General features: G+C 44.2%; 2 protein-coding genes across 2 annotated transcripts; both read left to right on the top strand.

Annotated features, from left to right (window-relative positions):
* The first annotated feature begins 98,924 nt into the window (after nucleotides 1-98,924).
* On the top strand, nucleotides 98,925-283,670 carry LOC119183352 (cell adhesion molecule Dscam1-like). The gene is made up of 28 exons (XM_075877327.1): nucleotides 98,925-99,594; nucleotides 138,690-138,868; nucleotides 139,944-140,100; nucleotides 151,496-151,666; nucleotides 159,460-159,618; nucleotides 173,555-173,890; nucleotides 174,708-175,037; nucleotides 180,589-180,766; nucleotides 181,301-181,533; nucleotides 186,137-186,298; nucleotides 188,577-188,867; nucleotides 190,666-190,785; nucleotides 191,371-191,550; nucleotides 232,994-233,141; nucleotides 234,246-234,394; nucleotides 237,998-238,129; nucleotides 238,814-238,981; nucleotides 240,184-240,254; nucleotides 257,280-257,535; nucleotides 268,787-268,879; nucleotides 269,669-269,899; nucleotides 270,502-270,813; nucleotides 272,561-272,728; nucleotides 274,547-274,872; nucleotides 278,762-278,828; nucleotides 279,394-279,481; nucleotides 280,623-280,770; nucleotides 282,162-283,670. The coding sequence occupies exons 1-26, from the start codon at nucleotides 99,399-99,401 to the stop codon at nucleotides 279,456-279,458; spliced, it is 4,878 nt and encodes a 1,625-aa protein (XP_075733442.1). The 5' UTR covers nucleotides 98,925-99,398; the 3' UTR covers nucleotides 279,459-279,481; nucleotides 280,623-280,770; nucleotides 282,162-283,670.
* Nucleotides 242,530-252,823, top strand: LOC119170288 (uncharacterized). Its single transcript, XM_037421411.2, has 6 exons — nucleotides 242,530-242,918; nucleotides 243,750-243,764; nucleotides 244,703-245,040; nucleotides 248,778-248,905; nucleotides 249,573-250,325; nucleotides 251,481-252,823. The coding sequence occupies exons 1-6, from the start codon at nucleotides 242,816-242,818 to the stop codon at nucleotides 252,289-252,291; spliced, it is 2,148 nt and encodes a 715-aa protein (XP_037277308.2). The 5' UTR covers nucleotides 242,530-242,815; the 3' UTR covers nucleotides 252,292-252,823.
* Nucleotides 283,671-286,445: the final 2,775 nt, after the last annotated feature.

Raw genomic sequence — 286,445 nt, 5'->3', positions numbered from 1 at the left:
TACTTGCATACTAGTGCCCTTGTGCAAAAGTTACACAAGGATTTCTTTGTTGTCCTTTCCCAAAATTTCTGGAGCTGCCTTGCTCTGGTGTCACTTCAGTGTGTGCCTGCCCATCCAACCATGCTTTACCACCAATCCCCAACCCAATCTCGCAGGAGTTGCAGGCGACCTTGCATAGCTGTTCTGACTTCCAGGCCTAAAATGCCTTGATTCGACGAGCGCAGGTCACAGCCTAAACCAATGGTGTTCCATACTAGGGAACCCCACCTAATGGCTGTGGGTGCCATCTCCTTCACTTCAATGTGGGCCTAACCCTCCAACCATGCTTTAGCTGCAATCTCCAACCCAAACTCGCAAGAGTAGCAGGCGAACTTGCATAGCTGTTCTGACTTGCAGGCCCAAAAGCCCTTAATTCAACGAGCGCAGGTCACAGCCTAAGCCGATGGGGCTCCATACTAGTGTTCCCCACCTACTGGTTGTGGGTGCTCTCTTCTTATGGGGTGGTCCCTGCATACCTCTCTTGTTTCTGAATTAAATGTTTGTACCACGACCACCACATGTAACGTCTCTGCTTCCGTAACTTATCTTATGTATGTAGCGAAAATTTAGATTGGAACGTCATTAGTGATATATAGTGTTTCGAGAAACAAGTCGAACATACCCTAACCTGAATATATCAATGTCTTTTCAATTTGCTCATTTTAATGTTTGTTTTTACATTGATTTCCCTCGTTGTTCTACAGAACTTGTTAACCCCCTTCCGACTCCCCTTGAGAGGTTTAGCTATCACGTTGACCGGCAAAATATCCCTGCTTATTATGTCATGTCCCTCTCTCTGTTAAATTCCTGCTGACCCAATTTAAAATAAAAGAAATGAATGGAAGAAAATATACGTTCTAGAAGACAGCAGAATTATAAGACGTTCAATAGGACGAAGTGCAAGATAATTTATCCGTAGAACATCAAGCCTTCTTACAGCTCACAGCCCCTGGAAGACAAGTGAAGGTGAACGTCGTCCTTGGGACATCGTTCAACGGGAATGTATTAGCGCCGCTTCATCATCTAGCCTTACCAAACCGTTCGGTAGTTCATTCATTCTAATGACCAAAAGGAAGTTTTTTTTTTCTCAGGAATTTATGTGATAGGAGAACCGCTATGCACTTGAAGGCACGTCTGCACCTATGGAGATAAAACTGAACCGCGGAAGGGAGCAGCGCCTCTCTGTAATGAAGCACCTCCCCCCCCCCCCCCCCCGAAGACTTATTTGTGAAGTTGTGATGTCAGACATTTAGCACCCATGCTCTGCACTCAATGAGCCCGAGCAGAGTCTTCTCACATACGGCCTTCTCACTAACGAGTTTCTGGTATAATGACAGTTGTCGTGGACACTTGACTCCTGCGGATTAGGTATTGCAGGTGCCTTAGTCTTCATTTGTTTTAATGTGTTCTGAATATGAATACGTTGACAGGGGCTTAAAGTAAAGGGCATTTATTCAAATCAACGTACTACTGCATCTATAAATTCATGATATTATGTTACTCGTATCCTCCTTGCCTCTGACGATCACTAGGAACACCTGGTGTTAGCTAAATGGTTTAATAGTTGACGCGGGTCCATGAAGGGCAACTCTCGATAAATAGAAAAATATTGAGGCAGCAATATTGGCCACTGAGAAAGCCGTCCAAAAAAACACAATCCTGAAACCCTATGTATCATGAGACACGGCCGAAGAGCTAGTAATTTTGATGAAAAAATATTCATGTATTGACATACACCGATGTGACTGTCACATTGAGGTCATAGTGTAGAAGCCTCAGAAATCTGAGTTACGAAATATGATGAATGATAGTATAGAATAAAGTACTTACTTAATATATTATCAGGCTTAACCACAATGCCCTAACTGACTGTGTTAATACGTCAGATGCATTACCAATATCATGTTTATTGTCTTCGTACGGACAACTGCACCCACCTACTTTATAGTAACGTGCATAATGTTGCGAAAACTTTGCCTTTACTTCTAGGCACTGATAGCCGCACGAGGAATACCTTCGTTAGTTTACATAAAACTTGAATGTAGAGTGAATACCTATGTATATTAGGCTACATGGATGTTGTACGTAATTGCTGCTGTTTTTTTTTATTTTGGCACGTGAGCACAACTTTCTAAATTTTGAAAGATGCGTCTTCTATACTTCCGCCATCAGTTCGTCGATAGTTTGCTAGCAGTGATTCATTCTGCACTGTTTTTTTGTAGTTTTGTTGCAACTGATATCACTAAAAAACTAAACTGCAATATTAAAGAGATATTATTTATTTTAATTATATAATGATTTATTTATTTATTTATTTATTTATCTATATTACCTTTCGAAAAGCTACTGTGACCAAGATCACTCACGGCAGCAGCTGTTTATGAAGGGACCAAACAGGAGCTGCAGCCAATATAAATTCAAGCACTTGTGTACACAGGCACTGTCAAACTTTTACAGTGAAGCTGCACATGTCCAAGCGAAGCAGATGCCTTAATCTTGTAATGCCCGCAAACAGTTATGCTTTCAGGCCAATCACCAGGAAACGCTGACTGTTTTTACTCTTCTTGTACTGTTCACTTTAAGAAAAATATGAATGAATTTTTGTTTGAGGCACCTTCATGAATAAAAACTGAAAATATTTAATTCCTATCTGATCCTAAGTAAGCCACTGTACCTTATTCATAATAAAAGAAATCTGCAATAGCTGCTTATTAGCTTTATCAAGCTGTTATATTTAATGTACCGAACGTGATACAGGGGGCGTTAGAAGTTGTTTCTTAGCGCAGGCATACGCCACATAAATTGAACAAGCCCCAATGCCAACCTCTGTTCCACTAAAAACCGTGTGCGTTTAGAAAAAGTTGGTAAAGTTTTAGAGTACTAGGTACTCGACTACGGGAGGGCAGGAAGCGGTCCCGGTCATTGAAGCATTGATCCAAGTACCAAGTGCAAAAGTAACGCTCATTTACTAAGTGAATGTTGTTGATAGGGCGAAGCGGTGGGCAAAGGATTAAGAATCGTGGCCTTCTGTTTTGTCATAGGTGAGAGCATTTTATTCTGTTCTTGGTAGCCTTTTCTTCTGGTATATGCTCTGATTAATGGTTGGTTAAATGTCGGTGTTTTCACGGCATTAAGGCATTTCAATATTTAAAACGATACGCGTGCTATATACGCTCTATAGGCGTTATTGCGCACAAGTGTCTCGCACCGGCAGTTTGCCTGGCGCGCTAAGATACACCTTATCCGTAGGTGTGGTCTCACCTTGGTTGCTTTGAGCCAGCACCCCCTATAGTGTTGCGCTGTCTGGTGGTTCTAGGCTTTCAGGGTCGCTGCGTCCTGCGAGTCTCCCCAAATACTGCTTAAGTGGTATCAACGTGTTCTTCGCGTCTTCGCGAGTCGATTTTAGTCCTGGGGTCGAAGCACATTTAACAACTAAACTGGACAAGACTCACTGCTTGCCGCTGGTCCACTAAAGCTTCGCACTATGGATATTGGGGTGAAAATATATGCACAATATCTTCGAAGATCCCCTGTAAGACATGCACGGAAAGGCCTAGCTTATGTTGAGGTAAAAAAAAAAACGCATGCTGCTGAAACAGCCAGTTTTATGGAAGCTCATGCTACAATCAAAGCAGATTCTTTGTGTCGTTTGTAAGACTTTCGCGCCTTTCTGTTTCTTTGATCAAAATGCGGTGTCACTTCTGAGCCGTGTGCTACAGATATTTGCTGCTTATCTTCCTTCACACAGTGGAATGATGTCGTGATAAACACAACGATAAACATCAGGTCTGCCCGTTTCACCTACGTTAGTCTGTCAGCCATCTCCACGGTGTGTGAGGCAGTGATTTTTCTTAAAACGGGCATGGGCACTGCCGGAGAAATACACATAATACAAAAAGAAAAATAAATGTTGCGTTTCGATCTTTATAGGCGTGTTTTCTTTTTTTTTACATATTTCATGACACAGTCGTGACATCTGCGCACGGTTTTTCATTTGCATATAGTCTTCTGCTACAAACACCCCTTGCGCTATCCAAATTTCATTTGGAAAGTACGCGAGGCTGCGTCAGAAAAACATGTCTCGGGTCTAGTTTTATTTATTTACCCGCGTGACTCGCTCAGAGCATCGATGAAGCAAAACTGTTTACTTAGGCTGATTATGAAGTGTATGAGTGCAACGCCATCACTGTATGTTTCTCGTCTTTCACTTTGCGACTATCTCATTTCTACGCAGTCGCATCGATTTGCAATGGCAAAGATGCTGCTCCTACGAGAAGCGCACTGGTGCCCGATAAACCTCTTCGTGTTGTCAGAGAAACATTTGTTAACAAAACGCACACGTTTTTGTTTGCAGATACAAACGGCACGATGATAAGTTATTCTGGTGTTGTCAAAACCGATACTTCTGTATTTTTAGCTGTTTTCTCTTTAACAGTGTGATGTTCTGAGTTTACATAATTCATTCAAAGGACAAGCATAAACTAGTTCACCATTTATTTGCGATCTCCTTCGGAATTGTTTTGTTTGTGTGTGTTTTTGTGCGTGCGCGCTTTTGTGTGTGTATGTGTGTGTTTGTGTGTTGTGCTGTCTCAACTGTTTACTAAAAAGACACTAAATGGGGATCAAATAATATGAATGGATGTGAGTGAATGAAAAATTAAAAAAAACTTAGGCGTGCATCATGTACAGAAATAAGAATTCAAGACAATACAAGTGCCGGTGTTTGTATTTTTCCGACTTCTCTCTTGCGTTAGTGTTTGCCGTCTACCGTCTTTCATTATCATGGATCCCTTAAATCTTGCTCCGCTTTCTACTGTTGTGGATGTATAACTTCCAAAACATTCCACATTGATAGTTTAATCATAAAGATTCATGGGGTTTAAGTCCCAAAACTATGATATGAATATGAGAGATGCCATATAGTGAAAGGCACCGGAAATTCATGGAGTTCTTAAACTTGCCCCTACATTAAAATACACTAGCCTTCAGCGTTTTCGCCTCCATCGAAAATGCGGCTCCGCGACCGGTATTCGATCCCGCGACTTGCGAGTCAGCATTCAAGCAACAACACACCTAGACCACCGTGGTGGGCCGAAAGTGATAGTTTTAATGGGCTTTGAGGAACAGTGTGCTCAGCGGAACATTATAGGGTCGAATCACATGCACAGTACATGAAACGACCCATAGTGTTCACCACAGGCATGCTGTTTTTTTTTCAAATCCAGCATTACCATGCTTGCGTTGTTTACGTATCGTATAGTGCACGTAAAGCATAGCGGCTGTTTGGCTGGCTTGTTTCGAACTGAAGTTTGGCGTTGCTGCTGAAGGATTTACGTCGTTCACCGCAAAAGACTGCGTTAAAGAACTTTGCTTGTCTGTAAATATATACTTGACAATTGACTGTTACGGTGAACTTAGCGGAGTTTTAGAGACCGCTTCTCAATTCGAATGTTCATAAGCCTCGCAAGGAGGTTGGTGTAAACGAATCAGCACCAGAAACATTGTTCTCTTTGGTGTGGTTCATATTTATTTACATTTATCATGTTTTAAGAACTCAGAATACTGCTTAATGCGGGAATGCAAGCCAGCGTTCTCAGTTTTTGTCACTGTTTTAGCGCATTCATCCTTCGTTAGGGGACGCAGCAATTAGAATTTGAGCCCACAAACACTATACCACTCTTGTGCAATGCACTGTTCGCAACAAGCGTTTACAGCATGGTTATGGCGCTCCTTTTACCACCCCTATCTCGCTAACAGCAAAATAAAATTGTAAATAAAATAACAGCACCAGAAACATTGTTCTCTTTGGTGTGGTTCATATTTATTTACATTTATCATGTTTTAAGAACTCAGAATACTGCTTAATGCGGGAATGCAAGCCAGCGTTCTCAGTTTTTGTCACTGTTTTAGCGCATTCATCCTTCGTTAGGGGACGCAGCAATTAGAATTTGAGCCCACAAACACTATACCACTCTTGTGCAATGCACTGTTCGCAACAAGCGTTTACAGCATGGTTATGGCGCTCCTTTTACCACCCCTATCTCGCTAACAGCAAAATAAAATTGTCTAATGTCTATCAATGTGTACTGTGTGGTAGAAAACACGGACGGGAAAAAGAAAAGTGCAATCGTAGTCAGTTGTCCTTGTCTATTTCGTATGTGTGAGCGCAGTACTCGTTCTTGTATTTTTACCGCCAGTGTTTTCTACCGCCCAGTATACATCAATCATGAATCATGAATTGAATCAATCGTCCACTTTGGTTATCTAATGTTCATTCTCGATGCATGAAAAAATGTCATTGTAATAGAAAAGCTTTGCCAACTTTGTTTAATTTAGAAAAGTATAAACTGAAGCTAGAGTGAAACATATATTTTTGAACAAATGACACAACCTCAGCTGCTAAGGGAAACAACTTAAGACTAAGATTTTGTGAACCAGCGTCCAAATGTGATATCTTGGCACGCAGTGCTGAGTCTGGCTGACTAATATAGTGCTCTCACGTTACTCTCACGTACGACGTTAATAAAACACTATTTATTGGCGCGGTTCACTTCCAGCTACTGTGGCCGGAAATCAAACCCTGGATTTCGGGTTCAGCATCGCAACGCCAAAACTACTAGGCTATAAGACGATGTCCCACAATTGTTACTACTATATTTCTTTTTGCAGTTGTTCTACTGCTATGCAGTTCTGAGCGAGAGCCATTCGGATGCATATGGTATTCCTCTGCAAAAAACGAAACAAAACCGGAAATAACATCGTCGTCTTCATTTCCACAGAGCCAGTTCTTTGACGTTTCGTACTGGTGAACTTAGCATTGATTTTTTTTTCACGCTTTATTGAGTCTCGGTTAAGGTCTTCTTGGAAGAAGGAGATAGCATGAACATTGGGGGTAGCGGTGGTGACTTCATAGCGTGGACATCGGAAATGAGTGTGGCAACGCCAGTACAGACTTAGGTCAAATGCAGAAAGAATAAAAAGAAAGAAAGAAAGAAAGAAAGAAAGGAAGAAAGAAAGAAAGAAAGAAAGAAAGAAAGAAAGAAAGAAAGAAAGAAAGAAAGAAAGAAAGAAAGAAAGAAAGAAAGAAAGAAAGAAAGAAAGAAAGAAAGAAAGAAAGAATATGAGGGAATAAGCTAGAGAGGTGGAACGAAGAAAACGCGAATAGCCTCATGGCAGAAGTAATGGCAGGGATTATCAACAAGCTTTCACAAAATGGACTCCTGTGCACAATAGGCCCAGTTCCTGCGTACATGTTAACACAAGAAAGACATTAACACAGATGTCAACCAAAGGGCTCCAGAGTTCAGCAGCGGTGGTGAGTAAAGGAGCGCAAAAATTGGAGGACGTTTGAGCTTCGCCATCAAAAGCAGATAGCCACAGCAAAATTGGGTCTTGCACTCGTCGCGCTCTGAGCTGCCAGCCTGCTTCGATTCTCTGTAAGGCATGCCTCAACCATGCCTTAAGGAAACAAACGACTCTGCGCGTAACATTGAGCGCTTCAAAGTGTCATTGAATGTCTACTGCAAGTACAGTTGTTATGTGCCACTACGCCATAATTATTCGTTTTGCGAATCAGTTAAGGGACCACGTGTGCGCAGGAAAGCATGCAAGCCTACGCAGCTGGTCGCGTTGTGAATGGTTCTGTTTCTAATAATGAATAAATCGCTTCGTAATGAGTGGGCCTTCAAAACAACTCGTAGCTCAATTCTGATGTTTTCTTGCGCCTGGCGCGATCCTGCGCTTCTGCCGTGCAATGTGTGATGCGTAAAGGAGACTTACGTAAAGGAGATGCGTAAAGGAGGCGTAAAGAAGGCGTAAAGGAGACTCTCCTAGACGACATTTGTACAGTATATTTTTCCAGATCTGCTTCAATCGGTATCATGATTCTGTGGTAGAGCACGCATTTGCCGCGATGACGGCATGTGTGCGATGCTAACTCTGGCCCTGAAGTGTTTATTATTTACTGTATTTGCATAGTTTTTCTCAATTTTTTGATCACGCTCATGATGCTAACTTCTCACAACCGGCGACGCCCACACTGCTGCCGACACCGATGCCGACGCTTGCATCTCTGCGAAACAAGCTCTTTAATGCTATCGCGTTAATATGACTCTCAATGCATGTTCACATATAGCTTCAGAAATAATTTTCGGGGATGCAAAGCCGTCATGACTTACGCGAAACCCTACTTTTGCAAATGGCTCTTTGTAATAAATGGCAGTGACTGTAGTATTTATTGCAGCGGTCAATAAAACAAGCAGAAGGACTTAACGAAAAATTTTTCTATGTTTTTAGGTTCATTTTTTTTATGAGAGGCATGAGCCCGGTGAGAAGGACTGTCTATACCTGGAAAGCCTGTCACAAAAACGATAGTTATGTAATTCTTGAAGGAGATTCTGATTTGTTTACATTAAAAATATCGTTTTAGGAGCAGGCACGTCTTGGACGTGGGATAGTAGGCAGGTCATAAGAAAGGAAATTGGAAACAGAAAGATGATCAAATAGAAGTGTTTCAAGCATAATAAAATGAAAAAAAGGAAGAATTACAAATATCGTCGGTCACATTTTGCGAACGTTTACAGCTCTTCCACTACAAACTTGATTTAGGTGGGCAGGGGCAGTTACCGACTAACGTAGGTCTTGCGCCATGGTGAAGTGTTGGAATATGCAAAGTTACACAACTCAATTAATATTCAATCAAGGCTAATCGGGAGAAGAATTTCAAATCCTATAATATACGAGAAACGTACATGTAATTTATGCGGCAGCACGCAGCTGTGGAACCGCCGTCATGTGTATCGCAACCCCCACTCCCCCAACAAAAAAAAAAAAACTGCGTACTGTAATATCCGAGATCTATAGTTACCTTATCAGTCGCGCCGTTACATGTTTTGATCAAGAGGACGTCTCTAATCCTCTACGATACGTATCTGAATTAAATGTACAGGCTGCGCGCATTCAATAATGTAGGAACTCCTACGTCAGGAGAAACTTTGCGTTGACACAGTGAATCCTCATAAGCTCAGGTGGTATGAACGGGGTCTCTTTGACCGCGATTCTGTATTCTGTACGAAATTGAATACGAGTTTTAAAGCCTCAATAATTCATCGTGACACCGCTGACATTGCCGCACCCCGACATTTATTAGCTGCGCAGTAAAGGCGAGTGGTGGTTTCATAACCCACCTTAGGGTTTGCTTGTACATTATCGTAAGGTTTCACATCTAAAGGCATCTATACAGGCGAACTGCGTCTGCAATGGAAGCCCGATGGCTTCCTTATTGTAGCTTAGGAAACCAAGCAGCCAATTCGGATGGTGATATAATCTGTAAGTTCATAACAGATTTTCATGAGCACATCACTTAAAATATAAACTTACTGTGCAACTGCATGCAGTACTCCTACGATAACTTTATTACAAAGCGTTAACTTCAATATAAAGACTTTCAAAGCTAATGGAATTCGTTGCGGCATGTATTCGAGTAATGTGGAGATTTAAGGAACAGCATTTTAGCCTGTGCGATGAATAAGGCATGGACGAGGTAAACGTGAACACATTATTTAGGGAGTTTTAAAGCTAAAGAAATTGTATTTTTATTACCTCATTGGTCCTCGTTGAGATATATGAAGGATTATGTGATAGAAAGGCTATCAATATAATGATAGTTATGTTGAGATGGTTCCGATGAGCCACTTGAAGGCTTGGTTGTCTTATTTTTTTACCATGCTCTGAAATAAAATTTTTTTTTATTTTGAGAAAGAGTCCGGTTTCGATTTCACTTCGTGAAAATATTTTTTTGCTGTTGCATGTATATAATAATAACAGTTGTTTAGGTTTACTATTCGAAAGCACGATATGATTATGAATGAAACCATATGTACGGCCTTCGAAGCCCATTAACTGAATTTTTAATCATGCGCATAACTTCTAGCACACGGTACTCAATATAACTTAGCCTCTTTAGAAATGTGGACGCCGCATCCGGGTTTGATCCGGCGACCACAGTTAAATTATCAGTCACACACCGTAACCACCGAACCATCGCGGCGGGTGTGTATGCATATAGGCACTGCAACAAAAGATGTGAATTATCATTTGCGTTTTTTAAACTGTTTCACGCTGACCACGAGACGTCCGAACCTTTGACCAGAATTCCATGTGCAACACCACAACTATAAAACCTGGCAGTGTCCGTACGCGATGAAAAAAAATTGCAATGACGTGATTGTCTGGTACGAAAGAGCACTTGTACATCAACAGCATGACTTATGACTCTGCCCTTACATTCAGCAATTGCTCAATGCGGCGTGGAACGCATACCGACTCTCTACGAAAATTGCGCCACTGACGTGTCTTCGAGCAGGCTTGGACCCCTCAAGCAGCAAAAGTCCTTACAGACGGGAAAACGATTACGCCGGCATGGTGCTCCTAATGGGAGTGGTGAAGTCCATGTAGAATAAGGAAAGCGCCCGACGAACGTATCGCACGGAGTCTTTATTTCTCGCTTGCTCCACAAGTGCATGAAAAAAAAAGGCAGAGTCATGAATTGACGTGTCCGAAGTATTATATCCTAATTTAGTTTGGTGTGTCTCAAAAAAGGAGTAAAAACTAATTCAAGCATTTTGATTAGGATCGTTAGTTGAAGTCACGAGACGATATAGGGCCTTAAAGTGTTAAGAACTTTCATAATCAAAGCAGGGACAGGAAATTAAAGCTGGTGCTTGGCCATGCTAAAAAAACAATAAATACAAATAGATTCCTCAGCCCCGGTCAACTAACCGTGCAGGACAATGCTATAAAGTTACAAGCGACCATGCAAAATGATTTCCTACTGTACCCAAAGCTATAAGTGGGAATCTGCTTTAAATAATAGTAACAATTCAAATAATACGTGCTTGGAAGATTTGTGTTTGCCCAGTTCAGTTCACGGTGATTAATGACTCCAAAAAATGTGGGCACATAACGTCCATAAACCTTTACGATACGCTGGATCACAGACATTTTAGAGCAAAGAATAAAAAAAAAACAGAATTGTTATCGGCTGTGAAATACGGCGTTATGCAGCCGTTATCAGAGTTATGTGTATTTAAGAGCCAGTGAGCAGCCATTTTTAATTTTCTGACATGCTCAGAGCAATTTATCTAGAGTTGTTAAAGCACGCTTAAGCTTGAAAAACATGGTATGCAGAATTGAATCTAAGATGATTAGTTTGCTTCACTATCGGTGTATAACGTTCCTTTATTCCACGTAGAGCACATAAATAACGGTGAAGTTCTGTTGACCGTACAAAGAAGAAGGCCATTACATCAGCTGGTTAGGGCTGAAGCGTGCGATGGCTCTTCGCTTATCGGTTTATTGCACTTGTGCTCATTGCCTCTCTATAGAGCTCTAGGGATGAGTGACTTTAGTTCAGATAGCTTGTTTTTTGGGTAGTTTCCGGCAGGCCTTTTTTTTACAGCGATCGCTCTCATGGTATACAGGATTTGCCCCAATACTTCTTCACAGGCCCAAACCGTTCGCTGTCTGGTAAGTCGTAAAATCTCTGCAGCGGCACCCCAATTCCATCAACGTATTCGCCATAAAAATAAACAGATGTCGATTAATTTATCTTTCCCGCCAATAAAGAAATTACATACGTGCTGATCATCATGATCGTGTGACTTGATATCTGACCCCATTTAAACTACTTAGGTCACGTTTTTCTCGCAGCGGGCATCCACCCTACGTCCAAATTTTCGGGCACTACTAACCGCACTATATATATGACAGTGTCGGCTAACCTTCGCTATGTGACGTCTATAGCGTATGGTAAAGTTGGTGAAACTGTGACTAAGGTCGGCTAGTTTTAGCTAGTGTTGAGTGAATGATCACTAACAGGGGTCGTTAGTTAAAGCTACAGTAATGAGTGTTAATTGACTTCGTGTGACGCCTATTGTGTCGATAAGGCTGAGACGTGTTACCATGTGTTGGCTAAATATTGCAACTTCATATTAAGTCACATTATCCCTTATAGAATTGCCCAAGAGGACTCTTAAGTGAAAGCCAGCGTCTTCGTTTTATACTTAGTCATTATAGTATTAACCCCCCGATCCGCCCTGAAAGCTTTCTGCATCCTGAGTAGTCTTGCTTCGCCTCCGGGATCGTGGACGCCGCATGGAAGCGTTCAGCACCCCACGTAATATAACAGTTCATCCGAGATCGGCCCGCCTTTGACCAAGCGACGATGGTACGAGATGTAGTCATTATGTGACGTCACGTTATAGAATGTCGTAGTTATATCCTGAAGAAGTCACAAATCTCGACAAGTCCTCACTTAGTACGGCGCACCGTTTTTAAACCTTGATATGGTGAGATCATTCCTGATTAAGTTTTTGCAGTTTTCATGTTGGCGCCGACACCACCCACGATGACTTTTCGCATCTGATGAAGCTTCTAAGGCTTTCGTTTTAGAAATACTTGAGTGTTCTCAAACAATCGACCAGCAGAGGAAGTCCAGGCTGTAGTTTTCGATTTTGCGAGCACAAGACTGTAACGGTACAGGATAGCTGGCATTAGTGTGACCTTGACTCCTTCGCGTGTTTCGCCCTACTTCGAGTCTTAAAGACGCGTTACGTCATTAAGAAGTGTTACGTTTGTTCGGAAAGACGGTGTTTTGAACGAAGTAAAGGGATGCTATAGGGTGTGGCACCACGCTGTTAGAGTAATCAAGAACTGCAACTTAATAGGGCTATAACTGCGAAACCAAAATGACAAGGAAGCGTTTCTTCAGGACACTGTATCGTGCGTTAGAGCCATTATTCTTAGCTTCTCCGGACCTTTCTTCCTACCCCCCGTCCACTCTTCCCCGTCTGGTAGAATGAAGGGGATGGAATCTGGCTGTTTTTCCTGCCTTCTCTTTCTCGCTGGCAGTGAGTCGTAAGAAAAATTTTGTGTAGGGTGAACATGCGCATTCGATCTGCTAATGAATGAACAAGTCGACGATGCTAGTGTTTTACGTTCAAACGATAGCCAAAATCGACGCCATTGAGTAATGTCCCTGTAATTTCCCGCCCCGCCCTCTTTCCCGTTCTAGATGATGCGATCCATATTACGTCGAATCAAAGATAATGTGAACGTAACAATCTGTTTGGCTTGGCGTGCGTATCCTTTTGTATATGCGATTGAAACTTGCTCGAAACAATGCCACATAATTATCATTCTTTTCGAGTGCGAATGGCCTTGTATGATTACGAGTGTCAGTTATGTAAAACCGTAAAGACGGACTCGAAAGTTGTTCGGTATAATTGCATGTGTTCGCAGGCCTGCAATTCAGCATGCCTTTAACCAATACAAACTACAAGAACTTTCAATTGTACCATGTCGAAGCCTTTGATTTACACAATATGAAGGCTGACCATATCGCACATTACGCATTGTCAGACACTCCGTTTCAAGTTATTGATAAAGAAGGTAAAAAGGCTTTCATCACGGGTATTTTAGAATGTTTTTATAGCCGGCTTTTATCGTACCACAAAAAAAAAATTGGCAGATCGCACGTACGTTGGGAGTCGACGTTATGCGAAGCATGCGCATAGAAGGATGTTAGCTACAAACACTAAATGCACTACCAGCTTGAACTGTGGCGCACGGAAATGTTTCGTTAGCCCGTGATCGTGGTTACGTTTGCACACATAGTGAATATACGTACATCTGTGACGTATCTGTGACGTCGATGTGTCGATGAGTGATGAATACGCGTCGAGCGGGTTGTTGACGCCTTCCTAACTTAAGCCAAATCATTGTGAAGTGTCAGCATCATCAGCTGAAGTATAGTTGTTCTTATAGTCATCCGTTAATTCAGTGATGAGGGGCTAATGTACACTGAAGTATTGGTTTAGCTGCTCGAAATTGTTATGAAGAAGTTATCTATGACACCTCCGTTCCTCGTCGTGGGCACGAGATCTTGGAAGGCTGTGTCTACATAGAAAACGTGTTTCATGTATTATGTGCATCTGATCTGGCTGTGTTTAGAACATCCACATTGAAGTCGCCAGCAATGAAGAGAAGTGGTAAATATGTACGCTTGTGCCAGCGAGAATTGTGGCCCTGGAGACTGCTAGACAAATGAGCTTCCGTGGATGGCGCTTGTGCCGTTACCTCGACGCGATGACGGTATGATAGAAGTACGTACGTTCTTTTTATAAGGTTGGATAACCAGCCCTGCAATCACTATTAACGTTTCACAAACATAATGGTCTGCTTGAAAACCACTTCCGAGACCTAGCGTGGCTCTGTGGTTGAATGCTTGATTGCCCCGCGGAATGTGGGATCCGATTCCTCCTGGTACAACAATATTTATTCTACGCGTTCGTTGGGTCAACGCTGCCAAAGCCAGCTTTTAAGCGCGAAGCTCTTGAAGGCTGGCATAGTTGGCATTCATCACGCCCCACAAAACACAATCCCAAACTGAGCACCTGCACAACAAAAAACGAAAAAAAAACATATGTGTAAGCAAACGATTATGCGTGTAATCTACTACACGACAGCACGATACATGACCACCCACGCCGTCCATCCGCCCATGCATCTGTTCATTCATTCATCCATACATCCATTTTTCTGTTGTCTGTTCACCTATCTGTCCATCCGCCCATGCGTTCATCTATCCGTCCTTTATACCAGTCGGCGACTTCAACGTTGACATTATGGACCTTAAGCTCTATAGCTTCGCCCAGTCGTTGTCATTCACTTCGTGGAGATGCATTGAGTTTTCTCAACACTCTCGAAGTAAAGTTTCCAATCTGTTCGCGCCGTTGCTTGGTTGATATAAACTTTCAATCACTTTCAATGGATTGAGCTTAACCACAGGTGATCCTAATACAGCGTGAGAGTCTGTAAATAAGAATACATATAGAGGCCGGGTGCCCCAGCTATCTCATTTATTGCACCGTCATGGCCGAAGCGTTATAAAAGGGAGTAATTTAGCCAGAGTTTGAAAATATGCCGCCATGCACAATAATGATGCGAGCAAATGCATGTTGCTGACCGGATGGGTGCAAAGTTTCATTGAGAAAGTTGTAGATTGCTTTGAAAAACCTCTGATTAGACAGTATGAACCTTTATATCTAGTAATTATTAGTGTTTTTTCTGCTAACTACATATGCTCGTGAAATACAAAAAAAATCCATGTGAAAAACCCACTGGCGCGCGTAGAAGCGCGCCGTGATTCTGGAGCTCCCCAACGTTCCGCGTACACACGACACGCTTCTTTCGCACCGGTTCATGACAGTGGTAAGTAGTCACAGCGGTTATCGCTTTTGTGACTGATAGCAAAACGTGGTCACTGCAAAGCCACCACCTCGTTACGGCCCTGTCGAGACAGCTCAATCGAGCAAATGCTATGGTTCTTCGTACGCGGAACGTTAGGGAGAATCAGAATTATCGTGCGTACTGGCGCGCGAGCGGAGATGTCACGTGGTATATTTTGCATTTCGCGGAAATCAGCAGTTCCTAAATAAAGACTAAAAACTAACAGAAACAAAGCTAGAAACTGTCTAATCGGACGCTTTGCAAACCGATGAACAACTTTCTCATCGTAATGTCCGGCTCAGTTTTGTTGCTTAAAAAGTTAGTTAATAAAGATGAGCTAATTAAGTAATTCTTCAGAACACAAAGAATGATCTGATTCACTCCAGCCAACGGTCAACAACATGCATGTTAGCGTGTCGTCATTGCGTGTGTCGGCATTTTTTTATAGCAGCACAGTGGACGCTTACATATGTTTCTTTTGCTCTCAAGTCTCTAAAATACTAGGCATTCAATCGTTGAAAAATGAAAAGGGAAGAAAAATCATAGATCTTTTTGTCCAGCGACATCGAGTACACTCCCATAAAACTTCGTGCTTTACTCAGCGAAAACTGAAATAAGCAATCTGCGCCTTACCCTACCAAACCCCGTCTTCCTGCTGTCTACGCCAAATGCACCCTCCCTTGGAAACCTGGTATGGGTTCCAGGAAAACGTACATTCTTATTTCATCAGCTCTCTCAGAATGTTTGAGACGGGGTATTAAGTAGGCTTTTTTTTCAATGCCCTATTTCTTACAGACCTCTACATCTTTTTATTATTTTTCAGATCATGGGGTTGGGCCCCTGTTCAGTCATTTTCAATCTGCGTAAATGGCCTTCCATTTGCTCTTTCCTTTTTTTTTTACACACGGAAGCAAACCCAAAGACATCTGGGTGTCCTTCTCCCATATGACATTGACAACGAATTTGCACTGCATACTTGAGCGACAAACCGCGACGACACGACCACTTCTCGTCAAAACACAGAAAAGGAAAACACACAAAACGTTCTCACGCATACCCATTTCGCAAATGGCACTCATTCGGAAGCGGACCATATCTCTATTTCGGTATGCGCGTTATGGGTGCCCTACTGCAATGCCTACTTCCATATTTGGGGTCCTGAAGCCCCCATCGCCATTGTCTTGATTTATTTCCTACCGAACACTGCAGTCACACGAACACGGAGATCGTCAACAGCTGTGACAGGATGGAATAAAAAGCCGTTCTCTTACCACCGTCGTAGACAGGATGGAACCAGAACAGAATCCCATTAGGTACCGCGCGTATTCGCAAATAAAACTCGCGAAAGTATAAGAAAACTATAAACAGCAAATTTCTTTTTGCATTTCTGAGCCAAAACATTCCACAAAACCAGTTCAGTTCTTGAGATCTCTACATTTGAAAAAGAACCCCACAATAGGGTTGCTTCGCTTTTCCCCTTGAGGTTAACGTATTCGTGGCCTCTCGTATTTCCGTTTCCATTTAGTGGTGATGAAGCTTGCTGTCACATTTCTGAATGTGAAAGCCACTTTTGGCGGATTCGTTTGAATAATTGATGGAAGTGTGCAGGATCTTTGGGGTCGTAATTTGAGGTGGCAGAAAGAAGGATGAAATCGCATTATTTGTTCGAGAACTGAGAACCGTCAACGTTCTTCGTAGCGAAAAAAGAGTCACGAAAAAAAATAAAGAAAGTAAACAGGAAGGTTGAAGAATATTTTAGGGAACCAGCCTTTTAAGAACACGTGGTCGAAATCTGTACTACACCAAATAGAAATTTCGTAAGTCATCCAAGCGTGTGCTTTACGCAACTTTTAATCGTTCCGTACTACAATGATGAAGCGTAGATAAGGAGCTGCCGCTTGCTTGGTGAGCAATTCGGGTGAAATCTTCGATAGTTCTCATTTCGCAAATATGGAAATCCCTCAGCTTTCTTTCTTCCAACGCCAACTCCCAACTGTTCGCGGGTTTTGTTTGCGCCTTCATCTTCTGTCCTTTGCCTGTTTTTTTTTTCCCCTCTCTTTGAGTTCTGCGATATTGAGGCGCACGGCACTGTGCCTAACAATCATAGCGTGAATAATGAGTGACACAGACAAGAGAAAACATAGATGAGTGCCTGTGCTTGTCTGTCTTTATTTTCCTTCACTCTTCCCGCTGTAGCCGTCCTGCCTCTTGTATACGTAGTACAAACAATTTCTGACCACTAAGCTTCAACATGCCGGCCTAGCGCTGCTGGTTCAATGTGAGAAAACCAGGGCATAAAACCAGCAACGAATGATGTCTACTACTCTCAGATTGAAGAATGACATCGTTTTTTACCTGTTTTGTATAATAACTGCTATAAGCAAGTACTCCTGAAATCTGGGCAAAAAAAGGTAATGATAGATCTGATGAAAGTCTTCAAGTCCAAAGTGGGCGGATGCGGCAGGAGCTGTAGGCACTGGAAACCAACGTTCGCACATCATTTAGCCCACAAGTTTCGAGTTTCAATCCATGAGCGCTCTACAAATGAGGACACCGCCATGGTGTACAAAGAAGTATACTAATTCTCACTGATTCACCCAATTAACATTTATTTCCTTGCTTTTTGTACTTTTTCCATTTGGTTCTTCAGATGCATTTGTGAGTGGTTGTAATACTTAGAGAATAGGCGAGCTTGCTGATTATTTTGCCCTTTCGTAAAGCAGTGATTTTGTACAATGTGTAAGAAGCGTGACGCCGTCTACTCAGTTGTACAAGCCAAAATAATTATGTAGGCGCTAGTGAAAATCTAACTATTGGCTCACTTAGCTGCCTACAAGGTTAGCTAAAACGTTTCAAAGCGTCGACAGAAATTTTAGAACTTTAATAATATTAGTGCTCTAATTAAGGTTGGGTTTTAAGGTGCTAACTTTAGAAAGAGCGCGGTGTTGCCATGGAACCCACCGAATATATCTTTAGGAACGCCTTCTAAAAAATGAAAATAAGGAATGCTTGTGATTCTTCCACCGAGAATGAGGTTTGATGGTGATGTATCAACAGGGCGTGAATTTTAATCCAGGTGATAACGGCAGCTCTAATGTGGAAAGGTTCGTTTTTATTTCAAAATTATTACAGAACACTCGTAAAAACGCTAGCTTTTTGGCCAATTTCCTGTGATGTAGAAAATCTATGGTTAGGCAATAAAAAAAATCTAGAACCTGAAATGTAGCGTTATTTTGTCCTTCTTTCTGTAGTGACATGTCTGTTTGAAGAAGCAAGAGGAACAACAGACAAAAAAAAAATGAAAAGGTAGCCATGTTTTTCGAGCCGCAAACTTTCACTTGTTGGAATTAGGGTTAAAAACAAAAACAAAATATGAATGACCGAAGCCCTCCACGTAAAAAAAAGCGAGCCAAAAAAACTGCACGTAGATAACTGAGTGCAATTTAGTGCAGCAAACTTTTCATAGCCTGAATTGTTTCGAGCACTTTTGAGAGAGTGAATTATGAGTAGTTCCGCACCACTGAATTGAGGCCACTATGTGGACTTATGTTATCACAGGAATGGCGGATTGCTAAAAGCGAGAATAAGAAAAAGGACGTGAATGGCTGTTTTATAGTGTTTAGCATTAAATTTACGCTCTGCATCTTCCATGAGAAGTCCTTAAGAATTACTTCCGCTACAATGGAGAATTTTTTTCCTCTTTCACTTACGTCATTCGGCGAGCAGAGAGTTATGTGTCGCCAAGGGTAATAATAATAAAAAAAGACAGAAAAGGTGGCGTCGTTTAAATACTGGGCTCCGTTTATTGCCTCTAATTTCAGGCTACCTAAACTCTCGTTAAACTTGGGGTTGGAGCTTACGTTGTTACTGTGAAAATCGTTCAGTATCCATTTCCATTAATATTGTTATTATCACTACTGGTTTTTTGAAGATGACGTCTTATTCGCCTGTTTTCAGTTTTGTCCTGTGAAGTAAGGCGGTGTACTGTGCTCGTTTTAGGATAACAATACTCTTCAAGAACTCTCATCCTAACTCCGTAAGCAAGAACAACAAAAAATGTCCGCTATGCGTAATTCACGCCACTTAGAATTCTATTTGACAGTGTTAGGAGTTCTTCAAACGATTTGCGCAATTTGGTGCTCAACACATGTTTCATGCAGTTCAAGATCGCCAATGTGGCTGTAACATATGCTACATAATGCTCAAGAAGTAACGTAAAGTGTATTTCACTTGTTACGCAAATTTTATTAAACGAGACGCGTTCCATGCATGGTATAATAGATGGAATTAGTCGATAAGCCTTTGCAAAACAATGAGGTACCGGACATCGTCCTCCCGGCTGTTTTTGCGAACTAGTAGTAAAAAAAGACAAGAACAAAAGCATAAACATGCGCTACTCTTTCAGAAAATATTTCAATACTCAAAGTTATTAGTATATGTTGTGTGTAATCAAATCTCGTTCATGTACTTTCTTTCTAGTAGTTAAGTGACGCACAATGCAACTCTTATGTTAATTTTGTACATAGGCTCATGCTATAGAGCTGAGTACCCACGCGTTCAGCTAAAATGCTTGAAGGCGTACTCGCAAAAATTTCAGAAGTATTCGTATCGTTACTCTAAGCAAAAACGCTGACGTCGAGAGACTTGAAAAATAGAAATAGCATCGTGGTGCATGCCTCGGAACGCGTCGAGTATATTGAACCTTGAAAAAAGAAACAACTTTCGATTCCCATATGGAGGGGGACGTTTCACACTGTGACTTAAAAAAACTGTGTGTGCATGTACTCATTGCTTAACCTTAAACAATATTGTGCCCACTGCATGTAACTTTCATACTCTAAACGAAAATTGAGGTAATACTAAATGTGGCGCTCTTTACGCTCACTCTTTCATCGTTCATTACATACCTTAAATATTGTCTAAAGTTCTAAAACGTTCATACTTGGCATACTATTTCACAAATACAGTGTATAGTAATTCTATTTTGTGTATGTGCGTGTGTGTGTACTTCGAAATCGTTATGACCATGTTAGATGCTTCTTGATCTTGTAACAAGCCTAGAATTCAGGCTGGTTAGCGGACCTCAAATATATTTATTATTTATGATGACGAGGAAGGACATGGAAGTGTGTCGTAATGTTCTCTTGTAAAGGAGGATGGGCACGCATCAGGCGACTGAGACAACACACCAAAATTTCAGTTTATTTGCTATCTTCACGGGCTTTTCTGTCACTGTTGCGTTCAACACTTTCATAATTTAAAGAGATGTCTTTTAACAACAAGGACTTCTTTTTTATGAGCGCGGGTTCTTTGAGCTCGTAAAACTTTTACGACAGCATAGTTCTCGCCATGTTCACGAACCACATGAATTAAAAAAAAGTAATTCTTTTAGCTTCCCGATCCTTGTTTGCTTTGCACGCACTTTATTGTGCAGAGGTGGGAGTTTAAGCTACACCAGAACCAGTTATCTCAAGACAGAGCTGAGGCCTTTTGAAGTACCCTCTTCAAATATGTAGCATGAACAAGCGACACTAAATGTCTACAAAAACTCGTATTCGTTCATAACTATGACAAGGAAAACACAAACAATTACTTTAGGCCACTCTCCATCTGATTAAGATTAAAATTCTATAAGTACTTGTGCATCACTGCAAGAACGTGGGGGAATAATGCAACTACAAGAACGAAACTTGTAAAAGTGGAGTATATTCTAAGCGTAATTTCTTGTTAATGCAGAATCACCAGCACAAAAAATATTCTTTCTACCGCGACACTGTCGAGCTTTCGATGGTGATGTTTTAAAATAAAAAGTGCAGTTTTGTAACTTTTTGTGGTCACCCCAATGATCTCCCGATCATCTGTTAGGTGAGATGACCTGATAAATATGCTTGTCTTTTATCACTAAAGCGTCTTATGCGGGGGCTTACCAAGATTTCAGTTACGTATTTTCTTCACGGAAACCAAGAAAATACACTTGATTACATATCAACAACAACAAAAAATGGTTCTGTCAACAGCAGTAGAACCCACGAGCTCTCGGTCCCAGAGGCTCGGCCGCAATCCGCTTTGCCTTGGTCATTTTTTTTTACTTAATGCCTTGCATACAATGCTGTTCCCTAACTCACCAAAATACAACAGAATAGCAGTACTACTACAAAGTGCAATGACAAACCGGAAGCTCTGAGCTGACTGCTTATCAGAAGTGTGGCATGCCTAACCACTTTTCCACTCACGAAACTCTCCAGTACATCCTCCTGCCCTTTCAGCTCTTCTAGAAAACGGCGCACAGACTCGCATAAATATTCTTGCACGGATCTCACTTCTATAGTATATCTGCCTTGTGAAAGGAATATTGGGTGTGCCCTTAACCAATGTCCATAGAGTTTCATACATTAATACCTAGACAGGAATCTGGCGCTGCGATCGTGTACCCTCATGGGAATTATGGGAAGTACAGGCTTCGGCTTGGATCGCGTAAGCCAGCGAACTGTCTACGGATCTCTTTCTACAGGTTCAGTTTCGTTCTTCGCGTAGAGTCGGTAGTGGGGTGGGTGCAAAAGACTGAAACTGCGTTTTCGTTGTTCAAAAAAGCTGAAAACTGCTAGGCCTGTGAATTTATTGCAACGCTGGAGCTGTACAAGCCGTGTTTGACAGTTTAAGCGAAGCGTCGTCCACTCACCTCGGTGCATCGATGTAGCGTCCAATGCCCGTGCAGAATATTGCATCGAGTTCACGTTTGTTGTGAGTGCACCTTGCAAAAACTCGTTAAAATGAACTGCAAAACGATGGCGAGGCGAAGTTAGACACACCACCACGCTCTTCTGATTCGACTTCGCAACAAAATGAGAGGCGCGTTGGGGGTAGATCACTTGAGCAGACGCACCTGGCATCGCAGCATACGAAACGTTGTGTTTCTCAGTTAATAATGTGCTGCTATTTTTCGAAATCTATATTGCGTACTTTCGAGAGCAAAACAAGAATATTGTTTTAAAAGTTGTAAAGAATAATCCATTACATATTGTAGCCAAATCTGAAACGCAATTGCTATACAATGCATACCCTGGTAGTTAATTTGGTCCAGATATCACTTCTACTGCCTAGTCAAAAAAACATTTTGCATTAAAGTTTGCGTACCAAAAATGAAGCAAGTTTCAATTAGACATAACTTGAAATCACTTTATTTTACACTCAGCAAACAAGAGTCGCGAATCTCAAGAACGTGATTCATCTAAAGCAAAGGAGGTTCCTGGAGTGGAGGTGTGCCCGTATAAGTGACGCCGGTTGCCGCCATATTGAAAAAGGAAAGGCTCGGAAGCAGACGACAAAGTGCGCTTCGTAGCTCCGCCCTCGCAGTGGGCTTTGGAGACTGTGACATTTGTTTGTAAAGCAGTTAAAGATTTTACAAGGCCATGGTGACTTCGTGCGCCGCTTATGGCTGCACAAATTGCATCAAGAAGACGCCTCGGATCGCTTTTCACGTGTAAGTATTCTCGCTTCGTTCGCTGACGATCGCTTGTTTTTTTGTGTATTAGAAATAATTTCAAATTAGAAACAATATGAAAGGTGCGCATGCGTGTAATACATGCTTATAGCTGTATGAAAGCTAACTTTAAGCTTTAAATGTTCGCTGACACGACGCTGTTCTTGAGTTTTAAGATTATGGACGAAGGACTTGTGGTCTGTGGCTGCACGTATCAAACATTCGAATGAGTAGGACGTCTGAATCGCCTTTGAATTCCAAGTATTTTCGTCTTGTTTTTTAAGGCAAGACTGACGGCGAGCAAGCATAATTTTTTGGCCAGTGTATATTGAATTCGGTGCATGTTTGTCTAGGAAGTCACAAACGTAAAGAACAATTCTATGCCGTGATTATCCGTGTTACAGGTTTCCGAAAGACAGTGCGCTGTGTTCTGCCTGGGAACGTGCTGTTCGAAGAAATAGGTGGAGGGCTACGGACGGTGACCACCTCTGTTCTATTTACTTCGAAGAATGCTGCTTCGACAGGACGGGGCAGACAACCAGAATGCAGCCTGACAGTGCACCTTCAATTTTACCTGCTTTCCGAGTGCATCTGCAAAAACCTGTTAGTTTCTACCTCCTTGACGTAGCTTCAATAAGAATGTAGTCACGAAAGTAAGCAATTGCGTCTAAAACAAGAAGAGACACCTTTGAAATCCGTTCTATTTTGCCGACGAAACCGAAACCAAAACGCCGATAGACGAAGTTTCCAAAATGAGTGAGTGGCGTTATATCAAACATCGAGCTACCTCGTTTTTAGGCTCTGAAGGCTGCGCTTGCCATGACAACATACGTCGGCAACGGAAGTTGATAAATATTATGCATAACTAACGCTATTGCAATCGTTCTTATAAACGGTTCATTTGGGGTACGTCTTCTGGAGTTTGTCGGTTGCATGCGACATCGGTGCTTAGGATTTGGTTCCCCCTGTAAACTGGTTAGACTTCGATAACTCTAGAAAAATTTCTGGTGGCTCCCAGTTTACTTATTTACATCTCTTTTCTAACTTTAGCTTTAATCATTACAACTTCCTTATATATTCTCTGGTAATCTGCCGACACACACCCAACCACATATATGAGAGTGGCGAACAAATGTCGCGTTCTCCTTGATCTTGAGTATCTGCAGGCATATTTCTTAAAACACCCAATATATACTAAAACCCTTTTGTACCACAATATTGCGCCAGCAAGCTCGATATGCGATGCATCCCTCGACAACAGATTGATCTGAAAGCGTGCAGCTGACAATGGGCGCATGAAATAATTTATTTCATTAACAAGGAGAGGCATTTATTTGTTGGTGTAATCTAAAAGTGGTTTTCAACATATTGTTTTAATCGTAGAACTGCAAACCGACGCGCGCAACGCGCGTGTTCCATTGCGGTCTATGGCGGTTCCGCCCTGTTTTTCTTCTAGCAATATGGCCGGCGGCGGATTCACTTGCTCCCGTTGGCGGCGGCTGCGACTGCCACTCCAGAAGTTCTATAGAACCTCCTTGTCCGAAGTAGATACGAAGCGTGTACTTCCCTGAATTCCCATGGGGGTACAAGCGCCGCTGAGGGAGCCCACGTGGACACTAGCAACAGATTTGCCTCTAGGTATTATTGTATGAAGCTCTATGCCAAGGTCATACGTAGTGCAGGCTCATTAGGCTGCAGTACGACTCTTTTATGTCTAACACTTTCTAAAACGTGTCTTTTATATCTAACACTTTCCTCTCACTGTGCTGTTTCTTAGTCAGCAGGGTGGCGTTGGCGTCTGGAAAGGGTAAACCTCAGTAGCCTAATGCATTGTGACCGTGGCTTCCTCGATTAGCTCCTGCAACACGTCGTTGCTGCGCGTTTACTCCATTCGGGATGTTTCGAACAGGAGAAGTGCATTTTCGTCTTTGCCTTAAGACACCGTGACAGGGCGACTTTAGCCCAAGCCTCGACCTTTCACTCATAGCTATATTGAACTATATCACGCATGAAAACACACACACACACACACACACACACACACACACACACACACACACACACACACACACACACACACGCACGCACGCATGCACGCGCGCACACACGTGTGTGTGTGTGTGTATTTCTAGTTCACTATACTGATATTATTCATTAACATTAACACTAGCTCAACAATGCGCGCCTGCCTTGCTTGCCCATAACAACCCGTGCCCCACTTAAATGCTTGCCCGGGAAAAAATTGTGGCGTTAGAGCAGATACGATGCGCGCTGCGTTTCTGTATAGTGTGGCCGTGGTGCTCAATAAGTATTTAACTCGCCGTGGAATGGTGACTTGACCTTATTAGCGATGTTCTTCTGGCTGTCAAACCACATTTTTGTGATCTGTTCTCCCCTTTCACTGCTTCAGCTACCACAATGGTTTCTTTATTCATTGGTCATGGAGGTTGGTCGTCGAAATGAAAATGTACCACCCACACTATTGGTGTATTGTTGCAACCACTAAGAGACACCGTGAAAGCTATTTTATATCAATCTACAGTAAACATTCAACTATATACTTTTGTAAGGGTACGTTGCACTTTATTATTATACAATATCTATAACGCAGATATCAACAATGTTTTTTATACTCTCCTCATTTGATGTTCTCCACAATTTATTGAAATAAAACAACGTGTTGTTCACTTATTAGCGGCAGTCATTGAGCGCGAGTTAACGAGTTTTACACAACCTTTTTTTTCTATAAATTGTCTTACGTGAAATAAGCATTCGCTCCAGCACTTACAAATCATTTTTTTTCTTCAATTTCGGTTTAATTTTCAGTAGTCTTTCTTGCAGTGCGCATAAAAAAAAAAACGGGACAAACGTGGTTTTACATAGAGACACAGGCCATTTTTCCCGTGTACTCACTCTATACACATGGACCTTTCTATCATTATTTTTTGGCGCTGTAAGGAAGCCCCCCGATCTAGTTTTACTAGCAAGACCAAATCGCATATATCTTGAATTTCATTTTAATACTAAAAACTTTTTGTTAAATATTTTTGTCAGGTATGATAAAAAATGCAGCGTCTTCTACTTGAGTTGTAAGTAAATAGGTGTTCTTACTTTTTTCAGTTGAAATATATTTCATTTCTGCCGCTACAAAAATGCCATCGCTTTCTCACTCCTAATGTGTGCGAGTTATCTCAATGCTGCATGCACTATTTAACGGCACAGTTAATAAAGCTCGACCAGTCAACCAACCACAAATTGTGATGAGAACGATTTAAAAAATAGTCGCATGTTTTTCCATTCAAGAGCTATAAACACCCACTTACAGTTCAAGGCTTAAACAAGTGCTCGTTTAAGCCCTATAGTATCTCCATGCATAGAGATATACGATGTCTCTGACGTTTTCGCAATACCTTAAGTGGCCGTTCTTCGCTGCAAGAAAGACTCATAAAAGCCTGCGTGCCGCCATCCAAACTAAACGGATTGTCCTTGCACGTATAGTCATTGCGCGTTGGGTGCGACCAGAGCGTCCCCGCGTTGACGACCCCATAACACGCCTGCGTCTTATAATAGCATACACCGCGAAACGATCAATACATTTTGTCGGGCCCCTAGAGCTAGCTGGGTATGGTTATTATGGGTCCTGAAAAATTGTTCTTGTGTTGCTTATGTATGCAATAGACGGCCGTAAACACTGAGCGATCATGGCGAGGTGTTGTCACATGGGGTTGAATATTTCACTGTAAACGAGCCTAGCTTCAGGCTACAACATTTTTATACGATATTGCTTACTTTCTAATAGCTTTTTTGTATTCTTCACTTTTTATTGTGTCAGAAAGAATAGGTCTGACTGTCCCAGCATAGAAGCGGTATCACTGTGCGCTTAGTCATGCACATTAGTACATTCAATAAATTTTTGGGTCCATCCATCCATAGTGCAGTGTAAATGAAAGATATCGAGGCAAAATGTGTTCGCGAACCTTGTTTATAACTTCGCATTTTTCAATCGGATATGTACGTGGACCTATGTTCTTAGATCATTTTACTTATCCCAAATAACTACGATGGTCTCACTTCTTTGACTATTAAAGCCATAACATTAAAAAAGCTCATTTTGCAAAATTTGCGGGTGTCAGCACTGGCTCTGTCGTCAATGAGTGAAAATTCAAGATAGAAGGAAATATATAAGAAACTTTGCTGTATGTGGGAATTGAACTCAGGGCTTCTTCGTGGTAGGGACGAGTTCTACGCCAACTCTACTGTCATGTTTGATATCGTTTCAAAAAAAAAAGACTATCCAAATGATAAACTGTGCGAGAAGTTTACTTAACGCATGTTATATTGCGTAGCAGAAGCGTTAATAGAGCAAGACGTCAAGACATGTGAATTGAAAAACGAATTTGTTGTTTCTCATTCTCGACGTAGACAAAAATGCTTGAGACCTGTGTGCTTAAAATTAGGTGCATGTTAAAGAAGCCCAGGGGGGAGGCGGATTTCTGGAGCCCTCCACTAAGGCATCCTTCATAATCGTATTGTAGTTTCGGGACGTTAAACCCCAACAATTATTATTAGGAAGTTGTTTAAAAGACCGAACCTTCACAACGTGCAGAGGCGTAATTAACTCTTATCACCACCAACAAGGTGTGTATTTGCGAAGGTGTGCGTGTTGCTCGAAGGATGTGCAGTGGGTACTTTGGCAGTTCTCAAAAAGTAGAATTCTGGTGTTGTGGACAATTCGGAACTGTTCTTGCAATAGACAATACAAAATAGTTTAAAAAAATGACAAATGTTACGCGCACAGAGGTTCGTTTTTTTGCGGCCCGGTTGACTTATACACTGAGACGTGAAGATTGTCAAGAGTTTGAGAAGACCCTGTGCAAAGGGCGCTAATGAGCTGCCTCGTCTACACATGAAGGTAAAGCTCAAGCATCCTCTATATTTCTTTTTGCTACAACATTTGTCAAAATAAAACTTCTTTGAACATGAATTTGTAAATTTCAAGTTCTAAGAATTCTTTCTTGCAGTCGCATAAAGAGCATTCTTGAAGCTTGTTTTACGAACTGGTAACGACTTCCTGAATTAGATAAAACTCAGGGCATCGTTTGTTGTATTACATGTTCATCAATTGAGGCATGACAATTTTATGAGAAATATTGGCCAAAACAGCCATGCTAAGGTAAAAACAGGGGGCTGAATGCCCAAGAAATATGAACAGTGGCGATGTGTTTGAGAAATATTCAAAATGATTCCAGGGTGCGGTTTTGCAAGGCCTTTATTGGCCACAATATCCGAGTAATTTCATTAGGCTGAGTGGTCTGCCATGTGATGCAATCAAAAGCAACTAAGCTTGTCAACTAGACGAGTCATAAGATTCCCAGAAAAGCACGAGCCTTCATCTACAAGTACGGGCGATTCACACTCGGTAATATAATTTGCATCATGCAAGCGGTGGCTGTGGTCGTAACAACCAGTTACTTGTTTTCATTGTGAAATAATACCACGATAAACCTAATTACGGGCTCGAAATTATAAAGAGCAGAGCTGTACAAACTTCTCGGGAGCCACTTCTTTTGACGTTTTGCAGACTCTGTTATTATTTAACCACAGTTAACTTAGCCTAACAGTACGGAGAAGAGAAATATGTTGACTTTGCGTTGTTCTTCACCTGTATACTGCTATATCAGCTGCCACGTAGGCATGAATGTTATGTATTTAGGTGTCCACTGGAATAATATTGCAATAGCAAGCACCTATGTGTTTTTTTTTCGTTGCCGACGTGTTGCTAACACAAATCCAATAGTCGTGTTCTTCGCTATCACCATTCATACGCAAGATCACCAACCAGATAAACAGGCAAAATACTGACAGCGACGCTGCTGCTTCTAAAAAAAAGAAAACGTTATTTCACGGATGCTTTCCTTGCAATAACGCTCAGACAGAACTTGCGGTTCTTTTTTTTTTGGGGTGGGGGGGGGGGGAGCTCCTTTGAAGAACAATGTTTTTTTTTTCTTGCGAATGTGTACGAGGACCCGCACTCAACGTAATAACTAAACTGGAGCTAAACCAACGTTGGTTAACGCAGCCAAGCATTCAAAAGTAACGGAAAAGGCAGATTTGCTTCCTCTACGTATACACTTTCAATATTTTGCCCTGCCGCGGTGGTCTGCTGGAAAAGGTGCTGACCCGCATGTCGCGGGATCGAATGCCGGCTGTGGCGGCTGCATTTTTGATGGAGGCGAAAATGCTGAAGCCCGTGTGCTCAAATTTGGGTGAACCTTGAAGAACACCAGCTGGTACGGCGTCTTTCATAACTATGTGGTGGTTTTGGGACGTGAAACCTCACACATCAATCAATCAATAAATCAATCAATCAAGTAATTAATTGATTAATCAAACACTTCCAATATTAAAGTCATGCACATTCTCGACAAACGTCAAGGTTTTTATTCCGAAGCATTTTTTTTGCGTACAGCAAGCAAGCACATTTGGCGTACGTCTATCTATCTATCTATCTATCTATCTATCTATCTATCTATCTATCTATCTATCTATCTATCTATCTATCTATCTATCTATCTATCTATCTATCTATCTATCTATCTATCTATTTATCTATCTATCTATCTATCTATCTATCTATCTATCTATCTATCTATCTATCTATCTATCTATCTATCTATCTATCTAGCCGCATGCATCTGGTGCTCTCGTGACCACCCCCTTATGTTGGGGTCAAAGAAAATTAGTTTGGGAGGGTATTATAGTTTGATGATTATGACTCGATGGTCATGACATGAATAAAGTCAAAACCCTGTTGCATATGTTGTCAAACACTTCCCGCCAGACAGTGGCACATATGCGCGGGTGGGTATGAAGAGAGAGAGATAAAGATGCAAGCAAAGGCAGGGAGGTTAACCAGACGCACATCCGGTTTGCTACCATGCACTGGGGAAGGAATGAAGGGGAGAAAAGAGGTTCCAGAAAGATAAGAAGGTACACACAATCACGAGCACACTCGGGGAGCACACACAGTCTACAGGTGGTCGCTCAGGTTTGTTTAAGTAAAGTAGGAGTGCTTTAGTCGCTTTCTGCGACTAAAATCTTCCTGGAATCTTCTTTCTAGATTATAGAAGGTCCTAGAATCTTCTGCACACAAAATGGTTTGAAGTCAAGTTGATTCAAAACCATCCGGAGCTGGCATCGCTGTGTGTCGTGGCAAGCGCAGCGGCACAGGACATGTTCAATGGTCTCTTCAGCTCCGCAGTAGTCGCATGTAGAGGTGTCTGCCATACCAATGCGAAAGGAGTTCACCTTTGTGAATGCAACAGCCAACCAAAGGCGGCATAACAGTGCCGCATCGGAGCGGGAAAATTGTGATGGTAGCTGTATCTTGAGCAAAGGATCCAGTTCATATAATTGACACCTTTGGAAGCTGGTAGACGACCAGAACGTGCGTGTAAGATCTCGAGCCAGCAAGTAAAGTTGTCTTGCTGCATCATTCCTTGATAGAGGATTAGGAACCACACGGGTTTCTTCATTGGCTGAGCGAGCTGCATCATCGGCTTATTGATTTCCGGTAATACCGATATGTCCAGGCAGCCATTGATATATAATATTGTCACGACGTCAAAACAGAGGTCTTGCCGAAGAGATTGAGACACCAGAAGCAGGTCGATCTTTTTCATTAGAACGCGCAAGCAAGTTCTTCTTTTTCGTCCATATTGTAGTCTTTCGTGGCACATGCACAACTACCATCGTCTTTCTTGAGCAAGCACGGGACATTTGCCTCCCTCCGAAAGAAGCATCGTTCCGATGCGCAACTTAGGTGCTCTACCAGGGGTATGAAGTGGTCGTACAAAAACGGCAACCGGGAGCTAATTAACTCGATAAATACGGTTTCATAAGCACGACGTGCATGATTTCGGGCAAATGCTTTTGGCGCTTAGAACTACAATAGGTATCGGGAATAACTTCGTAGTTCACGTCGTTCAAGCGTCGCGTGACGCTGTATGAACCGAAGTACCGTCTTAGCAGTTTCTCAGACAGTCCACGTCGACGTATCGGAATCCATACCCACACTTTGTCACCTGGTGTGTAGCTAATAAACTGGTGTCGGGTGTCGTAGCGTTGTGCATCTCGATGCTGCTGATGACAGATGCGCACGCGCGCGAGCTGTCTGGCTTCTTCGGCACGCTGAGTAAATTCTTCGGCGTCTTCATGGATGTCGTCACACTCATGCGGCAACATGGCGTCCAATGTCGTCGTGACTTCGCGACCATAGATCAGACTGAACGGTGTCATTCCAGTGGTTTCTTGTCGGGCGTTGTTATAAGCAAAGGTCATGTACGGCAATATCTGACCCCAGTTTTTATGTTCCATGTCAACGTACATGCTGATCATGTCTGTGAGGGTCCTATTGAGGTGCTCCGTCAGTCCGTTTGTCTGCGGATGGTATGCAGTTGTTCTCCAGTGAGCTGTACCGCTAAGTCTGAGAACCGACTCCAAAAGCTCTGCGGTGAAGGCAGGTCCTCTGTCTGTGATCACTGCTGTCGGAGCGCCATGCCGAAGGACGATGTTTTCAATGAAGAACCGAGCAGCTTCTGCTGCTGTGCCGCGCTGCATAGCTTTAGTCTCCGCATAACGGGGGAGGTAATCGGTGGCCACGATTATCCATCTGTTCCCTGATGTGGAAGTTGGAAAGGGACCCAGGAAATCCATTCCAATCTGAGTGAACGGCTTCGCTGGTGCTTCGACTGGATGTAAAAGACCGGCTGGCTTGCTGGGAGGTGCTTTGCGTCCTTGGCAGTCGGTGCAAGTTCGCAAGTGATGGTTAACAGCAGCAGGTAACACTGGCCAGTAGTACTTGCATCGTAGTCGGCACAATGTTCGGGTGTAGCCTAGATGACCAGAAGTTGCTTCATCATGGCACGCTTCCATAATTTCGTTTCGAAGAGAAGCAGTCACGACGAGCAAGTGCGGGTTACTGGCTGGTGAGAAGTTTTTCTTATAGAGAACATTGTTTCGCAAGCAAAAAGATGGCAGTCCTCTAGCAAATAACCGCGGCACGTCTTTACGCCGTCCTTCTAAATATTCAATGAGTGGTAACAGCTCAGGGTCATTGCGCTGCTCTCGCGCAATAGTGGCCGTGTTGACAACTCCCAGGAATGCCGTGTCGATGTTTTCGTCATCAGGAGCGACAGTTTCCACTGGCGACCGTGAGAGACAGTCAGCGTCGGTGTGCCTCTTCCCAGATTTATAGACGACGCTCATGTTAAACTCTTGAAGCCTTAGGCTCCAGCGCGCAAACGACCAGATGGATCTTTAAGGTTGGTGAGTCAGCACAAAGAGTGATGGTCGCTAACAACCTTGAAGGAGCGGCCATCGAAATTTACATACGAACGAAATTTGATGACTGCCCACACCACGGCGAGACGCTCCTTCTGGGTGGTCGAGTAGTTCTCCTCCGTGCGAGAGAGAGTTCTGCTGGCGTAGGCTATCACTTTTTCGCAGCCGTCTTGCCACTGCACCAGAACGGCACCTAGACCTACATTGCTGGCTTCAGTGTGAAGTACTGTAAGGGCGTCCTGGTCGAAGTGCGCCAGAACTGGAGGTGTTTGCAGGCGTTGTCGTAGTTCATTGAATGCCATTAGCTCCTGTTCACCCCAAAAGAAGGGGACGTCCTCACGTGTGACGAAAAGTCCTCGATAAATTGCCGGTAATAGGCACATAACCCTAAGAAGCGTCTCACAGCCTTTTTGTCATGGGGTGCAGGAAATTGCGCTACGGCGTCTATTTTGGCCGGGTCAGGTCGAACACCCTCGTGACTGACGACGTGGCCTAGGAAGCTGAGGTCGTTGAAACCAAATTGACATTTTCTTGTTTTAAAGTCAGGCCGGCCAAGCGTATGGCTTGGAGTACGGTGAATAGACGGCTGAGATGTTCCTCAGCTGATGCATGATGCTGAGAATACAGCATCGTCCAGATAGACCGAGCATGTTTGCCACTTCAGGCCCAATAGTACGGTGTACATAAGACGCTGAACAGTGGCTGGCACCGAGCACAACCCAAAAAGAAGCACCTTAAATTCGTAAGGGCCACCAGGCGTCACAAGGGCCGTTTTTTCACGATCTCTCTTGTCGACTTCTATCTGCCAGTAGCCGCTGCGGAGGTCCATTGAAGAGAAGTAGCGCGCATGACGCAGTCGATTGAGTGAATCGTCTATGCGGGGCAGTGGATAGCCGTCTTTCTTCGTGACTTGGTTCAACTTGCGATAATCAATACAGAAACGCAAGCTGCCGTCTTTCTTTTTGACCAAAACCAAGGGGGACGCTCAAGGACTTTTCGAAGGTTGTATGACGTCATCCACGAGCATCTTCTGTACTTGCTTCTGAATCTCCTCGCGTTCTTTCGGAGCCACACGGTAGGGGTTCTGCCGAATCGGTCGCGTGTTGTATTCAGTAATGATGTAGTGCTTGGTCAATGGTGTCCGCTGGACCCTTGACGTACGTGAAAAGGTGTATAAGTCCAAGCAGGCGCTTCCTATCCGAGGGCGGTAGCGTGGAGCAGATGTCCACCGATAAAGTTCTCGAGGCAGGGACTGTCGCGTCGTCTGGTTGCAAAGCACAGTAATCCCCGGCTTGGTCTATATTGTCGAAGTAGGCAATTGCGGTACCCTTCTGGATTTGACGGTGCTCGTTGCTGAAGTTTGGGAGGAGCACTTCTGCCTGTCCACCAGTAAGCGTTAGGATGCCTCTCGCGTTGGAAATGCCTTGCGTGAGCAAAAAAGTGACTATGTGCTCCACTATCACATCTCTATAGGAAGGGCACCCACTGGACACAGACACAAGGCAGCAGGATCTCGGTGGGAGCGTCACATCATCGGCTATTCGCAAACGGCCGCGTAGTTCGTCGCTGCTGTCGTCGACATACGAATGTGCGCAAAACGTCACCATACGTTGAGGGATGTTGATAACAGTGCCATGATCTAGATGAAAATCCATGCCAAAAATTAGCTCTTTACAGCAGTCTGGCTCCAGGACAAAAGTGGCCACGAAGCTAGAATCCCCAATGCGAAGTCGAGTGGTGCATTTACCCGTGGGAGTCATCAGCTGACCACCAGCACTCCTTATGTGCGGCCCTGTCCATGGTGTCTTGACCTTTCTAAGGCGGTCGGCAAGTTCTTGTCGCATGATTGAGGAGTCGGTGCTAGTGTCGATCAGTGCTGTAACGTGATGTCCGTCAATGAAAACGCCAAGATCAGCACGTACAACTTCACCGGCATTAGTATTCGTCGTCGTATTCGTCGTCGTATTCGTCGTGGTTGTCGTCATATCTTTTTGCGATGATAGGGAGAACTTTTCGGTGTCTCGACGATTGGAAACCTTGCCCCCGGAGGTCGCAGCAGTTAGTTTCTCCGGCGCGGGCTAGGCGAATGGCCTCTGGTGACGTCCGCGTAGCTCTGAGGGAAGTCACGGTGACGCGGAGGAGATGGAGATCGCCAGCGACGCGGTGTAGTTGCTTGGCCAGTCGACAGTTGATTGACATCGTGGGCACGACGGTCTTTAGAGCGGAAAGAATTGGGACGAGAAAAGTTCCCGAACCCGGAATCGCTATGACGGCAGTAGCGGGCAATGTGACCTGGTTCTCCGCAGCGGAAGCAAATAGGTCGACGGTCGGCCATGCGCCACAAGTCAGTTCGGCGAACTGGTGGTCGTCTCATGGAATCCCGTTGCCGCCAAAGTACGGCAGCGGGTCGTGTCTGGAAGAGTGTCGCCACAAATGACGGTGCAGGACGACGGACCGCATCAGCGTAGGTCGCTGGATGTGGCTCAGGATTTGGCACGGGTGGTGTAACGGCTTGCCTCAACTCCTGGCGGACGATTTCGGCAACAGATGCGACGGCCGGTTAGGTAGGAGGGATGAAGAGGGCCCGAAGTTACTCACGCAATATTTCCCTAATCATTTGTCCTAGGGAACTTTCACATACGGCAGTGTTCTCAGCTGCAGCACTTACTGCCATGTGGTTCGGCAGGCGGTCAAAGTGTCGGTATTGTTGTCGCAGTGCGCGCTCGATGGCAGTCGTCTCTCTCATGAATTCATCTACTGTTGTAGGTGGATTTCGTACGAAGCCCGCAAACACTGCTTCTTTGACACCCTGCATTAGGTGACGCACCTTCTTCGCCTCGGGCATGTCAGGGTCAGCTCGTCGAAACAGCCGCCATGTACGCGGAGGGTATGATCCGTCAGACGGATCATACCCTCTGCGTACATGGCGGCTGTTTCGTTGGGTTTTTGTACGCGAGCCTCAATCAGTTGCTGCGCGCGATCCCGTCGGTCCGTGTTCGAAAATGTGGTGAGGAGCTTTCGACAGAAATCTTCCCAAGATTGGAAAGTAGCCTCGTGGTTCTCGTACCACGTGCGAGCGCTATCTTCCAAAGTGAAATATGCACAGCCAAGTTTGTGCTGTTCGTTCCAGTGGTTAGATACAGCGACCCGTTTGAACTGTTAGAGCCAGTCCTCGACATCCTCGTACTCTTCCCCATGGAAAACATCAGGAACGCGAGGATGTTCAAGAGTCACCTGGGAGGGAAGAGTGGTCTGCGATGGGAGGGTAGCCGTGGATGTGGTAAGAGCTGTCATGCTGGTTAGAGGCGGAACAGGTGCGGACTCCGGACTTAGGCCTTGTAGGCGCCGACTGAATCGGTGCACCGGAGTCGTGACGAGGGGCTGGGTCTCTGGACTAGGTGAACGGGTCCGAGCAAGACTTTCCTGCATCCGGTTGTAGGCTCCAGCACCTCTACCAGTGTCACGACATCAAAACAGAGGTCTTGCCGCAGAGATCGAGACACCAGAAGCAGGTCTTGTCTTGTCTTGTCTTGTCGCCTAGGAGATCTTGGCTCATACCCACATGGGGGATTGGCCACACTGTACCTCATAATAGATAATTTTTTCACAACGCTTGCAAAAAAAGAAAAAGAAATTAAATAGGAACAATAATAATGTTGCTTTGAAAAAACGTGAAAAAGTGCAGAAGAATGCGATAAACCAGAATATATAAAACAAATTAACAAGAATGAGGAAGGGGGCAAAGAATAGGATATATCTGGCAGTAACACTAGCAGCGTATCCTTTCGGTTGCCTGAATGAATTTATGTAGCGCTGCCCCGCCGCGGTGGTCTAGTGGCTAAGGTACTCGGCTGCTGACCCGCAGGTCGTGGGTTCTAATCCCGGCTGCGGCGGCTGCATTTCCGATGGAGGCGGAAATGTTGTAGGCCCGCGTGCTCAGATTTGGGTGCACGTTAAGAACCCCAGGTGGTCGAAATTTCCGGAGCCCTCCACTACGGCGTCTTTCATAATCAAATGGTGGTTTTGGGACGTTAAACCCCACATATCAATCAATTTATGTAGCGCTGACAGAATAGCACTGCGGCCCACACCCAACTGACTGGCTCAAAACGATAATAGGGTGGATGTATTGACTGGCAATCTGAGCATACCAATCGTTCTTTCAAGAATCATTCTGCGCAGTGAGGCGAAGCGGCGGCATGTGAGAAGAAAGTGATCTATTGTTTCTGGTTCATTGCAAACTGCACATAGGTTAGTTATTGAAAATCCTGATTTGATGAGATAAAAATTTAATCGAGGAACTCTACAGCGAAAGCTTTTGAGGGTCACCTCACATTGACGAGAAAGGCATTTTGCGGTGCTTCATGTGAATTGTAAGTGCCGAAATTCTTCAGATTGTAGGAGAGACGTTTCGTTGATTTTTAAGATTAACAGGCGTTTGAATCGTTCGTCAGTAATAAAAGGAAACTGTTGAGCTACTAGCACTCCCGGGAAATTTAAAGATGCCGAAGCGAGCGAATCAGCAATTTCATTTAGTACAATTCCAGCATGCCCGGGGACCCAAAAAACCGAACTCCTGATAGGCTATGCGGTACGAGAGACCAAAATATCCTGAGAAGAGAAGACTGCTTGGCGGACGTTAGGTGTGTACATACAGACAAAGCATCCAAAATAATAATAGCTTTTGATTGCTGATAATTTAGTTTTTGAAGAGCCAATGTAATAGCCAGGAATTCTGCGAGATAACTTGGTGTGGAGTCAGGCGATCGGAGCGCAAAAGACCAATTAAGCTGATGAGGAAAAATACCTACTCTAGCCTTCTGAAGATTTTGCGTAGGATCCATCAAAATACTATATATTTAGGAAATGACTGAGATAGTCTTGAAGGAGGCCCTCCAGAACATGCTTTGGAAGTAACTTGGCATTTTTCGGAAAAATAGCATCGAAAATTAGGTCAACTGGCACCGAGCATTGGGTTTGGGGAGTGAAATGCTGGAGGAAAGCGTGAAGATTTGATAGCAGAGACTCCACGAAAATGACTTGGGGTCTTTGATAACGAAATCACGGGCGCTGAAAGAAAGAAACTGGATGTTTGATGAAAACTGTCTATGAACAGAAGAGCGGCGCATCGTAAAGTTTTAAGAATATTTGCACAGTAAGCTGCCGAAATCTAGCATCAAGTGGAATGACTCTAGTTTCCAAATAAAGCACGCTATTCGCGACACACCTAGGAAGCCCGAGACACAGCCGCAGAGCTTGCCTTTCTAGCAATATAAGAGGTCTTAATTTGTACTCAGCACTTCCGGAAAACAGAACGCAACCAAACTCCAGAATTGGGCGTACGTAAAATATCCTGAGAAGAGGAGACTGCTTTGCGGACGTTAGGTGTGTACACACAGACAAAGCATCCGAAATATTAATAGCTTTTGATTGCTGATAATTTAGTTTTCGAAGAGCCAATGTAATAGCCAGGAATTCTACGAGATAAATTGGTCTGAAGTCGATCTTTTTAATTAGAACGCGCAAGCGAGTTCTTCTTTTTCGTCCATTTCGTAGTCCTTCGTGGCACATGCACAACTGCCATCGTCTTTCTTGAGCAAGCACGTGACAATATCATGCCCTCGTGTTAGAGCTTCATGATGGCAATGTCTTATTGCATGTATTAATTGGTCATGATTCCTCCTACGCATGGCAGACTGCAAACTCTGAAGCGCTGCCTTCGAATCACAGAATATGACCCCTTTTCCTGGACGCTCTTGAATGAGATATTGTAAAGCAGCCCTTATAGGAGCGGGTATGTGCCACTGCGAAACGGGTATATGTGCCCCAGGTAATTGACACTTGATATCCAGAAGGCGGGAGTAGCGAGGACTTCTCGCCGAATAGAAGACGTCACGCCTCGGTGATGTGTGGCCGCATCAAGATGAGCCTCCCCTCGCGGGGCTAGTATTGTCGTCCACCGGATCACCAAAGAAAGTTTTTCTCACTCACTCACTCACTCACTCACTCACTGACTTCATATCCACTCAGGAAAATAATGTGAATTGGCTAAGTGCGTGCAATCATGATGATTGAAAAGCGATGTTGCCTATATATATGTTCGCCTCTTTTCTGGAATAAACGTTGCTGCAAGTAGTGCCTGTTCCGTCTTCATCCGTCCGTGTGTCTTTTAGTGCGCTAGAGTGTGAGTGAGTGAGCATTTATTAGAAGGCAGAGAGGTCGGCCTGAGCTAGTTCGCTCTAGCCTGCTACTCTACACAGGGGATAAGGGAAAGGGGAAAGAAAGAGGGATGAAGGGTGTTGATGGGGACAAGAAGAGGTGGTGCGTATGTACAGTAGCCACTTAGCATAGTACCCTACAGTCTAGTTTCTAGTCCAGTGGTTTATAGAAAGTCTAGAACAGCCTTTGTAGCAGTTTTTGACACTGTTTGGTCGTTCATTGCAGACAATATGTGTTGTTCACTTAATGGTGTTCGTCCAATGCTTGCCAACGTTGCAGTTAGCATTTTTCTTTGCGCCACGTATAATGCACAGTCACAAAATATGTGAGCTATCGTTTCGCGCACTTGGCAGCGTTCACAATTTGGGCTGTCCGCACGGTCGATTAGGGGGGTGTAGTGGCGAGTGAAGGCGACGCCCAGGCGAATTCGGTGCAGTATATTAGCATGTCTTCGGCTGATTTTATCTGGAAGACGAAAAGTCATATTGGGGTCTGTTTCCCGCAGGCGCTTGTTCCGGTGATCTGGTAGCGACCAGTAAGTGGCAGCGCATTCGCGCATGAGTGATCTCAACAACGTGTTGACGTCCCCTCGCGAGTAGGGTACTTTGACGTACATAGGAGCGTTGTATATTGTCGCTCTTGCTTAGCTATCGGCTGTTTCGTTGCCAACCAGGCCGCAGTGTCCAGGAATCCATTGGAGTGTAACCAAGTGACCACTCCTGTGTGTTAGGTCAAATGCTTGGACGATTCCTAACGTTAACTCGTAAAATTGGCCTCTTCTTGAGCAAGAGTGGATAGCTTGAAGCGCTGATTTTGAACCAGACAGAATCGTCCATTTACGCGGTGCTTGGTTGTTCAAAAATTTTATGGCTTCTTGTATAGCAACAAGTTCTTCAGCTGTCGAAGAAGACCTATGATCTAATTTGTATTGTCGGGAAATACCGAGTTGAGGGATCACGAAGGCTGCAGCTGAGGCGGATGAAGTTACGGATCCATCGGTGTAAATGGGCACAGAGTCGCTATATCAGTCATCCAAATGTGCCAAGGTGAGTTGCTTGAGGGCAATATAAGAACACGCGACTTATACGAAATTCCACGTACGTGAAGGCACACCAGTGGTTTAGTCAATGTCCATGGAGGCACTGCAGGGATTACGGCAGGTGCAAAGCCTGACGGGATAATGTGCCTATGCGTATCAAGGCATCGCGAATAGGTACAGCCTGGTCGGTCCACTTGTAGCGAAGACAAAGGGTGCTGTGCATGTCGGGTCAGAACACGAAGGTGCACTCGAAGAGGCTCACAGGACGTGTAAACCTGTATAGGGTAGGTGCGTGACTCCTCTATAGTGCCAGAGGTAGATGTGCACCGTGGCAGGCCAAGACATATTCTCAGTGCTCGTGCCTGAAGACTCTCTAAAGTACGAAGGCACGTTGCCCGCATGCTGGAAAGCACAGGTAAGCTGTACCTTATATAGCCTACAAACAATGCGTTGTATAGCTGCAGAAGACTTTTCTCCGAAGGGCCCCATCTCAGTCCTGCTATAACACGAAGGACATACACAAAACTGATTAGTTTGTTTCGCAGCACAGTCACATGCTTTGACCAGGACAGGTTGCGATCAATGACGACCCCTAAATAGCGGTGGTGCTTAACCACGGGAATCACTGCTCCGTGAGCGAAGATTGGGTACCGCGACATTGATTTCTTCGTAAATGCCAATGCAGCACATTTTGCTATTGAAAGTTCCAGGCCTTGACGACGTAAGTACTTTGATGTTATTGATGTGCCTTGTTATAGCCTTTCTCGCAGTTGTGGTCGCGTTGCTCCAGATGCCCATATGCATATGTCGTCCGCATACGCACTGATTCTGACAACGTCGGGAAGCTCAGCTTCAAGACCAATGAGTGTTATGTTAAAAAGCATTGGGCTCAGGATGGCGCCTTGCGGAACTACACGGCTTACGAGGTGCCTGGCCGTGTCACCGACGGATGTCGACATAAAAATGGTACGTCCTCTGAGATAGCTCCCTATCCATGCGTGTAGTCGGCCACCTACGCCGATGTCTTCAAGTGCGTCAAGAATGGCCTCATGGTAGACGCTATCGTACGCGCCCTTTATATCTAAGAAAATGGCCCCTACCAATCTCCGACGTTGTTTTTCCTTTTCAACAGAAGAAACTAGATCTACAACACCATCTATAGATGATCGACCCCTACAGAAGCCATTTATAAAATCTGGTAAGCCGACATTATTCTCCAGCAGCCATTCCAATCTTGCCAGCACCATGCGTTCCATCACCTTACCGATGCAACTGGCTAGGGCAATGGGTCTATAAAAAGACAACTCGTGTGAACACTTGCCTGGTTTCAGTAAGGCCACTATGCGGCTGCGCTTCCAACTCTCTGGGACTGTCGCTGTTTCCCACGTAGAGTTGTAGAACGACAAGAGAGCCTGCCTTGCTTCCTGGCTGAGGTGATATAGAGCCGAATAAGTGATTCCGTCAGGCCCTGGTGCTGACGACCGTCGGGACGTAGAAATCGCAGCGTCGAGTTCGTGCATTGTGAATGGCAAGTCGAGGCGATCGTCGCTGGATGGCGGTGAGGCTAAATACGAAGGTGATATTGATGAGGAGGACATACCTACGAGTAAGTGGCAGTAATCTTCTGCAACCTCTACTTCAGGTCGACCTTGCTTTAGAGCCAAAGATCGGAAAGGGAACATTTGTTGAGTGGGCGTCTGAAGGCTTTGGACAGTTTGCCATATTCGAGACAGGGGTTTTCTGGGATCAAGAGAGCTACAAAATACCCTCCACCGTTGCCTATCGAGCTTAGCGAGGTGTCGCAATACATGTCGTTGTGCTTGGCGTGCTGTAGATATGTCAAATGATGATTTCGTCCTCCTGTATTTTCTCTCTGCCCGGCGACGAATTGCACGAAGGTATTCATATTGTGCGTCAAGTTGTGATCTTGGTAGCGACACATTCACAAGTTTCATATGCGTTGTTAAGGCTGATGCAATTAGGCTTTCTATTTCAGATATAGATTGAATGTTCCCACACTGAGCATTTACAGAAGCTTGGAATCCTGGCCAGTCTACGGTTTTCACAGACCGGGGAGACGAACGACGGAATCCTTTTAGCTGTATATATGTATTGAGATGGTCACTTCCATGTGTTTCAACGTCCACAAACCAACAGGTGGTAGGCAAGAGACTTCTGCTCACAAAACATACGTCTAGACAGCTGCTGTACGATGCACCACGGAGGTAAGTAGGCGAGCCATCGTTAATGGACATAAGAACCTGATTGAGCACAAAATCGGCAATGTCCCTACCACGGGTGTTCATTGAGGCAGAACCCCACATGGGATGATGTGCATTAAAATCCCCAACTAATACATGTGGTCCAGGGCAAGCTTGGAGAACAGACAAGAGATGGGGACAGTCCACGAGGCTTCTAGGAGGATTGTATCCACCAATGATTGATATTGAACGTCGCTTGTGCTTTATAGATAGGCAAATATAGTCGTTAGAAGCATGAGAAGCCACGGCATGTCTCACGTACGTTAAATCTTGACGTACGCATATAATTACTTTGCTCGCATTTCGATCATCACGTGACCACAAAGTGACGTATCCAGAAATACGAAACGACGACATCATATTCGGCTCACATATTACAACCAACGGAAATTTGTATTTAAATATCCATTGTCGAAAGTCAGACATTCGGCTTCGCAAACCTCGTGCGTTCCACTGCATTATAGCAGAGGTGCGCACACAATCATCGTAGAAATTCGCCATATTGTTTATGAAAGGGTCAGCAGTAGCGGTTCCAGCACGTTGAGGATCTGCACTGCTGTTTTCGCTCCTGGTGTGTGTAGCTCGTTTAGAATCTCACGAATAGATTTTAGTACATGCTTCAGCATATTTTGGCTCTTCTCAGTGTCTTGCCTATCATTTTCAGTCCTTGGAAGTTGCAGCCTCTTGGAAGTTGTAGCCCATGATGTGTTCTTTTTTATTGCTTCGGTCGGTAGCGAAGGCCACTCAGTATCTGAAGCATCGGCGTGCAACGCGGGCGTTGGTCCACTTTCTGCATCCCTGGGACGTGGTGCGTACAACATGGGTGTAGCGGCCTGATAATGCACACGTGTATTTTCATCTGTTGCTGATGGTGATGCATCACTCCTATGCCCACTATGCTTTCGCTGGTGCCTACGTTTTAGACGACGTCTGTGTCGGCGGATGGACGTGACTGCCTCTCTGTGTGTCGAGTTGTCTCTGACCATCTTCCGCAGGACGCGAATTTCTTCTTTGATCTTCGGGCACTCTTTCGACGTTGCTTCATGTGCACCAGAGCAGTTTGGGCATTTCAATGGAACAGCAGTATCGCAGTTTTCCACCTTATGAGACCCGCCGCACCGCTGGCAAGTTGTCTCACTTTTGCACACTGCGCTGACGTGTCCCAACTTGCAGCACTTGTGACACTGCAAAGGCCGCGGCACGTAAGGGCGCACGGGATGTCTCACGTATCCAACCTTCACGCTAGGGGGCCGAGTCTCAGAATCAAATACTAGTTTGATGCAGCGAGACTGCCCGAAGCGGCGTATGGTGACGATTTTGACTGTCGACGTCACAAGATTCTGCAGGTCAGCGTCTGTGATGTCAGCGTCGACGTCATTTATCACGCCAGTCGTTGTTCCTTTCCCGTGAGCGAGAAACGCGCGAACTGAAATACTTCCGAGCTGCGTGATGGCCTTCAGTTTGTGAAGAATGGTTTTGTTTGTCACATCAACTGACAATATGTTTTTCTTGCTATTTATGCGAATTTCATTCACTTGAGCAGGTGCAACTCGCTCGAAATAATTAGTCAATGACTGCCTGTTTAGTGAGTTCAGGTTGTCTGATGTAGACATAGGTACATACGAGATGGTGAAACATCGCTTGCCTTTGTTTAGCGCCGGTCGTGGCTCCGTCGTTGATGACGTCCTGCGAAGCTTCCTTTTCAACCGGCGGGTATGGAATGTCCTGAAGTCGGCTTCCGATTCCATCTCTTCCACTGATGAGCTCTCGGTAGAATCATCACAAGGAGCAGATGCGCCAACGCGGTCACCCACGTTCGGTCCATCCTTGGGCAAGCGGCCTGGGCCCGCTGTCTCGTTGGATGGATGGTCCCCCATCCCGGGGGGTGACGTCCTCCGTTCCGCTTGTTCAGGTAAAGTCAAGAATTCTGACAGTTTAAGAAAACAAACGATAGTTGTTCAAGGCAGAATTATGCCCGAACGCATTTCTTCTTCCTCGTCTTCCGTCCTAGTGCGCTAGAAAACTACACTATGACCTATATAAACTTTTCCATACGACCGCGAGATCCTATAGACCACACCAACGGCACAGGAAATGGCGGGATTGCGATGTTTCGCCATGCAGCCCACACTCAATGTTCCTCTAGCTTTATTTTCAATCACTTTACTGTAATTCGTTTCATTGAACTTCAGTTGTTAAATGGACCTCATAAGGGTCCTTTGTTTCTCGTGCTTGACTTTCTACAAGATGGCCCATAAGGACGACAGTTTTTTACTGCGGAGTGCAAGTTGCCCACAGCTTAGACAGCTTTCCTGTTGAAAACTTCACGTATTATTTCAGCGCCGGAATGCAGGCGGGCAACCAAATTCGCATGTATATTTCTGTCGTCGTCCTTGTAAAGTCACACTCTTTATCAACCACGTGGGAAGTCACGCAGTAACCTAAACAGTACACAGGAGCTGCAAAGTCACCTACTAAGGCATTGCAGATTCTCATTCAGCGATCAGACGCTATTTGTCGATGATCGGATGCATGTCACTGAAGTGTTTTTCTAGTACAAACAAACTGAGTCGTACTGAAGAGTGTTGTAGGTGAATTACGGCAAGGACCTTCAACAAAACAAACAAACAAACAAACAAAAATAACTTGGACATAAACGAGGAAGTCACGATGCCGGGCTTGAGCGCATCATGAATTGATTATGATGAATATTAGAGTTGCATTACAACGCTTTACTTCTCCCGTGGTAGTTTAGTGGTTGCGGGGTTCAGATGCTGACCAGAAGGTCACAAGTGCGATTCCGGCGGCGGCGGTAGAATTTTGATGGAGGTGTTACACTGGAGGCTCGTTTACTGTGTGATGCCGGTGGTCGTTAAATAACACTATAGATGGTAAAATCTTCCATAACCTTCCACTAAGGCTCATATTAATATCCAAGTTTTGAAAGGTAAAACCCTAATAAGAAGAGTTATTTCAAAGGTGATAACAGTTGATAGTGAATTTTATTACTTACGGAGATATATATTGAATCGGATCACTTGGATATGCTGAATGCTTGTTTTTCAAGGCCTGAAACAACTGCTTTTAAAATGCAGACATTGTCGTCGCTTGCTAGACTTTCCGCAAAAATTCTGAACAGTTCAATATATCACCCAATCATCATTTTCATAATAAGGTTCTATGACCCAAAAAGAAGAAACCTCGTGCTTAGTTATTCTTTATAATTATTGAAAAAAAAACATTAAGGCCACACTGCATTGTATTCAATCTTTTCTACTTTAGTGTGTTTACCCTGTTTAAATGTGTGTTATTTCTGCGAGTTTCATTTTTTACGTCGCATACATGTTTACCTCTCTGGAATAACTTTAAGATATGAGTCGCATTTCACAAAATTCGAATACTCCAAATTATGGTGTTCACACCTAACGGACAGGTCGCACAGCCTACCGGCAAAGAACAAAAGCTTAGTGATGCCTTTAGAGGATCAGAGATTCTATCCGCAACTGGCAGGGGAAATCGATACGCAGATAGTCTGAAAACGCGCATGGTGCCTTTCAGGATCATGGTTTCGGAGGCGATGCATTGGTGTGTTTGCCTAGGTCAAGCTCTGGTTTCCTGCTCCGCGGATTTGACAGTTTAGAAAGCGCTACGAGTGAGGGCGCTGTCGCCCTTTGTGCCTCGAAACCCCTGATTGAAATTTGGCCAGCTTTGCGCGCCTGTTCCTTATTAGCGACGGTGATACGCACGTATTACTGGACAGAATCGCCGTACTTAACGTACGGTGTCATACTTCTTTCTAGGTATTTATATCAGCGTGGCTTAGAATCGCCGCTTTTCTCTCGACCACGGAATGACTTGGGTGGCTTGAGAAAGTGGAGTGTTCAGAAAAAAAAAAACTAGAAGTTACAATTCTGCTGTTGAAAACTGAAAGCTTGTACTGAGGAATAGAGAAACGAGAAAAACGTTACGCACGAGAGATCGAATCTCAGTGGCGGTACACTTTCACAGTCGATCAAGGTGCCCTAGTCTCTGTCTATAAGAATGTTTGATTTTGAAACTAATGCACGTGAAGCAGTACTGTTTAGTTGTAATGTAGTTGTTGGGTTTACATACATACATACATACATACATACATACATACATACATACATACATACATACATACATACATACATACATACATACATACATACATACATGCATACATACATACATACATACATACATACATACATACATACATACATACATACATACATACATACATACATACATACATACATACATACATACATACATACATACATACATACATACATACACACATACAGATGTGTGCGTACTGCTACACAGGAGTAATATTTAGTCACAGAATCTTTTAGCAAGGAAACTTCAGTAGTGTATCAATATTATTTACGTTAGTGAATAAAGTGCCTGTGAGATGCACAACTCATCTACTCACTTTACTTGTAATGAAAGCAGTGAATAGTCTCGTACTTTTTACGGTCGTTTCCCTCCCATTCTAGCAACGTAGAACTAAAGTTTTTTGGTGCAAACCGCTGTTCAGTCGCTTTCAAACAGTGCTATTTTAGTCAGTATTTTTACCACAGCAACAGGCACCACCCTGCACTCACGTGGAAAGTTGTGTCATTGATTTAAATCCACCTAGTTTTACGGGAATGTAACTTCGGGCTACTTAAAAAACCAGTAATGTGTATAACTAGTATTCAAGCAGCCCTGCATCGTAATGTGAGAACCACGAGCACAGTGGCTACACAAATCGGGACAAGCTTTTCTCGCACGTGTATACATACAGCTACATACAGAGTGTTTGCCCTGTGGTGCGCGACAGAAGCATCGTAATGTAACCCATCTATAATGCTCCGAAAGTTTGGCGCAGACGTTTCTGGCATGTTGTATTCGTGGTGGAGACCGAAACGATTCAACGTGTTCGCCATCCGCACGATGAATTTCATCCGCGAAAAGGAGGATTGCTGAGCCCAACCAGCACGTGCAGACATAATCCCCGTCGGGCACACACTGCATTAACGTACAGCAGCGCCATGTGACGTTGCTCGCAAAGTAAAGCGCTTTGTAGTGTACTCACGCGCTCGCTTAGTCGCATGCGAAAGAACGAATGCTCATTAGCGGGGCCGCCCACAAAAGGCACCCCGAATCAACGCGGTGAAATGATCAGACTTCATGCGAGGCAGTTGGGCTAAGCCCTAGCTGTTGTATGTGTACTCAGGACACGCGGCGATGCATAATGCTCAGGCAGAAAGTAGAGGGCCACGAATCTCGGCGAATGACCTGCACCGCAAAGCGATACGCTGCGTGGCCCTCTACACAATGGACTGCTCGTTGCAACATGCTTTCGCCTTATACATATCCTGTGTACCTATGAAGTCTGTGGGAAATGGGGATCCTTTCAAAGAAGAGCGAGAGGGAAGAGACAGAGGATGACTGCGTGAACATCCTGCAATCCTCGTTAAGGCAAACTCGGAAGAGCATGCAACTGCTCGTGAGGTGGGCGGTGTTTTTCGTAATGCACCGCGGCTATACTCTCACCACACCTGTCAGTCTAATTGGTTTCATAAAACGTGTAAAACACTGCGCCTTCAGATATATCAACTGGAATAGTGAGCAGAAAAAGAGAGCAAGAGTTTAAAACGCGAGATCACGAACGTTGTCATAGCACGTGGGATTAAAACTGCTATTAATCAGTCGAGTAACTTATTATTCATCAGTTATTTTTTTAATGCCAGCAAAACCTAGAAGACCAACGTGGCTAAGGTCAAGCGACACAGCTGGTATCAAAAGCGTGGCAAGTGGAGCATTCGTGAGTTCTGCCGGATATCGAATTGCGGTTGCCGAAACTGGGAATCCAGTCAGCGACCGCTGTGTTCTGATGCTAGACTTCATAGCAAGTCAGTCGTGGTACTTAATCTGCTAAAAAAATGTAAGAAGGTCAAGAAGAAAGCACTTTATTGAATACACAAAACTCAGAACTAAAGAAACAAAGCATCACAGCCTGTCAACACGCATGAATCAATCACAGAGAGTGGTTTATTTGAACGCCGTCGTATCACGTTACTGTGCAGCGCCTTTAGCTGCATGTCTTTTTCTTTCTGTTGTTTTTTCTCAGCAATATTCAGCATGAAAAAGGGCCTGCACATCAGAAACATACAGGCTGAAGTTTTATGTTGAATTCCAATGGCAGTTCCAGATCAAGCTTTTCTGCTCCGAGAGGAGCAATCACATTCCAAGGGTGGATCGGTAGCGCGAATCGTGTGTTCCAATGGCAGATTGATAGCAACCACAGACCACGGATTGCTCCGTGGAGCAATAATTCTCGCTCCGCCGAAATGGGCGGATATGACCGGAAGTTCAAGTGACGTATTATGTGCGCCCGCTTTTTATCCAATCACCAATGGATGTCCAGAAAATGCTTTGCTCTCCCTCGCACCCTCTCGTGCTCCCTCGCTAGATTTCCGCTCACCAACAGCTCCCGTCGAGATGCGCACGTTCCAATCGCAGATTTGGGGAGAGCAATCCCGCTCAGATCTGCGCGCTCCATTCGCAATCCGGCCCTGTGTTCGCATTCTGCCATTGTAATTCAACATTAGTCTCTTCGCAATATGGAACCAGATCCTGTTAAAACCAGTTGCAATGTGCACTCATGTTTCCAGAGCCCTTGTTGTGGGTTGCGAAATTGATATATTCTTAGAAGTGTGGGGTGGCGTGACGCTTCCTTGCGGGCTGCTGCGAACACTTTGGCAAACTCGAGAAGTTATGTCTCCTTCAGTTGGCCACGGTCACTTGAATATCACGTGAGCCCCGCCGCGGTGGTCTAGTGGCTAAGGTACTAGGCTGCTGACCCGCAGGTCGCGGGTTCGAATCCCGGCTGCGGCGGCTGCATTTCTGATGGAGGCGGAAATGTTGTAGGTCCGTGTGCTCAGATTTGGGTGCACGTTAAAGAACCCCAGGTGGTCGAAATTTCCGGAGCCCTCTACTACGGCGTCTCTCATAATCAAATGGTGGTTTTGGGACGTTAAAACCCCACATATCAATCATTCGAATGTCACGTGAACTTCTCCGAGTGAAACATGATGTCAAATCATTATGTCATTATGACGTTACAGGTCGAGAGTACAGTTGCCACGTTTCATGGTGTCACGTACTTCGACGTCCCTTCCACGTCCTATCTTGACATCATGTCACATCATAATATCACACGATCACATCATTACATGGCGTCTCATCAAAAATCGTCAATTTTTGTCGTCGGTCGTTGAAAGGCGGCCAATGATGAAGGCACTGCAACAACATCCCAAGCAGTGCACAAGCTTCAGTCGAAGAGACAGGATCCACAATGGAATTGACTGAGAATGTCAATTATTTCGTACATGTATCTCACACAGCGGCTAGTTGCGTATCCCAGGTAACGATTGTGGTTTTCTTTTTATAGCTTAATTTATTACGAACTGTGCACTTTGCTTTAGTCTCCCAATGTTGTACAGAGTGTGAAATGCTGTCATTATTTATTGCAAAAATTTCTGAAAGAAAAAGTAATTTTTTTATTGCAAAGAATCTTCTCAACTGGGAAAACTGCTCGATACTTGCAGTTTTATTGGTTGTGTTACAACATGAATCCCAAAGTGGAGATCGAAGACGTCCAGGATTGAACAGCCAAACGGGATTGTACTCACAGATCGTTTTGTTACCTGATAAGTAGTACTGCTTCCCTTAATTTATATATCAGAGGGTCAGATTTTGCATCAGCACATTTGTACAGCGTTATAATAATAAAAACCGGTGAGATAACAGCATACAGACGCTGTGTGTTGTGTGCTCTGACCTGTTCCCATTCATTTCTCGCTGTTCAAAAAATGTACCGATGCTAAATCACTGATTACCCCAAGCTACCATTGTATCATGTTAGATTTTAAATGCGAAGCATTTCTTTCCGTGATGCAAGCACTTCTGGCGTCTATCTGCGTATATATTTATCTATCTAGCCACTTATGTCAGGGCGCTCACGCGTGATCACACCCTTAACTTGGCGTAAACCAAAATTAGTATGAGAGTGTAAGATGGTTTGACGAGTATGACACGCTGGTCAAAAAAAAAAATGGTAGATCCTATGTACAGTGGGAATCGACGATATGCGAAGCACGAATGAGGAAGGTTGATATGGGACTTTGAAATCCACACAACGTTATGAGGCGGAAGTAAATTATGCTGTAGATGACTTCCATGTCATAATTACCATGTTTGAATGTGTCATTTACCTTCATCATCTATTCACGTCACCTGATATCAATTTTGGTATATGTGAAGCTAGTGAAACGGCTGCGAGCGCATCATGAGCGTAGCATATATTCATGTTGTTACATGAAACGCATCTTATGATTATTATATGTCCACCGGCCACATACCTCCATCATCCATTCACGTCCCGTAATACCAAATTTGGTATATGTGAAGCTAGCGTACCGGCCGTGAGCGCATCATGAGCGGGGCATGTACTCATGTTGTTACATGACACACATATCATGATTTTCATGTTAGGGTCTGTCGCTTGTGTTCACCATGCAGTCATGTCATATCATACCAGATTTACTACATGTCATGTGAACGAAACCACCACAAGAGCAGCAAGGCCATGAAGTGAAAATAATGACAATCATGACCTACATGTCATTATTTTCATATTATGACTAGTCACTTCTTCTCGTCCTACAGTCATGTTAAGTCATACAAATTTCGGTTTTGATATCATTATCAACACGGCCAGGAGAGCCATAAGTCACAAGAGGCTAGATGGATAGATACGGTTAAAGTCACCGAAGTTCACTAAAAAATGCATTGCATTTGAAAAGAGAAGCACGAATCCAGTCGCGTACGTCGTCAAACACTTCCGCCAGACAGTGGCACATACCCGCGGGCGGGTATGTGCCACATGTGAGTGACACTTGGTATACATCAAGGAAAGACGAGAACTGGCACGGGAAAGCTTTTCACTTGAGTGTTAAGAAAAAGCTCACATCAGTAGCGTTGACCCGACGAATGCAGAAAATAAATGTCAGAGTACCAACAGGAATCGAACCCAAGCATTCAGCGCGTCAGTCAAGTATTCTAAGACAGAGCCATGCTAGGTCTGTAAATAATTTTCAAATAGACGCACATCGTTATGCAATGACAATTGTGGTTGCAGTGGTCGCTATCCATTTTTATAAACATTACATGTGTACTCATAATGATTCAGCTCTCAAGTCGGGTTAACCTCAATGGGGTTGCATGCCATGCACAGAAGGTGATTTATATAGGATTGTCCAGGGCTACAATCCACGGGAGCACCAGCGGTTCATATCAGCTTATCGCTTATGGTGTTCCAATACTCATGTTCCTGTTGGCATCCATGCGCAAGTGCAAAGAACTGGTTATATAGGCGTCTGCAACCATTCAATATATCTCTGTGCGTGAAACATTCGTACATATATTTATTGTAAATAATAGCGTGTCGCTTAGTAAGAAAAAATTACATTGCCACCTTCCGTTCACATGCTTCGCCTAAAGTCGATTCCCAAGAAACATGGGATCTGCTGAATTTTGTTTTATTTTCATAAACCATAACGAAAACGGGGAGGGGGGTGCAGGAGGTGTGTTCTTGGTTTGTATTAGCGCCTTCTTTTTCGCCCGCGATGCGCATGCGCGGTATTTTGTTGGGCACCTATAGTAAGGGTAAGGGTTATATGTTTTCGGTTCAAGCATCAAAGGTTTTAGCTGTGAGTACTGATTCAGTACCAAATCGCTCGCCTCTCCGTTTGGCTTCTCTTGTTTCATTTCGTCAGTGCGTGCTCGATTGAGACGTGATCCTACGTTTCTCTGCTCGTAACTCAGCCCCTCCCCTCTTTTTGTTCACAATGCTAAATGCATTATTCCTTTTTTGTTGTGCATGTAAACACCCGACAAAAGCACAAACTCTACGCTCTACGCGGTGTAGGTGTAGATGGGTGCATCTTTCACTGCCCTCAGAAACGAACGACCCAGACGTGCCGTACACCATCGCCTCGCAAGCCGTGCGTCTCCTACCTATAAATACACGTGCCACACTGAGACAACAAAACCATGCATACTTTATGCGATTCCCTGTCCGTGTTCCGAGTCCGTTGGCCATGTTAACGTGCTGCGTTAGTTTCTTCTCTGTCTCTTGTTTTATTTCGCATATGCTCGTTTTCGTTAGGTCCAGCGTGCTCGGACGTGTGGTCGATATCTTGGTCAGTCAGGCGTGTTCTTCCCAAAGCTATCCGGTTTCCGGCCACAGCGTATCTCATTTTGAATATTTTACGCGATATATATAAGGACAGCATCCTGAGAGAATGTTGAGAAACTTCGTTGTGTGCAGTCGCTTTGCTCCGACGTGATGTTCGGAGAAAGGACACGAATAACTTCGCGAGAAGATACATGTGGAATTCTGCGTGAGTCGTTGCGCCCTCCTTCACGCCCGTGCACGACTACCCTGTGGATATTCGAAGGTGCCGTCTCGTACACAATTTGTGGGAAACAAAGGTGTTGCAATCGGCGATCGCGGGCAAGGAACGGAAACGGACGTTGTAGTGCCTCTTGAAAGTAAGAGAAGTACTGAGACATTTCATTTGAAAAGCAGTGAAAGAGCGGGTAGCCATCAGACCCTCCGGGAAATTCTTGTGACTGTTTATTGTATTCTGATTACAGTGCTTATGACTTGCACGCATACACGATTCACTGAATAAACATGTTCACTCTATCAAGAGATCATTACACTCTCTTAACAGATGGAGGCGGAAATGTTGTAGGTCCGTGTACTCAGATTTGGGTGCACGTTAAAGAACCCCAGGTGGTCAAAATTTCCGGAGCCCTCCACTATGGCGTCTCTCATAATCATATGGTGGTTTTGGGACGTTAAACCCCACATATCTGTCAATCAAAAGAAAAAAAAATTAATTAAAAGTACTACTAAGCAATCATTGCGAAAAATCTTCGTGTCGAAAACAAACAAGCTTTGAAAGTTTGCATACTATCTTCCTATCTCGTTCATTTTTGTAGCGTCTTGTTTATCATATTTCGTTCACCTCTCTCCAGCGCAGGTGAGTCTGTCTGTTTATAACAACTGTCTAGCCTCCCTATCTTTACGCCCGTTTCTTCCTTCTTTATGCAAGGGCATTGATTCAACGCCAGTACGTAGGGTAGGCACTCAGTCACGTGCACTGATTGGTACATAAGAACTTAGAATATCCCAATTCGCAAAGAACTTCCACTGCTTTATTCTCAAAGCCAAGCACACAGAATTCAAACCGTGACAGAATGAGAAGAACAAATTGAGTGCGACGTGTTATAAAGAAGCGTTGTGCAGCAATTGCCTCTTGTTGGCTTTGAATGCCATCCCAGTAAGCTCCGAACAACATTGTAAGTGCTGTCGCAAAAATGAAACCAAGCAACAAATAACAGTGCAAGAAAGGGTAACAGGAAATCACGTAAAGAATGCGTCGAATTAAATATGTTTAAACATTCACACATTTCTTTCTGTCCCTTAAGCGTGATACAAAACAACGAGTGTTGCTGGACCGACACGGAGGAATTCCTAAATTAAGAGTGTAAAGACTGTTTTATGGCAGTTACTTGCATGCCCTATCTCTTTTAGGAGGTAAAGCTTGGAAAGCTTTTCAATTTACAAACTGAAGAAAACATGTGAGACTAATGCATGTTCAAGTACACTCGCAAAATAACCTGAAGGTAGAAATAAATAACGCTGAAACGCTACTACAAGCGTACGCCTCCCGAAATAAATAAATGAGGCAGTGGATCTAATGCACGATGTTACATCTTTGAAGCTTTGTGATTGATTGATTGATTGATATGTGGGGTTTAACGTCCCAAAACCACTATATGATTATGAGAGACGCCGTAGTGGAGGGCTCCGAAAATTTAGACCACCTGGGGTTCTTTAACGTGCACCCAAATCTGAGCACACGGGCCTACAACATTTCCGCCTCCATCGGAAATGCAGCCGCCGCAGCCGGGATTTGAACCCGCGCCCTGCGGGTCAGCAGCCGAGTACCTTAGCCACTAGACCACCACGGCGGGGCTTGAAGCTTTGTGCTGCAAGGCCTGTACTATACATACTAATGTGTATTACAGAGGCCCACAGTTCAGTATGCCAAATGTATTAGAGAGGCGTTGGCTTCATTGATGCGATCTTTTTGTCATATATATATATATACACCGGATTCGAACAATTTCAGCGCTTTTTAATGTGCGATCGTAAATATGATTACGTCACGCATTTTGTTCTTTAAATTGTTTTTGTCTGATCACGTGGCTGTATGGCACTTCAAAGAAATGGTAGGATGTCAATGTCTATTCCTTATAATGTGATTTTATAGATAAGTCGTAGACCTTTTATAAATATGCTGTGAATGTAAGTCACCTGCAGCTTTGCTGACGAGCCTTGTTTTGAGGCTTCATAACTATTTTGTCGCCAAAACTACGTTAAAAACTAATAAATACGAAAATTGCTAGCTAGATTTGTAATAATAATTTTGATGGTAGTTGTTAATCGGATGAGTTGTGGGGCAGCACAATTTATTACACGGTTATTTCATAAGAAGTCCCAGAAGTCGCACAGAGTTCAAGATATTCGACACAGGTTTACGTTGAGTCAGGGAAATAGGGCGAGTATTGCCACACTCAGTGGCTAAGCCGGCGAATGTCCTGTCGTCATGCAGGCGGCGGCACTTTTTGTAAGAGAGCGCCCATTCTGAGTCGGTGGCAGCTGTTGCTGTCTCGCTGCGCAATCATTTCGCGATGACGACACCGCCGATGGAGCGCAGCGCACGTTGTTCAGCCCTTCAAACATGCTTCTGTTTTTTTATTTTGTTTTCTTATTTGTAGCTCTGGGTCAGCATATCACGCTTTCACTGCTTTTCTATTCTTTATCAAAGCATACATATTTCACTTACAAAGGCTTAAACCCAGGATGAACTTTGCAAGTATTCAGTGAGCCATATTCGGCTCAAAGGAACGTTCTAAAGCTTTTTGCGAAGTCTATATAAATTGTAGTATCGGTTATGTCACTTACACTTTATTACACAACTATTCTTTAATTGTGGCTTTCGATGAAAGCAACTTATTTTTAGAATATTATTGAAGATGAATGAAGCTCTGCACTTAAAAGCTCAGGCCTACTGGATCATATTATGGTCATAGCGACGTGGCGGTTATGCTCGGCCTACGTCTCCCGACGTGGAAGCGGTCCGTTTCTTCACTGCCTCGACAAGTACCATTTCTCAGTCTTTCAAAATCTGCGTCTTAAGCGGCAACAGTTTTAATTGCAGGAGATCATCTTTGACCACGTACATAAGCCCTGATACCCTTTAGGGCACATATTCGACACCTTGCCCGGCTATACCATTGCTACATATTGCATCTTTGCCTCGTACAATATTCAGTAACATAATTGGTGGCCACCTCACTTCTTAGCGCTCGCATTATACCCCTGCAGCAACACAGCCCCCACCTTTATTGTGCCTACACCGGCCTCAACTGCGCCTTAACATACCTGGGGTTACGAGGAAGACAGACATGTCATCGGTTGCACCTAAACAGGCCACTTCTGTATCTACATCAGGTGTGCAGTGCTCACACACATATTTACACTGATGGTTCAGTCATGGCTACAAGCTCGACCGCCAATATATTTAGTCAGCATGATCTATCCCAATACAATCTAAAACGTTTGGCGCAACCTCAACTACAGCTGCTGAACTGGTATCATTTGGTGCTGCTCTTTAGTTTAACATAAGCAGACACGTCGTTTGTAGTTACTATTTTGTAATAGCAAAGCAACCCTCCAAAGTGTACCCTCCATCTGACAACATGGCTCTCATGAGCAGCTCGTTTCAGAAACATGGAACAGCTGTAATTAATTAACTAAAAAAAGGGCATAAAAGAACATTTTAGAGGCGGCCTATTCCGAGCACTGCCGGCTGTGACTTTGGGTTTTGTACTTTCGTGCAAAAGCACATAAAGGAGGATATCCTCTTCTCCGTAAACAAAGGTCTACGTACCACATACATCGAGGACGCAGGGCTGACGGCTTAAGGAGCTTGGCTTTTGATATTTGCGCGTTTCGTTACAGACTGTTTTACCTCCAAAAAATGGTGCGACGAACGAGCTTTAACATGAGTGCTACACGAGGCACGCTACGCAGACCTTTTTTGACACACAAGTGAGAAACTTCTACTAGCACGAATCGCGCAACCTTGTCGTATTTGTAAATTTGTCCAACATCTGCCCCATCTCTGCCCATCCGTAAGTTTAAAGGCCAATGATTGAACAGTTAAGCTCACGAGGCATAGGCTGCCACGAGTCGCTTTGGAGGCCCCAAATGAGCTCACTGGGACTAAAAAGGTTATCTTTTGTAAACACATGACTAGCCCATAGAGGGCGCCGCAATTAAGCTGCCTGCGAACCAAGACATATCGGGCCAAACACGAAGGGGTAGACACAGTATGCAGTGCGTGTGGAGAGGAAGAAGAAACTGCCGAACACTTGATAATGTTCTGTAAAGGGCTTCACCCTATAGTTCAGGATGATGGCGCAGAGTTTTTCAAAGCACTGGGGTTTAGGGACCGGGAGGGCAAAATAGACTTTAAGTGGGTAGACTTAACTAGAAGGAGGTTATCTGATTGGTGGCTAAAGTCAAGGCACGAGTGAAAATTAAACCATTCACTGCAAAGTGTGGATCCTCAAACTCACTTTTTAAAGAAAAAAAACAAATCTAGTTTTTGGTTCATTAAGTATTACGGCTTGGTGGCGCTAGCCATCACCCGATCTAAAGGATACAACCATATTCATCCATCCATCCATCCATACATTTATCCTGTATGGAAGCAGTGCAGAAAATATGAACACCGTTGGGGTGACTGGATGATTCACTCTGTTAGAAAACAATATAGGCGCTACTCAGGGACCGACCATAGATTTCAGCTAATCGTCATGCGGGGCAATGCAAAGCGAGATGTAAATATGGGCATCGTTGCTTAGTTGTAAGGAACAGAAAGTAATGCCAAAACGCAACCTCTTGTGATCACTACATTCCGTGCAAAGCTATATAGAAACACGCCAATAGGCTTATAAAGCGAGTAACTCAGAAACATGACTTAGGCGACTATGACGCAAGAATACTTTAACATTACAAGAATGTATGGTATTATAATATTTGTAAGTTTTTTTCACATCATGTGTGTAAATTGACCTGAATACTAAAGACATCGCCAACTGCCTTCGAACTATTGGCGCAGCAAGGGTGTCGGTTATTTAATTCATACCCCCTCTCTTGAAAATATTTATATTTTGTATGTGCATGCGCACGCACCCACACACACGCTAAAACACTCGTAAGAGGAAGTCTTCCTTTTTACGCGATATTATGAAAAGCGTGGCTGCTTATAAGTCTAGACATCAATATAAAATATTTCCAAAGAAAACCATGGCCAACGACAAAGGTGTGTCAGTGTATTAGGTGTGACTGGAACGCTGGCTGCCAAAGGGCCACTAAAAGCAGCAAATAAGACGAGTTATATTGATACACTGTTTGGCTACACATATACAAGTGCTTTGCTGCAAATTTACGAATTGTTTACTGCGTGGAAAACCGCCGCTGATGGCCCCCTTTACTGCTTCATAAATCGCAATGCTCGTGCCAAAAGGTACGACATCGACCTATAACCCAGCCATGGACATTGGTAGGGGGACCCCTCAAGACCCACCAGCACTTGCCTTCACCCAAACAACACCAGTACTCTCACCCTCTCCCAGATACCACGCAACACTCGTTTGTACTTCTTGAGAGAAAATACCGCCGACGACCATGAACCCAGGCGACACGGGCATCTGTCTATCAGTCACTGCTGACGCGACATGTGAAATATACCGTAGATATTAGAATATAAGTTTTTAATAGCTACCGCAGACGACCACGCCCCCAACGTGTGCCACTGGAGCGGCATATATAGATCATAACACTGTTCTCGAGTACCACGTGCCTAAAAGCGGTCCCCAGCCATGTTACTTTGACGACCCCGTCGACGTGGTTTCTTTACAAGCTTATCTGCGCTCTATGATCACGGCATTTCACGAGCTCAAGATTCACTCTACCCTATCTATAGTTCAACAGCACTTACGTTTTCATGGCGTAAAAGGCATGGCATACTGTTTTTCTTTACGCGCCTATTATTGTTAGCTAAGACGGTTGTGTCCTGCCCACACACATTTTCTGTACGCTTGTGATTTGAAAAGAGAGAGAACAGAAGCTTGAGCCATAGGCGCTTTTTCGCTCGAAAAAAAAGAAGAAAACGGTGCGTAAAGGTCACAGGAGAGACCTTTTTATCGCGGAGGGAAACTAGCGGTCGATGCCTTCCGGCGAAATGAGGGGTAGTGTGTATAATTCTTTCGACGATTTCGTTAGTTGCCTCTTTTGTTTCGTTTAGTGCATTTAGAAGGCAAATTAAATTACCCGTTTACGCGTTTGCGTATACGAGCGCCCCGAGCGTACAGAGAGAAAGAACAGGGGCGTGAACTTTAGAGGCGCGTCCTATAGTACGCTAATGACCAAGACTGCCTTAATGACAGGCGCAGTTTCGCTGCAAGCAGGTGAGGCAGGGAGGAAATGAGACGAGATGATGCCAAGGCGACGACTGCGCGTTCCAGGATCCGGCCTAAGGCCCGGGGTAAGCGCACCGAAGTCGTCCTGTTAGTAATACACAAGATAGAAATTCCACTCTAAATAAGTTCATCGCGAAAATGTTCCTTTTCTTTAATAGCATTTTGCTGATTTACGAACGCCCACGTATATGTACTTGTGTGTGAGGATTCGGCTCTTTTTGAGAGGCTTTGAGATTTATTTATTGGTCACTCTAGCAAGCTAGGCTATAAGTATATTCCACCACGTCGCGTTGAAGCCGAAAAGCACACAGAAAGCAGCATATAGAGTAATGGGAGCAGTTCCTTCAAGGCCAGCGTGGTTTGCTGATCGGCTAATTAGCCGCGAAGGATTAGGAAGTTTGCCGAAGTGACTTTGTGTTACGAGAAAAAAAAAACCGGTGCGTAAAGCCTGAGCGCCAATAAAGTGAGAAACGATAAGCACAAAATTGACATTGTCGTTAACTTCCCGTGACGTACATTCCTGCATGGTGTTTCATTTTTCTTTATGATTAGGTCTAAATTCTGTCTTGTTGGCACCTTGGAACTTGCATACTAGCCCAGGGAAAAAATGCCTTTGTCACTGGTGGCAAAAAAGCCTTTTCTGCGTTTTTTGTGGAAAACTTCATCCGTATTTTACTAGTATCTCATTTCTGTAAGAAAACAGAAAAGGAGGCCTAGAAGCTGTAGTATATTCATTCTGCAAAGTCGCTACAGGGATGTAAAACGGCCTAAAACAATGAAGCTCGAATAACGGCAGATTTGTGTTTTGCGAGATCCAAGTGATATCTTTGCAAGTATGAAAATAAGTATGAATCCAGGACAAACATGACGTGACAAATTCGCTGTAGAATGCGCGAACGTACCAGGATGTTTTGTAGCCAAAACGTAAAACCACAATATTTCCGGGTGGCTTCCAGTGAAGAGAAAAAGAGAGAGAATTAATTGAAAAAAAAAGCAGGAAGTAAACAAGAATATCGACTGTCAAGTGAACGCCAATGGAAGAATACATAATTCTGTGTGATAATTAACTGCCCGTACCGAGCCTTTCTAGACATTATATGCCCCACCGTGGTGGTCTAGTGGCTAAGGTACTCGGCTGCTGACCCGCAGGTCGCCGGTTCTAATCCCGACTGCGGCGGCTGCATTTCCGATGGAGGCGGAAATGTTGTAGGCCCGTGTGCTCAGATTTGGGCGCACGTTAAAGAACCCCAGGTGGTCGAAATTTCTGGAGCCCTCCACTATGGCGTCTCTCATAATCATATGGTGGTTTTAAGACGTTAAACCCCACATATCAAAAATCAATTTCTAGACATTATGTTAAGCTATATGGGTATTTAGCAATACCTCCCATGAGATTACAGCTAATCTACTGCACTCAAGGTTCAATCAAATGCCGGATGCTTCATTTTGTTAGAACTTGAGGGCACCAAGAAACATCTGGCCTAAAGCGAACCTTAATGGACAAAAACTTTATATAAATTGTAATCAGTTTTAACTCGTCTTGGCAAGATTGCGGTTAGCCACACACCAAAACACAGACCTTACACCTGATTATGTTTTTGTTTGGACTTCCCAGACAATTATTCTGTCTCACAACTTTGACCCGGTATGCACGCTGACGCGGATAGTAAGCTTCGTTCTCTGAATACGCTACGTCAGCATACTTTGATCATGTTTACATTCAGTCACTTCACTGCACGTTCGACAAAGTTGCCCATCCGTTTCGGTCAAGAAACTGAACAATTGCAGTGTTCCTCATATGTTCCTTTGCGACACTTCGTCCTCGTTCGTAGACGGGGCTTACTTTGACCCATTTTGTGCCCTATAATCAGGGACAAGATACTTAACCCTGAGCTTAATGTAGATTGAACCTTCTTGTTAGTTGGGCTCTTCTAGATCACATTTAGGGGGATGCTTTGCAACAGATGATCCATTTGATGGAGGACGTATACCGTGCGACATGGACGATTCAGCGTGAATTAGAAAAGAAAATGTGTTTTGACTTTTTAGGTACCTTTGTCACAGCCAAAAAAAAAAAACTTGTTCATGGTTTGGGAAATCTGTTGAATTCATTGTTTCAATAAATACCATGTGACCAACGGTAACATGATTAGATAATTAATTTTGTGTATCTTGCATCCAATTGTCATAAATACACACTATTGACTCTGTTTGAACAAAGTCTCCAGAACTTTGAAATCAAATTAACAAAATTTATGGCACTGGCAGAGTCGATCACAACGCGTTTCTCAACAGGGATACGACTTCTGAAGACTGAGAACAGAGGGGGTGCGAGTTCAAGGATCGCAACTCATCACAATTTACGCACGGGCGGGCGGTGACTAATGCTATCGTTATCCTCGGCGTCAACGCGCTGACGCACTTGCGAGAAAAGATTCAGCACCTTCGGGCATAGGTTCCCGTTGTTCTGGGCCAGTGACCTGAGCCACGATCACGCAGCCTGCAAGCCAGTGAGAAAGGCGGAAACGCAACAACTGGTATCCCATAGGCACTATATTGTCGGCGTAGAGAATGGCGATGGCATTTGTCACAGGTGGCTCGCAGCGTTAATATCAGGTAATCGGAGCTCATCGACCCGCTCCTGTGACTGTACGCACTTTTTTGGCTCCAGCAGCAGTATTTCCCGAAATATATGCAGCCTCCTGACGCTGTCATCTTGGGAGGCGCATGCTTGGCGGAGCAGACGGCATCGCGAAGAAGCCGATGGACCAGAAGTATGATAAGAGTAGAAGTGGGTACAATGGTTGGCTGAGGCAAGCAGTTTGCAGCATTTTGAGAAAGATGCAGACGTCGTTTATGCAAATGGGTATATGGGAATGAGCCTGCCGCTATGTTTTTGCCACTGAAAAACTGAGCGAAAAAGGAAGACGCGGGAATAACACACAGACTAAGTGATGCTCATACCAAAAAGGCCGAACAACATTTAGAACAAAAGTAATTGGCGTTAGTATCTACATATGTGCGTTAGAAAGCAGCCTTACAGCCCTTTGCATGTTAGACGACACACACTGTTCACTGGCACCTTCCACGGCCGTGTACAAACTGCTGATCACTACAGTATTGCCTACCCAATGTGCTAAATAAATTCAAAATAACATTTGACACTTTGAGTGTTATGATTAAAAGTTCAATTTTAAAATGACATCATTGAGTGTTCTGTTTTCTAGTGAAAACACCTACTACATTGCCTACCAATGTACTCAACAAGTTGAAATTTACATATGACACTTTATGTGCAATGACTAAAATTCAATCTTGAATAAGGCATCATTGAATGTTTTCTTTTAGTACGTAAAACGACATTTAGAGTGTTTTTTTGCATTTTTGCAGTGTGAGTACAAATATCTGCCGCATATAAAACTCTTTTTGAGCCGCACGTTGTTTCTAGTGTCACGGGTTGGAGGGGCTGCTAGTATGTCTGTATCATCTCTTCACCACTGTACTAATTATGGTATGGTTAAGTAAACCGAACCTCAATCAAACAGCACGTTCTAGAAATAGCTGACTGGGCTAGCTGGTTGTGCCTATTTAAGGTTAACAGCGTGAAAATATTATTATTATTATTAATATTATTGTTATTTTTTTATTTTTCTTATTATTATTATTATTATTATTATTATTATTATTATTATTATTATTATTATTATTATTATTATTATTATTATTATTATTATTATTATTATTATTATTATTATTATTATTATTATTATTATTATTATTATTATTATTATTATTGGGTCTGTGTATTTCTAATATTCAACCTATCGAAGTATCACTATCTCATATCTCTCTTGTTCGTCCTCACAAATTTCACCCACCACTCAAGCTAACACTCTGTATTTCACCAGAAAAGCCAAGCTTTCCCCAAAAAATCGAAAAAAAAACGTCCAGATTTGCCTTTAACCGAGTTGAGTACGTTGACCAGAACTATGACTTGTCCACCACATAATGGTCACTGGCAACTGACCAACCCAGTGTATGAACAAGTCGATCAGTTTACGGAACTTATCTTGACCAGCATGCGCAAGTTCTTTCCCAAGTATACACCCAATCATTGCAGACATCCCTCCTGGTTCTCATCAGAAGTGCCCTGAAACATAAAAATTGTGGACACAGGAGGTGTAAACGTTCTTTATCAACTCATTTGAAGGAGGAAGTCTGCCATTTTCGTACTTTTTGTAAATGGATTTACAAGCGAGGTCACAATCTATATATCTCATTTTTAGAAAAAAGCGCGTCTGACAGGCCAACTGAGTTTTGGAAGTATGTGCGCGAATGGTAAAGCAAAAGTGGCGAGTACTTCAGCATACTGGACCCAAATGAAGTAGAAGTTCAAGCCGTTGCTGACTGTTTCACCATGCCTTTTTTATTTGTTTATAAGCCTCTAGCCTCTGTAAGTAGTAACGGTCTACAGGTTAAGCCAGTTGCCACAGCTGATGCTGTGCCACTAGATGAAGACTCCATTTCAGAATGCATTAAGCGCTTGAAACCATCGTTTTCATCTGGCCAAGACAGCATCCCTATGCAATACTAAAAACCTATGGCAGTATATTTACCTGTGTTGACTACCATACTTAAAGGTGTCTGCATGCTTCAACTTTTCCTAGCATGTGGAAAACTGCTTGTGTTTCTTAGTGTCTAAGTCTGGCTGTAAAAATGACGTCTAGAACTACCGCCCTATTTCATTCTTGGTGCCACATAAAAAATCTTCGAGCTTGCTCTTGATAAAATATTGTCTTTTGATGTAAAAAACTCATTTATTGGGAATCAGCCTAGGTTTCTCGCTGGCCGCTCAACTGTCACATATCTTGCCACTTTTATGATGCAAGTATCTACGCCTCTTTCACAGAGAAAATAGGTTACAGCGACTTTAGCAAAAATTTTGATGTTGTTAGCCATTCGCTACTTGTGGATAAACTTGCACACTTTGATGTTGATTCTTCAATCGGGAATCTCCTCCGTAGCTATCTTCTTGATAGATCATGTTATGTTGCCGTTAATGACCAAACGTCCTTTTTGTATAAAGCTACTAGTGGGGTTCCTCAAGGATCGCTACTGGCCCTCCTCTTTTTTTTAATTTGTGTTAAAGATGTTCATTCTGTCATTAATAATTCTTCTCTACATTTGTATGCCGATGACATAAAGATATTAAAAAAAATTCATTCAGTTATTGATTGCCACTTGCTGCAATCTGATTTGTGTTCTTTTTCTGAATGGTTCAGGAGCAATAACCTCACCCTAATTATTTCAAAAACCAAGGTAATGAGTTTCACACTAAAAACAGCTAGTGTGCCATTTTATATTCGGTCAGTTTTGGGTCGTTATGTAAGGTATGCGAGATCAATGATCGAGGTGTTCTTTTTGATTGCACCTTACACTTTTATGCTCACGCTAAGCGTGTTGCTTCACGGGGTCTTCGCACCCCAGGCTGTGTTCGCAAAATGTCTAGAGAATTCCGTTCGCCTGTGCCTTTCCGAAAATTGTGCACCGCGCCATGACTCCCTCAACTTGAGTATGCGCCTGTGATCTAAAATGGCATTCCTAATTCCAGCAGCAATGCCATTGAGCTAGTGCCGAAAAAATTCCTAAGCATTTACAACCATCGTTTTGCTAGAAATGACTCTAGATCTCGTTCTAACGTAACTGGATTATTATCATTGCCATCGCTTTGCTCCCGACGAAATCGCGCTGATCTATTTTCAGCGCGATTATGAGCCTTTGCTTGTGTTTGTTTTTATTTTTTTCGTTCGCCAGTACGAAGACCCCATGGTTGTTCGGCGTGATTTGAAACGTTTGGTTAATGTTATTATTATTACTTTTTTACTCGAGGACATATAGGAAATGTGGAAGAGAGCAGGCTGAAAACTTACAGCCAGAGGGGTACAATGCCTGCCAACTTTATCGTGAGGAAGAAAGCGCTAGAGAACAAAAAAGGTAGGAAAATGAAGAAATCGGATTACGAAGTAGTTCTCGCAGTACTAGTTGATTATCTCTTTATGATCTGTTGTGACCGAACGCTTGACCACGCTCCACGGCAATATTCTAGTTTCTAGCCTTGCATGGATTTCTTGAAAACTTTCATATGGAACATCATGCGAAAGCTGCTTTTCTCAAATACGATCTCTTCCTTTCCTTTCCGGTAGAGGAACGTGAGAAAAAAATGCCTGACACGGAAGAACTAGTAGTTCATTTATGCTGGGCATCATTTCTTTGCCTGTTATAATTAATAAAGTTGAGCGAGTTACGCATAACTTCTTGAGCAACAAAGGCAAAGTTTCGCTGATACAAAAATTTCTAACTTCAAGTTTTTTTTTTCTAGAGCAAAGAAATAGGCGTGTATATCTCCAATATTTCTGGGAATGTGGACAATTCAACTTTCTTTTGATGTGATAGCAAATCAAGAAAACTTCACTCCTGTAATATTCAAACATAGCTAAAATTTTACAGAAAAGCTGCAGAAGAGTCTAGTGAACAAGCTAGAGGTGTAGCCTGGTTTGTTGTTGCTTTTTGATTTCAGCTCGCGCATCATCTTGCGAACTTTGCTATAGGTAAGTGTTACCTATTTACTCACAATCTTGTCTTGTCGGCTGCTACAGGGTGGGCCAAAAGCAGTGTTTCAACAATTATTACATTGTCACAAAACATAAGCGTTTACAAAAACATAAGCGAACAGAAATATTTAAAAAAAAAACTAAAGCATACCTTTGAAATATTTGGAGCTGAAATAGATCATTTGGTCGATGCGCATCGTTTGACTAAAACAAGAAATAAACTCAAAAAACGTTCCTAAAAAAGTATAAGTGAACGAAAACACGTAACCTTTCTCAATGCATATTCATTGTTGCACTCTAAAGATACTTTTGAAACTGAACTAATTAAGTAGTAAAAATAGACAAACATGAACCAACAATTCATAGTGAAAATTTTTCTGAAGTGCACAGAGGTTCAAACGGACCGTATCGCACTATTTTCAACTTTTCTCCTTCTAGATTACTACCCGTTTCAATATCTACGGCTTCGTATATATTAGCACAATAATTCTAAACACAATAAAGCCATCACAGTCGCCAAAATCGAAATACAATGGGCCCTGCCTTTTTCTGAAGAAGGCTGCTGTTATGAAACGTCACCCGTCGCTCAATCGCCAGGTTACGTTGAAAGGTTATACTTTACTTGGAATCAACACACGCTTACTGCGAAGTGACAAGAGCTCGCCGGCTCGAAGTTCTTTCAAGTAACAGTTGTAAAAAACGACGCTACGCACATCTGTGCACTGCATTCGAATTCAATATCGCTTTCGAAAAACTAGAGCATTCGGAACACGTTTCGGGTCCTTTATTGACTGGGCACTCTAACCGTGTTGTTGCTTCCGTTTGTTTCGGCGTACGTATCATATAGCAGTTATCAAGAGCCAGTAACAGTAATAGTCAGACGTGGAACAGAACTCGTCTTGAGAAAAGTACCAAAGTTTTGATCGTTTCAGTGACTGGAGCGAATAATTTTTAGCAATGAGATAGTTCGATAAACCACTATGTGCCAGAGTATTATAAAGACTGCTGCACGCAACTTCGCGTTTAAAATAAGTATTCAGACATATGAAAACGTGCGTAAAAGTGTTGTGTGAAATGTCGTTCCACACAACCTTACTGACTATTGGTGCTGTTCGTGAAGCGTGTCTTAAAATAACATGATTCGGGATGCGGACACACTTCTAGCACTTCCTTCGGGGAAAATTGCAGATCGCCTAAGGACGCTGTTTCGTAAGAACAGCGTTACGAAGACTGGTACACACCATGTACTCTTAGAGGCCGTTATGAGCGTTTAAAACGGATAAAATGAAAGGAATATTTTTTGAGTGTGGTTTCTATTAGTGACCACGTAAAAGTAATGGACGTCACCTACGAACCCTACCTTTCTAAAACGGCTGTTTCTTTTAAAACACACTAGAATACTGGCTTCTCATTGAATGCCACTTATGGAGTGCCGCGGAAGTTCGTGGCACTGTACGGAAAGAACGATGACAGGAATATTGTGCCTGGCAAAAAAACAAAAACAACAACACGTAGTTTAGCTTGTCATAGCCAGCATTGGTAGTGAGTGTTCGCGGGCTTCAACTCAGATCTGTTCATGCGTATGAACTCGAGCCTGGCACGACCATTCCTCTTCATCTGAACAGTCAGCCAGCGTTTACTGTAACTTGATTGGCTTATAAAGCTACAGTCATATGTTCCAGCAGTTATCTTTCCGCTGTTGTTATGATAGACTCCTCGCTTGTGGTTTCTATTGCAGCTATACTTTTCTATTTATTACGAAACGTATATATGTACAAACGAAAGGTCTAGTGTAAACAGTTTTTAACTTCAAGCTTGATAAGCTCGTCATTTATTTTTATCACAGTGCTACTGAAAAATATAAAGTAAGCGAACTGACAAACACGCCGTGCGAGAACTCCAGATTGAAAGAAAAAGTCTGTCTTGGCTGGACATCTAACACCTGGGAATCAACATGAAAAGCACTGCAAGAGAAGCCAGTGCGAAGGAAGATAAAGTACCATCCGATGTGCCCGCGGGCGGTCACCTGATAAAAAGCAAGTAGAGAGGTAAGAAACAAGCGAGAAACTGTGAACTGAAGGTCTTGAAACAGGGCGACATACGATTTCCGACAAGAAAGATGAACAAGGCGAAGCTCCACTAAAAACATGCAACGAAGACGTCGTGGGGCAAAACTTCACGCTGCATTCCAAACGCGAAAAGAAGTGGGCGAAGCAGTCCATAGCCCCCAGCGAGGCAGTGGCACTTTATTTCCCAGAAAAAAAAGGGGGGAACTTTCATCCTTGAAGGTGGCAGGCTGTGAAGAGCCTTGTCGGGTGTAGCGTAACGGATGCGTTGGACGAGAGAGGAGAGCGAGCGCCGAAATGTGAATGGGAGGAGAGGAAGACGCTGGTGGAGGACGTTATACGGGCCTCGACGAACGCCATCTAGCTCGAAGGTGCGCGCGTTGATAGCTCCTTTGCGCCACGGGCTGCAGAGTCATACCCAAAGAGGCTGAGCAGGCATGCGAGGCCGTGGAAAGCCTTATACAGTAAGCGTGGCTGCCATGGCCGCGTGCCGTGCTATGTGCTTTCCGCAATCTACATCGCTGCCGTTTCGACGGTTGCGCACTCCGTTACACCGACCGCGGAAAGGGGCAAAGACGCGCGTCTGGGAGGACGCTGATAAAAACAGTCCTGATAGATGGTGCGGCTGGGAAAACGGCCGCGTAACACTCGACTCTCTCTCACTCTTTCAGCGACTAGGCCCGTTGTCAGAGGCACGAGAACAAGCTGCCTTCTTCGTCTGAGCTTGCTGTTCTTCGAATAAACTACGTGCAATGAATTAGTCTCATTAACGAGAAGGCACATGAACCAAGGCGTAATAGATTGTGCGTAGGCTGCAGTGCGGATAAAAAATACCTGCTTAATGGGCTCCCTGTAGAAAAATTGCTTGCGAATACTGCATAGAGATGGGGAGTCATCACAGTGGCGTTATTGAAAAATAGCGCTAGTCATTCAAGACACTCTTTCGCGGATAGGATGCTTCGTAGAACGCGAGAGCATTTAGAACCTTGCTACAATACGGCAAAACTTACGTCCGAAGGAAATAGCATGACGCAGAGTTGTACTGTCGAATTTAGCATTGCCCAATCCGATCCCCAGAGAAAAGCAAAGTTTCACTTGAATTGAAAGTGCATATATGCATTGATGGCCTCCAAAATATTTTTCTCTTCTTTTTGCACCTTTCTGACAGAGACACTTCATTTTGAATAAAACAGTTACCGTGCAAAATGCGATAAAATAAAGCAGTGTCATGGTCGTCTCAGAAGCGAACGTGATTGCTCAAGCGCGCATTTGTGGACGCTGTAGTGTTGCAACATGTTTCAGAAGGCTGTTGCTAAATCCTCTTCAATACATATGATCGTTCAAAGCTCAGCCACTCAAGACGTAGAGAACGAAAGTGTTGCACAGAACACACAAGGAAGCAGCGTTCACCACAGTGACTGCGGGAATTCAGCAAAATAATAACAAACGAGAAAGGAGAGCACAGTCTGGCAACGTTAATGAAGTGATTGCGGGAACCTCACAGAAAAATGCCGGGGGTCAGCGTAGAACATGTTTGCAGGAAGTGCTGTTATTGACAGTTTTTACTTTGTCCCGCTACATTTCACTATTGCCACGTCTACTTGGAGATGTCATGCGCTCGCTTAGCCAATCAGTATTATCATCTGAACGACTGATGCTAGATTTATATTGCTAAGTTGTCACTGTGAATGAGGGCTGTTACATTAATAATACGTCTACGTATGAAATTTGTTATGCGAGCATTCCCAGGTAAGTGCGATTTATTTTGCGATTCCAAGGCGGCCCTTCAATGTGTGCAAAGTCTACGACGCGGGAACTACTATCAATTGCTGTCTTAAACGAATGAAATCAGCCAAAGCGCCATTAACGAAGGACATGACTTAGTCTTTCAATGGCTGCCAGGTCACTGTGAGATCAGTGATAACCACCTCGCCGGCAACGCTGCCCGATGTGCTTACGACGGAGCAGCGACACATGCTCATACCCCCATAAAGGGTCGACGCTGTACGAGAAATTCAGCGCATCGCGTATAATGTCATGCTTACGCATTGACATCTTTCACTGAACTCCACTCGACGCACACAGACCCTTGTTTATTACTCTAATTACAGCTGCCATCAAAAACTTCGGGATGTGACACTACATTGCTGTGTCGGCTGTGGGTCTGCGTAGCCTTTACTAATGCACTGAGATGTCACATTAGTATGGCTGACTTGTGCAAGTGTGACAACTGCAACTGTGTAGAAACTCTTGACCACGTCTTGTGCCACTACATGTCCCGACTTTGAACAAGATCGCCGGACTTTCCAGTGTGCTTTGAAGCGACTGGATGCTCGTCCCTTTACTTGGGAGAAGATCTTGGGCGCGTGGTCTTCAAGTACATCATCCCAAACAGCCACACGAGCCCTTTTACAATTGTGGTACTTAGAGCACGTAAACAGACAAGAAGCGAAAAACAGGGTTGTACAGACGAGCGCTCTGTCTTTAGTTTCTTGTCTGTTTATGCGCTCTGAATACCACTATGTTCAATTACAAACTCGCCCAAGTTTCAGTGCTTTTAAACCTTCTACAATCTTTGAGGGCAACATCACTGAGTGACCGCTTGTGAAACCCTGCACTGTGTGTGTGGTGCGCAATGTGGAGCCCCTTTTCTCTTTTTCTCTCTTTTATTTTATTATTCCCCTTTCTTCACATGCATGGTAGCAAACTGCACGCACAATTTATATAGTTATCCTGCTTGTATTACTTCTTTCTCTCTCTCTTTCGGCGTATATCTGCCAAGAGTAGGTGTTGGTATTTGTGTTTTTGTTTATGTCTATTTCACTTATAGTTGGTATAATGCATAAAGATGCGAAAAACTGCATTAATGAACAACCGTTCTTTCGCCTATGAGTATAAAAATTCAACGTTGCCGGGCCAAAAGGACATATAATTGTTCCGTCTTCATGCCTTTTTTTCATTAGTCTATGGGTATATAGCATTGCGTGGACGTTATTATCATCGCTTTGTGGCTTTTTTGTGGCGATCTTGCTCAATATCTCAAACATTTTCAATGCAGCACAAAAATGAAATCGATCTCTGGTGCAGCCAGACATGAAAACAGCCTCGCCATAAGGGTTCTTTCGGGGAAAAACTCACTTAGCCGTAGAAGCTGGATCAACTGCGCTTGGAAAGCCGAGAAACGTAGTCGTAGAAGTGGAACCGCTTTTATAAATAACGTGTTTGAAACAGGCACATTTTCACGCAGAAAATGTTAAGCGCTCGTACCAGGTTTCTGAATACATGTGAACGGCAGCGATGAAGTAGTCGGCTCTTCACAAGAGCGCCTTGTCGGTTACTGCAGCACATGATAGCAATTCGCTTCGATGCATGAAGAAAACGAGAGGAGTTTCAGGTGATAGACAAGTGGTTAACCAGAATAACGTTATCGGTTTGCTATGCGTGCACTGGGGAAAGAGTTATGGGGGTAAAAAGGTAAGGACAGAAAAAAAGAGAAAGTATGAAAAACAATTGGAAGCGGTGCATTCGTGAGACGATAAGCTCCTTTACTGAGTCGAATTCATGGCTATACATAGAAAAGTGTTCGAGGACCCTTTTAAAGGAGTATGATAGAGTATACTGATTAAAGAAGTAATTTTTTCATTTAATTAACTAAACAAACAGCAGAGCCATGTGCATTGGGATCAATATTACGCGAAGCATGCGATGCGAGGTGACTTTGTAGTAATTTTTTTATTGTGTAAAACGTTGACGAAGTGGCGCTAAATATTTGTACAAATGCACTCACGAACATATGTTACACAACCGCATATGCTCTACATAACCAGCTAATTACAGTTGCATTACGATGCCAACATCAACATGGACACTAGCAACACCAGGCCAAACCAAATTCTTCATCATATGTTAAAAAAATTAAAACAGTTTGCATTAAAAATTGAAACATTAGAATGCCAATTATGGTGCTTTTAAAACTTTATGTATACCGGACATTACTGACTTGCTAATAAAACGTGTAGTAATAAGGTACTTTTGTAGCAATAGCTTCTAAACCAAGTGTGTTCCTGCACGTTTTTTGGATCCAGAAGATTCATTTTTATTACTCAGCCTTTTTACAAGGTACGGTAAAAGAATACGAAACTATTACGTTACTCTGCAATTCAATAAGCTGCCTCCAAGTGTACTGCGCACTAAACATAAGTTTAAAAAACTTCTCGAAAAAATAATTTATTTATCGCTTTAGGCAAAGTGGTAGGTCTCTTTTGTGTGTCGCTTTTTTATTTTTATATTTCTGTTATATAAGCAAAGGTATAACCTCACCAATTGCTGTTTTCCGCCGCTGCCAGGCACTGCCCCTCGAGCCCTATATGGCTTTGGCAGGCCCGATATGTGTACTATTTTCGTGTGAAATGAGCAATGAATGTTATTATTATTATTATTATTATTATTATTATTATTATTATTATTATTATTATTATTATTATTATTATTATTATTATTAAAAGCCGTAAGCTTATATGAAGCGCTGGTGCTAGCGATGATAGTAGCCCAGAACACTGGTACATAGCTCAACTTCCGCGGATGACCCTTAACTATAATTGACGTTAACCCGACGTTACGGCTGTGTCATAGGGGTACGTATGTAATGTTTGTAAAAGTAGATGGTCAGCACTGCAAGCACAGTGGATGTTTCAGGAACACTAGAGTGTATTTGAAAAATTCTGATACTTGGTGTGGCTCTGTAGTAATATATTTGATTGCCACGAAGAATTCTTGGGTTTGATTCCTCGTGGGGCCCTGACGTTTTTTTTCTTTGCATTCATCGGGTCAAGGCTGCCAGTGTAAGCGTTTTCTTAACGTATTAACATATTAAAATTATTCATGTCTGTTCTCCCGTTCCTGAGTAGATGTGTGGCACGTACCCACGGGCGGGTATGTGCCACACATCTGACGAATAGGGTTTGACAACGTACGTGAAAGAATTGTTACAATATACATGCCAAGACCAGCAAGTCGTATTCGTCAAACCATTTTACCGTTCCTTACTAATTTTGGTTTGTCCCGCGTTAAGGGTGTGATCACGAGAGCACCCACACATAGGCGGATAGATAGATAGATAGATAGATAGATAGATAGATAGATAGATAGATAGATAGATAGATAGATAGATAGATAGATAGAAAGATAGATAGATAGATAGATAGATAGATAGATAGATAGATAGATAGATAGATAGATAGATAGATAGATAGATAGATAGATAGATAGATAGATAGATAGATAGATAGATAGATAGATAGATAGATAGATAGATAGATAGATAGATAGATAGATAGATGCTCAAAGTGCCTGCAGTACGAACAAAGTGGTTCGCATTTAAGAGCACGCACTCAGGAACGTTAGTATCAAAGTTGTTTAGCGAGGGTGGTCGAGCGCACTAACTTCAGCATCATCTTCGTCGCTTTTTGGTTGGAATCTCAAACGTTCAGGCACTCCTAAATTGATTGGTCGCAAAGCAGCTGGTCAATGAGGCGTGCTGTACCATCGCAGCAAGCTTTTGTCTGTGGGAGCTGCAGGGAGGAGAATGACACTGATCTTGCGCAATGGTTTACTCGCCACCACAGTGATCAAAGGCAGCGCTGTCTGCCGTTACAATTCGGTATGAAAAGCTGTTCGTGAAGGTGTTCAAGACTGTTGTTTTAGATCGAGATAGTCCAGAAAGAATAGTGAGTTGAAGTGATGGAAGGGTGAAGGTGGGTATGTAGAAAAGCGGTAGCATTCCACGAATATTTGTTACTGCATCGGTTTTTATTAATGCAACGACCCTCAGGACGCTACTTTTATGAGGACTCGTTGCAAAGTTATCGGCTTGTTCGACGTCGTGATGCATAAGCAGCCTGGAAGCCACTGAAACGTTATGTCATGTGCTTAGTCTTTTAATTGCTGACAGGTTTTCCTTATTTTTGATACTAGTTTGTCTTGAGCACCGCGACATTAAGCTGATGACAGACCCTACAGGGCTGACCTCAAGTCTCTTTATATGACTCACTTTAGAAGTGAATGTAGTTCATTTCTTCGAAGAGCATTGTGGAGTACCGCAAGCTGAACAGCAGTGGACGTAGTCATCTGAGACGTTCTAAACTTGTATATTTTGGCTCTTGTTGGGAACATAACAGCTTCTGCTATTCTCAAAGAGCCTGCGGGTATGTCTGAGGTTGCCACAATCGTGTCCTAGCGATTTGGTGTATGCAGAAGCTCAGCAACCACCTTTGGCAGTACTCAACGCAAGAGAAACGTCTAGAAATTTATTTAGAATTTTCCCGAAACATGACAGTGATCCTTTATCTGGCGAACAAACACACAGGACGGCAACGCTACTACAGGACAGTGTGTCATAATTCCAAGCAGTAATACCAAGATATAAACGATCGACTTCATCAAAACCACCTTGGACGCTTATGGTTCTCAACGTTATCTGTGAAAAAGATTGTATATGCAAGCATGCTGACATGACGCCTCTAGTGGTGGTAAGGATGGGGCTTCATCAATTTTATTGAAGGCACAGTGGAAAAACGAAGATATATGCATATGGGTCCTGCACTTAGGAAGCAAGCGTCAAGCTGTGGTGGTCTTTACGCCAGAACTTGAAAAAAAAAAACAGAATGTATAAATTATTCCAAATATTTTCATCAACGAGATCAAAATCGGTGGCAATTTGTGAAGAAGTCAAGCTTATCTGCGACAAGTCTGGGACACGACAGTGGGTAGTATGCGCAGATAGCAAACCCGCCCTTCAGATAAACATGTGAGATCACCTTTAATATGGCAAAATAGCACAATGTATTGCAGGAACTGTCGAGTACGAGTATGCCTCAGCGTGGGTTCACAACGTCGCAGTACGCTGACGCTTCTCACACAGAAGATACATGGGAGTCCCTTCTGCATATCACTGACTCGGCCCAGCAACGCCGGATAATCTCACGCGCATTGGAGGCCGTGGTGTCCCAAGCGATCCCCGCTGACCTCCTCTAAGCAGCGTAACCGACCTCTCGGGCAGTGTCCCACTTTTGGTAGTAATAAAGTTTTGATCATCATCATCATCATTCCAATGAATACTCAACCACATTCGAATAAAGGGGAATGAAGAGGCAGACAGATTCGCCAAGAAGGCCTTGAACGAAAGACGGGAATACGCAATCCCCCCGTCTGGGGCGGATATTCGAAATTTCATGACGCAAGGAGCTAACCACTGTTCTCTGGTGAAAGGGTCTGACAGCCCTCAGTCAAAGCAATCATTCGTATATGAAGTTGAACTACACAGAAAATTTTCAATAGCGACAGATGTCCCATGACATTTAGAGATGTCACTTCACAGACGTCGACTGGAAGTAGCATATACAAACATCTCCCTGCACAAAATACGTCTATTCAGCTCACGGGAACGCCACTGTGGTCATAAAGATGAAAATCTTGGGCATATCTTTTTGGAATGCTTAAAGTACGCCAATGAAAGAGAAAAATAAAGAAGAAAGTTGAAAGCCTTGACAGATGGCCCCTTAAATGAAAGGAATTACTTGGAATGGCCTGAGATGCATCTTCAGAAAAAGGCGAACATCTTTCTGAAAGACCTCTTAGTGGACACCGCACTGGATAAATGAGTGTGATATACAGCTAGGGTTTGTGATATATGGAATGATGTGCTACGACACATACTGTGGGTAGAAATAGAAAGGTGGGAGTGTGAACGTTTTATCGCAGTGTGAACTGCTGTAAGCAAACTGATACATTGGCATGCCATTTAAACTTAGTTTGAGTGTGATACGGGTTTCATTTTTTTGCTGATTGTTCATTTTGGGTAACTTTCGTTTTTTTGCTGCAGACGTTATTGATATGTAGTAACCGAGGTAATATGGACCTCAGCCTCTCCACTGCAAAACAGCCATAACAGAAGAAAACACAACAGCTTCTGCGGATACCCTAAGACTTGTCAAGCCACCCTTACGATGTTTACCGTGGACTGCGCATTCGTCGTGTAGCATCATGGGAGACAGCCACAATAAAGCTGGCGGTGAGTGCTCCGCCTTCTTCAGAATTCCTGACACTAAAATGAAGTTATGGCTGATCCAGGCACTAGTGAAATATCTGATCTACGCACAAAAAGTCCAATTGTGTGCCAATATGAAGTCGCTGTAGGCATCTATCTGGAACTCCGTAAACAACTTGTCGACTTAATAGAGTGTTGTACCGGATAACAACAAGAAAATGCACGATTGCAAGATGCCTTACCAGATGACTCACCAAGTCCAGCTTAAACGGCGCAGCATTTTATGTTCGCCCAAGAACGAGTAAAAACAATGGCCCCCGTATCTGAATGTTTCACTGCAAATGTCGTCAAAAGGTGATAGTCTTTCATGTGGAGAGAGTGAACAAAATATTCATTTGATGTTCTGCGTGAGAAAAGTGGTTAATTGTATTCTGGAAGCGCTGCGTTAGGAAGTCTCAATCCGCGCAGCGAAGGCTAGTGGGCGCATCGAGGTACCTTAGACATGAGCGCCATCTGGCAGTTATCTTCGAAAACAAAGAAAGGCGTGTGCGCACTCGCGGGGAAAGACGCGTGACTGTTTCGGAGGCCATAAGCAGTAGCACGCAAAGCGACGGGCAGGTGCCACCACCATGTCGTTTCAGGAAAGCGTTGGGAACACTTGCCTTCTTGAGGAGAAGGATTGAAAAAAGAAGGACAGGGAGGTTAGCCAGTTCTTGCCTTTTTGAGCATTGCGTTGCACTGTCAGCGCAGCATGATAAATGCTACCGTCGTTAGAAAGACTTGTGTGTGACTTCTCTAGTATAAAGGCACACATACAAAACATCGACGTGTTGTTATTGTGCCTCAAATATGCACAATGATTTCTTTTTAATTGACAATCGCAGAAGTATGAACGCTGGAACTTGAGCATTATTGGAGGGCGCTGCGAATGGGGTTGGCAATTTGAAGTATCGTTTGGATACTTTGTTGTCGTAAAAGGGATCGTTACCGCGGGCAAACAGGCAAATGTACAGACAGACAGATCAGAATTTTGTCGTTGAAGGCCCCCAAGAAAGACTATCAATTTTGATAGAGCGAGACAGGCCCCTCTGTTGCCATGTCAAATGTGTTGCCAAATGTGCCTGACTAGGATAAACTGCGCATTTGCCACCAGCCAAAGCGCAGCGTGGCTGTATCCAGTGGCCTGTATGCTGATGTCGACTACATCTATTGACTATCTCACTGTCGTGCGGCAACACTGGACTGCATTTAGAAGTGTTGCCAAAGCAGCGTAATAGCAAGATAAACAAGGTAGTTTTTGCAAAATACCGGCAAAGTGTCTCTTATTGCTAGTAGTGTTTTCAAGGTGAACGCGAATAGCAAAATTTATAAGGAATGTGTGTATGAACCTTTAGAAGGTGCCCTTTGTTTTCAGTGTGTGGTAGTTGGGTAATGACAGCGTGCCTTTTCAGTTCATGACACAGAAAGGCTTCGAAGGATTTGTTACGAGTGGTGTTAAACATTCAATTGCCAAACATTCAATGCGCTTCTTGAAAAGACAGCCACATTTTAAAGCTGGTCAAGCATGCTGCTAGTCCTCGATACGGCACTACAAAACCATTGATTGATTGATATGTGAGGTTTAACGTCCCAAAACTACGATATGATTATGAGAGACGCCGTAGTGGAGGGCTCCGGAAATTTAGACTACCTGGGGTTCTTTAACGTGCACCCAAATCTGAGCACACGGGCCTACAACATTTCCGCCTCCATCGGAAATGCAGCCGCCGCAGCCGGGATTCGAACCCGCGCCCTGCAAGTCAGCAGCCGAGTACCTTAGCCACTAGAACACCGTGGCGGGGCAGTACAAACCATTTCAGCTTGTTGTGGAATAAATTTTTTCATACTTTCGCCCCACAATATATTTGAGAAACTGGGTAATGATAGGTATAGTCCGTGTCATATTTGCGTTTTAGGACTACATCATTTTCAAATCATACAAGTAGCAATGCCTAAGTGGCCAAGACTGGCAGAATAAATAGATGTGGATAGTATCTGTGGTGATTAACCAATCCACGAGCCGCCTTTCTGCCCGAATTCAGTTTGTTTTTAACTACACACCCAACACACCTGATCTGGTGATCACCGGGTATTGGTAGGTGCCGTAAGGACGCTAGGTTGATGTTGCAACTCCGGGTCCCGCGGGTCTCAGTTGGGTAGCGGGCCCCCATCCTAGGACCCATCGTCGAACAAGTAAGATGAAGCGCTCGTAAAAACGACAACAATTTATTTACATGGTTAGTAACTGAGAGTTTGAAAGGAGAAGTCAAAAACTGTGCTTGAGAACTGTTGAACTGTAGAACTTGTAGAATACACAAGAGTCTTCCGTTTATATAGCGCCGCGTTGCCAACGCTGGGCGCAGTGTCCGCGGCTTCAGCCAATATGGCGCTCCATGGTCTAGGTGCTCCACCCACGAAGGAGGGGAAAAACACCACACAATGCATGTGGAGAGGGCACAGTCCACACGATGCCCAAATATGGTCACCAAGCACTGCATCGACGTTTTCGCACACGTCACAAAGTTTCGCGCACGTCCGATGACTTTGGTTTCCAGGATTCTTCTGGCAGCTGGGTGAGGTTCGAAAAAATCGGCTGCTAGTACACGTGTCAAACTTGCCTGACTGTTTGGGTAGGACAATGTAGTGGTGGGCCCGCATATCTTCAAAATATGCCACCCCATTCAGCCTATCCTATGAAGAAAGGGGGAAGAAGGAGTGGTAGACTAATCCCTGGTCGTCGAGGCGGGCTCCCCCGAGGGCTGCAGCACATAGCGCATTATCCTTTTCTTCACCCCCACATTCCATTCCTGGTTGTTTGCTAGAAGCTGTGGCTTAGCTGCACATATTCCGGGGCTCCGCTTGACCTCGCAAGATGCAGCCACAACCAATTTGGCTTTAGCTTGCAGCCTGAACTGCAAATACCATGCTGGTTCCGAGATTTCCAGATCCTTGGTGACCTCGAAAATGGTCCAGCTGCCTTCTTGTCTGCCCCGAAAGCCTTGCTCGCAGCAAGCACAATGGCCTTTCTTGAGTCCAGCTCACAATGGCCTCTCTTGGCTCGTGCGTTTTCTCTGCGCGAACCAGTCCCGAACCCCTCGTTCAGGTTTCGACGAGAGGAAATTAATCCGTCTTGCCGGCACACCCTTGCTTGGAATGCGTCGAAATATTTTCGTCCCGTTTACAAAGGCCGAAAAACTTCAATAATGATGACGGTCGTAACATTGTGTACCTGACGTTCCAAAAGATCATGAACTCTTTATAACTTTTTCGAACCTTTCTCAAAAGGTATAATAACGATGGCACTCGACTAGCTGCAAAGGAACTTAGTATAAACGTACGCTTCTAATGGACTTTGTCTAATATCCTCTGAATGCCGCCCTTGTACGGCGAGCAAGCATTGATCTCTTAACGTTGACTCACCTCAAAACAGTGTCTCGAAACGAGGACCGTAATTAAGGTTTCTCGCTTCGAACGTGCCAGCGCTCAATCGTGATACGAGAGGGACGATTCACGCGCTTCGTTTCTCTTGAGGTATTTCGTCTTTTTGTTTATCTCTCATTCGTCTACACTCGTATTAGAACAGTATACGGCTCGTTCGCAGCCATTAACATCAGTGAGAACTACTTAGCTTTGAGGCCGTGTTTCTTGCCGACCACTTCCAAAAAACGGCGCTGGGTAACCTTGAGCCCAAGAGATAGATATTAGGGCGAGGGAGACCGATACATACATACATACATACATACATACATACATACATACATACATACATACATACATACATACATACATACATACATACATACATACATACATACATACATACATACATACATACATACATACTTACATACATACATACATACATACATACATACATACATACATACATACATACATCCGGATACGTCACTTTGTGGTCAAGCGATGATCGCAATGCGAGCAAAGTAATTATATGCGTACGTCGAGATTTAACGTGCATGAGACATGCCGTGGCTCCTCATTCTTCTAACGACTATATTTGCCTATCTATAAAGCACAAGCGACGTTCAATATCAATCATTGCTGGATACATTCCTCCTAGAAGCCACGTGGCCTGTTCCCATCTCTTGTCTGTGCTCCAAGCTTGCCCTGCACCACATGTATTAGTTGGGGATTTTAATGCACATCATCCCATGTGGGGTTCTGCCTCAATGAACACCCCCGGTAGAGACATTGCGGATTTTGTGCTCAATCACGACCTGACGTCCATTAACGATGGCTCACCTACTTACCTCCTTGGCGCATCGTATAGCAGCTCTCTAGACGTATGTTTTGTGAGCAGAAGTCTCTTGCCTACCACCTGTTGGTTTGTAGACGTTGAAACACATGGAAGTGACCATCTCCCTACATATATACAGCTGAAAGGATTCCAACGTTCATCTCCCCTGCCTGTGAAAAGCGTGTACTGGCCAGGATTCCAAGCTTCTATAAATGCTCAGTGCGGGAATATTCAATCTATATCTGAAATAGAAAGCCTCATTGCATCAGCCTTAACAACGCATACGAAACTTGTGAATGTGTCGCTACCAAGATCAAAACTTGACGCACAATATGAATACCCTCGTGCAATCCGTCGCCGGGCATAGAGGAAATACAGGAGGACGAAATCACCTTCTGACCTATCTACAGCACGCCAAGCACAACGACATGTATTGCGACACCTCGATAAGCTCGATAGGCAACGGTGGAGGGTATTTTGTGGCTCTCTTGATCCCAGAAAACGACTGTCTCAAATATGGCAAACTGTCCGAAGCCTTCAGACGCCCATTCAGCATTCTTCCCTTTTCCGAGCTTTGGCTCTGAAGCAAAGTCGACCTGAAGTAGAGGTTGCAGAAGATTACTGCCAGTTACTCGTAGGTATGTCCTCCTCACCGATATCACCTTCGTGTTTAGCCTCACCACCATCCAGCGACGATCGCCTCGACTTATCATTCACAATGCACGAACTCGACGCTGCGATTTCTGCGTCCCGACGGTCGTCCGCACCAGGGCCTGACGGAATTACTTATTCGGCTATATATCACCTCAGCCAGGAAGCAAGGCAGGCTCTCTTGTCGTTCTACAACTCTACGTGGGATAAAGCGACAGTCCCAGAGAGTTGGAAGTGCAGCCGCATAGTGGCCTTATTGAAACTAGGCAAGTGTTCACACGAGTTGTCTTCTTATAGACCCATTGCCCTAGCCAGTTGCATCGGTAAGGTGATCGAACGCATAGTTCCGGTAAGATTGGAATGACTGCTGGAGAATAACGTCGGCTTACCAGATTTGGTAAATGGCTTCCGTAGAGGTCGATCATCTATAGACGGTGTTGTAGATCTAGTTTCTTCTGTTGAAAAGGAAAGACAACGTCGGATATTGGTAGCAGCCATTTTCTTAGATATAAAGAGCGCGTACTATAGCGTCTATCATGAGGCCATTCTTGATGCGCTTGAAGACATCGATGTAGGTGGCCGACTCTACGCACGGATAGCGAGCTATCTCAAAGGACGTACCATTTTTATGACGACGTCTGACGACGACATGGCCAGGCACCTCGTAAGCCGTGGAGTTCCGCAAGGTGCCGTCATGAGCCCCATGCTTTTTAACATCACACTCATTGGCCTTGAAGATGAGCTTCCCGAAGTTGTCAGAATCAGTGCGCATGCGGACGACATATGCACATGGGCATCTGGAGCAACGCGACCACAACTACGAGTAAGGCTACTACAAGGCACATCAGTAACATCTAAGTACTTGCGTCGTCAGGGCCTGGAACTTTCAATAGCAAAGTGTGCTGCACTTGCATTTACGAGGAAATCAATGCCGCGATACCCAATCTTCACTGACAGAGCAGTCATTCCCACGGTCAAGCACCACCGCTATTTAGGGGTCGTCATTGATCGCAACCTGTCCAGGTCAAAGCATGTGACTGTGCTGCGAATCAAACTAATCAGTTTTGTATATGTTCTTCGTGTTATAGCAGGTCTGAGATGGGGCCCTTCAGAGAAAAGTCTTCTGCAGTTATACAAGGCATTGTTTGTGGGCTATATATGATACAGCTCACCTGTACTTTCCGGCATGTGGACAACTTTAGAGAGCCTTCAGGCACGAACAGTGAGAATATGCCTTGGCCTGCCAAGGTGCACGTCAACCTCTGGCACTATAGAGGAGTCCCACACCTACCCTATACAGGTTTACACGTCTTGTGAGCCTCTTCGAGTGCACCTTCGTCTGCTTACCCCACATGCACAGCACCCGTTGTCTTCGCTACAAGCGGACCGACCAGGCTGTACCTATTCGCGATGCCTCGATACGCATAGGCACATGCTCCCTTCAGGCTTTGCACCTTCCGTAATCCCTGCAGTGCCTCCATGAACATTGACTAAACCGCTGGTGTGTGTGCCTTCACATACGTGGAATTTTGTATAAGTCGCGTGTTCTTACATTGCCCTCAAGCAACTCACCTTGGCACATTTGGATGACCGATACAGCGACTCTGTGCACATTTACACCGATGGATCGCTAACTTCATCCGCCTCAGCTGCAGCCTTCGTGATCCCTCAACCCGGTATTTCCCGATAATACAAATTAGATCATAGGTCTTCTTCGACAGCTGCAGAACTTGTTGCTATACAAGAAGCCATTAAGTTTGTGAACGGCCAAGCACCGCGTAAATGGATGATTCTGTCTGATGCAAAATCAGCGCTTCAAGCTATTCATTCTTGCTCAAGAAGAGGCCAGTATTACGAGTTAGCGCTAGGAATAGAGGAATCGTCCAAGCATTTGACCTAACGCACAGGAGTGGTCACTTGATTAGACTCTAATGGATTCCTGGACACTGCGGCCTGGTTGGCAATGAAACCGCCAATAGCGAAGCAAGAGCAGCAGTATACAACGCTCATATGCACGTCAAAGTACCGTATTCGCGAAGTGACGTCAACACATTGTTGAGATCACTCATGCGCGAATGCGCTGCCACTTACTGGTCGCTACCAGATCACCGGAACAAGCGCCTGCGGGAAACAGACCCCGGTATGACTTTTCGTCTTCCAGATAAAATCAGCCGAAGACATGCTAATATACTGCACCGAATTCGCCTGGGCGTCGCCTTCACTCGCCACTACACCCATCTAATCGGCCGTGTGGACAGCCCAAATTGTGAACGCTGCCAAGTGCGCGAAACAATAGCTCACATATTTTGTGACTGTGCATTATACGTGGCGCAAAGAAAAATGCCAACTGCAGTGTTGGCAAGCATTGGACGAACACCATTAAGTGAAAGCCACATATTGTCAGCAATGAACGATCAAACAGTGTCAAAAACTGCTGCAAAGGCTGTTCTGGACTTTATAAAAAGCACTGGACTAGAAACTAAACTGTAGGGTACTATGCTAAGTGGCTACTGTACATACGCACCACCTCTTCTTGTCCCCATGATCACCCTTCATCCCTCTTTCCTTCCCCTTTTCCTTATCCCCTGTGTAGAGTAGCAGGCTTGAGCGAACTAGCTCATAGGTCAGGCCGACCTCTCTGCCTTCTAATAAATTCTCACTCTCTCTCTCTACACACACACACACACACACACGCACACACACACGCACACACACACACACACACACACACACACACACACACACACACACACACACACACACACGCACGTACATACATACCTACCCCCGCCATAGTGCGTGCCGATGCTGCATCCTATCCCTCTCTCTGAAAATCGGAAATGCCTTGGAATCACCGAAGCGGCAGTCACCGTTTCGAGGAGCCCACAGTTTTCAACTTCTGCGGCGTTTTTGCACTCCTCCTACAAACAGATACGAATTTTGGTTCTACTAACTGCAGTATTCAGTGAAGCGCATCTTCACAGCTTACATTGAACTGCCGAACGATACTCCACTGGCACCCCTACTGTGATTCATTTGACCAGCCGCGGCAACAGCAGCACAGTATATAGTGATACCGGCTGCAACAGTGGCTACCAACATCAGGAACACTGCGGCAACCACTCATGCTCTTGTAAGGCTGAAGCTGGCGCCAGCGTAGAGCCAGATTCTTCTAACACTCCTGTCACGCCTACAGAGCCTATTTGGCAGAGTAATTGCGGGTGAAGCAGACTCATTTCAAGATAGGCCAAATAACCACACAGTCGTCCATTAGACCGGTGCATTAAAATGGTATCAGGCTTCGTTGAAAGAGCGGGCTATCACTCACCACACCGAGAAGCAAACGCGTGCAACGACGCTCTTCTGTCGTAAAACAGTCAGTACATAATCATTACGTCTTAAGAGGAAAGAGTTATCGACATAAGCCACATTGAGGACTACTTTTCGTACCTTTTTCACTGTTCCTCTAGCCTATACTTAAACAATGATAACACATTTGGTAGTCATGACAGCCATGAGTGTTTTTGTCAAAAAGACTCGAAAAAATTCGCCGGCAGTCTTATTAGGTGTCATGAAGGGGTGCTGGAGCCTTTAGCCTGCCAACAACCAAGTAATATTAACTTCGGTATACTAACTATTTGTCACATATATTACAACTTCGTTAGTAAGTGCTGTTAAAAACGGGGAAGTAAGTAACCATCACTGACCTCAATGTTAAAAACGCATTAGTGGTGGTTGCTACATTTCGCGTTCCTATATCGTAAAACATAGGTAATAATGATTACTGCCCTTACAAAACTTAGTGACCGTTATCATTTCTCATGAATCACCCGTTTTTGTAATGTCAGAATGGCCGAGCATCAACTGATCAATCATTTGGTAATTACGCACACAATGTCACAATGTCAAAATTACGCACACAATGTCATGAATGATAACATAACGCATACACAAAGACAAATGTACGCGACACGCGTGATTCTCAGGTGGTTCCAAATGTAATATATACCAGTACCACGTTCGCTTTATTTTAGATAAGAAGCATCTTCGGCTCGGGGCTGTGTCCGTCCCTCGGTGGCCGTCTGCTCCTACACTGCGCATGTACTAACTCTCCCCCCTCTTCTCGCGTGAGCGTGAGGAGCTGGGTGAGCAGGTGGCAAAGCACTGCCTCCGCTGCGCTTTTTCTATCCCACTTATCTCCGCAATAGCTGTCCGATCGTCCATAATGCTACGCTCACTCCGTTTCACTCTCCTAGTAGCACTGGGTATTAACTTTGCGACACACACATGGTAATACACACAAATGACAGGGAGGTAACATACGCAGTACACAACGTACACACAATTCCACAAACAAATAAAACACACATGGAAACATACAAATATAAACAGCAAATAGAAACACAAGTGAACACTAGCCCTGCTTCGCATCCTCACATGGTTCTCTTTAGTCGCAGATGGTATATGTTTATTCAGCGGCGGTGGCAGTACTTGGGAAACGTGGCTAGGATTATTAGTTTAGGTTTTTTTGTTCTTATTTATATAGCTTACAATTAATTTGTGTATGTGCTCCCGAAGCGTACGACATTTATTCAAATGTATTCAGACAAAAATATTTTACGTCCATTTTGCATTGTACCGCCCCAGCAAGATACAATATCTAAGACAGGGTATTACTGATATCATCTGAATTAGCTTAAATAGATTTTTATGTTAGTAAATAGGTCGCAGAAAGTTCGTAATAATAACTTTCAAGGTGCGTTTAAGTAGTTTGTTTAGCAGATGCATGACCAAAAGTGAGTAACAGTACGCGAGAGGTAGTAACCATTGCAAGATTGAAGTGTCTGCTAAGGTAAGTATTAAAGAGACTGCAGAAAGTTAGTAATAGTCTAAGAAAATTTGTAACGGTGGCTGTTACTAACTATTTGACCTTGGCTACAAACGTTTTGCCATGTTTTTTTAAAGAGTGTAGCGTATTAAAGCAGCCGCGTTTCGAAACTTGAGCATACGTTGGAAAAAATTCCTCATTAGGCGTAGCCGATATATGTCGAAGGAATAAAAGCACCAAGCATACACACAGAAAGAATACACTCGTGTAAGGTTCAACACAAAACGTAATCGATTTAAGTGGGACATGGCTATGGGATTGCGAGAAAAGGTGCGGGAGAGAAACGAGTTTGCTGGTGAGAGGGACAGTGCAGCGAGAAATACCGAACGGCTGTTCTCGTCCACCGCAAGACCTACTTACAATCGAGACCGGACGCTGTGCAGATTCTTTTAGAACCGCCAGTTTCCAAACCATGGCATTAAATTAGGTTGGTTTCTTCAACGGGACGGCGCCGGTAATTCCTTTCGAGACAGGCAATTTATTTTACAGCCTTCCATCTGTGCCTCTGCACTCTTGTCTGAAAGCTCCTTTCGCTCTCTCAAAGACAAGCGACCGCAGCTTGGACAGAAAACAGGTCGCTCGAAGCATAGAAATGCCTCTTTGTAATGGAAGCGAAAGTAAAAAAACTTAACGATAAGTAGGTAAAGCACGAACAAGCCTCTTAGTACAACACGGTTTGAAAGACTGGAGATACCGAATTTCCACAGTGAAGAGGCGACGTTCAGCGGTGGTCAGGGTGGTTGCTACGTGGCCCACTATCGAAAAGTGCAGGGAAGGGGCGGCACTTTGCGGCGGACCGTTGGAGCAATGGCGAACTTGCGACCAACTGTTTTTCGACTTGGCTTTCACGATTGCACTCAACGACCACAGCTCGCACTATTACGCAATTTAGTGAAAAAAGAGTTGTGATTGACCATCTCTTGCGTAACTTTTACAACTTTACTAAAGAAAAAATAAATTAAATAAACATATTGGAGAAAAAAAATTTAAAGTTACATACTTCATGGTGACGGCAGTGTAACGAATGCTATTGCCATTGTATAGGGCTAACTGAGGTGCACTGTCTAAAACAATTTAACAAAATGTTTTCGATACTGTTGCCTGCCGATGCACCGAGTGATACGTGAATAAATCTACGCAAAAATCGAACGATTAATCAGTTTAAATGAATAAATTGAACTTTGCAAACTGTCATCTCTGTAATTTCAACATCTTAGGTTAAGCAATACAACAGAAAACCAACATCATAGTTTGATTTTTCAATTTCGCTATGATGTCATAAACTTAGAGGCATATCGTTTGTAACTTGGTTGCATAGGCCAATAAAAACTTTCTTAAACGTCGTACGTTATGTCTGTGGCACCCTGTGCGGAAAATGCTCTAGGTCTTTTACTTATTAGGAGCTACGTAGAACTTAGCAGATACCGTTAAAATCTTCAATGCCATGGAGTTTGGTGCGAAAATTCCAAGGTGCGGCAGACACAAAGCTTTTTATTTTTCGTGCGCTTTCTCGCTTACCAACCGTCTCCTTACTGCTAACATGGCGATCTTGGAATTGAGAAAGAGTAATTTACCAATATTATGAAGATTGTTTTTCTCTTTGGTGATCCTTTATTAACAATACACGATCTTTTTTCAAATAGGAAACTTGAACTTACAGACTCGGAGACATTTTTCCGCTCCATGTTTATTTTTTTCTAGCATTTATAAGTATTTGAAACACAAGTTATGCGAAGTCCTTATGCTCTCAGGTCATCAGTAGGTTTCTTTTTTTTCTGATATTACGCACGTAAAAAACATTTATTCGTACAACAGCAGTAACGCATACAAGCACATTTTGTGCTGAGTGGTATTGTACTTCCCGAGCTTGAAGATCTCGGTAAGTACAATACCTACCTGAGCAAATTTGTGAACATCGAGGGAAATTTTTCACTTCCACGTAAAACAAGCAGATCGACGAACGGACCTACCACCCACAACCTCTTTTTCGTTCCTCCTTCCACCTTTTCTCTTTTACACCCTTTCTACCCTGACCCAAACGCACTGTGCGATGGCATGCAAGGGGGCGACAGGCCGGTCTGCGCCCCCAACGCTATGTCAGCGCTTTCCTCTTCCCCACTTCATCGCGGTTCATTACACCACCCTCCCATTTTTTCACCTTTCACCCGCGGCGTTATTTGTTTGGTCTGTAGCTGTTTCTTTATCGGTGTCCCTTGTTTGTGAATGCTGTTACGTTGCTATGATTGATTGATTTGTGGAGTTTAACATCCCAAAACCACGATATGATTATGAGAGACACCGTAGTTGAGGGCTCCAGAGGTTTTTACGACCTAGGGCTCTTTAACGTGCACCCAAATCTCAGCATACGGGCCTACAACATTTCCGCCTCCATCGTAAATGCAGCCGCCACAGGCGGGATTCGATCCCGCGACCTGCGGGTCAGCAGCCGAGTACCTTAGCCACTAGACCACCGCGACGGGTCTTATTACATTGCTAGCAAGCTGCCTTGTGGAGCCATGTGGCTCCGCCAAGGTCACCAAGGTTTCTCTGAAAGAGAAACAAGAAAAAAGGAAAGCAGGGGGGTTGACGAGATGCTAGTATCCGGTATGCTACCCTACACTGGTGTTGGGGAATAGAGAGTTGAAAGAGAGAGAGAGAAGTAAATAAGAGAAAACACGGATACACACGCACACACAAAATCAGTCAACTCAGAGGCGTTCCGACAGGCCAGTAGTTCGCAAGAAGCTCAGTAGCACTTGCACGACCTTCTTCTTTGATGATGAGTCATAAAGATGGCGCAGTATACTTTCTTCTGACAGCGGTTGGTTATCTAACTTGTTTAGTGCATTAAAAAGGTATTTTCTTTCTAGGTTCTTTCCGGGCAGTCACACAGGACGTGTCGAATTGTCTCTTCGTTTCCACAGTGTGCACAGGCGGCGGCATCGGCCATCCCTTTGCGGAACGCGTACACACGGATAAACGTGACTCCCAATCATAGTCTGCACAAAGCAGTAGCATATTCTCGTCGAAGTTTTGTTGGAAGCTGTAACCTTAACGTAATATTAAGGGATCGTAATCTTGCATGCGTAAAAAGAGGCTCATTCCAAAGTGACATGGAGCTTTGGCGACCAAGCATGGGGAGCCTCCTAGCAGCGTCCATTGTGGAGAGAGGTATTGACTGATCGTTGTCTTCTGTATGGGCTGAACGGGCAGCTTGATCAGCCCGTTCATTACCGTTAATTCCACAGTGGCTTGGCAACCACTGAAATATAACGTGGCGCCTTTTCTCTGTTATATGGTAAAAGCGCGGCCAGAGCAGTAGGCTGCATGTATGCGGTTGTTTGCACAGCCGGAAAAAAAAAAAGTTGAAAACAGAAGTGGCTGGTGGAAAACTGCAAGAATATATTTCAAGCGAATATATAGTAATCAGCATTTCTAACTTCAACCATACATATATATATATGACGGTCAACAATTCAACCATTCTGCAGGTAACGAGGGATGAACTGCCAACTGGCATTATACGCTTTCATAGTTGAACAATTTTTCGTCACATGATCTTGTATGAGCTATCATATCATAAAGCTTCAGAGTACATTTTTCAAAACATTGTTTATAAGTTACGTAAGCGTGCATAAGTTTTATATGAGCACCAAGAATTTTCTGCAGGAGAGTTGGAAAATTACAGAATTGATGAATTTTTCAAGCTTGTTCACCAGAATATTACATGTACTGCGCTTTGTATGCTCGCTCTGGTTATTATTATTATTATTATTATTATTATTGTTATTATTATTATTATTATTATTATTATTACGGCACATGCATGCCATTACAAGTGCACTCTATCGTCGTGTGAGATTGCCGTGGTTTGCATTCAACAGCTAGCAGTTTTCTGGAATATTATTGCGATCATTTATCCCTCCTTCGGCCGATTAGCAATGCTTTGTAATGTATGCACTATTTCTCGAAATGTTGTATGATTGTGTACAGACAGAATGATTCCTTCTTGGTGATTTGTATAAAATACTTCGAAACTACATGTCCCCCCCCCCCACAAGTGTGATGACCGCTTTACCTTTGTGAATTCGTGTAATAAAATGGTGTTTAAAACTTTGCAATTTGTACTGCGACATTTTTTCACCTTCAGCACGGTGTATGACGGACAGACAGATGTACAGGCAGACAGAAAGAAAGACCGATGAACTAAAATTTTTCGTTGAAGTACCCCAAGAAAGACTATCGTCTTTAAAATTTCTTCACACTGTTGTCATACCTAGTTCTTTTCTCACGTTACAGAACGGGTGCGCTTAGTGCGCGCAGGCTGTGATAAGTTTTAATCTCACGTTTGAACTTATACTATCAATACCTGGATCTACGTGCAACTTTTGTAACTTCCAACAAATAAGTATATAGGTCAGAAACTGGCACGTATTACAACTTTCTAACATTAGTAATGCGCTAGCTCAAGTCCACAATAAATGATTGAATTTTTTGGTAAGTGTAGCAGCAGTATCCTCTTAACTGACATCTGAAGAATTTCTGTCTCGACGTGAAGTTGATGTACGGGAACAACAGGAGCTTTTGTGTCATAGGATTTTTATACAAAATCTGTACTATCCAAAGAAAACATCCTGCATTTGTAGACTTCACAAATTCCCAGCGATGTGAAAATGTAACTCAGCCGATTAAAGAAGCTATTTGTGAGATCAAAGTGCGCTCAAGAGTCAAGGCTAATTATGTAACAAAGAGCGCTAATCCTCAGAATAGGCAAGGGTTTTCACGTGCCATATACGCTCACCCTTCCTGGGGGACACGCAATCTTGATAGTTCTAACAATGCTCTCTAGTTACAGACATCCAGGTGTAACATTTAAACCTAGCTTCTTTACACGTTTCTTCAAATCAGAACCTGCTTTCTCTATGTGCAGACAGTGCGAGGGCTTTCCAACAGAGCTTCGAAGCAAAGAAGTAGCGCACGAAAACATCTATGGGGTAAACGAAATTTCTTCCACGTTTTTCCTATACGTACTCGTCAATGAACACAAAATGTGTTTGAGAAAATGGAATCATCCCAACCTGTTACGGACGCTCTCTGTTCTCGCGATAATCATGCCTCGTACGCCTCTCTGTTCCGTCCACTAAATCATGACCCCTCTGCCACTGGTTTCTTTCCGTCTAGGCACGAGCACATTGGTGGGATATCTGGCCGTTTCATTTAAATGCTAATTCCTTGATGTTTCTTTAGCTAAATCATCATATTGTAGGGCCAAAGCACGGATCAACAAACGGTACAAGGAAGCCCGACACTGAGTAGGATTTCTATGACACTCTGTTATCTCCACCAGCCGTGTCTGCGGTCTCTCCGGAAACTAGTCGTGCAAGTGGTGAAACGGAATAATAGACGCTACCCGAAGGCGTATATTTCAATCATGACCGCATATCAATACACGCTTGTTGGGTCAAAGGAAATGAGGGAGATATGGCGTAGTGTTGGTCGGTCTCTGCGGCATTCCGTGCTGATATTTTTCTCCGGTATATACTAATAATATGTTCGGCTAGAAATGTGCGGACAGCTCGAGCCAATAAAGAATTATTAGAATCAAGTAGTGACAACAAGGAATCGGCGAAAAAAATTCGAAAAATAAAGAAAGAGATATAAGGTGAGTAAAGGCAGGATATTTAGGATATTAGATATTTTTGATATTTAGAAAGGTTAACTGGAGACTTAGTATCTGGTTTGCTGCTCTGCACGGGGGAAGGGGAAAAGAAATCAGAAAAGTAAGGAAGAAAAATGAGAGAAATAAAAAAAGAAGGAAGGGGAAATATGCACATTGGAATATTACAATCGTTCGACGAGGTGGGTCGCTCGCAGAACCTTGAAGAGCGCGTTCGTCACTTTTCGGTGATAATGCTCGATCTTTCCAGTGCAGCGAAAATGAGTTTTCAGAAAGCTGCTGGTCGTCGGAGCGTGAAAACGCTGCTGACCGGGACTGTTCTGGCAGCTGTACTGAGACTACTTACGAAATATGCTGGATGGTTTCCTCAGCGCCGGAATGGTCACACGCAGCACTGTCTGCCCGTCCGATGCGCCAAGCAAAGGCGTACGTACAACACACCCAGACCACATGCGGCAGAGAACGGTCGTCTCAGATCGGGATAAACCAGATGGAATTATAAGTCGTAGGCACGGATTCAGGAGATGAAGATGGATTCGAAAAAAAAAAACGGGCATACTCCACACACACCTTGCAACAATATGTGCGAGCGTGTTAATCCTTGCTGATGCGTCGCTTTTTAATAGTGAAATAGGGTTCATCACACCATTTTTTGTGAACGCTTTTAGCTGCATCATTGGCATGCTAGTTATCAATCATACCGCAGCGGCATGGTAACCATTGAAAAGTAACATCATGTCCTTTCTCTGTTAGTTGATGATACAAGTGTCATGCTTCCCGCACCAATTCGTCTTGAGGTGCACGACGTAGAGCAGTTCGAACACATTGCACAGCTGGTTTCAAATCATTGAAAGTTCTTCACGATGAATACTGCGGAATGAGCTGTGTAGTTCCGCGAGCTTCGCTTTCAAACTGGATGGTTTCAGCTTTTGCTGGGATGGTCACAGCTGCGGCAGATCCTCCAACATTTCTCCTGCCGTCCGTGTAAAGTTTAACGTGGTGTTTGCCTCCTTCGTGCAGAATTAGTAGAGTCAGCTGCTTCGAAGCTGGCGTCGAGAGATCCGCCTTCCTACGACAACGCCAGGAAAACAATTTCAAGAAGCCAATGAAACGGTAAACTTTATTTCTCATGTGACCAGCTATTAAAAAAGAAGTTGTATTCTATACGGGTGGTATTTACGAGAATGAATAGATCAGTTAGTACGCGCTGACTTTAATGCCGTATATAATGAGATGTGAGATGCTAAAATAGCACCTATGTGGGCAGGCTTGCATTCAAGTAAACTACACCAATTTATTTGGTGAGTATATAACTAACACACACACACACACACACACGCACATACACACACACACACACACGCACGCACGCACGCACGCACACACACACACACACACACACACACACACACACACACACACACACACACACACACACACACACACACACACACCATCGCCTTCCCAACAGTTAGCCTGCCTTCACGTCTCTCGGTGGTCAAGAAACACCAAATCGCAAACACCTACCGTCTTCTATCTTTTCGTGCATCTATCGCGAATTTTCGCTTACGGCCAACGTTGCTTTTTTTCCTCAACCAAAGATGCCGACGCTGTCGCAGAAATTCATACCTGAATTCAGTGAAATGAACTTTCTAACACTATCGCGCGAAAAGTACTGAGCTGCTCCATTGAGGTTATTATATTTTCGTAGTTATTGCCTGTCTCATGTTACGAGTGGAGACGATGAAGCTCCGCTGAAAATGCGAATTCTACGTTAAGCGTACTTAGTGAAATGAAACTCCATAAACGGCACAGCAAAAGAAGAGACACACACACGACAAAGCGCTTCGTCCTGTGTGTTTTTCATTTGTCTATCACGTTCATTGTTCTTCATTTCATGAAGTATGCATCACAAACTGGCCCAAACTTCTACTCTGCTAACGTCAACCTTAATTTTGTATTTCCACTAAGCACTGGGTGTCCTGCAATATGAATATTCTCAAGCTACTGTTACAGATTACGTATTCTCCTGGTGGTTACATGCAACACTTCAATCGCTGAAGCAGATGTTGAATTTCACCTGGCGTATATTGTGTGCAGCTTTTGCCAGACCTATAAAAGTTAGAGATTATGCAGTCGATCTTGCAGCGAGGCTAAATTTCACGACGTCGGGAAATAAGCAGAAAATAACTGTATCAGCTGTTTCTTATACGTTGATTTGTTTCTCTGTAAGGTCCCCGTGCCCAATTAGAGCGTAAATACTGCATCATTATTTCTGTCTCATGAGGAGGGCCTAATGTACTGTGTTTACTCTTACCGCCGGGCTAGTGATCATTAGAGCACCAGACAGGTTAGATCGGTCGCACTTATTTAGTTTTACGCTATCATGTCTTTACACGTAGAACAATTTTATTCACGTGATAATACTAGTACGTTAATTATTACAGAACACATTTTCTCCTTCGTTTCTGCGCAGCCACATTTCATATAAAGCTTGTAGTGAGCGAGAGAGAGTCCTTCCTACAATGTGGGGCTCCACTGATTTCTTACATTTGAATTTTTTTAGCCACGAATATCTAGGTCATATTGAAGATCACTTCTGAATGTTCTTTCAAAGGAAAAGTAATGAAACTGTTAGGGCTTTCTTACCTTAGTCATGTCAGGAGAATCACCAGTTAGATGAGGTTGTGATTATTACAGGAAAAAACGTTAATATTGCCAATTCGCGGACATGCGGTGCTTCTGGTGCGCAAGGTGGTTAGATGGTATTACAGGGACTACAGCTGTGAGGCAAGACAAGCCTATAGAACTGATAATGAATAGGTATAAAATAATCATTCTTTAAACACTTACTGAGTCACCAGAAGTCGCTAGCTACTCGGCGGTAGCTAACAATTATCCACTGATGTTGCAATTAGAGTGCAAGAAAAAATAAAACATCATGCATATATAGTGACAGAGAACGGGAGAGAGATAGAGAAAAAACAGCAAGGTTAAGCAGATGAAGCCTCCGGCTTGCTACCCTGTACGTGAGAAGAAAAAACCTGGTGTAAAATATTCGCGAGAAAATAAGAGCCTTTGACGACACCACAAAACCGCTACTGCAGCATAATCCATGTACTTCACCACGACATTGCCAATGAACAGTTGGAACTCTTCACTGATCCCGGTTTCTCAACAAAAAATACAGCATATAAAGGGGTTGAATGATGATGAGTGGCAACGCTCCGGAAGAACATCGGCAAACCATAAATCCTCCATGAATTTCGCCTTGTGGATCATCAAAGACGTGAAAAACACGGTATTTATACACAACGTAATTTAATTCGTTGATGGTAGCGAGACGTTGCTTACGTTCCCCTTCATTATGACTTCTTTATGGTCGGTAAAGTGAAGGAAGAATGGTTCTTGGATCGGCCGTATAGTGGAAAGTTTGCAAAGACCAGGTCGATACAGTGTTGCTTTGTTCATCCATTCGTCCATCCGTCCGTCCGCCCGTCTGTCTGTCTGTCTGTCTGTCTGTCTGTCTGTCTGTCTGTCTGTCTGTCTGTCTGTCTGTCTGTCTGTCTGTCTGTCTGTCTGTCTGTCAGTCTGTCTGTCTGTCTCCTCACACTAAATCACACGTATCCTGCACATATGAGTGAAGTGAGCGCCGCAGCGCCATATACTGAGCACTCCGAGTACTAAGGGTGAGTGCGGTGGACGACGAGGGACTACACTCTAAAAAGCTTGGCTCCCAAAAACACGAAAACAAGCGACTCGCCTTGAAGACCGGGTAGGCCAGCAGTAAATGTATGCATTTGACTATGCTTTCGGTGATACATCTTACTTGAGCGAAGACAAAGCACTGCCGTAAAAGAGAGAGATAGAGATGATGTTGGCGCGTTCTCTCGTAACAACTGACTACTATACGACACATTGTACATTGAGGACACTGTTTTTATGCAAAACCTGTTTTTACGGTAAAGATGTGCTGAAATGGCCAAGAAATCTTCGTAATCTTATTGGCGAAGGCGTGTTGATTCTGAATTCGAACGTTTTGTCAGCGAAAATTAAAGACCTCAACCAGCTGGGGTGCAATGCCGCATGCAAAAAATATAAATAAATAAAAATAAAACAAGCAGCGGCACAGAAAATTTTTTTCGAATAGAAAATGCAAAGAAACAGATCCAGGAAAAGATGTACTCGTCGGGTGCTGACAGTTCATGTAACAAAAAAAAACTGATGCCATGTCCGGCTAGTAATAGAATAAGTTGCAGCATGACAGGAGCCTTGATCGATCAATCTGCCCCGGGAACATTTCTTAGTTTTTTTTTGCTTGTGAATTATTCACGCCAAGCGTGGTAAGTGTGTTTATTAAATTACACGGCTGCTGAATGACTGATTGAACGACGCTTCCGTCAAGCTCGCCTCGAGGGACAAACGGAAGGTTGAACGAAGAGTTTAACCTAGCACTTTTACTTGCGGCATGTGTGAACACATCTGCTACTTATTGTTCATAAGTGCATCAAAAATTGTTTTTTGGCAAATACCTTAGATACTCAACTTCCATGCCCCCGGGATTATTTATGAAGTGCTAGGAGTTCGTTATCTTTTCTTTTTCGTTGTAATATGATTTGAGTGATTGCCCCAAAGAGTGTTTCACACTCACTGTCCTGGGTATCCTTGGCCCTGAGTAACACTACCAGGCCCGTTCGTACAGGCATGCTCGATAAAGTGTATGACAATATGATTGCCACTATAGAATAATCGGTAGGGCTGCGGAATCATTATTCCATGGTTGCAGCTTCGGTTCCTGCCATTGAGAAAGAAGTTGTGTTTTCGCCCACTTCGATTTAATAGCATTCATAACCTAGTTATTACAAGCGCTTTTTTATTGCTTTCTTATCTGTCAATTTTCATTGAGATCATGTGTAAGAATAAAAAAACGAGCCCTTAAATTTCATTTCTTTCGTGGGCTTTAGAGGGCGTAGCTTGCAGCGAGACTGAAACTGAAAGAAGTCAGGTAATCAAGTGATAAGAAAAAAGAGAAGTAATTAACAATACTTTGGTACAGGTTTTATTAAAGGGATTTTACAATTAACTGATGCCTCCTGCTGTTTCATGTACTTTGTTTTTAACCCGTACTTACACGCATTTCTTAATGGAGTCCTCTCGCACACCGGTGTCGCGCCGACTATTTCACGCAGAGAGTGTCATTTTCTCCAGATGAAACGAGAGCCGAGCCGCGAATTGCTTTCTGTGGAATGAGAACAGGAAGCGGCTGCACCGAGAGGCCGTTTGAAATGGATTATTCCGAAAAACGGTATCGAGGTAGGAGGAACGTGAATGGACCATTTAGTTTCTTTGCGGCGACTATCAGGGAAACACAGAGCCGGTTTCTTGCGTCATTAGTTGCGAGGAACGTGCTGTTCCGGTGCACGAAAAAGAACTCGTATAACCACGCACATTTAAATGACTAGGCTACGTAAGGAAATTAAGGAAAAAAAGTAAACGAGACATTTCTTTAAAATGCTGGCTCGTGTACTTGTCTCTTATTAAAGTAGGAAATAAACAATGCAAGGTGTGTTAACAATAATGACAAAAGTCAGGATGTTTTCCAAGATAACCCTAATTATACACGAACACCAAAGAAAACCTTTCAGACCCGATAGAAGACCATGCACCTTCTGTAGTTTACTTTGAGAAATGCGGAATATCAGCAAATAAATGTTAATAATATTAAGTGTTAGGGTTTAGGGTCCCAAAACAACGACATGATTATGAGAGACTCCACATTGGAGGGCTCCGGATATTTAGACTACCTGGTGTTTTTTGACGGGCACCTAACTATAAGCACATGGGACTCCAGTGCACTTACTTCTATCAGAAATGCACCTGCCCCGACTTGGATTTCATCCGACAACATGCAGGTCAGCAGTTGACATCAGTAACCGCTAGACCAATGTGTCGAGTAGCAGTAAAAGTGCAAGTGCCCCGCCGCGGTGGTCTAGTGGCTAAGGTACTCGGCTGCTGATCCGCAGGTGGCGGGTTCGATTCCCGGCTGCGGCGGCTGCATTTCCGATGGAGGCGGAAATGTTGTAGGCCCGTGTGCTCAGATTTGGGTGCACGTTAAAGAACCCCAGGCGGTCAAAATTTCCGGAGCCCTCCACTATGGCGTCTCTCATAATCATATGGCGGTTTTGGGACGTTAAACCCCACAAATCAATCAAAAGTGCAAGTAAAAATAATGGCATCTCCATTAAGTGAATGATGATAAGTCGGTGAAGCAGTTGGACCGTTAGGTGTTACGGCGAATCGATCGTGACATTGACTACTACCTCATGTAAATGAGTGACAAAGTGGTGTACAGTTATATACTGTGTTTATTGCTCATAAATGGTATGGCGGGTCGAGTTGCGACTTCCATTTTGCCTATATAATTACTGTTTTATGGTATCGAATTGAATCTGAAGTTCACAAACCCGAAGTCATTCTATGTTCCCCTGGTTGTTGTTGGCTGTTTGCAGTCATACGAAAGGCATCGTGAGGAATGTAGTTGCACCATATATTGCGCAAGCCAGTAGTTGTCCGTGATCACGATCGTCATCATCTTGATTGACAACAACATCATCGTCATGGCGTGAACTGGGTACCTTGCATGTGCTGTGTCACTATCGCAGAGAGAAAATGTGTGGCCTGGAACGCGCTTCTTCTTCGACGTCATCGAGGTATGACAGCGGACATGGCTCGAGCATAAGCTTCTTCACCCCTAAGATAGAGAAAATGTGGCGCACATCGTAGACCTTATTTATATTTTAATTCTTTGGTTTTACGTCCGAGAGCGACGATATAATTATGAGGGACGCCGTCGCGGAGGCACTCGGTAACTCCGACCACCTAGGATGCTTCAACCTGTGCCTCTACCAAGTGTGCGTGGCTCCTGCTTTTAGTCTCGATCGAAGTGCGGCAGCCGCGGCAGATTCGATCCCTGAACCTTGGGGTCAGCACTCGATCGCCGTCACCACATTGGCGGAGAAAATATGTTATGGAAGGACGACCTAACATAAAGCAGCGGTTGGACAGCAGCAATTGTCCTTCTCAGTACATTAACAGCGCTGAAGCACCTAGCTACGGCACTGGTGAAAGAGGAACAGCAACAAAAGTCATATCACCTTCATAAATTTCCAGTGAGGAACAATTAGGCTGCACGAGACACAGCCGAATTTTCACAGCAGGTGATTTCAACGCCTCCAGCCGCGGCCGTACACCGCTAAAAAAGCTTTCGCACTTGGTTGTTTTACTGCTGTACACATGTTCATTAAAATATTTCAAAACACTGTGTGTACCGTGATACTTTTCCAGGAATCTAGTACTTAGAGCAGCAGTATATGAAAATAATAAACAAAAATTGATGAACTGCGATAAAGAGCACATTTATCAGGGTTTGATGGCCTGTGACAACCGATACTAATCGATGAGCATCCCTATAATCTCAGTGTGCTAAGATTGTTGCCGAAGAAGGCACGTGATGAAGCGGGATGTGGCCAAAGTAATAAAATTGACACAAAACATATTGTGCAAGCAGGAAATTTTTTTTTCAGGGCGATCCTAATGGCAGTTTCCGCTTAATATTTTTTTCCACTTTGGCTATTTACAGCCCGCCTAGTTGCACTCAGCTCAAATATAAAACTGCCAATAAAAGAAAACAGCTTGACATGCAATACAAACAACGACCGAGGATGAGAAAACAGTGTGTTAGAATGACGTCAAGCGTGCTTTGTCACCACCCAAGAAAAGAAAGTCATCTCCAGAAGAAGGAAGCCTCTTCTATAATCTATAGTTCACAGATGGCGCCACCGTAGAGAAGCAAAAGAAGGGTAAAAATTGGAGAAGCGAGAAGTGTGGCCACTGGTTCGCAAGAAAGCGATCTTATACAAAGAAATCTAAACAGAAAAAAACTTGCCAACGAGTTTCCATGTGCTCGACCGGCTGCCCCACCTACAGCGCCGGGAACGTTAGCGATGATTCCCGCGCAGTGCCTTTCTCGAGAGCTGGCCATACCCTCCTCTCCCAATAGGGAGAGAGCAAAGGTAAAGTTGAAATGGGAGTGGGAGGGATCCTCGGGAAGCGCGGACTCGGGAACGCCGGAGCACAGACAGCTTCGCCGCGCCGAAAGCGGCACGTTGCCTGGCGCGCAGTCGTAGCTCACGCTCCGTTCTCCGCTCCATTCGTGCCACGCGGGTGCCACGCTCTGACGCTAGCCCGGCTGACTTGCCGACATTAGATCCTTGTTGCTGTTCACTCAACGCGTGGGAGATACGTGCAGTGGGAAGTGTTGCACGAGTTACAGCTTCGCGCTCGCTTCGGGCACTACGCAGCAAAAACTGGTTCATCCAGCATGGCGTGACGTTGTATTGATGGCGTCAAAAGTTTGGGGAAGTGTGTTCCTAAACTCTTCCACGTTCGTTGTGTCGTTTGTCATGGTAGTAATCCTCGACGGCTAGACGTAGCGTATTCGTTCGTGATTAGGGAATTCCTCGTGGTCAATCTGCTGAAGACGGCTACGCTGCTCTTTGTAGCTGGAAGAAGACAGGACTTTGTTCGGTATGATTGAGTGTCATATCTTGTATATATGTGCATGATATACGTCACTTGCGTGGGGCGGTTAATTTCAATCATTTGCCTTCCCTTAGGTGTCCTAAATCGGTTCACAAGAGTCGCATGTAAACAATGTGCGGTGATAACACAAAAGTTGCCGAAAACAAATCGCGGTCTTGACTACACGGTCAGTCGTTTTACCTCGCTCAATGGACTCTCGCGTACCTGCCATCATTCGCGATGGTGAGCAGAGGCTCACTCAAGAGACAAACTTCTTTCGGGTGCTCTTGCGAATGACGACGTTCCGGTGGCCAATGAGATGTCGGCGACGGATTTTCAGCGGTGACCGAAAGATGAGAGGCTTTCTTGTTCTTGCGACGTGCATCAGCTGGTTTCCCCACTTGGGTGAGTTGCTTTGAATTCAGTTATTGGAAAATTTGGTTGCTTGCTGGGCTTCTCGTGCAACTCGTGCATCAAACGCGAAAAAGCAGAATGGATAACACAGAGAGTGCGCAAAGAGCACTCTCTTCTAACTCGTTATTCCGCTGTTTATTTAGCCTTAACACTCGTTTAAGGAGCACAAAAATATAACGAAGGGTAACGATGGCCAGCTTAAAATACATGGTGGTAACTGTGCCTGTATGTCTGCACGCCATCTTACTAAGCCTTGTGATAAGCTTGGGATAAAGATAAGTGGAATTGTTCATCACCAAAAAGGCTGGTGTGTCGAGGGAGTAATCGAGGCGGTAATCGTTCTCGGTGCGGGAGAAGGATGTGTAAGAATGCAATCGTTTGCATTGACCAAAGATGTGTTCAGGTTTTCATGAATTTAGTTATTGGGGCTCTGTTGATATCCCTCTGTGCCTTTTATGCTGAATGATACTATTCTACCTTTGCCTTTGTTTCACTTCCACACCAGCTGGTGCTTCTCACGTTCCAGGTATTGCCAGCGGAATAAACAACTGAAACTCTGCGCTCTTTACATTGTCACTGTCGACGACCTCTCTACTTTTTCGCGCTGCTACATGAGCTGTGTATTGGAATGCGATATAACAACTTCCTGGTGTTTAACGAGTTTCACAAAACCTTGTGTATAGTTCGTAAACATCTTTCGGATGCACAGGTCTTACTACTCGTAAATGCTGACGTCTACTAAACTTTTAGCTTCATTGACTACGTGGCGGACGTACCGGTTGCTTGCGTCTCCATGTGTTAAAAGTTACAATCCAAGAACATAATTTGACCTAGAACGCGCAAGATTAAGCGGTAAAAGAATCTCGTCAATCGCTGGCCACTAAAGAGAGCAAACAAAGAGAACTATATGTGAACTTGAGTTTGTTAAAGTGTTTTTCAAGGACTTAGTAATTGCGGTGCATTTCTCTAAGAAGTTTCTATCGGTACTTTATGTTCTATTCGGTGTCAAAGCATGCGTTTCAAGCTGGAAGCGTTTGTTTGAGCACGATGCACACACGCATTACTTCACGTTGAACTTCTATTTAGAGGTCACAATGTGCCCGACGATTGCGCACAAAAGCTCAAAATTAGTTATCTAAGTCGATAAAGTTGTCTTTGTGCTCGATATACGCCCATAATTACAAACTCAAAGGTGCAATGCGTAACTATAGTTGGATCTTTGTGGCGCGAACACTGTAAAACGAACCTGAAAATAGGCTATTACTTGGAGAGGTAAACGTGTACAATGCTATGATGTGAGAGCGGTGAGTTATGACACGATAGAAAATTGTACAATACGAGTGAATATATACATAGACATCATTCTCTGTAGAAATGATTCCTTCGCACTGAGTGATTTCTAAACAGTTATCATGTTTGTATAGATTGCGCAAGAAGTGCGTATACGTGCAACAGAGTGGCGAAGAAAAAAAAAGAACAGTGGCTGTATGCATTTCATCTTTCAATTCCTTTGTTAAAAGCTTTGTTTTATTTTAGTCATCGCGCACCGTCACATGCGCAAAGCTCGGCGTGTTACGTCAGGTGGCAGATAATTCCTGATATCCCTTGCGCTCTAACACGCCAAGAGCAGTAAGACACAACCGTCATTTTTTATTTACTTATTTTGTGCAAAAGCCAGAAATACAGGTCCCCTTAAGCGGTCTTCTCAACTGTTGCATCAATATGTTGCAGCCAAGGTATATCGTATAGAATCAACGGTAAAAGCAATAGCATTCAACATTTCAGCACTGTTCGAATGTTTGTGACTCAGTTGTTTGGTAACAACTTTATTGCTAGTAAAGCGAGAATATAATTCTATTGGGAAAAGTAAAGTAATTATTTCTTGTAAATTGGAAAAAAAAGAACGCCACGGTAGTCTAAAGGTTATGGTGCTCAAAAGCTGACCCACAGGTCACAGGATTGAGTCCCGGCCACATTTTTGATGAAGGCGGGAATCACTGAGTTGATGTAGTTAGATTTCGGCGCACGTTGAAGAAACCCACGTGAACGAGATTTCCGGAGCCCTTCACTATCACGTCTTTCATAATAATATGGTGGTTTTAGGACGTTGTACCCCAACAGTTCTTAATATATATAAAGACTCAGATGAGCCGTGAGTGCCCCTTTATAAACAAAATTACCGTGTTTGCTTTTTAACCAAATTTATTCACCCTCGATTTTCACATGAATTTCAATATGTTGCGCAAATAAAACCAAAATTTGTCACAGCTATTTTTCGCTATTGTAGACTACAAGAAAAGTTTCCAATGCTCGCAAAAAATGTTCACAGAATCTTTGAGCGACTTTACAACTTTCATGCCTAAAGAGGTGACACTTGGAGACGCTTTACATATGCACACGCGTATATATATATATATATATATATATATATATATATATATATATATATATATATATATATATATATATATATATATATATATATATATGTGTGTGTGTAACCTTCAAGGGAACGGAACGCCACTGATAATGTTATGAAGAATTTCTAGTTTCCATAGCAATTCTTATTTTTATTCATCATGGTATCATTTCTTCATCAAAAATAAAATTATTTTTACGAGTGCGTAACCAGACAGAGAAAAAAAACAGCAGCCTAGAGAGAGAGAGAGATAGAGAGAGATAGAGAGACAGAGAATAAAATGAGGGAAAGGCAGGGGGGTTGGCCAACTGTTGGAGCATCCGGATTGCTACCCTGCACTAAGAGAAATTGGAATAGGGAAAAAAGATGAGAAATAAATCGAAGAGCGAAATACACGTGCGACACAGAAAATAAAAATGGCAGCATATCCACGGAGTGAATGAAAAAGAGTGGGGCTAAGCATCCGCCCGTTCATTCGTTCTTGCTTCTGTCCGTCCATGCGTCCGTCTGTGTGACCGCTCATGCGCCCATTCGCCCGTCCGTGCGTACGACTGTTCGTGCGTCCACATGTCCATCCGTGCGTCCGTCCCTGCGTTCGTCCATGCATCGACCCCTGCGTTCGTCCATGCGTCCAACCGTTCGTGCAGCCATCCACGAGTCCGTCAATGCATCTGTGTGTCCGTTCGTCTATTTAGTCAATACTCCAAGTACCACCATCTCGCATCTTTTCATCATTTATTCCTTGGAATGTCCGCCATCCAGCGGACATTCCAAGGACTAAACGAGAGTTGGCACACGCACACTTTCTTACGGCTTGCGCTTCGTGTCTACTTCCCACCTTTAACCACCTCGAGTTCATGGTATATACTAGTTCACTGTATTCATGGCACTGCGGCCCAACGCTCGCTAAACCTTTCTAAAACCAAGGAGGTTATGCCCAGCGAGTATAACGTAGCAAACCTTTCTTGTAAGATAGTGCTCATTGTACATGTCAGTGGCTGCTAAGCGGGAATGAGAGACAGGAGAATTCGGCTTTTAGTTAACGCGCACGCTGCGAATTTTTTATTGTTCAAAAACGCACAGAAGAAATCTCTCACTGGCACCACCATGGAGCTCGAAAGGTAAGACTGGTTACACACTACGACTACTACTACGACTACAAGGAACGAACGGGTGCCGCTATAAGGAGCTTCGCCCCTAAAAAAATAGAGCATGGGTGCTATAGCCTGATCAATAGGCCACTACCACACGGAATGTTCAATAAGGCCTCCACTGATTTTCTGTGCGAAGACAGATCATGTCTGCTTTCAAGCACTGACTGTTCTGACTAGGGTCTCTCGTCCAGGTGAGCAAACGCAGCAGTTAGCTTTACACGCTGTAACAAGGGCAGTGACAGAGAACGTGCTCTATCGTTTCATCGCTGCCGCAATTGTAGCAACACTGTCTTCCACGCCGATTAGAAAGGCAAAATCTTTGGTGATATCGACACCAAGCCGCAGCCGGCAAAGCACCGTTGTCTCTAGTCGAGAGAGTCCGGACGGAGGCCAAAATCGACGAGACGGGTCCAGCCTATGCAGTTGCATGTACCGTAAGCTCTCAGTGTTCCACAGAGATTTTACTTCTGCATTAGCATTTTTTTATTTTCATTGCAGCATCAGTCCTTGAAAATGGAATGGATTCTTCTTTAACATCTTCGAGTTCTGATCAAGCAGCTGCATCGGCATGTTCGTTGCCAAATATGCCACAGTGACTTGGAAGCCACTGAAACATAATTTTATGTCCTTCATCGAAGAGATGATGAAGCAGCTCTCAAATTACCAGTATTAGTTGTTCACGAGGTCTCCGGTGTAAGGCGAACACCAAACACTGTAGTGCCGCTTTGGAGTCCGTGAACACACCCCATTTCTTGGCTTTTTGGTGTTTAATGACTTTAGCTGCGCTACGTAGAGCAGCTAGTTCTGCAGCTGTCGATGTCGTCTGATAGAATAACCGAATCTTCGTCGTTGTCGCTGTTGCAAGAAAGATCTCCGATCCTGCAGACCTATCCACTTTAGTTGAAGCGTTAGTATATATAGATAATTATGCTCACGGTACTTCTCATGCAACAAGAGAAGAGAAAGTTGCTTCAGCGCTGGAGACGAAAGCCGAGCTTTTCACCGTATGCCTGGATCCGCAAGTTGAACCCGTGGATGAGTCATAGACCATGGGGGAGCTGCAATTCTGGATAGAGTTGTATATCCCGTGGGTATGCGTGTACAATATCCTAGCAAAACGAGGCACGAGGTCGGTTTTCTGGCAGTGAGGCTAGATGATGGACAGGGGCGCAAGTAAGCAGCCTACAATAGCAGAGTGGTCAGGTGGCTGGTACGCATTCATGTTGAAAGACTGTGTGTGCAAACAGGGACATGATGACGGTCAAGAGCCCACAAACGCCGAACAAGGACAACAGCCGGAAAGTACATGCCACATGGAGGGTTGCAATGCCTGTCAACTCTAAACAACAAAGCGTTAGAAAAATAGTACTGTGTGAAGAAAATGAGAGATATGAAGAGAAGAACGGCACCGAAAGGGAAATAAATGACACAGGCACGCTTTGTCACCAAGCATCTCAAGTAGGTTCAAAGCCACCTTGATACACTGCCTTGTGTCGGGCTGGATAGAACTGCAGCGTTGTGTTTCGTAACGCCTTGACCTGGTCACATTGATACATTATCATGACGGTGAATCTTTGCTTCATATCGTTTGCTGTCCGGCTAATTGGTGCAGAGCTAAAGATGAATTGTTTGTTCGAATGTTTAGGGAGAGGCAAAGAAGAGATGTAAGATACGGAAAAGCGCATGTGCGTTTTTGAATGTTGTGTGTGTCTCCTTCTCCCTTTTTTAACATTGGTGGCTATATTTCAAGCATTCAAGTACGGGTGACATTACTTTTCTTATTGGCGAAAGTTACTACAAAGAGAGGGGTCTCATTTAAGGAACTAAATTGGAAACTAGTATATTTTATCTATACGTTGATGTAATACGTTCACACACAAGGACACCGCTATGAGGAAGCGAAAATTTCATCTCTTCATGAACGTTCGTAGTGAATCTTCCAAAGTGACAGTCTGTAAGTTGTACAATGCATAGCATTGAGCCAATGGGCCTGAATTCATTCTGTGGGTGCGAGAATGCAACACTGCCTACCGCGTTTTTGTTCTCGTAGTTTTTGAAGTGCAATAGTGGCTGATCGAACAGTTAAAAAGACAATAAAAAGCAGCAAAATATTTTTTCGCGTAGTAATAAGGGGCTTTCACTCCGAAAAACACCACTCTTAGCCTGAGATGACGCTGGGTAAGCGAGGAAAGGAGCAAAAAGAAAATGCGGCTGGAGACGCCACCTTGAGATTTCTTCATCAAACATCGTGACGTCAAAGATTTTGAATGCGTCTACTGGATCCGATACGTCGTTCCCAATCGGTAAAAATGACATGTATTGCCATATGTGGATGCCATAGACATGACTTATGGCGTTTAGGAAAATTTCAGTGAGCCTACGTCGCAAGAATAGGTCAAATACATTTCGTAATTCTTTACCTCACTCATGAAGATATCGGTGAGAAATTCGAATATTAAACTTTCACTTTCATTTTCTCAGCTAATAATGAACTTACAAAAGTGAAACTCGTGACATTATAGTTCTCATGTAGAGTAAATATACATTGTTTATCAATCTAAACCAAATAATTGTATCCATTAGTATCCTTTTCAAGGTAAAGGTTGGTGCCCACAACCATATATAGAGTGCGTGCTTGCCACACAGACATGGACCAGTCAGGCATTGTCGATAAGATATTCAATTAGCAAGAACATAGGCTACACATTTAGTAATTACGGATGCAGTCAACAATACTTTAAACAACACCGATCGATTATAATCAATAACACCAGTAAACCGGAAAAAATGCCGTGTGCGACCGGGCTGGCTTCTGTTAGCACCACCACCGAATATTAGGTATTGTGCGAACGAAGGTAAAAAAAAAATGCATGTACTCGACCTTCGGCATGGCTTTTTAATAACAGCAGAATCTGTTGATCGCTTCGCACATTGGAAGATGCGACGTTATTCGACGCTGACGTAAGTCAGTGACGTCAAAGCAGACACAATTCACCTACCTCTATAGAGCCTAAAATGCCGTATAACGCCTTTTCTGAACGCTGTTTTTCCACTAATTCTTTTTTTTTTCGAAGTGGTGTATTGTTAAGCGTCAGCTTAGTTTCGACACTCAGCTATAAGTTTTAGCGTCGTGTAACAAAAATCAGTGGTTGGTTGCGCCACGCGAGAATCAGAAATGAAATCGGGTAGTGTTAGAGTTTTATGTACGATTCCCAGCTCTTATCATTCCTTCTCAAAAAGTCCTTACTTCGCCGCGCGAAGAGCGCGTAGAGGATGTGGAAGAGGAAAGCAATGAGGGCAATTTATGGAGAGCGCCCACCGGTGCCGACAATCTCGTCTAGATGTCGGTGGATGATCTGTCCTTTATTGCCTCGTTACAATGTTCCACCGCGTCACAATAAATAAGAAAAAGCAAGTAATGAACGCCCCTATGTGCGGAAATGACTGCGGTGGTGCAGACATCGATTTACAGCGAGCGGTTGCAAAATGGCCAGCACCACTTGTCGAGGTTTATTGAAATCTCCGTCGGTGAATGAAAAGCGTGGATGAGGCGATAGCAAGAGAAGGAAAAAAAAGACAAGTAAACTGAAAGTTTACTGACCCGATTTCACCGAGGGTAGCTCAAGGCCCGTCTTTACACGCACGAGCTCGGTGCGCTTGAAAACCCCAAAAAATTGAAATTCGCTTCACGCGCCCTTTTCATGAGACTTCTACGAGCAGTGAACCCTCGTTGTGGACTTTCACCAAAAAATGTTTTCGCTGGTCGCCGTTGCGTAAATAAAACAAAATAAAAAAATGAAATACCGTCTGGGGGCCTTTTCTACGGCATTTTAAATATCAGACTTATTCAGTGGTTCTGAATACATTTTTTCTTTCTTCTTCTGTTTTTGTGTGTGTTTTCAAGAACAGCGTGAAGAGGAGTACATGAGCGGCACCCATACAAAGGCGTTGATTGATTGATTGATTGATTTGTGTGGTTTAACGTCCCAAAACCACCATATGATTATGAGAGACGCTGTAGTGGAGGGCTCCGGAAATTTTGACCACCTGGGGTTCTTTAACGTGCACCCAAATCTGAGTACACGGGCCTACAACATTTCCGCCTCCATCGGAAATGCAGCCGCCAAAGCCGGGATTTGATCCCGCGACCTGCGGGTCAGCAGCCGAGTACCTTAGCCACTAGACCACCGTGGCGAAGCACAAAGGCGTCAGTTCTTCTTTTAGATTCGAATAAAATAAAAACAAAGAAAGATAAGTGGCTATCGTTGAAGTGTTTCGCTTTGTGCGTTTGTAGGTACGGTTTTTGATGGGCTGGTTTTACCGATGAAACTGACGGCTGACGCATGCACGTCTACCAATTTCCTCCACTAAGTGTCTTTTTGTTTTCACCGTCACATGACAACAACGCATTGGCATTGAAAATGCGAGTCTCCATAGCACTTTATGCTATGTCTAGTATTATAATACGAAAGAAAGATAAGTATACGTGAAAAATTATACGCGTTTGGATTCAGGCCCAGGAAAAAATGCTGCGATTCAAGGCGGGACTAATTATCTTGAATGTGCACCCGAATAAAAGATATTTTCTTTAACGTTGTGTCAAAGTTAACGCGACTGAAGGATGAACAGATATCTGCGCTCATGTGCATGTTAATTCATGCACTGCAATGTTGATACTAAAGCGCACTCGACAGTAAGAAACTGCCGGAGAAGCACAATAAAACATTACATAAAAAGCACAACATAACTGTACGTCACGTTACGCAGTTGTACTTATTAGTCTAAGCACGCACAAGACGTCTGACCCGTGCACGACTATTGTTAGGTGTCGGAGTCCATTGCAGTAGCAAAGAGCATGAAACGGCAAGACTACATACTGAAATCAAAATATTATTCATAATTTTCTGGAGTGTCATCGCGTGAACTGACACATAGAGAGAAGTTAGCGTATAGTCTATTCAATAACCCTGAAAAACTGAAACAACGAAAGTTTTACATGTCACAGTGAGTATAAAACTTCGTTGTTTTTTTCGGCACTGCGTAGGCATTGTAAATAACGCAGGTACAGTTTCTGACGCACGCCTGCTGCGTCTCTCTATCCGACCGTGGTTCTTGCACAGCCGCTACAAAGATAATCGTCAGCAGGCCGAAGCCTCAACCTGCCGCTGTTCGTTCCTGTTTCTACCGGTAGAAACAGCTCATACCCCTTTTTCTCAGAACAAACCGTAGACGCGACGTTAGTAAACTTAGCAAATTTGCTGAATTTATTTATATATTAAGGAACGATGGTGCCTAGATATTCTTCTTATGCAAAGTTAAACAGCACGAAAGACCAGGTCTCAAGAAAACATGTTTTCTCTTTCTTAGGAGTGTGTGTGTGTGTGGGGGGGGGGGGGGAATCGCACATTCAACGTACTAGAATGAACCACAGACACCATTCGCAGACTAAGAACAGTTTATTTCAGGAAGTTCCTTCCTACATATTTATGCACATAGGTGGCATCGTAAATACGGGAGGCAAAATGAACGAACAGCTTACCGGAAAGGCGCAGACAAATAACTCACTTTCATGACAGGCATTGCTTTAAAAAAAAAAAGACTAGCGTATGAGACATTGACAATTTGTTGGCACGTGCCTGCGTCCTCATATAAAATTGCGTAATTATGAGGACAGAATCCTTAGATCTAAGCCTCATACAACGCGAAAGCTGGCTGCTGGCGTCGACGGCCGTTGGTATTCCGTAGCGTTAAAGACGAAGGACGCAAAAAAATCATCACAAGATGACGTCACCACATAACGTCACAACATTGTCACGTGACATAACTTACCACGATGACGTCACACATCACATCGTAGCTTGGTCAAACATGGAGAGATCACGGAGGCATAGAAAAACAGCGTGAGGTAGCTCCGACCTTGGAGGTGACGCAAAAACGCGTTGGATGCAGAGAGCTTTCGATGGTTGGCGGCGCTGCATCTTACTTAGTTCGGCTGACAGAAAAAAGGTATGACTTTGGCCATCGAGAAGTCTCAAGTGGATGCCTGTTAGTTTTCTTACGGGAATAATAAAACGCATCCAGTCCGCGCTGGAACGTGAAAAGCCTAATTATACCGAGATGTAAAGCCAACTGGCCCTTATAGCATGTTTTATGGTAATAAAACACCCGCAAACACAAGACACGCCCAATATGTGTTCCCTTGTCTACTTGGCTTCGTCGCAGAAACTCGCAGAAATAAAAACCCTCATTAACCAAAAAGTCTGCTTCTTCTATTTGTTTTTAAACATCCGCGGCGGCACCAAGCATTTGTTATGTTTTTTACAGTACCATACAGAGCCCTCGAGGGGCACTGTGTAAAGGGGGCGGTACAGATAATATTTTAGAAAAATTTATATACATATATATCTACACATACATAGGCAAATATTGAATATAATAGGAAATGCAGTTCAACTTATGAACATGTAAGAAAAATACATACTAGAAAAGTGAGTCACGGTATGTGAAGGTGAAATACAAAAAATATTATGACAGTAACTACAACCTAGCAATAGTGCAAAAACATCGGCAACAGTCCTATAGGCACAGATGATTACGAAGATGCGATAGAGCAGTTTTTGGTGCATAAGTATTTTTTAAGAGTATGATAGAACTTTGTGTGGCCTTGTTCTGACGCAAGATCATCTGGCAAATCATTCCACAAACGAATATCTCGTGGAAGAGCCGACTGATTGAAAGCGTTAGTATTGCCGTACATGCGTGATAAGCTAAAGATGTTATGTAGTCTGCTCGAAGTTTGATGTGCTAGATTAAGGTGAACAGATGGCATCATGCTGGTGTGGATGAGTTCGTGAAATAGTGATAAGAGTGAGATGTTGCGACATATTTTCAGTGGTTCGAGTGCAAGGCTATGTTTAATCTGTATTACGCTGGACGGGTAGCAGTGATTGCGCGCTATAAATCTACTAGCTCTGTTCTGTATACTTTCTAACTTATCTATGAGGTATTGTTAATATGGTGACCAAATTGAGCATGCAAACTCCAGTTGAGGACGGATTAGAGCAAGATAAGCCAGATTGCGTACATCGGAGGGAGCACTGTATAGATTTCGGAGCAGAAAACCTAATGATCTTGATGTGTTGGCACAGATAGAAGTGATATGTGTGGACCACGAAAGTGTAAAAGTTAAGTTTATGCCTAGGTATTTGTAATGATCAGTGCGTTCTACAATGCTACTATCAATTATGTATTGGCTATTAAAGTTGTCACATTTGCGACTAAAGGTGATTAGTTTGCATTTGGAAACATTAAATGTCATCTGCCATGTTTTGCACCACTCATTAATATGCTTGAGCTCTTTTTGAAGAGTTAGTTAATCGCTATTGTTGCGAATGGGACGATAGATAATGCTGTCATCGGCAAATATACGCATACATGAGGATAAGTTGTCAGGCAGGTAATTAATGTAGATGAGGAAAAGTAAGGGACCAGGAACACTGCCCTGTGGTACACCAGAGGAAACGTAACAAAGTGATGAAGAGTGATTGTTGGCGATGGTACATTGTTGGCGGTTAGTTATAAAGTTTCTGAGCCATGTTAGCGCGAGTGAATCAAGCTTTAGTGATGACAGTTTTAATGCCTTTGCGAAATGAAGAAATAAACAATCTGTCTGTAGATTACTGTTCATGTTAGAATGTAGGTCGGTGGTGAACTTAAAGAGTTGAGTCTCGCAAGAATGACCCTTTCGGAAACCGTTCTGGTTAGAGAAAACGGAATTGTTAGATTCTAGATGCGCATAAATGTTAGAAGCTATGATATGCTAAAGCATCTTGCAACATATGCACGTCAAAGAAATGGGGCGATAATTTCCAGGTGAACTTTTAGTACCACTTTTATGGACTGGCACTACCTTCGCTATCTTCCAGTCAGAAGGACACATTCCTGTAGTGAGCGACTGCTGAAAAAATGTGAAACAGGATAGTGTTAGGCACATAAACAGTGTTCTTTAATATTTTTGAATTGATATCAAAATCTGAAGATGATGACATCTTCAGATTTTTGTCTCTGTATATCTTATGTCCCTGTATATCTTATGATGTTGCTTCCATCGCTGCGAGGAGACGCCAGGTGAGCGAAAAGCCAGTAAGAAGGTTTCATCTTCGTCCCCAAGAGTGAGATATCGCGAACCAAGCGATAGAGGCTTGGACGCCATCCCAAAACCTCAGATGTGTGTCCAAGCAGAGACACAGGGAGGCTGCATGCATACTTAATGCAACGCCCTCGCCATCTTTCTACGCCGACACCACACCGGTGTACCAAACTGTCATTTGCTTCTTTACTTTCACTCGTCTTTTCTTTTTTGTCTGCGTTTCACGTTTTCCCCTATTCCCCTGCACTAGCCAGTGCGGTCGATACCCTACTAGGTCCGCTCTAGCACGCCTCCATATCCCATATCTTTTTTTCGTGGTCACGTATCTCGTTTTTTGAAAGTTGAGAGTAAAGCCTGAAAAAAAAAATGAAAGAGACGGACAGTGGTTTTGTTCGTGGTCATATAGCCATCCCCTTGATGTCCAAGCGAGTGTCTCGGTGTGCGAAATTGACCACAAGGGCAGGTGTGAAACTTATGAGTGTATGTAATCCGGCCTTATTCTCGCTATAAAATTTGCACTTACATACGCACAGATGTGCGAAGCGAACGCGATAAGGGCAGGTGTCGTCTCCAAGGAAAGGTGGTACAATCAACGAAGGAGAATCTGCGCTATAGCTTCCCTCGAATCGCGAGGAAATAGGCTCGTCTTGAATTTTTTAAGTACTTGTAATTCTTCGAAGATGAAACGTTCCTGATGACTCGAGTAAACGTGAGATTTTGAAAGTCGCATTTGTACCAAGGCGCTGGACCCACTATTATTTTTTTATTAATTTTTTTGTAGAAGAAACTGATATGAAATAAAAATTACTGAACTAACAGAGCGAGCAAATTAAAGCACAGAGAATGATTCGTGCGTCGATATTTTCTTTTATGATGGGAAGAAGCACGCCCTAAATGAATTACAAACTTCATCTCGCCGCGCCGTCATTCCTTCACGTTCATTCGCTAGTTCCACGGCAGAGGCAACGGGGAGGTGGCAATGTTTTGAACACACTCCGAGCCACCTTTTATTTTGTCTCGCTGGAATCCTTGATTCAAGCACAATCAATTTCGACGAACAATTTAGGTGTCACTCCGGAAGCGAGAAAATTTATTCTACAGAAAGAAAAACCGTTGATTTCGCTACATGGGTATCTGCGTATAAACTACACGTTCGCAAGCACGCGGCAATATGAGTGGAATGCCGTAGTTCACTCTCACCGAGGAATTTTACAAATAAAACTCAAGACTTAAATGCATGCAGGGAAAGCAAACGCTTTAATGAGCATTCCTGCGTGCTGAACGTGGTGCCGTTATACAACAACAGATGCCTTGCCACTGCAAGCTTTCAATTTTACAAACAGTGAGAGCATCCCGTCGTGTTGCAAGTGCAAGAAAGAGCTCGCGGAGTACGAGCTTGTTGTGCGATGGCAATAATGAACGCGACGCTATTACGTGCACTCCCCGTATTGTTCACAGAAGTGTGTACCATGCTGCAAATCAAGAGCATAGGGACGGCAGTGGATTTAGTTTGCACTGCTCTAGCCGTGCATTCTAAATAACCAGGCATCTCCTCCCCCTTCCCCACGTTTCATTATTATTTTATTGCTGTATGCATTTGGTCTGAAATGTTCCTGCTCCTGCTTTTCCTGGACGCGCTACCAGAAGCGTTTCGTTAAAATTTATGCGCACTGCGTACGTGGAAGTCGCTTGCTTTGGCTGTGTTTCATAACACTTTCGATTCACGCATAAAAGGCGCCTTCGGAATAGGTGCAGAATGAGGTATATAGTCTCAGCAGTGATTACGTGGCAAATCCGGAAAATAGGAAAATATATTTTGTTACAGAAAAATTGACTTCTTTGGACGTGCTCTTACCCTGTGAAGTTGTACACTATACAGTATATTGTTCGCCGGTACTCTCAGCATGCACATCTGAAAAAAAAAGTGCAGTTTACGACTTTGAGTTGCACGAATAGACCGACAGAGCGAACATGTGTGGTAAATATCTCGCTTGCCTGTTCAAATTGCGGATGAATTTCTGGCAAAGAGCCCATTGGTTCGTTTCAATGTCAAAAGGTTCAAATAGATGACGGGTGTAAAGGCTGTGCTCAAAACACCACCGACAGTTGCTACAGACAGGACCACCTTCGTATTCCTTCCGCTAGCCAGGAGTTATCGCGCAGTAGATCGTCACAAACGATTACCAACTCGCACAGCGCTCTATTCTCACAAAAAAAAAATAGCAGCCGAGTAAATTTATTTTAATTTTTTAAAAACATTTCTGAAGGAAAATGTTCTGGCCCGTGTGCTCAGATTTGGGCGCACGTTAAAGAACCCCAGGTGGTCGAAATTTCCGGAGCCCTCCCCTATGGCATCTTTCATAATCATATGGTGATTTTGGGAGGTTAAACCCCACATATCAATCAATCAATATCAAACATCTCAGAAAGATAATTCAGATAAAAGAATTGGGCTAGTTGCTATAGTGAGCAGTTTGTATTTTTCGTGTCTTTTTTACTGCCTGCATTTTCCCCTTTCTAATGTTGGTAAGGAAACTCTGTACAATATCCTTAAACTTTGCTTCATTTTCTTTTAAACTTTGCTTCATTTTCTTTCTTTCCTTCTTCCTTTCTTTGTTTCTTTCTTGCTTTCTTTGTTTCTTTCTTTTTTTATATATTTTTTATTTTTTATTTCTTCTTTTTCTTTTTCTCTTTCTTTCCTAATTTTTATTTACATTGACCTAAAAGATGTATTTTTAGTAATGTCATTCTCTGTATTTTGCGTGAGAGATGTCAGTAAACCTATTAGGCATGGTACAAATCAAAGTGATGCCGAAGTCGTTCTCCGTCAAACACCGTAAGTAATCATCGCCAAAACCAAGTGGTTTTCAGACATTGTCTTGCACGTATTTGGGCTCATAGTAGTTACAGATATAAAACGAACGGAACACCCTTTCATATCACTTAAACGTGTACAATCTGAGGATTGGACGATGCACTTACTTTGAAGATCTTACTCTAAGCTCAGCAAGAGATGATGCTCCTCGCGGACATGGCCGTTGAAAATATTGTCGCTAGGTGAAAATAACGGAGCACAGGACGACGGTGCGACCAGAAAAACGATGTCTGTATTAACAGAACAAAAGAGCAGCTACTTCGACTTCTTCTTTCTCAGAGGAATCGTGGGTGCTGTCCACGCTCATCACTTCGTCGTCCTCTGTCTTCTTGCCCGGCCTTTAGCCGTGACATTAGCCTCCCATTCAAGAAAGCATCGTCCCGATGCTTTATAATCAAAGCGGTTTGTACTCGTTGGAAACGCATGAGTTCATTCGGCGAAATAAGGCTTCATGCGTACCACGTGCACAACTTCTGGAGCATACCTTCGACGCCTTGAAGAGTGCGCAGTATCAGGAACAACCTCATAATTAATGTCACTGAGACGTCGCAGAACTTTAGAGGGACCGAAGTACCGTCTTAACAGTTTTTCTGAGAGGCCACGGCGCCGAATAGGTGTCCATATCCAAACTTTCTCTCCTGGCTCGTAGGAGACTGGTCGGTGACGAAGGTTGTACCGTCTTGAATCGTAGTCCTGCTGGCGACTAATACGTAGGCGTACAAGTTGTCGGGCTTCTTCGGCCAGCTGAGTGATATAATTAGCATCCGTTTCAGCGTCTTCGCACTCGTGCGGCAGCATAGAATCCAGCATAGTGGTGACTTCACGACCATGAAGAAGGCGAAATGGCGTTGTTCTTGTTGTTTCTTGACAAGCCGTGTTATAGGCGAATGGGACATACGGCAAGATCTGATCCCAGTTTTTATGCTCCACATCGACGTACATGCAGAGCATATCCGCTAGTGTCTTGTTGAGACGTTCCGTAAGACCATTCGCTTGCGGATGATACGCCGTTGTTCGCCGGTGGGATGTGCCACTAAGTCTTAAAACTATCTGTAATAGTTCGGCTGCGAATGCAGTTCCCCTGTCAGTTATTACCACTGATGGAGCACCATGCCTCAGCACCACATTCTCTACAAAAAATCGTGCTGCTTCACTTGCCTTGCCCCTCTCCAAAGCCTTGGTTTCGGCGTAACGAGTGAGGTAGTCGGTGGCTACTATAATCCATCTGCAACCTGCTGATGAGGTTGGAAATGGGCCCAAAAGATCCATTCCGACTTGAGCGAATGGAGTAACAGGCACGTCAATAGGATGGAGGAGGCCTGCTGGTTTGACGGGTGGAACTTTTCTGCGCTGGCAATCAAGGCACGTCCGAACATAGTGTTGAACGATTGTCGTCAGTCGTGGCCAGTAGTATTTCTGCCTCACTCTGCACAACGTACGCGTGTAACCCAGGTGGCCGGATGTTGGTTCATCGTGGCATGCCTGTAATACTTCGCTCCTTAGAGATGTTGGGATGACGAGTAAGTAGTCGTTTCCGTGTGGCGTGAAGTTCATCTTATACAGGACGTCGTTGCGCAAGCAAAATGACGAAAGCCCTCTCGCAAACAGTCTAGGTACAGCTGAAGTGCGACCCTCTAAAAAACGTATTATGGGTTCTAGTTCGGGGTCGTCTCGTTGCAGCTGTGCGACAGTTGCCGTGTTTACAACTCCGACAAAGGCTGTATCGTCATCTTCTGCCGTCGCAGGTTCGTATGGCGCACGAGAAAGGCAATCAGCGTCTGAATGTCGCTTCCCTGATCTGTAGACCACCGTCATGTCAAATTCTTGAAGCTTCAGGCTCCAGCGCGCCAACCGTCCTAAAGGGTCTCTTAAATTCGTCAGCCAGCAGAGGGAGTGATGGTCCCTGACAACATTAAAAGGACGACCATACAGGTATGGGCGGAATTTTATAACCGCCCACACCACCGCAAGGCACTCTTTTTCCGTAGTGGAATAATTTTCTTCCGCACGTGAAAGAGTTCTGCTCGCGTAAGCAATTACTCGTTCGGCGCCATCCTGCCACTGCACGAGTACAGCTCCTAAGCCGACATTGCTAGCGTCGATGTGCACTGTTGTCGGTGCGTCATCATCAAAGTGTGCGAGGACTGGTGGCTTCTGAAGGCGTTGCCGCAGCTCGTCGAATGATTTTTGCTGCTCTTCATTCCATACGAATGCGACGTCTTCTCTGGTAAGGCGAGTCAACGGCGAGGCAATGCGCGAGAAGTTCTCAATGAAGCGTCGGTAGTAAGCACACAGTCCTAAAAACCGTCTGACGGCCTTTTTGTCAGTTAGCGCTGGAAAATTTGAATAACGTCGTCTTCAAGCATCTGTCGCACCTGCTTTTCGATAGCTTCACGTTCTCGCGGAGCTACCCGGTAGGGGTTTTGCCTGATGGGTCTGGTCATGTCGTCCGTTATAATTCGATGTTTCGTCAGCGGCGTTTGACGGACCCTGGAAATCGAAGAGAAACAATCTTCAAACTTGTTAATAAGCTGCACGATACTTTGCTTCTGCGCCGGCAGCAAACTTGGGCCAATATCAACAGATAGAGGTGCAGGGGTGAGATCAGTTGAATTATCTTTTTCAAGAGTTAGGCAGTCTGTCATCTCGGCGAGCTCTTCCACGTATGTGACTGCCATGCCCCTCGTTAGATGTCGGCGTTCAGAGCTGACGTTCGCAATAAGGACGTGCGTGTGTCCGCATTTTATGCTTACGACGCCTCTTGCGATAGATAAACCATGGCTGAATAGCAGTGTTGGAATTTGCTCGGCGATGTTTTCAGAATCGCTTGACGTGTCACATGTCACAGCCACGAGTGAACTCGACCGCGGTGGGATGGTCACGTCGTCTTCGAAGACACGCAAAGGCTGACGTCGCTGGTCTGTACAGGGCACATCCGAAACTTGATCTGGGGCCGTCCAAAACGTAACCGATCTCTCAGGAATGTTGATAATGGCACCGTATTCACGCAAGAAGTCCATGCCCAAGATTAGGTCTTTGCAGCACTCCGGTAAAATTACGAAAGTAGCGACGAAATCTGAACTGCCGATATTAATTCGAGCTGTACATTTGCCTGTCGGCGTCACCAATTGACCCCCTGCGGTTCTAATGTTTGGTCCCGTCCATATTGTTCTTACTTTCTTTAGGCAGTCGACGAGTTTACGGCTGATAATAGAGAAGTCCGCACCAGTATCTACCAGTGCTGTTATTGGGCGTCCGTCTATACAAATGTCTAGATTGGCGCTTACGATTTCCGTTGATGTCGGTGACGTCGTATCGTCCTTGGTATCGTGCGTCGTACGATCCGTGGTACCATTCGTCATATCACGTCGTAGAGAAGATGTTGGGGATGTGTTAGCATCTCGACGGGCGGCAACCTTCCCCCCAAAGGTCGCAGCTGTTAGTTTCCCCGACGAGGGCTTGGAGATCTGCCCCGGACCACCTCGGAGTACCTGCGCTGCGGCGGCGAGTTCGGTGCAGGTGAAGGAGAGCGGGGTCGACGATACGGCACTTCGGGTTGCTGTGCTCGCGGGCCTGCACTGCTGTCACGGCGGTTATCGAAATAGGCACGAGGGGAGCTTTGTAGAAAGTTATGATGTCTACGGTCACGGTACGGGCAATGGCGGAAAATATGGCCGGCTTCTCCGCAATGAAAGCAAAGTGGTCGACGGTCGACGGTGCGCCACAAGTCCGTCTTACGGATGAATGGTCGACTGGTGGGCATACCTGGCGACCAAGATGCAGATGTCGGCGGAGTGTACATTGGCGCCGTTTGCATAGGCACGTTGGACTGTGGATACGGCTGCGGCGGATTGGGAGCTGGGGCCCACGGCTCGTTGTAAGGCCCTTGGCTCACGTCACGATAAGCCAGTGGTGACGAGTTGTAGGACACTGGTGTGTGTCGACGGACAGCTGATGCGTAGCTCACAGACCACTGGTCTGAGGGCGATTCGGGCAACGAAAAGGCCTGGCGGAGTTCTTGCCGCACAACTTCTGCAACGCAAGCCATAATATTTTCTTGCGGAGTCACAAGGAGGTTTCGGATCTCCTCCCGAACGACCTCACGAATGAGTTCGCGCAGAGAACACTCACTACCGGCACTCAAAGCAGAGAGATTGGGAGATGTTTTGATTGGTTGGTCATGGTATCGGCGCCGTTGCTGCAGTGCTCGCTCGATTGTTGTAGCCTCTTTGACAAATTCGGCTACGCTTGTTGGTGGGTTGCGTAGGAGACCGGCAAACAGCTCTTCCTTGACGCCCCTCATCAGATGTCGGAGTTTTTTACCTTCAGGCATTCCGGGGTCGGCCCGCTGAAATAGGCGGGCCATGTCTTCCGCAAACATGGCGACGCTCTCGTTTGGTTTCTGTATGCGTGCCTTGATGAGCTGCAAAGCAGAATCACAGCGGTCGGTGTTTGTGAATGTCCCGAGAATTTGCTGCCGAAATTCTTCCCACGAAGACAGCGTTGACTCGCGGTTCTCGTACCATGTACGAGCGCTGTCTGCCAAAGCAAAGTAGACGCGCGATAGCTTTTGTTCAGTTGGCCAACGGTTGGCTTAGGCGACTCGCTAATACTGGGTTAACCAGTCCTCGACGTCTTCATAAACTTCACCGTGGAAGGTCTCAGGAATTAGAGGCTGATCAACAGTAAGGTGTGAAGGCCCTCCGGTAGCCATTTCTCCCGGTACGGTGTGTTGCTGGAGAAGTTCGAGCGGGATCACCTCGGGATTAAGGCCTCGCTGTCGGCGAGTGTAGCGGTGGACAGGAGTATCCACTGCAGGAACAGATTGCGGTGGTGGACTCGATGTGCTAGGGCGCGGAGGTGTCCCAAGCATCAGTTGGAGAAGTTCAGCACCTCCACCAATGTCGCTAGGTGCAAATAACGGAGTACAGGACGACGGTGCGACCAGAAAAACGAGGTCTGTATTAACAGAACAAAAGAGCAGCTACTTCGACTTCTTCTTTCTCAGAGGAATCGTGGGTGCTGTCCACGCTCATCACTTCGTCGTCATCTGTCTTCTTGCCCGGCCTTTAGCCGTGACAATATGAAAATAAAAGTACGCCAAGATGCAGAGGCCACGAGGGGCGTACAGTCAGAAACCAAGAGAGAGAAAGGCGAAAGAAAGGCAACGAGGTTAACCAAACCGGAAGCTGAAATAACCACATATGATTACAACATCCGAATACATTGAGCTCCACTCTCAGCCATCATTGTCACACACAGGAAGAATTCACATAGATGCTCAATCATATCACAGTTACACGCTCCCGTGACTTCAAGCTGTTTTCGCGTGATTCACACAGTTGGTGTATTCGAAGAGACACATGTTCGGGTCGCTACCTTCGAGTCGAAAATTTGAGCATCCTGGCAAATTTTGCCAAAAATTCTGACAACACTGCTCAGACAAAGGTCACATTTACACAGGCTCAATAAAGATTTAGTTATTCATATATGTAGTACTTATATAGGCACTCAAGAAGTAGCTTCTTATGGCTGTAAAGAGAAAAAAACATGCTCACATGACTCTCTTACACAGGTAATTGGCAATCGTGTCGAAGCTTTGCTGGCAAAGCATGCATTTAATCCTAAAAAACCAAAGAATGAGCATGTAGTGCGACAGATTACCCCACCGCGCTGTGCACTTACCGCAGGCTAGAAAGAAAGAAAATACGATAACGCCCACCGCTTTAAAATTTATATTACCTCATTTACCCTTTCAAAAACGTTATTGGCCGCTCCCTGCAGATGATATAAACTACAATGGAAGTCCCCAATTGGGTGGTTTAAATTTCTTCATATATTTATCGGGACCTTAACAGCGGAACCTATGCAAACTCTGTCAGTAGTTCTCAGTTCGCCTTCTGTAGCGCGTCAAATGCTTGAAAAAAAAGAAACATTTATTTTACAGACAGGAAAACAGGATAGGACCATTCTAGGCTTAATATAATGCATGCTTTAAAGAGCTGTTGAAATTTTTCGAAGCACGAGGCTGAATTTTCGTCTCGAAAACAGTCTTTGCGCGAACAAATCGTAGCGTTCCTTATGCTTAGGCTGATCGACCAGACTTATTATGGGAGCTACATAAATAAAAGGCAGAGAAAATATTGTTGGCAGTAAGCCCTCTGTTATTACCAGAAAGTGATTTGTGTTGTCTACCAGTCTTGCAAAAAGATGCTTGCTGCATGGTCTTAAATATTTCGCGTAACTTGTTTTTGATTTAATTAATGAGCTTGCACTTATTGGGAGATTAAAAATGTGTTTTCTCCTCTTGGTGCACCATTTATTTGTCTCAGTCGTTTTACTTGCCTTTTTTTCTGACGTCATTTACAGTCAATATGAATCAAAAAATGGAACAGACTGCGTCTTAGAATTTTTTTCAGAAAATAATAGCGTACCTTTCCAGTCAGGCGGGTTAATAATTAGACATTTAGCTGATGTATAGTTTTTTTAGAGACTCATCAGCAAGTGCAGGATACTGAAGGCGAGATATGGATGTGAAAATGAGGGAGTACGGAGTCAAATTAAGGCGAAAAGCTCTGACTGTCATTGAAATATAAAAATGCTCAGAACGGCTTCATGTGTAAGCAAAAACATAGGCTGTACTATATCTTCGACTTCCGCTCAAATCACAACCTTCTATTGCATGCGACTGGTTGTGTACTTAACTGCGGCAATGTCTGTGTTATCCTTACTCAATAAATAGAAAACATTTGTAAGTGAACTAATGTCACGTTGACGGTTTCCTTCTAATATTCTATCCGTTCATTCATTCGTCTATCTATCTATCTATCTATCTATCTATCTATCTATCTATCTATCTATCTATCTATCTATCTATCTATCTATCTATCTATCTATCTATCTATCTATCTATCTATCCTGAAGCCTACGTGTAGGTGCTCACGTGATAGGCTTCTTGACTTGGGGAAGACGAAAATTAGTACGGGAGGGTAACAGGGTTTCACAAATATGTCTGGCTGGCCATGACACGAATAACGTAAGAATATCATCGTGTACGTCGTCATACCCTTTCCCCGAGAGACACAAGTGGCACACACCTGTGAAACCATGAACCACGGTATGCGGGTATAGGGGTAGGCGCTACATGAGGTTGAGAGTTTATATCTTCCTTTAACGGCCAGAACAGACAGGCTGACGAATGCGACCTGACGAATGCGAAGAATAAGTACCATGGTTTTAGAACGAATCATGCTGAAAAAAAGAGAGAGAGCGAGAGCGAGATGATTTATTTGAAGGCAAGCATTCTGGGTGGCAATAAAGTATACACTACCACAGGGCCACCTAAGGTATTGAAAGTGGCATGGGAAAGAGACCCTGTGCAGGCATAATGTTGGCAAAACGTCAATTGTGTAAGGTGTGCTGGCTATCTAATTCTATGAACGTTACACACGTACTGATACGATACAGGCGTCAATTGTACTTACTTGCTATTGGCTCTTGGTATACGTCGGTGGTGTAGCCAGGAGGGGCACACCGGGCCCAAGCCCCCGCCCCCATCTTCCCCACCCCAAAATTAGCTTAGTCCCGGCATATAGGCACAAAATGATGGTCGACCATCTCTGCCTGCCCGGCCTTCACAATAGATCAAGGACGATAACGTCCCCCTCTCCCCAAGAAGAAAAAAACCCTCTGATCTACAGCACTATCCACAAGTAAACAAGCCTCACAAGCGCAATCGCTACCTATCAGCTTACCGCTTCTGGTGACGGTAATACCCATGGGGCTGTAGGCATTGTTCCGTAACTGTAAACAATTGGCGAGTTAAAACACATATGACTGTTCATCATATCTGCGTACAGCTGTACGGATCTGTGGCGTTATTCTGTAAGGTTTCTCTGCGTAAAACGTTACACCAGTCACCTTCTCTTCGGAGGCCTCGCATATCATTCATTCCCATGGTACGTGGCATCACATATTTTGCGATCTTGCCGGAATCTCAGATAATGTTTTAAGGCTGTGCTTTGCAGGTGCCATAAACACAAAGACGGTCCTATTGCTCTCTGTATATATTTTCACGCATTCTTTTTGAAGAATATTAGAATGAGCAAAATCTCCAAAGAAGCTAACATTAATCGCATTTAACTTCGGCAAAACGCTGAACCTCAAGCATCTTGACTGTCCCTGTTGTCTGACATCTTGCGTCTAATGGCAGGAACTCGAGCACTAGAACTTATCTAGTATAAATAACCTGTGAGCTTACGCGTCACACATACTCCCCGCCATTTCACGCAAGACATTATTGCTGCCTTTTCTTTAATCTAGTACATACTGCAGACCACATTGTGGTCCTTGCAAGACGTACATACATAATCATACACTCAGCTAAATATATACAAATACAAAACAAAAAACAAAAAATTTATACACATACATACATATATATGCATATTCAAAAGAATGTAACAAAACTATAAATCAATGTTCATAAAAAATATACAGAAACGTACATGTCAAGCAGATCGTCACAGGTTCGAAGGTGCCGACAGAGGATTCCATTCTGAAATGGTCCGTGGAAAGAAGGCAAATTGTAGGTGTCTGTTCCGGCATAGATGGGTGCTGGTGCGTCAAGGCGATGGTGTCGTGCTTCCCTTGTGGAAAGAGGACTTGCGTGAAGTGAAGGGTTGAGGTTGAACTTGTGGTTAATTAGTTTATGTAAAAATTCAAGGCGGCAATTCTCTCTTCTCAGTTGAAGAGAAGGAATTCCATTAGCCAACATTAGCTATGATGTCGAGTCTGAACGTTTGTATTTATTAAAAATAAGACTGACCGCTTCTCTTTGTATTTTCTCGAGTTTGTTTATATTGAGTTTACTATACGGATCCCATCCAACGCAGGCATATTCTAGTTTCGGGCGAATGTAGGTTACGTAAGCGAGTAACCTAATATTTAAAAAAATTTTTTTTCAAGTTTGCGTCACAGATAAGCTAGTTTCCGGAATGCAGCGGAACATGTGTTTTTAATGTGAAGTCTATGAATGCATATAAAAGTGCTATGTGCGCCGTCATTGCCTTCCTAGAAGGCGCAATTATTATTTTTTACAGTTGCTTTTTTGTTATTCGTCGAAGCACTATAAAAATCAGCGAAGGTGACTGAGTCGCTTCTTCGCCGCCTAACGAGCTCGCTTGTCAGATAAAAGCGCGTAAATAAGATACGCGGTGGCTTCATTCCTGGGCGATGCACGTGACTGAAATATTCTCGCACTCTGATACATTCGAGGAAAACATAGCAGCAGATAGAAAATGAGTACTAACACTATTTTTGGAGTTGCTATATATACCATATGAGAAACAAGAACGCACTTGGACGTGTTCTAAAATCCTTCCAGGATTTCTGGAGTCCATGTTTTCTTCGGTATTCTGGAGGGACTTTGAATAGAGCTTCCCCTTTCGTTTTAGTTTTAAAATAGGGAAAAGATTTGGAACAAAGAAGGTAAACACTTAAACACGACAATCGTTGCGAAATTAAGGCGTGGACACTCTGTAGAGTTGTTTTTGTATATTTACTTCAAGCTATCATGGCTCGGTTCCTAAAGACGTGTAACAGAACTAGAGCTTACTTCAGTTTATGATGAGAGCGCCCCAGTCAGCCCCAGGCTTCCAACGTTCACCTCGTAAAGTCTTTTTCATACCACATAAGGGGACATACTGAAGTATGCTCAGAACTGCGGCCTCTGGTTTTCAGATCTCTTTTGTTCAGTGATGCGATTCGCTTTCAAGTTCACTTCCATGCTTCTGAAGCTGCTACCCTGTCTAACTAGGACCATTGGTTTGCGCACCTGCTACAGAATTACGAAGGAAGGAAAAAAAGGAAAAACGAAAAAAAGAAAGAGGGTAAAGGAGATGATATGGGAGGTTGACCAGACACATGCCTGGTTGGCTACCCTACTTTGCGAAAATGGGAAAGGGAAGCAAAAATGAGAAAGATAAAAAGGAGGAAAATGGAAGGAGGAAATGGTCAATAAGGCGGCTGATCTGTGGAATATTCAGTGGCGCTCACATGGACCCAGCAGTCCTTAAGAACACTAAAGTGCTTTAGCTGCCTTATTAGTCGACCATAGATGGGGACAGTGCTCTAGTAGCAACTACACGGAGAGCGGCTGATCATCCAATCACCGAAACGCATCAGAAAGGTTCGTCCTTCACAGGCGAATTCAGGGCAGTTGCGTAGCCAATGATGGATGTCTTCGTCGGTGCCGCAGACTACGCATGCCGGGCAGTCGGTCATTCCCATCAGTGTCGTGTATAAGCCTTCTTGTAAGCTTCGCCCAAATAGAACCAACAAAAAAGCGAAGCCTCACGGTGACGAAGTCCGCATGGAGGTAGCATTTCCAAATGTTGGATTTACGTGGTGCAGACTCGTATGTCTGATGCTTGACTTGTTCCGCTGCGGCAGACAAAGAGTACGTATAAAGTGATAAACCTACATTAGAGTGCCTGTCAAAAAAAGAAGAATTGGAACCGTGTGTTCTTTTTGATGGGATATGCCAGCCACGTTGCCACTAACTGAACTATTTATACGATTGAGAAATAGACACATGGAGACAGAGAGACGATAGAAAAGAAATGGAGGCAAACCAGACGCGACTCCTGTTTGCTGCACTGCACCGGGATCCAGTGTATTTATTACTGGTCAGACAAACCGAAAATTTTGTCACTTCATGAACGAGTACCCTGTGATACGCAGTGCTCTCCCACCTTTTTAACAATAATAAAAAATTAAACCCACGCAAAGTTCCCTTCCTTAATTATCACCTCGTACGCGTAACATATAAAACGACCGCAAAAGAGTAGCAAAAAAAGAAGGGGGGGGGGCATGAGAACTGAGGCGCAGCGACACGTACAAGATCGAGTCGTTTTCAGGGCATGCGGAGAATTGAGGTTTCAGTAGAAGGTCAGGAAAGGAAAAAAAAAAGCCTTCCACTTCCAGCAGAGGTGCGCATTTTTATTCATTTTCGTTTTTATTGATCGATGGATGGAGGGCCCATCACCTTCGTGCGACGCTAGAGAGACCGAAGCTAGCTTTCTCAAGCTGCCTTGGAGGAGAAGAAGACGGGAGCTGTTTCTTTACCACCACGGGGATTCCGAAGAAGAGGACGCCCGGAGAAGGAAGCAGCACGGTACCGGCTATTATTGGTGAAATCAATCAGAGCTGGGAACGACTTCCGCGGCGCACCCCTGCACGTCCACACGTCTTCTACGAGCGAGCAAACTCACCACGGCGGCACTAGAAATGGCCGCGAGAGACGTTGCCGGGGCCAGAATTAAGTCATCGCTCAGCGGTCAGTTCACTTCTCAAAGGGCGTCGTTCCCGATGTTCCGGTGCGTCTGTGTCATTCGTTTTTATTTTTACTACTCTTTCATCCATGTTGCTTTGTCCTGGCCCATGGGAGATACCAACCGTAACGCTCTGCTGCCTTTTTATTTTCCTTTGAATAGCACAGAGTATGTGCGTTTGTGGAAACGATAGTTATTGGCGGATCGAGAGATTTTGTGTTTTTGTACGGCTTGCCGCAGTGCTTGAACGAAACGGGTGGGCCACGGGCCATTTAGTAACCTTTGTGGACCATGCTGCGGTGATTTATTGATGTACCTCTGTTGGTGACGCACAATGAATTCAGGAAAATGCGATACGTACGAAGATATACACACATGCAGATATATAAGTATAGCGGTACAACAGTGGTGCGTAGCAAAGAACTTCAACGAGAGAAAACAAGGGTCAAAAGGCTTGTGAACTACTGAACTTTTGTGAAAAAGGTGGGACAGTGAATGGACTTGGTTCGTGGTGTACAGTAAGTAGAGTTCAAGGACCGAAACGATGGAACAGTGAAATTCACTGCAGACTACAGATAGATGCTTGAATCATTGTAACACAAAACGTTCTTGCCAGCAGCGATAAAGACTGAATGATACCTTCTGAAGTTATTCTGTGCAACATGAAATTATGTATGCGATTTTTTCTCACGTTCTTTCACACGGCAATGTTATAGCTTCTTTCCAGACTATTTGGTGATGGAGGCGGAAATGTTGTAGGCCCGTGTACTCAGATTTGGGTGCACGTTAAAGAACCCCAGGTGGTCAAAATTTCCGGAGTTCTCCACTACGGCGTCTCTCATAATGAAATAGTGGTTTTGGGACGTTAAACCCCACAAATCAATCAATCAATCAATCAATCAGACTATTTGGTGAGTTGACTATGCTTCGCGGAAGTGACTACTTCCTTTAAACCACACACACAGCGTATGATGGCGTATGTGTGCTCCTGTAACACCGTAAAAGTCCCCTATTGTAAAACTATCATTTTCTTTTTCTGTGCGTCGCAGATGCGCCCAGCGGTTACCATATTAAGCTTAGCTCGAAAGAGTAAGGATATTTGCGGAGACTTAACTCTGGTCAGCTTCACGCTGTCATAACTGTCTTCGATACACGTCAACTGGTTTGTGCAGTTAACTGTCTAACAACTTAGTACTGGTTAACAACTTCATCCCAAATTCATCGATATGCAAGTCGATTATTGGTACAAGTGAGTAGTTTAAGTTTATTCAAAGTACAAAGTACAGTACACAAAGTACAGTATATAGACACAAGTAAGCCTCAAAGATCGAGGCACTTCTTTACGCTGACACCTTTCTTCACCCGAAACAAAACTTTTGAATCATCGTTTATCTCTATGGGCAATAACCAAATGGGATAAACTTAATAACGAAGCTGTTTCACAAACAAGCTTTTGCTGCGTGCTTCCAGTAGTGATAATCCAAGTTTATACACATGTGCTCTTTCATTTGATTCACCGTTACGATTACTTCCAGTAACGATTTTGTAATAAATTTAGTGCTGATTTTCATTGTAATCGTTAAGCCTCCGTATTGTAAACGATCGTTTTTATAAGCTGTACCAATATTACCTGTTTTATTCTTGCTTGCCTATTTGTAAGTTCAGCAAATTGTATATCTATAGACTCTGCTGAAGCCCTCACTGAAGCTTGCAGTATTCATCAATAAAAAGCAGAAGATGAATAAATCCAATGGACCAATAAATTAACCCACTTCAGAGCATCCACAACCATATGCATATTTTGCGCTGAAGGCGCCTCTGCTGTTGAGATTGAACAAACCGCAAAAGAGACGTAGACGCAAGTTGTCTCAGCAGTTCTGCACAAAGCCGATTGTCGCCGCCATCACGCAAACCGCGCAAACGACAAACGCAGAGCATCTGTGATGCGCCAGCATGACGCTGCACCGCCTGCGCCAGCAGGGCGGAAGAATCTGACACAAGGGGCGGAAAAACAGCTGTCACACCGTCGTGGACAGGCACGAATCGCAGACAGGCTGCCAATAAAAGCCGGTCGACTTCCAAGTGTAGCGCAGGGACGGGCTCGGACGCGGCGCCCGAACTTCGGCATTCTTGTAAGATTGGCCGGAAGGGTGTTTGTGCCCTCAGCCACTTTCAGCTGTTGCAGCGTAAGTGGGCTGCGTCGTCTCAAAGCAAGGAGGTGCAAGGTTCGATACCCTGTCGCCGGGCCCAAATGGGGCTCAGCTATCAGAGATGACCGACAAAACGCGTCTTGTACGTTAACTGTTTCCTACATTAGTGGAGAAATAAACAAAGTAGAAATTCAAGGCAAAAAATAGCATGCGAAGAGAAAAAATCCTAGGAACACTGAATGCCGTTGGAAGCAGTTTCTGAACCGGATTTGTGTCCCTCAAGGCTGCGATTGTTCCAGCCTGGAAGAAGAGAAGTTCGGTCATTGAAAACTCTGCTAAGCCACACCCCACGTTCTGAGAATTTCGCATCGATAGAAAAGCACTTTCTGTGGAAAGCAGAAAACTGAATGTCTAGAGAATTACATGTGCTTCCACTGCCATAACTTTGTGTAGCAGTCTTTTTTTAAAAATTCAGAATTTTAAACGTACACCGAATTGAGCTTTCTTGTATTACAAAAATTTTAAGGCTGATGGAACGAAGAACGACTGCCATAAGTCTACAACTACTTGTGATGTTTAAACAAATATTACAGCAGTTGAAATGATGGTCGCGTTTCTGACAATGACAACAACGCTAGCAAAATTTTACATTGAAAAAGAGAGATATATGGTATGAAGAAGGGCAGGGAGGTTAATCGAAAAGCCAGTATTTGGTTTGATACCCTGCACTGTGGTATGGGAAATAGGAGAAACACAAGTAAGAAAACAGTATACCGCGTTTGCTTGTGTTTAGTGTGTGTCTTTTGTCTTCGTCTAAACTGCGCTAAAGCCTATCTAGGAATAGATATATTTGTATAAAAATTTGGCAGATCCCACGCACCTTGCGAATCGATGTTACGTGAAGCATGTGGGTAAAAGAGGACTGTGTTGTAGTTTTTATTGAGGGAAACATTGCGAAGTAGCGAGAAATGTACAAATGCACACACACACACATACGTTAAAAGCCGCATGTATTTCACATAATCAGTTCTTTACAGTTGCGAAACGATAACAACAGCAACATAGATATTAGCAACACCAGAAGCAGCCAGCTTCTTGTAAGGATCCTGTTGTCATGCTGCTTGTAGCCCTGGACACTGCTATACAAGTCAGCTTCAGCGGTCTGCGCCAAACTACTTTAGACGTCTACTCTACGTGACGGCTCTATCACAGGAGTACATATGTAGTGCTTATAAAATTGTATAGCCAACACAGCGACTCCGATTGACGTTTCACGAGCATTAAGGTCAATTTCAAAAGCAGTTCCGAGGTCTGGCGTGACTCTGTGGTTGAATCCTTGATTACCACGTAGAAAGCTGGAGTTCTTGCTGGGATCCTGAAATTCATTGGATTCGTCAGGTCAACGCTGCCGATTTCACCTTTTTCTTAACACCCAAGCCTTAAAATTACCCATTTCTGTTCTCGCATTTTTCGGTTAGATTAAACTGTCAAGCAGAGAGCTGGAACTGCCGAATGCGAATCTGAATTTGTAGATGAAGACGTATGTAACCTTCTTATAGACTGGCCAAATCACGACACGCCCAGACGCCTTCTTAAATCAGAGCTGTTAGCATTGGACCACAGACCGTTCAGTATCAAGAAACTTCTGGGCCCGTGACCAACTGAAGGTTTAGAGACGTACGCTTTAAAAGTGATAAAATGTTCTTTTAGAAGACAGCGGACTCACTCGAATGTGCTAAGAAATAGTGAGCTTTCACTTGTATAACATATTTTGTACTTATCATAGCAGTATTAAATGACACCTATCATATATGTGTGCTGAAGTGCATGACGGGCCGACTGTCTTGTACACATTAACAAATACATCTCTGTAAAGAATACACGTGTACACCGATATTTTTGCCCGTTGGATTTTATGTTAACCACAGACATTATCACAGACATTATTCATTGAATTTTGAACATAATCTTATCTTTGCGTTGGTGTTTTTTGGCATGTGCGTATGAATGTGCGTTTGGATGTGTGTGCTCGGCTGTTCTTTTTCCGTATACTGATCTCTGTTTGTCCTTTCACCCATGTTGTCAACAAGAGCAAAGGAATAGCCGGCGCCTTACTTGTATGCAATCGTCTCCTTATATATTATATCAATAAAAAATCCCTTATGGCACATACCCACCCGCTGATATGTGCCCTAGGTATGCGATGTACACGATAGGATTTTTATTTATGGTGTTCGCGACAGTATTGCGACATTATTGACGCAATGACTGTCAATTCATCTTTGGCAAACCATTTTGGAACCGTAAGCTAAGGGGGTGATAACGAGAGCACCCAGACGTAGGCGGCTGCATGGATATATTCATAGATACTCGCGACGTCACTTACAACGCAGCCAATGGCGCGCATGCTTGCATACGATGCTGAGAATGACGTAACTGATAGGCAAGCCAATGAAGAGCACTCGCGACACCATGTTACGCCTGGGAGTCCACACCCAACGTCAACGCCTCTGCAAAGGCAATCTGTGTCAATGCCAGCAATCGAGCCCGCCTGACGCGATCAACTCGAGGACATCATCAAGCGGCGGCGCCGGTCTGTCTTACGCAACGCACAGCGAGCTCCCTCAGCCCACGAGCCCGATGAAGCAATCGGCGCCTTCCAGTCTGGCGAGTCTTACGCCATGCGTGGCAACACCACTCGTCCTTGCGTGCAGCCCAGCGCAGCGGTGGGTCCCCATTGGAGGATTCTGACATCACGGCCGGGGGCGCTTGTGGTTGGACTTTGGTGACGCAAATGTCCACCCGGTGCCTATAAAAAAAGCCAAGCGGCGCGTGCGAAGAGAAGCCAACGGATGCGTGCGAGAGAACCCATATCGGCTCTTCGAGCCCCTAAGCTGTCGGCCCCAGTGCCGAATATGTAACGCCTTCATTTCTATGCTGTACGTAAACCTCGCCTTAACTCACCGTCGTCTTGTCCGCTCGTCTATCAGCTCTGCGCAGAAGCAGTCGCGAGCTGAGAGACACACGCTACCAAACGGCTGGTGACCTTGGCGGCGAGTTTCGGAGCAGTGGCGCCTTCGGGACCGTGTTGGCGTCGCGCCTTCTTAACAACCACTGTCAGACAGGTTTTCGTTTCTTCTAAACATATGCAGCTTTTACTCTAAAACCCAGCGTAGCTCGGGATGGTGGCGCAAGGTTATAGGAACAGCTGAGAGAGAGAGAGATAAGTTTATTTACAGAAAGGCAGAGAGATCGGCCTGAGCGATAGCTTGTTCTAGCCTGTGACTCTAAACTGGGGGGAAGGGAAAGGGAAAAAAAGATTAATGAATGACGATGGTGAGATAGAAAGGTGAGTATGTAGTGTTCTTTCTAGCTGAGACACATTTTATAGCCGCGCATATAGTTCAGTTGTTTCCAAAAAAGTTATAACTGCTCTTGTGACCGCAGTTGCACTGTTGGTGTCTGGCCAAGGGCCCAACACTCTCATCAGTTAATGACCTACTGCGATATAGTTCAGTAGAAGAAATCAGTGTTTGTCGTTCACGTGCGTATGCTGGGCAGACACAAAATATGTGCTCCAGTCTTTCTGGCACATCACAGTGTTCACATTTAGGACCGGTGTCACTGCGACCGATGATATGCGCGTAACGTCTGGTGTCCGCCACACCAAGACGAATGCGGTGGATCATACTTGTGAGCTGCCGTTTCAAGTTAGGGGGCATGCGGAACCTCATTTCCAGGTCCCATTTGTGAAGTCGCTGGTGTCGTCGTTCCGGTTTGGTCCTGTGCTGACGTGTGTAGCTGCGCATCACGCAGCGAAGCAGGTCGTTCGTGTCAGCTTGCGAAAACGCAATGCGTACTTCAGGGGCACTGCTTCAGGCATTTTTAGCTTCAGCGTCTGCCGATTCGTTTCCTATTACGCCGCAATGAGCGGTAATCCACTGGAAAGTGATAAGATGGCCATTTGTTGAAGCAACCTGAATAAGTTCCGTGATTCTATTGCCAAGCTGTAATACGGACCTTGCTTCATGATGCAATTAATGGTTTGCAAAGTGGGTTTGGCATCACAGAAAATTGTCCAGGCTCGAGGTCACTCTCCGGAAATAAATCCCATTGCCTCCAGGATAGCGACCAGCTCTGCTGCAATTGATATGGTTTTATGATCCACTTTGAATCGGCGAGGGATATACATGTCTGGGATGACAAAGGCTGCGGCGCAGGTGTTTAGCGTGGTGGATCTGTCGGTGTACATGTGCAGAGAATCACTGTACGTTGTATAAATGTTATATAGGGTCAGTTGTGTGAGGCCAACAGAAGAAATGAGCGACTTCTTCGTGATTCCAGGTATCGTAAAACAAACAGGTGGTTTAGGCAGGACCCATGGAGGCACTGCAGGGGCATTTGGTGGGGAAAACCTTGATGGTATAATATTTTCATGCCGCGATATTACTCTTAAAAACTGCAATCTGAGTGAGTGGCGGGTAGTACTGAGAGTGGGTGCTGTCTGTGTCTTCCAGCAATCGGAGGTGAACTCTAAGTGGCTCGCAGAGCATGTGTACACGGATGGGACAAGCCCGAGCCTCTGCGATTACAGCGCGGTAGACCCAAGCATCTTCGTAAACATTGAGCTTGAACACCCTCTAACGTCTTCACACAACTAGGTCTCATATTGGAGAGCACCGGCATGCTGTATCGAATGTATCCCACAAATAGAGCATTGTACGATTGAAGTAGCGATGATTCTGATGGCTGAGTTGATTAGCCCGTATAGCTGTGCCACACAATGTGATGCGAAGGATGTGAAGCCTTACGAAGTAATCATAACTTGTGTGAAGTTTCAGTCGAGCCCCATGCAGTCGCCTGCCTCTCGGCGCTTCAGCCACGCTACGTGGTACACTATATTCCAAACGAATTGAGTAGTGCAGTCTCGCTTTTGAAGCGCACCGCGATACCTCGTCGAGTAGTGCAGTAACCCGTCGGTTGCGCGAACCACAGTCCGTCTCGCCATGTCGGCGTCTGGCACCATGCATTGCCGCTACGTGCCTGCTTTGACTAGAACGATGGAGTTCATGCGTAATTGGCGTAACATCGCGACTGAGTGGTTGCGCGCAGTGTCCAGGCAGGTGGGCTGGTTGTGAAGCAGGCTAGCGAACCTGGCGCAGAGCTCTGCAACCAGTTACTAAGCAACACGTGGTCACCTCATCACGGAGCGAACAGTTTTGTGCACGTTGGGCAGATTACAGCCGGATTAAACGAATTTTTTGTTAAAGAGAAACAAAGTATCACCATCACAGCGGCTGAATTATAGAATGAGAAAATATACTAGCGATGCAGTATCAGAAGGAGTTATGTACTTGCAAGTTGTTCTAAGTATCTTACATATATAGGTCAATGCAGCTTTTAATAATGGGGAGCTAACGTCGTGGATTCTTTCATAAAACCGAAAGAACCCTTGTACGCATTTATTATGGGACCTTCCGAAAATGTTTCTTTTATTCTACTTTGACTGACCACTAGGGCTCAGTCGCTGAGACATTGTCGAGCTGTGTACAACACAACGGATTTGACTGCTGGTCCCGATGGTGATGTAACGAGGGTAACTGACACTAGTGATAATACCGCATTTAGTTCGCTGAATGTCACTGAAAGTGAACTTGTGTCTGTGCCCCTCGCCCCTATCTCACTCCTTTTACAACCTTAAATTTCGAACTTTCTCATCCATTCCTTCAGTGTAGAATAGCATGAAATTTTTTTAAACTGGGTACTTCTTTTGCCTCTTTTTTCATTTCTGTTTTCTTGTGTTTTTTACCGTAAATCTCGGAAATTATTTTTTCCTACACTTAGATTTAAACATTTTCCCTATTTGGATATCTTAAACAGGCGCTTACACTTTTTTTCAGCTTGCAAGGGGCATAAGAGCTACCTTTCATTCTGCTATAGAGGAACTGATATAATGGGTCTACTTGCATTTTTCACTGCGAGACTCGTCTGCGATTGCCTACTCATGCGAGGAGATCGGCTTTTCTGCAATATATTTTCTCCTAGCGAGAACGAGGTCAAACACTCGCTACTGTAGCGTGTGAACTGATATATGAAAGCAGCTTAGGCGACGGAAACGCTATTGTAGACGCCGGGCGCTCACAAGAACAGCGATGAAAGCGGATAAAAAAATAATGAAGAAATATATAAAAAAATATGAAATCGCAGTGTTCTATAAGTTACATAAATCAGTCATTACGTAGTCGAAGAAACGATCTCGAACTTCAATTCGAAGACACGATGTTTCAAAATCGATTGTCGAGACGCGCAGAACCTCTTGCGCACTGTTTAATGGGATACGAGTGGGCATTCATCTTGTTTTACTTGTTTCTGCCTAAAAAAAACAAGTCATTTGTATTTTGAGAAAATAGGAGAAAAAGAGCAGGGGACTATATTTCGATCAGTCTAGATGGAAACGATTTCTGTGGCCCCCTCTTTGTCTCGCCCTGCGGAACTCAGGACGAAAGTTTTCTTCTTCACGCGCCCTTGCCGAGGCCTTGAACAGAAAAACTTGTTTTGTCAAAGAACTTTATACGCGTCGTCGATATCTATATGCGCACTTGCGAACGATCTTCGCAAAGTGGTACACTCCTAGGCATTGTTCGTTTCATGGCGTATATAGGTTCGCGTGTGTTTTATTGGAAGATGAAGGTAGATGAAGGTTGGAGTGTAAGGTTGTGAAGATAGTTTCTTTTCTCCACAGGAATAAAAAATAATTGTACTGCTTGCGCATTGGAAAAGTTTTTTTTTCAAACTCTAACGGCTTTGAAGCACCGCAGTAGCCAGCTACTAGGATGCGGAGAGTAGTTTTTATTTTTCTCACATCCGAACGGTGGAAAGGGGCTTAAAACAAACGAATCAATCACTTCGCTGGAAAAAAGTTCAAGCTTTTAATACACTTAAATCAGACTACTAACACTTTAACGATAACCTTTAAACCCTAATACTGACTTCCTAGCTTTGGGAGTATCAACGAATAGTTAGGTTGCCCATACGGAAAGAAAAAGAAAAAAAGCCGTAAAATCACGTTAGGGAAGACATAGGGCTGATATATCGTTGTTAATATGTTAGGAAAATAACACAGAAAACTCGTATAAGACACCACCAAAAGTTAGCTACGATTGTTTAGTCCTGGTTATAGACCAAGCGCTTCAATCAAACTGGCCTTGTGGGAAAAGGGTTCTGCTCACTAATGTGGTGTATAGTCTCTACATCTATACCTAATTTCTGTACGTCATCCCTCGTCATGGTCTGCCCGAAACGGAAGTTGAATTTTAAAAGGTGTTACTGAACCCAGCGGAATACCTTTGTTTTTCTAAAACACGAAAACAGCTCAAAGAATAATGTTTCAAATCGGTTTGCATGGTATATTACAAACGCAGAAAAAATGTACTTGTTGCAACGAAAATTCCACTCTGATATGCCAGAAGCAGTACCTCCGTTTCTTGCAGCAGCAATCGTCTCTTGAAGTCACAGGCGCATGGTAAAATATGTCATGGTTTTTATAAGTAGCAGATGCATGCACATATAATATTGGGACGGTTGGTTGCCGTGTCGACGCCACATCACTAATTTTAACCTTAACTTGAGGCTTTCAAAACAGGAGTTGTGATTTCTTTATCCTGTCTCTCTCTACACAGCAGCACACACCCAAATAAGTATCCATCTTTCTCAAAACTTCGCGGCAAGAATGTGATTACATTCCTTTCTTATAGTTTTTCGACCACCTGTAATTTAAAAGAGAGCTGTATGTTAGGTACGTGGAATCTGCAAAATTTTTTTGGTGTTCGAACTAAAGTGTCTGAAGGCGCCTATTAAGATCCCACAACAGGTCCCCATACATTCGCACCACATCCTTTAGTTTTTTGGTACTGTGAGGTATGTGGCTCCTTGATCCTACTCCCACGAAGTGCAGGCTGACTTGAAGAGCGCTTGATAGTGAGGACGTGTGAGATCATCAGCCACAACGACATCCTACACGTGCAGAACTTGGCCGACACGGGAATTTGACACAGCACGTAATTACGCGAGCAGAGGGCCACCATCGGGTGCTCGGTAGAGACGTCCAAATGGCACAGTGCGTGCATGTCAGTGACGAACTGGTCCGCCGTTTCTTTTTGATAAAAGACTGAAGGCAATGCGAGACATGGCGAACATAAAAAATATTGGGGGTTTTACACGTCAAAGACACGATATGACTATGAAGAACGTCGAAGTAGAATTCTTTTTATATTTCGACCATGTGAAGTTCTTTATCATGCACTGACAATGCACGTCATACGGGCCTCTCTCATTTCACCTGCATCGACATGCGACCACACCATGATGCGCCGCCACAGCGGACCAAATACGCTGAAAAAATGATCTCAGAAAAGCACGGCGATTTAGCTGAGAAAATTTAGGCTTAAATGCAAAACGTTTAAGATGGGGTAATAACGACGAGAGACAAGAATTGAATGCGTGCGAGGCAAATAAGAATTTGAATTCAGTTAGTGTAACTCTCTTTCTTTCCAACTATATAGTTCCTGTGGAAGCTTCGAAACATGTTATGTGTACACGTAAAAAAAGAACTATTTACACGAAGAGCCACTGTCGCTTACAGCGCTCAATATCTTTCACTTCGCCTAGCACAGCGAAAACCTAACGATAAACTAAGATCCTGCGATAAAGGGCTCCGAGACTCTCAGAAACCAAGACCATCTCATGAAATAATAAAAAAAAAAAAGACGAGTGCTATTCGGTGCCACTCCACAAATGGATCCGTTTCTCACTCGTCGTACTTTCGCTGATTGTCCTATCAATCTACCTGAGCCTCAATTGCGGCCGTGTTGCTGGCCGTATTTCTTTTCGTTTCCACATCCATCTCAATGGTTCATTGTAAAGCAGAGTCAAGACAACGTGGGAAGGGGAAAATAAACCAGGCGCAATCTCATGTCTCGTAAACGCTTCCCCACATCAACTTTTCACAAATCACGGTGTTGTCACCCCTTTAACGTGCCTTCTTTAAACTATGTGTCGTGTTTCTGATATCACGTTTCTTATACCCTATGAGTAGTTATTGTGGGTACCCGCATCTTAACATGGTTTCCAGAGATATTCCAGAAAAATCAGAAAATCAGTTGAAAGAAACTGTGGCCTATGCCAAGACGGGATTAGTAAACGCAATGCATATTACAAATCAAAACAACGAAACTCAGGGTGACGTTGCCTGTATTGCAATGGCCTCCCGTGTGCCACGTTATTTTAATGAATCATATTCGGTATCCGGCACATCACCAGATTCAGTAATTTTTTAAAGTTTATTGTTTAGTTATATAAGATGTGATGAGAATCTTAGTCTTTGAAATTGGTGTCTCAAAATGATACCTACAGGGGAAAGCAGCGCCGCGGTCTATACAAATTTTCAAGGGGTGCCCTTGCTGCAATAATACTAACGGCATAGTTGTTTACAATGCTTGTGTTGGCTAGTGTGCACGACTGCACAAATAAATCTTCTCTGAAACAAACCTTTTAATAAGCATTTCATTCGAGCGTATTATATTCTATAGAATAAAAGCAGATTCACCTTTACGGTAAAAAAAAAAACGGGAAAGAACGGGCGACAAAGGATAGTAGAGTTAAACCTGGCTTTCTCCTCTGCGTTTGAAGTTTAGCGGACATTCATTACTCTTTACGCTTGGCAAAATAGAACATTAACGCAGATGTTTCTAAATTTACCAAACTCCCTCGTTTACGCAACGAAAAAAAAAATAGCTTACTACATGCTGCTCCAGTATAAAACGGTAATTTTGACGCACGAAGCGAGTTGAAGTCAAGCGCGTCTTCCAAGTGTCTGGGCTCTTCATGAACGATGCTAATCTAAACCAAGTGCAAATCTCACATATCCCAACATTCCCGTATGCACATCAACTCCCACCCACACGAAAGCCTTTGTGGGCCCCGGTGAAGAGGATCTCGGAAACCGGGTAGGAAGAAACACGTGGTTTAAATCTGCTTCGCCAGATTCCGCAATAATCACAACAGCTCAACATCTTTCAGTGAACTCAGCCAATTATTTTTTTATTAATTATTTCCACAGTTATGTGGCCCTAGCCTTAAAGTTATGCTCCAATATAACAAGTTTACAATATATCTTAACTTTAACCAGAACCATTGACTTCTGTTCATTTAGAAAATATTTCATATAAGGAAAACCGAATGTAAGTGTTCGACCGGATAATTTTGTAAAAAGAACAAGTCACCCAGTGTCAAGAAGGTGTTTTTTCTTCATTTCTTTTTTTGTTTTCCCAGGGGAGAAGTTTAACATAGCCATGTAAAGCTTAAGAAACAGCGAATCTGGTTGATCTTCCACTCTCAAAAGAAAGGCGGTGCTACTTACTAACTTGTGCAGTAGTAAAATGCTGTCACAACATTCACTACCTAACTAGTAACTGCAGGTAGTAGACCACAAGCATTTACTACCTCAGAGTAGTAAATATCTGTAGTCCACTACCTGCAATTACTACTTAGGTAGCGAATGTTGGGACAACACTTCACTACTCCAAAAATTAGTAAGTAGCACCGCCTTTTTTTCTTAAGAGTGTAGAGCTTAACGTCACCATCGTGGCTGATGCTAGGTCTTTCCTTCGTGTAGACAAGGTAAAGTCGAACCACAGCCAGTCAAATATCAGGAAATATTGCTCTACTCCAGCGCCAGAAGGAACGCAAAAAGCTGGCTGTGGAGCACCCGGTAGAAGCCCGGGCATTTTGTCGTTCGAGCTCCACTCGCGCAGCGGGAAAACTGGATGCAGCGGCTGCGCGGACTGTCGCCGCAACGTGCCGCAGCTGCAAGCAACAGCATGAAGGGTTTACTTCACACAACCCACGTTTTACCTGGAGCTTAAAGAGCTTCGCTCTTGAAGCTCCAAGTGTTAGGGCGGCTAGTAACCAGGACAACAGTGCAATCTGCTAAACTGTTTTCTGTGCAGTGGCCGCGCCAAGTCCCGTCTTGAAAAAGGACGAACCATACGGCCCACGGCTTCTCCTCGAACCACCAAGCGTAGTGCGCTTCACGAGCGAGAGTGGCACTGTTCTTCAGTGCAAGGCCGATGGACGGCCAGTGCCCACGATCTCATGGGAAATGGCCGACGGCAGTCCGGCACATGTGGTGAGGACAGGCCTATAATCACTCTAATATACAATAATACTTCCACATCACTTTAAAAAAAACGAGGCTAACCTAGCCTAATAGATAGAGAACCATTTTCCTGTATTCATATTGCTCGTTTCTCGCGCAAATTCCTGCATGAAATGTAATGTCTAGGAAATAACTGTACTCCACCTAAAGCAGTGGATTGCAAGGAAGGTTGTAGCATAGCGTACGCAGTAACTTTTTTTTTTGTACTGTGCAACCAATGATCAGTAGACAAGAGTTTCTGCAATCTGGCTTCACATCATGGACAGGATTCAATTTAATCACCTTAGAATTACAGAAAGTTGAGCTAGTAGGTATGAATTCTAGATGAAAAAAGGTAGGCTTGCTAACATAGAGCTAGAGCTATCTTCTGTTATTTTAAAATAAAACATCAAGCATTTGTCACCATTGCATGGTAACGGCAACCTTTTTCTACTTTGTTGTTGGTATAACAAAATTAAGAAACAACACACACACACACACACACACACATATATATATATATATATATATATATATATATATATATATATATATATATATATATATATATATATATATATATATATATATATATATATATATAAAGAGAGAGAGAGAGAGAGAGCATACAAGCCGTCTCGGTGCACACTTTCAATATGGTCCGCTCAATATTTTTCTAAAATCTTGGTGTACTCAAAAAGCGTTGGAGCATATTCATTGTTTTTATCTCATTTATCACAGATTCACAACCTGATTCTCTGCACAAGAGTACCGATGCGATTGATTTATCATAGTAGTGGCATGGAAAGGTCACAGCTGCTTCATACTATAACTACATTCGGGAAAACCTACACGTTCTCAATAAAGCTGGACAAGAATAAAATATTCAGACGCTGCTCACGCTCCCTGAAACACTTCTCGATTCAAGAGCAGCCTATAGGCGCCCGAAATCAAGCAGTCCAGTTTCCCTGAGGAGGCAACGCGTTTCTTTATTCAACACTTTCTTGCGGCCGAGGCATGTAGCGCTGACGTGCCCTGAAAGCTTGTTTCGTGTTTGGCGGCACAGGTTCCGGGCATTCGGGAGTTCCGCTCGGACGGATCGCTGGTGCTGCGCCCGTACGGAAGTCCGCAGTTCCTGGCCGAAGTGCATTCGGCGACCTACCGCTGCGTGGCTTCCAACAACCAGGGAAGCGTCAAAAGTCGCTTCGTGCACATACGCGGCGGTGAGTGGCAATAAGGATCCGTTCAGATGACGGGACAGTTCGAGAATGATATCGCCGAACGTTCAAATATCTTGTACCGCAAAGTGTAAGAGAGTGTGAAATTTATTAGAATAGAAAAACACAGAGGTCGGCCGAGCCGTAAGTATGCGCTGGCGTGCTACGCTACACAAGAGAAAGGGAAAGAAGGAGAAAAAAAAGTCATGATGATGGCATTAAGTTAAGGAAGTGAGTACATACACTCTCATCAGGTTGGCTACATAGCTAAAGCCACGTAGTCCATCGAGAGATTTTGAGAAAGGTCACGGCCGATGCTGCGACCATAGTTACATGGTTCGAGAAGGAGTTAAGACCCAAGACAACCTTCTCAGGTAATGGCCTAGTATAGAATCGCTTTATCCGAAGAAGATCATGCTGGGCGAGTGGGCGCACGTTTTTGTTGGATATGTTGCGTAAACAAGGGACAAACTCCGGAGAAAATAATGTAGACAAAAAGAGCGCTCTTCCTGCCTACATTGTTTTTCTTTCCTTTCTTTGCACAAAATGTTCTGCAATAAGATGAGAAATTGTTCAATAGAAAAAAAATTGCTAAGAAAACTGCATACGCCAGCTAGCGTTGGTAGAAGGACATATTGTAACACACCATACCACACATTAATGTTCTACCTAGCTGTGTCTTTTACCAGCTATTTTATGCTTTGCCTGCCGTGCTTAACGTGTATGTAGTGTGCGTCCTTGGCTACACACCATATGTGTGGGCAAAGATGGAAGCTGGGAGAGAAAAAATTAACTTAGAAGGTACATATAAAGTTGTCTTGAAGGAGTTCGTTTTCTATAGTTGGCGTCACGAAGCTTTAGGAGTCGGTACATATATGCTTTTCTGCAGTAAAAATTGGTGCTCAAATATCACCGTCGCATAATCTGCTGTGAATCCTCTTTAGGCCCAACATCTTAAAGGGAAAGCTATTATTAGCCATTTTTTGTATGGTGGGAAAGAAGAAGAAGGAAACGTGGCAAACTTGTCACAGCCCTCAACCCTTTATTGATCGAGGCCGCTTAATGATGAGGGCATCCTCAAGTTGTGGTAAGAACAGAAGGAGAGAAAAATGAAACATGGATTTTCAAGAAGAGGACAATACTTTTTACATAGACAAAGGCACTCTAAACAAAGTACTCTGTTTTGCTGTCTTCGATTTACCCGATCATGAAAGCAGTGTTTTTCATCGCCAATAATGGGGCATGATTGTGTGCAGGATATATGACGTCTTCAGAGCCCCAATAACCGTCTCCCTCACCCTATTTATGCAGCGAGTGCCAAGAGGGTATAGAACTGGCATTATTAGGAAATGGTGTCAGTAGTTAGTGGCACATGAATAAAATTGCATAAAAATGGGAGGAGGTAATTTGAGATGCACCCTCAGAAGCTCATTTGGCCGAGCAACTCAACAGCTGCAAAGTCTCATGAAGTTTAAAGACACATATGAGCTCATATGCATGTGGGAGGTCATGGACATGAGCCGGACATGTAGCGCGTAGACAGGATAACTGCTGGTCATTAAGGGTAACTCAATGGATTCCCAGAGAAGGCAAGCGAGTTAGGAGGAGACAGAAGGTTAGGTGGGCAGATGAGATTAAGAAGTTTGCGGGTATAAATTGGCAGCAGCAAGCACAGGACCGGGTTAACTGGCGGAACATGGGAGAGGCCTCTGACCTGCAGTGGACGTAGTCAGGCTAATAATGATGATAAGGATGACCTCATAAAATCCAGTGTGAAGATAAAAATACGCGCCAGTTTTAGCGAATCAAAAAGAAGCAGAAACAATAGCCTTCCAAGTGGAAAACACGTGGCCGGACTAAAGGACGCGTTGCTTACTATGAAGTAACCAAAAAAAATCAAGAACTTCCCATCAATGTTGTACAATTTAAGCAATTTGAGATAAAAGTGATGTACAGAACTTTCTTTTACGTTTGTGTCTGAAGAAAAGTTATGTGAAGAATCAATGTGCCTTTGTTTATATGTGGACTGCGACAGTTTTTTTGTGGGCGACCTACTTCCTTATTTCGAAGAGCACTTTTTACTTTATTTGCCGATTACTTAAGTTGCTTCTCGTCATGCGCTATAGCTTGTTTGCAAGGTCATTTCTGGAACACAATCATATTCACGAAAGGCCCATATTCACTTACAATAAAAAGCAGGGGAGTTGACGATCTCCTTTTATCGTCAGAACACCCGTGAGTCCCACGCATTCTGGATTCAAGAAAAATCAAGAAAATGGCAATAACTCTGTTACTCAAGTGTTGGACTATTGGTACCAGACAGTAGCTTACACCGCTTGGAAAGGCGCAGAAGCAACTCAGAAGTCTTTTTTTTTTGTTCAGCCAAGCACACTTAATGGGCATGGGAGAATGCCACAGACAAGAAATATTGAAAATCTTGGGTACCTTCGACAAAAAAATATCGGTCGGTTGGTCGGTCGGCCTGCCCGCCTGCCAGCCTGCTCGTCTGTCTGTCTGTCTGTCTGTCTGTCTGTCTGTCTGTCTGTCTGTCTGTCTGTCTGTCTGTCTGTCTGTCTGTCTGTCTGTCTGTCTGTCTGTCTGTCTGTCTGTCCGTCCGTCCGTCCGTCCGTCCGTCCGTCCGTCCGTCCGTCCGTCCGTCCGTCCGTCCGTCCGTCTGTCTGTCTGTACGTTTCTCTCTTTGTCCGCTCTTACCGATACCTCAAACAGCCGAGCTCATCCGCAGCGCCCATCAACATTTTAAAGATGCAGCGTTCATACTTCTGCGATTGTCAATTGAAAAGCAATTATTGCGCATATCTGAGGCACTATAACAACACGTAAATATTCTGTATGTGTGTCTTTTACTAGAAAAGGCATCCATAGGTAATTCTAAGGACCGTAGCGTTTATCACGCTGCGCTGACCATGCAACGCTTGCTCGAAAAGACAAGTGTTTCCAACACTTTGCTAAGACGACACGGTGGTGGCACCTACCCGTCTCCTTGCGTTCTGCACCTTATTATCACCTGCGAGAAGCACGCGCACGCCGCCGCGCTTCGTATTCCAAGACAACATGACACGGCAGTTCAGATACGGCTGATCGGCTCATATGTACACTCGTTCAACCCACAAGGTCCTTTCCCATCACATGACTCTTTAGATACGCCTTATAGGTTCATGTGCACACAAGTCCCTCCCGCAAGGTCAGTTTACACTGAGACAAATGATTACGCATAATATCAAACACGCTATCCTAATATTACACATCGCTTTTAGTATAAAGGAAAATGTGACATCGTATGCAGTAGGTTAGTATTTAGATGAAATATTTGATTCTTCAAAAAACGTCTTGAGGGTGACGAGTGCTCTTTTTTTGAAGACCTGCGACTCGCCATAAACTTAAGGTATCTTTTTTTTAGAGTGAAAGGCCTCCTATCTAAAAGCTGCAAAGTTGCTTGTAATACTTCTCGTTGTGACTCAAATTGCTGGCACGCGAAAAGCAGGTGATGTACATATCCGTAAGGGTGTCCACTGGAGCACTCTGTACGGCATCTTCCTCCACATATTTTTGCGCAAAAATGGCGGCTTGATGCAGCGTCTGACAAGACGTTGTATAAGTAGAGATGCCCAAGTAAGACGGCACTATTCGCATTTCCATGATCTACAAATCGAATGTAACTTGTTGTATTGAGATTGACGAAGCTTAAATGTAAGCACAATATCTCAATAGTCGGGCACCCAAATAAATACCTTGCTCGACGTCATGGAGATAGGCAGAGATGAAAAGGAGACACAACGCTGCGGGGAAAGCGCTCTTTCATGCTCATCAGTTGGTCGGTGGAAGCTGCTTCGGGCTTAATTACGGCTCCACCGGCATGTGTGTATTCCTCGTAGCCGCGACGACCAATCTCCCAAGACCAGAAGGGCATGCCTATGTTTGTCGCACTGAAAGACAGTAGCATTGGATTCTCATCAAGATTTCTGCTCAGCCAACACGCTAATGCTGCCGTTATTCTCCACCCTTTTACGTACAGCATGCATCAGCGTTTTCTCGCACAAAAGGCAGTCCGCTTTGTTTCTAGGCCAGTGCCCTCTGTGCGCAAAAACACGACGAAAATAAGCAAGGAAAAGAGACGAAAGGCTTTTCGAGCATCTTTTGCTGCCATGGTAGGGTCAGCATTTGTCACAGGTCGCTTGGCGTACTAACATCAGTAATCAGAAACCAGTGGGCTGGTTCCTAGACGGTACATACTATCGCGCGAGAGGGACTTCGTCTCTACTTCGCATGGGTGGACGTCGCAAGTGAGGTGCACTTCATGAAAGAAGCAACAAAATAAATTCAACAGCAAGTCGTTCTTGCCCCAAAGGAACACGCTGCAACAAATAGCCTTTGTTGTTTATTTTTTAACTATAGCTTCTACCGAAATGATCGGAGATATGTGAAGTACACCGTCCAAAATGCTCGAGATTGGTTTATTGCTCGGTGAACTAGGCGCTAAATGTTAATAAAGCACAAGAAGCGAACGCTATATAACTGAAACCTTACTGGACCGCTTTTTGATGGTGCTGTCTGGAAGCAAAAAGACACAATAACGTGTGTTTATACTGTGTAAACAAGGTTTACCTTGTCAGCAAGTTTCGTGTAGTGAGGGTGTTCTCGCACGAACTAGCAAACTTTTTCTGAGAAAGGACCTGAAAGGACCGAGAAATAAAATACCAATGACAGAGAATGTGCGATCAACGCGTGAAGAAATGTATCAACAAAAACGTCATGTAGAAAGCAAAAATTTATCTGGCATGGCGTCTTGAGAACCTTAAGCGTTTTTTTTTTTGTTGCTTGAATTCATTCTGTTCCTAGAAAAATATAGTGGTCTAAAGTTCGAGTTTTCAAATGTGATGAAATGTAAAAATAAAAAGAAACAGCACCTTTTCAGAGACGCTGATAGGCAATAGAATAGTAGGGTAAAATAAAATATGAAAACAAACCTAAAGTACTAAGACATTACAAACCTAACCACAGATATGGCGTCACACCACACAACCGCATTGCAAGTCCTGAGAGCTTAGGTCAAACGCGCATAAGAATGAACTCGAAGGTATAGGTCAAAGAAAAAATTGGGGAGTGTGTTCCAATGAGTATGTACAAGTAGACAGAAATCTTGTGAACACACTCTTCCTCTTCTCCTCTTCTCACGCCAATTTTTTTAGGGTGACCGTCTCATGCTGTCCCAGCTTAATATGGCAATTTGAACGACTACCACTACCACAACAAAACGACGCTAGTACAGTCCATGGTCTGAGAGGATATCAGGAAGGTTTCCCTGGTTCTTTTCTTTTTTTATTTTCAGAGTGCTATTCGCACGTGCTGTACTCACGGATTACAAAACAATTTTTTAGTGTAATGAGTCACATGTACAAGTGTGCAATTATTCGAGATAACAACGTTATGTTACGACAACTCCGATCTTTAAAAATAATTTAGGCTGTGTACGTTCTAGTAAAAATTACGCCAGCGTTAGTCGTTCTGAAGACGGTGGAAATATAAGTGCATTAATGAGCCCGAATTTGTCCTGCTTCAATATGTGAGTACTATGTAAGCTTACGTAATCCTCCATTATGACTTGCCGACCACTACTTTCCAACCATGCCTCTTAGCACCGGGAACCTTCCCGAATATCATTCGAGAGATTCCGTTGGTATCAAAATATAGCAATGTTTAGAACAACTGGTTAGCGGAACATAAGTAGCTATACACAACCGAAGACACAGTGTACTAAAGTCAGAAGAACAGCTCTGCCAGAGAAATATACTGTCTCCGTTGCGTGTATGCACTTGCATTTTCAGATGCGTCGTTGCTCGTTCGAAGAACAAGGAAGGAGGCCTGAGGGTTTCAGACGGGGTTCCCAAAACGGTTGACCGGTGAAAGGGATGAAACGGCCGAGGCAATCACGACTCTTTGCAATACACGGCGTATTTTTGATGGGATGGGCATGTGTACACGAAAGAAAAGAAAAAGAGAGTCCTCCAAGAAATGACGAGTGTACTACCATCAGTTCAAGCTGACAGATTGTCAAACGCAGCAAGAAGAAAGTTCGGTGTCCCCCCTCCCAAAAAAATAAAAATAAAATTGTCGAAGCACACGTGGCGGTGACAGCTGTGTTTTTTGGTATTCTTGTGGTTAGCAAAAGAAGCAATGCCAACGACGAAACAGCCATGGATGTATCATATACGTCCTTCTGCAGGCGACACGCAAAACAATGGCACGTCGTTCTTTTTAGTGTTTTTCATCCTATAGTAATATGGGAAAAATAGGACTACTATAATGAGTATACTGTTGATGTGGGCTCTCTGAGATAATAAAGAAGCAAGAATTATTATGTGATGAATAAAGATAGATTGAATCTATGCACTGCAAAGTACTTTCTCTGTCAGTTTTTGTTTAACTGCGTAAAAAGTTTAACGTGGTAGTGTGTGCAAGCGCAATATGTTCGCTTAGAAGAATTTTAGCATTGTATTCTCTTCCCAAGTTAAAAAGAACGCATATGAATATATGGGGAATTATATGTTAGGGCGCTTTGCTTGTCCCTACCAAGATTTGAAAAATTCAGTATCGGAGATTTGGGATAAACCTTCGATAACCACATTTTCCCTGACATACACAAAAATTACGTATAAGTTTTCATCGTCGATATGCATCTGTTTGCGTGGTAAAATGAGAGGTGAAGTGTTCGCACTTCATTCTGGCGTGTGTTTGCAAGTGAGGCGAGGCGTATGGGAGTGAGTGAATGAGTGGGTTAGTGAGTGAGTGAGTGTGTGAGTGAGTCAGTGAGCAACAAAAAAAGCGTGTACAATGTCGGTGATCTTTTCTTTACATGAACTTCCTGGCACACGAGGAAAGTCGTCCTTTTCCACTTAGGCTCAACACTCGTGCAGCGCCGTGTCACGCTAGAATACTGTGTAAATAGGTCATTTCCCGGGCTGCACTATCCTTGTAATATCACTTTAGCGATACCGTAGTGTCCAGAACATGGCCCTGGCTTCTTATCGATTTCGGGTTATGACCATCATTAGAAGTATTCTTCGCAAAACTGACTGGCTCCCAGGCTACATGTGAACGTATGCAACGCATTGCTCCTTTGTCTCGGGACTCTCGCGTGGACCTCGAGTTCTCAATGGAGGAACTAGAAGCGGCACTGTCAAGCTGCAGGCGCTCTTCATCTCCAGGACAGGATGGTGTGACATAATCAGCGCTCGGAAACCTTGAGGAAAAGGTGCGCCACGTGCTACTGAATTTGTACAACGAGTCTTGGAGTACGGCACTGGTTCTATAAGAATAGTAATGTATCCACTCAGTTTTACTTCTTAAATATGGTAAATTCTCTGTAGATTTATTATCGTACTGACTCATCACTCGAATCAGCTGCATTGAGATGGTTATGGAAAGGATGGTGCTGTCGCGCTTGGAATGGTACCTGGAACAGTACAGCCTCTATCCAGATGCTATGACAGGTTCTCGACGTGAGCGTTCCTCGATAGGTGACGTAACTGACATTGTGACGTTTGTCCCACATAAAGAAGCCATTTTAACATTAGGTGTAGTAACGCAATTTTGACACGGACACAGAGGATAAGACAAAACACGACACTCGCTAGACTCGCAACTAATATTATTTCTACCACCTCATGTTTAGCCATAATCCCTAGCGACACAGAAAAGAACTACGAACATAGAATCATTGCCAAAAAAAACTTCTGTGCACACTCGAGTGATAGAGAACGATAGATAAGCTTAGACACCTTTAGATTATATAACAAATCACAGCCCCGGGTATCATTAGGAACAATGGCATGGATTCTGTGTCAGGCATGGGAAAATCTTGAATATTTTAATGTTGGCATTTCAAAACCACAATAAGGGTGAAAGAAATGAAATAAAAGTACTTGTTGAGGCCACTCGCTGAACGATGGACAAACAGTAAATACGTGTGAGAAAAAAAAAGAAGGGAAGGGGGACATGCTATAAAGCTAACATATTTGCATTGCAACACCAACAAAGAACCAGGCGTACTTTAAATGACCATAAGCAACGGACTAAGTGTTTATAAGTGCTCGTAACAAATACAGTTTTAAATGATGAATCAATGAACAGCAAAACAAGGTTTTTCGAAAAGTTTTTATATTATCTTGGTTTGAGAAGATGCGGAATATACTTAGTAATTCTGACCAGGGTTGTTGTGAAGTGCGAAACCCGTACATGTGATCAAGAAGAATGCTGCGCCTCGTGAAGAGCTACAGTTTTTGTATAGTACTCTAGCAGAACTTGCCCATTGAGTAAGTCGTGAACAATGCCTAGATCTCTGCGGGTACAAAAGAGGCAAGCAGGCAAAACAGCATAAGCTTCAAAGGTCTAACACCATAAGTATATGCTTGTGCAAGGATGCAAATGTCAGCGCTGGATGCATAGCACCGCATTTATAACCCGGAAGCTCGTTGATAGCGTCTTTTCGCCTACGGCCCACGCCTGCGAATAAAAAAAAACGCTCGTCAAGCTAGAGTGCTTTTCCAAGGCTCGGCTTGTCTTAAATGTGTGAGGGAGCTCCGTAATCTCCATGGCAGCCATTTGGTCGCGGCACCGGTCCGTTCCGCAGACCGCGAAGAGAGAGAAGGAACGCGTCTGTGTCGAGGCTGATAAAAGCTGGTCTGATAGATGTGGCTGGGAAGGCTATCCTGTGCTAGAGAAAGAAGCTAGGTTATAAAAGAGGATAGGGTGGTGGGATGGCCGCCTTCCTTCTTGAGGTACCTGGGGAAGCTGTCGTCTCCTTTAATCAACCAAGACAGAATGAATAAACAAAGTCTGCAGATCCTTCTTGTAGACAAAAGTGGCAAATTTAATTAGCGCATCGTTGCAGACACCTGCTATTTTACACCTCAAGAACAGATGACCATAGTAAAGTTTCTAACATACTGTTTGTAAATTGAAACGAAAATTACCTATTGAGAGAGCCGGAACTAAAAGACTTGCTTCGCCCGTTTCACGGCGTTTTTGATTGTCTGGCGCAAATGCGTGGGAAGGTTCGCGTATAGAAGGGAAGATTGAGTAAAGTTTAGCTTTGTCATCCAGGTCACCCATCAAAAGCTCAACACCGGCTGCCTACACTTTTGTTTGTTTCGTGAGTGTACCTATCAACACGTTACAATTTGCGCTCTCATGAACTTTCCTTGAGTGAAGGGGTGAATGCTCAATAAGTTTGATCTGACGGCAAAATCAATCGACAGGTTGCAAGCACACCTTTCATGAAGAATGCAGAGAATTTTTACAAAGCAGTTAAAACACCATATATAATCCTTGTTCTAAAGGGCCCTAAAACTTGGCCGCGAGTCCTTTATCAGAACCGATTTGGCGTAATCACAAGTAAGGCTTGTATTGTGTCAATTAGAGCATGCTTACTGATAGTAAAGTCGCAGTGTCACTAGAAAGCAGTGCGTACAGTCAGTTTATCATGTATAAAGTACCGTGTTTAGTCGAATACACCGCGACCATGATTTTATGGCGAGGGTCGACAATTAATTGCATCGAGGAAGGTAAAAAATGCTATTTTGACATTTGATTGTGAAGTGATGCTCCACTAATGGTGACTATCCGCTAAAAAAAAAAAAAAAGGGCTGGCGTTACATGCCAGTAAATACGGTATATGTAAGCACCTTCCAATGAATGCATTTGAAAGCGAGAAACTTCACAACTAATTCATAACAAATGTTATATAGGTTTAGAAACGACTGTTGCGGGCGTTATTATATTGAGTTCAGAGTGCGAGCGTGAGGTAATTAGGAGAGATGTGGATGACCAGAATGCTCAGGCTGACAATAAGTTGTAACGAATTGAAAACAGACGCTTAAAAAAAAGAGCCGCTCGAGGTAATTAGGAGAGATGTGGATGACCAGAATGCTCAGGCTGACAATAAGTTGTAACGAATTGAAAACAGACGCTTAAAAAAAAGAGCCGCTCGTTACACATTGTGCTCACTTCGTAAATGAAAACATTTTCGCAAGTATATTCTATTTACTTAGTGTAACCTACAAGAAAACAAACTTGAATGTATAGGCGCAAAAAAAAAGCTAGATGGACTTAACAAAGACGTTCATAGCCTTCCACTCTCCTCGGCCTTCCGGTATTACTTCCCGCGCACCTTTATAGTACCGTGCCTTAAAAATGCCTTTAGAGAAGCAGCGGCGTAATAGGAAGTCTTCATCGCCTTCCACAAGCAACTAGATATCGCAAATCATCGTATTTTAGAGAAGATAGCGTACCGTCACGATCACCCCTTAAGAAAACGCGTCTATTTTGTAATAATCAACACTTACAGAAGACTCGGTGTGCAGGTAATGTTCCGTCTGCTACAGAGAACGCGAAAGAACGTGCCGGCTATAATGACGGCCGTTTGTTCTTTGTGTCTTGTCACTTCCACAGTTAGTATAAAGTGTAGCCACTGATTGCGGCGACGAAATTCCTAAACGAGCTGCGATAATCGATGGCACACGTGGCTTTCTAAACTTATTTGAAGCCGGAAATTTTGTCTACGTGAGAACATTAGGAAAGCCACGCAGCTGAAAATATACTCTCGCACTACTTTTCTTCTGTGTTTTTATAGGGTGTTTTGTCACTTTCATGAAACAGACATTCCTCTACTTCCGGTAAACGACATGGTGGATGTCTGTAAAATGAGTCTTATTGAGAAAAGCTCGCTGTTTTCCTTAATGCGCTCCTAAATTATTCTTTCCCCGGTTATTACCGATGCAAGACATTGACAGTGAAGTAAGAAAACGTGTTTTGTCAATAAAATACCATCCCAACCTCTATACTTCCTTAATGAAGGTACATATATGTGTCTTGATTAAACGCCAGCCTTAATGCAGGAAGTGCATCGATGGCGTCCCCGTTATTCATGCACTTTACTTTCGTAAGTGCTGCATAAAAAAGTAGAATACACCCCTTTTTCGCATTTAAATCGATAACTAGCGCCGATTTCGCAAATTTTAAATAAAGTCACTAAACTGGCAGCGTTGTATTTGTACTGCTAATTTCCCCTGTCTCACGGGGAGAGTAGACGATGTGTTGTCTTTTCCCTCTTGGGTATCCACACCTATATTTCTTCACTACTCCACTTAAAGTAAACATTTCGTCCATTAACAATAATGGCGGCGCATGTGTAAACAATTTTTAAGAATGGCCTATGTAATTCATCATCCGCAAGAAAGAGTGGTTTCGGAGAGCAATCGCTCGAAAATTTCAACTCGCTGGTGCTCGCAATGTTTTTCCCTTTAACGGCCCTCTGTCTTTTATAACATTTAAGGTTTGTCAGTCACCTTTCTCATCCAGTGTATATATGCATTTCCTTCTGCAGTGGCACCGGAGAGCCTCGTAGTCTCTGTACCAGATGTCTACGCCATCCGAGGAAACACTGCCGTCATACGTTGCCACTTACCGACGTCAGCGAGAGATTACGTTTCGGTGACGTCATGGATACGCAGTGATGGCCTCACAGTAGCCAATGTGGCCACCCTGGCACCACAGGGTAAGTGTAACGGCCTGAACAAGGATTCAATGACTGAGTGAGAGAGGCGAGCGAAAATGATTTGTGTAGAACTCAACTATATTGGGCGGGGAATATAAATACACAACATCGAGTATAAAGCGGACTTACGCCAATATAAGTAATCACTAACCACCATTATATCCATTGTATCAGTGAAACTATCGAGAAGTTACCAAAATTTGGCCAACATCACCCAGTGCTGGCAGAAAATATTTAGTGCTGAACGCATGTGGGTACCTACATACAGAAGTGTAGCAAGGGGGTGGCAAATCGGGCCCGTGTGCCCCTTCTCCGAAATTTCTTTCGCCATGACATAGAGAGCGAAAAATGACCATTTAAAGGATTTCCTTTCCGAAATCAAGGAGGGCTCTCCTCCCCTCATCTTCGAAAAAATTTCTTGCTACGGGCCTTCCCACATTGGATAGTTTAATTGGATTGTCTTTGGACAATAAATGCAGTGTTGAGCGCATTCCCTCGTCTCCAGAAGAAATAATGCGAAAAGCTCTCTAAGGTAGCGTAATGACTACTTCTTACATACATAGTAAAAAGACCTTAAAAAAGCTCGCTTCCCTAAAACACAACGTGGTTAGCGCGGGATAGTTTGTAAATAAGTGCGGTAAAGTACGTAAGCAATCAACGCATGCTTTTTATATTGCACTAGTTTTGCTCGAACTTTCACAATGACAACTGGCCCTTTCCGTTGTATAGACAAGTGCTTGTCTCCTACTATATACATGAAAGAAAATAACTGACACCTATTCACGCTGCTGTAGTGTGCTCTTTGTGTCAGTTCACGCACACTGCCTGTAGTGTGCATCTGTCGTCTTCAGAGCGCCAACATTCTTAATGTGTCTACCTAACAATAACACTACGTCGAACAGACTCATATATCGAGCGTTATGCAGGCTTCCTCTGCAGCCGAACAGCGTTACTGAAACAATAATACGCGATACTAAGAGAGCACAACACTCTCCACGCAGCAGCAGATTGTTATTGACAGCGGACGGTTGTTGGGCAGTGTTTCTGAAAGAGAAGCTTCTGGAAGACTGGCTTCCGATTTTTGTTCAAAGGCACCCCCGCCATGATCATTGATCTTCTCGGTCCGTCTCACCTCGAAAAGAGCGTCTCGAAACGAGCGCCGTAATTAGGTGTTTCTGCTCCAAACGTGGAACGCTCAATCGTTACGAGCGAGACGGTTCTGTTTTGTTTCCCTTCTTCGTCCTTGTACGCTTGTCTCTACTTCGTATAACAGCGGTGCGCTGCTGGTTTCCGGCAATCAACTTCGCGCTAACCTCGATGGCTACAGCAGGCGTGTCGCGCGCTCTGCCGGTTTGCTTGTTCCGGGTCCAACGAGCTGAGAAAATGGTCCGCAGCCTTATGCCCAGCGAGGACTCGCAGGCACAAAGTGTTCCGAAAAAAAAAAAGAAATCAATATCGAGAATCGACCAAGGGTAAAGCGCTCGATACGAGGCTGGCATTATGATTGACGCCTCGTCTTATAAAAGCTGATCGGTGCTTCGCTTTTGTGCGATTCCTTTTTCTCTTTTTAGTTGATCTTCATATTTACCGTGGCTGGCCTGTCCGCCGAAAGCAATTCGCTAGATCTTGAATGCAACTAAGAGTAAGAAAAAAAAGAAGACTATAGCTATGCATCTATAAGCATATTTGGGGCGTATAATAGGTGTTTATATGTAGGAAAGAACTTCCAAACAGCGTCTCTCGCCGACGTGGAAGCATAATGAACTCAGTAAGAGTTCAATGCACACTGAAAAAATTTGCTTGTTTGAAATAACCGAGCAAAAATACATGTTGTGACGTTTGTTAACTGAAAAAACACGGCTGTAAAAGAAGCACACACTGATTTATGCACATATGTGCTAACAAAATTGGCTGTAGAACGTGATTTATTGAAATATATACTTGAGGCCGCATACTAATCTGAAAATGTTCTTATGTCTTCTAATCTATCCAAGGGTTCATCACCGTCCCCTAAATGCCCTGTTACAGGGATCTCATAAAGCTGTTGAAAAAAAAAAAGTCACTAAAACACATCATATCCCAGAGAAGCGAAAGTTTACACAACATAAAAAAACCAAACACACACAAAAAACAAGAATAACTGAGCAAATAATGCAGGCTACTGCGAAAAGGAACACGTTCATGAAAACAAAATATCTTGCTAAGACGTGCTAGGTGAGACATTTAGTCCAAACTAAACAATACAGGCCGTCAAAATTGTGTCAGTGTACATCGAACATTCACTTTTGTTAGCCTAAGTTTAAATTCAATTTATAAAATGTTGCTCCACAGAAACCCTCATCTTTTACTATGCTGCGATTACTGAGTCGGCCAGAAATTTTAAAACGACACACTTATTTTTAATTGCGACTTCGGAACTCAGCTGTCAATTTCAGGCAAATGTGGATCACTTTAGCGAAATAGATATGGAAGCCCGCTGCCTCTTTGTCGCCATGCCCATAGAGGCAGCGAATTCCAGGAGGGTACCGTAATTAGGAAACCTTCCACCTATAGAGCAGAAACCGAACATATACCCTGATACCATCTCGCAAAATAAACATTAATTTCTCTACCCGCACTTTACACATGGCTATTGCAAGTCCACTCTATGTTGGAGGAGGAACTATTTCAAAATGTTGCAAAAAATGGCAGCATATCACGGAGTGAATGATGGGGAGTGGGGCGAAGCATTCGTCCGTCCATTCGTTCTTGCTTCCGTCTGTTCCTGCGTACTTCTGTGCAACCGTCCATGCATCCATCCACCCGTCCGTGCGTGCGTCTGTTCATGCGTCCGTCCCTGCGTTCGTCCATGCATCCGCGCCTGCGTCCGTTCATGCATCCATCCATGCATCTGTCTGTGTGTCCGTTCGTCCATCTATTCAGCACTCCAAGTACCACCATCTCGCATCTTTTCATCATATATTCTCCATATAGAAGCACCGCCATCCAGCGGACATTTCAAGAACTAAACGGGAGGTGGCACATGCACACTTTCTCACGGCTTGCGCTTCGGGTTTACTTCCCACCTTTAACCACCTCGAGTTCATGGTATATACTAGTTCACCGTATTCATGGCTATGCGGCCCAACGCTCACTAAACCTTTCTAAAACCAAGGAGGTTACACCCAGCGAGTATAACGTAGCAAGCCTTTCTTGTCAGATCGTGCTCAATGTATATGCCAATAGCTGCTAATGGGGACCGCAGCGTGCGCGTTACCTAAAGGCCGAATGCTCCCGTCTCTCATTCCCCCTTAGCAGCCATTACCATGTGCATTGAGCGCTATCTTTTATCGTTAAACAACGCACAGAAGAAATCTCTCACCGGAACCACCTTGGAGGTCAAAATCGTAAGGACCGCTATTTCGGGTATGTGCCCCTGGTGGTTACGTACTACGAGAGACGCACAAGCCACGCCATAAGAAGCTTCGCCCCTAAAACATGAAGCCAATAGCATAGCGGAGAAAGTAACCATTGGCGAGAAAGTAATCATGTGTACATTTGGCACTGCGTGAGTGGGCGTTTGGTCTGCTAATTATGGGCCACAGACAGATACAATACCAAAAGCTACGTTCCAGCAACAGGAACTGACAAAACGAGAGTGGAAGCTTTCAGTCTAGCTGCCTCACGTGAAGCAGATATAGGGACCTGTATGATGATTGATTGCTATATGGGGTTTAACGTCCCAAAAACCACCATATGATTATGAGAGACGCCGCAGTGGAGGGCGCCGCAAATTTCGACCACCTGGCGTTCTTTGACGTGCACCCAAATCTGAGCACACGGGCCTACAACACTTCCGCCTCCATCGGAAATGCAGCCGCAGCAGCCGGGATTCAATCCCGCGACCTGCGGTTCAGCAGTCGATTACCTTATACCGGTATCACACGGGCAATTTTAATCGCAATCAGTGTCGATCTGGATTAACTACGATCCAGATTAGGTGCTGCTACACGCTTACTTTTAATCACGATCAGGCGGGATCGGGATGAAGACTATCGCGACCCGCCCATCGCGATCTGCATGAGAGATCGCGATTTCACTGTCGTCTGCACCCCCTAGCCGAGCTTGTTAAAAGCACAATAAACAATAAACAAGAATGTGTTCATAAAAAAGAAATTCTAAAACTGTTTAAATAGGAACAATATTTGAAGTATTGAATATTTTAGGATTCGCATCGACCGCATGTAGCTATGGGAGAAGCAGCCGGCAAGCAGACGACAAGCGGTCTACCGTTGCCTTCGGCGCTTAGTTCAAATTTCGTCCCGTCGTAGCTGTTGAAGCACCTCGAAGCAAACTCATTACGAGTGTCGCAAGGCTTTCAACTACGTCGCAACGTACGCGCACTTTGTGGTCGAACGAAGAGACCTTTACAGTAATTGCCCGCTGGCAGGAGCGGCTGGAACAGACTTGAGGAGCTGCAGAAGTGACACATTGGCTCGTACAATGGGATCGACACTTTGCTGCAGCTACACAGCTTCGAGCGGGGGCCGTCAGAAATAAAAGCGAAGGTTAATGCAATACAGTAATACAGGTAAGCGCTAGGAAAATTTTATTGAATGATGGATTTGTGAAATTACTATTGTAGTGGCATGCGAAGTTTCTGATGTTCGAGAGGTTCTTGCACGATCTAAAATTGCTGATAAAGGGCTCTATAAATATACCGTACGCCGAGTTTTGTCAGTGGCATGTTTTACGGCACGCAAATGCCACCTGAGGCATTCACCTGACCCAAGCTCAAACCGGATTAGCTTGGGACATGTAGCAGCGGTCATAAAGTTGATCGCGATCAAGAAAACTGATCCGGATATCCTTGATCGCGATTAAAAGTGTCGGTGTGACACCGGTATTAGCCACTAGACCACCGCGGCGGGGCAGGACCTGTATGAGGGAGCTTTGTCTGTGGGGCTCGTTCACTGGCTCATTTTATTGTAATTGAGTATATATCACACCTGTGAGCACTTCCAAAGTGTCTCTCCGGTAGATGCCTTCACTTTCTTAGTCCTATAAATGAAGACATCACACCATAAAAATGCTAATACGTTGAAACGACAAATAAGGTGCAGACGCTAGTCGAGGCAGTTAGAGTTTAGCCATAGGCTGCTTACGAAATGCACAACGAAACTGGCCTGACGAAAGCTCCAGACGACGAAGCTTCATATATCATTGGCTATGTTCTCCGACGGCGAGCCACTTTCAGTTTGGTAAACTTGACTTCTGTTGAACAAGCAAGTAAATTCCTCCCTCCGCCTCCCTGTCATACGTATGTAGAATAGAAAACCACAGCTATATCCGTGGGCGACCTCTAACAACGAAGAAAAAACTTATCGCATCAAGGCTTATTGGTCGAGGAAGATTGATGAGCTTACGTGGTGCAAGAATTCTCGCTAGAGCAGTAAGCAGCGTGCAAGTTTTGCGCAGAACACTAAACGTAGCCGTCAGCACTATAGTGATAGGTCAATGGTTAGAGTGACCGATGTTCCCGGGCGCGGAGTGCGCGACGGGGTGCCACGACACTGTTTTTAGGTAGAGTGGAAATATTTTTATACCAAGTACATCAATCTGCCTACAGTATTTACATATTTAAAGCGAAATCATGGTACATGCAGCAAAACGTCAATTTCTGGTCCCATTTTTTGGTGTACAAAACAAAAACGGAAAAATAGAGGCATACTGCGGGATTCTGGAGTCTTAGCAACAGAAAAAGTACGGTTAATAGGATCAATAATAATCTGGAAATTCTCGGAGAAACATTCCACGGCAGCCTATTTTCAGAGACACGATCCTAAACGAACAAAAAGTACACCAATTCATAAAAAAGGGAGGTTCAAGGGACGCAGCCCAGTAATCAGTCTAAGTGGACTACGCAACAGCGGAGAACCACAGGGGAACGGATGCGGTCCGTCGACGAGATTGCCGGCATCCCTCCGATCCAGAACAACTACATCACTTCTCTATGTGAACAACTCGCTGTCTACAAAGAGCATCACACACTTATTATTTGTCTTTGCAAGCGTGACACTGCGGCCGAAGGCTTTCGGAGAGAAAGACACTCACTTCAATGTACTGGCGATACGGTCGTTTCGTGCAGCTCTGGCAATCGCTTTTACAGCTTGCCATATCCCTACACTCATCTACAGAATTCAAAACTTTCATCTGTACATTCGAAATACGAGAAGGCCATCGGAGGGATTGAAAGTAGGACGCTGGCAGTAAGCGAGAGTATAGTGTCGAGATAATGTTACGAATCCAGACACACGTGGTTTACGGAAATTGGAAGAGTTGAAAGTTGCACGCGGTATGATTAGTGAGATATATATTGTTACGCAACCGATGAGATTTAACCATATTGCGCGGCGATGACTCACTTATTAGAGAAAAAGCAGATGTAGTGCGCCAAAAAACAGCTTTGCGATAGCATTAAGCTTTATTCTTTTTCTTTACTAGAGTGACGCTACGTTTAGTTTTGATGTATTGCAGCCATTGGGCGACTGCTGTTATGGCCACGTTCTGCAGGAGCTTTTAGCTACAGTGGAAAAGAATGGTGTTGTTTTTTTCAAATAATCCTAAAAGCTACGAGTGGAAGAAATACGGTGTACGCGAGTATTTTTGAACATAAAGTAGAAGGGAGCTTCATTATTTAAGCTTGCTGTAGGGAATGTAACATTTTTTTTGTTAACCTAAATTCCCACAAGGTATCTGATTAGCTCGTCTAGTGCGAACACTAAAACAAATGGGAGAGTCTGTAGCAGCTGTTCGTGTGCTCCTTGATTCGCTAGCCATCTGCTTTCTGGAAAAAATACGGCCGTCAGAAAAGCTGAGCTAGCGCACTTCAATCAGCGAACTTCGCTTCCAAGCGCGCAATCATGTATACTATAGCGTGTACTACCGGAATACGTCAATGAGTGGTCCATTTTATTTATTCATTTTTTCCGGTTCTCGTAAGGTTTCGCACATTAAACTAGCTAATTAAGTTGGCATAAGAAGTCAAAGCTATACTTTTTTATACTAAAACATACAAAGATGATTTATTATGGCCGGCCGGCGATAGTTCGCTTTATCCTGATACTCTGCGTAAGGCAAAGGGGCAGGAAGAAAAAAAAGCGATCAAAAGTGACTTTGCGGGCAGAAACAATTTAAGCGTATATATAATAACAACATGGCACGATGTATTTACTGGAGTTCTATACTTTTTATGAAACCTATCGCAGCCCTTATAGCAGTTTGTGTTCGTGTATGATCATACATTGCTGATAAAACGCAACTTTCATTAGGCGTTGCCACATCTATTCCTGTTAGCGTTAGTTTCACTAACACTTCGCAGCATTGCGCCTTCACAAATATATTTCCTTTCAATCTCAACGATGACAATTATTACTTACGCTATGTTGCAAATGCTATTTAATAATTTCCCATGCCCTACTGCCTCCAAATAGTATTCTGTAGCCTTATCAAACTTTCAAGTAATGAGTCAGCATTCAGAATCTTTAAATTTTTTCTTGGTATATGTCTTGAGCGTTCATCAGAAAACCTAAATTTTGGCATGCCAGCACTTGCACGGTTTACATGAAAAGTGCTAGAACGCCCTTATATTGTATTCACAAAAAGGGGTTCAGATTAGTAGAAATTTGTTCTGCCCTGTAATAGACACACACAGTGAGCATCGTATGGAACAGATAATTTAGAGAGCGAGTGAACTTCCTGCACGGAAAAAAATAATCATGAATTCTAATCACGTGCTTCTCCAATTTTATTAGGAGGCTCTGAGAGCAAGTACGTGATGCTGCCGACAGGTGAGCTGATTGTGCATCAGGTGGCCGCCTCTGAAGCATTTCACAGCTACCGGTGTCAGGTGCACGACGGCCTCACTGGTCATAGCCACCTCAGCAGCGCTTCCGGAAAAGTTATTGTTACAGGTGAGTGTGAACGCATCAGATTGTAACACGTTTAGGATACGTATATATTATTATGCCTACCCCTCATGTCTTGTCTTACCAGGAGCCTTGAGTAATCCAGAAATAAATATAAATAAGTAAATAAACTCAGTTATATAGTTGAATAAAATGAACACACACTTCTGGGGAGATAAGTACAGTAAATTATTCGTTTGTGCAAAATAAGTCATCATCAAAACAATGGTAGTAAAGAAATCAGGCTCTCATAAGTACACTGAATAAGAAAAAAAAAAGACGGATGTGAGTGACTCTTTTTGGCTTGTTTTGACTTGCCAGGCATATGATTCTGTTTGAAGAGACTTGTGAACTCTCTGTGGGTCCAGTAATTTTTCTAAGAGAGTGAAATTAACTCTCAAAAGAGATAACGTGCCTCTAGCAAGAAGCGAGTATAAGCTGAGAGTGGGAATTTGCCAAAAAAAAGTGAAAGGACGTCTTGTTTTGGTTTCCTACAGTGTGTCATAGTACTTTCATTTCTAAGAGCGTGGCAAAGTATTAGTGAAAAAAAAGGCACTTAAAATATTCTAGGTATTCTATTGCAAATCTCTTCAGTGCATTAGTGCGAACAGTAAACCATCTTAATAAACATAAATGAGGTCAACTACTCGCAGCAAAAAAAAAAAGAATGCAGCAGGAAAGAATCCGTGAAATGAGTTCGACTCCTTGCATACAGTGTTGATGGTTCAGTTTATACACAGATGAGTCATCCTCAGCTTAATATTTGTACGAGCTCTTTCTACAACCCCTCTCTCCCCCTAAAAAAAAAAGTCGTCAGAGAAGAATTTTTCCATAGTTTCCAGTGAACACGTTTAAAGAAGTTGTGCAGCCGTACTCAACGTTTTAATGAAGCATCACATGTGACGGTGCCATTCTTGAGTGCTTATCTTTTTTTATTCAATATTCTGTAGTAGCTCTCCTCTCAAAGGCGGGAAATCATGCCATTTCTGTCTTTCTTTTTTTTTCAGCAAACATATAAAAAAGGTAGAATACCTGCGAGCACTTATATTATGTCACGGCTAATTACCCCCTGCCACCCCCACCCCCAAATTAAAGAATGTATGAACTACGAAAACTGTATATTGCCACCAACAATTGACAAAAAGAACAGATTCGAAAAAATCTGCACATTGTCGACGCGAAGTGAAAGAAAATGATCTTGTTGCCCTAATTTTCACGTAGACGTGCAGATGAGCGAATGATTGCGGGTTGCTGTATTTATATAAAAGAAAATGAAAATGAAAATAAATGAAAATTTGCGGGAATCTAACCTTTTGTATCTCATCAGGTACTGCCGAATACCTCCGATTCATAGGCTGATGGGGATATATTTCTTTATTTCTTTTTCCTATACTCACCTCTCCGTTGGTGTTACCAATACATGCTTGAACGTCAATTTGTCTTGAAACGCGAGTGCACTTGCGAATTGTATATTTGAAGGCATTCATAGTGTGGTACCGCTATCATATTTTGTGCGAAAAATTATTATTTGTCTCTCGCTAATACTATATACAGCATCTACTTCTCAGTTGTCATGTAATACTCGCAGATTATAGACTTAAGTGATCGCATGCAAATAGGTTCCTCTTTATGCGACTATTCGAACTTATGGGAAGCTTGAAAACTAACTACTGAGAACTTTGCACGAGCGAGACTGCACACGTGTATTTTTTTAGCCCTGACGTGTTTTTCGTTTGTTTGTATTGGTATGAGGCATTGGTTTTTTTTTTCGTACATCTTAAACGTAAAAGTAGAAGAGTGGATCTGACAATAAGATTGATTGATTTACACAATGTACTTTAGTGTTCTTTCTTTTACGTTAAGACGGAATCGGGAATCAAAGGATTCAAAAAAGTTTGCATACAAATAATACAGACGCCTACTCGTCATAGCGGTGATCCATCATATCCTAGAGGAACAAGGCTGCCACCATGGAAATAAGGCAGTGGTGTGTTTCTTTTATTTTCAGCGTAATTGAGAGCGATGACCTGCCAGGAAACAGCGTAGGAAAAAAACGAACAGTTAAAACTTCCTAACAGAAACTGTTTCTTTTAGAGTGGCTGAAACTCCGGATATGTAATAACAGACAAGTCAGCAAACATGTCCTCTATAACGTTCACGTATTCACCAGCACCTGGAAATAGATTTCGGGAAAAACGTTAAACACTACCGTTCAGCACTCGAAGAACAAAAAAAGCAAAGTAAAATCTATCGAGTAAGCACGAACTTTGATCACGTACATACACATTGTTCAAAGACGACGCAGCTTTCAGAGGTCGATATGTGAGAAGGCTGCTCGGACGCAGAAGGCTGCTACTTGATCGATCACTCAGCTTCTGGCAGATTCCTTTTATGTTCTTTGTATAGTTGACTTATTCGCCTTAAACACGATAAGCACGTTATTAAGTTAGTTGTAGAATGAACGATTGATTACTTCCAAGTTTCCTACAAGCTGACCAATCAGGTCGAAGTGAGCGCAAATACAGTTTCCGTCAAACTGGCTTAATAACGGGCGTGGCTGATTGATATGGCCTTTTAGGAGCATTCGAATCAGCCACGGAAGAATGGACGCATGAATACAGGTAACGCAATGCAAGGGTGATGGTATGAAAGATCGAAGGTGTCGCGTAGTTGTAACGGTGAACAATGCCGCAGTTGAACAGGTAAATATTGACCGGTGTTTTGTGACCGTGTGCTCAGTAAGACAACACTCACTGTACGAAAGACAGCTGGCTATCATGTTCATATGTTGGTGGGAAAACTAATTCGCAAATCTATAGCGTGTTTGCTACTAATGTGTGAGTCACGGTACGTCCCAGCACGATCCCCCTATAAGTTACATCCGTTGCTGAATGTACCTCACTGGGGACAGTCGACCTCACGGAAGCGATCCGATTCAAACAATTGAAATAATAATAATAATAATAATAATAATAATAATAATAATAATAATAATAATAATAATAATAATAATAATAATAATAATAATAACAATATATCGAAAGCAGTTATTAGACCACTCTGGTCACGCGCTGCCGAAGATGTCCACTGCCACCGCGGGTGTCCATAAACACGACTCCCGAAATTACAAAACAATCTTATTACCAATGACACAGTGGAGCTCAAACCCGGGTACGCTGAGAGCGAGCCCAATATTCTACCACTGAGCTACGCCGGTGCTTGTGACTTGTTGTCAAACTTGCCTTAGGCAGGCTTCATGTCGGGAAAGCAATCGCGTTAGTATGACTTATGAAGCGTTTTAAAACATCGAAAGAACCACCAGTCGCCGCACAATGCGAATAGCGCTACGAGTGGGTCGTCCAATGCTCTAACCCATTACAAAAGCTTGTTGTTGTTCACCTTTTAACTGTGGCGCATACTCGCTTCAGGCACAATTCCACACAGTCACAAGCCACTGCATGAACAATTGGCACATATTTCCTTGCAAGTGTTTAGCGAATACTACGCTTCTCAGAAGAATGACGAAAAATAGAATAGTGAATGCCAGCCTACTACACAAACATTTTTATTAATAATGCCGTAGTGGGTATCAAGCAAGTGTGCTTGCAACAGTTAACCAATGAGTGTTTAGAAAAGGCTCTGAAATGCCGCTGTTCTAGCTTTCGTGGTGAGTGTGCCGCGCCTTCCACACAGGTGCAGTGTTTTTTATATTGTTATGATTCATTATTCCGACGTGTGTACAAGACGTTTACATTACATGTCAGCAAGAAAAAAAAACAAGAACAGTAGTGAGGCAAGCGAATAAAATTCAGAGCTGCAGAGTTTAGTAGCATCACTCTAGAGAAGGAATGGAAGACTCATGCCAAATTGAGGCACACTTTCGTAATAGAAGTACAAAATTTGTAAGCGTTTTCACCTTGATATGATATCACAGTAAAATAATCATTAGATTTCTTTAATGAAGAGGTGGAACAGTATGGATCAAAATTATGATGCAGCCAACAATATTCAGTAACACCAAAAATGTTCAAAAATGTTCTGTTCCATTAAGACATGGATTGGGTGTAGCGATACCACACGTAACAGTTGATCCATTTGGCGAAACCCGGGGAGAGCGAAAAATAATACTGCTGTTGGTAATATCACAGGGTTATCTGATACACGCCGTAGCTTGCTTTTTAAGGATGTGCTGGTGAATGTTCGTAGTAGTCGGCTTTGTGTTCTTGTTTCAGATGACGTTCTTTTTTCTTTTTATTATGTTTAGCGGTGGCCCAAACTTTAACTGTAATTATTAGGCAGATCCTACGTATCTTGGCCATCAATGTAATGCGGAGTGTGCGGATAGAAGATGAATGTGTTTATTTTTTATTGTGCGAGACGTTATGAAGTGGCGCTAAACATATGTACAAATCCACGCAAAAACATACCTTAAAGTGCCGTATATGTTGCGTAATGACACCACAGTTTCGTAATGACACTGACAGCAACACGAAAAATAGAACCAGCAGGAGCAGTAAGCTGACATGAAGCGCTGTTATTTGCGCAGGTGCGCGTGACTATGGTAACTCTACAGACTGCTACACAAATCAACTTCGGCGGATGGCACCTAACTTCAATTTACGCTAACCCGACATGACGGCTTTATCACAGGAGTACATATGTAATATTTATAAAATCGGATATTCAACACTGCAACCACAAGTCATGTTACACGAACATTAGGGTCTTTTTGAACAAAATATTCAATACAACCAGAGCCATGCCATAGACCGTCTCCTATGTATACACTCGCACAAAAAAAAATGAGAGGAACGGAATCATCCTTTCGTGAAGAATCGCAAAACGACACCTCCCCCTAAAGACTGCACAACTCACCGACTACCCACAAATAGAATTCGAAACAACACCTGAACTCGACGAACCCTTCACGGAGTATGAAGTTCGGGATGCATTGCACAACCTGAACAGTCAATCGTGCCCCGGTCCTGACAAGGTAACCAACCACCTTTTGCGAAATTTAGACGACCAAGCCATCACACTCACAAAAGACATGAACCACATGTGGAAAACCAGCCAGGTACCTGAACAATGGTCCACGGCCACGGTGATCCTTCTCTCAAATGCAGGTAAACGACTAAACTTCGACAATCTACGCCCTATCTTCCTAACCTCATGTATAGGAAAAGCAGCTGAACATGCCATCCTAAGTCATGTATCGCGTTACGTAGAGGATCACGAACTCTTTCCATTGAACATGGTCGGGCTCCGTCCACACTTATCAACACAAGACGGCATGCTATTACTAAAGAAACAAATCTTCGACTCGAAAACGAGAGATGTCCGTGGCATCATTGCCCTAGACCTCACTAAAGCATTCGATAGCGTCTCCCACCGCTTTATACTGGAATCCATTGCCAGCCTCGGTCTCGGTAAAAGATTCAAGATATACATTTATTGTTTCCTACAAGACCGAAAGGCCAAGATTCGAATATCGCAACTTACATCCGACTCTTGTACATTAGGTTCCAATGGGACACCACAAGGGGCAGTCATTTCTCCACTCCTTTTTACCATAGTAATGAAGGGACTGTCTGACAAACTCTGCAATATCCCTTGCATAAACCATGCTATATACGCAGATGACATTACCATCTGGTGCCCGGGAGGCTCCTTGGCGGTGTTAGAGCAGACCCTTCAAACTGCTCTCGATACCACAGAAGCCTACCTCAAAAACACTGGACTGCAACTGTCGCGCACGAAATCAGAGTTCCTACTATACCGGCCATCTCGTCAAGGCGTTCGTAATTTAACGCCCTTATGTGAACTACCCATAGCGCTAAGCGCTAAATACGGGCAACGAATACCCTTCGAGGACTCCATACGCATTCTCAGCCTCCTAATCGAGGCCACTGGCTGCAATAGACGAACAATAACACACGTCACAGCGAAAGCGGCAAACATGTTCCGACTGATTCAGCGAGTCTCGGGTCGCAGACGAGGCCTTGAACAGGCCAACCTTCCGCGCATATACCACGCGTTCCTGATGAGCCACATCAGTTACGTTGCCTCTGGCCACAACTGGACGAAGGTGAAAAAGATGAAACTAAACACGCTCATGCGTAAAAGCATTAAACAAGTCCTTGGTTTACCTGTACTTCCCGTCTCGACCAGCTAGGCATGCACAAAAACATCGATGAAGTGATCGAGGCCCAGACCATGGCCCAAGTCATCCACCTCTCCTCCTCCAAAGAAGGCCGCCTACTTCTAAGTGAGGCTCGCATGTCCCCACATGGCTACCTGGAACTTGCAGTAACCCAGACCACGGCCCAAGTGATCCGCCTCTCCTCCTCCAAGCCAGGCCGCCAACTTCTAAGCGAGGTTCGCATGTCCCCACATCCCTACCTTGAACTTTCAGTAACCCTCTCCAGAGCTCTCCGTGCTACCTACATGGTAAATCTATTTCCTTTGAAATGTTCACACGCAACACAACAAAGGCAGACGCCTAGCCCGCGCTCGCGCGATCCTCAACCGCACCGCTGCGAATCGCAACTCTACCGCCTTCGTCAATGCGGCGCAATACGATGGCTCCTCCACCTTCGCACTAGCGGTAGTAGATGGCGACAGAACCCTACGCTCAGCTGCCTCGGTTGCGCTAGCGACGAGAGCCATAGCCGATGAGGTTGCTATAACTTTAGCGATGGTCGACCCCTTACACACCAATGTCTTCACAGACTCTCGGGCCACCACTCGGGCTTACGAAAGCCGTAACAACGCTCGAGAAGCAGCCCGCATTCTACAAACACGAAAATGCAAGGGACGTGCATTACCTCTCTTGGTTTCCTGGCCACATGGGTAAAGAGGTCCACCCACAGCAACCCAACCTCAACGAGATGGCTCATGATCGAGCGCGAGAACTGACCGCCACGACGATCAATCACCCACCAAAGAGCTAGGCCCAGACGTACAGTTTAATGATCCTTTACTCACATTTCACGAAACTACCACCTACTACCGCAACGATAGATGCCAATACTCTTTTCGACATGCATAGCTCGAACGCGTGCAAGAGGTAGCTTTTCGCATGCTACAAACAAGTTCGTATCCATCACGGGGCCGACTCAGCCGTTACAACTCAAACATCCACAATGCCCAGACTGCTCAGAAGTGTACTGTTCACTCAAACACATGCTCTGGCAATGTCCCGCGTTACCTCGAGGATCTCTCACCAGTGAGTCCAACTGGGAGGAGGCACTCAGGAGCCCCAGTCTCAGAAACCAACAAAAGTCAGTCCCGAGGGCCCAAGAACTGGCGGAACGCCACCACGTTCCCGCCCCGACTCGATCGTCCCCTACAGTAGCGGCTGCTAGAATGTACCTCGTGGACACCGACCGACCGACCGACCAACCGACCGACCGACCGACCGACCGACCGACCGACCGACCGACCGACCGACCGACCGACCGACCGACCGACCGACCGACCGACCGACCGACCGACCGACCGACCGACCGACCAACCGACCGACCGACCGACCGACCGACCGACCGACCGACCGACCGACCGACCGACTGACCGACGTGGCTCTGTGATAGCTTTCGCGATGGTCGACCCCTTACACACCTATGTCTTCATAGATTCTCGCGCCACCATTGACACGTAAACTTCGTTGCCACGTAAAATACTTGGGTTCGATGCCTGCTGGCTCCAATCACATTTACTGTTTGCATTCGTTCAGCCAACAATGCCTATGTTAGTTTTTTTAGGGGTGAATCTCCTTATGGCGTGACTTGTGCGTCCCTCGTAGCACGCAACCACTAGTGGCACATACATTGAAGAAGAATGGCGATTTGGGCTAGTTGGTTTGAATTCATAGTAATAAGGGCTGCAGCGCGAGCACGAATGTGCTAGAAGAAACAAAGTCGAGGTACGGAAGGCAAAAGAGGACAACACTAGCGCTCGTGTTGTCCTCTTTTGCCTTCCGTACCTCGACTTTGTCTGTTTCTTCTAGCACATTCGTGCTCGCGCTGCAGCCCTTATTACTATGAGTGGCACATACCCGAAATAGGTATAACATTTGACCTCCAAGGTAGTGCCGGTGAGAGATTTCTTCTGTGTATTGTTTAACAATAAAAAATAGTTCTCAATGTACATGCCAATGGCTGCTAACGGAGAATGAGAGACAGGAGCATTCGGCTTTTAGTCAACGCGAACGCCGCGATCCCCATTAGCAGCCATTCGCATGTACATTGAGCACTATCGGACAAGTAAGGGTTGCTACATTATACTCGCTGGGTGTAACCTGCTTAGTTTTAGAAAGGTTTAGCGAGCGTTGAGCCGCAAGGCCACGAATACAATGTACTAGTATATACCATGAATGAATTCGAGGTGGTTAAAGGGGGAAAGCAGATACGAAGCGCAAGCCGTAAGAAATTAAAAGCTGAATCCTCCTGTCCCTCATTTCACATTAGCAGCCACTGGCATGTACATTGAGCACTATCTGACAGAAAAAGTTTGCTACGTTATACTCGCTGGGCGTAACCTCCTTGGTTTTAGAAAGGTTTAGCGAGCATTGGGCCGCAGTGCCATGAATACAGTGAACTAGTATATACCATGAACTCAAGGTGGTTGAAGGTGGGAAGTAGACCCGAAGCGCAAGCCGTAAGAAAGTGTGTGTGTGCCACCTCTCGTTTAGTCCTTGGAATGTCCACTGAATGGTGATGCTTCTATATGGGGAATATATGATAAAAAGATGCGAGATGGTGGGACTTGGAGTGTGGAATAGATGGACGAACGGACACACAGACATGTGCATGGATGGACGCATGAAAGGACGCAGGGGCGGATGCATGAACGAACGCAGGGACGGGCGCACGAACAGACGCATGGACGGTCACACAGATGGACGCATGGACGGACGAATGCTTCACCACACTCTCCATCATTCACTCCGTGTATATGCTGCCATTTTTTTGAACTTTTATGAGACTTTTTTCTCAACGCTCAACCGTTCAAATTAACCGTGTAAGTTCTCGGCTTTCCTGGGTAGATCTAAAGAGACAAATACCTGTGGCACTTAACCGCCCCCGAGTATGTGCCGCTGTTTTTTGGAAAGTATTTGACGACGTACGCGACAAGATTGTGATATTATTCACGTCCTTACGAGTGAGTCATATTCTTCAAACCATCTTACCCTCCCATTTTGGTGTACTTGAAGTTAAGGGGGTGATCATGAGAGCAACCAGACGTAGGCAGATAGATAGATAGATAGATAGATAGATAGATAGATAGATAGATAGACAGATAGATAGATAGATAGATAGATAAATAGATAGATAAAGATAGATAGATAGATATAAATAGATATAGATAGATATAGATAGATAGATATAGATAGATATAGATAGATAGATAGATAGATAGATAGATAGATAGATAGATAGATAGATAGATAGATAGATAGATAGATAGATAGATAGATAGATAGATAGATAGATAGATGGGATGGGATTGGATGGGATGGATGGATGGCAAAGTGCTTGCAGTACAAAAAAATTGCTCCGAATTTACCTGCATGTCGAATGTAAACAGTTCGTGTGCTAGCTTTAAAAGGAAGACAGAAAACGAAACAGTGGTGCGGTATATTTGCCATCGCTTGGGCAGAGGGAAGGAAATGATTAGGTGTAAGGATTGCTAGTGTATGTGTAGCTACATCCGGGTTCTTTAAAAATTAATGCATTCATGTATGTAACTTACAATAAATAACTCAAGACCTCCCCAACAATTCATGGCCGGTTTTTGCGATTCGTATACCAATGAATGAAGTAATTTTGGATAGGTCATAAATTTAAGCGAAACTTTGTGACTGGTGCTTACAAAGTAGTAGTGAAAAAAAATTCCACATGTTAGACATTGGAAGGCGAAATCCTGAAACGCACATTATTACTATCACCAAAAAAAAAAAGCTTGCACAATCGAACTGCGCCATCTGCACATAAATGTCGGCCCTGTGTTTGGAAGACGGTTAAAAATCTTAAGAACAGAAAAAAACTGTACCTCAGGAATCGGGCGAAGCAATGAGATATCGTTAGTGTCATATTAAGGAACTACAATTGAACGGTGCAGTTGAAGTATCATTACGAGTGAAGAGGACGTGACATATGACTTAGCCATGTAGATAAACGGGAGCAACATTTGAGTTGTGAAATGAAAAAAAAAATACAGCCGAAGGTGTCAATGAGTCAAATTTCGGGATGGGTTTCGAACTCATGTGACACCAGCCTACTTCACTTTGCCCACAAACGAAGTCTGTTAGTGCTTGCTATTTCACCACAAAGACATTCAAGTATGCTGGGGTCGCTGACGCTGTACATGCTCAACGCTGTTTAGTACTAAGTACATATAGAAGTTTTCCACATCACATGCTATAAGGCTAGCACCGATATGATTCGATTGTAGTTTTGACTATTCTATCAAACGTAAGGAATGTTTCTCAAGAAAAAATTGTAGCCAAAGAATGGTGTATTTCAAAAAAAAAAGAAACTTTTTCTCTATGCAGTTAGCCAGGATGAACTTTATAATCAACCTATAGATTTTCTAAGTCTGTGAAAAGGCGCGAATAAATGTGTTGCGTATACGTCGATAACGAAACCGATTCCACGGCCATCAATGCGTCGATAGCCCAAATCTCTTTCGCGTATCCTAATGAGGTGTTCGCTCACTGTTGTTTTAAACTACTTCACACTGACTGCCATTTTCCACGGATTAGACTGAAATGCGCACAAGCCGACTGCTCAGTTGAACGAAATCACTGAAAAGCGCTTTCCTGTGCGGAGGCCGTTTGAAAAGAATTCCTCGAAAGGGGCCTGCTGCGGAGAATGGGTCCGGGTGGACCATTTGGCCTTCATGGAGAAACTATCAACGAAGCACTATCTGCGATCCTCATGTCATTAGTTGAAGAGGAAACTTTTTTTGCTCCTATAGAAAGCATACGGAAGAATTCGCTTACGGGAAACTCGCCGTACCTGCGCAGGAGGAGAGATTAAACTAAACGACCAGAGGAACAGCAAAGTTCACAAACGGCCTCATTTCGCTTCACAAAGATACCCTTTGAAAAGACAGTTTGGCTGATAATATTTTATTTCGCCGTGGGATACATTTCATTCTTGCCGGTGAAAAATGAGAGGGCGAGGTATTTCGAGCTACAAAAGCTGAACTATCGAATTCGCAGTGCTCAAAGGAAAAAAAATGTTGAGGTCAAATAGTAATAGAGGAGAAGGTATAAACGACGGATAAAAGGGGGCTTAGCGGGCCCACATCCGAAGGCATATGCAACGTCAAGGCGAAGGTACAAAAGGATGAATGGGTTGCAGGGATTAAACAGCAATACTGAAAGAAAGGAATGCGTTGCATTTTTTTATTATTATGGCCTAAACTGGAATTTATCTACATCAAAAGCTGTAAGAATGCAACGAAATGGTTCTTTCAATTTGTAACTAATCCAATTTTTCGCGCGATCTTATGTTATTGTGAAACGCTTCACCACAGCAGCGCACACAAGTTTCCTAATCAGTTCCTCAAGGAGCCTGCTCACTTATGACGGAGTAACTCCTCTTCAAAGCAGGTATAACACCTTTAAAGGGGCCCTGCAACACTTTTCAAGCATGGTCAAAAAACGCTGCCGATTGGTAGTATAAGCTCCGGGCAACACGCGAGCCAAATACTAGAGCGCAGCACGCGGCTAGGAATTAACAACAAATTATCGAATGCAGCTAGAAATAGATTTCTCTGCTATCGAAAAATTACGGAATAAACACAAAATTCACTCGTAGTAAGCCCATCTATCAGCCGTATGCTTATTTAAAAATGAGGCGCTCGGCTGTTTTAGAGATCGCCATGAGAGGCCGTCACTTGTCCACGCATGCGCGCGCGATCGCACTGAAAAAGCTGCGCATTTTAACGTTTATTAGGTGCTCTGCGCAAGAAAATCGGTGAATGCTATTCTGGAGGCGCTGCGTGAAAGTGCCTCGAGCGTGTAGCGGAGGCGAACGAGCGCATCGAGGCACGTTAGACACGAGCGCCATCTGGCAGTTATCTTCGAAAACGAAGGCGTGCGCGCCCGCGGAGAAAGATGCGCGCATGTCTCGGAAGTGATAAGGTGTAGAACGCAAAGCGACGGGCAGCTGCCACCACCGTGTCGTCTTAGCGAAGCGTCGGAAACACCTCTTTGAGCCTCGCGTTGCACTGTCAGCGCAGCGCGATAAACACTAAATTCCTTATACTCACTTGTGTGTGCCTCTTTTTGTATAAAGACACATATACAAAACATCAACGTGTTGTTATGGCGCCTCAGATATGCGCAATATTGCTTTTTATTTGACAATCGCAGAACTAAAAAGGTTGATTCTTGAGCAATATTGGTGGGTGCTGCGGATGGGGGCGGCCATTTGGTGCCGTTTGAGGTATTGTTAGGATGGACGGACGGACGGACGGACGGACGGACGGATGGACGGACGGACAGACAGACAGACAGACAGACAGACAGACAGACAGACAGACAGACAGACAGACAGACAGACAGACAGACCAACCGACCAAATTTTTTTTCGTCGAAGGTCCCCAAGAAAAACTATCGTCTTTAAAAAAAGGGTGGTTCTAGGTCACGAGGCACGAGTGACGATCTTTGTTTGCCCCTCCCATCTCTCCCTGCGTAGCTTCAGCGCTTTTGTCGCACCGAGAGAAGAGAGAATGTGATTGCAGCGTGTGACAAATCTCTGTAACCCCGCTCGTGCTGGACGGATTAAAACTTTTGTGGGCCCCGCCGCGGTGGTCTAGTGGCTAAGGTACTCGGCTGCTGACCCACAGGTCGCGGGTTCGAATCCCGGCTTCCGATGGAATCCCGGCTTCCGATGGAGGAATTCCGATGGAGGCGGAAATGGTGTAGGCCCGTGTGCTCAGATTTGGGCGCACGTTAAAGAACCCCAGGTGGTCGAAGTTTCCGGAGACCTCCACTACGGCGTCTCTCATAATCATATGGTGGTTTTGGGACGTTAAACCCCACATATCTAAAACTTTTGCGGCGTTGAATTGGTGAAGTAATACGCTTTTTGAGTGAATTAACTCTATGTTTACTCAGAAAGGTGTTTCAGAGCCCCTTTAAATCGAAAGCTACAGATCTAGCACAGTGATAGAATCTAAACTACAGTAACGTTTTCTTAATAGGCGATATTTAGTGGACAAGTACAAGCCTTGCCATTGATGTCGTTATAAACGTCGCAAAAGTTAAGGAAATGAATGGAACATTTTGGGGAGTCTAGTTGGGAGTGTTGATGACATGCGTATCCAAAGAGAAATAGGTGAGATCCCCAATGACTGGCTTACCTATTAATTACTCCAGCCCACTAGCACCAAACACCCGGCATACCAAACGGATACACAATGTTATTAAAACTGCAGTCTATACGTGAATAAATTTATAATTCTCTACCTCACATAGCATTTTGTTTTAATGGCAACGTTTCACAAAAGAACATTCTTAGTGACAAATCTCTAATGGAACATGGCCGGGGGATTCGCGATAATTTACGCTATGGGACACTCGCCACAGCTGTAATGTGCGGCCAGCTGTATTGTCCGAGCGATAAACTAGACACTCGGCTAGAGTGTTTAATTACTCATCACTGTGGTGCATACCCAAGTGTACGAATAATGAACTCGAAGAGAACGAATTCAGAAATGACATGGTAAGGTATAGAGGTAACTAAAACTTCTCTATAAAAAAGTGGTGTCCTTTGTGGGACGTGCAGCGTTACTGCCGCAAGAACAGCTATATCAGAAAAGATTGAATAATAGAATAATAAAGCTCCAGATTAAAGCACACTAACCTACTTATTTATACCAGCACTGAAACCAGCAATGGGAAAAGTGAGACGTTTGTTTTTTGCAGAGCCACTGGGAAAGCTTGCTCCACGCATTATGGAGTCCCGAAGATCGATTCAAGCGGAACAGGGCAAGCAGGTGGCGTTGCCGTGTGTTGCGCAGGGTCATCCATCTCCTCGCTACTCCTGGTTTCGTCTAACGGGGGACCATAAGAGCACGGCGGCTCAGGGTCAGGTCAGTGAGGCCATGATACCTTTGAAGGCTTCCGAGAAAGTGTTCCTGCTCTCGGGAGGCGCCGTGCTAACAATTCACGCAGCAATGCCAGAAGACGAAGGAAGATACGTCTGTTTCGCCAACAACTCGGCCGGACAGGATAAAGTCTATACAGACCTTATCGTGATCGGTAAGTGCGCTGCAGCAACCTGGATTAATCTTGTGACTAATATGAAAGAACAGCGGGATTCACGATAATTTACGCTATGAGACACTCGCCACAGCTGTAATGTCCAGCCAGCTGTATTGTCCGAGTGATAAACCGGACACTCGGGTAGAAGGTATAATTACTCCATATTGTTCTACTGGGGATCGGCCCTCAAAGTGGACTTACGTGGTATCACATACCAAATAATTACATCAACCATTGAATCACGATAAAAGCAGATGAGTACGCATCATCACGAATGAATGCCGGGAGTATCTAAAACTTCGCAAAGCTCACCGGCAATTGCTGCACTGAGAGACCTTGCTTTTTTAAGTGTTTTAGATGTGGCGTAAGTAGATCTATTATTGCCTGGGCCAAATCAGGCTATTGTAAGGAGTGGAAGCAGAATGCTTAGTATCACTTCACCATATCACTAAGCTAGGAAACCTACCAGAACAAAAGTGCTTGTACGCGCTTAGCAAATAACACTAGGCTCCCATATATTCCCATCTGTTAGCCATCTGTTAGTCCCCGTTAAGCTCCCATCTGTTAATCACTTGTTCCAACTTGGAACAAGTGACTAACGAGCTTCAAGAGTACAGAGGAGGCAGCTCCGCTCTGAAAATCAAGCGTCTTCACGAGATGAGAAGGTGCGACAAAACACAAAGCATTGATAGCATACATCTGTCGTCTGTCTTTTGCTGACGCATATCTTGTAACGTTGGCCGAACAAAGAACACGCGCTGCTTCTTCTTGCTTCCGGGAACGCTGATTTTTCTTCATCTCACTTTCTGCGCAGCACCACTGTCTGCAATCATCGATCCTCCTGTGCTGCTAGTGGACGCTGGCGGGAGTGCCAACTTAAGTTGCAGGGTGTCTGGGCGCCCCGTGGAAGGAGTTGTGTGGACACATGACGGCGTCCAACTCTTCGCTTCTGGCTCGTCATCCGGCAGCCCTGGGACCGGAAGTGCCAAGATTACTTCCGTTTCCGGATCTGCAAATGTGGTCTTGCTGTCACGCGATGTTCTGCGCGTCGCACCAATGGAGCGAAGTGACAGTGGAATGTACCAGTGCCTGGTCTACAACCGGCAGGACTCGGCGCAGGGAACTGCGCAAATAACTGTTACAGGTGCGTCCATCCATTGCTTTACTGCTTTATTTCCGCGTCTATTTTGCTTGATTTGATCATTACTGAATATTTTAACCACTAGGCTGGAAGCATGATTTTTAGAAATTAAGTGCACCGGGACACTAATTCTTGAAAGACAACAGAATAAGCCAGCTCAAAATACAGTGAGATAGAGAAAAGTAAGCACTATACGTTTAACCACGGAAGAGTTGTCAGTTTGTTTCTCTGCTCTGGAGTGGAACCGCAATAATCAAGAGGAGCCTCACTACTGAAGCGACAGTGTGCGTGTGCCAACAACATCATGTCCAAAAAGAGCAGAAGCCCTCTGCACGAAGGAACTGTAGGTTGGCAGAACCTAAGAAAGACTGTAGTGTTAATTTTCTGTATTAGATAACGTATTCCGGTCAATATATATACTAATGATGACATCAACTCTTGTAATGACACGGTAGATATTTTAGTGCACACAAAAACATAATTTGAATCGTTTCCGAGTGTGTTTTGTATAGCTCACTGATTTTTTTATAGAATGCTTCGCATATCACTTATCCTAGTCACAACTCTTGCCCTCCTTTTCCTCCTAATTGAAAATACGTTGTAATATCCCCCTCCTCTGCTAGCCTTGTTGTTTCCTGAAACAGTTCTCCCCTTTGATATGCTTGATAATTACTGTTAATAGTGCAAGCTATGCATTTGAGACGATTTGCAGCTTCTTTAGGAAGAGTGCATGTGATCTTTAAGGTACCGAGGTCAGTTTCACTGAACTAAACAGGCAAACGACAAAGCAGTCTTGTATTTTATTATTTTTTACGCGATACGCCCGATGGTGCAGTGCAGCCTCTTAAAATCACGCGTGAACCTCACTCATGCATATTTATGACATCCGAGTAGGCAACCGAGTCTCAAGGCTTCGAACGCTGCGTCATTTTAGTCGCTGTACCGACCGAATCAGACACGCTACAGTGGCTGCCCACACCATTTTGTGCAGCCCCTGCGCGACGCGTTCAACTATGCACAAATTTTCGGGCACAGTGCCACCAGAAAGAAGTACACTGCCAAGCAGCGACACAAACTTACGAAGGCGCCGATGGCGTGGAAGAGTAGTGCGAGGCTGTGCTTAGCAGAGCGTCCTATTTTTCCTTTTCTGTAGGTATTTTCAGTTCGTTCTTCCATGCTCATTTTATTTTTGCCACTGAGAAGTCAAGCTCCTGCCTGTATCTTGCGCTGAAGCGTGCCTAATCGAATTTGCAATTTAGGCAGCTCGAGTCGTTTTTTTTTTCATGCCCAGGACGACATTGCGTCTGGCTTCACATTAGCCTCTTCAGTCGGGTTCGAGCGAGACAACAAGATTAGCCGTGGTGCGACACCGCTGAAAGTGTTGGCTATTGTAGTGACTTCGTTTTCCTTACATGTACAGACAGGTCGCAGCCATGGTTACTACACAGCTTGAGCCCTGCACGTCGTCTGTTGCGTATACTAGCAGTACTAAGTGCATGTATGCTGTCCTAAAACCGAGAAAACTAGCCCACTAACGGGCAAGCATTTCGCACTGGCGTCTTCGAACCACTGGTACTGTCTTTCGTACAGAGAGGCGGTGAGTTATTCGCCCAACCAGATGATTTGTGTTGGCGTACGCCGTCATAAAGGCAGAACTTAGATTTGGGCAAAACGGTACTAAAGGTCCAATTTATTGACAGCATGGAGATTTTTGTCGTGACCATAGCTAATGTGACTCCGGAGGGTTTCCTTATTCGCATTGAAGTAAACATGGGGGAGGGGGGAGACCATTGTTGATGGAGAATAGATTGGTGGTACATAGAAAGCCTACATAGAAAGAAAGGGATTCTAAGGCAAGCAAGCGAATATACAGGGTGTTTCAAAAATGTGTCTAAAACCCGCCAAAGTCAGGGTATTGCAGTGTTTGTTTGACTGCTGGCCAATTACTTCTACTGTCGAGGCAAGCACCTTAATACATCATTCGAAACCGTAATTGAGAAAGTTAAGCTTGTTAACTTTTCCATCAGTGGAGTTAAGTGGTTATTCCTAATGATGTAATGAAGTGCTTCATACGAAAGGCATGTTGTATCTTTGACATTTCGAAAGAAACGGCTTTTAATAATGATTGCAAAGTAATGAAGTGCACCTAAATTCAATGGTGAAAACCAAAACCGAAGTACGGGAGAGCACAACTGACATACTCCTCTGGGACGTCCAGAACCGTTTTAGGTCCACCATCAAGCGGATTCGTTGGGTGAATTGTTGGGCTTGGCTTGAAATTATACCACGTGTGGACCACATAAGGTAACAAATGTGGAGGAACTACACCTTTGTAATAATTTTACCGAACGTTGGCGTCGTTTTTGTCATCTGCTTGTTGCGATGATTGGTGCTTTGGTCTGAGTTTCACCTTTGAATTTAGTTCTTTATGTAACGATGATGACTACATGCTGCTTTTTTTCTAAATAAAAAAACTGTGATTGATTCCTCGCTTCAAAACCTCAATTCTTCTTTTGACACAACCATCTATCTCCACTCATTACAAAGTTAATGATAATTTATGTGGTATAGCATCACAAAACTACAATATGATTAAGGGAGACACCGTAGTGGATGGTACAGAAATTTAGATGTAGGGCGGCTCAAATCAACGCCCACGGGCCTAAAGCATTCTTGCCTGTATTGATAATGCGGCCGAGAATCGACCCCATGACCTGTGATGAATAAAGTACGTTAATTGACTTAACGTTTTGAGTCACTATTCCAAATAAGCACTGCAGAAAAAACTACTTAAAGACAGCAAGCAAATATCGCATTTTACTGATTTTTGAGAACTTTACATAGACGAAAACAAATCCTGTGTACTTGGATTTAGGCGCACGTTAAAGAACTTCAGTGGTCCAATTTTCTAGAGTCATTCACTACGAAATTTCTTATAATCATATCATGATTCTACGACGTTGAACCTCATATTATTATTATTATTATTATTATTATTATTATTATTATTATTATTATTATTATTATTATTATTATTATTATTATAGTTTGAGACAGATTACTTGTAACACCCTGTTTATGTGTTGGTGAGAATAGCCCAAGGTGAAAACTTGAAGTACTTTTACACTAGGATACAACCAATGTCTAACCATTAAACAATGAGCAAACAAGCAATGAGCAACAACAGATAATCAAATAATAATAACTTTAATGCACTGAGGCAATATATAAACGCGATGCTGAAATGTTTCTAGTAAGTTTGCAAAAAGAATGACAATGCAAGCCCGTCGAAGAAGCCACACATGTAATAAATCACTGCCCGAATCAAATTAGAGCAAACGGTAGCGTCAGATGTCCCAGTTGACATTAAAAGAAATAAATGAAGTTGACCTGGCCGCGTAGTGACGCGTAACAGATGACCTGCGATATTATGGTTGCACAATTAGTGCCAAGAAAACGGAAGAGCACCGTTAAGGGCTGACAAAGAGAGCTAGGTGGTCTGATGAAATTAGAAAATATGCAAGCAGGAGACGGGGTCACCCGGTGATAAACAAGAGTAAATGAAGATTGCCGGTAGGTGCATTAGGAGTGCATTAGGTGTAATAACAATACAAATATAGTGAATAAGAAATCAGCAACAAGAGAAACGCTAAGGAGAAGGTGTACATAGCTGACGTCGTAGAGCGTCTTAAAATGAACAAGAAAAGTACTTTTGCACTGTGCCTCACTGTGCCTTCCTACTGCGCACACAACTGGAACATTGCAGAATAAGTGATCGCTGACCTCTGTTAGTACTCTAGAATGGTTTCTTGTCAGACTAATTGTAACATGTGTGACAGCACGAAAAAGTCGAAAGGATGACGGCAGAGACGGACTGTAAAGAGCTCAAGAAGGATAACAGGGCGCACCACTTTTTGAGTGCCACTTTTAGTTATGTAAGATTATTGAGAGTAAGTGACGCATACATAGTATACAAATACACACAGCTGTCGACACGGACGTTACCTGCTCGCTGTGCTACAAATTATGCGATCAGAAGCTGCACCCATACGATGAGCTTTTATCGTGCCGCTTTTGCAGTGTAACTTTGGCATTTTGAGTATACGTTGCACATCGTCAAACGAAACATTCCATCCAACGTTACAGCGCAGTCATTCAGCTCTTACAGAATAAAACATTTCAGAAACACGGCTTCACAGCTCGAATAGGTTTATAATAATATGTGGTGTTTTACTTCCTAAAATCACGACATGATTATGAGAGACGCCGTGTAGTGAAGGGCTCCGCAGTTTCGATTATCTGGTGTTTTCTAAAGTGCACGGACACCGCGCAGCACACAGGCCTTTCTGATTTCGCCATCGTCAAAAAAACAAAAAAAAAACACTGCGGCCGGGATCGAATCCGCGACCTTCGTTTCAGCAGCTGAGCACTGTAGGCACGGTTCTACCGAAACGAGCGGAATTTCCTACACTTGTTACCCAGCTCAACCCATCATGCAATAATTGAAGGCACCTCCATTAAGTGCCCGAACAAGGTTTGAACAGTGCTTGTGAACCACATGAACACATGCCGTCTCTATCTCTCTCACTATGTTTTACCCCTTGTGCCATCCCTCATGAGCTGAGTAGGAAAGGGCAACAGGAAGGCTAAGGGACCAATGTAACATTAACGTCCCTGTTGTCGTTTTATTCCATTTGTTTCAATCTCGTAGGATAAACACACAATCTAAGTAAATATTTACTGTAGGCAGGTGAGAGTGGTAAAAACTGGCATTCACCCTACGAATTCGCTTAGCTGTCTGCTAGCGGACCTCTACCTTCAGTGTTTGACTGCCTCTTTCTATTTTTTGGGTTAACTTCATGCTTCGCCGCAATGCTGACGCGGATCTCTGAAGCCACATGAAAAGAGATGCCTGGTTGGAATTTCGTGCGCTAGGTGCCGCAACAATCCCACTGGCCTCTATCACACACACACACACACACACACACACACACACACACACACACACACACACACACACACACACACACACACACACACACACACACACACACACACACACACACACACACACACACACACACACACACACACACACGCACACACACAGTGTTTCCCCTCTCAATGGACCCCCTCAGTTGACTCTAAGGAATTATCCTGACAGTTAAATGACTAATAATAATAGATTTATGCACCGAATATTAGATGCATTCCATATAACGGCTAATTTGAATTAGAACCATCGATTCAATATAATTTTTGTTTTTGCAAGCTGTTATTTTAATAATAAGGAATGCTAGATCGAAAGTGCTTAAAAGAGAAGCACGACTGTCATTCTTTGCTCGGGCCGCTACGAAAGCATGTTTGTTATAACAGTGCAATCATGAAATTGCTTTCTACTTTCTGCCCCACTTTCGAAACAACTCCTTACACTGGAAGTTTTCACAATTTCTCGCCAAGATTATTTGTGCCTTTATGACGCAAGTCTTACTGTTACTACAGCAAACTCTATCTGCAGATTTTCATGTATGATATAACTCTATTTTACGAACAGAGGACGCTCCAGTGCTAGAATACGCCTTCCCAGAGGTCCAGGTTACACCCGGTAGTAGTGCGTCACTCAAGTGCTCCGCTTCGGGAAATCCTTTGCCCCAAGTGACGTGGACCCTCGATGGAGAAGTGGTTCCCGAACATTACCACGTCCGCATTGGAGACTACGTCAGTAGCGAACGGTGAGCTGTGTGGCTTCCATTTCGCATATGGCATTAAATTTAAACTCTGTAAACAATTAAATACATCGGGATGAACAAAAAGTTCGTTCGGAGTTCTGAAACCATCTTATGACATTGCTGTGACGAAATTAGAGATTATCTCTGTTACCAATAGGTCGTATCGGTCGCCCTTATTTTCATAACACTAAACACCTAGGAAATTGCCAAAGATTGCCCGATATATCTACAGCCTAATCGCCACAGCTGTTTCTCTCTCACCCTTTCATCAATCATGCGCACAGCATGATGCATTGACAGAGACTTGTTACATGTATTTTCCTCGTCTTTAAGAACTTTGGCGTTTGGTACGCAGGCAGTGACATGACAGTTGTATCTACCTTTCCTATATGACCTGCAAATGTTAGCCTCACGATAGGTACTGTCACGTGTACATCTATCATGCGTGCTGTGACCATTGAGCGTGCTTTGTTCGAGCGACTATCTGTGAGCGTTTCTCGCCTTTCAACCTTTGACGTTTGCCGACTGTCCGCTCAGCCTCGTACACAGCTACGTGAACTTGACCAGCGTGCGTGTTGAGGACGGCGGCGTCTACTCGTGCGTGGCTCGAAACAGCGCCGGCCAGGCATCACACTCGGCACGCCTCGTCGTGCCAGGAAAGCCCGTGGCACGGAGACCCACTGCGAACGTCACGGCACTCGCAGGTCATACGGTACGGCTCTACTGTCCCGTGGCAGGATACCCCATCGAGAGCATCGCTTGGCAAAAAGGTGCGCAACATTCATCCGACACTTAAAGACAAGTATCGGAGGGGACCGTAATGTTTTACTTTGTTGTGTAATAGCGCAACTCGTACCTTAGTGTCCGTGTACCGTGGGGCGTGACTCGCGATTTATTCAGCTTGTAGATTAACCAATTTCGGCTTCTACTTATTGGCTGGAGCTTGGCGAGAAGTGCATCTCCCGTTTCTCGTTATTTTTCCGCAACCTCATTTCAACTCCCCGGAGCTATCACAACTATCTACACAATAGGAGAACTGAATTCATTTCATCCCTGCGAATGCTGCCCCCAGAGATTCCCTTTTGGATGCCATCTTACCTTTGCCCTCGAATCAGCTTTAACGGGGCCACCTGCCTTACGTACCTGAAATGTCGGTACGCATTCCCTATATCGTTCTCAATCATCGTAACATGTTTATACGCAAGTTCAGACTTGTCAAGTTTGCTTAAGCGCCGTATATTTCATCCACTTTCTGTTAACGCTGGGAATGCACTGGCGGGTTTGGTGGGTCGATGTGTTAAACAGCACCATGACGTACCATTTCGCACCACTTTTATATCAATTTACAAGACTTTTTGAATGTTTCGCAAACCCGAAGTGCTCCGTCGAAAGTGCTTGAAAGAAAGACGAGAGTGTCAATCAGTGCTCGTGCCAATGAATGGAGCAACAGTAGCACAATATGGCGAGAATAATCATATATGTCCACAAAACTCTATTTAGCTGTTGACCTCTCAAGCTGAAACGAAATACTTAGACTATGACCAATAACGCAGATGCAATAGTACCTATGACGTTTAAGATCTGTGTAAAAATATAAAAGTCATCTTATAGAAACATTCACTGCAACAATATTCCTCTCCGTTCAGATATTTTCTTTCGCTTCAAGACACCGTTGTTTCTAATTTTTTATACCCGCACTAAGCACTTATGGTGCACATTTGACCCTTTTTTTTAACGGATATATTCCTAACGTATGTAGTGTTCGTAAAAAGTGCGTCACTAATTATTTTCTCATACATTACTCACCTGTTTTGTTATTTGTTGTTTTATTGATATGTGCAGTACTCGTTCATATTAACCATTTATAAAGACGTTAATAATGTATATTTAAACTTTCCTCCTCGTTTGCTTAGGTTGTAAGATATTGTATGAAAGCTGCACATACACACGCTAAGGTAGTCAGTTGGGCCCTTACGAAGACGAGGCTGCTTTTCGAAACGTTGGCACCAGTGAAACCCCATGTTGACGAATTTCTCAGTAATATTCGCACTTGTTTTAAGTGAAGTACAGACAACCAACAGCCATAAATCTACTATATCATTGAAAACACACTTATTGTAAAGTATACGTGGCCACTATCTTACGTAGCAATATTAAAAGAAGTAGTTTTAACTTCTCAAAGTTAATCAGCTCCACATAAAATATTCTGTTTCTCTTCAGTTTCAGTGCAGAAAGCCACACCACGCAGCATTAGATCTCATTCTAGGGGAGGAGCTCAGGCAGCGTTTCAGATTTAGTTCGTATCAGCAAGTACAATGCACGTGGTGAAAAATGCAGTATGTAGCTTCAGTGCACAGTCGTATAAAACCCATCAAGTGAGATGAAGACAGCCGAACTCTGTGCATGATTGAGATGACAGGCTCTGTGCTCTATGTAATGGGAGCTGTAGTACGGGTAAATTTTGTCTTTCAACTTCACGAACAAAAATTTGCTGACAGAACAAGTAAATGAACTTCAAATCTACCTTTTCTACAAACTAAAAAAAGCTTCAGGCAAAACGCAGTCACTCGTTCGAGGGATGTCGGCGAGGGAGGAAACATTTTTAGGAACTGACTCCTGGCAGCGATATCTAGCCACACTTAGACTAGTAGTAGTGCTACGCCCGGAAGTACTTCTCTTTTAGTTGTCGTGAACTTTTGGATTGCGTGAAATTAAAGTTTTTTTTTTCTTCCAGGTGTTCTCTCCAGTATTGCTGTTTTCTTGATAACTCGCATTCGTACTTCTGAGAGCAGAATGTGTGAATTTATTTTTTCATTGATTTTGAGGCACTTCCCTTTCGTTTAGTATCTATAGTGTATCGCTTCTTGCTTGTTGGGTGTTCTTTTTGTAATGGTATGAAAACTGTGCCAAAACAAGTTTCCCCAACCGCAAGGTGTAATTTTCCGTCGCTTGTGCTACATTCAGATATTGCATAATTCCGCCTTCGGAATATCGACTTCCTTTTTGCGTGCGTGTGTTTGTTATTACCCTGACTGTGTAAGGCAAAAGTAAGCATTAGCTAGAGCTTTTATATAGTTACCTTCTACAGCTGCTGATCTATATAATGTGTTCTTATCCGTATGTACTCTTCCATACCTTTAGTGAGAGGACACACCCACTAAAATAGGCTTGTCTTTTGGAAAAGTTGTCTTGTTTTCATCACGACTCCTTCTTTAGTTGTTGCTACATCGGATTGTGAGAATGTGCGCAGCAGCGCGCAATACTGAAGTGCAGCAAACCCACTCGACAATGCTAAAGGCTGCAAAGAAAAGTGCACAACAGCAGGAGTGTTCAACACTATATACGGTGCCATTCTTGATAAACATAAACGCATAAAGTTTGCATAGAGACTTGTCTGTACAAATGGGAGTTCCGCAAGGCGATCGCATTTATTATGGTAGCTGTATGATCACTGGCAAAAGTTATGGCACGTCGCTTTTAATTAAAAACACTGAGTTACGTTGCCTGTTTCGTTGCAGTTTAAGTCAGCTTGCCTATACAGGCAAACGCAATTTTGGGGACAGTTAATTTACGTAAAAACGATTTTCAGCTTCAGCATGACATGTGTAGCACAACCCAGCAGGCCCGAATCGAATGATAAAATAATCTAAATGCGGCCCTGATACTGCAGATAAGTCCGTGAGCTTTTCGAGGCGCTTCACATTTGAAGAAGTTCACCCTCATCCCGGCTACTTGGATTGGTAGAGCGAGTGCCTTTTCCCAAGTGTTTGCTCATAGTTTCGATTGACATATCGCAAACTTTTTTTTCTTGAGCTTCAAGAGCTCTAGATGTTCCTTGTAGGAGTGTATTGCTGCTGTATGGTTAGTGACTTTCCGTTTCATGAAAATTTGCTTACTTCACAAGTTTCCGAAGAAATAAGTCGCCAGGCACAAATTACGAATGCTTCGATATTCTGACAACGGCCGGATCAGCTTGTGAATAAAAATTGTGTTTTAATATCAGTATCTCTTTTTTTGCTCTTTGATATCACTACAAATTGGCGGCAACGTGCATTAGCGAATTTCGTCAATTTGCATGGGCTTCATGCATGCACACTATCCATACGTAGCCGCCATGTAATCCTACATAAAATTTTCGTATCCGGATATCTAGCCCTTTTCCTCGTAAGAATAATGGCTTCATTATCATATCATAATGCTTGTCTATATACGTTGAATAGTTTTCTCTTTCTATTGTTTTTACAGTATACTACTCGCTCATAAAAACAACTGAGCAGTTAGTATGATGTCCTATTATTCATGGGGGGGGGGGGGGGGTCAATGTTCGTTGAATGTACGCCCGTCATCTGAATGATCACCGATGCCTTTCTTAAACGATCCCTGAATGACTTTGAGTTCAAAGACGAGAGAGCGTATTGCTTATCACCTTCACTTCTCCTCTACCAGGCACTGTCTCCTCCTCGCCACTTATTGATTCATACAAGTGAAAATTGTGAGAACTAATTGTATAAACTATCAGGACATTAGGAAACATATTTTGAGACGCCAAAACACAATGATGGGAGAGAATAATGGACACAAAGAGCTCTAACTTGAAAGTGAAAATTGATTGCAAGTAAGGAAGTTTTCCGGAAAAAAAGCTACACGCCATTAGATAGCGCATATGCGTGTACACTTGCGCAGACTGCTCGCATGCACTATTCTCTCCCATTCTTGTTTTTCGGTGCTTGATAAAAATTGTTTCCTAAGGTCCTAGAAGCTAGCCCAAGCTTCCATGCTTCTATCATGACTTCGCGCTTTTTGACTACACGCTCTTATCTCTGCTTCCGAAGTCAAAAACGTACAAACCGAATTGAAATAATTTGATTGGGCGTGATAGCCAGGCGAGAAAAGGCACAATGGCCGTCCAACTGCATGGCGAAGCGGGAAAAGCGGCGACTGGCAGCTCATATTCGTGGCGTATGCAAACCAATCGAGGTCTCATTACATCGTAACGTCTTGTGAACTAGACTGCTCGCGTCACGATTCGCGTCGTAAAGACAGGAGAATGCGGAGAGAGGAAAACGCACCCATGCTTTGTAATTGGAGAGTTTGTTTAGCGGTGCTTTAAGCTGATAGTCCACCTCGATCGGAAGAGCGCCACTCATATGATAACATCGAATTTGAAATGACAGGTAATGTGACTCCAAGGAAAGAAGATCGGAACAACCTGCGGTATGTATTATGTGTGCGTGTTATGACTAGAAATAAGAAAATAAGCCCACGCATTTATTCTATTCTAAACTGCCCGCATCGTTCGTATACTGCAGCGGTATTTTGTTTCCGTTTCCACTTTTTTTAACGCTGCACTTGGTCGGCATCTTTCGCGCCCAGACGGCCGTTGGCTTCCACAGAACCATCGACAACGCAGCTTCCCCAACGGCACCCTGGTGGTGACGCAAGTGCAGCGCAGCCAGGACACCGGCTGGTACGAGTGCACCGCCCGTGACACGCAAGGGAACACAGCCCGAGGGCAGCTCGTTTTGCGTGTGATGAGTAAGTCAGCCACAACGTGAATAACCCTTTCACATTCCTGTTATGGCTGCACTGTTTATGATATACAGCGCTTGCCTAAGTCTCCTTAAGCTGCGAAATTAACAAGACATATAAATTAGAGTAATGAACAGTTTGATAGCATATGTGCATGACCTTATAATAAGATAACCAAAATATTTACTGTCATGCGTTAGGATAGCCACCAGCAGGACTTGACCACCGTGAAGAGACAATTCTGCACGCAACAACGGCTTATTACACTTGTTCCTGCTGATCGTAGTTTGTCTTTTTTTTGTGTGTGAGACGAATGCTAGCATTGCGATTACAAACATTCCTGCCGTAGTGACTCGAAGGTTGGTGACCTTAATTATGAGATTGCAGAGTCATGACAATTAACTATTACACTATCGCGTTTATGTCTTTGTCATTAGTCAGAAGTATAGCGTGCTAACAGTCATTATGCTTACAAAAGTACGCGATTCACGTGCTGGCTCTATTTCAGCACTATTTATAACCAAGGTAGAGGCAGTCAAGTGGGGCTTCCGTGTGCTTCCGAAAAGTCGACTGTCAACTAGACGAGGCTTTGTCTTGAAATTACTACGCCACTGAATGGCCATATTTTATTTCTTCGAACAAGTTGTTGAAGTCCTCTGCAAAAAATCTCTATGTTCAAGAGTGGCTTTTCTATTGAGGTCACAAAAGTAACGCTAAACTAAAGCAAGGCTTGCCTCCGCTTTATATATTTTCCTACAAAGGCAAATTGAAGAGTGAAGACAGCTACAATGAACAACAGTTTGATGGTTCAAATACTTCAAGAAAAAAAAACAGCGTTTTCTACATAAAAGCTACATTCTATGCGCAGAAATATAGCATACAAGTTAAAACAAATGCACCTCACAACACTATCCACCACGTCAGAACACAGCTATCCTGTATATTATATAAAAATCTGTATGTGTTTATCACGCAGATTGTCTTAACGTGATTAACGAAAGCCATGACAATAGTTTATCCGAGTCTTCAAAAGTTTACATAGCGCAATGCAAAGATCAGTCATCACTTGGTATCTCATCGTTCATTATAAATTTAAGCTTTAAGCGGGACCAATGAGACCCTTCAGGTCAGGTTCGCGCTATATCAAAAAAATTTTCTGAGGGCAAAGTTGCTTAAAGTGAAGGTTCTTCCAGTCAGTTTAGGAAATTACATGATGACGTGCCTTTGCACTATGTACAGCCGCTTTCAGGAAGGTCACAGCAGGGATGTATACGTCGCGCTTCAGTCCTTCATAATTATTTTAAGACGTTTCCTGTTTAAATACAACGATCCGTAAACTGCGCATTGAAGGCGGCAATGAATTCGGTGGGGGGCTGTTCAAACAAGCATGCTTTTTTCTGGTAGAAGAAAAGTGCTGAATTCGCTAGAATGTTTGCCGACCTCAGACACAAACATTGGTACGTTTTCTTTTTGAAGTATTATTGTTTGGACTTTGAGGTAACCATAAATCATGAGCACTTGAGGGCGAAGTGATAGAACTTTCAAAGCGGGTCGACGAGTTTTTATGCACTGTGCCTAAACAGTTAAAAACCTATTTCTCTCAGAGGTGCGTATTCGATACACTAGCAAATATACTAGCGATACAGATAGCAAATTGAGAGAAGCCAATGCTGATTGATTGATTGATGTGTGGGGTTTGACGTCCCTAAACCACCATATGATTATGAGAGACGCCGTAGTGGAGGGCGCAGGGAATTCCGACCACTTAGGGTTCTTCAACGGGCACCCAAATCTGAGCACACAGGTCCGCCTCCATAGCATAGCATTTCCGCCTCCATAGGAAATGCAGCCACCACAGCCGGGATTCGATCCCGCGACCTGCGGGTCAGCAGCCGAGTACCTTACCCACTAGACCACCGCGGCGAAGCAGAAGCCAATGCCATAATTTTAATCCGAAAAAATAGTTACCAGCAGTAACAAAATATAGATGAGGCAATTTTGGTGCAATCTTTTGAGTGGCACAATGCCTACACAGTTCTTGGCTTTTCGCTTTTTGAATCACTCACTCACTCATTCACTCGCTCACTCGCTCACTTGCGCTCACTGATCTTCACAGACGCTTGCAGAGCCCATTATTGAGTGCAATTCAAACTGCCTAATTAGGAGCTCAGTGCCTATGACTGTTTATCGCATACTGAATTAAATGCTCATGTGACCTTTTAAACAAAGTTTATCACGTATTATCAACTGTTACGCGCCTCAGATTTGCCAATGTCACCCGCAGCTCCCCCTGTGGTAAGTCCGTTCAATTTTCCTGATGACCTGACGGAAGGCAAGCGAGCTGGTGCGGCCTGCATCGTTTCCGACGGCGATCCGCCCATATCTATCGGATGGCTCAAGGACGGCCAGCCCATAGACGAGAAGACGTTAGGTGCCACCGCGTCCCGAACCAACGACTACACGTCCTTCTTGTCTATCGTCGCTGTCCGTCAGGAACTCCACCGAGGCTTGTACACCTGCGTCGCCTCAAACCCGGCAGCTTCGGCCAACTATACGGCACCTATGCTGGTCCGTGGTGAGTACCTGCTTATGACCCATAAATAGACCAGTAAAGTGCCACCGTCAGAGTATTTGGATAAGGTGGCAGCAGTCACACTTGTTCGTGGGAGTAAAATGTTGTTAAATAGTGTGCCCATTACGAGGTCTTGAAAACTTGTTATTAAAGTAAAAGCGCGAGTGGAGACAATGTAGAAATAAGCCTGTTTGGTTTTTATTGTTAGGTACCGATCTCGACAAACTTTAACGAACAGCACAAAAGCCAAGCTATTCACGTTTTTGGATTCACCAGCCTACACTTTAATTCGCGTGCATTGCGTATAGCCTATATATCATTCAACATTTCTATAGCAAAGCGAAAGGACAGCTCAATCCCTCGAAATAATTATAATGATGAACAACCATGTTGTTTAAACCGATCCTTTATTTTAAGAGAAATTTTCAATTCTAATCCAGCAAATTTTTTTACTAATACAGTTCTACCTATTCATTGCATGCCGAGCATCAATGCAAGTCTTCAGAGAAACTCAAGTAATTGGGCAGACGGCCAATACCATTAGCAAATACTTTGCGCCTACTAACTACGAAAATTTTTAAAATGTCTCTGTGCACGCATTAGTCGAGTTTTTTAGGAATATCGCGGTATCAAAAAAGAGACTAAATCAGATTAAAAAAAATGCTCCTTGCCTAGTGAATTTTCGGCGGAAACTTCTGCTGCCATGTTTTTTGTGTTATTTGTTTCTGTTGTTGTTTTTCTAGCGTTGGAATTTTTTTTTCATGAAAGTGGTGCGCAAAGCACTGGTAATTGACCAGTTACCGTTGTGTCGTGTCATCACCTTGAAAAACTCTTCTGTAAAGCATGGACATTTCGGCTGTGTGAACATTTACGACGTGTGAACGTTTCTGTAGTTTGGAAGGAACGAAAGAAAAAAAAAAGAGGGAAGAGAAAGGCAGAAAGCAGCGAGACTGATCAGAAAAGCTTGCTGTTGGCTAGCCAACACTGGAGACAATTCATTGTACAAGGATTATGAATGTGAATGTGTACTCCTTTAGTAATTTTTGCTGTTAATGCGAACTTCACTGTAAAAACGGTTTTCCTAAATAAGGAGGGGTAGCCGCAGCCATAGGCCTTCTACCAAAGTTTACCTAAACACGTTTGTTATAGGATTCGTGTTTCACATGCAAAGTCAGTTTTAAAGGGAAACTAAAGAGCAACAATAATTCACGTTGATAAATTGCACTCTAAGGACTCGAAGATCATTACTTTCTTGCGAAGTGTTTAATAATAAAGTAGAAATCAAAGTACAAGTCTCAGTTCATGACTTCGTGCCAAAATCTCAACACTTTAAGTAAAAAATTTCAAAGTGTGTATTTCGTATTCAAGAAACGTTGGCTCAACTAAATTTTATGAAAGTTGATGTATTAAATTTATGTCCTCAGCGGAGGACAAGGTACTATTTTTACGGAGCACGAACCACGTAAGACCTAGTAGATGCTGTTAAAATCTCTGACCTCACGACGTTTAGAGCGTGAAATTCAATGTGGCTTCACTGCCCGCATTTTCATTTTGCGCGTGTTCTCGCTTAAACTTGTTTTGGAACCAAGCATATAATCTTAAAAATGCGAAAGAGTAATTTATTAATATGAGAAATAATCATTTTTAGCGTCTTTTTAGAAACTTCAGGGACTATGTTTTTTTTCTGTATACTTGCCAAGGTACTACCTAGCATTTTCTACATCCCCGGTCGATTTTCCTTTCATCGAAAGTTTTCGCTTTAATGCCTGTTCTAAAAACATATTTCGTCTGTTCTCTACAGTTGGCCCACGGTGGCGGCATCAACCTGAAGACAAGGCCGCTATTCTGGGCCAACCTTTGATATTTGACTGCCAAGCGCACGGTTTCCCAATCCCGGTTATCCGATGGAAGAAGGAACGTTGTAGGTGCACATTTTATTATCAGGATATTACAGCGATCGCAATGTGTTGAATATTACCAGGCTCTGCTTACAGGCATTTTATTACCTCCCGTCATTTGCCACCATTTTTTCAGTACGCGTATCTTTAAAGTGTCTGCACAGGTGCTATCACAGTGTTTTGTGTGAAATAAAAATTAAGTTTTTGCAGAGGTGTTGAACGTACACATCAAGGACTTTGACTTTTTTGTACCTCTGAGAGTCAAGAGCGTAGTACTCTCTTTAGAGAGGCAATGGGAGTCTTCAAAAATACTGCTACGTAAGCAACTTTCAGATTTACAAAGTAAGCGTCCAAAGACATCCTTTTTTTCCTAAAATGGTAGCTCACTGAACAAAGAAAATGTTCAACTTGCTTTGCGGATTTACGCGTTTAGAAATGGCGAAAACTGTTTTCCACCTAAAACGGCATGTTTTCATGTGGGCAAAACATAAAAGGCGCTAGCTGTTCCTCCCAAGTAAACATCTCTCTTATTTTTTTATATGCCAGAAAATGACTTCGCAGTACTTCCACTTTCATTCTTAATTTTTTTTTCTTGTTCTCGATTTTAGTGTCTGAGGATGGTAGCCGGCAGTTCTCCACTATTACAAGCAGCTCCCGCTCCCGGGTGCTGGAGAACGGCTCACTCGTCATCAACGAAGTTGAGCGCTCGGACGTGGGTCGATACCTGTGTCAGATTCAGAACGGTGTCGGTTCCGGCATCTCGACCGTGGTCAAGCTCAACGTACATGGTACGTGTCGAACGCATGGCCCCCATCTCACTCGCGGAGATTGCAAGTTGTTTATGTCGTTGTTGATGCGTGTGCCAGTGGATCGCTGACGCGTATTTTTCTTTTGTTCCTTCTATCACTGCTGCTACACAAGCGATGATTAAGAGCAGCGAACGAAAATTTCACTCCATGTATTACTTATTACAATGCAACTGATAGAAATGTAATACAATCAAAATAATGAAGCCAACTGGCAGGACGTCATATAATCACTTGAAATGGCAATCCGACATTATATATACGAGCGCAGATGGTGATCTGTGGAAAGATTGACTGTTGTTTTCTGCCTCTCTTACTTTATGTCATACTACCAAGAGATGTGACATAATGTTCGCAAACCACCACACCACGGACCAGCAGGGCGGTACAACGTAGCATATTATTTGCTGAGACGCGATAATTTTGAATAGACTCCCGCCTGCACCTTGCAACACCATTGTAGGAACTTTGGAGAAGTGGGAGGCACAACTTGCCAGCTGGGTCTTAGAGGTGCAATTAGCGCCTATGAATAAAATTAGGTGAGGGGCGAAAGCCAGTGGAGCTCTGGTGTTAGGACCTCAACCAACATGCCCCTAAGTAGCCCCTTTTCTACCCTTTCTCTCAAAATAAAGTCTTGTTGTTCTTCTTTTTGACTGTTCGTTATGACTTGTTGTATTGAACTTCTTATGTAAGAGTACCTGTTTATAAGGAATATATGAAAGTAAATGGGATATATAGATAGATAGATAGATAGATAGATAGATAGATAGATAGATAGATAGATAGATAGATAGATAGATAGATAGATAGATAGATAGATAGATAGATAGATAGATAGATAGATAGATAGATAGATAGATAGATAGATAGATAGATAGATAGATAGATAGATAGATAGATAGATAGATAGATAGATAGATAGATAGATAGATTAGTGAAAATCTGGGAAGCTACTCAGATGACAATTTTCAGATTGCTACCCTGCACAGGGAAAGGGGAGAGGGAAGATGAGGTAGAAAGGTAAGGAAGATAAAAAAGGAAGGATAAAGGAAAAAAATAGAAAACGCGCACACACTGAAGCCCGGGTGTGTCATAGTCATTTTGCCACTGGAGGGCGAACCGCTTTAATTAAAAAATGATGAAAAATACGAAAAATTATCAGCGCAAAAAAAATTATATATATTTTCACAATGTGGCAGCACATGACGAAGGAAGAGAAATAGTTAAAAAAATCACTGCACATCCATGGGGTGAATGATGACGAGTGGGCAAAGCTCCAGAGAGAATCATCGGTAAAATCGTGAATCTTCCCTGTGTATTTCACCCAGTCGATCATAACGTAAGGACATCATGAGAAACACTATGTGTATATATAGAAAACAACTTTTATTTGTTCTTAGGAACGATGGATGGCTTGCGGTGTCCCTTCACTATGACGGCTTTATGGTCCGTGAAATGAAGGGTGAGCGGTTCCTGTAAAGGTTGCAGTGGAACATTTGCAAATACTAGGTCAATGCGTGTTCCTCGGATCGTGGTTGATTTCAAATGGTCATACGATATACATCCATGCGTTCATCCATGCATCCATGCGTCCATCCGTGAGTCCGTCCATCCGTCTATCAATCTGATAGTCTGTCTGTTTGTCTGTCCGTCCGCGCGTCCGTCTAGTGAACACTTCAAGTACCGCCATCTCCCGTCTCGCATCCCCTGTGGCACATACCCGCTCTAGAGTGGGTATGTGCCACCGGTGGTTACGTACATCACCACAACCAACCCCATGGAATGTATACACCCCCGCCCTAATGAGCTTCGCCCCTAAAATTCACTGCTCCGAAAGCGGCCCGTAATCAAGTCGTGCTAACGTTGCCGAAATTTGTTGTCTTTGGGATCTATACTGAGAACAATCACAAAGGACGTGTGCGGTGGTTTCGTCACTATCAGAGTGATCACATGCCGCACTGTCTACCATTTCAATTTGGTGAGCCAAACAGTTTGTGAATGACACTGCAAGCCTCAAGCGGCAGAAAACAGTTGCTTCAAATTTGAATAGTCTTGATGGAAATTTGAAGTTGAAGTCACAGATCCGGATGGCGAAGGCGGGTGTGGAGAAAACTGGAAGTTTTCACATCTAATGTGTTATATGACGGGCGATCGAGATAATCTTTGATGCAGCATGAAATCCCTTTCCAGTGGCTTCCAGGCCACTGTGGAATCGATGGCAATGAACATGTCAATAATTCTGCCAGAAATACTGGTGAAAGTATTTTTAAAAGTACGCTGCCTGGCGAACTGAGAGTGCGATATGAATGGTTGGTGCGTTGATTACTACGAATTGTACACCATATAGAAGGAGCAGTATGATAACATTACAAGTATATAGGGTCATCAAAATTTTTGTGTAGGCATGTTAAGAAGGTGAATACTAACGATAAAAAGCCGTCTTGATAACACAGAGATTACGTTAACTGCAGCATGGCAGCGACAGTGTTACGCAAGGTAAATGGCAAATGGATCGAGAAACAACCTCGCGCGGGCGACTTCTGCCACGAAAAAAGTCAACAAAAACAAAAAAAACACAATACCAGCGCACGACACCAAGCATGCAACCAGGATCTTTCTTTTGACGTTCCCATATTTTTGTTGTTCTCGAAAGTGGGTCACCGAGCAGCAGCAGCGACATCAGTGAACATCATCGGTGATATTAGAAAGTTCATGGCACCGTTCCGCGTTCTGTCATCATCCCCATTTAGCTCATGCTTCCTTCCTTCCTCGATGGTTATTTTCTACATATTTGCTTGTTTGATCGTTTGATCGTATGTGTGTTCAACGTTTTACGTCTTCAATGTCGTACAGTTGTCTGCCTCACGATACGTCTTCCAATTATGCCAGTGCTTTCTTTTAAATTTCTGATTTGTCTTGTATTTCATTGGTGCAGACTTTTAGACGGAGATGGAAGGCAGTAAAATAGATTACCCCTCTTACACGAAATGTCCGAAGACCATTCGGTCATATGGGGAGGGGCTTTCCAGTTTAAAGCCTCACACGCTGACATTAAATGGGGGCTCGAGGAATGCACCATGCCGACTGTAAGTGGATCCCATGACGCACGTAAACGGCGGTTGCGGTATTGACGGCTGCCCAGCCTTTCAGAAACAAAGCCCCTCCCGTATCGGATTTTCAGTCCGTCTATGAAGCATATACTGCCCACTTAGACTGATTGCGTTTGCGTCGTGCCCCTTGCTCGTCATCGTGTTTGTTGTTGGATCTGCTATACCGCGTTTAGAAAAAAGACTGAGATTACATGAACATTCACTGTCTTCTGTCTTCCGTATATTGTTAATATTGTCCATTGCTGGGTTGGAGCCCCACCGCGGTGGTCTAGTGGCTAAGGTACTCGGCTGCTGACCCGCAGGTCGCGGGATCGAATCCCGGCTGCGGTGGCTGCATTTCCGATGGAGGCGGAAATGTTGTAGGCCCGTGTGCTCAGATTTGGGTGCACGTTAAAGAACCCCAGGTGGTCGAAATTTCCGGAGCCCTCCACTACGGCGTCTCTCATAATCATAGCGTGGTTTTGGGACGTTAAACCCCACAAATCAATTGCTGGGTTGGAGCCTCGTAAAGAATGGCTTTTACGACGTCCTTTAAGGTCGCCAATGTGCCCGCGCGTTTAAAAGTGGGTGTCGTCACTTCCTTGAGCGCACGACCGATTTGAGGACACTTGATACTATCTCCGTGGCGTGGTGTACACGACACGCATTTTTTTTGTCTAAAAAAATTTAATGCGGATTCATTTACACGTGCTTACGATCAAGTGACATCTCTCTTTCAAGGTCACGCAATCACTATATTTTTGCCACGCCTTTCTATTTCTCTTTAATTTTGTCGCTTATGAATGCTGTAGTATTCAAGCGCAACATATACAATTATGACGTACGTCTCTCATGCAAGGATCGATACACGTAGCCAGATAGATAAACGTTATTTAATGGCATTGTTCTTCATCCATGATGCAGCCTCGTTATGCCACGGGCGAACGACGCAAATATCGACACGTTGGTCTATCGTCGTTCAGAAAATACTTCATACTTAATAGGAACAATTATCCTTGTGTATTACTGATACAAATAGTGACCACTTTGGCAATGAGGCGTAACATATATGTGACTTCGATGTTCTAGACTGTGAAATGGCGGCACCAAGAAAAAAAACTACGTTCATTTTTCTGTTAACCCGGTGCCAAAATGCGTTCTAACATGTTCATTAGTAATAAAAAAAAAAGGTTTGCTGTGATATTTTCACCCACGTTTTTTTTTTTCAATTATAGACCAATCAGGTGAGTCCTAACCCTGCAGGGTGCTTATTGAGTCTGAAAGAAAGATTAGAAAGTGTGGATTAAAGCAACACTTCAATAAGCACAAATGATTCACAGGAACCATCTTTTTTGTTACATATGTTTGAAGAGAGCTCAACTGCAGGAATGATTGCACAAGTCCCGCGGCTTCTTAGATTCGCTATCGAACCTTTCCGTGTAGAACAGCGTGTGGCATACAGCTTTGTACTCATAACCCCTGCCATATCAAATAAAACAAAGAACAATAATAATAAATATTGGCCTACCATTGTGAAGAGAAAACAAAATAACAATCGGAAGCGTTTGCACCAATTTTCTCTACCTATGATGAAGCTTATCCGTGGAATAAATCTGATTAATACACTTTACTATACACTAAACTAAACTACGGTAGAGAGACTGTATATTTAGTATATAGCACTCGATCGAGGAGGTAATAAAAAAAACTGACGGGAGTTTTCGTTTCCCGCGTTGTGCACTAATCTCATCCCCCAGCAACGCCTGCAATATATATATATATATATATATATATATATATATATATATATATATATATATATATATATATATATATATATATATATATATATATATATATATATATATATATATATATATATATATATATATATATATATGCTGCCTCATGCCTCATCGCTGGGTACACTGCTGCCTGCAGCCTTGCACTGAGGCTATGAGACTATTATGTACAACAGAAACACATTGAGCGGCTTGGATACTTCGTGTCGTGTGCACTTTCCTTTAGTTGGTTCTTTTCGTAGACCAATCGGGAGCGCCGGTTGGTTTGTATATAGCGAGCGGTTGCCACGCTATACCTCCTATATAGCCGCATGGTTGGATGCGGCGAAACAAGCCAAACTGGCCGAGCGTAAGACACGCTGTGCTGCCTTCATCCATGATGGCTCCAAGTTTCCAGCGAGAATCGACTCGTATAACACTTTTACTGTGCGCCCGAGAAGCAAAGGCAAAAGAAAACGATTCCAGGAAGACCGACAGAAGCGCCTCACTCGTAACGATTGATAGTGCTAAGCGTTGCGAGTAGCGGCCCCTAATTACGGCTCTCTTTCCGAAACGCTCACTATAGGTGAAACGGCGAAGGCAAGATGGATGACTGAACCTTACACGAGGCATCCGTTAGGCCAGAAGTTGGAAACAATTTGACAGTAAGCTACGTGCAACTGTGTACACTTCACGCTTCCCGTTTCTCATCTATTAGATCGAAAAAAGAAATTTTTCATCTAACATCAGGCAATGTAATAATCGTCATTGCTGTACTGGTCAAAATACTGTCACTCTATATAAGTTTATATGTATGTGAATGCAACCAATTAGACCATGTTCAGTATACGGTGAAGGAGGGGGGGCATCCAATTTTCTAGATTATTCAGTGCCTTTACTAAGAGTCAAGTGGGAACGACAAGTACTTGTAACAAGCTCTACAATTGCATAAACCAATTAAAGTTGATCCATATTTGTTCAGTTACCTGCAGATTCTATTGCAATATATTGCCTCCTTCACGGGCATGTATGTATGTATGTATGTATGTATGTATGTATGTATGTATGTATGTATGTATGTATGTATGTATGTATGTATGTATGTATGTATGTATGCATGTATGTATGTATGTATGTATGTATGTATGTATGTATGTATGTATGTATGTATGTATGTATGTATGCATGTATACGAGTGTGCGCTCGTGCTTGTAAAACATATTTAGTATTTAAGTTCTATCGCACAAACGCGCAACTGCATTTTTTTACTATATGAAAAGTGTTCTGGTTCTGATAGATTCATCCTAAAGTTTCATGATGAGTCCGGTTGAAGAAAGTGCTGCTGATATTCTGCTGTGTTCGGATGCATACCTCGACCAAAAGTCTAACGTTCTCCTCGTCACATCAATTCCAAAGCATGTATTTTGCAAAGCATGACAGTCGAAAACCCGGAGTGCGTCACTTAAGAGATATTCTACATTTCTCTGCTCCCAAAAACCATACTTCCTTCCACCGTCCCACCTCAAGGGGCTGCCTCACACAATGTGACGGTTCGCAATTGCAGCGGCTTTAAGTCATTGGTTCTAGCTGGAACTTTTTAAATGTGATCCATAATAATCCTGCGTAAAGCGAGCTTTAATCTGGTCGGCTTGTTGAGTTTTCTAAAGACGGGACGTTTGAAAGCATTGTTTTGTTCATAGGCATGAGTAAAGTTCCCTTCACAAACTGGAATTTTGTATACCTGTGCTGCCATCTTGTCTGGATGTGCAACAATAAAAGAATGACTAATATTTAAACCCAGTCGCTGGAACGCTGTACTTCATATTTAGTATAGTGCACCATTTCACTTCAAATGTCTTGTAATTTGCAAGCAGTTTTATCTTTGCATTAGCCCGTTGAACTCCGTTGGAAGGTAAACAGGTGTGCGCAAATAAAGACAAATACACTGCAATGGTGGCGCAGGTACAGGCACAAATCTCGTTTATCTTGAAATATGAAACAAACTCGCCCAGCTGAAAGTCTAACTGAACTCCGTTGGTGTTCATACTTGTTAACACGAAACGCTATGAATACGTTTACAATCTGCCATAGGCGTTCACTTGTTTTACATTGTAGCATGCTACTTTATTGAATATTGGTTACAGTGTTAAATCATTCTTCTGCACTGTGATAACTGCACCGCCTAAACAAAGAAGAAACCTATTGTATGTTTTTTTTCTTTCAGTAGCTTCATGCAAACAGTTTATCATATCAGCCTGTTCTCGAGCTATCTAGGTGGTGCAGTGTGCATGAACTGGATGCTGTGCTCACTTGTTTGCCGGTTTCTTCAGAGGCGGGAACATTTCTGCGTTTTCAAAAGGAAGACATACGATCTGCTCGACACTCTCATTTTGCGCGCACGTAGACAACATTCTCGCTAAGGAGGCGGCCACCAGGCGCGTCGTCGTTCTCCACTGGCCTCATCTATCAGAACGGCTTTTATCAGCGCCGTTCCAGACGCGAGTGTAAACGCCCGGTCTTTTTCGCTGACCATGAAAACACGTTGCACGGGTAAAACAGAGAACCAGGATGGTATTGCGAAACCCGTGTCAGCTCTGAGAGCTTCGAAGTCGTTATCGAAACGAGGTCTTGCCTTAGTGGAATAGAATGTTTGGCGATGAGATTTTCAATTTGTGAGAGAGAGCGAGAATAATATTATCTGAGGTTTTACGCACCAAAATTAGAAGTAGAAAAAAAACTGTTAAGTCAAGTTTGAACGATGGCCTGCAGCGTGGTACTCCTCCTTGTGTAGAATAAAGCCATCTCGCATCACGATTAAGCAGGGTATTGTCTATGAGAACTTGTGCGCTCAAACCTAATTAGGCTATAGTTACTGATCGGGTTGGGCGAGATAGTGGAAACATGATGAAGCCTAGTCGATGTGGATGTTTACGTATTGGCAAAGTACAAGGCAAACAAACAAACTTGGTACATTGTGCCCTTAATTAAGTACACTCTTATAAATTCTAAAATTAAAAGCGCGATAAGTCGGCGAAATTTTTGGGGCTCACTGAGACTCCCTTGTGTGAGAGAGAGAGAGAGAATAACAAAAAAAGACAGGGAGGTTAACCATGTCGAAGCTGGTTTGTACACCGGGGAAGGGTGAATAAAAAGGAACAGACTTCTCCATGATGTATATTTCACGCTTAAGGCGCTTTCAGACTAAGGCTCACCAAAGGTTCCCGAGCCTGGCTCACTTATACTCACAAAAAATTTCGTCAACAGTATTCCCCTGCTGCCTCAAGCTCACCAAAATATTACTCACCCGGACTTCCTCAGGGTCAGACTCGCGGCTTGGTCTGGGTCTGAGTGAGTCCGACTGAGTCGACACTCAGTTCTCACCAGTGAGAGCGCACCAAGGCACAAAAAGGATAATCAACCATTCGCCTAGGACGACTCTAAGGCAAAGGCCACTTTCTTTTCCTTATTAGTCACTGCATTCATTCCTCTGCACCACCCTACGAAAGCCTTGTTTACATATGATCGCTTCCCACTGCCTCCAGGGTAGCTAGCAGCATTGACCAAACTACCATATTAACTGATCACGTCATAATGAGACGTTACTTCACGTGACGTCACCATTACGCACAATTTCGTCTTGATGAAGATGAAAATTCTATTTCTGACTTCATTATTACGTCAAATGGTGACGTAGTCACGGGATTATAATTTTTCGTGCTTCTCGTGCTGATGCGACCTACATACGTGGAGTGCAAGTCAATTTTTGCATTTGATAAGCATCTGCAGCTTTCACCTTAACAATCATGAATGAGCTTGTCCCGAGTCTCTTTTTATTCCGGATAACCTCCTGCTTTTGCTATGTAACTTACGCCCTTCGTTAGGCGCGATTAATTGAGCACTGTAAATTTGTGATGCAGCACCAACATGATGCAATGCGGTCGTTGGGTTGGTTGGTTTATCGATATTGAAGATATGTTCAAGCTGCGCAAAGACAAGGCTTTAGAAACATAGATCATGCACTTAGGCTTCGTGTGTGCGCCTGTTCAATGCTTACAATATTGACGCAAGGTAGGCTGGCAACTATAAGAGCCAGCCTCTGAGGAGGACAACGAAGTAGTTCTGTGTGCGCGTGCTCTGGTGTTCGCGTTGCTGGCTTTGGGTTACGAAAGTAAACACCCTATTTTGTACCTGCGTACCTGTGTCTTTGTGACATTTTCTGGTGGAGGAGCCGGGGTACGGTAGATGATACGGTCCCCTGAGAGCACCCCTGACGCAAATACTTCGAGTAGCTCAGCCGAGCTTACCCCTGTGCACGTACGTTCCAGCCGTCGTCTCCAGGGACTCGAGCCACAGCACGGTTTGCTGCCTGAACGTCAGAGGACTATGAGTAAAACACCACCTAACGTCACCGCGCCAGCACCAGCGCTCCTGGTTATCAACCAGCCCAAGACGCCGAAGACATTTCACGGAGCTGCTTTTGAAGATGCCGACGACTGGCTTGAGCATTTCGTCCGGGTCGCCGTCATCAACGATTGGACCCCAGAGCGTAAGCTACGCTATGTGTACTGCTTCCTGCAGGACTCCGCGAAAACGTGGTTTGAGAACCATGAAGCAGTGCTTACGTCATGGGATGTGTTTCACCGGCAGTTCCTCAAGGCATTTGCCCGAGAGGACAGGAAAGAGACAGCGGAGCGCGCTATAGAGGCAAGGGTTCAAGGCCCTAACGAAAGGGTGACGACTTACGTAGAGAACATGGATCGGCTTTTCAGGTGTGCGGAGCCCTCTATGTCCGAATACAAGAAAGTTCGCCACCTAACGCGTGGTGTTAAAGAAGAGATTTTTGCCGGCCTGACTCGAAACCCGCCTGCGACACTTGCGGAGTTCCATGAGGAAGCCACTGCCATGGAGAGGGCCCTTCAACAACGTGCCAGGCAGTATCACCGTGGTGTACACCTAAGTGAGGTCACTTCTGTCACTCTTGGCAATGACATCAGCGCGTTGCGAGCGCTTATCAAAGCTCTCATTAAGAAAGAGCTACAAAAGATGCAGGTGACTGCTTCACCTGTAGAGCAGCTCTCCTTTGCGGAGATGGTACGCGCCGAGCTACGGCAAGCAGTTCACGCTCCCCAACCGTCCGAGGCGCCACAACAGAGGCACTGCGTCGAGATGAGCTACGCGGAAGCAGTGCGATGTCCTCCATCGTGAAGTTCAAACAGCGCATTTTACCCCAATTAGCGACACGCTCAGCAAATGGAGGTAGGCTTCCATCTTCGCAGCTCACAGTTGATCGCAGAAGCAAGACCGAGAAAGGGTGACATCTGGCGTACACCCGACCACAGGCCCCTTAGTTTCTACTGCGGGAAAGCCGGACACGTCTACCAAACATGTCCATACCATCGTGTGAGTCTCCGTGGATTTTTGCCTAATGCCCTTCGTCCACGACCTGGCGAGCGACCACAGGAAATAAAGAGTTTCATCTCGAATCGTCGCAGTATCGAACATCGATCGCAAGAGACTCGCTCGTCTTCGCTTGCTCGCTACAGGTCACCGAGCCCAGCCTATTCACGCGGCGCTCCGAGACACCGTTCACCCAGTCATGCAAGTTGGGAAAACTGAGTTCAGTGACCTCTGGAGGTGAGGCCGCTGACGCTGACTCTACGGAAGATCCTCCACTATGACGACAGCGACGGCAGGAAAAAGATGTACAGACGCAGTCAAACGTTGTACGAAGAGTGGTGACATCAAGCATTGTGGTAACTGTGGACGACGAAAAAGTAATGGCACTAATTGACACTGGAGCAGACACTTCCGTTATGAGCATGGGTCTTGGCTGCAGGCTGAAGAAGGTTTTTACCCAGTGGGCTGGGTCGCAGATACGTACGGCAGGAGGCCATCTTCTCACTCCGGTGGAGCGGTGCACAGCGCGAGTCAGTATTCATGGATTTACGTATCTCGGAGATTTTGTAATACTGCAGAGTTGCTCGAGGGACCTAATTCTCGGACTGGACTTTCTCCGTGATAATGGAGCCGTAATTGATTTGCAAGAGTCGCAGGTGACGTTTTCTACGACACACGCTTTAGTGCGCAACCCTCACGGCAGTTACGTCAATGCTTTGAGAACTGTTGACGATGGCGTCACGTTACCGCCGAAGAGTAGCGTGTTCACCTTGGTAGCCTACGACGTTTTTGATGAATTGAACGACTATTAAGTTATTGCAGAGGCAAATATCCCACTGCTGCTCAAACGAAACATATGAATAGCCCGATGCCTTGTTCGGTTACAGAATAAACGCTTTCGAGTTCTGCTGACCAACTTCAGCAATGAGTTTCAGCACGTCCCTAGAGGGACTACTGTCGCTTTCCTCAGTGACAGTAGACCTTACTAAGACTTGTTGTCTTAGTAAGGAAAAAAACAACACACTACGCTTCTGCGTCGACTATCGACGGCTTAGCAAAATCACAAAACGCGACGTTTACCCCCTGCCCCGGATTGATGACGCCTTAGACCGTCTACGCCACGCCCAGTTCTTTACATCATTAGATCTCAAGTCAGGGTACTGGCAAATTGAAGTTGACGAGGGCGACCGTGAGAAAACCACGTTCGTGACGCCTGACGGGCTCTACAAATTTAGTGCTGCCTTTCGGTCTCTGTTCCGCTCCCGCCACGCTTCAACGCATGATGGACACTGTACTAGCTGGACTAAAGTGGCAGACGTGTCTTGTATACTTGGATGATGTCGTTGTGTTTTCAAGCACGTTTGACGAGCATCTTTCAAGGCTAATAAGTGTCCTCACTGCAATAAGGAGAGCGAACCTTACTATCAAGCCCGAAAAGTACTACTTCGGCTATCAGGAACTCAAGTTTCTCTACCACGTGGTGAGCCCGGGGGGTGTTCGACCAGATCCGGAGAAGTTGGCTGCCGTTGCCGATTTCCCTCGTCCTGGAGACAAAAAAGGTTGTTCAGCGATTCCTCGGACTCTGTGCGTACTACCGCCGTTTTGTCGAAGGATTTTCGAAAATTGCGGAACCTCTTACAAGACTGACACGGCCAGATGTACCTTTTGTATGGACGGAAGAACAACAAGAAGCCTTCGTAGAGCTGCGCAATCAACTGCAGACAGCTCCAGTGCTGGCACATTTTGGCGACACTGCCGACACCAAAATTCACACAGACGCCAGCAACGTAGGAATCGGAGCCATTCTAGTTCAGTGGCAGAACGGCGCAGAGCGTGTCATCGCTTGCGCGAGCCGCAGTCTCACAAAAGCAGAGGCTAATTACTCTACCACCGAAAAAGAGTGCCTAGCAGTCGTTTGGGCCATTAGCAAGTTTCGACCCTACCTATACGGCCGGCCATTTTGAGCGGTCAGTGACCACGATTAGCTCTGTTGGCTTGCCAATCTACGGGATCCATCAGGCCGCCTCGCCCGCTGGAGCCTCCGCCTTCAAGAGTACGACATAACGGTGGTCTACCGATCAGGGCATAAGCATACAGATGCTGACTGCCTGTCTCGTGCTCCTATTTCCCCGACGTCATCTGACACTGAACAAGATTTACCGTTTCTTGGCATCGTCGATGTGGTGCGGATGGCTGAGCATCAACGTAAGGACACTGAGCTACTTCCTGTCATCCAGCATCTTCAAGGAAAAGACGTTATCGTTCCACGCCGGCTCTCGCGTGGTTTAACAACGTATTGCCTGCAGAACAATGCTCTCTACAAGAGAAATCTTGAGAGCAGCCAGGAAACTTTCCTCCTCACCGTTCCAACAGAGCTGCGTGAGGAAGTTTTGCAGGCGTGCTACGACGATCATTCGGCCGGTCACTTAGTCTTTGCAAGGACATTAGCGCGCATGCGACAGAAGTACTACTAGCCGCAGCTGTATTCGTCCGTTCAGTGCTATGTCCGCACCTGCCGTGACTGTCAGAAGCGTAAAGTTCCATCCGCAAAGCCCGCCGGTTTCCTCCAACCTTTAGATCCACCTCGAGCACCATTTCAGCAAGTGGGAATGGATCTTCTTGGTCCCTTTCCTACGTCATCTTCAGAAAATAAGTGGATAATCGTCGCAACCGACTATCTGACTCGCTATGCAGAAACCAATGCTATGCCTAAGGGAACTGCAATTGAAGTCGCCAGATTCTTTGTCCACGACATTGTTTTGCGTCATAGCGCACCTGCTGTTTTCATAACCGATCGCGGAGCAGCATTCACGGGAGAGTTATTGTTACAAGTCACCAAGCTGATGCACACCAACCACCGGAAAACAACAGCTTATCATGCCCAAACGAACGGCTTGACGGAGAGGTTAAACAAAACACTGGCCGACATGCTATGTATGTTGATGTAGAGCACAAAACGTGGGATGAAGTTTTGCCATACGGGACGTTTGCTTATAACACCGCTGTGCAAAAGACCACAGACCTAACACCATTCGAGCTTGCTTATGGCCGTCGCGTCACAACACCGTTAGGAAGCTATGCTCCTCGTAGACCAGGACAAGAGCGGAAATGACAGCGTTGACGACTTCGTCGAGAAAGCCGAGGGAGCCCGCCAGCTTGCACGGAACCGCATTCGCGCGCAGCAAGATATCGACGCTCGCCGTTACAACCAAGGCCAAGGGACGTCCACTATCAACCAGGTGACTATGTATGGGTGTGGACACCAGTTCGACGATGTCGAACTGGTGTCCATCGTGGGCTTTCGGAGAAGCTATTGCGACGCTACTTTGGCCCTTACGAAGTTGTGCACTGCCTCAGTGACGTGAATTACGAGGTAGTTCCCCAGAGCTCCGACACCAGTTTAAACCGAAGACGTCCACGTCCAGAAGTAGTCCATGTAGTACGGATGAAACCGTACCACGCCCACGAGTTATGAAAACTTCGAACTTTTTCCTTATTATCCACAACAGCGTGGGCTTTTTTTTTTCGTTGACGTGATCATTTTTTTTTTCACGGCAACTTCTAGCATCTCAGTCAATCAACAGGGACGGTCGCTCTTGAAAAGGGGGAATCGACGCAAGGTAGGCTGGCAACTATAGTAGCCAGCCTCTGAGGAGGACAACGATCTAGTTATTTGTGCATGTGCTCTGATGTTCGCGTTGCTGGCCCTTGGGTTACGAAAGGAAATGCCCTATTTCGTACTTGCGTACCTGTGCCTTTGTGACAATATGTTGCCTTTTTCGCGTAGGAGAAACATGCATGCCAGCATGGTTATCGTCGAGTCAGAGTAAATTGCTCATCAACATGGCACCCGCAATCTTAACCTCACACTTAAAATCATCCACGGCTCGAGAGACGTTTATGACGTCTCCAGAAGAATTGAATGCCAACTTTTTATGGCATGTTTTTTCATATACATGAAACAACTTCGATAAACTTTTACCGGTCATTACACTCTCCTAAATTTTGCTGACGGCTGATCAGAATATATTGTGTTTGTCATATAATATATTGTCAGTGTTCTAAGTGGTCAGGTTTAGAGAAAAGTTGTACAGTGAAATCAGGTTTAGAGAAAAGTTCTACAGCGAAAATGAGTAAGTGGTTGCGCAGTAGAAATTTAAATAAAACAAACGACAAACCCTTCAAAGAACAACGCAGACAACAGTGTTGCATTTACAATAATATCACGTTGCCGTTCCGGTGCCTTAGTTTCGCTTGTCTTTATTTGTTAACGCAGTTTCAGGGTTCTATATGTCAAACCAACTCGTCTAATCATTCTTTGGCTGTAAATAAGGGCAGTATAAATGAAAGAGACGTGAATATTATTATTCCTCCCATTTACAAGCCAGTCGATTCAGTTTCATCCATACCGCAACACTTTATATATATATATATATATATATATATATATATATATATATATATATATATATATATATATACGATGAACACCTTACACTACAGTTTGCTTTACGGCATGAATTATACGAACAATCAGTGTACCAGATAAGGAACGACTACCAACAGGTGTTTGAGAAAGGACATAATATTGTAATTCAATGGTTGTCAAATTATTGCACAATTGTCGGCAATGACCACGCGAATGAGGCTGCTCGATCGGCTCATAACCAAGACCTGCTGACGCCCATACCGCTGTTGAAAATGGACACTGCACGGCGACTACAATCACATGCTCGCTGTGTCATACTTCTACAATGTAACACGCAGGGTTTCTACAACATGCGCCCGTATTCGATCGACCCAAACTTGCAACTTCGTTGGCCACCCGGGCTCTCACGACGCGATGAATCTTTGCTGTGTCACATGTGGTCGGGCTTGGCATTTAGGAATGCGTGTTCGTGCCTCGCTGGAACGGCCAGCAGTGTGGCATGCAACAATTGCTCATGCGTGGTGACAGTTGAGCAGATTCTATGCCACTGTCCATCATACCAAACTTAAGGACCTGCTATGGAAGTCGACCTCAGTCACCTGTATTCACGACCACTTACAGAAAGGAAGATCCTGGCACCTTGGTCGACGGTCTCACTTACGCACAAAGCCACGAAAGCTCTCTTGTGCTTGTTAAGGACCACCGGTTTTCACGAATTTTTGTGAAAGAACAGCGTGAGAACGTGCTGTGTAGTCTCGAGCTGACCATTTATCTATCTCTTTCATACTCTATCTCTTTTCTATCTCTTTCCTTTGTGTTGTTCCCCCTTTTACGCACCACAAATATAGGGTTGTCAATAGAGACAAGCTTGAATAACCCCCCTGCCTATCCTCTCTACTTCTCTCTCTTCGACTTAATTATGGCTACAAGAAAGATGTCGACTCACAGAACAGGTATGGCACTATAACTGACAATAAGTATATAGGTGTCTATAAAAAGATATCTGCTTGAACAAGTCAGCGTCCCTGAGTTTCGCGCAGTGACGTGCATTCAAATTTCTGAAGCTGTGCTTCAACGTGTCTTGGTGCTTTCACAGTGTGCTCACCTTTGGTACTCGAACATTTTTGTCCATCATAAAGAAACGCTGAAGCGAACTAAAATGAAGCTACGCTTTGACACATGCCATACGCAACTTTTGCATGTAGTTATGTGACAACGTGCAGCTTCTACATGTAACTTGCGTGACAGCAGCGTATACTAGGTTAATCGACCGAAAGCCGCGTTTCGCTCAAAGTCTCTACGCCGCTCTTGCTAACGCTTTCCGATTTCAAATTTCGCTATTCTCAGCTTCAGATTTGATACAGCCACGTGCATGCTCCTTCGCAGCCGTCCTTCAGCGTCAGAATTCACTCACTCCAATTCCTATATTGCAGGCGCCGGTATACTTTTCAGTGTTTTTCTTGGTAGAGAGTTTTTTGTGTTAATGTTTGTTCTCGCACCCTTCGCTCTGTGCTTGAAGCGGGGCTGCGTTTGGAAAAGTATAAGACGCGAGGTGACGCAAAAACGTAGTCACGAAGGCGCCCAGACGGCGAGATCAATATGAAAGCCCGGAACGATGTTCTGAATGATCTCGCCTTTCTTCCAACGATATTGAATTTGAACGAGCAGCGATACGGAGAGGCGCCACGCAGCTTGTCCGAAATAACAACGGTCCTGACACTGTGGGAGCAAAGTGCTAAGGCTTGAGCGGAGACGAGACGCAAGCTCGAATGAACGCTTGGCCTGGTAGGGAAGGCCTGCGACGCAAAGCCAAAAAACAAAACTTGCACCAGTTTGTTTCTCCGTAGCTCTACCATACGTTGCTAAATGATGCGTATGCGTCTTATGATAAACACACGAAAACAAGTTCTATAACACATGACGAAGCAAGAAAGCACACAAGCACCACGATTTATTTTTCTTGTGAGTGTTCACGATATATAGTTTTTTCACGATCCGGAAATAACCAGCCCGCCAGAACATTGCTGGTAACAATCTCAACATGGCAACATTATTTTCCCCTTGCATTTCTCATATATATAAGTGATTCAGAATTGCTTTGGTTCAAGGCGTGAAATACATTATACACAAGATGACAAAATCTGAACGATGAACCGGACTTTGCATGCAGGCCTTGCTTCAGTGGAGTCCGACGATGTTTTGTATAGGTATAGAAATCTAAGATGATATACTTTTGAAATTACAAATGAGCCTAAGTGAAATGAAGAAGTGTTGTTAGCTCCGGTTTATAAGCGTGGGACTGCTCAAAATAGAATCTCCAACGTCGTTTGTGACGAAAGGCGCCACGTTGCAATACATTCAGCCCGTGCAGCAGTTTAGCGTTTGATTTAGGCACACGAGTTTTGATAATGACTGCAAAGTTACCCATTGCTTTATCAACTTTGAAATGGTATTTTTTTGACTGTTTTAAGAAACAACTGTGTGCTAAAAGATGTCTTTGTGAAATAAAGAGTACACTGCCATGAGCTTGCATAACGCTGTTACCAGAGGCAGTGTGCGTTGCCCTAAACAATTGGCATCGTGCATGGTGTCCACTTGAAAGCGGGCACTCACCTATAGCATCTTCTAAGGGCAGTAACAGTTAAAAAGACAACTGTTAAAACATGTCATTCTAATATAGCGAAACAAAAAAATGGTGTCTACTGTTTTGAGAAAAATCAATCAAATTTACTAGTTATCCGATCTCTGTTTTTTTTTCACCTGGCCACCATAGCTCTCATTATCAGTTATCAATGACTACGAGCTCTATGAGCTTTTTTACTACTATCTCTCCATTACTGACTCGATTCGAAATGTAACCTGCGCTTTTTCGCTGTACGAGTACGTGATCAAGCTTCCTATTACAGTGAGCAAATGATTTCTTTGGCAGTGTAAGCCCAAGTAAATCGGCTCGACTCGGTACTATTTCCTGATTCGCTGATAATATTTTAAATATATATACATGTGAAAACATAGAAACGTAGGCCATGTGTTGCCCCATCCGTCACCACGCGAACATTTTTTAGCAAGCTTTTTTAGCTTTTTAGCAGTTTGTGAATTATGCACTGGCCTGAATATCTATTTTCCCTCCTAAGGGACATCTTTCAAATTCGCTTGTGGTGTTCGCCCAGACGTGAGTTTTCGTTCATATTCTTTCATTCTGTCATTCACAACAAGGCGTGGTGAACAATATGGTCATCTTGTTGATATCGCTTCGTTTTCTGTTTGCTTTCTTCACCGTTCTTTGTTCACCAAGAGCTCAGAATAATCGCCTTCGTCAGAGTCATGCACAAGTGCTGCACGCGGGAAGGAGCATCGCTTCATTCTGCAAAAAGGGGGCCACAGGATTGGATCAGTGTTATCTTATTACCAGTATCGACACGGTGAGTGGTCTGTGGCAAATGCTACCTCTCCAGCACACACAGTTAATATGTAAAATTGTTTTCTACTTATCACACTGCATTCAGCACTTTACTGATCAGAAAAAGAGTTGCTTCCACGCCGGAATTCCCTAATGCAGTTTCGTCCTACAAGCGGACATCAACGTTTGTGTTTCAGCAGCACAGAAGGCTTGATGAGCTTTGAATGTTGATCACCGACAGTTCGCTGAAAGGCATTTTGGCTGCTCAGATAAGAGGGTGATCAATACTGTGACCACTTACATCTGGTTGAAAGCTGCGATGGCTACTGAATGTTGTATTTAACTTATAATAAAATTTGTAGGGAGACTCGGTACGTGTTGATGAATATACAAAAAAGGAATAAATAGGACAGAAACAGGAAGACTGACTGAAAAATTTTGTATTCCTCATTACTAAGTGACGTGTCTGTAATGGAAAGGAATGGACTAACTCTATTTAGGTCCTCTACTTATATCAAGAATATAAAGCATATTTTAGTGCCAACACTGGAAAATAAGTCCTTTCTATAAACTCATCTCTCCTATGTGTGTATTAAGGGAGGAAAAAAAAAGCTCTTAGTTGAGTGATAGACATTTTAGTCAGCATGCATATGGTCAACAATGTGGTACTTTGCATAGGCAGAAAATAAAACATCAACATTACCGAGGAGTCTATTTTATTCTACAAACAATTTATCATTAGGAGCAGTCTGCGGACTTGACTCTACAGACTTCAATTTTTGTACCATATGCTTTTTTTGCCATTTCTTATGTGACTTATTTCAAATCAAGTTTTCTGTTCTGATGAGCTTGAATTCTGAATTTTTTTCACAAGTGTTATGTTATAACAAATAGAGAAAAACGGTGTCTCTTATGCTTTCTTTTACAAGAAACTGTAGGGTAAAGAGAAGTGTTGTACATTAGCAATTTGAAACACTCTAAGCAACACAATAATTTATATATATGCAATTGCAATCTGCCTCGCCGCGGTAGTCGAGGGGTTATGGTACTCGGCTACTGTCCAGCAGGTCGCGGGATTAAATCCCGGCTGTGGCGGCAGCATTTTCAATAGAGGAGGGATGGCTATAGGCCCGTTTGCTCTGATTTGAGTGCACGTTCAAGAACCCCATGTGGTGGAAATTTCCGGAGCCCTCTACTACGGCGTCTCTCATAGCCATATGCTGGCTGGGACGTTAAACCTCACGTATCAATCAAACGCAATCTGTAAAACTAAACACAAAAGTTATTCAATATTATAAGAAGAGATAAGTAATAATAGGGACCATATTTTAAAAATTCTTCAGCTTTCGTCATCTTGTCACAAGCAGAAATATATTATAGAGATGGGAAGTTCAATGCGACTTTCAGGGAACATATTCAGTCGAAGAAACTGAAGCTTATGCAATGAAGAGAAAAGACGAAGTGCGTAGAACTTTTGAGCAATATTGCAGGAACTGAAAAGAACACAGTACCTATTTGATTCTTTTTTATTAATGAGTATTCGCGAAATTCAACATATCCGCCAAGTGAAAGAGTTTTTAAATTTGCCATATTCATTCGGTAGCTCAGGGCTAGTATCCACAAAATACCATTCAGGAGACAATTCTGGAGTAGGCTGAGAGGATAAAGGACTACTTCAAGTACATCCTGCCACCACGTTCTGTCCTATTGTCCCCTTCACTTTAACAAGGTATAGATAAAGTTGTTTATTCATTGATTGCCATTTCAACGTTCTTTTTTCAGTTTCGCGTCTTTGTACTTCTTTAGCAACCATTCAGTCTGTCACCCAAGCGACGCATGATTTCGGCAACTCTTTTCTTTCTGTATGAAACTCCACGGTTGCGTGTAAGAAAGTTTATAGCGTTTTTTGAGATTAATGCTTTTACATCTGCCGATGTACGTTTAGTTCGGACTTTCGCGCTTGAAATATTTCTTTCTTCCTGTGGAAGACCACGCTTCGTCACAATGTCCCAAAAAGAACTGCGTATAAGGGACGAGGTCCAATCTTAGATTTTATGCAGAAGCAAGAATATTTAGAACCTTCTTGTTGCGAACTTCAAGGATGTCTAAAATGGGCAACGCCTATTTCCCTTTGAAAAGCCTGTATCCTGCATACATTTTCATGGTCTACGATCGACCAACGAGATTGCCTCAGCGAGAGATGCAGCTGGCGTTTGACGGCAGAATAGCTGTCCTGCACTGTCATCTTTTTTTCCCTTGTGCTTCTGTATCTCAAAAGAGGTGTAGCTCAAATATGATATGTTGCTTTCACAGGCAGCACTCCTCTTATGTGTCACGAGTAATTGGCAGTTATCGCCAAGATAATTTATCCTGATGCATTGCTGGCGTTTGGCAATAACGACAGCAGACGCAGTAAAAAGGAAGCATTCAGTTCTAGCCTAAGCGGATAGAACTGAATTTACTCTACCATGGCTCCCTCCTTAGTAAAAATAAAGTTGACTTCGAGTGTTTCCATCCCAGAGAAAGGCATCCAAATTCACTCCTCCGCCTTCTCAGATGCGCGTGTGTGTAAGCTCCTTAAGCCTTCATGGCTAATTAGAAACGCATTCAAGCAACATGCTTTCTGACGTCTGCTTGCATGCAAAGCAGCCCATCCAAGTGTATTACAAGGCTTTACAAAACAATACCGTGGATTTGAGGGCTGGTAGCTTGGCGGGAATATAGCGAATGTTAACATTATATACGTATTGTGCTTTGGTAACAATAGGTACACAATTGCAAATTGGAAATTGATCAAATAATTCAACCAGTATGTATGGTGTACTGCAATGGGGCAGTTGGCCGTTTGGCGCCCCAGACGTTTTTTTTTTTTTATGAGATGACGGCCAGCACTGCCGCAGCCCACTATTCTACTGTGTCGTCACCTGTCGGTGCCCTCTGAAGTAATTTCCGAGGCGCTGATATACAGAGCCTCCGAGATTGGTACTTGTATTTTTCGCGCTGGTCGTAAAATGTAGAAAAGTGATTAGAAAAAATGTATAAAAAGATAGAGCAGTACGTCCTTGAGCGTTATACATATATTTTTTTAAACAGCGAGACTGCTTACTCTCCTGGCTCATGCAGGCAAGTGGGGGTCGTGGAACTCGCCCGCTGATATCCTCAGGGCCTTCTCGTTTGTTCCATCGCATGACTTGTTAGTGTGACAGCTAGGATCATGTACATATGGATGAAATAAATAGCGGTGTGCTTTTTCATACCGTCTGCAGTTAACACAGCAAGCTAGCTGGCGATCTGGGTCCCTGTTCTGCGATATGGAATGGTGTGAACCTGACTAAGCAGAAGCAGCATTATTTCTCTTAACAATGCAGTCATAATCGTGAGATGTGTTTTAGTATTAGAGATACACTTCATTTCAATCGTATTATATGAGATATTTTACTCAAAATCCGCACGAAGGTCGGCAATGCAAATTTTAATTACGCGCGCTGGGGACACCATTCGATGGTGGCTTACTGGTCACGTCATCGCAAAACTGACCACCACAGTAACATTGGTTTGCTGTGAAGACGGTACACTACCCGATTGTAGTACAGCATACAGTACGCTTCAATACAACTGCTTTTGCCGATGTATTTTAGAAGAGCATTTGCCCTCATCGCAGAGTGGAGGGGCTCGAGTATATTAAGAAAAGATTATAATGTGTTATTTTGAATATAGCTGGAGTCACTTGTTCTCAAGTTCATAGACGCAGCTCTTATAAGAGGGGATGACAAGCATTTACCAAGAGATGGCTATTTTGCTTTAAAACTGGACAGAATGAAATATGAAATAAAATTGCACATTTTGTGTTAGTTCTATACGAGCTTGCCAGAAAAGCTCACAATTACGGTGGTGCTTTGTCGTTTATGAGAACTTCCATCGGTAACAAAAATTAAATTACCACTTTCTCTTTCCTACCGACATTCCTACTGCGCATAGCACAGCGAAAGTTTATAGAGTCAACTATTTAAAAGTAAGAGAGAAAATGTCCTTAATAAAGGGTATACTCTCTTTATCTAGCAAATTATTCAGTTGAAACTGTTTATTTCAAAGCTTTGGGCAGAATTAAGTGTTTGGCTCATTGAAACTGTTTAATTGTCAAATTGCAGCTTTCATTTCCAGCAGCCCGCGTCTCATAAACTAAGTGAAGCTTTTAATCGATGTAGTCTCGGGATTTTGCCCTTTTTGTTAACAGATAAGGTTCTCCGATGAGGTTGGTTCTTGTAATTTATAAGAAATAGCAGGCGAAATAAATCGTGGGACTCATGAATGTGAGAAACCATTTTTTTATGCCTTTGCTCTCACGTTCGTTGCTTCGTTCATTATTATTTCATTTTCAATGTCCCTGGGGCATGTCATCCACGTCAATGACGGTTACACTCACATGCAGTCTGCACTCTCAAAAGCGGCGCTCGCGCATAGGCAAAACTGCCACTCGTATATCCATCTCATACAATGGAACCAAATGTTACAACAGCCGGTCCCGTTAAAGGTAGGGTGCACCAGTAAATGAGCTCTGCATACAAATTCGCCCCATCACCAGCATAAGAGTGTCTCTGTCATAGGAGTTGATCTCTTTTGTCGTGCTCTGACAAAATTTATGTTTCACGAAGAACAGCACCAGACTACAGGGCGCTGAGCAGTTTAAGTACTCCCTCTAAGTGCAGTCTTATTTTAAGTTCATTCAATCATGACGATGGCTGCGTTTCCGGAGGGGGTGGGAGTGAATGAGGCATAAAGAAGAGAGAGAACCTGTCCAATAATACATATCGTACTTTAATGAACCCTAATCACTCATGTCCTTCCCTACACTCTTACTCGCAGTCGATAGCTACGGTGTAGCTGTCGGACATTCAAGTCCAATATGTCATCCAATGACCAAACAAATACAAACGGCAATTGACTTAAAAATAATGAGATCGGTAATACCCTAGAAATTAAATGAAATTGTGGCTCTTAATACATAGCCACAAGGGCGCGAAGAAATACTCGCACAATCGATTTCCGGTATAATTCGCTTCACCGACGCTATAATCTAGATCGAAGCTGCGAGAAAAAAGAGGTGGCATGAAAAGATTAAGCGCAAGGTCACCATCGAAAAACTGATAGCACTATCAACGAAAGTAACTCGAGCGAAAAGGACCTTCAGGCGAGCAATGGCCAGGGACTTTTGATCAAAGTATATTTTCGAACAAATTTATTTTAGTCTCGCAAGGCCAGATGCAGCTCGAAGTTTATTGAGCAGCTTGAACTGTGAGAGATGTGCTTGCGTTCGCTCTACTTTCACAAATATCGCATCTTTCTCGTTCGGGCTGACTTTACGCTTCACTTGTTTTCGAGTGAAGTACAGGCAATCGCAAAAGAAAAACTGCCGCATACGTCAGTGCTTTGACTTGCAAAGACACCATGAGCTAGCTTTGTTCGAAATAGTTCCTGGCTTAGCAGTATTTGACGCTCGTTACATAACATATAAACACGACACAAATTGATCTAAAATTGAAATATTTTTTATACAAGGTAAGATCATAATAAACAATTATATCGGGCCAGTTGGTATGAATTCATCTTGGCAGGCAGCACGAACTTTCACACATGAACACGAGACACAAGTGCTTAAGTTCAACTAAAAGTTTATTGCAAACGTCAGTATATATAAAAGGGTGAAATAAGAAAAAGAAAAGTTAAAGACAGAACAACAAAAAGCGCACGTGGGGTGACGTAGATTACTCATCCATTATTACCAATCACAACACCCAAAAAAACGACGTTCTTTCCGCATGACTGAGATGGAAGGTGCACTAACGCACTCAGTCATCACGTATCACTTCTGCTGTTTCAACAATCATACGGGTTAATAAATCTCTGTCACGATACAAAACGCATGTGTTGTCTAAATACGGCACACAACGGCACTCCTTACGGTGGATCGCCAAGTGACCATCGGTAGCCTTTTGCCCTTTATCATGGGGCCCTTTTAGCCTCTCATTTTAGCCCGTCCTGCGGCTTCGCCTATGTTGGACATACTGAAAGATGCATTTATTAGAGGCTAAAAGAACATCATAATGAAGTGAAAAAGGCTACCAATGATCTTTTGGCGATCCACGGTAAGGAGTGTGCTTTTCTGCTGTAGTTCGACAACACATGCGTTGCCCCGCCGCGGTGGTCTAGTGGCTAAGGTTGCTGACACGCAGGTCGCGGGTTCGATTCCCGGCTGCGGCGGCTGCATTTTCGATGGAGGCGGAAATGTTGTAGGCCCGTGTGCTCAGATTTGAGTGCACGTTAAATAACCCCAGGTGGTCAAAATTTCCGGAGCCCTCCACTACGGCGTCTCTCGTAATGAAATGATGGTTTTGGGACGTTAAACCCCACAAATCAATCAACAACACATACGTTTTGTATTGTGACTGAGATTTATTACACGTTAGATTGTGGAAGCAGCAGAATTGACACGTGGTGACTTTGAGTGTGTCGGTGCACCTTCTACCTCGCTCACGCGAAAAGAACGTTGTTTTTTTGGGTGTCGGAATTGATAATAATGAATGAGTAATGTATGACACTGCACGCGCGCTCTTTGTTGTTCTGCACTGTTCCTTTTTCTATGATCGCCAGAAGCCCGATGGGAGATAAATTTATTGTTTTCAACTAGCAGAAAAAAATGCAGTGTTGTCGTATGGCGAATCTTCGGTCTCCCCAGCACTGGTCATGTGGAAAACGTAGTGAATGTCGTTGGCCTGCAGTAACTATTTAACATATCACCTGCAATTCCTGAGCTGCATTCTGCTCTAAGCCTTAGATACCACCAAGTCATAGCAAACTTTTAATTTACCAATAAGTTGTCCCATTATTTGGTCGGAATGCACAGTACAACTTCTTAGCGTGCTTCAGAGCCTACCGAATGTCGACTTTTACGGCCGCTTTCCCGATAAGCGCTCACTATTCAGCTTTTTTGTGCGTATATTGTGGTTCATAAACTTTCTACGCAGAGGGAAAGAAAGAAAGAGAGAGAGAAATAGAAAGGACTGGCAGCAAAACAAACTTCTGAACTTGTGTATATAAAGGTAAAAATTTGCGCCAACAACTGGCAAACGCACAATTCTGCGGTAAAGTGTCTGTGTTCAAGCTCGTAAGAACCACGTACGAGTGGACACGAAAGGGAGGACCCATCGCCTTAGGCATCAACGCCTCAGTATTTCTAGAACCGATCGAAATTTTTGTCACATTTTTCGAGCTCGTCGTTAAATAAAAGCCGTATGTCTTTTACGACTGCCTGCAACGAATGAAAAAATAAGAAAAGAATAAAAACTCAGAAACGTCCTTATCCACTGCATTGTTCCTCGCATACAGCCACTCCTCTATTCCTCTGCTATTGATCGCCCAGCGGTGGCTTTTTGAATTGAACTTCAAGATTGTTTCGACGAGTGAGAAATGAGCGATGCCCGGCTTAAAAGACGCAGTATTCGTTCATTTCCTCTTCGTACGCTTCCATCGGATTCTTGCTTGAATGGCCGGCGCCTCCGATGGCCCCTTCATCGGCTAAGCCATCCCGATATGGAAGTTCTGCTTCTATACAGACCACAGCGCTCTCAGAGTGCCGAAGCAAATATTAAAAAATAAAACAAAAACAAAGTGTAGAAGACGAAGAATGAGACGATAGCTTGAACTTCGAAGGCTACTATTTCGAACAAAATAATCCTTCGAAAAATAAACGAAGGCCAAATATTACCGCATTCAAAACGATCTAAGAACGCTTTACGGCTTCTTTTATCGGGGCCTTCTGAATGCATACAAGGGAAAGGTTTTGCTGCTCGCTGAGAACATTTGTCTTAGTGACGGGAAAGGGAAAGCACAATATTATAACCATTTACCAGTATGCACTTCTGGAACTGTTCTTGGGGGTACTAGAGACATTTGAATTTAATACTGCTTGTAGTTATTGCTGCTTGTAGTTGTTATTGCTGATTGTAGTTATAACGCTGCTTCTATTTTTATTGGTATTCTATTGAAGATACATATAAAATCGAACTTTCGAATGCAACAATTACGCGCTGCCTCCGATCGACGTCTTTGTTTTCTGAGGCTCGTTCGTAACGTGTATGTTTATTGCTTATTATTTAGCTAGATCTCTGTTCAATTTCGCTTCAAGTCAGTGAATAAATCTTCACACTCCGATAATATTACGAAGCACAATTCGAAGCCATACGAACGCGTCAAAACATGACTAGCATTAACTTTGACTCGAGGCGCCCTGGTCAGAACTAATGAAATAAAGAATAGCGCGAAAGTTCCTTTGGATGTATTATATATCTGTATTGGCCTATAAATACAACGTGTGGAGACAGTCTCTGTGTTATTATATACCTATTTAAACGAAAGGAACACGCAGGGCTTGTTTTTGTTTATTTACACACCATTAATTAGAATAATCGACAAAAAAGCTAGGGATAGAAAAAACAAGAAATACAACAAAGCCACGCCGAGGCTTTCTTGTATATCTTTTCCCAAGCTTGCTTTCTTGCCTATTGTATACGTAACACACTAAGCTGGGGCATAAACCTTGCGTGCATAGTGTTTGCTTACAGGTACCTACTTAAAGTGCACTGAATACTTAACAAAATATCGCTGACGTTTAACGCCATTATTGCTTCTCTTAGGCAACTGTTTTGGATTATTTCGTACGAGTCTATCTATATCCTTGGATAATTGAGCATACCTCAATTAGAGCGCTTTAGCAGTGCAGTTTTACTGTTTGGTAATTACTGTATCACCGTACTATTGTGGTTGTCATGCATCTTTTTTTTCTATTCTGTAAGGCCTCTATTTACAACGTTGCTAATCTTATCACGTTATCGCACACAATCAGCAACAAAACTTTTTTTAAAAGCAGCCGGTTCACCATGACGGTGTATGTGGTGTTTCCAACCCTACGCTACGTGGTAAACGGTATCTTATAAAAAATAGTAATGCGTGTAGTTATGTCGTGAGACAGTACATCAGCATTCGTTACTGTTTATAATAATTTCTTTATTATTTCAGGCAAGTAGGCCAAAACCACACGGCTGGTGGTACGCTGTATCAGTTACTACAGTTGTCTCCATCATGGTGTGCATTCTAACTAGCGCCATCTTCTGCTTTCCCGCTGTTAATGTCGGCACAACGTTCCAGCCATGTTAACGCGACAACTCGTGCACGGAGCTTCCTTTCGACAAAAGTCGCCTCGACACCACTGAAAATGTAGAACCTCCCAGGCTAAAAAGTGACACTAAAATGGCGGCTCTCATGCACACGTACATAAATTGGTACCAAGCGCTCGTATAATGACTCTTCGAGCAAGCCACCCAACACTCGCTTACAAAAAAAGCAACTATACAAATGCACTCAGCAAAAAAAAAAAAAAGTGCCGGCAGCTTCAAACCAGGATCTGAGTGGTCGTAGTGCGCAAAAGGGTTACGGGCTGCCGCATTCCTCCATCTACCCTCTCGTGTCTACGTTATTCCTCTAGCTGTAGCAGCCACGTGTAATGACACTGCGCTCTGTCTTTCGTTGCATGCCACGTGGAGAATTTGTTTGCGCGTGAATATTGTGTCCCCGTTCGTAAACAAACGAAACAAAGAAAGGGAAGCTTGCGTGGGTGAAGCCGGGGACTCGGGAGAAGTGATCCCGGCTCAGGCAAAGCTCGTTAAGTCTGGCCCGCGCCACTGCGCTTCATTTGGAAATTCCACGGTGACTGAGAAACGAGCTGTACATGTACCGTGTTTTTTATATAATGCTTTTTTCGTGTCTGTGACAAAACGCTGCGCTTTTGTGCCTTCGGTGCTGACATAAGCATTACTACGTTGAGAGAGTCGTTTGCACCAGCTCGGAAAGGGCTTTTAATTTTCTTTTCCTGCTAGAAACAAGGCTAAAATGCTCCCTAGAAGTAATTGAGGTTAGTCGAAAAAAAAAGGAAATGGCATGACAACGACGTATATATTTATGAATAACGTTGTGCCTTCTCGGTCGTGTAAGTGTAGCGAAATGAGAGTGGAGATGGTTGCGCGAAGATTAATCTGGATTTGCTTAGCGGGGCCTTTTTTGAATAAGAAGCAAAACTTCAAGTCTTCAAGGTGAGTGAAATTTCCACGAGCAGTATAACGGACGTGTGGAAGGATAAACACGAATCCATATTCACTCCGTCCCATTGACTAGAGCAGCAAAATCTGCTTTGATGATAGATATCTGGAGTTTAACTTCCTAAAATCACCCTTATAAATGTAAGAGACGACGTAGTGGTGGGCTCCGAAAGTTTTGACCAACTGCGGTTCTTTTTGTGACTGGGGTTCTTTTAAGTCTGAGCACACGGGCCTACAGAATTTTTGCCTCCATCGAAAATGCAGCCACCGAAGTGGGGATTCGATTCCACGACTTGCGGGTCAGCAGCCGAGTAACTTAACCACAGGACCACCACGGCTGGGCACTAGCAAAGTATGCTCGCCTTGTAACGGGCTGATTTGCCTTTACGTATGGATTGATATTAACCCCTCCTAAAAGTTATTTTCTACGAATATTCGTTATAAAACTGTAGCAGGTTTTGTTTAGAGAGGACTGCGCCTATGTTCCAAAGCTTACCTTATGTCAAAACGTACAGCCTGGACTAACATCAAATGGAACACTGAATGCGTGTTTAAGCTACGATCACACATGACGAAGCGACGAGAGTGGGACCTCTCGAGATGGTTTTCCGCTTGAATATTTATTGCTATGAACGCTTTCGTGCTTGTCTACTGCGTTTACTCATACATGGACCCTTGAATATAGTTTCGTTGCTTCATTTCATATTATGCACGAGCGTACGTAAGGGTCACGTGGGAATGCATACATGCGTGCTCAAAAGGAAATATAATTCGCATAAAAATCACGACGTATGCAGGACGTCACACTTTTTCCTCGACACGGTGAAAAGAAAGAGGTAAGACATTACGCGAGGCACTCTTAGTATACGTATTGTTCCCGGTACACAGAGTCACCAAGCCCCGCCGCGGCGGTCTAGTGGCTAAGGTACTCGGCTGCTGACCCGCAGGTCGCGCGTTCGAATCCCGGCAGCGGCGGCTGCATTTCCGATGGAGGCGGAAATGGTGTAGGCCCGTGTGCTCAGATTTGGGTGCACGTTAAAGAACCCCAGGTGGTCGAAATTTCCGGAGCCCTCCACTACGGCGTCTCTCATAGTCATATGGTGGTTTTGGGACGTAAACCCCCACGTATCAATCAACAGAGTCACCAATAATTTTGTGTCAATTATGTTAAATAATTTGTACTATATTTTTGTAACTGGACAAGTACTCACTTAATTAAAATATCCATGAGGCACGCGTAGGTATGATTGAAAAACAATCAACAGCGCTATTTGCAACAGCCTGCTCAAATATCTTGGATGTGAAGACAGCTTGCAAAATCTGAAAATTCATGCCTGGCTTGACTGCAAGGCAAATCAGGAAGCAGCACCTTTAAGGAGGCAGACTTCAAGGTTGCAGGTAAAGAAAAATGTATGGGACGCCCTATCTGCCACTTCACAGCCGAAGGAACGGCTCGCTTTGCTCCTACTGAGTCGGCCGTTATCAGAAGTGTGCTTTTACAGCGTTATCAGTAGGAACAGCCTGCCACGAGATATCGCTAAAGATAGTAGCGTACAATCGATTGGAAGGAATTCCTGCAAAGCCATGACGCGTCTCGTTGGTCCGTACCATTGCGAAAAATGCGGAACGCTGCTTCTGTGCTTCTGCCTACCAACAACAGACAAAATGGTTGCTTGCAATCACCTTATTTGAATGATGATTGATATGATTGATATGTGGGGTTTTACGTCCCAAAACTACCATATGATTATGAGAGACGCGGGTAGTGGAGGGCTTTGCATATATATATATATATATATATATATATATATATATATATATATATATATATATATATATATATATATATATATATATATATATGCGCGCACGTGTGTGTGTGTGTGTTTTGTGTGGGGGGGGAGTGTTGTGACGTGTTATTTTTTATATTTCTTGGGTATTATTTATCCACCGCAAAAAAAACATGACCCCAGAATCGGCACATCGTTGAAAATAGCGCTCTTACACGTCATTTGAACAAGCTTTTCTATACCTCATTGACATTTTGATGAAGGTCACTCCTTGTCGAGTTCAAAAGTTGTTGACTATTAAAATATTACTAATAACGAAAACAAAAATGTTTTGCCTACTACAGTGTTTAGAGAATATGCAACAGGTTCGATCTGTGTAATACTCTATTTTAGGGGCAAGGCTCTTTGAGCCATGGGTTTGCCCCTCCTGGCTCGTCGTTGTTTGTGACCGCCTAGTTCCATGACTCACTCAGGATGTGCGGAAAGGTGGACGGACGGACGGACGGACGAACAGACAGACAGACAGACAGACAGACAGACATATGCACGGACGGACGTACGCATGGAAGTAAGAACGAATGGATGGACGGAAGCCCGAAAAGAAAGACGAATGAACAGAATGACGCATGGATGGTCAGACGGAGAGTGAACGTGGAGCCAGAGGCACTTAGGAATGCCCATTTCGTCCGACTGGAGGTGCTTCAGTGAACCCACTCCTCCCGTGATCAAGGCATCGAACACGTCGATGTTTATGGGCAAAGCCTGCATGGCTTGTCCAAAGTACATGCTTTGTTCAAGAATGCTTCTTTTGTGTATTGACAAAAAGACAGTGGCATGTTGTTACATGACATGCATCTCATGATTATCATGTTTGCACCAGTCACATACCTTCGTCACCCATTGACGTACCGTAATACCAAATTTGGTATATGTGACCCTCGAGCTAAATGGCCGTGAGCGCGTCGTGAGCGTGGCATGTAGTCATGTTGTTACATGACACGCATGTCCTGATTTTCATGTTAGGGTCTGTCGCTTGTGTTCGCCATGCAACCATGTCATACCATACCAGTTTTGCAACATGCCATGTGAACAAAAATACCGCAAAAGCTGCAGGACCATGACATGTAAGTCATGACATTTATGACACACATTTCATAATTTTCTAAGCTATGACTATTCAGTTATGTACGCAATACAGTAATGTTATGCCATGCGCCACCGCGGTGGTCTAGTGGCTAAGGTACTCGGCTGCTGACCCGCAGGGCGCGGGTTCGAATCCCAGCTGCAGCGGCTGCATTTCCGATGGAGGCGGAAATGTTGTAGGCCCGTGTGCTCATAATTGGGTGGACGTTAAAGAACCCCAGGTGGTTTAAATTACCGGAGCCCTCCACTACGGCGTCTCTCGTAATCATATAGTGGTTTTGGGACGTTAAACCCCACATATCAATCAAATAATGTTATGCCATACCATATATAGCGTCGCAATACAGTAATGTTATGCCATACCAATCTTGGTATCGATATCATTATTGAAACGGCAAGGAGAGCTAACAGTCGTATAGGTGGATAGATAGATAGATAGATAGATAGATAGATAGATAGATAGATAGATACGCTCAACGTTGCCGAAGTTCGCCAAGAAATGCTTCGCATTTAAAACGATTCGATTGAAATTGTTAGTCACACGCGTGATGTCAAATAGCTTATTTCTTTTTAAAGATTATAGCATAGCATCAGGCGCACGTGCCACCTGCTTTACATGAAAACCGAACAGCGGCCTTCGTGATGGTATAGTGCGTACCATCCACCTATCACCATGGACAGGCACATATACATGAGAAGAGCTGCCGAACAGGATGCGCGCACGTGTCAATCGCAACAAGTGCACGGCACGCACTAAAACGACGTGAAAGCTTGCCGCTATTAGGGTTTAGTTTTACGCTGATAGTACGTACACAAGGAGGGTTATTTGCCACGAGATTTTTTGGTTTTCTGGTCACGTCTGCGTGGAGCTGTGAATGGAGTGCAATCGAGAAACAATTTAATGAAGGAGGGAAAAAAAAGAAATGAACCATACATTATGCTTAGCAGCAGCTTCACATAACGGATGATTCGTGTGTGTCGCGTATGCATATTCTCATAGATTTTAAGATAGATCGTTCAGGGGCACGACTAGCTGGGATATATCTATGCCTTGCCGAAGAGACTAAACTTCGAAATTTTTTCAATTTTTGCTGAAACGAAATCGCATAAATACAGCTTTTTTTCATAGAACTGCGTCCGAATGGAATGCTCTGCCCTCCGCTGTTGTTGATGCCAATGATTTTGTATGCGAACTGGAAAATATGTATTATGTATTATGATTGTACTTGACCTTTTTTACTCACTGTTTTTATTTATTTTTTCTCTGTGATTGCGATGTTCTGTTCATTATTATTCTGCGATCAATGTACAAGCCTTCCTGCATGGACCACGCGTTTGTCTGCAGTATTGCTAAATACAATGAATGAAACTCCGTTTGCGTTTGCGCCAGTAAATGTATAAGTTCACCACACATCATCATCTTCGTATCAGTGCCGGAGCACTGCCGCTCCCTGTGCGTTCGTGTCCTTTTGTGTCTAAACCGTCCGTAAGGCAGTGCTTATAGCTTTACGGCCCCGTGCTACGCACCGCTGAAACTCGATACGTTCGAACTCACGCGTCTGCGATTGCATACAGAGAATTCTGCCATCGCGCTTCCTGCAGGGGTGCCCCCTCTCCAGCCAGTATGGTGAAGTAAGCCCCTCCCGACCGTGGAGTCAGGCCGGAGCCGCATGGCAAGGGAGTTAGTTAGCTTCGAGGCACGAACTGGGACGGCTCTTGAGGCAGCAGAAGAACGACATGGAACCTTTCTTTTAATACAGTTTCCTTTAAAATCCTAAACTTGCATTGTTTCTTTCATTATTCCTCTGACAGTCATCATAATCATCGTGTTTATATGCATGGTTTTTTCTGTCCGCGTGCTAGAGTGTTTTTACCTTTATTCAAAATGAATAATCAACAGGGGCCAACTGCATCATTGGCTGCCATTACAGATGATGACAAACGAATTGTCGAATCGGGCATAATGTGTAGTTTGAAAAAGTTGATTTGATAATTTATTTTAATCTTCAGATCACAACTAAACCTCTGGTTATGATAACTTTCATAATTTTTTGTAGCGCTACTCTAAATATATAGTTTAATTCAGTCCTTAGTTTATATACTCTTGTCACAAACTGCATAGTTGGTAGGTCTCATTAAAAAATGTTTCATCATTATCATTCTGACAGAATTAGAAGTAGGCATTTTGCGTAGTTTTCCTATATGTAATATACAGCGTTAAGTTATTTTTGTCTAACATTATGGAGAAGCAACCAAACGAATAGAAAACCACACCAGAGAAACAGTCGTCGTCTCTGTCGGAAAGATGCAATACAACGTGGTCACTATATATATATATATATATATATATATACGTCAGTTAACAACTGCATGGTATATTCCGAACGATAATTAAAAATAAATGAATGTATATTATTCAAGAATGTTTAAGTATTTGACATGTATAGGGATACTGGGCAAGGGCAGGGCACGCGAAAAAAATACTGACGGCATCCTGATATGTGTGGCACCGGGGAGCTTACCACCTGACCAAATAAGCTGCAGCATGATCAAGACGAAGACCCCCTGACCTAAATAAGCTGCACAGGTTATTTCTTATTGAGATATTCTCGGGATTGCTTTCGCTAAGCTACCGAATCTCCTTAACTTGGATCATGTATGAGTGCACACTTGATTAGGCTTCTTTACTCACTTGTAGTAATATTTTGTGAGAAATGACATTTTCACTAATTTCGCCACATAAAAAAAAAACATCGACCACAAGCATTGCCTTCATGAGAACACGCACGAGCTTAAGTGGACGAATTTTATACCGGCGCATTTAATTGTTTATATTTTACAGACGTCTGGTTCCTTTCGACAGAGGCACTGTAGTTTTGGTAACACAGCCTAATATCTTGGGTAAATTGTAAAGGCGGCAATAGGCGACTTTAAAGATGTTTGCAAGCGATATGTGTGATTGGTACATGTCGAGTATTTTCTGTGTAGTGCATTACAACTATTCTTTAGGCCACTCTTGTGACCTGACATTAGGTGTAATATTGCATCCGGTAGCATTTGTACACGTTAAAGTTGACTTCGTGTATTTACAATGTTGTTACCAGTGACCCGACGTTAGACTTTTGTGACGCTGGTTAGTTATTACTAAATTGGTTTATTTTGTGCTCTCTCACCTAATCTCGAGAGACGAAGACATATAGATGAAAAGGAAAACGCAGGGAGGTTAGCTTGGTAGATGTAACTGGTTTGCTATACTATGCGCAGCGGTGGGGAAATAGGTGTTGCAAAGAATATATATATATATATATATATATATATATATATATATATATATATATATATATATATATATATATATATATATATATATATTGTAACGGGGTTTATTTGCAGCGCAGAACGCATAACGCGAAGCAGTCAGCAGCGTCTGGCCAAGCGCAGCAAGCACGAGCTTATGCTGATGGCGATGCCCCTGATGCGCCGAGAAATGCCGCTGAAGCTCCTCTTCTTCACTACAATCGCCCTCCGCACAAAAGGACGCCATCCTGGCGAATTAGGGAGAAGAAACGACTAATGGGTCGTAATATGGCTTGAGACGAGAGACGTGGACAGTGTCGCGGTCGCGGTAGCGTAGGTCTGTGGATGGGATGATGGGCTCCACGATATAATTGACGAGTGACGTTTGCTCTACAACGCGGTATGGCCCGATGTATTTGGGAAGAAGTTTTGCGGAGCGGCCAGGTGCGGTAGCAGGTGCCCGAAGCCATACTAATGAACCAGGTGGAAAGTTTGGAGCCGAACGGTGCCCAGTCTGGCGGGATTGCTGCTGCCACTGGTCCTCGGTAGAAAAAGAGCGGGCAAGCTTGCGGCATTCTTCAGCATGTCGGGCAGCTTCGGACAGAGTTGTACTTTCGGACTTATAAGGTTTATTTGGAAGAATAGTATCTACTGTATTTGAAGGTTCTCGTCCGTACAAAAGAAAGTATGGCGAAAACCCAGTAGTAGCTTGTACGGCAGTATTATACGCGTAGGTGACGAACGGGAGAACTTGGTCCCAATTTGAATGATCAGAGGCGACGTACATCGACAGCATACTGCCAAGAGTACGGTTGAAGTGCTCCGTCATGCCATTTGTTTGAGGGTGGTACGCTGTACTTGTGCGGTGCACGATTTGGCATTCGTTGAGTAATGCCTTCAAGGCGTCAGAAAGGAAGGCATGGCCTCTGTCACTTAAGAGCTCGCGAGGGGCACCATGACGCAGAATGAAACGTTGCAACAGAAACGTTCCAACGTCACGGGATGTGGCAGTCGGCAGCGCGGCTGTTTCGGCATAGCGTGTCAGATGGTCTATCGCAACTACAATCCAGCGATTACCAGCTAGAGTTGATGGTAGTGGTCCGTAAATGTCAATGCCGACGCGATCAAAAGGTCGACTAGGACAAGGAAGAGGTTGTGACGGGAGGTAACTTTTGTCGTTGGCACTGAGCACACGAGCGAATGAATTTTCGCACGTAGTTATACATGCCACGCCAATAAAATCTGAGTCGAAGTCTAGCGTATGTCTTGAAGAGGCCGGCGTGAGCGCACTGTGGGTCCGCGTGAAAAGCTTCGCAGATGGCAGCTCGAAGATGGCGGGGTATCACAAGGAGACACTTGCGACCGTCAGAAAGGTAGTTGCGTCGATAAAGAAGATCATCCCTTAGGCAAAAGTTGCTTGCCTGGCGGCGGAGAGCGCGAGACGGCGAAGGAGTGAGAGGATCAGAAAGAATGCTTATGAGGCCACTGATCCAGGGATCCTTTCGTTGTTCCACTGTCATGTTGCGCAAGGCGGATGACACAAGTGCAGGCTCGAGGGAAGAGAGGCAAACATCTTCATCCGATATGGGTGAGCGAGAAAGGGCGTCGGCGTCCGTGTGCTTACGACCAGATCTGTAAATAACGCGGATGTCGTATTCCTGAAGTTTGAGCGCCCAGCGAGCAAGTCGTCCGGAAGGGTCTTTAAGTGTGGATAGCCAACAAAGGGCGTGGTGGTCAGTGACGACGTCGAATGCGTGACCATACAGGTAGGGGCGAAATTTTCCAAGGGCCTAAATAATAGCTAAACACTCTTTCTCGGTCACGGAGTAGTTAGCCTCGGCTTTCGTCAAAGTTCGGCTTGCGTAGGCGACGACATATTCATCAAACCCTGCCTTTCGTTGCGCGAGCACAGCGCCAAGTCCAACACCGCTGGCATCAGTATGAACCTCCGTGGGAGCGACAGGATCGTAGTGGCGGAGGATGGGTGGTGAAGTCAGCAGGTGGCGTAATTTGGTGAATGCATCGTCGCATGCTAGTGACCAGGTGGAAAGGTCCTTGTCGCCGCTAGGAAGGTCCGTAAGGGGCGCACATACGGAAGCAAAATTTCTAATAAGGCGTCGGAAGTATGACGACAAGCCGACAAAACTTCTAAGTTCCTTCAAGTTCTTTGGCTTCGGAAAATCGGCGACTGCTCGAAGCTTGGCGGGTCGGGAAGTATGCCGTCCCGCGATACGACGTGGCCAAGAATGGTGAGCTGCCGAGCACCAAAACGACACTTCTTGAGGTTGAGTTGAAGGCCGGCGTCGGTGAGACGTGTGAGGACGTGCTCGAGACGATTTAAATGGGTGTCGAAATCGGTGGAAAAGACATCTACATCATCGAGGTAGCATAAACATGTGTTCCACTTGAGGCCTCGTAAAATAGTGTCCATCATTCTTTCGAAAGTGGCTGGAGCGTTACAAAGGCCGAAAGGCATAACGGTAAACTCGTATAACCCATCAGGTGTGACAAATGCTGTTTTCGGTAGGTCAGATGCTTCCATAGGAACTTGCCAGTATCCAGACCGTAAATCCAGCGAAGAGAAGTATTCTGCTCCCTGCAAACAGTCAAGGGCGTCGTCTATTCGCGGTAACGGGTAAACGTCCTTGCGGGTGATCTTGTTTAAACGTCGATAGTCCACACAGAACCGAATGGAGCCGTCCTTCTTCTTAACAAGAACGACCGGTGACGCCCAGGGACTGTTAGAAGGCTGTACAATACCCCGCTGGAGCATGTCAGCAACCTGGTCGTCAATAACACGGCGCTCCGACGCTGAGACTCGGTAGGGGCGCTGCCGTAGAGGCGTATGGCTTCCTGTGTCAATCTTGTGAGATATGTTCGATGTGCGACTGAGGCCAGTAGCGTGGCTGTCAAAAGAAGTACGAAACTTTTGCAGCAGGTTCACTAACTGGCTTCGTTCTGAAGAAGACGTTGCGACATCGATGGAGCGGTGGAAAGCGTCAAGGAGTGACTGGTCAACAACAGAGTCAGAAATGAGTGCGCTGAGGTCCGTAGAAAGTAAACTAGATGGAGCGTCAAAAATGCGACGGGCGTCGATCGGATGCACGTGACCGAGACATTCACCATTGAATAAAGGTAGAGGCCCTTCTAGCGTATTGTACACGAGCGCCTTCGTGACTCCATGGTGAAGAGTAAGGAGAGCAATGGGCAGTGGGGAACATTTGCGTTGAATGAACAGGGCAGAGGGCGTAAATAAAACATCACCGTTGGAAATAGCGTCACACGACACAGTCACCAGCAGAGAAGAGCGCGGTGGTACGGTGGTGTCGTCGGAAACAAACAGTTTATAACACGGCAGGGAGGCTTCGACAGCGTCAACATCAGGAAGTGCAGATAGCTCAAGTTCAGCGCGACAGCAGTCAATGACGGCATTATTATTCGCAAGGAAGTCCCAGCCGAGTATCATGTCATGGGAACACGAGGGCAGCACTACGAATTCGACGATATACAAAATCCCTTCGATGACGACTCGTGTGGTGCAGGCTGCGAGAGGTGTTACACTTTGTGCGTTAGCAGTTCTAAGAGAGAGGCCGGATAAGGGCGTCAGAACTTTGCGGAGTTTGCGGCACAGGTTGATGGAAAGGACGGATAGAGCGGCTCCGGTGTCAACAAGCGCCATGATGACAATACCATCGACTGACACTTCAATGACGTTAGCTGGACAGGGGCGAGGACTTGTGCTTGGCGACGGGGACGCAGTTCTTGCCTCGGGAACTGCGGCTGTTAGTTTTCCTGGTCGGTGGGTCCGGAACGGCGACGCATAGGGGAAAGCGAACGTCGACGTGGAGATGGGGAGCGGCGGGTCGGGCCGTGTGGACGATCAGAAGGAAATGAAGAGGAAGGAGGGCTTGAAGGCGTAGAAGAAAACTGAGGGTCGAAAGAGGGCATTCGTCAAATGTTCTGAGCAGCCTGGCGACGACGACAATAACGTGCCACGTGGCCAACACCACCACAAGCAAAACATATGGGACGGTTGTCGTAGGTCCGCCATTGGTCGGAGTAGACTCCGACTTGCGGCTGGGGGGCAGAAAACTGCGGCCGAGGTGGTATCGGCATAGGCGGCGGCGAATAGGTCGGCGGTGAATAGGTCGGCGGCGAAAAGGGCGGCGGTGAATACATAGGCGCTGGCTGGAACGCAGGCTGTCGAGGTCGAGCAACGGCCTCGGCGTACGTGAGAGGTGCGGCGACTGGGGGCGGTTCATGGGCGGGAGGAGGAAGAGCTTGTGCGACCTGGTCTTGAATGAAGTCGCGGAGTGTAGATGTCAATCTGCGTGGTTGATCGGGTACACAGGACATCAAAGAGAGCTGACGAGCGACCTCAGCGCGGATGAACTCTTGGATCTTGGAGAGAAGAGGGGCATGGTCTTCTCCTATGCCAAGGGTGGAAAGGCTGGACGAAGAGTCGTCGAGCACCGAAGGACGTCGGGTGGAAAGACGTTGCCTGCGCAACTCGTCCAAACTCTGGCATAACTCGGTCAGTTCTAGGACAGTGCGAGGACTCTTAGAAAGCAACATTTGGAAAGCGTCGTCCTCAATGCCCTTCATGATATGCTTGATCTTAAGCTCTTCGGACATCGACTCGGTGACTCGCTTGCAAAGGTCCAGAACGTCCTCAATGTAGCTTGTGAAATTCTCACCAAGCTGCTGGGACCGAGTATGTAAGCGTTGTTCGGCACGGCGTTTGCGTACCTCAGGCCGCCCGAAAACTTGTGTGAGGCTTGTTTTGAAGACCGACCATGTAGGGAGTTCCGCTTTGTGGTTTATAAACCACAGCTTCGCCACGTCCGACAGGTAGAAGGAGACGTAGGCCAACTTGGCGGCGTCATCCCATTTGTTGTGAGTACTCACTCGCTCGTACATTGAAATCCAGTCGTCAACGTCCTTGTCTTCTGTGCCAGAGAAAACAGGGGGATCTCACAGAGAACCGGCGCAGAGTACAGTAGGCGGTGCCGGTGGAGGAGTTGGAGCGGCGCTTGCGTCGGTAGGCATAATGGATGGTAAAATGCGATTCCGAAGCTCCAGGGTGATCGAAACCTAGCAGAATCCACCACTTGTAACGGAGTTTATTTGCAGCGCAGAACGCAGAAAGCGAAGCAGTCAGCAGCGTCCGGCCAAGCGCAGCAAGCACGAGCCCATGCTGATGGCGATTCCCCTGATGCGCCGAGAAATGCCGCTGAAGCACCTCTTCTTCACTGCAATATATGATGAAGAAATCGCGGTACATTGGCTTACGAGAACAATATATAGTTCGAAAACTCACGTGGCGCTGTCGAAGAAAGTCGTTGAATAGGGAGAGCAGCCTTGAAAATAGCACTTTGGTAACCTTACAGTAAAGATTTTCTTCACTTGGCGCACCGCATTCACCCACACCAAAAGATGAGGTCAGGCCAACCGTGCACTAGCTAAAGCAGTCTGCAGTCACAGGAGCGGTTATATGGATATATTTAGAGCTATTGTAGCTTGACTGAAGTATCACACGAGAAAACGAGACTTAAGAACTGAATAACCTACGGAGAATACGTACTAAACCACCTGAAAACATTCACGATGACTCGTTCCTCTGACAACGCGTCCAACTAAGCACAAGCCCACATATGAGACTGCCGGCATACGCCCCCCATTGATGGCGCTAGACCAAAAGTATGAAGCAATTAGCTATTTAGCCAAGTAAATTTCTATAGTTTACTAATGCATATATAAAATAAAGGTTTATTCGGGAAAAAAATGCTATTAGGTTTTGCTTTTCGCTATTTGTAACCTGTTCACGTATTTGGGCTTGAATCAGCTCGCGTCCATGTCTGTGGCAATAGGCTTTCAACCACTTTTCGTTCCACATTTCGCGACCGATATCATTTTATCTCGGAAGTTGAACAAAATGCTTCCAAGAAAACGGGTAAGCCCATGGGTGGTGTCAAAAAAGCTGATATCTAAACACTTCGAAATTCTGAAGGAATATAAGATAACATAAACACCTTAACGCGTCAACGCCGGCCAACCAGCATGTATAGAAATCTGTGTATTTGGCCAGCTTCAATGATTTATTTCACCAGTTCTTGACGAGGCTTGTTTACAATTGTTGCATAGTCACAGCGTGGTGTGCAACCGTAATCGCTTACGTGCACAGGTAGGTGTAACACTCACTAAACCCTTTAAAGACGATGAATGATCTATAATTCTATCCTTTACACATTGACTTAGTGTGGCCAATGTGAACTTCACTGCAGCCTACCTGAACCTCAACGGCACAAGTCACGTAAGACCTCTGAACTAGCGCCACCGAGGGCTTTAGGTGTCCTGCAGAACAGTTGATAGGCAGGCTATAGTGGGTATGGATTAAGAATTACCACTTGGCAGCGCAAAAAAGAGTAGATTTAAAAAGGTACACAAACAAGCGTATATGCCTATTCTCTGGATATCTACTCTGGCATGGCTTTATTTTGTGGTTTTCATTTCAACCTATAAAGTTTGCAGAGGCTCCGAGAACGAAATTTATTCATGCTTTAATATTGGAAAAAAGCACGTCAGAAGAGACCTAGAAAGCCGTTTTTTTTTGTTTTCACCACCACTAACTTTTGCGGTATGGTATGGCATTTGTAATATAACGACAACATGCGTGGTTGCTTTCAAAAGTGTTTACAATCGTATTGCGTGTGTAGAAGCCAGTGTATGTTAATACGCCGGCACTATCTCGTATTGCACTATGTTTCGCGGTGCTTCACAATGCTATATCAACGAGAAAGACAAGGGCAGGGAAGGACTTTCACTCATACTTCATGATATAACCGTTCAGGATAGCATGCCTACTCCGCATTGTACATAGGGCTTGAAAGCTGTATGTCCGTAGCGACATTTACTGGCAGTAAAAGCAAGATTCTTTGTTCCTGTTCGCAGAGGCAGCTCACTTCGACAGGCATTTTCGTGCCGTTACCACACGACGTGGCGACCCGGTGAGCCTAACCTGCAAGACTCACGGTGAGTCGCCAATTAAGCTCACCTGGACACGCGACGGCCATCACTTCAATCCAACGCAGGAGTCGAGGTGAGTGTAAACATACAAAAAATCGCCAGATCCCACGTGCAGTGGGAATGGATGATATCCGAAGCACGAGTGAGAAAGGTTGATATGTGACATTGAAATCAGCACAACGTTACAAGGCGGAGGAAAATTATGCCTACTTGACTTGCATGTCATGATTATTACATTTGGGCGTGTCACTTACCTTCGACATCTATACACATCACCTGATACCGAATTTGGTATATGTGGAGCTAGCGAAACGGCCGCGAGCGCATCATGAGCGTGGTATGTTATCATGTTCTTACATGGCACGCATGTCATGGTTATCATGCTTACTTACACCGGTCATATATCTCCGTCATCTATGGACGTCACGTAACAGCAAATTTGGTATATGTGGAGCTAGCGAAACGGCCGCGAGCGCATCATGATTCAAGGGCCCAATATACTCCGACGTAACTTTGGCGCGCGCGCATGCAGGGTGCAGTGATGTTACGGTAGCAAAATGCGAGCATTCTAGTTGGCGTACGTAAGGAGCCTGCGTACGCAGCACAATACGTTGCGTACTCTACATGCGAAGCGCTCAACGACACTTTTAGTTCACCGTATTGACCGTAGCAAGATACGCTTGGTTGAACGAGACGTATGCTATTAGAAATAAAGCAGCAACAGGTCCAGGCGCTCGCGCACCCAGCGTGCTGTAAATAGCTTTTTCAGGACTTCGCTGAGGCGCCAAGCAATCTCTTCCCACGGCTCCAGATGCCTAAACGGATCCCTGGTTTGTACTTCCGCTAAAAGCGCAACATCGTTCCTCAAAGTAAAATATACTCAGTTTGGGCCGGCTTTGTTGCTATCTGTGTTCGACGCTATCGCTGCCGTTTTGCTATCTGGTTCATATTTCAATCGAGATATCGCGAGAGCGTCACGCCACGTACGCTTCGCCTCGTCTCGTTTACGCACAGGTATATATACACTTATGTGTATTTTTATAGATTGTTCCCAAAGTGACTCTCAACTAGAACAGTCTCACACACGGCTGTGTTATGTTTAAAAGGTCTGAGCCACGTGATCACAACTTTTACACCACACTCCACGTAATATTCAACGGGCTGTTTATGGCTGCAGGTATTTGGTACAGGAAACCTCAGGCGACGGCTGGTCAGAATCTGTGCTGCGCATCACCAACTCGGACCGTCGGGATTCAGCGGCTCTCACCTGTCACGCCGAAAACCCCTACGGTGGTGACGACACCGTGTTCCAGCTGATCGTTCAGGGTAGGTGTCCCAAGACATAGTTGCATTGCAGCATTTAATACAGATTCACCAGGTGATCACATCGAAACTAACTGCGTTGTTATATATGTTTGCCTTCGAAAGCGTAAAAGAATACCTAATGGGCCCTTGGCGAAGATTTAGGATTATACACGATCTAGTTGTACAACCTTGCCATTTTAACACGAAAGCATTTTATGCTGGCGTACACCACGGCTCCGCTCACGTACTTTCGTCACGGAAGCGACGTAGAAAATTGTATCACAAGAGATTGTTAAGAAAAACATTGACCTCGTATCTGCATGTTACACTGCGAATGTCGTCGAAAGACCATATTCTTGCATCTGGAAAGAGTGAACAAGACGTGTATTTGATGTTCTTCACAAGAAAATTGGCTAATGGTATTCTGGAGACGCTGAGTTAGAGTGCCTAGAGCGTGCAGCGGCGGCGAACGAACGCATCAAGTCAGGTCACACGTGAGACATGAGCGCTATCTGGTAGGTATCTTGAAAAACGAAGCACGCGGTGTGCGCACCCGTCTCGGAGCCGATAAGGTGTAGAACGCAAGGTGACGGGTAGGTGCCACCACCGTGTCATCTTAGCAAAACGGTGGAAACACTTGCCTTTTCGTGCACAAGCGTTTCATCGCCAGCGCAGCGTGGTAAGCGCTACGGTCCTTAGAATCACTTATGTATGCCTTTTCTAGTAAAAACACACTCATACAAAATATTTGCGTGTTGATATGGTGCCTCAGATATGCGCAATAATTGCTTTTGAATTAACAATCGCACAAGTATGAACGCTAAATCTTGAGCAATATTGGTGGGTGCTGCGGATGGGGTCGGTTGCTTGGTGCCATTTGAGGTATCGTTAAGGGCGGACAAACAGACAAATGTACAAACAGAAAGATTAAATTTTTTGCGTCGAAGGTCCCAAAGAAAGACCATCGTCCTTAGAAATCAGAAAGCAAGCCTCTGTCGCGCGGAATTGAACCAGCACCTTCTTGATTCTCAGTGCGTGGCGCTAACCACTACGCCACAGAGCGTACGCTGTCTGAAATGCTAACGGCATGCAATTTATATACACCATACACCGCTTGCCCGTCCTCAGAGTTTCAAAATATAGTGCGTCTTCGTTATCAGTGGCGAGATGGCGCGACAGGCTCTCATTGGGTGTACTCCAAAAGTCGTCGTCTCTACGAGGTTCCGCCTCCACTGAGCGTGGTCTCTCCTGTGCGCGCGCTTATCGGACTTGTTGCGGGAGAGGGCGAAGGTAACTTCACACGCTGCCACTGCCACGTTTACGAAAGCAGTGGGTTGCTACACGACGCAGGAATAATCGTGACACTTGTTCGTGGCTCTCTGCATGTGTAATCGTGGCTCTCTGCATGTGAATACTTGTGCACGAGTTTCGTGCCTCTTTCTGCTTAAACAGCTCGCTTTACCTGTAGAGCTGTGACATTAGTTAGTTGGCGCTCGTCCTGTGTATTCCAATTTCGTGCGTGCTTTCTGCTTGAGGTGTACACTGCAAGTTTTGAGCTGCTTGCCATCTCTAGTGTGAGTTTTTGATTTGTTGGTGTTGCTGAAACAATGCACAAAAAATCACAGAATAACCATGGACTGAATGATGATGAGTGGGTAACAGCGTCCGTACGTCCGTTCGTGCATCCATCCATTTGTCCAACAGTGGGTCGATCTGTCCGTCCGTGCGTCTGTGTGTCTGTCTATCTGTATGTATGTCCATCTAGTGAACACTCCAAGTACCACCATCTCACATATTTTTTATATTATATTTAATATATTCAAGTACCACCATCTAGCGGACATTCCAAGAACTAAACTTCCCTGTGTCGCATACCAGAGAGAGGTGGTTACTACAGAGGACGATCGGGGGACGCCTTAAGGAGCAGCTTTTCGTCGTATATTGATTATATACAAGTACCGCCGTCTAGCGGACATCCAAAGAACCTAACTCCTTGGGGCACACACCCGAGAGAGGTGGTTACTACAAAGGAACGTCGGGTGACGCTTTAATTAAAAAGCTTCGCCCCTAATAAACGCTCAATTACGCCTGTTAAGACACATTTCCCTTTCATGTTATACCAATTCTTATATTCGGGGATAGGCCGCGTTTTTTTTAAAGCAGTATCGCGTGAACAATGAGCGCTAGATGTGGTAGCGTGTAATATTCCCCAAAGGCAACAAGATCTGCCAATTATTCGCGTGCACGAATCACATGGAACGGCGAGCGTGGTCTAGTGCGCTGATACCACATTAATAGTGGTATAAAAAGGCACGTTTTGGCCTCCTCGATGCTTTCCACACGTATGTGTGTCACAATCACACGCAAAAAAATAAATAGGCAAAAAATGATAATACAACAGTATCGATTGCACCTAGCAGAACGACACAGCTTAAGACAGTTGCTGAGCATAGCGTGTATGCGCATGCTCTTTACCGTTTCCCTAATGTGCTATGTGTTTGGCGCTGTATACGTTAAGATTACTTTAAGATACTCCGTAGTAAACAGTGTAGCCGAAGGCGCCGGCAGGTCTGTGTGCTTTGTGCGCCTGCGTATCGTCAGCAGACTCGTTACCTTTCGAGAATACTGGACGCTATACTATATCCCGTGCTTAACACTCCCACAATACTGTCGAAAAATTGTACATGAACTTAAAAGCATCAAAATGAAATTTGTCGTAAGCATTATAAATCAGTATATGTGTGCGAGGTCTATACAACATTCAAATGAAACAGCTAATACTGATTACCGCGAGTGTTCGGGCGAGCTCGGAATTCATCGTCAAGAAAAATTTCCACAGCGTGAGAAAAAACGTGAATGCACAAAAAAAGGGAGCAGCTAGCAAACCACATTCTAAAATCCCTGATGAATACTTTTGTAAGTAGTGTTTCTTTTATAGTAAGATACAAACATGTGGTAGAAGAGCACTGCACATGCATTGAAAAAGTATACTACTGATCACTGAAACTGCGTTTTTTTTGTGTGTGTGTGTGTTGGTGTGAGTGAAATATGGGACTTGAGTGCTGTGGAACTCCTCCAGGCAATTTCTCGCTCGATTGTTGAGTGGCAAACCATACACTTTCTGCGCATGCCGGTGTTTTTTTTTTATTATCCTGGGTGTACGTGCACTTTTTCTCTTTTCTTTCTATCCCTCTACCCCATCCTCCTTTATTTGAACCCCCTCTCCCCACACCTGCGGGTAGCGAAGCGGATGGCTGGCCATCCTCTTCATCTCTATCTTTTGCTGCAACCTCTTTTCTCCCCTTCATCCCTTCCCCAGTGCAGGGTAGCAAACCGGATGTGCGTCTGGTTAACCTCCCTGCCTTTCCTTGCATCTTTATCTCTCTCTCTCTCTCTTTCACACGAATGGTTGCCTGACTGACCACCCCACATTTCCTTTTCCTTTGTCTGCGTTCCTCGTTGACCACCATCGCGTTAATTTATGCATAAAATTTTACTAGAACAAAGACTTGGGGCTTTTGAAGTAGTCATTTCAATTTTCTACTAAACCTCTTGCCCTTCTTATACTTTACCTTAATTTCCTTATTTATGAGAGAATAACCGATAAACGTCTGATGCAAACAGAGCCTCCCGGAAAGCCTCAGGATCTGGAAGCAATGCAGACGACGAGTCGCACAGTTACACTCACCTGGATCGCTCCGTACTCTGGGAACAGTCCAGTGTTGAAGTACCTGCTCGAGCACAAGTCTTCAACCGGTAAATTGCGTACTTCTTTACCACCTAAAATATACCTATGTAAGATGTACTTGCGTTGTGTGTTTTATGCCATGCATCAGATTTCCGTGGCATTTTTAGTGGAAGACGAACTTTGTTGACGTAAAAAAATAAAAAAATGGTAGAGATATATCTGCGTTGTGAGGTAAATGTGACGTATAACAGCTTGGAGTACATGCTGCCTGTCTTCCATGCAACTATGAAGTTTGCCAGCATACATATACCCCACTTATAGACGTCAGTGACAAAAAGGGCAAAAACAGGTTTCTAAGATCCACTGATTTAAACATTCCTTTATGTTAATTTGTTGTGCCCATTTGCGTTGCAATAACGACCATTAAAGGAAAATTTTGTATTTATTTCTGAAACAGCTACTGCGCAATGGTTCCACGATGAACACAGCTTAAGTAGCCATTAGACTGCAGACAAGCACTACGTATTGTGTGGTCTAGGATTGCGGTGACTTTTGTCAGAAGTTGCCGCTTTATATCATGATTCTATCTCGTCGAGCTAAATGCTCATGCATAAATTAGAAGACCTAATTTTTCGTTGTCAGAGAGTTGTGAGGTATAAACAATCTAACCAAAAATGCTTTTTTCGAACCTCATGCAAGATTCGCTTCTTTGCAACCAATTTAATATTACCTTGTTTTCTCTGTTTTGTCAGGTTCCTGGGAGTACGACACAGAGCTATCACCTGAAGACACCAGTAAGCTGTCGTACCTGGTTACGGGATTGCGGCCGTCAACCAGATACGAGTTCAGGGTCCGCGCTGGAAACGCACTCGGACTGAGTGACCACAGCGACCCTCTGGTAGTGACGACTGATCAAGAAGGTGTGTACACGCTTTTGTTATTTAAATCATATATGAAAAACACCCCCCAAATACTCAGCACAGATGGTTAACCGGTGAAGCCCAAATGTGCGGCCACAGGTGGTTGCAAAACTCGCAGCTGAAGCCAAAGTGCCGCTCGGGAAACTCCCGCCGAAAGCGAGAATCGGCCTAGACAACGCGTTTCTGCCATTGCCATATCGACGCTGTTGTGCCTGCCGCACCTCTTCTTTGGTCCGCCTTTGTCACTTGCAACCGGCTCGAAAGCCTGCCAGATCCTCGCTGCGAAGTTGCTGCTTGTGCTTGCTTTGCCACGTGGGCCTCTTCTGTTCGGAGTGCCGCATCGGCCCACGATTATGAAATTTCTCACGAATCAGCAGTCGGCGCTGGTCTGGGAAAGTTGTTTGCAGTTGCGCGTTTGTACGATCGATTACCTCCACATGCAGACCTTGTACGTTGAAACTGCTGTGCATGGGCTTGGTGGGATGACTGTGAATGAATGAACGACATCACTGACGAAGCAGCCAATGAAGGGCGTTATCGCTTCTCGTGGCGAACGGTTTTTCATTTCGCCTAGCCATGAATTCTCTCACGGATCAGCTGTCAGTGCTGATATTGGAAAGTGCTCTGCTGTTAGAGGTCGGCAAATTGGCCCGAGTGAAGTTGTATCGCTTTCGCTGAAACTTCATTCACTATTACAACTTTCGCTGTAAAACTTCATTTATACTGAAGGACCCTCGAGACGTTTCTTTAGATTCACAAAAGTAAGAAAATTCTAACAGGACACACAAACGTTTGTGCACGCTTTCTCATGGTTTCATGGCACTTCACATAACAGGAGCACAATGCAAAAGGTTAACGCAGTATGCACAGAAGCTTTATTATACAGTTTCATTGAACACAGATGAATGGCTAGGATGTGGCAGCTTCTACAATGCAAGTATGAATGGCAGAAGGGAAGCAGCTGTTAGTGGAAAGGTTAACTCATATATGCATAACTCTGGATCAATTGTAATAGAAATTATTAAAAACACCACATAGTAGGTGTCCTAAAAAACAACTGATTGAGTTTTGAAAATCAGTATGATTGCACAATGTCTGAGTATGCGTTTAAAACTGTTTTTGACAACGAGCTGTCACTTTTCATAAATAAATAAACACTATTGCAACAAATTTAACTAAGTAGACGTTCGTTTTGTGTCTAGCTCCAAGCGGCCCTCCTTGGGACATCCAAGTGACACCGACTGGTTCTCGGAGTCTACTCGTCTCGTGGAAGGTAAGGAATTCAAACTGCTTCATACTGCAAGCCCCATAGTGACAGTGGTAAATGCACGCCTCTGGACATTCATCAGGTGTAATCATCAATAACTGAAAAAACATATGTTGATGTCTCCAGTAAGCGGGAAACACTGCGACAACATTTTATTTTCGCTATTCGTTTGATGCGCCTTGTCATCGCATCAACTCGGTTTCTGCATTTCTACATACGGTAATTACGTACGACTATGCAGGCAACAGGAAATCATCTTTTTCTTTAAAGACGGGCTAATGAGGTAATACACTGTACTGGCCCCGCCGCGGTGGTCTAGTGGCTAAGGTACTCGGCTACTGACCCGCAGGTCGCAGGTTCAAATCCCGGCTGTGACGGCTGCATTTCCGATGGAGGCGGAAATGTTGTAGGCCCGTGCGCTCAGATTTGGGCGCACGTTAAAGAACCCCAGGTGGTCGAAATTTCCGGAGCCCTCCACTACGGCGTCTCTCATAATCATATGGTGGTTTTGGGACGTTAAACCCCACATATCGATCAATTAATACAATGTACTGCAGTGGTGGGTGGTTGAAGTGTTTCATTAATGTACAGAGCCTGCAGTTCACTACCCGAGAACGAGCTCAGGCTGCGCATGCTTTAGAGTGGCGGAACGTTCACCTATGATATGTGGGGTTTAACGTCCCAAAACCACCATATGATTACGAGAGACACCGTAGTGGAGGGCTCCAGAAATTTCGACCACCTGGGGTTCTTTCACGTGCAGCCAAATGTGAGCACACAGGCCTACAAGATTTCCGCCTCCATCGGAATTGCAACCGCCGCAGCCGGGATAAGAGCCCGCGATCTGCGGGTCAGCAGCGGAGTACCTTAGCCACTAGACCACCGCGGTGGGGCGGAACGTTCACCTATGGCCTCGTGTGTGTGTGTGTGTGTGTGTGTGTGTGTGTACTTTTGTTTTATTTTTTTGCTTATAGGTAAATGCAGTAGCTCGGTGCACTCTCATGCGGACAATATGTGCTAGAACTGCGTGAAAGCGATGCGTGTCTACGCATCCTTTCACAACTTTCGGCAATATTGTGCCCCGCCACTTCTACTGCGCAGTTCTAGCGCGCCATCCCGGTATTCTTTGCATATTTAGCCTCGCAACAGCAGCCATTTAGGCACCCGATCACCCGCGCGCAAGCAAATTATGTCCCGGAAGGGAGAACTGCTGCGATAGCGGGGTCGAGTGCCGGAAACGACCCGTAATAGACTTCCTTTTCCTGATTTCAATACTGAAGGAAGGAGTAATCTATGTGCTAGGTGAGGGCGGGATGTGAATGGAGGGAGAGGGGGGAGTGTTCGGAGGGCTTATGGAAGGCAGCATTCAGCACCCTATCTAGCGCTTTGCGGCGTTTACAGGCCGAATGCAGTAGTCATTACAAGAATTATCGATGCATGTGGGGATAGCTTCCATCTGAAAACGTACGTACATACATACATACATACATACATACATACATACATACATACATACATACATACATACATACATACATACATACATACATACATACATACATACATACATACATACATACATACATACATACATACATACATACATACATACATACATACATACATACATACATACATACATACATACATACATACATACATACATACATACATACATAGAGCACCAAGCTCAGCTTTATACAGCCCCAAAATGGCGTGACAAACAATAGAAGTGGGTTCTCTTACAGCAACTGTGCTAGGTGTACTAGGAACTTGCTCAAGGGAGAAACTACAGCTCAGGAATGTCTCATAAAAGTCAACATAAGAGCGAATGGCGTTGTGGCGGAAATTTCTCAGCGCTTAAAAATGGGACGAGCTTTATCATGATGTGCATGATGTTTGCCTACAATGAGATGGCTGAGATGTTTAAAGCGTATTTCATTCGGAAATAGGTATTCAAATTAAAAAGAACACAGAAAGAAGAGCCATTCTCACTTGCGTGTGTTCTGAATGTACAGAAACGTGTACAGCGCAGTGTACAATACTTCTGTTGTCCTTATCGTTACTACTTTTCGACGATACTCCAGCTTTTATCAATGCAATCTTGTATTTGGAGAGAGCTTATCAATTCCGCTGTCGCGCGCGCCCGTATACGTGCCAATATCCCTAGTGCTATATGTTCTGTGACAAACTAACAGTTAGCGTAGGTTCAAGTTTCCTTTACAGGCCACACGTGTCAAACATCCGTCGAAGCGAACGTATAGGCGGCGCTGTTTGTTTGTTACAACGGATCCGACTCCAAAGAGCGTATCCCCATCCTGCCGTCGAGCAAACGCGCTGCCACCAACGTCTCCGGTCTGCTACTCTGTTTCCGTTATCGCTGTTCACCCAGCACGACGTCTCGTCTCGTATTACTCGGTTTTCGTGGCAATGAGTTCTTGCTGAGAAGTGCAAGCTCACATGGGAACGGACATGCGACGTGTACGACGGGTGAACCTCGCATCGGACCTGCGGTCAACGTCCAGTGTGAAGCTGTGCCGGTGCGGGAGGTGCGTTCGCTTTCGTTTATGCCCGATCTGCGATCGGGCTTGCTGCGCCGGATTATGGGGAGGCCCGCAAATTTCAAGATACCTCTGCAAGCGACCTGCCCACGGGGCTTGTCATATAGAGGTGGGTGAAGAGTGATCCACTCATTTAGTTCATGTAGAAGATTGAACGAAGTGTGAGAACAATGGGACCTTTTGTTTTGTTTTTCTGGCCAGAAATGCAGTCCGATTTACAAATCTCACCACATGCTGTTGCAAGAGTTCAAGCATCATGCCATTTTAATGCGATACCGTTAAAGAGCTCTTTTCTCAGAAATTGCGACTTCTGTGTCAGTGGTTGCGAGCGAAAAAAGATCATTTTTGCTTGACTGAAAAATGAAGAAAGATTCAAATAAAATAATTCATAAAATATTCTGCGTTTGAATGGAGTTGAACGCGGATGTTTTGCATGGCAAAAGTGGCCGTTCTACCACCCAGCTAAGCGTCTGCTTGAGTAAAGAGTGAAAATAACTCCCCATTCTTGAAAATACCGCGAAAGTAACTTTCATGCTTTACCAAACACACACGTCTTGTATACATGCTTCACAATACAAACCGAAATATTGTCGCAATATTGCGCGGTAAGGCTATTTATATTCGCCATCGGGCATGAGAACATGGGATTATCATAACGAATTTGTAGTTTAAAGCCAGTCACGCACTACAAAACGGAAACACGCTAATGTACCCTGAAGACTCCATAGGTGTGTGTATATCAAGTTCGAAAAGATTTCATTCGCAGAGTGTTTGAAGTACACACTAGGAAAAAAATACCGTGATCACATTCAGCTTTTAAAGGCGAAGCTTAAGGGCCCCCCAATTTTACACTTGTTTCATTGTGCTCTTTCGTCTTTTGTTTAATTTTCATTTCTTACTTTGCGTAACGGCTTGTTCTTTCTCTTGCTGTTTGTTGCAGAACCATACAAACGAGGTAACTGAGGCAATAAAACTTCAGCCCTTCCACACGAGCAAGTTAAAGCAGAACAGATATACAGCAAGGTTGACGTCTTATTTGAACATGGTTCATAAATACAATAATTCAAGGCAGTTACACCTCCTTAAACTACGGATATCGAAGGGTGCGACTGACAGGAAGCATAAACGCCGCACAGAACTGCCGTCATCGACGCATGCTTCCTGTTGTACTGCTCTGTCATTTGGTTCATTAAGTATGTTCCTGTATTTGTATTTTGTGAACAATTCAAAAATTTCACTTTTTGTACTGCCCCCTTTACACTATGCCTCAACGGAGGCCTGTAAGGTATGTTTAATAAATAAATAAATAAATAAATGAATAAGTAAATAAATAAATAATCTAACATTTAAAATATGACACGTACCCACTTCACAGCTTTTTTTTTTCACTCTATCTAAATGTTTAGTGAAGATTCATAACTTGGTTCACGTGCCTATAAGGTTTTGTATTAGAAATCTACTCATTCAGCGAGCCTTGTATCGTGCATTCTAATCCTGTGGCATGAGTCTGTTTTCAACATGACATTGTTTCTTTTTCTTCGAGTATTGGTGTACTTGTCCACATAAGAACACCCACATTAAATTATTCTAATTATTAAAAGCCGTTCAGCGCCAGTTATGCTAAAGTAAAAGTTAATCCGTGCTATTTGTGAAAACTTTCATTGCTTTTTTCCCACCTGTTTTGTAAAAAAACACAAATACAGTAAAATAGGTCACTCTAACTTTTCTCACTTTGTTTCGGAACCAACCTGATATGCATGGATGTTCAGTGGCACTACCGTTTTATATTTTTTGAATGAGTGGTGTGGCTTCGTATCGGTCCATATAGTTTGCTACTATTGCAGCTCTCGCGCTGATACAATAAATTAGCGTGCCCACATGCCTTCTTTTCAGTGAGAGTGGCTGTGGCTATCGCAATCACTTGCACGCTGTTCCTGTTCCTGCTACCACGACGTGGTGCGTTCAAGACTGCACTGGAATCGGTGAATTACGAAGAGATTCGTGTCAATGTGCTCGCCATACGCGACCGCGCAGCAAGGAACATAAGCTACGCGACCTCACGCAGTGTTGCCGAAGATATGACACTGGCTCCGAACAGGCACTTCGTGGTGAACACAGCACAATGCAAGATCCCGAACATTGATCCCCTCGACCCCTCCATAGCGGCGTTTGTGAGCAAGTCGTCACCCGTGGACTGTTCTTCGGATTTTCCGAATATAACGTTCGTAAAGGTAATAACATGTCAACATTTACACATTATGTGCACATTGCTGTTGTGTTCACACATATATTGCAGGGCAGGAATTGGCCTTATTATTGTTAACTATAGAATAATCGTTCAGTGCAGAAAGTAGGCCTGTGAATGTTTGTTCATGTGCCAATAGTGTACTGTTTTGTGATCATTGAAAATTTCAAGGCGAACACTGCCACGAAAGAGGATAGAATCAGCTGGAGCCACACCTCCAAGAACCAACTCCTTACAAAACGCATTTACTTAAAAAATAACATTGGGCGTTTTATCGGCGAATAATAGCAAAAAATCACACCATCTTTCTCGAAAGGGAACCATGTGTAGATTCGAAGCAGCGGGTGCAAACGCTTATGCCTTGTTCACACTAAAGAATCCGCTTGTTTCGCGAGCAGAGTTTGCCTGCCGCCGAAACACAGAGTCGTTCGCACTGCGTGGACACGCCCCATGTCGCTGATTTTCACAGTGCGCCATAAAATCTACCAAAGGGTGAGCGTGGGATGGATGCTTTTTGGCGGCTCGCAGACGGCCCGCTACGCCATTATTATGGTGAACTAAAATATGGACGATTTGTTTGGGAATCTCGTTGTGTAAGGTTCAATGCTCCACTTTCATGCATTTTCACTGCTTTAAACGACTACGCTAGCACCTGAGCAGGAAGCAGCAGTACCGCTTCCCTAAAATAACTAGAAAGGACTTTAGTGCTGCAATAGTTCGGCGACCATAAGAATGACGAGAAGTACATGGATTTCTTTGTCTTCATACTTGCGTGTGGCCAATCACACTTGTGGCGCCGTTTATTGCTGTATTTCAGTTTTGTTTTGAAGGAAAGAACGAACCCGTTTGAACTTTGTGACCCAATTTGAAATGGTAAGCCTGAGAGATTAAGGTGGTGAAGTGCAAAAGTTGGACATTCGCTGATTTTTGTTTCGTGACAGAACAGCTCCAAGTCACACGAACACATACGGAGCCAGAAGTACAAAGACTAGACAAATCCGTGTAGTACCCATCGTTCCCATGCTCGCTGAAACGCCATGCGTTGCAGCTCCCGTAGACACTAGTGCCAGAGTTCTCTGTAGTGGATACATAGGGAACTCTATAGTGGAGGGGTGGGATGGGGCAAGGAGAGGAGAGACAGGGGTAAGGGATCAACGGGTGCGTAAAGCTAGATTCACACGCGAGAGCTAAATTCCGCTGCTCCGCGTATCGAATAGTCACGTGATTAGTTTCATCCGGCGAAGCAGCGGACACGTCGCATGCACACAGCCGGAGCTACGCTCGCGGAATCCTCGTGCATACTCTCGACTCCTTTGTGTTCATGCAGGCCACGCGCTGTGAATGAAAACCACGAATTCACCACCAAAACCACCAAACACTACTCGCCTCTTCTACTGTCACACGAAACACATTCGGTCATTGCTGCAAAACTAAAACATGTGGATTTCAAGCCGGCAGCCTGCTTCCCAGCCACGCCAATCCGACCAATGTTGACAGATTTGACGCTGAATCCTCTCGATCAAGAGCAGACAACCGCCAAACGGAGAATCGAAATAGCGGCGACACATTCCCATCCGTGCCGCGAATGGAGGAGAGCAGATGAAGCGAGGACGGCGCGTTTCGATCACGCACGCGTCACGTGATCCGCCGTCCGCTGCGAAAATTCCTCCTCCGTTCCCTCGTGTGAGTCCCCCTTAAACGCTGCCGGGAGGAATTTATAGAGGATCAAAATGGAGGCGAGTGTAGGTTAGCTCACGCTGCCTGCGTCGACATTGCGAGGCAAGAGAGGAGAGTGTAGGAGAGGACCCACATGCTCAATGAGTGTGGTCACGCCGCACACCGGATTCAGTACGACCTTAATCGTCTTCGCATCTAAAAAACGTTGCGCTATGCCTCTTAATAATAACTATGAACATGAATGTTCCTTTTAGCTTAATGCTTTATCATTAGTCTAACCTTAACATATGCTAACCTAACAAGAGCACGAATAGTTTATCACACGCCTTGGTGTGCCCTAAGAAAAAGGTTCCTGTGACTCTTTTAGGGGCAAATCAATGCAGGGTTTCCGATTGTCGGTGAGTGAAATCGAAGTCGCCGTTTATTGTAAACGGGCATGCACAAAAGGATAAAAAATTGAGTGAATCGTGCAACTCACCGCCGGCCCACACTGTGCATATCATAAGTTAATGGCTCATCCGTACAGCCTAGACCATTATGGTTAGCTTAGCGGTGGCGTCAGTTTCTCCGATAATATATACCAAGGACCTCAAGTTTGTTATCTGCAACGATTCGTCTCTGCGATAATTTCGTTTATTTTAAGAGCAGTGGCTTGCGACGTGCGTGACTTTTCATGAAGCCTCAACAAGCAATGGCGGGTGGACTCTGAAATGGCACAAAACTCGGTTTTGTATACGGACGGCTCACTTCTCTTTCATAGCTGAGTATGAAGTACTCGAAATTGTTGAACACTTTTTCTAAAGACATACTTTGATTCGTCAAACATTTTTTTTCTTAACACACACAGAGAGCTCTTTAAGAGTTGACATGTTTCTGCTTTTGATAATTTCGTAGCAGTGTGCAGTGTTTTATTGAAGTCTGTGTAAAATTGCATCTATACTTGAGACAACTTTTATTCGCGATGAAGGAAAGCTACGGGGGTGGAACTTCTGCACGTGTACTCCTACGCGAGGAAGTCTGGTTAGGTACACATCGTCTCCCACGACTGTAGAAAGGGATAGCTTGGCGCAAACCGCGTTGTATTTCGAAGTAAACACCACTCGCCGTTCGAGGTACGGAAAGAAGACGCGACTTTCTCACGCATGGGAAAACGCAAAGTGACAGTGATAAACCTAAAAGAACGGAAACATTTCACTGGTGTCTGCTACGTGGTGTCTAAAAGAGCTACATGTACGAAATGATGATGTATTTCAGATACCCCATGCAGAAGAGAAAGTGAGTGCATATCTCCGATGATGAGTTGGGCGAAGCGTCCATCCGTCCATTCATTTGTCTTTCCTCCCGTCCGTCTGTCCATCCATCCGTCGCTCCTATCACACTAAGTCAGGCATCAGACGGATGGACAGACGCTTCGCCCCACTAATCATCACCCACTTCGGGAATATGCCGTAAATGTTTTATTATAACAGCGCCATCTATCCTCTTTAATCATCAACTATACGAAAACCACTCCCGCCATCTAGCGATATTATTTTGAAGAATATATACACAGAACGAAATCAACTGAACAATTTTTAAGACTAACTAGAAGTGGCCACTACTACAACATACTACGAGGGAAAGACCCACACCCTAAAAAGCTTCGACCCTAAAACAGACTCAATTGTGAGACTACATTCATTAGTAACAGGATACACGCGAATTGGCTTTGAAGCCTTCACTACGTTTCCAAGAAAAGTTGTTCATGAGAATGACGCAATTTCAAAGTGTTTAAACTATAAAGGTCTCCAGTGTTTGTGCATAGTAGTTCAATAAACGTTCCTTTGCTAAACTCTCTTTGGGCAGATATTACACTCTCTTTTGAGAGCACTGTAACTCACTAGAGAGTAACGTAACTCTGTAAAGAGAGTCATATAGGTGGAAAGCTTCGACTAGCCGGAAGGAGTAACACATGCTTTTTTTTTTCTTAAATGTGGCACCTATTCTTTCACTCACAGCTTTTGCATGAAATGCTTTAAAAATTCCTCTGCACCCGTTTTATTTTAGGATAAGCGGATCTATATAAATGCACCTGTCATAGGGCGAGTACTTCAGCAGCATTCTCTGGAAAATGTCCACTGCTGTTATCGACCTTTCTTCAGAAACCTCAAGCCTCGAAGTGACAATGACGTTGTGTGAGTTGCCTCCTTTATTACAGTATATTTCCTGTCGTTTTCATACATTCCAATACATGTTTTCATTAAAATAATTGTCTCGTTATATAAAGAAAAGCTGCAATAACCCAAGTGCGAACTTAAAATGCCAGCAAGTTACTTATAAACAGCTTCCAAATAAAGAATAAGTAGGATGCCCTTCAGGGCAGTGGGAACAGCGCTTGTAATAATCTCAACTGAACATTTTTGATCGGCAATAAGAATATGGTGCCGATAAGAAGACACGCATAATTGAGAATTCTCGGTCACGTTTAGTAATTTAACTTCCGGAAGAACATACTAATAGGTGTGTTCTACTATTAGATGCCCACTTTGCTATTAACGCTACTCGTTCATAAGTAAGCGCTATAAGAGTAATGAACGGAACAGCAGGATATCATGACGAAGAGGGCAGTAAACACAATGAACATACCCTTTTGCACACTGGTTTTTCCTCGGCTAGCAGGTGTTAACTGGACTACCAGTTAGCGCCTGCTTTTTTACGCTGTTTTGACACAATGTTCATGAAACATCTATCTAACCTAAGAACACGTGAAAACAATGACGTTTTCTTTGCCTGTGAAAGCTATGTATGGCGAAATATTTCACTGTGTAATTGATTACTACTACTGCATTTATTTTTCGGCAGGTTTCAAAGTGAGTGCATCCTTTTCCAGGACGGCGCTAAGGCAACTCACGAGTTTGTCAAAGTGGAGTGCTACAACAAGGCAGCTCTGTTCTACGTCAACTTCCATGCTTTCGTTTATCCCAAGAAATCGTACCAGCATCGATTCAAGGAACTCTACAAGCCAGAGCATCCCGGTTACCAGTATAGCGTGCTCATAATCGGCGTCGACGGCGTATCCCGCCTGAACGCCCACCGCCAGTTCCCGAAAACAGTCGGATACCTGAAAGAACGCATGGGCGCCGTTGAAATGTACGGCTACACAAAGGTGGGCGACAATACTTTTCCCAACCTCGTCCCTCTTCTGACGGGCCTTACCGAAAAAGAGTTGGCCTTCGGAGTCTGGGCGGAGGGCGAATACCTAGACAGCCTGCCCATGCTGTGGAAGTCTTTCGCGGCTAACGGCTACAGCACGCTCTATGCTGAAGACAATCCGACCCTCTCTACCTTCAACTACCTCAAGGAAGGCTTTCTTAACCAACCTACAGATTACTACCTCAGGCCGTTCTTGAGCACGTGCGAGCGCGAGACGGGTCACCGCAAGCCCCTCAACTGTTACCACTGTGTCGGCACCCAGTCAGAAACAGAAATCGTGCTCGATTGGCTTCGTTCGTACAAAGAACTGATGTTAAGGTGGCCTTCCTTCGCCTTCGTCTGGATTAACAGTGCCACCCACGACGACTTCAATGGCGGATCAAGCGTGGACCATCTCTACAGGTCTGCTTCTTTATATATATGCTAGTTCGAAATAAAGTGCCAGCAGCAGTAAGATATAGAAAGCTTTGAGATTCAAACATAGCTTGTAGATGCATAGTACATTTCAGGGAGTTGTGACCTGACTTTAGTTTGACACATACAAAAGACAAGTTGTACTTTAACGGAAGGAAGGCGAGTAGTTTTTTGGAAGTGTTTTCCTGTCTAGATTTTTCTTTTACTGTTTGTTTGTCCACCCGCCAACACGTATTTGTTAAAATTTTCAAGTAATTCTTCTTTCACACGTTATGTGACGTTACCTCAGTTTTCTGTCTGAACACGTTAGTACAGCCGCGGCCACGTCTGTGTTGAGCACGCGAACAGCCGGTTTTTGCTCTGCGGGGCGAAACCTTAGGGCAGCATCAGGCGCTGACGTGGTGAGCCTGACAACTAGGCCAAGCATGCTCCTGATACACCACTTCAGAGCCCGAAACTGCCTTAGGGTTTCGGCCCGCAAAGCGAAACCTGGCTGCTCTAGAGCTCTATACAGACGTGGCCGCAGCTTTACATATCTTGCTAAGGATATTACACGTATTAGACTACACTAAAAAACAGCTACGTCAATGAGCCTACCCGCGTCGCAATAGACATTACTTCTCGTAGCAGTCCTATTCTATACAACCTGAAATAATACGGTGAAGATAGGGAATTGATAGCGAGAAGTAATTTATCGGAAGTGTTTCAACCTCAGAAATATCCATGGTTTGCTTGCTGGAAAGCATCAGCAAGCACACTAGAAGCAAGATCGAGCAACTGCATTGCCATAAGAGCACTAACGCTTTATAATTACACAACACAGTAACTTGCTTAAGAAATACCGTATTGACATCAGCTTGAAACTACTAGTACACTTAATCAATGCTTTTCCTAACAGATTTTTCACTCAGCAATATCAGTGTCAATGATAACATTGTCATTTTCCTGTAACCATGGTCATGCGCAGGATTACAACGACCCTCTCCCCTAATTAGTCAATGCGTGAAAACTTCGAGCCTTCCCCTCTCTTAGGTGAAAGGGAGAGCGCTCCACCTACCATTCCCCTATATCCCCCCCCCCCGCCTGCCTGTGATTTTAACTATTGCCTCCTCCAAATATCGATATCTGCTGCCTTTTTTTCAGGTCATTCTTGGAAAAACTACACCAAGGAGCCTACCTGCAGAATACAATCGTGCTCTTCATGAGTGATCACGGTTTTCGCTGGAGTCCCATAAGAGAGACTTACGCCGGAATCCTCGAGGACAGACTTCCCTCTCTGTTCATTAGCTTTCCCCCAACGTTCCGGCGCCATCATCCGGAGATAATGAGGAACGTTCACGTCAACGCCAGGCGTCTAACGACACCGTTCGACCTGCACACCACTCTGGCGTGTCTCAGCAACTTCGACGGCAAGCCTAGACCCCTGGACCTGGACGACTACCCGGACCATCTGCACTCGGCCGTGCTGGAAAGGGCGCTCAACCTGTTCGGCGAAGTTCCCTACAATAGGACTTGCGAGGAGGCCGCGATCGACGGCCATTGGTGCGCTTGTAGAGAGAGCGTAATCGAGGATCCCAAGAGCGACGCCGTTGCACGAGCTGCGTCTGTATTGATCGACAACATCAACGGATTTATTGCTTCTCACAGGAACAGGTGTGCGAGTCTCAAGCTGGCGTCTGTGAAAAGCGCTCGCACATACCTGCGTGACTTGGCTGGAACGACCTCGCTAGACTACGTGCTTCAAGTGGAAACCGCACCAGGAGGCGCTGTTTTTGAGGCCACCGTGCGAACGTACAACAACGGGAAGCCTGCGAAGTTACTCGGGGACGTGTCGAGATTAAACTTGTACAGAGGTGCTGCGGACTGCATGGAAATTGCGCACTTGAAAAAGTTTTGTTCTTGTATCACGGCTCACGAGAAACCTAGTCGATTAAACAGCGTTAATAAGAGCTAAAATGGTGTGCGTGTTTAGGAATGATATAGAGTACTGGTGACATATGTGGGCGCAATAAGCGCAGGAGACACTTGTCCAAAGGTAGTATTTTATTTATTTTAGTTCATATTAGGGTATCTGCCTTAAAGGAACTGTATATCTGCTGCTTAAACTTTCTGACAACACGGCTCCTAAACAAATTTCTGCATAGCCTTCACGCTTTGAATGTCGATCAAGACAATACAGAGTTTCAAATTTTGATCAGATTGGCACACTGCCAAAAGCAATCCAACGAATGGTACTTAGCGCACTCACACCTTAGTTATTGATGCAGCTAATTCTCTCAGTCGCGGATAATGCATCTTGGAATGATAAAAACAATCCACTTTCTATTAGCTTTTTGATATAAACATATACTACCACTGACCAAAAAATATATTAACATACCTTGAATAAGGCTGAATAAGTTGATGTGCTCTGTGACACCGGCTGTAACCTGTAAGCAATGTTTTGCACGAAAAATAAAAGCGGTAGCAACCTTTCGCTTTTTAAAGAGTGCGAATTGGCATTGCGATTCCATTTCGCAAATCTTTCACTGACTACTTTCCCACTCATTAAAATGGAGACTGATACAACCTTCATCAAGGTAATCAAAACAAGCTGGTCCATGGGTTTTATTATTTGCCCACAATTCAAATGACTGTAGATAAACGAAGAAAACCTCGTCGAACTACTTTATGCTGTACTTAATAAACATGTGAAGAAAAAAATGATAAGCAGCAATGCGAGACCTCATACAAGTTATTTGGTTTCGTTGATGTTAAATACAATTCAATTGTTTTCGAGGGGGGGTCGTAGAAGATCAATTGCGATTCCACAAAATATCTGTTCACTGAGCAGAATATCCCGTCAATATGGCACACCAGACCTTCGAACGCTACACTGCTACTGACGATCAGCCTATGGTCTAATCAGCTCAGGCAATACGGTAATGCAATGTACTGTATAGTGTACAATAAATAGATTCGGTGGGGTCTTTTGTGTTAATTATGTTCATTTCGACAATTCGAGGACTAATTAGAACCCCAATTCACCATCCAAAGATGGGTAGTATATTTGTATTCTGCTCGCCAATGAGTCTTGGTGCTAAACATGAAGAACACCTCTATCCGCGTTTGTGGTAATACACTTCAACAGGAACATGTCAGCGACATTGCGGATTGGACAAAGGGGTTTATACAAACCAGGGAAAATGGGGCGCCAAATCACTCAAAGATAAGGAACGCTCGTTTCATTATTGAAGATTTCTTCGCGATGATCTTAAGCCCAACGAAGTAACCGAGGGAGTGTCTCATTCTCGAACTCAATGTGTAGTAATGCTCTACGGTGCCCCGATAACCGTTTGGTTAGCGAAAACTCACTGGTTGGACAACCTATAACCTTCAATTTCGTGCAAAACACGGACATCAATAGGCCATGATGCGGACGGTGGCACCAACGCACGGAAACACATTTTGGTTGCTCTAGCTATAAGGCTGATTGGCGGCGCCAGCGTTTAGTACAACGAATAAGAACGCCCGTTCATTGCCACATGTGTCGGTGCGCTCACGTAGTCGCGAAGCACCTTGTGCCACGGACCCTCGTAAAGCACTCGTTCTGCAATAGTGTGCGTGATGATAAGGCTAGATGATAACAACAGAAGTAATATAGATGGCCTTGGTCCTCAAGAGGCTCTAGAAGCTGTCTTAGTTCTATTGATACGTAAAGCGAGACGAGACATAACTATTTGCGTGTGTATTTTATTACACTGAACAAGGTGGAGCACATCTAGCACGCACAGTAGACAGGCCAGTCCACTTTATCGTGTTCTTGACCTTCTGTGCAAGGAATGTCTCCCTCTTGATCTGATAGATACGTAGCATATCTTCCAAAGAAGACAGCGCACCGGAAAATGAACCCTTTAAATATTACAAGTTAGCGAACAGGTAACGTCGCTGGAAAGAACATTTCGATAATAGAAAAATGTGCTCACTGCATTGCTGCACTGACGAAGACAGGCTTACTTTTGTGAGCAATGGCTTACAATAATAGTTGCTAGTTCTGCTTAGAGTAAGCGTGTTTAGGCCACTTTCTTTGCTGAGTTCTTTGTAAAGTTTTCTACTCACTTGTTTTTTTTCTTTTCTTTGTCTTTGGGAGAGGAGGCTTATTTCTAATTTTCCAGAAAATATAGTAATTCTAGTGGACAGCACGTTCAACAACTTGTGTTTGTTGTTTACTGCTATTGTGACTGAGTAGTTGAGTGTGTAGGCGTGTACAGCGTTTCCCATCAAGTATGGCGAAGGCTCACTGCAGTGTCCTCCCCCCAACCCCTGATTCTACTTAGTGAATGTATGGGCCAGGCTTGGCACCCCCTGATGCCCCTCCCCCATGCGCACGCCTATTATTGAATGTCGAAGTCAAATATAGTTTGGGGGAACAAACAAATAACGTTAATCACGTGCTCGGAAACGTGCCCTCAACCGAATGGCGACTTCTCTGGAGACAATGTTAAAAAGTAGTTATTTGCTTTCCTTCCATACGGGTGGATATTTTCGCTGTCTGAAGCAATTAGGTGACTTAAACTATCCTTCGTATTTGGGTGGCACTTTTATTCATATTTAAAAATATTTTCGAGAATAAAAAAAATTTTAATGTGTTTCCGCTTTTTTTGGGATTCTTTTGTGATGAGCACTTGCTTGCTTACTTAGTAGCCTTTGGCAACACTCCATCAAATGCACCACCTGCTTGATGATATTAAAAGACCTCTAAAGGCATATTGCACCTAACAATGGTGTGATATAGGCATGAGTTAGCACGGCTGTGGCATCCTTTTCCTCTAGCGCAAAAAGATGCATGGCGTCATTGCGTTGAAAAAGGCCCTGCGGCTCCTTTTCATCGTTTTCAGAACACGCGCCCGATCGGTGGTCGAAACTCCTCAAAACAAGATAGCCAAACATTCTACCGCATCACGCTGCCTGGAACTTACATTTTATTTTCAAAGTACGCTGGGACCAGCTCCTTCTTTCTACAACTGACGTCATATCCCCGAATGACTGCGCCATATACCCAGACTCACGGGATTGGTTGGTGCAGTATTGTGTGCTGCATAGTTACCGACGTCACTACGTGATGCAGTTCCATGCCTGGGCGGGCGCTCGCAGTCACTATGATTGTAAGACGCGCGTTCTAAGAGACAAAAAGCCTCCAAAATCATGACGCTCACATGACGCCACTGCTTTCCCTCGCGCCTCGCGCCATCTTCCCTGCTAAGCTCCCGGCGAGCTCATTGGGAAGAGAGAAGAAAGCAACCTTAACCGCACACGACAAATCTCTGTCACTCCGCTCGTACTAGACGAATTCTTCAAATGTTCATGGTGATCAATTCGAGAGGCAATCAACTCCCTTGAAGAAGCCATTCAATGCTTAGTTGAAAAAAGCGTTGCAGCGTCTTTTCAAAGTAACCGCCCTCAGGCTAAGAGGAAGTATGGTAGTTGGCAGGACACGTTCTTTTAACTTATGATTGATGACGGCACAGATACTCTGTCCAAGTAGCGGGCAAAAGTGTGCCCTTACTGGTGTGTCTTGTATTTCAGGGTACATCCTACTACATCCATATATACCGGAATTTGAAGCGAAATGCGTCCAAAAATCTTTAAAAAATAAGGGCTGTGAAATCTTTGCTCGTTGCATTCATAATTATTTTCTGTGAAGCAACGAACATCTTACGATGACTAAATACATACGTAACGCCAGTAATAACAAATCATGCAATTATAAAGTATAGGGAACATTTTTTTAGTGGAAATAGGCTGTCAGGTAAAATCTGAGAATTGTAGATCTTCCTACAAAGAGCCAATGGCGGCGTTAAGATTTCAGAAATATAACATCTGCCATTTGCTGTGGGATATTACCGTTCTACTGAATTCACCGATAAAATCAAACCCGAAGCACAAGCAACAGATGGCCAGAATGCCGTCGCTGTTAAACTGAGAACCACTATAGCGGCGCTCATTCTCCAGCGTTCGCTAACGTACGTGCACGATCGGACATACATAAGCTCAAGCACGCAATCACGTGGTGTAATCAGAAGAATTTTGCATGGTGTTGATGATTGTGATGTTGCAGCAGGTGGGATTAGCCTGACCTACATGGAGAGCAGTCGTTCCTTCTTAGCATATCCTGAATCGTAGGCGTCTGTTACCATGTGTTGAATCACCCCGTGTCTCGCAAAAAGACCATCAAAATTCGTAGGAGCCTTCCCATTGCTGCGGGCCCTCCGGGAAAAATGACATCTTCAATTGTGTGGTTCCTGTAACAACCATTTTGCAAGCTGAGGACCATAGCTGCTCGCTTTATATCAAACTTCGGCCAAAGCCAAATAAAATGCTAAGTATCAGCTATGTCCACGCAGCTAGAAGACACAAAACGGGGATGTGCTTCCCCATTTCCAGTCTTGACTCAGCAATCCGGGTAGTATGTCGAGTCGGTTCCTATGTGGTACGACAGCATCGTCTCCTCTCGAGAAAGACCATGGTATACACATGGTTGTTACTGCCATAAAGGTTGGACCACTCAGTGTACAATCTGACGATTTCGGTTCTCTAAGTAAACTGAGATCTCTAGTCGCTTGGCGAGCTTATGCTAGCTTTACGTTCAACTAATTACCGATTTGTGCTCGAAATATGGTCCCAGTTCCGTTATATATGACAATGGTGATGTTTGATTTAGTCCGCAGTTGTGCGAAGTTGCTCAATAGCTGATTTAAAAAATAATAAGTAAGCAGATTTCACAGAACCCCATATAACTTGGTAGTTTCGGGAGCATAATACGCAATGGTTTTGGAAAGCGTAAAAGAAAAAAATGAGAGAAATCATTAATGGCTACGTGCAGTACAAGGAGCGATTGGGGAATGCATGGAATAAGAACTACATAGCTCAATCTTTAATATTGTCCTCCTTTACCACTCTCAGGAACCGCCAGAGGAGGACACGAACGGTCCCGTGCAAGGTTACTACGTCGGTTACCGCGTTCGGGGCAGCGGCCTGCCGTATTCATATAAGACCCTGCAAAGCAGTGCTCAATCGTCTCCTGGTGAGAATCAGCATCAAGAGTGCCACCTGCGTGAACTTCGGCCTCGCACCCGCTACACCATAGTCGTTCAAGCATTCAATGCCAAAGGTGCCGGCCCGGCATCAGAGGAGGTGGCCGTGCAAACGCTTGACTTCGGTAAGTTTCCATTTTCTTGTACACATGTCTGTGAGAAGGCACGTCACATCGATGTATATACAATCACGGCCGTGGTACTATGCACTGTTCGTTGACTGAGTCGCAATACTTGTAGCGGGTATAGCTCCTGGCAGACAGGGTGCTCGTTGGGATGAGAGTGTTCACGACAACCGGGACTGCGTCAGGTAGACAACCATTTAGTCTGCAGCTACTTATGGCTCTGGCAGAAGTCCTATTGACATGACTTCAAAGCAGAGAACTTGCGTATCACGAAGCGTGAAACGGCTCCAGAGGGTGGCGTATGTTACGAAGGATTGCAGCACTCCGCCTGATCTATACCGAGAACTACAGTTTAGCAGAGGCAGTAATCATGTGCCACGAATGCGCTTGCCTTCATCATCAGCAGTAACGAGCATCATGTTTCAATCACTGACCACTCGAACATGACATTAAACCACTATTGATTTAATTATATTTCCATATGTAATTGTGCAAGAGCGTGTTTTCTGCATAGTTATGTATTTTAGGTCACTAAGATGGCCAAGAATAAGTACCGGGTAACTTATACAGGTAGCTGGGCAGCGCGCTATAGTGGATCGAAATAACTGCAACTGTTTTATTAAACTTGCGTGCATCTTCCTAGAGTACCGAAGCTCCATATATATTTGGAAAGAAACCTTTTTACTTATGTCTAATGGTCGGTGTTTTGTGGCCAGCCTTTCACCGTCTATTCAATCTATGCAAAGATTACGTTACGACTCTCGCACAACCTATATCAAATTAAAGAAAAAAACATTCTGATGCTAATGCGGTTTTCGTGAACGTATGAGATTTTAGCTTCATATAATTCGCGAAGTCTCAATAAACATGTCATATCGCTGTGGATGTGAAAATAGAAAGCCCACCACATTTAGAACGTGCAGCTCAAGTCGGTTTCGTTTGAGACATAACTTCGTAACATTGTCTGCAATTGTTTCTAAAAGCAATTAGTCGGGCCGGCCGGCACGTAGCGCTGTATGAAGAGTTTGGAAATTGAAAAGGTTTGACTGGTTTAGCGCAGATCTTGTAAATGGTGGCCCTTCGTCCAACAATTTTGGCTCAAATGATAGCTACTAAAAAGGGGGCAACACGGTTGGTTATATATGCCTAGCCCGAGGCTTTATATAGTCATAATATTGTTCTGGGTAAATTTTGGCTCTATCCAGGAAACGAGACAGGAATTTTCCGGTTTTCTTAATATATCCCGCACTTAAAGCGGGACCTGATTACGACTCACAAGTGTGCAATGAAGCGACAAAGCCAGTTTAAAATCTTAGCAAACTGTCAACTACAAGCTTATCATTGTTCTATTAAGCTAGTATCTTTGCGGAAGCGTGTCGTAATGCACCGGAAATTAAGCGTTGTCAGTAGCTGCTGCAGATTTTCATCATTGTTCTTGTTTTTCATTATTCGTCGCACACTTTAAAGGCGGAACGAATGCAGGTTCCATAAGCTAATCGGAAACATTTACTATGGAATATCTTCATCTTGTATTCTTGATATGCAGCTCAGAAGAATTACATTTTACGCGTATGTCACATAGTTCATATCACGCTCGAGTATAGGCGCGCTATGAGCACTCTTAAAACGTACAAGTGCGATCAAAAGTGTGCACACCACGGGATCACGTGGCAGAATGCATCGGTGCGCCAGCCAGCGACGAGACACGACGAGACACCTGCTGCAGGGCGCGTGCGCGTCCCGTTTTATCACATGGCTTCTCATGTTCCTCTGTTCGACGCGGTTGCGGCTCTCATAGACAAAATGACAACTGGGTGTCACTTTCTTTGCTCCATCGAATATGTGTCCTTTTTTTATGTAGCGGCTACGACGGGGCCGGTTCAAGTGCCAGCTCGTGTTGTTATTGACACCGCTTGATTAGAATAAGTAAGCACAGCGAGCATCACACCTTCCTTCTGCACCATCGGAATACCGGTTTTTGTTGTCTACATTGCCATCGGGTCACAGTATGGAACAGTGTGTGTTTCTGTACGGTGGTTTGGAAAAAAAGACCGTACCGGTTGGAAGACTTTCGGGCCCCATTAGAAGAAGTGGGACTGGCATTGGAGCCTTCCAGATGAATCGCTGGCATTGGAGCCTTCCAGATGAATCACATCTGGCTGGTGAAGATGCGAAGCAAGGATGACAAAGATGCAATACTCAAAACTGGTGGACTTCAAGTCAAGGGTGGCTTTGTGCTATCATCGACCCTATCCAACATGATGTCACCGTGAAAAGCCACTGGGTTGACTTTGCCGTCTCGAATGAGAGCATTCGACAAGCGTTGAGTGACTTTGGTGAAGTTTTGGAAGTTTCGAACGACAACTGGATCGTCGCGGGCTTTGAACACGCGACATCGACGACGAGGGGGGTGCGACTGAAACTGAAGGAAGGCGTGGTGCTGGAAGACTTGCCGCACCTTCTTAAGTTTGGAGGGGGCACCGTCCTTCTTGTGGCCCCGGGTCGGGCACCGCTTTGCCTAAGGTGTCACATGCAAAGACATATACGGCGAGACTGCCAGACTCCCCGCTGTGGTGTATGCCGAGCGTTTGGACACGAAAGTCAAGATTGCGTCAGGAGTTATGCCATAGTGACGAAGACCGCGCTGCCAACAGACAACGCCTAAGATAATCTAATGGACGCCGAGGAGGCTGAGAAGTTCGCCCCTGGCAGCAATGCCGTGGGACCCGACGCCACGGTTCAGGCAACTGGAGAAGAGACAGCCGACGCACCAGTGCAAGACGTCAAATACTCAACGAAGGAATCAGAGGATTTGGCCGCAACAGGCGGCCAGCGGGACATTCAAGAAACGATCGAGGAAGACATGGGTACCAGTGGCGAGATCGCTACACCAGAAGCCAGCGCAAAGTTTCCGGAAGCGACCACGGGACGCGGCAAGCGTAACCGAGTGGAAAGCACAGAACGCAACCTGAAACGCCCGGAGCGTCTGTGGCATCGCGTCACGGGCGCTATGAGTAGAAAATATGCCCTCGAATGGAGGCTCCAGTCGAAAAGATCGAAGCCAGATTAGACACAATAGAGGAGCATGTCGGCATGCTCTCCACTGAATTTAGGGATTCCCAAACCCAGGTCATGCGCATGTTTCAGCAGCTTCATACTCTATTGGAGGCAAGACTGCCTCCCGTGGGTGGCCAAGTGCCATTAGTCAACCTGGTGCCTCATCATGGCGCCTCGCCAGCAAATTGAGGTTTGGCAGTGGAACTGCAGGGGCTTTCGTCAAAAGCGGGGTAACCGGCAGTTGCACGTACAAAATCTGGACAGTAAACCAGACATAAATAGCCTGACAGGAGGCCAGTGGTTCCATAAAATTACCTGGATTTAAGGCATTTACAGCGCCAGGAATTGATTCAAGGGGCGTATCACGTGTCTTCACAGCCGTGCTAGTCCATCGCAACATCACTGCCATTCAGCACTCCGTAGATAGCAGCAGGGAAGACTATGTCCTGCTAGAGATTTTGCCTAAACGAAAGTATGAGAAGAGTCTGTTTTCACTTAATGTGTATAGTTCTCCAAAAGATAAAGGAGTGGGCTTGCCACAACTCCTCATTCAAACTCAACGGTTAGCAGCTCGCGCTCCGCTTATAGTGGTAGGAGATTTTGATGCGCCTCAACCGGAGTGGGGTTATATTCGAGCCAGCCCAAAGGGCAATCGGCTTTGGCAAGTTGCCCGGGATCTGCGATGGACGCTGTTAAATAATCCACAAGATCATACGAGGATAGGCAACAGCATAAGCATGGATACCTCCCCAGACCTTAAGTTTTTTAGAGGCATCAGTAATGCAAAGTGGATTAACACAGGACAAGCCCTAGGAAGTGATCACTATATCCTTTCCACGACATTTAGCGCTGCGAAGCATAAAGAAAAAGTGAGGGGGCATAGAATTACAGATTGGGACAGATTTAGGAAAAACAGAGCAGACAATGTAAACGGGAAAATTAATGACCTAGATGCATGGGTACAGGCGCTGAAGGAGGATGTAAATAATACCACTGTAGAAGTGCCAGTCGAGCAAAAGGAGTTTACCACTGACTCGAGACTATTACACATGTGGGAAGCACACGCGAGTCTCTTGAGAAGGTGGAAGAGGCAAAAACATGATGGCGTCCTTCGCAGAAGGACTGCCAAGTTAGAACGTAAAATCGTAAATTATACAATTGAGTTGCAAGCCAGGCAGTGGCGCCAGATTTGTGATCGCATGAATGGACAGTTTAGATGCAAAAAGACATAAAAGCTGTCAAGGCATCTTTTGGATCCGGCAGCAACAAAATCGGTGCAACGGGGACAAATGACTCGGTGAATGCATCAATATGAAGGCACAATTGGAGAGTTTATACAGGAACTCCGGAATCGGTACATAACTGATGGAGTTGACGGTTGCTTACCACACTACTCGGGGGTGGAAAACTCAAACCTGGATGAAGTGTTCGCCATTGCGGAGGTGGAGTTTGCCATGGAGCAGCTGCGTACTACGTCTGCCGCAGGTCCGAATGGGGTTACTAATATAATGCTGAGAAACCTAGATTTCAAATCGGTCAGGGCGATCACTGACTTGATAAATGAGTATTGGGTGGCCGGGGAGATCCCAGCACAATGGAAGCATGCTAGGATTATATTTATTCCGAAGCCAGGCAAGAAACTCTGCTTGGGAAACCTGCGCCCCATATCGCTGACATCATGCGTGGGCACATTGATGGAGGACGTGGTTCTTAACAGGCTTCAGAATTATGCAGAGGACAAGGCCATCTTTCCCCCAACTATGATAGGTTTCAGGGCCAATTTGTTCACACGGGATGTCATGATACAGTTAAAACATCATGTAGTCGATCCCGGGCATGGCACGGGCACCAAAGCTGTATTTGGGCTTGACCTGAATAAAGCTTTCGACAATGTTTCGCATGAGGCAATATTGAATAACCTATCGGAAATTGGCCCAGCGGTCAGGACATTTCGCTACATCAGATCATTCTTGGAGGGCCGAACCGCAGAAATTTTAATAGGAGATATCAAATCGGATTCATTCGCGTTGGGAGGCAAAGGGACGCCGCAGGGTTCAGTTTTGTCACCGTTCCTGTTTAACATCGCCTTAATTAAAATACCGCAGAGGCTAGAGGAGATACCGGGACTCAAATACACCTTTTATGCAGATGATATTACTCTGTGGGTAACCAGGGGTAGTGACGCGCATCTGGAAGAAACACTGCAACAGGCAGTTAATATTGTCGAAGAGTTGGCAGAGGAGGCGGGACTTTCATGCTCTCAGCCCAAGTCCGAGCTCTTTGTGGTTCGGGACAAATCCAGGGGGCTACATGCAAGACACTATATTCCGCCACCGCCATTAGAGGTAAAGGTAGGGGGCAGGCCGGTAGCTGAAGCTCAAACGATTAGAATTCTTGGCCTATATCTGCAAACTAACAGGAAGAATAGGGTGGCCCTTGAAAAACTTAAGACCGCGGTCAATGCTACTATCAGGCTAATCAGAAGAATCGCTAACCGTAAGAGCGGGGTTAAAGAAAAAGAACTTTGTAAGCTGGTACAGGCGTTTGTGCTCAGCAGGATTACTTACGCGACACCTCATATGAAGTTGGATGCCGCAGAAAAAGGTAAGGTCGAGGCTACGATCCGGCAAGCTTACAAGGCAGCGCTTGGGTTGCCTAACAACGCGCCTACAGAAAGGCTGTTGAAACTAGGGGCACACAACACCTTGGATGAATTATGGGAGGCGCATCTGGTGATGCAGCACGCTAGGCTTTCGACAACCAAAACGGGCAGGATCATATTGGAAAGGATTGGCATTAGAGCAGAGGCTCTCGCACACCAAAATTCAGGTGCGGCGAGAGTTACATAAGGCCCTGTACATAAAACCTTTGCCCAAAAATATGCATCCGATTCACCATACGCAGCGCAGGCAGGCAAGAGCCAGCGCTTTACACGTTGAGTACGGCGAGTACAATGCGGCAGTCTATACAGATGTTGCGGAATATAAGGACAAAGACGTTTTTGTGATTGTGGTGGTGGACAGGCGGGTTCGCTTGGTCGCCTCTGGATCGGTCAAAACCCGCTCCTCGGAAACTGCAGAGGAAGCGGCAATAGCGCTAGCTATAACTAATTCGCAGTCAGATTTGATTTTCAGTGATTTAAAGACAGCCATCCGAAATCTGGCAAGGGGCAGAATATCAGCGACCGCCGCACGATTTCTGCATGGGGCCACGGGACGAGAAATTTGAGAAATAGAAATTGTCTGGGTACCAGCACACTCTGGGAACCCTGGGAACGAGGCGGCTCACCTGAATGCTCGAGGTTTCGTCAGCCGGGTAGGTGAGCCGCCAGTTCCGGGGAGGTTCGCGAGAGAAGATGGGCTGGTGTCCTTTCATGACATCACGAATCATTATAAACTAGAGCGGAGGTTTTATCCGCCCCCGCACAAGCGGTTGACTAAGGCGCTGGAATGCGTCTGGAGAAAACTGCAGATGCGATCTTTTCCCAACCCTTACGTGTTGAACAAAATGTACCCGGAGGAGATTATGCCGCAATGCAAATGGTGTCAGGCTGTGGCAACATATGATCACATACTTTGGGAATGTAGCATAGTGCCGCCGCCGGTGGATATTATGCGTGATCCCTCTCTTGAGCACTGGGAGGCCGTGTTGACCAGCTCAGACCCAGTCGTCCAGTTAAGGGTCGTGGAGTGGGCCACACAGGTCGCCGCCAACCTTGGGTTAATAGCCATCTAACACGGAATCATCCTCAGTTGCTTTCTGACGAAATAAAGTTTTTCCATCCATCCATGCCCTCGAAACCCGGTCGGCGTCATCGTCGCTGGTTCGAGGACAGGATCGAGACGTGTAAAACCCCGGTTTTCCCACTGCACGTTATACGAGACACGGTAAGCGCAGTATCGTAGTTTCATCTTTGTCATCAACATGGCTAGCATGACGGTGCCTTTACGCATTGGTACGCTGCATGTACATGGTCTAGGAGCGCGTCGCAAACAGTACCGGTTGAAACGCTTGATGCAAGAAAAAGACCTTGACTTGCTCGCGGTCCAGGAGACTTGCAGTGGGAGCATCAGCTGGATTTATTATTTTTGTCAAGAACTCTCTCGGTACTGTGTTGGAAGAGGTCACAAGTTGCCTACATGGGCGTTTTGTTTTGTTTGACTTTTGTTACGGGAACACTAAATTTAGAGTTACCTGTGTATATGCACTTACAAATTCGAGAGACAGATGTTTGTTAAATTCAAGCATACTTTGAATGTCAGAGATGTGTGATTCTGTTGGGTGACTTCAATTGTGTTCTGGCCCTAGAAGATGGTATGTATACTGCTAAATTGAGTGATGAAAGTGTTGGTTTGCTTATAGATAGCCTTAATAAGTACTTTTTACATTACGTAGCTCTGTTTGCGAAGTGGTGAAAGTGTTGGTTTGTTTAGAGATAGCCTTAATAAGTACTTTTTACATGACGTAGCTCTCTTTGCGAAGGGTGGCAGTCGCCAACACTTCACACATTTTCAAGGCTGGAGTCACGCACGATTAGATCGATCATACGTTTGTTCTGAGATAGTACCATTATATCAGAACTATGACGTTTATGCGGTTTCCTTCAGTGATCATTGCTTAGTCTCGTTTGAGATAGGTCTAAAGTGCAAAAAAAGGTTGTATGGGAAACATGAAAACTGAATACTAAGATAATTACTCACGAAGGGTTTGTAAATAAGACAAAGAAGGAAATCGAGAATTTTTTCAAAAACGCAGAAAGGAGTGCCACGGAAAGATAGGAATTATTTAAGCAAAGGATAAAACTGAAGGCAATAGAGTGCGGTTGTCACATGCAGTATCAAGCTCAAAAACAGGAACGCAAGCTACGGGCAGAGCTAAATAATTTGGTTAAAATTGAAGCAGAAAACCCGGGCTTATTTACACATCAACTGCAGGTCGTCAAAACAAAATTGAATGTCTTGAAGAGGATAAATATAAAGGCGCAACTATACGAGCAAGAGCGGAGAGATACCTCATGGGTGAAGCCCCGACAAAGCGAGCCTTGTCAGATGAAAAGGCATACGCTCGAGCTCACGACATCCTAGGGATAGAATTGAATGGTAAAATATTGGGATCACATAAATATGTCATGAAAGTTTTTGAAAGCTACTATCAAGACTTGTTTGTTTATCGCGAACCAAAGTAGCCGGGCTATGTAGATGAGTTCTTGATAGAAATGCTGACACTGAATGCTGAGGACACAAATTTATTGGAAATTTCTATTAGTATAGGGAAAATCGAGAAGGCTATCGATGATCTTGGCATGGGCAAATCACCTGGTCCAGATGGCAATAATGCCGCCCTTACAAGGCGTTCAAGGAGGATATGGCCGTCGCTTTGCATGAGGTTTTTTCAGAGTCTTTAGATCGCGGAACTCTGCCTCTATCGTTTAATCAGGCGCACACTGTGCTGATTCCTAAATGGAAAGAGCAACATGTTTTACGCAAAGTGACAGGATACAGGCCAATAGCGCTAACAAACGTAGATTATAAGGGGTTTATGAAAGTTCTGGCTAGGAGGTTGCAAGGAGTTATACACATGTTGGTCGGGCCACATCAGACTTGCAGCATCAAGCGTAGAAGCATATTCACGAATATTCACGTCGCCAGGAGCATTTTGGAGTACTGTGACGCTGTGCTTCTGAAAGTAGCCATGTTACAAATTGATCTAGTCAAGGCTTTCGACATGGTTCCACACAATTTACTCTTCACGCTAGCTGAGTACGTTGGTCTTGGTGTGATCATATTCAAAGGCATTAGATTAGCATACAAAATTTCAACCACAAATTTAATTGTAAGTGGATAACTTTCACAGCGCATACAAGTACTTTCCTCCGTGCGCCAGGGGTGTCCTTTAAGTCCTTTGCTTTTCGCTCTATTTTTGGAACCACTGTGTCAGAAAGTGATTCACCATGAAGGGATTAATGGTTTCAGGTTGCAGTCATGTGAAGTGCGTGTCTTGGCATACGCCGACGATATTCCCTTTTTTACTGTTGACAGAGAGAGTGTCACTTCGTTATTAGAAATCACTCAAAGGTTTTGTGACACGAGTGGAAGTTTAATGAACAAAGAGAAAAGCATTGGTTTGTGGCATGCTAATTGGGACCTTACGCCCAGTTCCTTTGGAAATATTCAGTGGCTCACGACACCTAGTCGTTACCTAGGGGTACCTTTGGACAGGTATGAAGACAGTGAAGCGTTTTGGCTTGAAAAGGCTGAAGAACTGCGCGCGAAAGCCGAAGGAAGGGGTGGTCGTGACTTATCAATTTTCTCTCGGTCAGCTGTATGCAACGTGTTTCTGGCTGCTAAAATTATGTACTTTTTGCAAGTACTTAGTTTTGCATGTACGCATAAAAGAATTCATAAAATCCACAGGATATTCGCCACGTTCATCTGGAGCTCTACGTGAGAGCGAACATCTAGAACGAACTTGTTTCGGCGTGTTAAGCAAGGAGGGCTGTCTTTGTGCCATCTGTTTCTTAACCGAGTAATATCACGTTTCCTGCTAATAAGAGACCAGAGAAACTCTTTTTTATGTTCTTTATTTCTAACAACGCTGTTACACCACATGCCTGACTTCTTTGTATCTTCAGACAGGGGAAAACGACACACCTTGTCATCATTCTTGCGCGAAATTGTGTTCTCATATCGTTTCTCAAGGGCAAGGTTTTCGATAGATTACCTAACTAACGTGAAAAGAAAGCGCCTTATGAAAGGCTTAATGCAGAATGTTTTTTCTGTGCCCCTTTACCGTTCAAAGTATGAAAAATCATATGGGCATGACGTACTAAAGCTAGTGAAATACATGTTTACACCGCCCAATGTTAAAACCTTCTTTTTTAAACTTCATACGGGAACCTTGCCAGTAAAAACGTGGCTTGAAGAGAGAGGCATGTATGTACCATGGGGAAGCAGCTCTCTCCTGTGTTACAAACCTGAGACCATTGAACATGTTTTTATTGATTGTAAGAATGCCATTTTCTTTTGGGACATTTCACAGAGGACTTTAAAAAAAGATTTACCTCTTACTCCATATGGAATTTGTTTTTTGCCTTGTTATAGTTCTGTGCAAAATTCGGATGTTATATTTTTACTTGGTCTTCATTCGGTTTGGCGTAGTATGCTATCGTACAGACACTGTGATGTAAGAGTTCTATCTGTTAATGAGTGTTTCGTAGAATCTGTTACAAAAGTGCGAGTCGTGTATAAGACTACCGACAGTGTTGAAGATGTAATATCTTTGTTTGATTCATTATCACACATGAAACATGTGTGATGGTGTTTGTCACATTAGCTTGACCTGTAGTCAAAAAGGCAATAAAGAAAAAAAGGGTACGTAGCGTAGTGGTAAAGACACTCGCTTTCGGAGCGTGAGGGCACAAGTTCAAGTCCCAGCGTTGGAGAGCAAAAAAAAAATTTCATTATTTTATTTCTGCTGAAGACATTACCGGGTCTTACCAACCATTCATGGCGCTGAAAGCAGCGCCCCAGCTGGGCCGCGGGGCCCTGCGGGAGTGTCCACTCTTCATGTACGTATGTTTCTCTATGCCCGTAGGGCAAGCGCTGCTACGTTGCGCTCTCACTCGGCTCCCGCGATGGCCGATGCCACCAAAAGTAGAGAGCACAAGGCATGAGCTAGAATGTTCCCTTTCTTGAAAATGGACACTGCACACTAGCTTTCTACTTCAGTTGTGAATAGCTTGTGGGCATTCTGAGTATAACAAAGCTGCTTGAACAGAACAGCCTCTTTAATGCCAAACGATAGGATGGAGTGGCAACTAGGAATTAAAAAAAAACAAGGTCATCTCGACACTCCTATGGTAAAAATCAACCTCAATGGGATTATAGCTTATTCCCTAATAAACACGTGCAATTCGCTTCTAATGCACGGTGTATTGCTTAAAATTATCATCTTATAGTCTCAATATATTTACCTTGTGGTGAAAACATCCTCAATGTGCACCTGCGCACCTGTTCTCGTTGCCCGCATGTGAGTTTACTTAAATAGAGGTCTGGGCCACTCAAGCAGCTTGTTTCTTCTGCGTCTACCATCTCTGTATTTTTTTCATACGTACCAATCAACAGATATTTGGACAGAAATATATCATCTGATAATGTGTCTAATCTTAGCATTTACCGCGAATGTTTTTTTGCAGACCGGCCTGCCGCTCCACGGCTGAAATTAGTGTCGTCGACTTCATCTTCTATAAACCTTAGCTGGGATGTATCAAGCGACCAGCCTGTCGATGGTGAGAAAATCAAGAGACCATTGTGTTCACTGACATTTTACATCGTTCGATTTTCTGTTCCTAGTACATGCGTACTATGGGACATACTAAGACGAATATCATGTCGTCACTATCATCAATTTGGTTGCCGGAGAGAAAAGAGAGTATTGCTAGAAGCTGCGACGCGTCACAGTCGGCTATCGGCATTTGTGTAGGCGAGAAAAAGAGTTCAGGTGCGATATGGTGCTTTTTCGGCAATTTCATTTCCCATGGATGTGCAGAAGTGGTATGAGACACAGGCAGATCGGCAAACGTCGTTGTTGAGGAGGAATGGGCTGCTGTGTTACAGGTGAATTTAGCCTACAGTTGTTGAGTTACCTTGATACAAGCTGCGCACCTGACTTTCGCGCTTTGTCTTTCGCAACCAATTATCAAAATATTTTTCACTACCGGAAAGTTGCCACTTGGCGAGTTAAAAGAATATTCATGGTTCCGTGCGAAGAATCACGAAGGCACAGGTTTGTGTTTATTTCTAAAAATATAAGTTAGGCACAAGAAAAAAAAGAAACGCAGGAGACAAGTAGACAGGGTTGGGGGATCATTCCGGTCTACTTCTCTCCTGTTCTCGTCTTTTTTGCACTCTACTTTGGTTTTTAGACATCGCACCAACTCACCCGGCAACGCAATCTGTCTTTTTCCTGTGCCTACTGTCATGTAGCGCTTTTATTTGTATTCAGTCACCTTAAGCTATAAATATGCAGAACAAAGCTCAACGGCTGAGTTTGTGGCGTTATATAACCATTTGTGCAGGCTATCTCCTTTTCAACAAGGCTGAGCCTGGTCAAGAACGGCGATCGCCCCTTTCTGAGACAGCGGCGACCTCTTCGGACTGGTCTTCGGTGCAGGCAGATGCCGAACGATCAACTCACGCTTTCCGCGGCTTGGGCTGTGGTCGCAGCTACGCTTTTTATGTAGTGGCTTTTAATGGCGCTGGCCGAGGAGCTCGAAGCAACGTCGTCTTGGCCAAAACAGATGGTTCAGGTATTATGACTGCCATAGCACTAAGTATCTTGTCCAAATAAACTTTACCATGTGAAGTAAATGAAGGACATGACGTTAAACTTTTGATAAGATGATGTGACAGGAAAGCCGAATGACGCGCTTATACGCACAGGTGCATGAAACTTCCATCAAAGCAAGTTTGCCGCTGAGGACACCTGCTGCCAGGGTAACTGTTTCTCAAAGTTGGGTTTTCTTTCATATCTACGAACACTCAAACTCATATTTAAAGTATAATACTTTTCAGTGCTAGAAGCCTATTTTGTGATTAAACAATAATCTAGCCACCATTATATGTGCCTTCATAATGTATCATTATCACCAGGTTTGTGGCAGGCGGACTTTTTTTCATTGTCACTCATTGTACCTTGCACTCCTACAGGGTGTACACTTCCATACACTTCGAGTACAGCCGGAACCATTTGGAACTGAGCTTTTGCTATTAAACAACTGTATTTTTTCTTCAGGCTGTTATCCTTAAGACGCCACAGCAGATTTACTATCAGTGTACTCTGATGCTCACAAACATTAAAATTTGCTCACCGCGCACTACTGACGCCACCTCAACAATGACTTGTTCACAGTTCCTGTGGCACCCGACATGCGGGAATTTGTCACCGCCAACGTAACCTGGGTGACCCTTCGGTTGGGCACGTGGAGAAGTGGAGGCTGTCCAATATCATCCTTCACTATTCTCTACAAGAGGCAATCCTCACCCGATGACTGGACACCGGCCGCAACGAGGCCTGCATCGGAGCTCAGTTTGGCGCACTACACCTACGTGACGATTGATGATTTAACGCCGGCGACTTGGTACCAGATGCTCGTCACGGCGGAAAATGAAGCGGGCGCTACGGAGGCCGAATATGTCTTCGCCACACTTACTGTATCAGGGGGTATGGCCGTTTCTGTATTGCACTTAGCAACCTAAGATGTGTTCCAACACTCATTGAAGACGACTAAACAGAAATCTTATCTGAACAGTCACCACCTTGAGTCCCATTCTTAATCTCACGTGACCGGAAAAATAGTCAGCTTCGTAAGGAAAACATCACAGACAGTTTAGATCCAGGCTACCTTGTAGTTTCAACCATGCGGAGGATCAGTGAAATGCTTGACTGGCTCTGATCTTACCGGTATCGTCATCTGCTTACAAGGGAAAAAAAGCTATTTCGCCGCATTATTATAAGGCACATTTCGTTTTTTCTATTCGAAAGAAAGCAAACGAATATTACTTCACCTTGCTTTCATTAGCTTTCTCTTGTCGACGTGAGGTGGCCTCAAGTCAAGGACACGTTATCTGGGCGTGTTCTATATATTACTCGGACGATACGGACTCGATGCCGTTTTCATAAGCTGTCGGTGTAAGATGTTTACTACGTTGTCCAAAATTAGAACCCAGCCTTCTATGTTCCAATAATACTTTTTCTCGAGACACTGCCACACTGAGCAGGCATGGCAGCCACACCTGGCTGCTTGGGTCTTTTGCGGGCCACGAAGTTGCATTGCCTCTTCCCTAATTGGCTCTGCAGCCATGTCTTCAAGGTGGTCCTGCACTACCTAGTGTGCAGCAGGACTAAGCAGCGGATCGAAGAGGCCACTTTCACCTCACCACGTCCGAGACCATGGCAGCTTCTCTCCCTCTCCTGGACCTTCCTGTCTACTTTTCCAGTCTTCTCTAGCGCAGTTTCCTTCACCGCAAACACTGAGCCACAATCGGGTTGCAATGTAGCCCAATTACTTCCCCTCATGTCTATCCACCGACGCTCTTTTCCCCTTCCTTTCGTCACAACCACAGATGTGTCGGCGTATGATCATGATAGCGCGCCTGAAAACATGAGTTTTGGATTCGTAAACCACTCGTGAAGACAATTGCATTAAAAAGTCATTTTTTCGCAATAGCACTAAGCTATTTAGTTATAAAAATATTTGAAAATAACGAACAGTGTCGTTAAATAAAGTTGTCCCCCTAGCCATAATAACATAAAACACTATCACGTGGTCTTTTTTGTAATTGTAAATGCCATGCTGCAAATATGCTGATAACATCTAAATGGCTTTAACGGACCTGTAGTAAAACGCGAACATATGGTGGCGTTCAGGTGGCCCTATACGAATATGAGGAAGGGTAGGAGGGCTTTTCTTGAAAGTAGATATAACCTCAAGAAATAAAGTGACAGATGTTTCGTCTGAGCTTCGTTAACAAAACACAGTCGCCGAAAAGCAGTCACAGATCGCAACACATATTCGGTAGGAAGCCCGTTTGCCTATCTATTTGCTTTAGCACCACTGGCGGCCGCCCAGCCATACACAATCATTCGATTGATTGATTTATATGTGGGGTTTTACGTCCCAATCCACCATACTATCATGAGAGACGCCGTAGTGGAAGGCTGCGGAGATTTCGATTACCTGATGTTCTTTAACGTGCACCCAAATCTGAGCACACGGGCCTACAACGTTTCCGCCTCCATCGGAAATGCAGCCGCCGCAGCCGGGATTAGATCATGCGAACAGCGGGTCAGCAGCCGAGTACCTTAGCCACTAGACCACCGCGGCAGGGCTATACAGTCATTCGAGCGCGTGGTTGTCTTTATAGATAAGCACTGAACTCTTACACAGCGTTTGTGTTCATTTATGCAGGCACGGTGCCACCGCCGCACTGGATACAAGTGATCGAGTCCCAACGACGCAGAATCCACGTTATCGTGCCTGTAGTGTGTTTTCTAGTAGTCACGCTGCTCGTAACTGTGGTTGTGGGCTGCACGGTATCCCGAAGGAGACTTGCAGCGCTTCAGCGACGTCGCCTGTGTAAGTTTATACACTTACACAACAGAGTTTCGCATGCTATTAGTAACAGAGAAAAATTTTTAACAATGCCAGTTATACGTCGAATTAGGCTGGCAAAAAATTATAACGGATCGCGCGCGCGCGTGCGTGTGTGTGTGTGTGTGTGTGTGTGTGTGTGTGTGTGTGCGTGCGCGTGTGTGTGTGCGTCTGTCTGCGTGTGTGCGTGTGTGTGTGTGTGTGCGTGTGTGCGTGCATGTGCGTGTGCGCGTGCGCGTGTGTGTGTCTGCGTCTGTGCGCGTGTGTGCGTGTATGCGTGTGTGTGCGTGTGCACGCGCGCGTGTGTGTGTGTGCGTCTGTGCGCGTGTGTGCGTGTGTGGGCGTGTGTGCGTGTGCACGCGCGTCTGTGCGCGCGCGCGTGTGTGTGTGTGTGCGTCTGTGCGCGTGTGTGCGTGTGCGCGCGCGTGCGTGTGTGCGTGCGTCTGTGTGCGTGTGTGCGTGTGTGTGTGTGTGTGTGCGTGTGCGCGCGCGCGTGTGTGTGTGTGCGTATGTGCGCGCGCGCGTACGTGTGCGTGTGTGTGTGTGTGCGTGTGCGCGCGCGCGCGTGTGTGTGTGTGTGCGTCTGTGAGCGTGTGTGCGTGTGTGTGTGTGTGCGTCTGTGCGTGTGAGTGCGTGTATGCGTGTGTGTGTGTTTGTGCGCGTGTGCGCGCGTTTGTGCGTGTGTGTGTGCGTGTGTGTGTGTGTGTGCGTGTGCGCGCGCGCGTGTGTGTGTGGGTGCGTCTGTGCACGTGTGTGCGTGTGTGTGCGTGCGCGCGCGCGCGCGTGTCTGTGTGTGCGTCTGTGCGCGTGTGTGTGTGTGTGTGTGTGCCTGTGCGCGCGCGCGTGTGAGTGTGTGTGCGTGTCTGAGCGTGTGTGCGTGTGTGCGTGCGTGTGTGTGTGTGTGTGTGTGCGTGCGTGTGCGCGCGTGTGTGTGTGTGTGCGTCTGTGCGCGTGTGTGCGTGTATGCATGTGTGTGTGTGCGCGTGCGTGTGTGTGCGTCTGTGCGCGTGCGTGCGTGTGTGTGTGTGTGTGTTCGTGTGCTCGCGTGTGTGTGTGCGTCTGTGTGCGTGTGTGCGTGTGTGTGTGTGTGTGTGTGGGTGCTCGCGCGTGTGTGTGTGTGCGTGTGTGTGTGTGCGCGCGTGTGTGTGTGTGTGTGCGTCTGTGCGCGCATAAATGCGTTCACGATCATAGACCCTTGTATAGACACACAAGAGAACCACAGCATCTTTAGGTCTTCAGGGGCTTTATATCATTCATAGAGTTGAAGATACCTATTTATCCCTGGTAGGTTTTTTTATGAGGACCGGCTAATCATTGGCGCTGCCGCATAAAAACATTAACAATAAGCAACAGTGCGCACTGTCAATAAAAAAATTTTGCCTAAAATTACGCTGGTGAATCGTAGAGTTCTTCTAACGGGGCTCCACAACACTTTGCAGCATGGTCGAAAAACGCTGCTGGTTCTAAAAAGTTTTTGCGTCACTTGGTTCGTCAAGAAATAAGCTAATGAAGTTATTAAAATATTGTCTGGAAGTGCGTTGTAAGGCCCATTTAAAGGCTTTTCTTAAAGTAGGTTAAACTTTACTGTAAAAATAGGAAACAAGATGCTAAATCCTGATACCGAGCTTGCGATCAACTGTCCACACATGTTGAACAAAGCCCGCGGGCCCTTTCATAGTATGCTTTATGACATCTCCTGGCGACGTGTGGTGTGAAAGAGTCACAAATAACGTCATTTTTTTAAATTGATGCATGGCCCAGGGCCTAATGGTCGAACTTGCAGCGCGTTTTCCAAACTTTCAGCGTGGCGCCCGGGAGAGGCTGGTCAGGCTTCAAGAACCACTATGAAATCTATAGACACCGTACCCATGACAGTGTGGGAAAAAGCCGGACTAGAAGCGCCAGCCACGATACCTCCTGCAGAGAAGGTCTACTGGCCGTCGCCACTGCGTTCCCGAGCGGTTTCGTGCAACGACCCAGCGGATGGCGAAGGAGGACGCTGCAAAACTTGGGCGCACAGCCTGGCAACCATCCACGAAGATTACAAAGTGGAGGCGGCAGCGACAAGCGGGAGGAAGCCTGACCACATGTACGCCGTGCCTTTCGCGCCGACTAACACACTGCAAAAGGTACGCCGACTTTTTGAGATCCGCCACGGGGATCTAGTGGTTCTCGTGCCTGACTGCTGTCCCAAAGGTAGAATCTTTTCTGCGACGACCCCGTTTCCATAAGCGAGTGCACGGTGGAAGTGGGGGGAGGGCGATGGGGCACCCCCTAGTCACCCATGATGGGGGCGCGAAGTCTGCCCCATTAGATCGCCTAATGGGAAAAGGAACACTGTGATAATTTTGCGCCCCACTCCACCCTACTCGCGCCTAAGCCTACTTAGATGGAAACAGAATGTTACAGACCCATGTTCCTATAAATTGAGGTGATAACGAACTTCAGGTGGTTGAAAATCCCGGAGCTGTCCTCTATAACGTCTTTTACGGTCATCTGGAAATAGGGGGACCCTTAAGCATCACCCTTAGGAGTTGAACGCGACAGCGATATTCTGGCCCGAGTACGTACTTCAAAAACGTGGTGTATGAACTCTTTTCGAATTTGCTATGCACACACTACGTGGCCTTCAAGTTGCAATAGCATGTGTGCCCTTAGTAGTGGGTGACTGGCTTGATTGGCTTGACTATGAAGTTGTTATGATAACCTCATATTCCGACGCCATACGGCAATGTATGGTTGTACCACGCATGTGTTTGTAAAGGATGAAAGTTCATTTCAGTACATTTCAAAGCGGAGGAGGTTGTTTTCACGGTATTCACAAGCAGAGGCGTGGCTGTGAGGTAGAACACCCGCTTGCCCCACAAAAGACTTGCCATCATTTCAACTACACACGAAAGTAAAAGAAAGTAAAACTATGTAGCCGAGTCAACTCGAATTCAAGCCTTTCAATGAACGAATTTTCCCGACAGGAGCCTGGCAATGCACTGGCACTGCATCGCAGAGAACTGGGTTTACTCATATGCAAAGCTAAGCGTGATTTTAAGGTTATCGTGCGTATTCATGAAATTCTTGTAGCGGCATTTTGAAAAAAAAAACTTCTGATAGCATCACTCAAGTACACGTGATAGACCAAATACTTTTGAAAATTGTTACAGAGAATGTCGAAGCAGCTAACGTTTTCGTAAGGGAACTCTTCTTCGTCGAGGCATCGCTGTTGCCCTAACTAAGACAAGTAGAATTGCCGAAACACTGTTTCCAGCGAGGTTTTTCTCGAAAAACTTCTGATCGCTTCAAGCCTTTTTGTTTCTCGGAACTTCCGTCTCGTTTGGCACTCAAATTCTGTAAGAATACTATGCGCGCCGTCATAACAAACGTGATTGAACCAAATGCGACGTCTGCTATCTCGCGATCGTTGATGGTTTTCGCATTGGTTCGAATATTCTGGGTTCAACGTTTGTTCATTATGTTCGTGTGTCAGTTGTAAGTTCATAACACTTTCACACTACTTGTATGTCGGTTTTTTTAATTCTCCCTCAAAAAATATTCGTAATTTATTTTATTGGCATCTTTCTCGATTATTTGGTCACGCAAAGATTATGATTTTTCGCTCACAACCAACGCACGCCGTCCGTAATTTCTGCAAAACGAGCGCTTTAACGCTATCGCGTTAAAATTTCGGAGCTGCGGTTTGAGCAGCATGAATGGTTTTGGGAAGTTGTAACTGAAGTGGCGTGGGAAGCTTCCTCTGGGTAGCCGCACGGTTACGTTGAAAGTGACTGCTTTTAGTGAATGCGTGATCTACACTTTCATGAAACCTTATTTTTAAAACGACAGGAGGCACTACACGGTTATGAATGCATGTAAGCTACATATATACATGGTGGATAACGAGTACGAAAACCTACTACATAGAGTGAGTTGTATGATAATTATGTTGTATCAAGCTGGCTGCGCATATACCTCAATTTGTCGCAGGCTAGAGACGAGGAGGAGGAGGAGGAATAAATGAGGAAGGACAGGGAGGTTAGCCAGTTCTCAGACCGGCTGGCTACCCTGTACTGGGGAAGGGGGTAAGGGGGATAAAAGATGAGAGAAAAGAGACGTTGTAAAAAAAAAGGGAGAGAAGGTCATCAGACGATCCACGACGCTGTTTACAGTCTGTCTCTAAGACCACTTGCCCGCAGAAAGCGCAACAACGCTCTCAATGCCTTGCGTGCAGAGGACGGTCTCGGCCAGTGTCCTAATACCCTTTCTTCCGACAATTGGCGATTGTCTATTCTATCTAAAGCTTTTGACAGTTCTTTTCTTGGCACGCTGAAGCGGGGACACTCGCAGAGAAGATGGGAGAAAGTCTCTGCGCAGCCACAGTTGTCACATGTCGGGCTTCTGGCCATTCCGATTCGAAATGAATAAGCATTCGTAAAGGCCACCCCAATCCACAGACGGCACAAAAGTGTCTCCTCTGCTCTGGTTATTCCTGATGGAAGACGGAGCTGTAGGTGTGGGTCCAAATTATGAAGGCGGGCGTTGGTGAATGCCGGTGAATTCCACTGAGCGAGTGTCAGTTCTCGTGCAAGTGATCGAAGCCTTGCAGCGGCGTCCGTTCTTGATAATGGTATAGCTACACATGGGGCATCGTCATGAGCAGTTCGGGCTGCTTCATCTGCACGGTCGTTTCCATCAATGCTGCAGTGGCCTGGTATCCATTGATATGCTATGTCATGTTGTTTCTCTATAGCCCGGTGATGGAGCAGTCGTATTTCAGCAATTAGCTGTTCGTTTGGTCCATGGCGATATGGCGAGGCAATTCCCTGGAGAGCTGCTTTGGAGTCGGAGAATATTGACCATGTCTGTTGCGGTTCTTCAACTAGGAACTCCAGAGCGGCACGAATGGCGGCGAGTTCTGCCGCCGTGGATGATGTCAGATGCGAGGTCCTGAACTTTATCGTGATGGATTTCTCCGGAATTACCACTGCGCCTGTTGAACTTGTTGAAGTGACCGACCCATCTGTGTAAATGTGAATCCGTCTACTGTGTTTCTCATGCAGAAACAGTAATGTTGTTTGTTTTAGGGTCAAATTTGACAAATTTTTCTTCTTTTGCATTCCGGGGATGGTTATCAGGGCTTCCAGTGGATGTAGACACCACAATGGTAACGACGGTCTTGCTGCGTGCGTGAAGTTCGTGGGAATCACCGTGCGATGTGGGGCAATAATAGAGCAGAACGCAGAGCATGGCCTGGAAAGTGGAAGGGAGGCAAGGTGATGCGATTGAATCCGGGTGACATGTCTTATGTGCGTTCTTAAAGCATCGACACGAATGGCAGGCTAGAGAAATCTAATCTCGTGCTATGAACTGGAGTTGAGGTTGCCCCGACGCTTTGGTGACCCTATTACAGTATTCATGTGCATCTTCAGGCATGCGCGTTATTCTTAGTTTTGATGTTTAGATTTTTATGTTACCTGAACCTCTGTAATTTCACTGCCAAGTGGACGTTGCAGCTTTCCTTTTCTGTCTTCATTGTTGGTTACTCATTCTTCTAAAAATTCTAGGGTAACAGTCTGGCTATGCCTTGTTACTTTACTATAAGTCTAGATTATTAAAATGCGCCTTAGTGCAACGAAATTACTTCGTGTGACAAACTTCTGGGCATCTGAGTGATAATGTAACTGTGGGCATGCTTCACACGAATATCTAAAGTTTCATGGTGTTGCGATTCATTTCTAGCTCTGCCTTCATATTGTCGTATGTTCTCCATCGTAAATATCGATGAATTGATAAGTATCATTTGGCAGAAGTGGTTCTCGCGTCAATGTATTAAAAAAAACTAGAAAAATGTCATCGCCAGGCCTTTCCGCACCAATCTTTTTCAATTTTGGAAGAAGCTGTGCTAACCCTTCCGTGGCGGTAGACCACTGTAAATTAGTTATTATAATGACAGTAAGGAGCGGTGTCGTCCTTGAGGAGTGCTCATTTATTTCGTACCGTACTGTAACTTTATGACTTGTTTTACAGCTTGAAGACCGCGATGACCTCCTCGCCTCTGCTGAAAGACTAGCAAGTTGCATGTCACCGAGGCAAGGTAATTAAGAAATCAGTTGACGCTAACAATTCTTATTGTAAGCTTCTATAGGATTAAGGCGCTACTCAGACCTACCATTTAGGACTTCTCTGCGTAATTATTATGCCTCTACACCTCAGATACTGAGGCATTCTGGTCTAAGCGTTATATTTACGCAAGGGTTATTTTTGCTTTGTCCACAAGATATTCACGGTGAAAAGGAACGAATGGCTCTTCAGTCTCAGGAAAAGCCCCATGCCTCTAGCCTTCTCCACCCCCCCCCCCGTAAAAACAAACAAAAAGGTTGTCACAGTTAACGCAGAGGTTTTCGTTAAGAAAAGATATCAATATAATGTCATCGTGAATAGGGAGTCCGGCACTACTTTGTGAATTATTATGGTGTCGATGTCTCTCAAGACTATCTGGAATCAGATGAGCGCCGTTATTTGAGAACTGAATGGGTCAAATATGAGCATTTCTTTTAAAATCTGGGCTTGTTTGTCAAACCTTTTTTCTAGAAAGTGAGAAATTTCCTTCAACTGGTATGCAATCGCACGTACTAAACTCCATACCTTGAACTCGGCAGGTTTATCACGTGCCACAGCAAGCCTTGAAGCACGCAAGGAGAGCACCGAAACTGAGAGCAGCTAGCCTTGCATACCGGGAGGATCACTGTAAGTAAGAAAGCGGCGACATGCAGGCAGAGGCCGCTAAGCGACCACGCGTATCACAAAGACATCAGTTGCAGGAAGCAGGCGCGCGCTCAACACGCTGCACATTCCCACCCATTAACCCTTCGTGCTCACCATTATGATCAGTATTAAAAATGAAGCCCAGGCTTGTATACGCTCGAATCGCATACCTCAGCAGCCTCAGTTACAGGCTCCGCTTACTATAGACATGCGAGATACTGCTGGAATGGACATCGTGTAAGTAAGATTCGAGCTTTTCATCAGATAAAGTGCGCAGCTGGTAGCGCAAGGGGTGAACTATCAGGGAAGTATCTGTTCAAGCTAGCCAACTTTTGCTAAGGCCCCATTTTTACTAGAGATGTTAACTCTTTGCTTTCGGTAATAAGTACGACCAGACTTCGCTACGCATGTCACGTGACTACCTGCTACGTCATGCAAGGACACTTTACAGATATTTAGTTGTTACGTGATGTTACCTGATCTTTAGTGACGTAACAAACTTGCACATCATAGTTTTTGTATTCCGCTGGACAAATCAACGCCCGTGTTGGAGTGCGCGAAGCATAAGTTGAATAGAACGAAGCGAGCACATACCGGTTCGTGCTGACAATTATTCGCCCCGCCGCGGTGGTCCAGTGGCTAAGGTACTCGGCTGCTGACCCGCAGGTCGCGGGATCAAATCCCGGCTGCGGCGGCTACATTTCCGGTGGAGGCGGAAATTTTGTAGGCCCGTGTGCTCAGATTTGGGTGCACATTAGAGAAACCCAGGTGGTCGAAATTTCCGGTGCCCTCCACTACGGCGTCTCTCATAATCATATGTTGCTTTTGGGACGTTCAACCCCACATATCAATAAATAAGCGATGACAATTATTCCTGTTCGCACTACCCAGTGCAGCAATAGACTTCATGAGCACCACTTTGAAAATGGCGAACACAATGATATAAGCCTACCCCGATACTCATTTAAACTTCATGGGCAACGTCACACCTATCCCCACCTCCAGACGCAAATACCTTGAGAATGATGATTAACCTATATGCCTCCGCCTACAATACTTTGCGTTGAATCGCGATCCAGGGATACGCAAAACGAGTTTGTATTCCTGTCTCTTATATTTTCAGATATCTGTGAGCCGCCTCCTTCTTTCACTGCGGCATGAAGGAAGCGAAAAAAAGAACTGTTTAATCACAAAACGTGGGCTTTAACGACGCTAATCAAGATTGAGTGCCTTACAGAGAATCGCCACTGACGGAAGTGGAGCAGAGATAGGTAAGCGCTCATATCTGTTGTATAAATAGCTGAAATTTGCACAGAAAAGGCGTCCCGCTCAGATCGGATGTAATAGCGCATTATGTTTGTGCGGCATTAATGTTAAAGTTAGCAGCAACGAATAAATGTATGCGTAGAAAAAAGAAAACGAGGAGTCTTCAATTGGCGAAATCACTTCGCCACCCGGCTTGTAATTGATGTAGAAATCGTCCAGTAGGACAATTTCACTGCATTTTGAAGGAAAAAGAAGTAAGCTTTAAAGGGCGCTACGTGTAAGTTCGCAAATACAAATGTACGTTCGACAATGTACTTTAAAAAAGAAAGACGTCTATATGAAATAAACAGCGATTTACTATGATGGAGCACGTAAGCAAATGGTAGATGTGTATACAAAATTTTAGGCTGCCTCTTATAATGCAAAGCCGAACTGCAAACTGTAACAGATTCTTGTTTCCGTTTTTTTTTTTTGAGGATGCCCTTTGTTACATTGTATTTATCCTTCTGAGCCTCGCCTTACCTAATGTTTTCATATAACAAATCCTTCCCATGAATGACGATTGGTCATAATGGCTGAACATAGCGGAAAACAGTACCAAACAAACAAGTGAGCTCCCTCTCTCCTAGAGTAAAGCAAGTACGAAAGGTCACATATGCATTCACTCGAAACGACGTGGCTTTGAAAGACATTCTTCTTTTTCCCTCTCAGTCGATGTATTCATCCTGCCCCGCCACCCTTCGAAAGTCTTCTGCAGGTAACGTGGTTTGCACTGCCTCCAAGGTATCAGGCACCTTATCTGGTTTTGCATTGCCTCCGTGATTGGGCCCTCTTTGACCCAGTTTCGGTGTCTTGTGATGACGTCATCAATGTAATCTTATGTCACGTGACCTCACAATGACGTCACAGTGATATCATTATGACGACACGATAATTTCGTGAAATGTGACATCGTCAAGCCGTCGCATGATTGCAACTCGCTGGAATGACCCCCGTATTCAGAAACGCTCCTCGACTCAACTTTCACCCTTCACTTGACAAAGTTGAGCACTGCGCCGCTGCTCGGCTGAAAATCGCGCTGCGCTGTTCAAGAATAGCAGCAAATGATCACAGATATGCAGTGACTTGCCATGTTTAGAGATGGCGCTACTATCGGCTTTCTCAAGTGAACGTGGTGCGTTGAGTGAAGGGGCGTTCTTGAATACGGGGGTGAGTGTTTGAATCAGTCGTCCCCGTCGTCGCTCTACGTCGACGCCGAAGACGCGCGACGTCGAAGAAAACGGGCAAATTTCGCATTTTGCGAGGCATTCAAGGCTTTCGCCCTAGTAACAGTGAAAGCAAAGGCGTGGTAATGGTAGTATCTCAGTACTTATTTGCTTACTTTTCTTTCGTGCAGGTGTCAAGTGGTAAGAACTGGTGTCACTTCGATTCGAATGCGACATCGAAGGCCTGCCAAACACTCCTAGCGTGATGAACTGATACATCAAGAAGCAATTCAACTTTGACTTCAGAAACCGAATTCCAGATTGATTCAACGACAGATAGTTGGCGAAGATTGTGAGAAGAACGCTCGTGTATAACGCATCATGCGTGACCCGGTCACTGAAGCCAACGGTCTCCTTCGAAATTGTCGTGTTTCTAAGTGGAAGACATGGAGTGCCTCTCTATTTGAAACTGCACTTACGATGCCTCTTTTCCTCACCTATGTGCTGCCCACAACATTCTGTGCCCACTTCAACATGCTCAGCAAGACTGTGTTGCTTCTCCACGCATTTCCGAAAGCTTTCAAGGCATGAAGCGAGAGTGAACCTTTTCGACTGGTTTGCAACAATGGTCAGAGAATTAGAGACTATGTATACCGACTAGTGCCTTCGGAAAAGGTGTCTTCGACAACGTGTGTCTTCGACAATGATCCGATGCTTCCTCGGATAGACTGAAGGTAGCGTATAATTTTAGGCGACACAGCTCCGGCAAAACTGCTGTGCCAGCCTTTCGTAGGCACTGTGCCATGTGGCCGCAGGACCATTTCGAGCGCACCGTGAGGACGACGGCAACCATTTCCCCATTGTGAGAGCGCGTCTCTCGATGAACTTCAAACAATGACTTGTTTTTGGTATGCGTAAGTTACGCGCGGCTGTATAGTTTAGGAGAAACATTGGAGAAAATTCTTGTTTATGCAGCCACTAGGGAAACCACTCTCAAGCACCACATCCTTCGAAAACCATCGGCTATGTGACAGCATTGACGGCTATTCGATCTTCCTCAGCAAGTGTGAACATGATTAAGTCGAGTCAGGATCTGTGCTGAATTCAAACTGCGCTTCACCTGTGACGCGCCATTTAACCCTAATTCAATGCAAAGAAAACGTTTATTCGGGCAGACATCAATTTTCTCATTGGTTAGCTACAATCATTTGTTGCTTCGATATCTACGCTCGCTTTTCTACGGTGAGTACAGAAGTTGAAGGTTAAGAACATTATAAGGTATGCAACACCGTTAAAGTCTGAAAAACTATATAGGCGTCTCAGACGTTATTAAGCCTATGAAATTGAAAATGTCTGATGTTGAAGGGTTGTGATCCCTTTTTCTCTGTGTCAATGGCATGTAACTAGAACGTAAAAGTGTCGTCTAAGGATGATCTACATGTGCGGAATAAAAAATGAAGTGTGGCCATAGTTCCTGTTGGCGTGGTGCTATCACGCTAGCGCATGCATACGATAACATGTTTAATATTTCTATGGTTCATTAAAAGACAGCCCTGCGTAATAAAGGTGATCACTGGTGTAGAATCGTTGTATATAACGCTTCAGAGGAAGTTTAGTTTGAAGAAGAAAAATGAGCTTTGCAACACGCATTTGAGCGAATTTCGCTCGTTAAAAAGAAGCAATAAAAATGAAACCTCGTGTTTGACTGTTTCCTTAATCGCCTATGAGCATAGGCATAGGCATGTAGAGTGTTTCTGATTGTATAGGACGAAAACTTGGAAACCTGGTTTTAACGCGACAGCGTTAAAAAGCCCATTTCACAGAAATTGCAGTGCCGGCTTCGAAGCCGGGGTCATAGGGAGCGGAAATTCATCTTCTGGTTCGTGACCGACAAAATCGAAAAGTACGCAAATAAAACACAAATAAAATACCTTCAGTTCGAGGGAGAATGGTAACCTTGCTGTTTGCGTGGCTAGCAGGCATTCTATTACAGAGCGACGCTATTGCCTGAAACTGCTTAGAAGAAAAAAAAACTGTTCGTGAAGGATTTACCCTGAAGCACGTAATATTGCGTGACATACGAGTAAAAATAACGCCAGGCGTCAATACACGTGAACTGCATCACAAGTGGCTGTTGTAATGGCCCATTGATTGCAAAGCACTCAGTTATATTTATTCAAAATCAGCGATAAAAGCATTAACAAAGTGAACAGCTGCGTAGGCTCGCATGTTGCTTTCGGTTGCGTTGTGGGCCCTCCGCTGATTCGTAAAAGAAATAATGATGGAGTAGAGGGCACTCGGCAACTTTACTTGCAGCACCCCTTATAAGATAGCTTGAAACGGTCGCTGTTGCAAGTCCAGTTGTTTGTTTCCTTACGGTCCGGTTAAGCCTTGCACCGAGAACTGATGTGAGGCTACTTATTGAGAAGGGGTCACCTGCAGGCCCGATTATGTTATCTCGTTCTACTCTTGAAGACGGAGCTCAAGCGTCCTCCATGTATATTAAGACAATGGCAGGCCCGAATAAGTAGCGGTATAGGTAGACTTTGTCCCCCCTCCCCTCACACACATTATAGGTGATTAGGGGGAGGGGGAAATGTCTGCCCCCGCCTCCCCTAACCTAACGCCTGATGGTGGGATCATAGGGCACTTACGACGACTTTTTTTTTCAATTGTGCATTTTGCTGAACCGAAAACTACAGTGGCATTGAAGCAGCAAGAAAATTACAATTAATTTTGCAAACACTCGTCTCGGCAATTCGAAACTTCCCTAAGCAAACAAATATAATGTTCTCGGCGCTAGTACGCGTGCTTCATCCGGTGAACTTCATATTCAACTCATAGGTAAGTTCACTATTTCATTGTTGCAAATGTCCCGGTACAATTATTCCATATACGCCAAATATTGAAGCAGTGGCTTTCACAAACCGCACGGGGTTCGGGGATGAGCAGAAACTGAACTCGACAAATGTGAGAGGGGGGAAAGCTTGTTGAGGACACACGGATGTGTTGTTCTGTCACATTTATAAGTTACAACTCTTCTGAAATAATATTCGTGGCAGTGTCAGTTACGCCTAGCCACTTGAATGAACGCTGCGATGCCCGGTGGCCAAGCTCCGGGCTCATTAGAGCTTGAGTTAGTGCTGCCATCGCGCGTTCTTGCGGCCTACTAACGTTTGCCTGTTGTATACTGCACACAGAAGGAGGCGCGCTTCATGCGCGCAAAAGTGGATGCGTCTCAATAACTCCCGCGCAGTCAAGTGTTTTCAAATTTACATTTGTGTTTCTAGTTCGTTTTATGACTTAAATAGTTATCAGCCTGACGTGGGGTCACTTCACAGTAAATGCTGAGAAATGTGATGCATAGTAAGCAAGCATGGGCGCACAAAAGAAGGCTGTACGCCGAATGCTTCATTTGTAGTGATTGAAATGATGTTAAAGTTGTGTGCCCGTGCGAACACAGAGCTTGAATGTTCCTAGTGAAAAACTTCAATAAGCAGGCACAATATGCTTGGAGCATGCTTAAAAGCGGCTTCTACTACTGCATTCTGTTTGGCTAACACATCTCATGTCACGTTTTTGCAGTATTTTATCCTAATTTTCAAAGAACGGCTGAAAAGGAAACAAAAACGACGCTACTAGTAAAATCCAAGTGAACTCAATCAGTCGGTCGTCCAGGTGAGGGGTGAGGCTATAGATTTATTCTCTATAGCCTCACCTTTATTCTCTATAGCCTCATCTCCTGCCGCCGACAACAGCTCTCGTTGAGTGGTGCCCCGTCATCGGACTCGTGCGACCGTGTCCGTCTTTCCTATCTTCTCCTTGCTTCTGGGTGGCGCTGTCCCTGTGCCAAGCTCTCTTCCTCCCCTCTCTCTATATAATTTTTATTCTTATTCATTTAATCCCTCCTTTCCACATCCCTTGTGAGCTACTGTTGAGGTGCCGCACTCTGATGCAGACAGTTACGGGGCTCACTTTTCTTTTCTCTTTAGGAATCACATAAGAAGCAAGAACATCATGTACTCTTACGTGGGTTAGTTGCTCTGCCATGATATTTACAACATCAGGAACCCTGGTTACTGCAGATACTTAAAGCTAATAATTCTTGAGCTTTAACGTCTCGAAATCGTGATACGATTATGACAGACGTCGTAGTGGACGGCTGCAGAAATTTCAATAATCTGGTGTTCTTTAACGTGCACCCCCTAAATTTAAACACACGTGCTTCAAACATTTTCGACTCCATCGAATTGTGGCCGCCGTGACTGGGATTTAATCGCGCGACGTGTGGATTAATAATAATAATAATAATAATAATAATAATAATAATAATAATAATAATAATAATAATAATAATAATAATAATAATAATAACTTCCATATGATTATGAGAGACACCGTAGTGGAGAAGCCAAGCGCCCCAGCCACTAGGCCACCATGGCGATAGATACGTAAAGTTCGTAAATATAAAACAG

Source organism: Rhipicephalus microplus, chromosome 2 (assembly GCF_043290135.1).
Source record: "Rhipicephalus microplus isolate Deutch F79 chromosome 2, USDA_Rmic, whole genome shotgun sequence".
Classification (NCBI taxonomy): Eukaryota; Metazoa; Arthropoda; class Arachnida; order Ixodida; family Ixodidae; genus Rhipicephalus; species Rhipicephalus microplus.
Note: the sequence above shows the minus strand (reverse complement) of the source record. Positions and strands in the feature narration are given on the sequence as shown.

What these genes read in the sequence shown, in the direction of transcription:
- LOC119183352 (XM_075877327.1), top strand. Translation starts at nt 99,399, where the DNA reads ATGGACTCTCGCGTACCTGCCATCATTCGCGATGGTGAGCAGAGGCTC. An exon ending in GAGCATCGCTTGGCAAAAAG is followed by an intron (nt 181,534 to 186,136) that starts GTGCGCAACATT and finishes TTTCGCGCCCAG; the next exon opens with ACGGCCGTTGGCTTCCACAG. An exon ending in GGCACCTATGCTGGTCCGTG is followed by an intron (nt 188,868 to 190,665) that starts GTGAGTACCTGC and finishes TGTTCTCTACAG; the next exon opens with TTGGCCCACGGTGGCGGCAT.
- LOC119170288 (XM_037421411.2), top strand. Translation starts at nt 242,816, where the DNA reads ATGCCCGATCTGCGATCGGGCTTGCTGCGCCGGATTATGGGGAGGCCC. An exon ending in CGAATATAACGTTCGTAAAG is followed by an intron (nt 245,041 to 248,777) that starts GTAATAACATGT and finishes GTTTTATTTTAG; the next exon opens with GATAAGCGGATCTATATAAA. An exon ending in AGCGTGGACCATCTCTACAG is followed by an intron (nt 250,326 to 251,480) that starts GTCTGCTTCTTT and finishes CCTTTTTTTCAG; the next exon opens with GTCATTCTTGGAAAAACTAC.